The sequence below is a fragment of the Bufo bufo genome, chromosome 4, assembly GCF_905171765.1.
Source record: "Bufo bufo chromosome 4, aBufBuf1.1, whole genome shotgun sequence".
Lineage (NCBI taxonomy): Eukaryota > Metazoa > Chordata > Amphibia > Anura > Bufonidae > Bufo > Bufo bufo.
Genome location: NC_053392.1, coordinates 252,106,448 through 252,394,805, shown reverse-complemented (window position 1 = coordinate 252,394,805; position 288,358 = coordinate 252,106,448). Strand labels below are relative to the sequence as shown.

At 44.6% G+C, this 288,358-nt stretch overlaps 4 protein-coding genes and 3 long non-coding RNA genes across 7 annotated transcripts; 3 read left to right on the top strand and 4 right to left on the bottom strand.

Annotated features, from left to right (window-relative positions):
• The first annotated feature begins 9,589 nt into the window (after positions 1 to 9,589).
• CAMK2N2 (calcium/calmodulin dependent protein kinase II inhibitor 2) lies at positions 9,590 to 11,967 on the top strand. Its single transcript, XM_040426798.1, has 2 exons — positions 9,590 to 9,758; positions 11,897 to 11,967. The coding sequence occupies exons 1-2, from the start codon at positions 9,590 to 9,592 to the stop codon at positions 11,965 to 11,967; spliced, it is 240 nt and encodes a 79-aa protein (XP_040282732.1).
• A 7,211-nt stretch (positions 11,968 to 19,178) lies between these two features.
• Positions 19,179 to 37,383, bottom strand: LOC120996911. The gene is made up of 3 exons (XR_005777976.1): positions 37,273 to 37,383; positions 20,213 to 20,261; positions 19,179 to 19,976 (listed from the first exon to the last, which is right to left on the bottom strand). It is a non-coding gene; the product is annotated as an uncharacterized LOC120996911 (long non-coding RNA).
• A 15,629-nt stretch (positions 37,384 to 53,012) lies between these two features.
• On the top strand, positions 53,013 to 76,701 carry LOC120996908. The gene is made up of 3 exons (XR_005777974.1): positions 53,013 to 53,176; positions 69,877 to 69,883; positions 76,691 to 76,701. It is a non-coding gene; the product is annotated as an uncharacterized LOC120996908 (long non-coding RNA).
• LOC120996909 lies at positions 65,431 to 86,137 on the bottom strand. Its single transcript, XR_005777975.1, has 3 exons — positions 86,029 to 86,137; positions 69,249 to 69,253; positions 65,431 to 65,444 (listed from the first exon to the last, which is right to left on the bottom strand). It is a non-coding gene; the product is annotated as an uncharacterized LOC120996909 (long non-coding RNA).
• A 53,657-nt stretch (positions 86,138 to 139,794) lies between these two features.
• On the bottom strand, positions 139,795 to 162,274 carry EEF1AKMT4 (EEF1A lysine methyltransferase 4). Its single transcript, XM_040428513.1, has 3 exons — positions 161,993 to 162,274; positions 157,846 to 158,129; positions 139,795 to 140,642 (listed from the first exon to the last, which is right to left on the bottom strand). The coding sequence occupies exons 1-3, from the start codon at positions 162,147 to 162,149 to the stop codon at positions 140,355 to 140,357; spliced, it is 729 nt and encodes a 242-aa protein (XP_040284447.1). The 5' UTR covers positions 162,150 to 162,274; the 3' UTR covers positions 139,795 to 140,354.
• On the top strand, positions 162,252 to 183,090 carry ALG3 (ALG3 alpha-1,3- mannosyltransferase). The gene is made up of 9 exons (XM_040428512.1): positions 162,252 to 162,544; positions 162,620 to 162,719; positions 166,184 to 166,331; positions 167,150 to 167,310; positions 178,172 to 178,292; positions 180,813 to 181,018; positions 181,102 to 181,178; positions 182,509 to 182,653; positions 182,732 to 183,090. Exons 1-9 carry the CDS (start codon positions 162,352 to 162,354, stop codon positions 182,916 to 182,918), a joined length of 1,338 nt encoding a protein of 445 aa, XP_040284446.1. The 5' UTR covers positions 162,252 to 162,351; the 3' UTR covers positions 182,919 to 183,090.
• A 57-nt stretch (positions 183,091 to 183,147) lies between these two features.
• On the bottom strand, positions 183,148 to 287,134 carry VWA5B2 (von Willebrand factor A domain containing 5B2). Its single transcript, XM_040430024.1, is given in 24 exon segments — positions 183,148 to 183,840; positions 185,745 to 185,865; positions 185,954 to 186,011; positions 205,080 to 205,157; positions 211,918 to 212,016; positions 212,109 to 212,243; positions 212,333 to 212,668; positions 222,301 to 222,460; positions 223,865 to 223,881; positions 223,925 to 223,955; positions 223,958 to 224,187; positions 246,079 to 246,277; positions 246,360 to 246,545; positions 246,639 to 246,753; positions 246,914 to 247,116; positions 247,644 to 247,754; positions 248,207 to 248,380; positions 249,945 to 250,069; positions 270,328 to 270,459; positions 274,830 to 275,023; positions 276,325 to 276,544; positions 277,570 to 277,728; positions 279,604 to 279,749; positions 287,045 to 287,134. Coding segments are annotated over 23 exon segments (3,828 nt in total). The 5' UTR covers positions 279,743 to 279,749; positions 287,045 to 287,134; the 3' UTR covers positions 183,148 to 183,234.
• Positions 287,135 to 288,358: the final 1,224 nt, after the last annotated feature.

The following is a 288,358-nucleotide window of genomic DNA, read 5'->3' as shown; positions in this document are numbered from 1 at the left end:
CTTCCAATACATTGTCCTGTTGTTGTGGACCAGGACAGACTGTCCATATCTCCAGTGGTGCAGGTACAGAGACTACGGTCCCATCTGCACTGTTGTGGGGCTTACTGTCTCCCCTTGGTGTGCTAGGCAAACCGCTGGGGCTACTTGGGGAACAGCGGCCAGCGGTGTTCTGCACTGATGCCAGCACTTCTGCTGGGGTGAGGGGGGTGCAAGCCAGCCCTGTAACAAGGGGGTCGGTGGAGCAGAGGCTAGTGGCGCTCTGCCCGGATGCCAGCTCTTCTGCTGGAGGGACTGGAGTACAGTCCTGCTGGGTAGTAAGGGGACAAGTAGGGCAGAGGTCAGCGGCGCTCTGCCCAGCTGCCAGCTCTTCTGCTGGGAGGGGGCCAGAGGGGGCTAATGACTCCTCTACTGACCCCAGTACCTGGTTTGGAGTTGGCTATGGAGGGGAGGGGTTGCTTACCTCCTCCTCCTGGTACTGCTGTGTTGGGGATAGAGACCGACTGTCTCCCCTCCCTGTAAAGCACACTGCCGCTGTGGAGTGAGACCGGCTGTCTCCACTCCCTGTAGTTCACACTGCCGCTGGGGAGTGAAACCAGCTGTCTCCCCTCCCTGTAAAGCACTCTGCCGCTGGGAAGGAAGGACGACACACTTCTCTCCCTGTATTACCCCCACCTGGAGTTGGAGATCTGGGCCGGCTGCCCCGTATCCCTGTAGGGCCGGTAGAGAGATCTCAGTCCCATCTCCACCTGCCATCTGTGGGTCTTCCCAGAACCAGTCTGTGAGGTCCCTCAACATTTGCGAGTAAGGACCACCTGCGTCCACACCTGGCAACTCCGACTGCTGCTGAGGGTCTGGGCCAGCTGCCCAGCATCCTGGTGGAGATCCCTCGGTCCCGTCTCCACCTGCCTGTTGTGGTTCCTCACAGGACCAGTCTATGAGGACCCCTACTTCGGGTTCCAATCTCTGCCTCAAGGGGAGACGGCTTACCCCCTCGGATGCAGCCTCTGCTCGGCTGCTGTAACACTCCTTCCGCTGGGCAATTTCTCTCTCTTTCGCCAGTCGGAATTCTCGTTCCATCCTTGCGTGTCGCTTGGCTGTGACCTGGTTCCAGATGGCCTGGCATATATCCATGGACACATTATCTCCATACTGGGCCACTCGCTGCCTCACCTCGGCCAGCCAGTCATCTTCAGAGCCTTCCATACTTGTCTGCTCCAAGTCGCTGGTTACCTCTGCTCCCAGGGGCGCTGCACGAGTACTAGCGTTTGCCCTCAATCTGTAACTCCACACGTTACCGGTGTCTCTGAGCTGCTTCTCCTCGCACTAGGCCGCCATCCCACTGCTTGCCACCAATGTAACGGATCACCTGGCACCCCGACTGAGTACCTCCGTTGACGGATGCTCCTAGCGTTTTCCTGAGGGTTCCAAGCACTCTGGCAGACACCACAATCACCGAACCGAAGAAGCCTATAAATCCTCTTCAAGCATATGAATGCTGTAGACAGTTGAATAGGAAACCATAAGAATAGGTTTACACTCCTAGCAGTCAAACTGGGACAGCATGCAATAAATCCTCCCCCAAGAATGAGACGACACTTCACCTTGAGGGTTAAAACAGGAACTGACTTTATTTTAACACAAGCATTGATTTATACATATCTTCCAACAAGGTTACCACCCACAGGGCTCTGCAAAAACAGCCAATCATATGTATCTACAGTATTTAAACCTTCCCAGCAATTGTACACAAAATCCCCTTCCCTCTGTCTGTAACGCAATAAATAAAACACAATGAGCATTGTCTGAGACGCAATTAACTAACACAATGAGTATTGTCTGAGACGCAATCCACAAAATACAATTACCAAACGTAATGGACTAACTTGAACCCTGGTCTAATTCGTGTGGGTGAGAGTTCAAGTTAGTCCAAGTCCTTTGTGAACAAATGAGGCCTGGCTGATGAGAGGGCCCATAATCCTGGGGCAAGAGGCGGGCACGCAGCCCCCTCCAAAAGCTCATGGCAAACTCTGGCAAAAAGGTGAGTTTGCTACAACCACTACATTGTGTATGAGGTTATGGGAGCAGTTCTGCAATAACCAGGCATGACCACTACACTGTGTATGAGGTTAATGGGAGCAGTCCTGCAATAACCAGGCATGACCACTACACTGTGTATGAGGTTAATGGGAGCAGTCCTGCAATAACCAGGCATGACCACTACATTGTGTATGAGGTTATGGGAGCAGTCCTGCAATAACCAGGCATGACCACTACACTGTGTATGAGGTTAATGGGAGCAGTCCTGCAATAACCAGGCATGACCACTACATTCTGTATGAGGTTATGGGAGCAGTCCTGCAATAACCAGGCATGACCACTACATTGTGTATGAGGTTATGGGAGCAGTCCTGCAATAACCAGGCATGACCACTACATTGTGTATGAGGTTATGGAAGCAGTCCTGCAATAGCCAGGCATGACCACTACATTGTGTATGAGGTTATGGGAGTAGACCGGCAATAACCAGGCATGACCACTACATTCTGTATGAGGTTAATGGGAGAAGTCCTGCAATAACCAGGCATGACCACTACATTGTGTATGAGGTTATGGGAGCAGTCCTGCAGTAACCACGCATGACCACTACACTGTGTATGAGGTTAATGGGAGCAATGCTGCAGTGGACTAACTTGAACCCTGGTCTAATTCGTGTGGGTGAGAGTTCAAGTTAGTCCAAGTCCTTTGTGAACAAATGAGGCCTGGCTGATGAGAGGGCCCATAATCCTGGGGCAAGAGGCGGGCACGCAGCCCCCTCCAAAAGCTCATGGCAAACTCTGGCAAAAAGGTGAGTTTGCTACAACCACTACATTGTGTATGAGGTTATGGGAGCAGTTCTGCAATAACCAGGCATGACCACTACACTGTGTATGAGGTTAATGGGAGCAGTCCTGCAATAACCAGGCATGACCACTACATTGTGTATGAGGTTATGGGAGCAGTCCTGCAATAACCAGGCATGACCACTACATTGTGTATGAGGTTATTGAAGCAGTCCTGCAATAACCAGGCATGACCACTACATTGTGTATGAGGTTATGGGAGCAGTCCTGCAATAACCAGGCATGACCACTACATTGTGTATGAGGTTATGGAAGCAGTCCTGCAATAACCAGGCATGACCACTACATTCTGTATGAGGTTATGGGAGCAGTCCTGCAATAACCAGGCATGACCACTACATTGTGTATGAGGTTATGGGAGCAGTCCTGCAATAACCAGGCATGACCACTACATTCTGTATGAGGTTAATGGGAGCAGTCCTGCAATAACCAGGCATGACCACTACATTGTGTATGAGGTTAATGGGAGCAGTCCTGCAATAACCATGCATGACCACTATACTGTGTATGAGGTTATGGAAGCAGTCCTGCAATAACCAGGCATGACCACTACACTGTGTATGAGGTTATGGAAGCAGTCCTGCAATAACCAGGCATGACCACTACATTGTGTATGAGGTTATGGGAGCAGTCCTGCAATAACCAGGCATGACCACTACATTGTGTATGAGGTTATGGAAGCAGTCCTGCAATAACCAGGCATGACCACTACATTGTGTATGAGGTTATGGGAGCAGTCCTGCAATAACCAGGCATGACCACTACATTGTGTATGAGGTTATGGGAGCAGTCCTGCAATAACCAGGCATGACCACTACATTGTGTATGAGGTTATTGAAGCAGTCCTGCAATAACCAGGCATGACCACTACATTGTGTATGAGGTTATGGGAGCAGTCCTGCAATAACCAGGCATGACCACTACATTGTGTATGAGGTTATGGGAGCAGTCCTGCAATAACCAGGCATGACCACTACATTGTGTATGAGGTTATGGGAGCAGTCCTGCAATAACCAGGCATGACCACTACACTGTGTATGAGGTTAATGGGAGCAGTCCTGCAATAACCAGGCATGACCACTACATTGTGTATGAGGTTATGGGAGCAGTCCTGCAATAACCAGGCATGACCACTACATTGTGTATGAGGTTATGGGAGCAGTCCTGCAATAACCAGGCATGACCACTACATTGTGTATGAGGTTAATGGGAGCAGTCCTGCAATAACCAGGCATGACCACTACATTCTGTATGAGGTTATGGGAGCAGTCCTTCAATAACCAGGCATGACCACTACATTCTGTATGAGGTTATGGGAGCAGTCCTGCAATAACCAGGCATGACCACTACATTGTGTATGAGGTTATGGGAGCAGTCCTGCAATAACCAGGCATGACCACTACATTGTGTATGAGGTTATGGGAGCAGTCCTGCAATAACCAGGCATGACCACTACATTCTGTATGAGGTTAATGGGAGCAGTCCTGCAATAACCAGGCATGACCACTACATTGTGTATGAGGTTAATGGGAGCAGTCCTGCAATAACCATGCATGACCACTATACTGTGTATGAGGTTATGGAAGCAGTCCTGCAATAACCAGGCATGACCACTACACTGTGTATGAGGTTATGGAAGCAGTCCTGCAATAACCAGGCATGACCACTACATTGTGTATGAGGTTATGGGAGCAGTCCTGCAATAACCAGGCATGACCACTACATTGTGTATGAGGTTATGGAAGCAGTCCTGCAATAACCAGGCATGACCACTACATTGTGTATGAGGTTATGGAAGCAGTCCTGCAATAACCAGGCATGACCGCTACACTGTGTATGAGGCTAATGGGAGCAGTCCTGCAGTAACCAGGCATGACCACTACATTGTGTATGAGGTTATGGAAGCAGTCCTGCAATAACCAGGCATGACCACTACATTGTGTATGAGGTTATGGAAGCAGTCCTGCAATAACCAGGCATGACCACTACATTGTGTATGAGGTTATGGGAGCAGTCCTGCAATAACCAGGCATGACCACTACATTCTGTATGAGGTTAATGGGAGCAGTCCTGCAATAACCAGGCATGACCACTACATTGTGTATGAGGTTAATGGGAGCAGTCCTGCAATAACCAGGTATGACAACTGCACAGTGTAGAAGGGTAATGGGAGCAGTCCTGCAGTAACCACGCATGACCACTACACTGTGTATGAGGTTAATGGGAGCAGTCCTGCAATAACCACGCATGACCACTACACTGTGTATGAGGTTAATGGGAGCAGTCCTGCAATAACCACGCATGACCACTACATTGTGTATGAGGTTAATGGGAGCAGTCCTGCAATAACCACGCATGACCACTACACTGTGTATGAGGTTAATGGGAGCAGTCCTGCAATAACCAGGCATGACCACTACACTGTGTATGAGGTTAATGGGAGCAGTCCTGCAATAACCAGGCATGACCACTACACTGTGTATGAGGTTAATGGGAGCAGTCCTGCAATAACCAGGCATGACCACTACACTAGCCCATTGGGCGGCTGCTTCAGACCAGGGTCAGTAGGTACTAATTGCACTTGCACTTTAAACTGTGTTTTTTCCCCCCCTCTCCTTTTGCAGTCCCTGCTTGGTGTGGGCTGCACCCAGGCTTACACTCCCTTAAATGTTTGGAGTGTTTTTGTATGCATGCCCTGGGTGTTACTACTGCTATATGCGCCCCACTAAGTTGATACTGTTTTATTGTGTATGGGGGGATACTAGTCCCTTATTGGTTTGGAGCTTTCTCTGTTTTTATACAATTATTGTAACACCGTAGTGTTCCCATTATGTGCTGTATTCGTATATGTTTTAACTGATATACCATTTAATGTTTTTGGATATCCAATAAAGGAAATAATTAATCAGAATTGCTCTCTGTGTGGTTGCTCTTTGAGCTGTGTAGGTGATAATACAAATAACTCCATGCGAGATATTTATGATACAGTTGTTTTTGGTGTTTTATGACCACTACACTGTATATGAGGTTAATGGGAGCAGTGCTGCAGTAACCACGCATGACCACTACACTGTGTATGAGGTTATGGAAGCAGTCCTGCAATAACCAGGCATGACCACTACATTGTGTATGAGGTTATGGGAGCAGTCCTGCAGTAACCAGGCATGACCACTACATTGTGTATGAGGTTAATGGGAGCAGTCCTGCAATAACCAGGCATGACCACTACATTGTGTATGAGGTTAATGGGAGCAGTCCTGCAATAACCAGGCATGACCACTACATTGTGTATGAGGTTATGGAAGCAGTCCTGCAATAACCAGGCATGACCACTACACATATGATTGGCAGGGGTCTTGGATCCATAGGTAAAGGCATAACTCATAGCTACAAGTGTCTGAGTGGGCAGGATTTCTAAAAACACCACCACACCTGTCCACAGGTTGTGTGTGGCATTGCACTTTAATCCTATCCACTTTAATAGAGATGCACTGCAATACCAAACTTGACATGTACATAGGGGTGCCACTGATTATGATAAAAAGCCACCTTTTTCTAACCCTGTACACCATCTTTATATCCTGGAAAACCCCTTTAGGCTGGCAGATCTGTTCTATATTTCAGTGTCTGACCAAATTTTGTAATAGATATGCATACCTCCCAACCATCTGGTATATGTCGGGACAGTCCCAGAATTTGACAGCTGTCCCAAGGTTCTGTGAGGGCTGTGGCATGTTCCGATATCAACTGTATCTGCGTCCTGAGCAGAATGCAATGGTGAAGGAGGGAGCCGTCCACCATACAGGTTGGGCATCATTCTCCATCCTATGCGCTCTCCTGCTCAGCCCAGCAGGCACGAAGACATCACTGCATCTTGCCTGCTGCTGCGGAGAGCATGATGTGCTGTTTATTGGGGGGAAAGGGCTAGGTGACTATTACTTTTTATATTTTATTAACACAACAGGGGCAGCACTACTATAAGTGGTGCACTAAGGGGGCATAACTACTGTTGGGGGCTCTAAGGAGGTCTCCCTACTGTGAAGGGGCACTATGGGAGCATTCTACTGTGAAAGGAGTATAACTACTGTGTGGGGGCATAAAGGGACCTGGGTGGGATTGGGCGTGTATAGATTGGCACTGGGAAGTGTTGAAGGCATGGCTTAGCGAAGTGATGGCTAACCTCCGACACTCCCGCTGTGGTCAAACTATGACTCCCAGCATGCTCCATTTATTTCTGTGTTGTTCTGAGATCAGCCAAGCAAGTGTGCATCTTGGGAGTTGTAGTTTTACCACAGCTGGAGTGCCGCAGGTTAGCCATCAGTGGCTTAGCATAATAAATTGCTGTGCTTCCTTGGGCTTTTCAAAAGTTGTCAGTTATGGATATGAGGTTGTAGATCCACCAGGATCCCCTACATGGCTGTCCTAAGTCCAGTGTGGGCAATAAGTAAGCAGAGCATGCTGTCTTGGCCAAGTAACACTAGTCCTGCAGGGGCAGGCACAGCCAAAAATGACCCCTAGTTGTCTAATAGTCATTAATAAAATAGTAAGAAGCGGTTTTAAGGCAGTAGTAGGCCCCTCACCTACAGGGTCCTATGTGGTATCAGTGGCATAACTAGAAATGACTGGGCCCCACAGCAAATTTTTTAACAGGAATGCCCATCCCACCCTTTCCCGGAAATGTGTTTGCAACCCCCTCCTCAAGTGCAACCCCCACTCCTGTGGTTAGTCAAGATCACTCTCTCAGACGAGGTCCAGCAGCCACTCCATCTGTAGACCTTACAGGGAAATTTCCCGATGGGCCGATGCCCAGGGGGCTGTCCAAGCCCCCATCTCTACTGACTAGCTGGGTACATAATGAGCTCTCAGTGAGAATCAGGTACTCTGTACCCGGACAGTGACATGCCTTCCTGAATTTAACTGTGTCCCGCATCTCGCCTCCTAAGCCCCTTCTCCATATCTTAATCAGAGACAACTGGAAGAAGAAGAGATAAAATGGCATCTATAAGGGTACTTTCACACTGGCGTTTTTCTTTTCCGGCATAGAGTTCCGTCCTAGGAGCTCAATACCGGAAAAGAACTGATCAGTTTTATCCTAATGCATTCTGAATGGAGAGCAATCTGTTCAGGATGCATCAGGATGTCTTCAGTTCAGTCATTTTGCCTTTTCAGGACGGAGATAATACCGCAGCATGCTGCGGTATTATCTCCGGCCCAAAAAACTGAACACTTGCCTGAATGCCGTATCTGGCTTTTTTTCCCCCCATAGGAATGTATTAGTGCCGGTGTAACGTTATATTTCCCTACCTCGTGAGATTTCCCTACCCTCGTCACTTCCGGTCGCAACGGACATGACATGAGGAGGAGTGCTGCGCCGCGCAGGCGCACAACGACAGGGTAGGGAAATTTTACAGCAGAGTGCGCATGCGCCGGAAGCCTCGCCAGCGGTTAGAGTAGGGAAAAATTATGGGCCAGTGCGCAGGCGCGGTGATCGGATGGACACCGGCCGACACTGCGCATGCGCCGGGAGCCTCACCAGCGGTTAGGGAAAGGAAAAATTACGGGCCAGTGCTTTTTCCCTACCCTAACCGCTGGTGAGGCTCCCAGCGCATGCGCAGTGTTGGCCGGTGTCCAGCTGAGAAAATCCATCCGATCACCGCGCCTAGGCACTGGCCCGTAATTTTTCCCTACCCTAACCACTGGCGAGGCTCCCGGCTCATGCGCACTCTTCTGTGAAATTTCCCTACCCCGTCGTTGTGCGCCTGCGCGGCGCAGCACACCTCCTCACGTCATGTCCGTTGTGACCGGAAGTGACGAGGGTAGGGAAATCTCACGAGGTAGGGAAATATAACGTTACACCGGATCCAGCATTCAAAATACTGCAATGGCGGATCCGTCCTTCGCAGACCGGTAAAAATGTGAAAAAAATATATAACGGATCCATTTCTCCGTATGACAAACAGAGATACGGATCCGTTCTTGCAATGCATTTCTAAGACGGATCCGCAACAGAACTGCTTGCCGGATCACTCTGCCGCAAGTGTGAAAGTAGCCTAAATATATTGTGCGGCACTGTGGTATTTTGCGCTATGGTACTGCTGACCCCCCCTACTTTTGTTACCCCGCCCCCTGTCAATTTAGACCCTCCTACAGTATGGGGCCACTTTAGGTTCCCAATCCGCCCCTGGAAATACCCCACAAGGTATCAGCAGACCCCTCACTGTGCTTTTGTCTAGTAAGAGGGTTGTGAGCAGTCAGCAGCACCTGCCAGGCTAGATGTGGGCATCATTGGTTGGCACACCTACCCATAAGTGTCTCAGTGGCATTAGCAGCTAGACTGCGGGCATGTATGTCTCCGGCGGGGTGTCCCCGAGCCTCTCCCTCCGGAGTCTCCAGCCCTCCCCTCCTCCCCAGGGGTCGGCTTCTGCCAAGTTGATTCCTTGTTTTGCTGCAGTGTCATTGTTATTCCGCACTCGCCTCCTGATGTCACACACCCCCTCACATGACGTCACCGGGACACTGCTCCCCCTTATGATGTAGGAGCTCTCAGATTCTCCTCAGACGTGTAGCGAGGAGCCCGCCACATTCTCCAGCCCCAGCCCGTCCATTCCCCTCTGCAGTCTCCTCCGCTCCGGATCTCCTCCTCTCCTAAGGATTGTCTCTCCGCAATACCTGGCCCTGGTGCTGCCACCATGTCTGAGATTCTCCCCTACAGCGAGGACAAGATGGGGCATTACGGCTCTGACACCGAGGTGGGGCAGATCTCCTTCAGCTGCCGTCTCCAGGACACCAGCGCCTTCTTCGGGGGCAACCAGCAGAAGAGACCCCCCAAACTGGGGCAGATTGGAAGAGCCAAGAGAGGTAAGAAGGGTTCTATGGCCGGGGCGATGACACATCATGTAGCCATAGAGGGGGGATTACCGCACAGATAGTACTTCATCACACTATACCTCCATGCCATCGCCCTCCTCTCTGTCTGTGCCCCAGACCCCCTCTCTCCATGGGAGTCCTCCCTGGCATTAGATGTCTGTGTGTATCATGGGGTGTGTGGAGCCATCACCGAGCCTGTGCTGAGGAGGAGGAGGATGATGATACATGATCAGCCATCATCTTCATCTAATGTATACCCTATATAGAGGGCACACACTGAGAGGGCACAGGTAAAGGTATGTCCAGATGCAGGCTGGCACCCTGCCCGCTCAGACACTACTTGTAGCTATGAGTTATGCCATGTGTTTTCTGCTGGGAATGTGCATGCCCCCTTGGTGGGATAAAGGGCTTCCACTTGGGTACAGTATATTAACGCATGCCAGTGTGGATGAAATGTATGTGGTGGGGGCACGTTGGTATGGCTCAGTGCAGACATGGCGTCCTATTGCGAGCATGCAATGATCATACAATTGTCATATTGGGTTGATTTTGTGGGGGATTTGCATCAAGCCCAGCATTGAGCGGCTGTATGGGGGGAAGGGGGGGGGGGATGCAGACAGGTAGATGAACATGTTGAGCTTACTATGTACTATACGCCTGCTAATCCCAATAATGCCTTGTTTTGTTGTGCATTCTTCTCTCTTGGAGCTGACACTGTCCAAGGTACTGATCTCAGAGCGTGCCTATATATCTCTATATTCTCTGTGCATACGTGTGGTTTGTATATCTGTACACAGAGAAGCACACATACGCAGTGTACGTTGTCACGCTCCCAAAGCGGTCAGTTTCTGCTACCAGTAGTGTCTGTGAGGTGCTGTATGTTTTCCAATGAAGTGTAAAGAAGTTGTGCTCTCACCTTCTAGATGGGGGGCGACCAAACCAGACCATTAATTAACCCTGTGCGCTGCGTCTTGCAATGACAGGGGATCCCATTCTGCTAGGAGGGGCGGTATACGGATACGGAATGCCATTGTTCTAGACGGGTCTGGGACCATCTTAGATGGTGCAAAATAGCTGGAGCTTAGGAGTTGCTCTAGACATTTCACGTCTTTAAGGCAGGAGAACCATCAATGCTGTGAACATGAGCGAAATTCAGCATTTCGAGGGGGGCACTGGCAGGGGGGTGAATTCAAAGGAATTGACTACGACAGTAGAACCATGGAAGAAAATATACCAGGAATATTCCCCTCATGCATTCTGTGCAGAGCACATTGGTGCATTACGTACTTAGCCTACTAGATTGTGCACCATAAGCCAGACAGATCTTTATTTGTCCCTAAATATTGACCCCATAAGCATAGCAGCGACAGGGGCCCCTCTGGCCCTCATTCTGTGATCAAGAACCAGGGCAGCATGGTTCTTCCCCCTTTTAGAAGTAATTGGTTCCATTTCGGACATCAAGAGAGGAATAAAAACCTACATCAGAGACATAAATACAGACACAGAGCTGGAATCACAATTCAGCCTTGGCATGTTGGAGATGACCACTACCTACCCCCTTTCAGTGCTAGATAACCTCTTTATTTGAGTTGCTTATTATTTCTGTGAAAGTTCACTGGTCTCCATTGTATGACCAAGGACTGAAGTAACAACCAGTGCTCTGATCACGTGCAATTTGGGAGAGATTATCATGGCAGCTTTCAATCAGCAATGGTTGGGAATGTGTCCAGGAGCCATTGATCCTCTTCCATGGCGTTAGGGTGTGATTAGGTTTGGAAGCAGTTTTACTCTTGGATGCTGTGTAGGCCTTAGTATTGAAGAGGTGAGTGCACAATTTCCTGGCTGTACATACTGTATCTGCATCCTTTGTATTGAGCTATGCGGTTGTTTCTGTATACACGTGTATGCATCATTGTGTCCATACGTGTGTGCATTGCTAGACTCCAGCCAACTGCAGTGTAGGAGTGAATGCACATGTTGTTCTCCTCGCTTCTCCAGCCCTCACCTTCTCCTCCTCATCTGATTTCTCAGCATTTCATGTCTCTCCATGTCATCTCTCGTCCCACTATCACCTATCTTGGTGCACATTGCCTGTTGATACCCAACCCCATGTTTCTCCCTTTCTTCAGTTGTTATTGAAGATGACAGAATAGACGAGGTGCTGAAGGGGGTGTCGGACAAGTCTCCCTCCGGAGTATAAGGTGTGGAAGTGGCTGCTCTCCACCCTGATTTGTAAGCACTTTTGGCTGTGCATGTTTGTGGACATGGAGAAGAAGGAAAGGCTTTGAGGCTGCTGGCAAATCTCCACCCTCCACCTTGATCCAGACCCTCTGCAGGTCTCCTGATGGTGCCATCTGGCTCCCCACTCCACTCAGACCACGCCAATGACCTCCAAAGTGGAGATGTTCATTTCAGCACCTTCCTATACCCCTTTGTCACTGTCCCTCACCCTGGGCTCTGGGGGCAGCGATGAGTCTCTCAACCCATGTTAAAAAGCCAACCCCAGAATGGGTGTTGTTGTCCTTAGCATCTGCCTGTGTGCCAAGAAGGTGCTTGTAGACTGGAGCACCACGGAGTTTGTGCCAATCAACTCCAGACCTTGCCAGGTGCTGCCTCCTCCTCCTGACTCACAATGTACATCCCAGGGGCTGTAGGTTATTAGAAATGCACTTTATTCTGTCTCTAGTGAAGTAATAATCTTTAGCTGTGTGCGTATTTGTGGACCCGAAGGGAACCCATCTGCGCGGCCGTGTTTATATATCTATCTATATATATAAATAAATAAATACATTTAGTCATGTGTATATATAGGTATATATATATATATATATAGGATGATTTGTGATTATTAATACCATGCCCCCTCCAGTCAACCAGAATAACCAGCATCAGAACAATAAGAGACTGGACACGCACCCATCTTCCCCTTCATCTTGCCCTTCATGTTCAAGAAACCAGCAGGTCGGAAGCAGAGCAGCTGGAGGGCGCAGAGCAGGCACAGGCCGTCCTTTTGCTGTCCAAACCCAAGCAAGAATAAGACTTAATTTGCTCCATCTCTTGCATGAGCTTCCGAATCCATCCTGGATCCCACCCTTTCCCAGCACGCTCCTTTTTAACAGGAACCCTTTACATTTGTATTTTTATATACAACTCTTTGTTATTCTATGAATTCTGATACATGCTGGTGACTGTGCAGAGTCACATCAGAGATGCAGCCAACTTCTGGATGCAGAGTGATTGGCGGTCAAGCGAATGGCCGTTTAGAGCAGTAACCTGAGGAGGGGGGAGCCTTGATCGGGTCTTTATGTAACATACTGCTGCCACCACCATGAATGTGTAAGGACTGAGCCAACCTGCGGATGGTAGGTCTTGCCATTGTTTGATAGAATTTTTACATCAATATGCTGCTTGCTACTAGGACATGTTGTTCCATGTGGGAGATATGTCCCTTCTACATGTATTATATAGTCTATGTTTCAATAGGTATACAATGCTTTCTATGGCGCTAAACTTGATATCTAATATATATGTGCCAGCTTTACCTAAGTGCATATGTAGAAATATGCTGCACATTTCATGTATGGAGTAATGTTTACACTGGATAGTTCTCCTTCTTGTACATACCTGCATATTGCAAATGTAGCAAGTGTTCCTTTTACCTTCCACGTCATATCGTTTTTGAGCTAGAGATTTGAAATGTTTGCACGTATTTCTACATTGCAACCATGGAGGAACATATATATATATATATATATGTATGTATGTATATATATATATATATATATATATATAAAATTATTAGTTAAATATATATATTATATACACACGTTTTCCGTGGCACTTCTGATTTTGTGTTAGGCCACGCTGCTTCCGGGCAGCTTTGGTTCATAGAAGAGGTCAGCGGAGAAAGGTCTGCGGATAGTCGGACTACTTTCCAGTATAATTCTGTTGGCCCTAGTTTGATGCCTTCTAGACAGAGGGCACTTTTGGGTATAATAGGATAAAAACACCCAAATACCCATCTCTCTGTAACAGTACCAAATAGAATAGTAACATTTTAGACAGTGTCCAAACCTGTCAACGTTTCCATCCGTACCCTAAGTAATGGCAATTTATTGGTTTGGGTATGCCAAGAGAATTTTCTTTAGAAGAGACAACAGGACATCTCTTTAGATATCTCTCTTTCGGAAATACTATACTGCGTTATGAAAATGCAGTTTTGCCTACATATATTTGTACAAGTCCTGTGTAAGTCACCTTATAAGATATAACAGGGCTTAGACTTTGAAACGCACCTTAAAACCCAACCTACCACACTTAAAGGCTAAGGACCTTTGGAGGCAATTTATTTTATTACAGTCTACTCATTTTGGGCTAAAAACATTTTTTCTCTTGGTCTTTATTTAGAACTTATCAAGACGGGCGCTTTCTGCGCTGCAGGAGGATGCACAGGCCTCATCATAAATTAGGAGCATCCTCTGGCAGTTCGTGCGCCTATACAGAAATCTACAAAAGCTCAGAGCTGCCATAGATTTTTGGCTTCATTGGCATAAATGTAGATACATTTGTCCGGGTGGCTGGCCACTCCCCCTTCCAGGTGTGGCCACACCCCCTTTAGGGAAATGGCGGGGGCAACTCTAAAGCGGGATATGCAACAATTTTTTTTTAAAAGTCGTAAACACATTTTCTAAAACAACTTTCAGTGCATTTGCAGACTAACAGACTCTCTGCTCCACACTGAATCCATATGAGAACTGCTGTGTTGGCTTGATCCGTAACCCTTGTCTCTGGACTCCTGACAGCTTATAAACACTCATCATAGCTGAATTCTGATTAAACTGATAAGGCTTTAGCTATAATGAGTGCTTATGGGCTGTTAGAAAAGAACAGATAAGCGCTACAGATCCAGCCATCAGAGCAGCTCCTTGACGGATTCAGTGTGGAGCAGAGAGTCTGCTAGTCTGCAAATACACAGAAAGCTGTAGAAGAAGCACTGTTGAAAAATCTTTAAAGGGGTTATCCGAAACTAAAAAATGTCCCTCATATACCCGGGCCCCTCGTACTGAATCTACTTACCTGGCTCCCTGCCCCGACGCAGCGGCTTCTCCCCGTGCGTGGATGACAACAGCCAATGACAGGCAGTGACGGGGATGAGCGTCCCTAGTATCGCGGGTGACGCGAGGGAGGCTCGTCCCCATCCCTGCCTGCCATTGGCTGCTCCCCGACACTGGACATTTTCATCCGCACACGGGGAGAAGCAGCAGCGGCGATGCGGGGAACAAGGAGCGGCGCAGGGAGCTAGGTAACTATATTCAGTGTGAGGGGCCTGGGCATATGGGGGACATTTTTTAGTCTCGGATAACCCCTTTAAGTCCAACTGAAAAACAGAGTTTTAGCCCGAAATGTGCAGAATGCAATAATGTTTTTGAAAATACAGAGAGGGCTGTATGCAATGAAATTGCCGCTACAGCTTTAATTCTTGAGCGTGTCACACACACTCGGTTTTCTGGATCTGTATTTTCAAGTGGGAACCTGAGACCTGTCAGTCCTGTCAGTGTGCAGCACTTGATGGTATGGGTCGGCGTATGTCACATATCCTGGTGGTGGCGCTACCGTCTCTGTCTACAATCACTGCTGGTGGTGACCTATAAAAATAAAGGTTTTTGGCTAGATGAAATAATGTTGGAAATTTTATACTGCTATCTTTAACCAGGGGATGGTTCCAGGAATCCACCCAGTCTCTGAATGTGAAGTAACAGCTGTTAACCGCCTCTTTTATGGGACTTAATAGTTGTGTTTTTAATTTTCTACTTTTCTTTTTTTATTGTTTTTTTTCTCCCTTTTTTTCTTCATTTTTTAAAAGCTTCTAAATCCTGTGCATGGACTTAAGATTGGATTATTATACATCATTTTCTGATTCGAATAAGGCAATGCTGTGCCATTCTGAGAATGACTCATTGTACATTATTACCATTTCAACTGTATATGGTGAATAAATAAATGAACTGATCACCACTGAGATCCCGTGTGTTTGTTTTAATGGGAATCTACTCCTATGATGGCGAGGAAGAGGATGGTGAAGGCCAAATGCGTTTCATACGGTAAGCAGAAGGCCTAGGATTAATCGGGATCAGAAAAAAAAGTGTATTCACAAGAACGTATTTTTCTCCTGCGTCTGATCAACGTTTTGGCAGATCACACTGGCTGTGTGTTTTGCATTTTGCGGAATGGAACGTCCTGCCCTCTATATAACAGTCCTATCCTTGTCCATAAAACGGACAAGAATAGGACGTGTATTTTTTTGCGGATGCAATGGGACGGACATACGGATCATTTGCTGCTCCATTGAAGTGAATGGGTCTGCATCTGCAAAAATGTGGATCGGATGCGGACCAAAAATACGTTTGTGTGCATGAGCCCTTATTCCAGATGCAACCTATCTCCTGCTTCAACCATTGCTTGTTTTCTGTGTTTGGGTCTCGGTTAACCTTCTTTTTATGGACGGATGGAGAAACATTCTCCGGGTATGGTCAAAGCTGTTGTGGCCCCTTGGCACCACCCCAAAGCATTTTTCCAATTGGTTGAAGTTGTTAGCTTACAGAGTTATGTGGTATCAGCTACACGGCGATTGTGGGCGAGACATGTGTCGTGCACCCAAGTATAGCAGGGCGGAAATAGAAATTAATGGGGTCGCAGCGCAACTCACAAATCCAGCACTGTGGTCTCTGCCCTACTACACTGAGTTACTGGGGTGCACAATTGTCACACCCAAAATTGCCATATAGCTACTGAATGCTCTTATACTTCTCAAATCACAAGATTCTCCACTGCTGCCAATACAATGGCAGTCCAGCTTCAGGTTACTAGGAATACATTGCCTGACAACTGCTTATTTTCACATAGGGTTGTCAGTGTGTTCAGAGCAACTAGTCTAGTGCATAATACTTGGTCTGGAACTCAAGGTAGAGGGTTTTGGCATGAATGAAATCAGACTTTTATTTCACTTATTGCAAAAAAGTATTGCTATGTCTGTGTGAGTAAATTTAGGTGGAGCACCTCTTTAGACTAGAAAGTTCATCAGTTTATTCCACACAGAACATGGGTGTTCCTCTAGTTTTCCAGCTTGTGCAGCAATCCTTAGGCCTCTTGTACACGAATGTGTGCGGCCCGCAACGCACGAACACCCACCGTGGGGCAGCAGCAGTGGATCGCGGACCCATTCACTTTAATGGGTCCACGATCCGGCCGTTCCGCAAAAAGATAGGACATGTTCTATCTTTTTGCAGAACGGCAGTATGGGACGAAACCCCACGGAAGCACTCCATAGTGCTTCCATAGGGTTCTGTTTCGTGCTTCCGTTCCGCACCATTCCGGATTTGCGGACCCATTGAAGTGAATAGGTCCGCATCCGTGATGCGGAATGCACGCGGAACGGTGCCCGTGTATTGCGGATCCGCAAATGAGGTCCGCAATACGGCCACGGAGCCTTAGGCTACTTTCACACTCGCGTGATCCGTTTGTATTATCTTTAACATAGACAAACGGATCCGTCTTGAACACCATTGAAAGTCAATGGGGGACGGATCTGTTTTCTATTGTGCCATATTGTGTCAGTGAAAACAGATTCTTCCCTATTGACTTACATTGTGTGTTGGGACGGATCCGTTTGGCTCAGTTTCGGCAGACGGACACCAAAACGCTGCAAGCAGCGTCTTGGTGTCCGCCTCCAAAGCGGAATGGAGATGGAACGGAGGCAAACTGATGGATTCTGAGCGGATCCTTATCCATTCAGAATGCATTAAGGGCAAAACTGATCCGTTTTGGACCGCTTGTGAGAGCCCTGAACGGATCTCCCAAACAGAAAGCCAAAACGCCAGTGTGAAAGTAGGCTTAAACGGATAGTGATGCTTCAATAGTGACTAATGGTCTGTTCACACACATGGGTTTCTTTGTGGTAATAATAATCTTTCTTTATATGGCACCAACATATTCTGCAGCGTTTTACAATCAGAGCTTTCATGTACAAACAGAATCATACATTACAAAGCAACAAACATGTCAACAACTAAAACAAAAGGAATGAGGTCACCCTTATTGAGACAAAATGTAACTTATACTATTTATGCTCAAAGTAAATACGCTTGTATTTACTTTTAGCATAAATATTAAAAGTTATGTTTTATCTTAACAAGGGTGACCCTGTGCAGGGACTATTTTTGGGGTTATCACCGTCTCATTCAGTTTTTGTCAAAATCCCCATGGGTTTCCCCCCTCTAGGGAATCTCCTTTTGTTAGTTCTCCCATAAAGAGCTTATTACATCACCCCATAAATCTGGTTTGTGTGCTTTTTGACACATTTTAAAGTGGATTATTTTGGTCAAGGAACAAATGAATTACTGTACCTTTTTTTGTATGTGTTTTATTGGATTATCATGTCATGAAACCCCAAAACCTTTCAAATCAAATACATATACTTACTATGTGTTGGCCAAAATGAGTTTCTATAACTCACAGAAAATGACTTCTCTCTTACATTTTTTTACAGTAAATGGTTTAAAGGGGTAATCAGTTTAATGCAAATAAGTAGTATTTGAAGGGTGATATAATTTTTCAATATACTCTCTGTAACAATGCCTTAAAGAGGACCTTTCATCAGCATCAAGTATGTAAACTGAATATACATACATGGAGAGCGGCGCCCAGGGATCCCCCTGCACTTACTATTATCCCCGGGCGCCGCTCCGTTCTCCTGTTATAGGCTCCGGTAAAGTCATAGTTAGGCTCCACCCATTTGAGCCTGCCGCGGTCTCCTTCTCCTATGTTGTAGCGCTGGCCAATCGCAGCGCTCAGCTCTTAGCCATGCTATGAGCTGAGCGCTGCGATTGGCCAGCGCTACAGCATAGGAGAAGGAGACCGCGGCAGGCTCAAATGGGTGGAGCCTAACTATGACTTTACCGGAGCCTGTAACCAGAGAACGGAGCGGCGCCCGGGGATAATAGTAAGTGCAGGGGGATCCCTGGGCGCCGCTCTCCATGTATGTATATTCAGTTTACATACTTGATGCTGATGAAAGGCCCTCTTTAAGGGTTTTTAAGATCTCTGCTTGCTGTCATTCTTTCCAGTGGAGAAACATCTGTCCTTGCTGTATGATGATGGTTGGGAATGATTACGGTTAAAATACAGTTATCAGCTCCGTGTCTTGTAATGAGTCATGCTCCTGGGTGATCATCACATGACCATGGACAGAATCTTTTTTTCCTTTGGAGTTAGCAATAAAAAAAATCCGTATTGGGTGATAGCAATCGGAACTCTTAAAAACTGCGAGGAAGCGATACACGAATTATATTGGAAATTTGTATAACTTTTCAAAAGACAAAACCTGCTAAGTTATGATCATGTGCTGGAGAGATCCACACATTAATTGTCTTGTACTAATATAGTAACTATGGGGGAGATTTATCATATTGGTGTAAAGGAAAACTGGCTTAGGTGCCCGTAGCAACCAATCAGATTTCACCTTTCATTTTCCAATGGACCCGTGAAAAATGAAAGGTGGAATCTCATTGGTTGCTATGGGCAACTACACCAGTTTTCCTTTACACCAGTTTTGATAAATCTCCTCCTACATTTTTATTTTTTGTAATTTTTATCACTTTTCCTTGGGATAGGCAATCAACATCAGTTTGTGGTGGAGGGGTGTCCGACTCTTGGCATCTCCACTGATCAGCTGATTGAAGGGACCACAGCCCTTGTGTGTCAGATGCACCGGAACTGTCTACCTGCACACCTACCTAGTAATGGTGCAGGTTTCTAAAGCAGGAGACCAAGCTGTTCCACCCTGGAGATGGATTGCAAGTAGACCAAGGCAAACAATGAAGAGGTGTGGCCCCTTCAACCAGCTGATCAGTTGGAGTGCTGAGAATTGGACCCCACAATATGATATTGGCAGTATCCTGAGGCTAGGCCATCAGTATCCAGAACTTGAAACCTCTTTAATAAAAATAAATGACATAACACTGCCCCATTACTGCAATTATGAAAAGGTAATGGAAGCTGACTCACAAAAGACTGTTCTGACTCTTACCCTGGAATGAAATTAAACCCTCATCATCGCTGGACATTGGAGAAATCTATGACAACTGTGAGTTCCCTGAGTGCAGCATGGGAAGAACATGTTCAGAGGCAGTGAATGACAGGTAAGCAGCGTTCCTGTTTGGGACACCAAGTGAATGTCATACATTATATACTGTGATCTTCAATGGGTGTCTTGCCCCAGAACACTGATATCTGCTTCCCTCAAGAATAATGCACCAATACTGGAGTCCCCAGATGTAAAATAGCAACAAAGCATTTAGGGCTATTCCATTTGCATTTACAAATGCTGGATTACTCAGATGTCATCCATGTATGCATTTATATTCACAATTATATGCATTATTACATACCTCTGTCTTGGTGGGACCTCTAGCACTGTTCATCCTGGAGGATTTAAGACTAATAAGGAAAGATGGATGACAGAATTCTTATAGAAAATCTATCATAAAAAAATGAAAGGGCATAAAATATTACTAATATACAGTATGTATGTACTAAAATATTTTAACATTAAAGAGAGCTGTTATAGTGGTGGCCCATGGCTACCACTGCTCTAATAACCAATTCCAGATTTCTGTATCCTAGTGGTGCAGACCAACCTCCCGCTCTCTCCACCTCAGTTGGGCCTGGCTGCCAGGGTTGCTCTGTCCCTCAACGCAGACCAGAAAGGCCTCTCCTAATCTGCTCCTATGGCTGGCTACCTTGGGGTACTTAAGGCACCTTCCCCTATGGGAGAGTGCCTGAGCAATAGGTTCCTAGCCTGCTAGTATCCTGTAAATGTGTTGCATTTGTCTGGCTGTGTAGCGACTTTCTTCCCGTTTCCTGGATTTTGATCCCCTGCTGTCTGACCTGACCTCGGACCATTCACCATATATGTACTCTGCCTGTCCTGACCTCAGCTTGTCCCTGACTATGATTTTGCCTGATCCCTTGGTGCCCTGCGCTGGTGTGTCTTGACCACCATGGGTTAAATGTCAATTATAAAGAAACTACTCCAGGAGGTAGTGGCATTGTGGTTATCCTACAGCAAAATCCAGATCTCTGTACAGGGGTTAAAGGGTGAGTACCAGGGGACTGCCAGGATAAGGCCCTAAGGAGTAGCCCAAAGTCAAATCTGTTGGTTGACACTGCCATAACAGGAGCATCCAGAATTAGGGTGCATGTGATATTGCAGTTCAGACCATTCACTGCAATGGAGCTTCAATTTCAGACCCATCTGATGAGCAGGTGTGGCACTGTTTGTATAAGAAAGAAGGCATGTATTGTTAGTCCTATACAGCCTGTTCAAGATATACTTCCATCAGAAAGGAATCTTTTTTTAAACTCAATATTCATAAAAAAAAAAAACAATTTTAAAGGGCTTCTGTCACCCCACAAAACTCTTTTTTTTTTTTTTGGATAGTTACATTCCTTATAGCGCGATATAGGAGAATATAATCTCATCACTTACTTTGATGCGGCCGTTTCTTTAGAAAACAAAGTTTTATAATATGTAAATCCGGTCTCTACCAGCAAGTAGGGCGGCTACTTGCTGGTAGCCGCTGCAGAAAACCGCCCCCTCGCCGTGTTGATTGACAGGGCCAGCCGTGATCTCCTCCTCCGGCCGGCCCTGTCAGTATTTCAAAAATCACGCGCCTCTGTTCATTCGGCGCAGGCGCTCTGAGATGAGGAGGCTCGTCTCCTCAGAACTCCCTCAGTGCGCCTGCGCCGATGACGTCTTCTCTTTCGGTGATGTCATCGGCGCAGGCGCACTGAGGGAGTTCTGAGGAGACAAGCCTCCTCATCTCAGAGCGCCTGCGCCGAATGAACAGAGGCGCGCGATTTTTGAAATACTGACAGGGCCGGCCGGAGGAGGAGATCACGGCTGGCCCTGTCAATCAACACGGCGAGGGGGCGGTTTTCTGCAGCGGCTACCAGCAAGTAGCCGCCCTACTTGCTGGTAGAGACCGGATTTACATATTATAAAACTTTGTTTTCTAAAGAAACGGCCGCATGAAAGTAAGTGATAAGATTATATTCTCCTATATCGCGCTATAAGGAATGTAACTATCCAAAAAAAAAAAATATTTGTTTTGTGGGGTGACAGAAGCCCTTTAAGACATTTTTGGATGTTTTACATTTCGGCAGTTCTATATGATTGAAAATTAAATACAAAATGTCATCCTTTAATACCAGTTAGCACAGAGAGATAAAACGCCTATATAGACAGGTAATCTATTATTTAGTTTACTGCTGCTATAAGGGACAGATGTTATTTGTTAGCAAAATAGTAGATTTGTAGAAATAGAATAACAGTTTGACAGATGTATAGTTTTCTTGATAGGTCTAAATAAAGATGTCCACAGAAGAGCATTGCACTTATCAGTGTAATGTGTGATGTGCTCTATTTAAGTCACTCCTTCCCTCCCTGGCCACAGTGGATGTTCTGACTGAGAAAATCAAGTGAGGTTGTTTGCCGTACTAAAGCCTCATTCACACATTAGTGTTAAGGTCAGTGAACCAGGACTGGAGCCTCCACAGACATAAGGTGTAAGGGAAAGATCTGCTCCTGTTCTGTGTTTAGAGCTGCACCTGGTTTTGGCTCAACATCACTGGTGGAAATCACTGACCGAACACTGACGTGTGAATGAGGCATGAAAGTCCAAACAAAGAGGAAGGTATGCAGATAAAATTATACGGTTGTGTGAATGTAATTACTGTGTTGATCCATAATACCCTATATTAGAGGAAAAATTCCTTCCCTACTCCAAATATGAATCTTGAATAATAAATGGGGATAACTATTAGATCAGTGGGGGTCCTACCCCTTGGACTATAACCAATCCCAAGAATGGGGACCACGTACCTTTGGAAATAAATAGAGCAGCAGGTTGGCATGTGCACTGCCACTTCATTCATCTCTATAGGAGTTCTGGAAATAGTCAAACGCTGTACTCGGCTGTATCTGGATTTCCCATAGAGATGAATAGAGCAGCAGTTCACATACCGCTCCGTTTATTTTGGAGGGCCTCGAAGGGTAAGTGTTCCCCATTCTTGTGATAGGTGGGGGTCTCAGCGGTATGACTGCCACTGTTCTAATAGTTATCGCCCATCCTGTGCATAAGGGTTAACTTGTAATAACTTTATTCTGCAGGGCAGTGAATGAACGACTCGCAGCAAGCTTTCTGTCAATCTGTACACAATGGTGCTCTGATTTTAATTCAAGGAAGAGTATTTTTTACACGAGGTACCAAATAACATTGTAGAAAGTACTGTCATAGGAGGCAATATACTGCAGCACAGGGTATTATATTGTATATTCATTTTTTACACCACAAACTCCATTTTCAAAATTGGGTGAGTTATCACTGAGATTTCGCAAATGCACTTCAGTAGGGGCATTGCATAAAAAACTGGAGTATCCATTCCAGACAAAAGTGATAGGTTTAGAGACGTACCAAATTGAACAAACTGTGTGACATATGATAAATTTGGCGTGAAATACTGAAGCAGCACTGACTTAAAATATCAGTCATGATAAATTCCTCCATGTCTTAATCTGCAATTTAACCCACTTAAGACCAAGCGCCCTAATTGTATGGCGCTTGGTCCTGGAGCGCCGTACATGTACAATGCTGGAAAAACACTCCTACAATCTACAAGGAGCAGGTCGGGTCCCTGGCTGTAGGATCCTGAGGAGAAGACAGAAGCAGTTTATTACCACTTCTGTCTTCTCCTGTGCTCTGTACATAGAGCTCAATGAGTGATATGCAGCAAATACAGGAAGTGGCTGTGCCTCGGAGGCATACTGTAGGTGAGCTGCAGGTCTTAGCAGACCCTGATAAGCTTTGCTTGTGCAGAATGCCCCAACAGGGAACTATTTTCCCCTCTAACTAGGGCTCCATTGGATGTCCCAGTTATAGTGGAAATACAAAAATAAAGTGTCAGTATCTTCCAGAGGTCTTTTAATGTCTAATTCTTCAATGTGCCAAAAAGAAATTAAAAAAATAACTAAAACTATAATAAAAATTGTTATGGCTCAAGAAAGTCATGTCCACAGAGTACTACCTTTAATAATTTAAGAGGCTATCCCACGAAATTGAATACTCTTTTTAAAACCTTTTCAGTCACTTATCTGGAAGACTTTCTTTCCTTTCTGTGGGTGGGCAGCAGCTCATCAAGCAACTGCATTTCCCAGGATGCATTGCAGCTAGCTCTTGTAAAACACTTCCTCCCCTGCATAGAAAATAGTCCCTCCATATAAACCCCCATATGATATGTAATGCTACCAAAATTTCCTTCACCGTCTAGAGAAAGATATACCTATATATTCCTATGTATTTCAAAGTTAAACATGAATGAATGAAAGTTTGCGGACCGCTTTACTTTGAGCTCTGTACATTGGCACTGAGGATAGGTGAAGGGAGCATGGAAGGTACTGAGGCTGTTAGACCTCTGTGTGCAGGTGAAGGTGGACCAGAAGGATAAACAGTAGGGGGCGCTGCCTGAGACTAAAGAAAATGTATATAAACAAAAACTGGCAATGTGTTTATTTAATTTGTATTGCAATAATACTTAATTTGAAATGCTCTATTCATTGCATTGTTATACTTTTCGTTGGGTAACCCCATTAAAAACCCTGACTCTCTACAAGGATGGATTGACTCCAGCAGTATGGGAGCTTCTTCTACAGGGTGTAAGGACAGGTGCATCTTTAAATCTAACCATACTTTCTGCCATTACTAATTCCAGTATGGCCATGTAGCATAAACTACATTTCTAACAGTAAAATAAGGCTACTTTCACACTTGCGCTTTCCGTTTCCGCTATTGAGATCCGTCATTCATTGTCAATGGGGACAAAACTGAACGAAACGGAATGCATTCTGTTCCATTTGGTGGCATCCCCATCGCGGACAGAACAACGTTTTTCTGTCTGCGATGTGGTGCGGAGCAAGACGGATCCATCATGACTCACAATATAAGTCATTGGGGATGGATCCGTTTTCTCGGACACAATAGAAAACGGATCGGTCCCCCATTGACTTTCAATGGAGTTCATAACAGATCTGTCTTGGCTATTTTAAAGATAATACAACCGGATCCGTTCATAACGGATGCAGATGGTTGTATTATCAGTAACGGAAGCGTTTTTGCTGATCCATGACGGATCCAGCAAAAACGCTGGTGTGAAAGTAGCCTAACACGCTTGTATTTTGGAATTATCTCTCTTGCTTTTGCTGCAAGAAGTGACCTTGTGTTCTGTGTGCCAAAACAGATTCATGTATCACAAACATTATAAAAGGAGGATAGGGCTTCTTTGTCATATAATGGAACACAACTAAATTCTCCTGGTAATTTTTCATATGCTTAAAGGGGTATTCCCATCAGAGACAATGGGGGCATAGCCGAGCCAGTACTTGGCTATTTTTGGCTGTCCCATAGAAATGAATGGAAGGCGACTTTCCCTGCTCAGTTCTCGGTGTAGGTGCGGGTCCCTATTGTCTGTGATGGGAAAACCCCTTTAAGGACTTGGACTCTGGACTCTCCAACCTTCATTTGGTTTCTTTTTGAGCCATTCAGAGATGGATTTGCTTGTGTGCTTCAGATCATTGTCTTGCTACATAACCCAACTGTGAACTTATGGGCAGACATTCTCCTTCAGGATTTTCTGATATAGACAATTGGTATTGGTTGGTATGATGTACTTATGTTGGAATGTGGTGTTAGCTTTATGACATATGTTAACAGGACTTATGTCTTCCAAAAAGATCTACCTTTCAGTCAGGGGAATGTTAAATCACTCCACAGGATTTTATCCCATGGACCCATCTAGATTTGTTTTTGTAAATGCTAGGTGAGCCTTTGTGTATATTGATCTTAGCTGAGGCAAGATGGGCCTGCAATTCTTTAGATGTTCGTCTGGGTTCTTTTGTGACCTACTGGTTTAGTCATCAATGCGCTCTTGGTGAGATTTTGGTAGGTCGGCCACTCCTGGAAAGGGTCACCATTGTTCACAGTTTTCACCATTTGTGGATAATGGCTCTCTCTGTGGTTCACCAGAGTCCCAGAGCCTTAGCAATGGCTTTGTAGCCCTTTCCAGACCAGTACATTTCAATGATTTTGTTTGACATCTGTACTTGAATCTCTTTAGAACGTGGCTGCTTTTTGAGAACTTCTAGCCTGCTTCACATTGCCAGACAGGTTCTGTTTATGAAAAAAGGAGTTACAGCCAGCTCACCTTCCGATCCTATTGACGGTGCACGGGGCGGACTCAAGCCAGTCCAGCAATAGATAGATGAAGTAAAAGAATGCTCCAGCACCGAAGGGCGTTTTGTACAAAATCCCGTTCTTTATTGAATTCTTCACCGAAAATACAGGTACGGACAGCGACAGTGGCACAGGGACCCACTGTTTCCCACGACCTACGCGTTTCGAACAATATCGTTCTTACTTCTTAGACCATGAGTAAGAACGATATTGTTCGAAACGCGTAGGTCGTGGGAAACAGTGGGTCCCTGTGCCACTGTCGCTGTCCGTACCTGTATTTTCGGTGAAGAATTCAATAAAGAACGGGATTTTGTACAAAACGCCCTTCGGTGCTGGAGCATTCTTTTACTTCATCTATAGGTTCTGTTTATGTGATATTTCGTTTCAATGGGTTTGGCAGTAATAATGCCTGGGTATGACTAGTGAAATATAACCCAATCATTAATTTAATTTTGTTAACATTTTGATTTAATAGCTAAGTGGGCAATTACTTTTCACATAGGGACAGATAGGGTTGGAAAATGAATCATGAAACAAATTAAATCATTTTGTGTTTATTTGGGTTATCTTTGTCTAATATTAATAGTATTTTGATGATCTGAAACATCCAAGTCGGACAAATATGCAAAAAGAGAAGAAATTGGGAAGAGGCAAATACTTTTTTCACTACACTTGTCCATCCCTTTGTATGTCTTCTATAAATATATTTCTTCTCTCCCACGAGATGATCCACTGGTACTCTGGTGGGCCAGTCCAAAGCTGGATATGAGATGGATAGATATGAGAGGGGTTTTCCACAGTTTAAAAGCCAGCACATGACATCACAGCATTCCATGACAAAACAGCATTCCATGACATCACAATAGTGATCCTTGCATACCTCCCCACAGCAAGTTTTTTAATACTAAGCCATGCCTCTAAATCTGCCCAATGCCTATACACACCCAATCCTGTCCAGACCCCTTAGTGCACCCACATGGTAATTATTCTCCCTTTGTAGTAAAGCACAGTACTAATTATCATGTTGTGTCCCCACACAGTAGTGTCTCCATCACAGTAGTTATGCCCACATTGTGCTCTTTTCACACTAGTTATGCCCCCTTAGTGCTCCCACACAGTGGTAATGCTCACATTATGCTCTCACACAGTAGTTATGCCCCTTTCACAGTAGTTATACCCCCTTATTGCCTCCACATAGTAGTAATTCCCACATGATGCTCCCACACAATACTTATGCCCACATTGTGCCCCTTTCACAATAGTTATGCCTCCCTTACAGTAGTACCACTTTTACAGTAGTTATGCCCGCATTGTGCCCCTTTCACAGTAGCTATAGCCTTCTTACACTAGTGCCCCTTTCACAGTAGCTATGCCCTTCTTACACTAGTTCCGCTTTCACAGTAGTTTTGCCCACATTGTGCCCCCTTCACAGTAGTTATGCCCCCCTTACACTATTACACCTCTCACAGTAGTTATGCCGACATTGTGTCTCATTCACAGTAGTTATGCCCACATGGTGCCCCCACACAGTAGTTATGTCCACATTGTGCCCCCTTCACAGTAGTTATGCCCCCCTTTCAGTAGTGCCCCCTTCACAGCAGTTATCCTCTCGTTTCAATTGTTCTCCTTTCATAGTAGTTATGTCCCCCTTTCAGTTATGCCCCCCCCCCCTCCCCCACAGGCTGTTAAAAGGGTTTTCCGAGACTTTTAAACTGATGACCTATCCTCTAGATAGGTCATCACTATCTGATCAGTGGGGGTTGACACCCTGGACCCCTCCGATCAGCTGTTTGAAAAGGCACCAGTGCTCACAGTAGCAGGCCATCTCACAGCTTAGCCTAGGGCCTAGGCCATGTGACTTAACGTTCATCGGTCACATGGTCTAGGTGCAGTCAGCCCCTTTGAAGTGAATAGGGCTAAGCTGCGATACCAAGCACAGCACAGTACAATGTACGGTGCTGTACTTGGCATACCTTCCAACTTTTTGGATGGTAAAAGAGGGACACATGGTTCATTGTGTGAAAGATCAATTTTTCCTGCATATTTATACATTTTAATTAGTTTTCGTAGCACACAATAATGCACAAATTATCTGAATATTGAAATTTGAAAATAAAATATATATGAAATATAAAAAAATGGCCTTAGGTACGTTGCCTTTCTTTCGGTGCGTTGCGAATTCCAGTAGTGAAGTGGGCAATGTTCACATCTATAGACACGTTTTCTTAAAAGGACCGCGCTGCACCCGGACAGAGCTGAAAAATCCTCCTTTCCAGATCTCACAGGAATTTCTTGAATATGGGTAAGCGATCAGCTCACTTAAGTACACCTCTCCTCCAGGTAACCTTATGAGAAATCAAGGTGCCACCAATAGTGAAGTACATTCACACGAGGTTCCAACTGCAAGGTTTTTATTATACTTACAAGATGGATAAAATCACATGCAGTGTATACACATCAATTCACCCACCAAGAGGCAGTCTTTATATATCTGCCACTGATAGGCTACACCTTTTTAAAATCATCATAGCTCAAAGGGCTCAATACAAACATTAAAACATCCAAAAAATACATCAAATACATTCATTATACAAATATCACATATAGACCTCCTTTGGGTCACCAAATTATTAGTTATAGCGTGAATTATAAATTACCAACATATCTGAACTGCTTCAGACTGATCACATGACATTAAACATAATACCAGTCAAAAAAAAAAAAGAAGATATAAAATAGTATCAAAACACCATACATGATCGCATGTTTAACACAGAGACAATATAACAAAATAGCAAAGACAGGTGCACGCTGCGGTCTTACTAAACCCTCAAACTGGTTTTAAAATTGAGAGATTAGTCAACATGTCCTACGGTGTAGAACATGTCTAAGCCCGGGCACCACGCCAAGGTTTCTCAAGTAGCCCGGGACCTAACACTCTCCTAACTGGGCCGTATGGGCAATACCAGGAGCCAGTGGGCAAATTACAGGAGCATGAGGCCGACTCACAAACAACTCACCAGTTACCTCCAGCATGTGTCCATGCTTACAATGGGAGGAGGGAGGAGTCTGCGAGTCCCACTCAAGACCAGCTAATAAGGCCTAGGCCTCACAGGTGCACCTAAATGTGGCCTGTAGATGGAAAATAGGCACATTTAAATTGGAGTTTATACACCTCCAAAAATTTCTATATATACAAACTGAAAAGACTAGCGTGGTATTAGCAGGAGGTGCTCAAACCCACATGCAGTCGTGCATATATATAGGGGAGCAAATCCTGCACTTGTGGCCCGTTGCTAATGGCGATCCCCAGCAAAAATGCATACGGTGGAGGATGCCCGCAGCGAACCACAAGTACCACAATAGACATCACACACAAGGTAGCAATTGTGTGGATGTCATAATCAATATAACAAAATAGCAAAGACAGTTTAAAACCAGCATTCCTATGAATAGCAAAGAAATACATAGGCTCACACAAAATAGCTGGGTAACATGATGTTAACAAACTCAGCCATGGCACTCCCAGGGTTAATGGACAAAGTAACCACATACACATCTCTGTGCATGCGGCACTCCCAGAGTTAATAGACAGATTCCCACATACCCATGTCTGGATTAGTTATATCCTATTTGTATAGCATTCACCTAATCACTACTATCCACCTATTACGGAAGCATATTGCCTTACTCAATAAACCTTAGGGGCTAAACCCTCATTCACGGACAGCCGAAACGTCACCTTAGTCAATCATAAACCCTGATCAATCATACCTGATACCGCCCTCCTCCATGCATCACTAACCCAGAAGTCTCACATAGTAGAGTCCCACCAGTGAAGACGTCAGGAGACACGTGGTTCTTCCCAGCCTATAACAAAATGACACGTCATAGGGACGCCTCCCAGGTGTCGTAGGACCACCCTTCAGTAGTTGTTTCCCTCCACGCCAATGCGGTTTCACTAACTCCATCCCTACAAAAGACAGGCCACTTGGATCTTTCTAATGCTTGATTTTAAAATGCATCGAGACACTGTGGGTCTCAAGTCCCTTTCTGATATTCCGGACATGCTCCTGAACCCTAACTTTCAGCTTACGCATGGTGCGGCCCACATACTGGAGCCCACATGGGCACTCCAGCATGTAGACCACCCCTATGCTTTCACATGTAATACATCCTTTTATTTTATAATCCTGACCCTTCTGATTTGAATGTACATTTTGGGTGTCCCTCTTTCTTTTTTCTTTCTTCCTATTGCGGCACGGCAGACAGAACCTACACCATGTAAACTTACTCCCTTTCCTAATACCCTCCGAATATAGAGAGCTATGCACCAATTTAGTTCGTAGACTTGGTGCCTTTCTGAAAATCACATTGGGATGTTCCGGGATATCCTTCCCCAGCACTGGATCATTTTTCAGGGTTGACCAGTTCTTCCTTATTATATTCTTAATATTACCAGCTTGGACATTGTGTTCCTTATTCTCCCTGAGGCTCCCTCTCCTGTTTTTTCTCTCTCTACTTCTTCTCTACATTTCTCTAGATCTTCTCTGCAATAACCTTTCTCCAGAAACCATTCACTGATGACCTCACTTTGCGCTCTAAAGTCCTCCAACTTTGTGCAATTACGATGGATCCTTTTAAGTTGTCCCTTAGGTATGTTTTTCAACCAGGGGGCATGGTGACAACTGGAAGTGTCTATATACCCATTGACGTCAGTCTCCTTGAATAATGTTTTGGTCTTCAAGTGATTGTCCTCCACAAAGATTGTCAAATCAAGGAAATCAATGCTGCTGCTGACTGTACTTGTGAAGGAGAGGTTCCATTGATTACTGTTTAGACTGTCAATAAAGTCCAAAAGACCCTGTCTTCCTCCCCTCCATACAATCAGACAGTCATCAATGAACCTCCTCCAAACAACAAGTTCACCAAAAGCAGTCATTTTATTTAGAACGGGGTTGATGTTTTCTTTCTCCCAATAGCAGAGGAGCTGAGGCAGGACCCTTTGATGACAGAGATACAAGGGAGGTTCATCCTCGATTGTGTAGACTTCTGCCTCTGTCACAATTACTTTTGGCACAAGGAGAACTACTACCTCCAGCGCACAGGAACGGCGATGGGGGCGAAATTCGCCCCCAGTTTCGCTAATGTTTTTATGGGGGCGTGGGAGAAAGAAAACATCAACCCCGTCCTGAATAAAATGACTGCTTTTGGTGAACTTGTTGTTTGGAGGAGGTTCATTGATGACTGTCTGATTGTATAGAGGGGAGGAAGACAGGGTGTTTTGGACTTTATTGACAGTCTAAACAGTAATCAATGGAACCTCTCCTTCAGGAGGGAGAATAAGGAAAGATTTTCGCTTTTCTTTTCTCACCCAATACAATGTCCAAGCTGGTAATATTAAGAATATAATAAGTTAGAACTGGTCAACCCTGAAAAATGATCCAGTGCTGGGGAAGGATATCCTGGAACATCCCAATGTGATTTTCAGAAAGGCACCAAGTCTACGAACTAAATTGGTGCATAGCTCTCTATATTCGGAGGGTATTAGGAAAGGGAGTAAGTTTACATGGTGTGGGTTCTGTCTGCCGTGCCGCAATAGGAAGAAAGAAAAAAGAAAGAGGGACACCCAAAATGTACATTCAAATCAGAAGGGTCAGGATTATACAATAAAAGGATGTATTACATGTGAAAGCATAGGGGTGGTCTACATGCTGGAGTGCCCATGTGGGCTCCAGTATGTGGGCCGCACCATGCGTAAGCTGAAAGTTAGGGTTCAGGAGCATGTCCGGAATATCAGAAAGGGACTTGAGACCCACAGTGTCTCGATGCATTTTAAAATCAAGCATTAGAAAGATCTACATGATGGATTCCCTGCAGCCAAAAGGGATGAATGTAGAATTCGATCTTAAACCTTGCCTCACTTGAAAGAGTCTTCTGCAATCCCCACTCTGTCCATGTCTTGGTTCGTGGCAGTAGTGAGGGACTAACCGCTGCTGGCTGGAGACATTCGTGTGGATCGCTTTGCCCGTCATTCATTCCTGGATGGAGGGAAGTGTCCTCAGGAGAAGGACTCTGCTATTGGTGGAGAAGGATCGTGTGGGGAGTGGCCATCCATGAATGAATGGGGTAGCGTTTCCACGGTGTATAAACAACTACTGAAGGGTGGTCCTACGAGACCTGGGAGGTGTCCCTATGACGTGTCATTTTGTTATAGGCTGGGAAGAACCACGTGTCTCCTGACGTCTTCACTGGTGGGACTCTACTATGTGAGACTTCTGGGTTAGTGATGCATGGAGGAGGGCGGTATCAGGTATGATTGATCAGGGGTTATGATTGACTAAGGGGGTGGTGACGTTTCGGCTGTCCGTGAATGAGGGTTTAGCCCCTAAGGTTTATTGAGTAAGCCAATATGCTTCCGTAATAGGTGGATAGTAGTGATTAGGAGAATGCTATACAAATAGGATATAACTAATCCAGACATGGGTATGTGGGAATCTGTCTATTAACCCTGGGAGTGCCGCATGCACAGAGATGTGTATGTGGTTACTTTGTACATTAACCCTGGGAGTGCCATGGCTGAGTTTGTTAATATCATGTTACCCAGCTATTTTGTGTGAGCCTATGTATTTCTTTGCTATTCATAGGAATGCTGGTTTTAAACTGGTTTAGATTTATTTGTCTCTGTGTTAAACATGCGATCATGTATGGTGTTTTGATACAATTTTATATCTTTTTTTTTTTTTTTTTTTTTTTTTGACTGGTATTATGTTTAATGTCATGTGATCAGTCTGAAGCAGTTCAGATATGTTGGTGATTTATAATTCACGTTATAACCAATAATTTGGTGACCCAAAGGAGGTCTATATGTGATATTTGTATAATGAATGTATTTGATGTATTTTTTGGATGTTTTAGCTATGATGATTTTAAAAAGGTGTAGCCTATCAGTGGCAGATATATAAAGACCGCCTCTTGGTAGGCGTAGTAGATACTCCTGACGAAGCTTCACAAAGTGAAACCCAGGTCGGGTGAATTGATTTGTATACACCGCATGTGATTTTATCCATCTTGTAAGTATAGTAAAAACCTTGCAGTTGGAACCTCGTGTGAATGTACTTCACTATTGGTGGCACCTTGATTTCTCATAAGGTTACCTGGAGGAGAGGTGTACTTAAGTGAGCTGATCGCTTACCCATATTCAAGAAATTCCTGTGAGATCTGGAAAGGAGGATTTTTCAGCTCTGTCCGGGTGCAGCGCGGTCCTTTTAAGAAAACATTGAAATTTGAAAGTCCAAATTACATCAAATAATGAAATAATATACAAGGCAGGATCTAATATATAGATAGGAACCAGATAAACACTTTCCGGATCAATATTGTACATGTAATAATGCAATTCTATACCTCAGATCAAAAAGAGGGGCATTTAAGGAGCAAAGAGGGACAGAGGAATTTGGGTCAAAAAGAGAGACACTTGGAAGGTCTGACTTGGTGAGCCGAGAGAAGGCCATGGTGCTACTCAAACAGCCAGTGCTTTCTCAAACAGCTGATCGGCGGGGTCCCCGGGTGTCTGACCCCCACCATCAGAAACTGATGACTTTTTCAGAGGATAGGTCATCAGTTTAAAAGTCTTGGAAACACACTTTAATACATTTAAAACAGCAAATACTCACCTAGGTCATTCCCCCTATGATTAGAGCACATCCTGCATTTCCCAGCAGGAGTGATGCAGTCCCACATGTGTGGGCTGTGTAGGTGGTGTACACATGCCTATTCTTGGGCCTGCACATGATATCACAGCATTCTATGACATCACAATGATGGCCCTTGTATAAGAACACCAAACACTATTGGGGCTGTTCGTTCCTTTGCAGGAGGGCGAACTGTGTGGCCAGAAGCTATAGCAGGTATGTACAGAGGTTTACACTCAAGGGATTCATTATTGGGAATAGATAGCTGTGATAGATGGAATGATAGATTGATAGATATAAATAAATGGATAGATATTAGATAGATACATACATACACATTACATGGATAGAAATATAGATAGATGTAACAGTTAGTGGGTGTAGAACCACTATGTCAACCAACCGGTTTGAATTTGGGCTATACCTAGGGGAGTCCCCTGGTATTTGCCCTTTAACCATTATAAAGGGATCTGGACTTCACTGCAGGGGAACCATCAGGATCCTGGAGTAGTCTCAGTCAGGGTCAGAGACACCAGTGGGAAACACTGAGGGATCATGCAAAACTAGCAGTCAGTACTCTCACAGGCTATAACAATGAAAGATGGGTGTCAGCGTCCTTAATCCCCACCGAGGACTCAAATAACCATAAACAAAAATAAACCGCAGCTCTCCAGATACATGCAAAAAGTGATTTATTCACCCATATTTATAGCAGCAGCATTTCAGTCCTATCACAGGTCCTTTCTCAAGCCTTGAGATAGATAGACAGATAGATATAAGTTAGATACATAGATATGAGTTGCACTGTATGGCCACTATTACAGACATCCATCTAGTAGCTCACAGCTGATCTTGGGCTCTTTTCACATTGCGTAGACAGGTTTCAATGGGTGGGAATTTGTCAGTCTGGGAGGCAATAAAGGGGGTTTTCCACAGTTTAAAAGACAGATTGGCAGCTGCATATGCAAATGAGCACATGATATCACAGCATTCCATGACATTACAATGATGGCCCGTGTATAAGAACACCAGACACTATTGGGACTGCCAATTTCCATACAGAAGGGTAACCTGTGTGATCAGAGGCTACAGCAGGTATGTATGGAGGATCTCCAGCTTCCTCTATTTCACAGAACACACTGGGGGATTCATTATTATAGAGATATAGATATATAAGAGTTAGGTAGATATGAGACATAAATAGATAGATACGAGATAAATGAGTACATGACATCACAAGCATGGACCTTTGCATAAGGACATTTTGCATGGTCAGAGGCTACAGCAAGTATGTACAGAAGTTCTCCAGATCCCTCTGCTATGAGGAAACAATGGGGGATGCATAGGTAGATATGGGATAAATAGACAGATTAAAGATAAGAGGTGCTTTTTATTACAGATGTCAATCTAGTAACTAAAAACTGATCTTTGGCTCTTTTCACATTGTATCCACTGGATCCAATGGGTGGGAAGTTTTCAGTTTGGGAGGCAATTAAAAGGCATCAGATTGGCAGCTGCATATGCAGATGAATACATGACATCATGGCACTGTGGACATCACAATGATGGTCCTTGTATTTGAACACCAGACACTATTGAGGCTTTTCATTCCTTTGCAGGAGGGTGACCTGCTTGGTCAGAGGCTACAGTAGGTACTGTATGTACAGAGGTTCTCCAGCTTCCTATAAGCTCACAGGACTTAAAGGGAACCTGTCACCGGGATTTTGTGTATAGAGCTGAGGACATGGGTTGTTAGATGGCCACTAGCACATCCGCAATACCCAGTCCCCATAGCTCTGTGTGCTTTTATTGTGTAAAAAAAACGATTTGATACATATGCAAATTAACCTGAGATGAGTCCTGTCCCTCAGATGAGTCAGGGACAGGACTCATCTCAGGTTAAAAGCACACAGAGCTATGGGGATTGGGTATTGCGGATGTGCTAGCAGCCATCTAGCAACCCATGTCCTCAGCTCTATACACAAAATCCCGGTGACAGGTTCCCTTTAAAGGGAGTCTGTCACCAGCATTTCACTTTTTTAACCTTTACCACTGCTCTCTAGCATGCTTACAGTTAATCAAAACGTTACCTCTGGCATCTTTCCTGCTCTTATAAATCCATCAAAAACGATCTTTATAAGATATGCAAATGAGGGCTCGCAAGTGCCCAGGGGCGGCGTTACTCTCTTAGGTGCCCTGCTTGCTCAGCCTTTTCATTGCGTCCCCCCGCCCCTTCCTACCCTCCGCCCGCCCCAGTTGATTAACTGTAAGCATTATAGAGAGCAGTGGGAAGGGTTAAAAAAGTGAAATGCTGGTGACAGACTCCCTTTAAGGGGGATAGATAGATAGATAGATAGATAGATAGATAGATACAAAGATTGATATGAGATGATATATAGACAAAGGCAGATAGATATGAGATAGATTACATAGATATAACGATCAGTGGGTGTGTAAGCACTGTGTGAACCAACCTTTGCAGGATCTAGCAAGGTAGTAAACCTAATGTTCAGGCAGAGAGAGAGAGAGACAAACAGCGCAGAATATAAAGCAGAGCTGATAACACATTAGAAGTAGCTGCACACAGAGCCAAAGGAGGTTAACCTTTCCAATAGTGCAGAATGAGGTGAGGTTCAATGAAGAATATCCCTAATAGACACACAGGTGCCTGGATCCACTGTTAGAGTGCTGGAACTGCTGAAGAAACAGGGTGAGTGGAGTGGCTATCGTGTCCACCCTAAGTAGCAGAGCTGTTGCAGGCATGGATCACCGGTGTAACAATAGATAGATAAATATGGATCTGGACCTTCGGGGCTCATTATAGTATCAGAGCCTGGACCCACCAGAGGATCCTGTGGTACTCTGGTGGGCCAGTCTGATGCTTTTCTTGCGTGCATTCTGAATGAAAAGCATTTCACTGAAAAAGATATGAAATTTACAACATATCACCATATTTACCAGTTCCCAGCAGGATGCAGACAAGCCACAAAGCAGATGCTCAGGGGCAAAATACTGCTGAACATCCATTCACTCATCTATCATCCATGGGCAGGCTCGGACTGGCCCACAGGGGTACAGGGGAATCCCCCGGTGGGCCCCTGAGCAAGGTGGGCCCCTAGTCTCCCACCCCCTGCACAAGTGGCACATAACACATTAGATTTAGTACACTACATACATATATTCAATTTACAGCACATCAACCCACTTATGTTCATATAAAAAACTTGTTAGATTATTTATTATATTTGAATGTATCCGTACGGTGGGCCCCCAAAATAAATTTTACTGGTGGTCCCTAGGTACCCCAGTCCGACACTGTCCATGGGGGTTGATTAGTATTATAATTGCATATAGATATGGTTACTTGTAGTGCACTACGCTGGCTAACAACCTATTGGTCACTCCCATACTACTAGATCAGAGTCCAGTTGTCTAGCAGCTTCTAAGTTCATCCCATAAAATACTAACCTGCTGGGAGCCGGTGTTTTACCATACATTTGTAGTAAATATTGCCTTTTTCGGTGATATGATGCATTCTCAATGGTCTTCTCCTCCTGGTGTGATGTTTTCCCTTAAAGAGTAATTAAACTTTTTTTCAATTTTTGATATGACATATCAGAAGTGTTGATCAGTGGGGGTCACAGCTCTGAGACCCCCAACGATAGCTAGAACAAGGGGTCAGAAGTGCTCAGCCAAGAGCAGCTTATCCTCGCTGCTGAGTGCGAGATTGTAGACGAGCTCATAGAATTTATTGAAAGCGTCTACAGTCTCACGAGAAGCTGCGCTCGGGTGAGCGCTTATGACCCCTCGTTCGAGCGATCGGTGGGTGTCTTAGAGCTGTGACCCCTGCCGATCAACACTGTCCCTATGACATATCAAAAATTAAAGTGTAGTTACTTAAATTGACTTTAAGCAAATTGACATAATGTGTGCACACAGCCAAAACACAAGATCCTATTCCCTCCTCTCAGATATTGCTTTCTTAAACTCTTTTATTATTACGAATAAAAAATGACATACACTGTCATACAATGTGAGAAACGGTCGGTAGAGCAATTTGCATATCTCAACATACTCTAGTACACTGTTACACATATCTTGCAATTTCGGCAGACAGCAGCATGCATGAAGATAATAATACCTTTTAAGTGGAATGAACAGGAGGGATTATAGGCATTTTACAAAGCCTGGCTCATTCTTGATACGGAATACAGTGTGTGTGGAGATCTGTACCATACGCCCCAGACCCTGTCAAACTTCTGAGGTCTGTTGCGGTGTTTGTATACCAAAGAAATATAGGGTAAGATCTAATTTATTTGTGTTTTCCACATGCCTAAGGTTGGCACATTTGTGTTTTCCACATGCTTAAGGTTGGCACATTTGGGCTGTACCACGTCAAAGCTATACATTTGCGTGCCAGGAACAGCGATTCCCGCAGAAGAATAGACAAATAGTGATCCCATCGATCTTCTTCCATTATTCCCAAGAGACACAGATCTGGAGTGCATGTGACCTAAACAGGCAGCAGGTCTGAAAGAAAAGTAGTCACCCTAGTCCAGAAGGCAGCAATTGCACTACATTCCCACATCATATGCGAAAAATCTGCCTCCATTTTCCCACATCTTGGGCATGCCGTAGAGGACGACCTTCCCATTCTACATAATCTAATCGGTGTGAAATATGTTTGATGAATAATGTAGAGCTGAATTAATTTATTGTTGATTTCTGGTGATACCTGTAAATATGACTCTAATAAATCTGTTATTGATTCATCTGTGAGTGTGGGTATCTGTCTTTTCCATTTATCTATCACCTTCAGGGGAGCAGCAAGCGATTTTTGCTCGGAGCAGATTAGACCTCTGGGCCCTTGGGTTTTAACAACACCTATAAGTGGATATTGGGAAAATTTTGTGTTGGGGTCTGGATACGTAGCCTGTAGGGCAGATCTGAGTTGCAGGTATGAAAAAACATAGATCTGGGTATTTCAAACTTTTGCATCAGGTCTGAGAATGCTAGGAGTACTCCCTGATCATATACATCCCCCAAGCATCGCATCCCAGCCGCTTTCCATCTCTCTGCTCCTATAACCACCTGTATGTGTAATAGGGATTGGTGTTGTCACGAGGGTATCGAGAACCACGCCTGACTCCGTTATACCCGGGGTCAGGAAGTCGCAGCGGTTGGCTGCACGCTCTATTTAAGATAGGGCTGTTTTCCTTATGGTAGCTTTCTGGGTTTGCTTTGCAAACCCTTTTGGCTCACTCAGGGATCCGTAGCTCCTTCTCCTCAGCTGTTCCTTGTCCAGCACTCCCAAATCTCCTTATATTCCTCTCTCACACTTCTATGGTTGCCAGAGATAGAGCTTCCTGCCTGGACATCTATTCTGACCTTCTGGAGCTGTGTTGCTGCGTTCTCTGGTAGTTGGTCCAGAACGCTACCCTCCGGATCCCTGTTGGACCTTTGTGGTCTATTGTGATCGCCCACCTGGGTGTATGTGTTTGTCTGTTTTGTCTGTCCTCTCCCTGGTGTTTCCCTCTTAGTGATAGTGGGGCGGACTAGCGATCCCACCGGCCCGTTCACTATCTAGGGCTCATTTTAGGGAAAGCCAGGGTTTAGGCACGTGATCGCACGTCAGGGCAGTCAGGTGCCAGCCGCAAGGTGAGTTAGGGGTCACCACCTTTCCCTCTCCCTTGGGCAGGGCTTTCCCTTTTTTCCTCCCTGTGCGTTACGTCGGTCATTACAGGTGTGCCATAGTGGTGTTTCAGAGATGACATCAGTAAACCGAGTCGTTAGTTTGGTTTCCCTCCAGCCACGCTGGGCTAGTTTGTGTATAGGAAGTAGCGATTTTTGGGCCCTGGGGAAAGTCTCCAGGACCGACCACAGGGTATGGACTCCCAGGTAGTGTTTCAGGAAGTACTCCTAGATGGGTAGCTCCTCAGTGGTGTACCAAGTATGAAAGAGGCGTAATTGCCCTGCTAGGTAATATAGGCGGTAATCCGTAAGTGCCATGCCTTTCTCAGTCTTTGTTTGTCTTAATGTTTCTAGGCTCAATTTGAATCGGGAGTTAACCCAAATAAAGACTCTGGTCATGGAGTCCAGTTCTTTAAAGACTGACTTTGGAATGGGTACCTCCGAGTGTTGTAGAGCATATAAGGCCTTAGGGAGTGTGATATTTTTATTAGGTTAATGCGTCCTGCCACTGACAAGGGGAGTGACTTCCAGGTTTTGAATTTATCCCGTATATGTGTGATTAGGGGATGAATGTTAAAGGGTTTCTATCACTTCGTTTCACCTATTTAGCTTTCAGACACTAGCGATCAGCTAGTGTCTGCTTTATCTAACCATCCTAATATAAGAGCTTATTGTCCTGCCGTTTAGCTAAAAAAATAACTTATATAGATATGCAAATGAGCCTCTAGGTGCTATGGGGGCGTCATTAGCACCTAGAGGCTCCGTCTACCTTAACAAACTGCCGCCGCCCAGCGCGTCCCTCCAGCCCGCCCATCTCCTCCGGAATGCGATGCTCCTCGTATTCGGCGCATGCGCAGTGAATATCTGATCGCTTCCCTGCTCAGACATCTCCACTGCGCCTGCGCCGATGACGTCATAGTGCTCCGACGAACAGGCGCAGTGGAGATGTCTGAGCAGGGAAGCGATCAGACATTCACTGCGCATGCGCAGAACAGAGACGCGCACGGAGAGGATCGCTTCAGCTGGAGATGGGCGAGCTGGAGATGGGCGGGCTGGAGGGACGCGCTGGGCGGCGGCAGTTTGTTAAGGTAGACGGAGCCTCTAGGTGCTAATGACGCCCCCATAGCACCTAGAGGCTCATTTGCATATCTATATAAGTTATTTTTTTAGCTAAACGGCAGGACAATAAGCTCTTATATTAGGATGGTTAGATAAAGCAGACACTAGCGGATCGCTAGTGTCTGAAAGCTAAATAGGTGAAACGAAGTGATAGAAACCCTTTAAGAGACAATGCAAGAGAATGTTGTCTAGTTATGTTGACACCCAGATATCTGAACGTATCTACTACTTTCAATCCCGCCATGTGCTTTGGGCCTGACCACTGTGCCTTGCGTAGGGACATATAGACGGACTTCTCCCACTGACCACTGTGCTTTGCGTAGGGAAATATATACTGACTTCTCCCAGTTGATCTGTAAGCCGGAGTATTTTCCAAATTCGTCTATCAGAGTCACTGCATTGTGTAGAGAGGTGTTTGAAGATGACAGGTATAAGATAATGTCATCTGCGTATAACCCATTGAGCACCTCTCTTTTTTTCTAGTCTTATGCCACAAATATTATCACTCCTCCTCACTCTGATAGCTAGTGATTCAACTGCCAGGGCGAATAGTAACGGGGATAGGGGGCAGCCCTGTCGTGTTCCTCTATGTCAGTGGTTCTCAACCTTTCTAAAGCCGTGACCCCTTAATACAGTTCCTCATGTTGTGGTGACCCCCAACCATTACATTTTTTTCCTTGCTACGTCATAACTAATTTTGCTACTGTTATGAATTGTAATGTAAATATCTGATATGCAGGATGTATTTTTATTGCTACAAATTGAACATAAATAAAGCAGAGTAATTAATCACAAAGACATCCACAGATCCCCCCTAAACAGTGCCATCCACAGATCCTCCCTAAACAGTGCCATCCACAGATCCCCCCTCCCCTAAACAGTGCCATCCACAGATCCCCCTTAAACAGTGCCATCCACAGATCCCCCCTCCCCTAAACAGTGCCATCCACAGATCTCCCCCCTAAACAGTGCCATCCACAGATCCCCCCTAAACAGTGCCATCCACAGATCTCCCCCCTAAACAGTGCCATCCACAGATCCCCCCTAAACAGTGCCATCCACAGATCCCCCCTAAACAGTGCCATCCACAGATTCCCCTCCCCTAAACAGTGCCTTCCACAGATCTCCCCCCCTAAACAGTGCCATCCACAGATCTCCCCCCTAAACAGTGCCATCCACAGATCTCCCCCCTAAACAGTGCCATCCACAGATCTCCCCCCTAAACAGTGCCATCCACAGATCCCCCCTAAACAGTGCCATCTACAGATCCCCCCTAAACAGTGCCATCTACAGATCCCCCCTAAACAGTGCCATCCACAGATCCCCCTCCCCTAAACAGTGCCATGATGGCACTGTTTAGGGGAGGGGGGATCTGTGGATGGCACTGTTTAGGGGGGGGATCTGTGGATGGCACTGTAGGCGGATCTGTGGATGGCACTGCCATCCACAGATCCCCCTACAGTGCCATCCACAGATCTCCCTCCCCGACGCTCACAGCAGTATATTTATAAACTAATCAGTAACTACTTTAACTTTAATCATTGCTCATTGCTGAGATCTTTACTTGGATTATAATTTATTTGGATATGGGATATCTTACTTTGTCTTAGCTCCGGTGATAGCAGGCAGTGCGGGGGGCGGCGCTCGCTCACTGACGTCACGCGCCTGCGCCGCCTAGTGGGAGGAGCAGGCGCGTGACGTCAGTGAGTGAGCGCCGCCCCCCGCACTGCCTGCTATTACCGGAGCTAAGACAAAGTAAGATATCCCATATCCAAATAAATTATAATCCAAGTAAAGATCTCAGCAATGAGCAATGATTAAAGTTAAAGTAGTTACTGATTAGTTTATAAATATACTGCTGTGAGCGGCGTGGCCCTGTATATTCTAACCCCCAGGCAAGCGTCCCTGTCACCATGGGAACGCCTGGGGGTTAGAATATACCATCGGATTTGAGTTTTTACGTTCTCACTGAGCTCGTAAAACTCAGATCCGATGGTATATTCTAACCCCCAGGCAAGCGTCCCCGTTACCATGGGAACGCTTGGGGGTTAGAATATACCATCGGATCTTCTGAGTTACTCAGCCGCAAAACAAGCACCGGCTCTGCTTGGCCCAGGGCCAGCTCGGGGCCCCAAGCAATTGCTTGTTTTGCCTGTCTGTTAGCGACAGGCCTGGACCCACAATAGGAAGCCTCAGGCGACCCCCCGGAAAGGGCCGATCGACCCCCAAAGGGGTCGCGACCCCTAGGTGGAGAACCGCTGCTCTATGTAGAAAAAAAGCTGTCAGACAGTTCTCCATTCACTAATAACCTGCTCACTGGGCTTGAGTACAGAATAGAGATCCACCTGAGAAATTGAGGACCAAACCCAAAGTTCCGGTGGCACCCATGAAGGTATGCCCATTCAATAGAGTCAAACGGCTTGGCTGCATCCAGAGATGCCAAGGCCTCGTCTAGGTCCATAGAGTAGCCAATCTGGGTAACTGCTTGCACCCTTCTAATATTCTCAGTGGTTGACTTCCCCGGCATGAATCCCATCTGGTCCTGGTGAACTAATGACAGAATCGCCTGATTGAGTCGGGTGGCTAATATTCTTGTGAGAATTTTATAGTCCACATTTAATAGTGCAATGGGCCTATATGAGCTACATTCAAGTGGATCTTTTTTTTATATAATTGTTTATTTTATTAATTTTTAGCAATGAAAAGTAATACAGGTACAATGTCATACTGCATATCAATGAAAAGTAACACAGGTACAATGTCATATTGCATATCATCAATATCAGGAATGTATATTGGTATATAAAACATACATTTTGTATCAGAAGCCAATGGTCACAGTGAGAGTAGGTACCAGAAAGACACAAAACAATGACAACGACACGACACATGAGGGGAGAGAGAAAAAAAAGGGGGGAAAGAAAAACTAATGTTCAGAGGGCCCTTATTGTAAATGATCAAAAGTGTCATCCCATGTCTGCCAGACCTTTGTAAATCCATCAACTGAATTAGTAATGCATGCAGTTAGGTATTCCATTTTCCTAACCTCCATCACACTGTGGATGAGGTCCAGTCGGGTAGGCGCGTTTGTTCTCAACCAAAACCCCGCAATTAGGCGTCTAGCTCCCGTTAACACCTGAAGGACTAGAAGCAGGAATTGTTTCTTTAATGACATTTTTGCCATATTCAATAAGTAAAAAAGAGGTGTAAAAGGAAATTGAATTGCGAGGAGTTGAAAGAGGACCGACCCCACCATTCTCCAAAAAGGCTCAATCACAGGACATACCCAAAAAATATGAATATGAGTCCCCTCACCTGTCATACATCTCCAACATCTATCAGAGATATCTTGGCTAAAGTGCTGTAATAGCTGTGGTGTATGATACCAAAACATAAGCACTTTATATGTGTTTTCCCTATGTGTAATACATGAAGACGACTTCGCTGCCCGTTCCCATATCTGTTTCCACTCTGCATGCGCTATAGGGTAGCCAAGAATTGTTTCCCATTTAGTCATATAGGAGTGAATAACAGAGGAGGATGATAGGATAAGATAAATATCTGAGATGAGACCCCGCGTTGTAACTGTCAGCTTACACAGTTTCTCAAATGGTGTAGGGGTTGACACTTTCATTGAGTGAAAGAGGTCCGAAAAAAAATGGCATATCTGTATATATTGAAACCTAGAGGACTCCGGCAGTTGATGCAAGGATCGTATCTCATCAAATGATAAAAAGCCCAGAGACTTATAGTTTACAACATCTGCAAATCTGAACAGTTTCTTGGGAAACCATGTTTTAAGAAAGGCTGTGTGCGTTCCTAACTTAAATAATGGATTAGACAGAAAGGAGATCATTGAAGATTTTTCCGACGCAAGTGAAAACAGTCTGTTACATCTCGACCATATGTTACAGGTAAAGGACATGGGGCCTAATAGCTCTGGTCTAAACGAGGGCTGTGGGGAATACCAGATGAGTGAATTCGGATGCACAGGGGCTATCCACAACTTCTCTATTTCCATCCATCTAGAATACGCATATATGTTGGACCTGGCTGGCAATCTTCTAAGGTTGGAACTTCTGGAACTGCCAGCCCTCCCTGAGTTTTAGGTGACATTAAAATTGAGCAATCTATGCGATGCCTCTTCCCATTCCAGATGAACTTAAGCATACATGACTGAAAATTGCGCAGTTCCTTCTCTGGAACAGGAATTGGGAGAGTTTCAAACAAATACAGTAATTTAGGCAAAATATTCATCGTGACTGACGCTATACGGCCCAATAGGGAGATGGGAAGAGGCATCCATTTAATCAGCAAGGTTTTCAGTTCTCGGAACGTAGATGGAAAATTTTGAGCGTATAACGAGGAGTATGTAGGGGTTAAATTTACCCCCAAATACCTCAGCGACGTTTCCGTCCATTGAAAGTGAAAGCTAGATTTTAAGGTGGTCAAATTATCAGGAGGAAGGTTAAGGGGAAGAGCTTCCGTTTTTGTGGCATTAATTTTATAACCAGACAATCTACCATAAGTCTCTAGTAATTTAAAAAGGTTGGGGAGCGAGATATGCAAGTCAGTTAATGTTAGTAAAATATCGTCAGCAAATAGTGAGAGTTTGAATTCAACCGCATTCACTTTAATCCCATGGATATCAGGGTGAGAACGTATGGCCGCCGCCAAGGGTTCTATGCAAAGAACAAAAAGCAAAGGGGATAGCGGACATCCTTGACGCGTACCATTTTTTATAGGGAAAGGTAAGGAATGGGCATGCTTCATTTTCACCGTCGCTGTGGGTTGGGCATAAAGAACATGGAGGGCTGTAAGGAAAGGGCCTCTCAAACCAAAGGCCTCCATGGCAGAGAACATAAAAGGCCACCCTAAGCGATCAAACGCTTTCTCCGCGTCAAGACTTAGCAATAGAGCTGAGTCCCGGCGTCTATTCATGATGTCAATTAGATCAATGGTCCGCCTTGTATTGTCTCCGCCCTGTCGGTCTCGGACAAAGCCCACTTGATCTTTATGGATCAGTTGGGGTAACCAGTCTGAAAGTCGGTTAGCCAAAGTTTTCGTGAAAATTTTTAAATCCGAATTAAGAAGTGCAATGGGTCTGTAATTTTCACATTCTAGGGGGTCTTTACCTGGTTTAGGTATCAAAGTTATATAGGAGTGTGACATTGAAGTGGGTATTGGGGACCCTTGTAAAAAAGAGTTGAACAATAGTGTCATATGCGGTTTAAGAATGTTGGAAAATGTTGTATAATAAATGTATGGCAGACCATCAGGCCCAGGGGCTTTATTATTGGGCAATTGTTTCAGTACTTCCTGCAATTCCTCTACAGTAATAGGAGTGTTCAATGAGGCAAGAGCTTCTCCAGACAACTGAGGAAGATTGCATTTAGAAAGAAAGGAATCCAGGAGGAGCCGACTTCGCCCCGGGTCAATTGGAAGTTGTTGGGGGATAGAGTAAAGCGCCCTGTAATAGTCATAGAATAAGTTAGAGATGACCTCTGGGTCATATACTATTGCACCGTCACTTCGCCGAAACTGGGGCATGGTCAGACCATGATATAGGCCCTATGTCAGCGTCTGCAAGCATCCTTAAAATTGGGACATTACCAAAAAAATAATCTATACGGGAATGCGTATTATGTGGATGGGAGAAAAAAGAAAATATTTTTGCAGTGGGATAGTTAATTCTCCACAGGTCGTACAGTTCGAATTTTCGAATGAGGCGCCTAAAAAGACGCGAGTTTCGACATTGATCTCTAGTGGGCGGTCTATTCTGGAGGGTTAATCTATCTAAGCGTTCGGAAAAAGAGAGATTAAAGTCTCCCCCTATTAGTAACGCAGCTGGGAGTAACCTAGATAATTTCAAAAACACCTTGTTAAGGAAGGGGATTTGAGCAGTATTCGGGGCGTATAGATTGCACAGTACATGTGGACTGCCATTGAGTGTGGCCTTTAGTATAATATACCTGCCAGCAGGGTCAATAATGGCGTCTTCCACTTGTAAGGGGCAATCGGCTGATATGAGAATGGCAACACCTGCCGACTTCCTCCCAGATGTAGCAGAATATATACGAGGGAATAAATATTGCGCAAATTTGAAAGAGCCCTGGTGGTCAAAGTGGGTCTCCTGTAGAAAAACTATGTCAGCTCTTTGAGACTTGCACTCAGTAAGTGCCAAGCGTCTCTTCACATTAGAGTTAAGGCCTTTTACATTAAGCGAGACATACTTAATCATCTTTAAGACATGGGATAAATATACACTGCGTGCAGAATTATTATGCAAATTAGTATTTTGACCACATCATCCTCTTTATACATGTTGTCTTACTCCAAGCTGTATAGGCTCGAAAGCCTACAACCAATTAAGCATATTAGGTGATGTGCATTTCTGTAATGAGAAGGGGTGTGGTCTAATGACATCAACACCCTATATAAGGTGTGCATAATTATTAGGCAACTTCCTTTCCTTTGGCAAAATGGGTCAAAAGGAGGACTTGACAGGCTCAGAAAAGTCAAAAATAGTGAGATATCTTGCAGAGGGATGCAGCACACTTAAAATTGCAAAGCTTCTGAAGCGTGATCATCGAACAATCAAGCGTTTCATTCAAAATAGTCAACAGGGTCGCAAGAAGTGTGTGGAAAAACCAAGGCGCAAAATAACTGCCCATGAACTGAGAAAAGTCAAGCGTGCAGCTGCCAAGATGCCACTTGCCACCAGTTTGGCAATATTTCAGAGCTGCAACATCACTGGAGTGCCCAAAAGCACAAGGTGTGCAATACTCAGAGACATGGCCAAGGTAAGAAAGGCTGACACACAAGCTGAAACGTCAAGACTGGGCCAAGAAATATCTCAAGACTGATTTTTCTAAGGTTTTATGGACTGATGAAATGAGAGTGAGTCTTGATGGGCCAGATGGATGGGCCCGTGGCTGGATTGGTAAAGGGCAGAGAGCTCCAGTCCGACTCAGACGCCAGCAAGGTGGAGGTGGAGTACTGGTTTGGGCTGGTGTCATCAAAGATGAGCTTGTGGGGCCTTTTCGGGTTGAGGATGGAGTCAAGCTCAACTCCCAGTCCTACTGCCAGTTTCTGGAAGACACCTTCTTCAAGCAGTGGTACAGGAAGTCTGCATCCTTCAAGAAAAACATGATTTTCATGCAGGACAATGCTCCATCACACGCGTCCAAGTACTCCACAGCGTGGCTGGCAAAAAAGGGTATAAAAGAAGAAAATCTAATGACATGGCCTCCTTGTTCACCTGATCTGAACCCCATTGAGAACCTGTGGTCCATCATCAAATGTGAGATTTACAAGGAGGGAAAACAGTACACCTCTCTGAACAGTGTCTGGGAGGCTGTGGTTGCTGCTGCACGCAATGTTGATGGTGAACAGATCAAAACACTGACAGAATCCATGGATGGCAGGCTTTTGAGTGTCCTTGCAAAGAAAGGTGGCTATATTGGTCACTGATTTGTTTTTGTTTTGTTTTTGAATGTCAGAAATGTATATTTGTGAATGTTGAGATGTTATATTGGTTTCACTGGTAAAAATAAATAATTGAAATGGGTATTTATTAGTTTTTTGTTAAGTTGCCTAATAATTATGCACAGTAATAGTCACCTGCACACACAGATATCCCCCTAAAATAGCTAAAACTAAAAACAAACTAAAAACTACTTCCAAAAATATTCAGCTTTGATATTAATGAGTTTTTTGGGTTCATTGAGAACATGGTTGTTGTTCAATAATAAAATTAATCCTCAAAAATACAACTTGCTTAATAATTCTGCACTCCCTGTACTTGCTATGCGGCTGTCATAGATCCTTTTCAAGGAGGGTAATATGGATGATAACACTTTAATGCGTTCAGTCATTTGTGGGTCGAACTCTGGAGACCTGAATATAAAAAACACAGAAAAAAGACACAAGGAGGAGGGGGGGGGGGGGAGACACAAGACCATAAAAACATTAAAGATACACCATGTAGTATCGGAACATTGGGTGCTGTCACCCAGATACAGATCAGTAAGTAGCAACTAGTAATGATCATGTCAGCAAACTGCCATCCCTCCATCCCAGCCAACAGAAGCGGGAGGGAGAGGGCGAAACTACTGGTCTGCTTAGTGGAAGCATGACTGGACTGGCACAGGATAGGCCAGGTTTCAGAGCCTATAAGAACTTGAAGGAACCAAAGAATTGAACAAAAAAACAATTCTACTATCATAGGATCTTAAACAAAGAACCATAAGGCCGCCACCTCAAGGCAAATAAAAACATCAGGAGATATAAATTGAGCAAATGACGTCCATGCAGCAATCAGGGAGGATCATCTTGTGGCTCACGTGAAGGGGTCCCTCCAGCAGGGAATGATCTTCTTCTCTTTTGTCTGGCAGGTTGCCAGATCGGACCCAGGGCAGGCTGTGGATCCGGTAGTTCCCAGTTCGTGATGGATGGAATCTCAATGCCCAAAGCAGCACAAAAATCAGGGAGGTCTGCATGCTGGCGCAGGATGGAGGACCTGCCATTTTTTGTAACTATTAATGCAAATGGGAACCCCCATCTATAGGGCGTCTTCTTTTCCTTCAGCAGTTGCAGTAGGAGCTGTAAAATTCTTCTTTTCTGAAGTGTCCACCAAGAGAGATCTTGGTACAAATGAACAGAAGTGCCATGCAAGTCAATGGAGCGTAATTCCCTGGCTTTAGACATGATGCATTCCTTCATATGAAAATCATGTACGCAGCAGATGACATCTCTAGGCTGCGAGGAAGAGGACTTAGGCCGCAATGCTCTATGAGCTCGATCTAACTTGATAGGCTGGGGTGGTTGAATGCCTAATAAAGTGTTGAAAAGCTCAGATAACATTTCCTGCAGATTTTCCTCAGCAGTGGATTCAGGCAAACCCCGTATACGGATGTTATTTCTGCGTCCTCTGTTGTCCAAGTCTTCCAAGTGGCGCGCATTGTCCCTAATGACTTGGGACTGAGAAGCAATAACAGATTGTAGATGCGCAACACTTTTACGGGTGTCGTCGTGATCTATTTCAATAGTGTCCATGCGATTTGCTAAATGCTTCAGATCCTGCCTCAAAGATGAGATTTCAGATTTGCAGGTGTTTCTGACTTCTGTAACCAGCATTTTAAAATCTTCCTTGCTAGGCAGATGCTGCAAAGTTTGTTGAAGAATTGCAGATCCCTGGGTGGGTTGTAGAGAGTCTTCCTCTCCCTCATCAATGTATTCGTTCTCCTGCTCCCAGGCAGCAGCTTCTCCTCCCTCTGCCCTTCTATGATGCGTTTGGCTAGGAGGGTCGTCAGAGGATTCGGCCCAGTCTCGTCGCCTCTGGGACGGAGTGGCCATTTGCTTAGCCTGTTTAGCTGTCGATTTTGGCGGCATAATGGCGGCAGTATCTCCTGTTAAATGTAGCCCCACTCTCGCTTCTGCGGAACTTAACAGTGCCCCCTCTGTGCTACTGGGTAGGAAAGTCTTTGCTGACGGGGACAGGGAGGAGGTGGTAGGCTTTAAGGCTGTATTGCAGCTTGTACCTGACAGTGGATGTGCGCACATCTCCTCACTCCTACACGCGTCGGAGGCCTGAGGAGGAAGCAGGCCGCGGCCAGACGGGGCCGTGTGAAGTGGTTGGCTCAGGTAGGAGTCGAGCGTTGTATTCACCCAGACGGACGTTCGGGACGAGCTGGAGGGCTTGACCGGTAATTTTTCCCCCATGTGCTGCTCTGGCGTGGCAGGAGAATCTCCTTTAGCAGCTAATGGCGGCGGAGCTCTGTCTTCACGCGGCCATTCCTGAAGACGTCCAGGCCACGCCCCCTCAAGTGGATCTTAATCAGGTTAAAGTAGGAGGATTATAGTGGCTTCCATGAAGGAAGTGGTCAAGTGTCCTATCTCTAGAGTTCTAGGGGGCCAATTTATCTGAGTACCTGGCGTATACATCTTTAGGGAGCCCATCTGGGCCCAGGGACTTCCCATTATTAAGGTCAGAAAATGCCTGGAGTACCTCGTCCAGAGTGATGGGTTGTTCCAATTGGGCACATTTTGATGTGGTCAGGGTAGGGAAGGACACCCCTTCTAGATAGGTGGCTATATTTGCTTCAGTAACAGTTATGCTAGATTTTTATAAGTTTTCATAAAATTGCATGAAGGTATGTAAGATGTCTGCCTGTGCATGAAGCTCCTGACCCGTATTGCTAGAATTGTAGAGGAGAGTAGGGAATGTTTGAGTAATTGCGCTAGTAGTTTAGCAGATTGGTTGCCTAGCTCAAAAGCAGTTTACTTCAGAAAGAACAGTTTCCTGTCCGCCTTATCCTTTAGAGCTGTTAGGTATTGCCTCCCTACCTGGAGCCAGGCTGCCCTGTTAGTTTCAGTGGGATGTTGAGTATACTGTTGTTTCAAAGCAGTACACCGGGCTGCCAGCTCCGATTCAGAATGGCTGGTATCTTTTTTGATGTAGGAAATACTGGAATGCAAGCATCCCCTCAGGAAGGCTTTCAGTGTGTCCCATAAGAGTGTCAACTTGGTCTCCTCCTTGTGTGTTGACAGAAACCTGTGTAGCTGACTGGGGATCCCATCAGTGGAGCCCGAGATTTAGCCAGAACGGGTGTATGTTCATTTCGTAAAACAAAACATGCAAAGCAACAGGTCTCTGCAAACCAAATAAAGTACAAAAATGCATAATAATTGCTAGTGCTATACTTAGAAATTAGAGATGCTTGGCAAATACATTTTGTACAAAATTATTTGAGCCCGTCTGCCGCACGTAATTTTGTACATCCCTGAGGGGGCGTTGCGAGTCAGGGACCCTATTATTGGTGAGTGATCCGACACTCCTCTAGGTAAGTACCTTATGGAGCGAAGGTTTAGTAACACATTTTCACTTCCGAGCATGTAATCAATTTGTGTCAGTGAGTGATGCCCGCTGCTGTGGCAAGAATATTCCTGGGTCGTGGGGTGAGTAACCCTCCATAAATTAGACCAGTGGAATTCCATCATGAATCTACTTAAATGTGAGGGAGCCCCCGACACCGATGGACCCCGAACCCCCTTCCCCATCCACAAATAGATCCATGGACAGATCTAATAGCATGTTCATGTCTCCCATACAAATGTTTTGGCGTGGGGATATGTAGCTGAAAAAGCGGCAGCCAGGTGTAGTACGTGCATGGAACCAGGGGGAGGATTGAAGATTCCCAGAATAATATACTGTACATTATCAATCAGAGAGAGTGGACAAAGACATATCTGCCTTCTAAATCAACTGCTAGATCTTTGACCTGCCATAGTAGGTTTTTGTGTATTAGCACGGTTACTCCCTAGAGGAGGAGGAGTGGTAGGAGTGCACAGCCCATTGAACCCATGGCTTCTGTAACACTCGCAAGGTGTTGTTTGTAAGGTGTAGGCATAAAATATGCGGGCCAGAGTTTTTGATAAGGAAGAATACCATGGACCTTTTACGGGGCGTGCCCAAGCCCCTGACATTCCATGACATAATCTTTAATTCCGCCATAGTGTCTGGGGTACAAGTATGTCATGCAAGTGTGGGAATACTACAGTTGGCTTGCAAGTGTGCAACAGTGTAACTGGAAAGGTTATATTCATCATTTGGGAACTTCTAATAACCGGAACAGTTAGGCCTCTTTCACACGGGCTAGATTTCCGCGCGGGTGCAATGCGTTCACCTCACGCATTGCACCCGCACTGAATCCGGACACATTAATTTCTATGGGGCTGTGCACATGAGCGGTGATTTTCACGCATCACTTGTGCGTTGCGTGAAAATCGCAGCATGCTCTATATTGTGTGTTTTTCACGCAACGCAGGCCCCATAGAAGTGAATGGGGCTGCGTGAAAATCGCAAGCATCCGCAAGCAAGTGCGGATGCGGTGCGATTTTCACGCATGGTTGCTAGGAGATGATCGGGATGGGGACCCAATCATTATTATTTTCCCTTATAACATGGTTATAAGGGAAAATAATAGCATTCTTAATACAGAATGCTTAGTAAAATAGGGCTGGAGGGGTTAAAAAAAATAATAATTTAACTCACCTCATCCACTTGTTCGCGCAGTCCGGCTTCTCTTCTGTCTTCTTATTTGCTGCCCAGGAGGAAAAGGGCCTGTGGTGACGTCACTGCACTCATCACATGGTCCGTCACATGATCCATCACCATGGTGATGGATCATGTGACTGACCATGTGATGAGCGCAGTGACGTCACAGGTCCTTTTCCTTAAAGAAGAAGAAAGAAGAGAAGCTGCACTGCGCGAACAAGTGGATTAAGGTGAGTTACATTTTTTTTTAACCCCTCCATCACTATTTTACTAAGCATTCTGTATTAAGAATGCTATTATTTTCCCTTATAACAATGTTATAAGGGAAAATAATAAAATCTACATAACACCTACCCCAAACCAGAACTTATGTGAAGAAGTCCGGGTTCGGGTCTGGGTACCAAACATGCCGATTTTTCTCACGCGCGTGCAAAACACATTAAAACGTTTTGTACTCGCGGGGAAAAAACGTGCATCTGTTCCCGCATGTCACCCGCAGTGCCCGTGTGAACCCAGCCTTAAAGAAACTAAACATAAACTTATAACAGTATAATATGTGGTCGTAAACTGCTGTACGGGCACACGGCATTGCGCAGAAGGAAAAGAAGACCATACGGTTTTTGGAAGGCAGATTTTGCTGGACTATTTTTTTGACACCATGTCCCATTTCAAGCCTCCCTGATGTACCCCTAGAGTAGAAACTCCAAAAAAGTGACCCCATTTTGGAAACTACAGGATAAGGTGGCAGTTTTGTTGGTACTATTTTAGGGTACATATGACTTTTGGTTTCTCTATATTACACTTTTTGTGAGGCAAGGTAACAAGAAATAGCTATTTTGGCACCATTTTTTATTTTTTTTATTTACAACATTCATCTGACGAGTTAGATCATGTGGTATATTTATAGAGCAGGTTGTCATGGACACGACAATACCAAATATGACTACTTTTTTGGGTTGTTTGTTTCAGTTTTACATAACAGTAGTATAGTGGGACATGTCTCGTCAAACTCAAAGTGACAGGTGCCCCGCCCCTTTTTCACACCATAACCCCTCCCAGAAATGCCCTAACCCCACCCAGATCCACCCATTTCTCTCCCCTCCCAAGCCACGCCTAAATGCCTCCCACTTTGATATGATTTTCATATCATTTTATATGTCTTAATATAAATTTTATATCAAATGATAAGCTTTTCATAATACTTTATAAGTCCTTTTCAAATGATAAGCTTTTATTAGCAGTTTATATCCCATTTATAACATTTTGTTACGGTTTTATACCACTTTTATATCATTTTGTGATTTGATATCACTTTGATATGACTTTTATATATTGGCATGCCCGGGCATGTCCAAAAGACGTATACTACACGGCCGGGCGTCTTTTAATTATAATAGCAACGATAAAAAATCAACTATGCCAAAATTTTAAAAAATATATATACTGGGCACACTCACTTATGTAGACTCATATATTTTATTTGTAGTGTAAAGTACAATCAATTATTCTAAAACACATATACTACAATCAAGCAATATAAAAACACATTAGTACAATAAAACCCATAAATATAGAATAAAAAGTTGGACCAGTGGTAAATAGGGTGGGGATGGTGTATATCAGTCCATACAAAAGTTAGAAAAAATGAATAAATAGATAAAATGGAAGTATATCTCCACTGATAGCTTGAGCTAATGTGGTGGCTGGCTCCACAAGTGCTACCAGGGTCACAGTCCTGATTCGCTGGAAGAAAATGCAGCTATAGTCAAACAGAATTCACTTGAGTGGGTATGCTTGCGGCGTCCCGCTACTACTCACTGTTCAGTGCGATTCCTTCTAAAAAGTTTTATTATTTAATTATAATGCTATACCATGTAAATTAAAAGCGCGCTTATAACTGCAGCATTTCATATACAGCTTACAGTTTATGTATGTCTATGAAAAGTAAGTTCAATTTACCTCCATTGTGAGTTCATGAGTGTAATTTAACTCCCACCACACTGGACAACTGAGTCAACACACTGAATTTGAATAAAAAACCTGAAATGCCACATTCCTGCTATACTACTTGGTAGTTAATTTTAACTCAAGAAGTGCAGCTGTCATGAGTACATCCTGTCAACTATACAACCATTTCCTTAAAACACCCCAATACATTTTCCCACAGGACCCCAAGCGTACATTAGATTGAAACTTGAAGTGGGTTATGATCATAGCACAGGACGACAGCTGTTACCTGAAACTCATGGTCCATACATTATAACATCAAACTTTTCATTTCCTACAAGACCCCCCACATGAGTTTCAGGTCGCAGCTGTGACAACCTGAGATGTGTTAATTTTCTCAGGATCTGTCTATAGCAGAGTTAACACAAAACTATTGGTATCGCTGCAACAGCTGTGGCAAACACTACGCAGAATCTATCTATATTTTTATAGCATCTCTTTTCAGGAAACAAAATGATTGTGATTGGCTGTATCACCACCAACACCTATTGCATATGCTAATGGTAAGAAAAATGGCTTAATATAAATTTTATATCAAATGATAAGCTTTACATATCACTTTATAAGTCCTTATCAAATGATAAGCTTTTATTAACACTTTATATCCCATTTATAACATTTTGATACGGTTTTATACCACTTTTATATAATTTTGTGATTTGATATCACTTTGATATCATTTTGATATGACTTTTATATATTGGCATGCCCGGGGATGTCCAAAAGACGTATACTACACGGCCGGACGTCTTTTAATTATAATAGCAACGATAAAAAATCAAGGGTGACAAAATTTAAATTTAAAAAGTTTAAAAAATTTAAATTTAAAAAGTTTTATTAATTTTTCTTTATTTACAACACGTCAACTTACATTTTTAACAACCACTTAGGGACCGACAAGTTTGTGTGTAATTACAACAGCGTATACATAATTGTTTCATGCGCTTCACTACAAAGGAGCACACAACACGATCATTTTTTCTAAAATCACTCGTAAACATTTTCAATACATTTTCAAAAGGTATTCCTTTAGCTATACAATGTAAGATATAGATGCAGTAATGGCCGCAGACCGAACTAGCGACGTCCTGGATTTGTCTGTTTTAATACCTTATAGTCTTAGAATTTTTGTATAAAAATGTTATAAATTCAGCAGGAAATAGCTCACTCTACGGCGATAATCCATAACTATCAAAAAATATAGATACGTCGTCAGGCTGTAATATAATTAAAATCCAGTGTCGTCCCCGCTTATACGAATTGTCCGTATTTACAATGTAGGCCGCCGGGCGGTCGATGATTTTATTTTTAGATAATAAATCGCACGGAAATACACCTTTAAATATGCGACGGGCGTGAAAGTCGGTTTTATTAACACGGGTAATTTCATAATTATTCATTTTTATTGAAAATCATATAAAACTTCCCTTCTATTATTTATTTAAATAATGTTTTCATGAACTGAATACACAATCATGTTAATAGTATTTACAACCGGCTCAGCAAATCTAATTTCAGCTCTGAGATTTACGCTTTTTACTAGCGAGAAATGACCGATGGGTTCTTGATCCGGCGATAAATCAAAAGTGAACAATGTGTAGCCGTTCAAAAATTCGGACCGGTCCACGGATAAAGCGTTGTCAGCCTTATGCTTTCCCGAAATATGCATGAGCGACATATATTCTCGAACCGCTGATTCGTCTTGGAAATTAGGTTGAAACGGTTTTGCGGGTATTTGTTGCCCCGTCCAAATACAAGGCCGCATAATTCACATTATAGTGGTTGAAGCACAAAGGATTTCTTTGGTAATGACCTGAAAATGACTCGTCCACAAGCGTTAGTATTACTGTTCTCGGTATGTTCCCCAGAAAAAGATTCTCCTGGTTTGATTTTCGTACGTCTCTGAATAAGGGCTCTACGTCGCCATAAGAGCCGACAGCTTTCGGCGTGTAGTACTGTTTTCTCATATCTCGGCAATACCCGTCATTTTAGCAACGTTTTCAAGCAGCGTCTATCAAACAATGTGACCCAACAGTTTATGCAATTTTAACTAATCAAGATAGTGGATTTATTGTAAAAAGAAAAAAGCGGACTACATTTTATTTAAAAACAGTTTATGTAAAACTAATAAAAACATTACAAGACGTTGCATACAAACACATTTTATATACATTCAAAGTAAAAGCTCTATACAGTAAGCTCTTAGCTCTTCCTGAAAATTAAAGGTGTCATTTTTATGTTCTTCGTACCACACCATGAATTCTTTTTTCTCGCCGGGCATCATGTAATCGCAGCCGTAATACCGCGCATCCGGGACGACGCCTATGTAATTTTGATTTTCTTCCGTATTGAAAAAATGCGGGAAGTGACCCTTGGCGCCTGAAAAGCCCATAGCTTCGGGCATCTTACTGAGCTTCATCGGTATGAAATTCAACGAATCTATGAATCTAATTTTTAAATCAGTCAGGGTAACGCACATTAACCATCCGCCTTGGTTTATAATGTCAATTTAAAATTTTTCATTGAACAGCTCCTGTATAACAAAATAAGCGTCATAACCGGCATTCTGTGCTATGAACGTGTAGCCGGAAAACTTTCCGTCGATAAAAAAGCGTACAAAATCGCACGTACAGGATTTACCGCTAAATTTCCAGGAATTAGGGCCGTATAATGTAGTTTCGTAAATGTAATTGGGTATATGTATGCCTGTTTCTTGCATGCACTCAAAGTCGTAAAAGATGTACTTGTCAGTCGCTTGTTTGGGGTTGTAAGGCTGCATGTAACAGACGGCGCTAAATTCATCTCTAGAATATCTATTTGAAAAAACTGAGTAAAACGTCTCGTCACCGTCTAAGCGCCGTTGGATATAATCACCCGGCTCAGCGACCTGTAAAACTCTATCTAACAAAGATTGTATAGCTGCATGTATAGCATCAAGAGCGTCGACAAATGAACGAATGGCTTCGAGGTTAGCAAATCTAAAATATTCTGTGTACATGGTACTGTTAAAATTCACTAAGTCGCGCTGTTGATGGAATACACGTTCTAGATAAACAGTTCTAACGTTGACGTACGGATACAAACTCAACAACGTTAAAACTGTATTAAAGGTTAAGGGTATAACGCTCAACGTCGCTAAGGCTACTTTCACACTAGCGTTCAGAGCGGATCCGTCTGGGGTCTGCCCAGACGGATCCGCTCATATAATGCAGACTTTGGATCCGTTCAGAACGGATCCGTCTGCATTATATTGTAGAAAAAATTCTAAGTGTGAAAGTAGCTTCAGACGGATCCGTCCAGACTTTACATTGAAAGTCAATGGGGACGGATCCGTTTGAAGATTGAGCCATATAGTGTCAAATTCAAACGGATCCGTCCCCATTGACTTACATTGTAAGTCTGGACGGATCCATTTGCCTCCTCACGGCCAGGCGGACACCCGAACGATGCAAGCAGCGTTCAGGTGTCCGCTTGCTGAGCGGAGCGGAGGCTGAACGCTGCGAGACTGATGCATTCTGAGCGGATCCGCATCCACTCAGAATGCATTAAGGCAGTACGGATGCGTTCGGGGCCACTTGTGAGCCCCTTCAAACGGAGCTCACAAGCGGAGCCCCGAACGCTAGTGTGAAAGTAGCCTAACACCCGACTTGTTAATTTTGACAGTTTAACCCCTTCAGGACACAGCCTTATTTCACCTTAAGGACCAGGCCATTTTTTGATCGCTTGCTATTACACTTTTTTTATGTAAGGTGACAAAAAAAATATTTTTTTGTACTTTTTTGTTTTTTTTTTGTTTTACCGTGTTAATCTGGGGGGTTAAGGGTATATTTACAGAGGAGATTATTACCGACGCGGCGCTACCTAGTAAAAAAATTTTGGGGGTGTCTCAAGTCGGAGAACCATAGCTTTTTTGAATAGTCAGTGGCTAAGTTGGTGAAGGGGATTATAAATTTAGAACTCCATGGAAGTGTGGTACTCCCTGAAGCAACCAATAACTCAGAGGCCCGGATGTTCAGGGCACGTGTCACACTGAGTAGTGGTGTCCTTCCGTATCCCCTTCCTGCGACACACTCTGCATTTTTTGGGGTTTCGTCCCTTCTTTCCAGTATGGGGGACCACACCTGGAAAGTGTTGGCCAGGGACTATCCGGGTGCCTCCAATTCCCGAGGTACTCCCACCTGCTCTTTCCCGGTCAGAAAAGATCAGGGTCTTGAGGACTGCCTCATAGAACTGGAGGAATGTCCCTGTGTTGCCAGCGCTCTGGAACAGTACAAAAGAGTTGTACATGGCAACCTGCACTAAGTAGACCGCAACTTTTTTGTACCATGCCTTGGTTTTGCGCATGGCGTTATATGGCTTGAGGACTTGATCAGAGAGATCAACTCCTCCCATATACCGATTCTAGTCGACGATACAATCGGGTTTGAGGACCGTTGCCGCGGTACCTCGCACAGGGACAGGGGTGATGCCGTTACCGTAAATTGTGGACAGTACAAGGACATCCCTCTTGTCCTTATATCTGACCAGCAGCAGGTTTCCACTGGTAAGGGCACGTGTCTCACCCCTGGGGATAGGTACCTGGAGGGGGTAGGTAGGGAGGCCGCGATGATTTTTCCGCACGGTCCCACAAGCAAATGTGGATCTGGCGGCGAGGGACTGGAACAAGGGCATACTAGTATAAAAGTTATCCACATATAGGTGGCAACCCTTATCTAGCACTGGGTGCATAAGGTCCCACACAAGTTTCCCGCTAACACCCAGAGTGGGGGGACATTCTGGTGGTTGAATACGGGAATCTCGCCCCTCGTACACACGAAACTTGTAAGTGTACCCTGAGGTACTCTCACAAAGTTTGTACAGCTCCACGCCATACCTCGCCCGCTTTGAGGGAACATACTGGCGGAAAATGAGTCTCCCCTTGAACGCAATGAGAGACTCATCAACCGCGACCTCCCTTCCAGGTACATAGGCCTCCATGAATTTGGCCCCGAAGTGATCGATGACCGGCCTGATTTTGTACAGGCGGTCATAGGCAGGATCACCTTGGGGGGGACATGCTGCATTATCTGCATAATGCAGGCATTTCCGGATGGCCTCAAATCGGGAACATGTCATGGCCATACTGTAAAGTGGGGTCTGGTAGAGGACGTCCCCACTCCAGTACAGCCTGACACTGGGCTTTTTAATTAGGCCCATATGCAGCACGAGGCCCCAAAACGTCCTCCTCTCGGCTGCAGTGACCGGGGTCCAGCCACCGGGCCTAGCCTGCACTGACCGGGGTCCAGCCACCGGGCCTAGCAAAAAACGAGTCCAGGTGTTGAGCGACAAACTGTTGGGCGTACAGGTTCGTCTGCTCCACCATCAGATTTACCAGTTCCTCACTGAAAAAAAAGACTTAAAAAGTCGTATTCAGTGAAGCCCACTGTGTAAATCTGGATTCCTGATTCACCAACTAAATCACGAATCGCGGGCTCAAAGTTCTCTGGGGTACACCAGACAAGTCCACCTGCAGGGGGCTCAGGTGGACTGACCTGGTGAGCCGGAAAACTAGTATGAGCCCCAGAGCTGCTCGTACTAGGCTGGGCCACAGGGTCCCTAGCATGGGGGTCCCCTCGATCCGCCTGGCGGCGTCTCCGCCGCCTTGGGGGCTCGTCATCGCTTGATGATGAGAAGGATGCGGATGACAACAGGAACGTGGGGTCATCCTCATTGGGGCTCTCGGACTCGGAGGCAAGGAGGGCGTATGCCTCCTCGGCCGAGAACGTCCGGCGGGCCACACGGGAGTGTGTGTCGGCTTGTGTGTGTGCGTGCGTGGAAAACTTTATTAGGTGTGCGTGTGTGTGGGGCACGAGTGTTCACGCACTTACCTTATAGCTATAAAAAAAAATAAAAAAAAGATTCCTAACTAAAAAAAGTTAAAAAAAAGTGTAAAAAAGAAAAAGAAAAATACAAATGCGCTGTGGGGCGGGGTGGGCGATGCGCTAACAGTGGCCAGACGCAAAGAGTGACGGCCACAAATAGCGCATGCAAAGAAAAAAAAAACTTGCACTCCCAAAAAGTGTGGGGGGGGGGCAAGCTGCAGCACCCCTGGGGGGGTTTAGGGTCACACAGCTAACTGCTGTGGACCCCAGACACCCGATCAGGGGGCTCAAAGACCCCAATTTTTTTACCTAATCTAACCCTAAACTTGCCCTAACTACCCCTGCCTACAACTCCCACTACCTGCCTGCCCCTGCCTGTCCCTGCCTCCTAAGGTGCCTGATGGCACCAAAAACTCACAATATCGGAGGCAGCGCGATCTCCTGCTGCTCTTCCCGCTCCACGGACCAGAATGAGCGAGGAGAGCAGCGGCGGAGATTCGAACTTGTCGCGCTCCGCCCACATGCCGCATGGGGACCAATCGCAGGCGATCCTGAGAGGTGACATGATCGCCACCTCACAGGATCGCAGGACGGTGATTGGTGGTGTATAATCACACCACCGATCACCGTCCTTTCCGGGTTATCGGGTCATCAAAGACCCGAATAGCCCTTAAATGCAGAAAACCGCAGGTCTGCATTGACCTGCGGTTTTCTGCGATCGCCGACATGGGGGGGGGGTCACAAGACCCCCCTGCGCATTGGTACAGAGTGCCTGCCGAATGATTTCGGCAGGCATTTTGTTCCGATCACCGCAGGCGGCGCTGCGGTGATCGGAAATTCTCAGGACGTACCGGTACGCCCTGTGTCCTTAAGTACCAGGACATCAGGGCGTACCGGTACGCCCTGTGTCCTGAAGAGGTTAAAAGACCTTGTACTGGACTACTCACGCAACTCCGATCCCGAGACGCAGAAAACAATAGGTATCGAGCAAAACGGAATTTTCAGAAACAGAAAACGTTTGACCGTAGAGACAAGACCGTTACGTAAAACGCTAAAGTGCGTCTACACAAAGAGACGTCTGACTGGCGACTTTACAACGCTACCTTTCGGCTATTAAACATGGCGGCTCAATTTCAACACCCTTTTTCATGTATTTTAGATGGCCCCTCAAATAACGGAAAGAGTTTTTTTGTTAAACGTTTGTTAATACAAGCGGATACGTTAATGTCGCACAAACCTGATAACGTCATTTGGTTTTACGCTGGTTGGCAGAAATTGTATGATGAACTAATCCGTTTGTTTACAAATATCAGGTTTATCGAGGGAATACCGCAAAATTTTACAAATGCTGTTCTATTCCCGCCGGACAAGGTAAATGATTTAATGGAGGCAGCTTGTGAAAATCTTGAAATGCAAAACGCATTCACCAAATACGTACACCACAGAAACTTGAGCATTATGTATCTCGTTCCAAATTTTTTTTTGTCAGGGTAAGAAAAGCCAAACCATAAATTTAAACACTAAATACATGGTCCTTTTTAATAACCCTCGTGATAAATTACAGATTATTATTACGTTGGCGCGGCAAATGTACCCCGGTAAAACACGTTTCTTTTTAGAAGCTTTTGAAGATGCTACACTTTTGAATGTATATAAAATGTATTTGTATGTAACGCATTGTAATGTTTTTATTTGTTTTACATACATTTTTTTACTTTGAATGTATATAAAATGTGTTTGTATGCAATGTCTTGTAATGTTTTTATTAGTTTTACATAAACTGTTTTTAAATAAAATGTAGTCCGCTTTTTTCTTTTTACAATAAATCCACTATCTTGATTAGTTACAATTGCATAAACAGTTGGGTCGCATTGTTTGATAGACGCTGCTTAAAAACGTTGCTAAAATGACCGGTATTGCCGAGATTTTGAGAAAACAGTACTACACGCCAAAAGCTGTCGGCTCTTATGGCGGCGTAGATCCATTGTTCGCTTTTGATTTATCGCCGGATCAAGAACCCAGCGGTCATTTCTCGCTAGTAAAAAGCGTAAATCTCAGAGCTGAAATTAGATTTGCTGAGCCGGTTGTAAACACTATTAACATGATTGTGTATTCAGTTCATGAAAACAATATTAAAATAAAAAAATAGAAGGGAAGTTTTATATGATTTTCCATAAAAATTTATAATTATGAAATTACCCGTGTTATTAAAACCGACTTTCACACAACCGACGCATATTTAAAGGTGTATTTCCGTGCGATCTATTACCTAAAAATAAAATCATCGACCGCCCGGCGGCCTACATTGTAAATACGGACAATTTGTATAAGCGGGGACGACACTGGATTTTAATTACATTACAGCCTGACGACGTATCTATATTTTTTGATAGTTATGGATTATTGCCGTCGAGTCCGCTATTTCCTGCTGAATTTATAAAATTTTTATACAAAAATTCTAAGACTATAAGGTATCAAAACAGACAAATCCAGGACGTCGCTAGTTCGGTCTGCGGCCATTACTGCATCTATATCTTACATTGTATAGCTAAAGGAATACCTTTTGAAAGTGTATTAAAAATGTTTACGAGTGATTTTAGAAAAAATTATCGTGTTGTGCGCTCCTTTGTAGCGAAGCGCATGAAACAATTATGTATACGCTGTTGTAATTACACACAAACTTGTCGGTCCCTAAGTGGTTGTTAAAAATGTAAGTTGACGTGTCGTAAATAAAGATAAATTAATAAAACTTTTTAAAATGATAAAAATTTTGTCATCCTTGATTTTTTATCGTTGCTATTATAATTAAAAGATGCCCGGCCGTGTAGTATACGTCTTTTGGACATACCCGGGCATGCCAATATATAAAAGTCATATCAAAATGATATCAAAGTGATATCAAATCACAAAATTATATAAAAGTTGTATAAAACCGTATCAAAATGTTATAAATGGGATATAAAGTGTTAATAAAAGCTTATCATTTGATAATGACTTATAAAATGATATGTAAAGCTTATCATTTGATATAAAATTTATATTAAGCCATTTTTCTTACCATTAGCATATGCAATAGGTGTTGGTGGTGATACAGCCAATCACAATCATTATGTTTCCTGAAAATAGATGCTATAAAAATATGGATAGATTCTGCGTAGTGTTTGCCGCTGCTGTTGCAGCGATACCAATAGTTTTGTGTTAACTCTGCTATAGACAGATCCTGAGAAAATTAACACATCTCAGGTTGTCACAGCTGCGACCTGAAACTCATGTGGGGGGTCTTGTAGGAAATAAAAAGTTTGATGTTAGAATGTATGGACCATGAGTTTCAGGTAACAGCTGTCGTCCTGTGCTATAATCATAACCCACTTCAAGTTTCAATCTAATGTACGCTTAAGGTCAAGTGGGAAAATGTATTGGGGTGTTTTAAGGAAATGGTTGTATAGTTGACAGGATGTACTCATGACAGCTGCACTTCTTGAGTTAAAATGAACTACCAAGTAGTATAGCAGGAATTGTGGCATTTCAGGTTTTTAATTCAAATTCAGTGTGTTGACTCAGTTGTCCAGTGTGGTGGGAGTTAAATTACACTCATGCACTCACAATGGAGGTAAATTGAACTTACTTTTCATAGACATACATACACTGTAAGCTGTATATGAAAGGCTGCAGTTATAAGCGTGCTTTTAATTTACATGGTATAGCGCAGGCATGGCCAACCTGAGGCTCTCCAGCTGTTGTAAAACTACAACTCCCACCATGCCCTGCTGTAGGCTGATAGCTATAGGCAGTCTGGGCATGTTGGGAGTTGTAGTTTTGCAACAGCTGGAGATCCTCAGGTTGGCCATCCCTGGTATAGCATTATAATTAAATTAATAAAACTTTTTAAAATGATTTAAATTTTGGCATCGTTGATTTTTTTATCGTTGCTATTATAATTAAAAGACGCCCGGCCGTGAAGTATACGTCTTTTGGACATGCCCGGGCATGCCAATATATAAAAGTCATATCAAAATGATATCAAAGTGATATCAAATCACAAAATGATATAAAAGTGGTATAAAACCATAACAAAATGTTATAAATGGGATATAAAGTGTTAATAAAAGCTTATCATTTGATAAGGACTTATAAAGTGATATGAAAAGCTTATCATTTGATATAAAATTTATATTAAGACATATAAAATGATATGAAAATCATATCAAAGTGGGAGGCATTTAGGCGTGGTTTGGGACAACGAAGGGAGAGAAATGGGTGGATCTGGGTGGGCTTAGGGCATTTCTGGGAGGGGTTATGGTGTGAAAAAGGGGCGGGGCACCTGTCACTTTGAGTTTGAGGAGACGTGTCCCACTAAACTACTAATAACAAAGCATTTTTGAAAAAAATAAGATTTTTTAGTGTCTCCACATTCTGAAAGCCGTAGTTTTATTAATTTTTTGGGCAATTGTCTTAGGTAGGGGCTCATTTTTTGCGGGATGAGGTGACGGTTAGACTGGTACTATTTTAGTGGGCATCCACCTTTTTGATCGCTTGGTGTTGTACTTTTAGTGATGTAAGGTGACAAAAAATGATTTATTTAGCACAGTTTTTATTTTTTTATTTTTACGGTGTTCATCTGAGGGGTTAGGTCATATGTTTATAGAGCCGGTTGATACGGACGCGGCGATACCTAATATGTCTACTTTTCTATTTTTCCCTATTTTTAACAATTTTGTTATTTACTGAAAATAACTTTTTTTTATTGTTTTTTTACTTGAAACTTATTTTTTTTTGGGGGGACGACGACTTTATTTTTTCAACTTTTTTTCACTTTATTTTTTGTCCTACTTTGGGACTTCAACTTTTGGGGGTCTGATCCCCTCTACAATGCATTCCAATACTTCTGTCTTGGAATGCATTGGCTGTATGAGTAATACAGTGTGTATTACTCTGACAGCTTCCTGCCTGTGAGATCCAGGGGGCTGCATCTCACAGGCTCTCCACCGGAAGGCAGCCTGATGCCTAAGGAAGGCATCGGGCTGCCTTCCATGCCATCGGGTCCCCGTTACAGCAGCATGGGGACCCGATGGCAGCGCCGATCCCCGCCCAACATCGCACGTGCCGCGGTCAGTGCTGACTGCGGCACATGAAGGGTTAATGCGCTGGCATTGGTTATTTCACTGATGCTGGCGCATGCGGCAGGGGTCCGGCTATCAGTGACTGCAGGACCCCTGGCGCGGATCAGGCGGGCGCAGCTCCAGCATCCACCCGATCCCCATTTAGTACATGTACGTCACGGGTCTTTAAGTCCCGCAAAGAAATGACGTACATGTACATCATGGGTCCTTAAGGGGTTAAAGGGGTTAACCCATTGCTAATGTAAAATATGAAAATCAGGCACCATATAGTGCATGACGATCTCTAAGGGAAAGTTCACATCTCGGATTCTGTTGCACATTGAGCATCCGTTTGAGCCACTTCCGTTTGAGATCCGATTTTTTTTAGAAAAAAGAATAGGTGATACTGCTACTGCCCACTCTCAAGTAATACTACTAATGCGTTGTCCTCCCCGACTGATACTATTAGGAGTCTGAAGACCTGAGATGCTGTGAGGTCCTTTCACTCAAAAGTTGCTTGAATGGTAAAAAAATATATATATATTCTAACATACTAGTTCTTCAGGGTCAAAATGTTTTTTTTTTGGAGTGCCTCTTTTTTAATAGATTTAAGGCTACTTTCACACTTGCGTTCGAAGCGGATCCGTCTGGTGTCTGCATAGACGGATCTGCTCCTATAATGCAAACGATGGTATCCGTTCAGAACGGATCCGTCTGCATTATATTTCACAAAAAAAACTAAGTGTGAAAGTTAGTCAGACGGATCCGTCCAGACTTTGCATTGAAAGTCAATGGGGGACGGATCCGTTTGAAATTGCAGCATATTGTGTCATCTTCAAATGGATCCGTCCCCATTGACTTACATTGTAAGTCTGGACGGATCCGTTTGGCTCTGCACGGCCAGGCGGACACCCGAACGCTGAAAGCTGCGTTCGGGTGTCCGCCTGCTGAGCGGAACAGAGGCCAAGCGGAGCCAGACTGAGGCATTCTGAGCGGATCCGCATCCACTTAGAATGCATTGGGGCTGGACAGATGCGTTCGGGGCCGCTTGTGAGAGCCTTCAAACGGAGCTCACAAGCGGAACCCCGAACGCAAGTGTGAAAATAGCCTTAGAAATTCATTGGTCACAGCAGGTGGGTTCTACAGGAACAGGGGAAGTTATTTAGATGTAGTGTGCAGACTCCACAAAAAAGGATCACAGATCTCAACCCCCCGTAACTTGGAGAAGAGTAGGAAACCAAGTGTAAACCTAATTTTAAGATTTAAAAAAATGTCATTTTAATGGATTCTATAGAGGTTTATTATAGGGAGACAAGCCCTTTAACATATGGTCCACAGATCATTTACTAGTGTATTTGAATCATTACTTTAAATTATGTATGTAATGTTAAAATGTTAATGCATTAGTAATTATTAATAGTGTTACTAATTCTTTTCCCACAGTGTTCTGCAACCAGCTACTAAATTGAATAGCGTTCATGCTAGAAGTACTCCCACACAACACATGATGAGCTGTTATGTAATAATTCAGCTGTAAGATATAAATAGTACCAGGCACTATACATTAAATGTGCTTTATACCGCTGTCTGCTGGGCTCACGCTTTGAAGATGTGACCTCCTCAATAGAGCCAGTGTGGCAGGTGCAAACAAAAACAATGGGGAACAAGTTGTATTAGTTTATGTGTGAATAGCTGAAAACTTAATCGCAAAAATAAATTTTTATTGCTATGGCAAATAATTTCATTATGAAAACTGAAATGTAATGGACATTCTAAGTGTTGTGGAGTACTGAAATGTAGATGTCTGAAGACAACTTACCAGCATAAGTAGTATAATGATCCGGGGGATACTATATCTCCTTATGGAGAGCACCTAAACGTCATGAGGAGTCTTATAGGCCAGACAACGCTCCTCTGGAATCCTGGGACAAGGGTAGGCAAATGAGCTCTTAGCAAGCTCTGCTTCTAATGCTAATGGAAGGCAGCTATCCTAAAAGTCAATGTTCAACCTTTTAAAAAGCCTTGAGACATGACTTGGATAATAAATAAGCCAGCATCTCATCTGCAGACAGCTGTTTCAGGGTGATTGCCCCTTATCAGTGCAGAGCAGAGAGTACTGGCTTACCTGGGTGAGACACCTAAGTCAGGATTTGGGGGATACTGATTAGCATACAGTATACAGTTGCAAGAAAAAGTATGTGAACCCTTTGGAATTATATGGATTTCTGCACAAATTGGTCATAAAATGTGATCTGATTTTCATCTAAGTCGCAACAATAGACAATCACAGTCTGCTTAAACTAATAAACACACAAAGAATTAAATGTTACCATGTTTTTATTGAACACACCATGTAAACTTTCACAGTGCAGGTGGAAAAAGTATGTGAACCCCTAGACTAATGACATCTCCAAGAGCTAATTGGAGTGAGGTGTCAACCAACTGGAGTCTAATCAATGCGATGAGATTGGAGGTGTTGGTTACAGCTGCCCTGCCCTATAAAAAACACACACAAGTTCTGGGTTTGCTTTTCACAAGAAGCATTGTCTGATGTGAATGATGTGCCTCGCACAAAAGAGCTCTCAGAAGACCTACGATTAAGAATTGTTGACTTGCATAAAGCTGGAAAGGGTTATAAAAGTATCTCCAAAAGCCTTGCTGTTCATCAGTCCACGGTAAGACAAATTGTCTATAAATGGAGAAAGTTCAGCTCTGCTGCTACACTCCCTAGGAGTGGCCGTCCTGTAAATATGACTGCAAGAGCACAGCGCAGACTGCTCAATGAGGTGAAAAAGAATCCTAGAGTGTCAGCTAAAGACTTACAAAAGTCTCTGGCATATGCTAACATCCCTGTTAGCGAATCTACAATACGTAAAACACTAAACAAGAATGGATTTCATTGGAGGATACCACAGAGGAAGCCACTGCTGTCCAAAAAAACATTGCTGCACGTTTACAGTTTGCACAAGAGCACCTGGATGTTCCACAGCAGTACTGGCAAAATATACTGTGGAAAGATGAAACCAAAGTTGAGTTGTTTGGAAGAAACACACAACACTATGTGTGGAGAAAAAGAGGCACAGCACACCAACATCAAAACCTCATCCCGACTGTGAAGTATGGTGGTGGGGGCATCATGGTTTGGGGCTGCTTTGCTGCGTCAGGGCCTGGACGGATTGCTATCATCGAAGGAAAAATAAATTCCCAAGTTTATCAAGACATTTTGCAGGAGAACTTAAGGCCATCTGTCCATAGCTGAAACTCAACAGAAGATGGGTGTTGCAACAGGACAACGACCCAAAGCATAGAAGTAAATCAACAACAGAATGGCTTAAACAGAAGAAAAAACGCCTTCTGGAGTGGCCCAGTCAGAGTCCTGACCTCAACCCGATTGAGATGCTGTGGCATGACCTCAAGAAAGCGATTCACACCAGACATCCCAAGAATATTGCTGAACTGAAACAGTTCTGTAAAGAGGAATGGTCAAGAATTACTCCTGACCGTTGTGCACGTCTGATCTGCAACTACAGGAAACGTTTGGTTGAAGTTATTGCTGCCAAAGGAGGTTCAACCAGTTATTAAATCCAAGAGTTCACATACTTTTTCCACCTGCACTGTGAATGTTTACATAGTGTGTTCAATAAAAACATGGTAACATTTATTTATTTGTGTGTTATTAGTTTAAGCAGACTGTGATTGTCTATTGTTGTGACTTAGATGAAGATCAGATCACATTTTATGACCAATTTGTGCAGAAATCCATATAATTTCAAAGGGTTCACATACTTTTTCTTGCAACTGTATATCATATATGAGTTACTTTTGACACAAAAGGCCATTAGTGGGATATTCCCATCTCAAGAGTGCAAACCCCCTCCCGCCAGACCTCCATTGCCCTGGATGTGATGGTCAGGACTACGAAAATAGCCTGGCATGCCTTGTTAGGCTAGTTTCACACCAGCGTTAGTGTCAGAGCCAACTGACTATAATGGGACCTGACAGGGATTCGGATGGTTTCCAGCATTAGTTCTGGTATTTTGCCGGAAAAAAGCTGGTGCAAGCACCGTTTTTTGGTCATCTGGACCCCAGCAGTCATGTCGCAAACAAGCCAGATCTCATTATGGAATCAGGGTTTCACGCCGGAGAGGAAGCGTGAGAAAGGGAGACCACATCCAAGGGAGGTCAATGGCTGCAATGTGATCAAGCTGAAATGTGGGACAAATTATTGAAGCCGAAGCTTCCAAGTAAAGGAAGGGGCGTGTGGCAATTACCCACTCCCGACTCGGGGAGGTAGTGACGATAAATAACAATACAGGACTCTTAAGATGCCTTGTTATGGAATGATTAATAAAAAATTATAGGAAATGTCACTTTGGTATTTTGGATTTGGAAACGTTAGACAGGAGAGGCCCTGCTGCCGCTTTGTTGACTCTAGATAACTTCTGCCTGATCGCACGTCCCTGTGATGTCCACGATCCATTTTGATATCTTCTCTATTAACTTTCGATGTTCTTTTCTGTGCCTACAATGTTGATCACGGTTAACGGCGAATCAGGGTTCCACGCCGGAGAGGGAGCGTGAGAAAGAGATAACACATCCAAGGGAGGTCAATGGCTTCAATGTGATCGAGCGGAAATGTGGGATAAGTTGTTAAAGTTGAAGCATCGAATGAAAGGAGGGGGCGCATCAATTAAAAACGAATTTCAGAAATTTAATTCCCTGTCACCTATGTAGAGCAGGGGTTTATTCACGGCTAAAATTGTAAAATGTAACTTAATAATGTAACAGACGAATTACTGCTCCACCATGTTGCTGAAATGCTGCCTCCTGCTAAGACGTTCCATATCAGCTGGTGGTGCTGGTTGTTGTGCTGTGCTGACAAAGCTTTTCCACATTTCAGCCATGCTGGTGGTGTCCCAGCTGCGTTGGCGACCTCTTCCTCCTCCTCTGCCTTCGCCTTGTGCTTCCACTCTGCCCCTGCTGTCAGGTGGGAATGCCACCAGCAGCGTGTCTACCAGCGTGCGCTTCAGTGACGGAATTAAGAACAGTACATTGTCCTTGTAATGGGGATCCAGCAGCGTGGCCACCCAGTAATCAGCACAAGTTAGAATGTGGGCAACTCGGCGGTCGTTGCGGAGACACTGCAGCATGTAATTGCTCATGTGTGCCAGGCTGCCCAGAGGCAACAACCAGCTGTCCTCTGTGGGAGGTGTATCGTCTGTGTCCTCTGTATCCCCCCAGCCACGCACCAGTGATGGCCATGAGCTGGTTTGGGTGCCTGCTGTGAACACGGTTCCTCCTCCTCCATCTCCTCCTCCTCATCCTCCACCTCGTCCTCCTCCAGAACTGTGCCCTGGCTGGACAATTGTGTACCTGGCGTTTGTGGGTGCAGGAATCCACCCTCGGAGCCACTTGTGAATAACTGGCTGGAAACCCTATGAAATGATCCCTCTTCCTCCTCCTCCTGTGCCACATCCTCTTCCATCATCGCCAGAAGCGTTTTTTCAAGGAGGCATAGAAGTGGGATAGTAATGCTGAGAACGGCGTTATCGGCACTGGCCATGCTGGTGGAGTACTCAAAACAGCGCAACAAGGAACACAGGTCTCGCATGGAGGCCCAGTCATTGGTGGTGAAGTGGTGCTATTCCGCAGAGTGACTCACCCGTGCGTGCTGCAGCTGAAACTCCACTATCGCCTGCTGCTGCTCACACAGTCTGGCCAGCATGGGCAAGGTGGAGTTCCACCTTGTGGGCACGTCGCATATGAGGCGGTGAGCGGGAAGGCCGAAGTTACGCTGAAGCGCTGACAGGCGAGCAGCAGCAGGGTGAGAACGCCGAAAGTGCGCACAGACGGCCTTCACTTTCTGCAGCAGCTCTGACATATCAGGGTAATTTTTAAGGAACCTCTGCACCACCAAATTCAGCATATGCGCCAGGCAAGGGATGTGCATCAAACCGGCTAGTCCCAGAGCTGCTACGAGATTTCGCCCATTATCACACACCACCCAGCCGGGCTTGAGGCTCACTGGCACCAACCACTCATCGGTCTGTTGTTCCATGCCCGTCCACAGCTCCTGCGTGGTGTGGGGTTTGTCCCCCAAACAGATAAGATTTAAAACTGCCTGGTGTCGTTTACCCCTGGCTGTGCTGAAGTTGGTGGTGAAGGTGTTACGCTGACCGGATGAGGAGGTGGTAGAGGATGAGGAAGCGGAGTAGGAGGAGGAAGCAACAGGAGGCAAACTGAAGCGCCCTGCAATCCTCGGTGGTGGAAGGACATGCACCAAACTGCTATACGCCTCAGGCCCAGCCGCCACTGCATTTACCCAGTGTGCTGTTAGGGATATAACGTCCCTGATCGTGCTTACTGGTCCACGTATCCGTAGTTAGGTGGTCTTTGCCACAGATGGCGTTGCGCAGTGCACACCTGATTTTGTCCCCCACTTGGTTGTGCAGGGAAGGGATGGCTTGCCTGGAAAAGTAGTGCCGGCTGGGCACGACGTACTCCACCAGAGGGAATGACAGCATTTCAATGGCCAGTCATTTTAAAATGCTGCCATTCAGGGCCAGGGATCGCGGGTTGGTAGGGGGCTACTTTCTCTTCCGCTCCAGTGTTTGGTAAATGGAGAGCTGAATGCTTCTGTTGGACATTGTGGAGATGCTTGGTGACCCAGGTGGTGGTGTTGCTGGCAGATCCTCTGTTTGCGGGGTGGCAGGTGCCACTGTCACTCCAGAGGTGGATGAAGAGGCCGAGACTGCAGCAGAAGAGGAAGCAGGAGGAGCCAGAGACCTTTCTTTGTTTTTGAGGTGTCTACTCCACTGCAGCTCGTGCTTTGCACTTAGATGCCTGGTCATGCAGGTTGTGCTCAGGTTGAGAATGTTTATGCCTTGCTTCAGGCTCTGATTGCACAGCGAGCAAACCACTCGTGTCTTGTCGTCAGCACATTGTCTGAAGAACTGCCACGCCAGGGAACTCCTTGGAGCTGGCTTTGGTGTGCTCGGTCCCTTGGTGCGGTGGGCAGTAGCAGGCATACTGTCTAGGGGACGGCCGCTCCGCTTTTGCACCCTGCTCCCTCTTCTGCTGTGCTGGTGTCTCTGTGCGACCACCGCCTCTTCCTCCGAACTACACAGGTCACTCGCATGACCTTGATTCCATGTGGGGTCGAGGACCTCATCGTCCTCCACATCATCTTCCACCCAGTCTTCACTCGTGCCCTCCTTGTCGGTCTGCACATGGCAGAAAGCCACAGCAGTTTGCACCTGTGTTTCGTCATGATCCGAGACGTGCTGCGGTGGTCCTCCCATGTACTCATCTTGAAACATAAGTGGTTGGGCATCGGTGCACTCAATCTCTTCCACTTCTGGGGCAGGGCTATGTGGATGGCTCTTGGAAACCCTGCTAGCAGAGTCATCAAAAAGCAGAAGAGACTGCTGCATGACTTGGGGTTCAGACTGCTTGGCTGATTTGCAAGGGGGTGAGGTGAAAGACTGATGGACATCGGCTGCAGGTGCTAACTCTCATCTTTCAGCAGGAGACTGGGTGAGAGACAATATGAAGGAACTGGAGGCACTGTCAGCAACCCAATCTACTATCGCCTGTACTTGTTCTGGCCTCACCATTCGTAGAGCCGCATTAGGCCCGACCAAATAACGCTGAAGATTCTGTCGCCTACTCGCACCTGAGGAAGGTGTTTCACTTGTGCATGTAGCTGGCACAGATCGACCACGTCCTCTCCCTGCAACAGGAGCTCCACCAGCAACACCACGACCGGGGCCACATCCCTTATTTGACGCTCTCCTCATTCTCTGCAAATTTAGGATCTTGCCCAAAATGGGTGTTTTTTTAATAACAGAATATAACAGCAGTATCTAACGCGTGTATTTCACACTGACAGATGCAGCAAAGGCTGCAAATTTTGTATTTTGCCCAAAATAGGTGTTTTTTTAAACCAAGAATATTATTGCAATATTTCAAGCTTGTTTTTCACACTAACAAATGCTACAAAGGCCCCAGATGTAGGATATTTCCAAAAATGGGTGTTTTTTTAAACCCAGAAAATTATTGAAGTATTTCAAGCTTGTATTTCACGCTGATAAATGCTGCAAAGGCCCCAGATTAGGATATTGCCAAAAATTTGTATTTTTTTAAACCCAGAATATTATTGCAGTATTTCAAGCTTGTATCTCACACTGACAGATGCAGCAAAGGCCGCAAATTTAGTATTTGGCCCAAAATGGGTGTTTTTTTAAAATAACAGAATATAACAGCAGTATCTAACGCGTGTATTTCACACTGATAGATGCAGCAAATTTAGTATTTTGCCCAAAATGGGTGTTTTTTTAAACCAAGAATATTATTGCAATATTTCAAGCTTATTTTTCACACAAAAAAATGCTGCAATACCCCAGATGTAGGATATTGCCAAAAATGGGTGTTTTTTTAAACCCAGAAAATTATTGAAGTATTTCAAGCTTGTCTTTCACACTGACAAATGCTGCAAAGGCACCAGATGTAGGATATTGCCAAAAATGAGTGTTTTTTTAAACCCAAATTATTATTGCAGTATTTCAAGCTTGGATTTCACACTAACAAATGCAGCATAGGCCCCAGATGTAGGGTATTGCCAAAAATTGGTGTTTTTTTAAACCCAGAATATTATTGCAGTATTTCAAGCTTGGATTTCACACTGACAAATGCTGAAAAGGCCCCAGATGTAGGGTCTTGCAAAAAATGGGTGATTTTTTTAAACCCAGAATATAATTGCAGTATTTTAAGCTTGTATTTGACTGTCACAAAAGCACATATGCTGTGCTGGTGCACTGAACTTGCATAAAATGGCTGCCGCCGCCCACCTGACAGATGGATAAAAGTTATTTTTCTGCTTCACTGGGCTCAGGGCAGGGTAAAAAGATTGCGCACTGCACCCACAAAACAAAATCTATGTAGATTGCTGAGTTAACAAGCACTTCAGATTGATTCATTCCTATTCTCTCCCTCACAGCAGCAGCATCCTATCCCTCCACTAATCAGAGCAGAGTGACGTGCAGCACTACGTGACTCCAGCTTATATAGAGGCCATTAGTAGGCATGGCTGTGATGGCTTCTAAGTGCACAAGAGTAAAACGCTTGTTGATTGGTTGCTCTGCAGCCTTTCAAAAAGCGCCATTAAATCGGCAAACACCGAACTCGAACCCGAACTTTTACTGAAAAGTTCGGGTTCGGGTCCGGGGTCCAAAAATCCTAAAGTTCGGTACGAACCCGAACTTTACAGTTCGGGTTCGCTCAACCCTAGCCATAAATATCTGAGATGTGAATACCCCTATGAGTATTGTGCAATGTCAGTGGAATTATCCATAAGTTCTGTGTACGTGATGTGAACATGACCTGTTCACTTTACTGGTTAAAGGTCCACTGGAAATAAGTGGTCTGGATTTTCAAAACCTCACAACAATGCAGTAAGATGCACCAAAATTTGTAAGGGCACAGGCCTCTTAATATATTTGGTGCATCTTCTGGCAGTCTGTGCATCAGAAAAACAAATCTACACCAGCTCATATATTTCTGCTATAATTGACTTCTGCTTCTAGCGTAAATTATAGTAAGGGCCCATTCAGGGCCTTGCAGTGTTGGGGTTCTAGGTTCAAATCTGACCAAGGATAATATCTGCATGGAGTTTGTATGTTCTTCCTGTGTTTGGGTGGGTTTCCTCCGGGTACTCCAGTTTCCTCCCACACTCCAAAGACATACTGATAGGGACCTTAGATAGTGAGCCCCATTGGGGACAGCTTGATGCTAATGTGTGTAAAGCGCTGCGGAATATGTCAGTCCTATATAAGTGCATAAAATAAATACATTTCAATTTTTTAAACCACCTTGCAATATTGAATAACCCTAACAAATTCATAAGTGCCCTACCATAAATAAATATATAGTCCCAGATTTACTAAAGTGTCTGCACCTAGAATCTATCTAAAAATTGTCTATGGTTTCTGCACCTTTTTCCAACTCACTCAAATGTGGTGCTTAAAATGGGTCACAATACGAGTGTAAAATTCTGTCTCAAACTAAGGGCTCTTTCACACTTGCGTTATTGTCTTCCGGCATAGAGTTCCGTCGTCGGGGCTCTATGCCGGAAGAATCCTGATCAGGATTATCCTAATGCATTCTGAATGGAGAGAAATCCGTTCAGGATGCATCAGGATGCATCAGGATGTCTTCAGTTCCGGAACGGAACGTTTTTTGGCCGGAGAAAATACTGCAGCATGCTGCGCTTTTTGCTCCGGCCAAAAATCCGGAACACTTGCCGCAAGTCCGGATCCGGAATTAATGCCCATTGAAAGGCATTGATCCGGATCCGGCCTTAAGCTAAACGTCGTTTCGGCGCATTGCCGGAGCCGACATTTAGCTTTTTCAGAGTGGTTACCATGGCTGCCGGGACGCTAAAGTCCTGGCAGCAATGGTAAAGTGTAGCGGGGAGCGGGGGAGCAGCATACTTACCGTCCGTGCGGCTCCCCGGGCGCTCCAGAGTGACGTCAGGGCGCCCCAAGCGCATGGATCATGTGATCACATGGATCACGTCATCCATGCGCATGGGGCGCTCTGACGTCATTCTGGAGCGCCCCGGGAGCCGCACGGACTGTAAGTATACCGCTCCCCCGCTCCCCGCTCCTACTATGGCAACCAGGACTTTAATAGCGTCCTGGGTGCCATAGTAACACTGAAAGCATTTGGAAGACGGTTCCGTCTTCAAATGCTTTCAGTACACTTGCGTTTTTCCGGATCCGGAGTGTAATTCCGGCAAGTGGAGTACACGCCGGATCCGGACAACGCAAGTGTGAAAGAGGCCTGAGACAGGTAATAGTTGGTATATAGTTAGACAAAAGTATCTGTCCCTGTACCAGATTTATCATCTGGCCTGAACCTCTGTGATAAATGTGGCACATGTCTAGACAGCCTAATTTTACACTACCTACAGGCTTAGTAAATCTGCCCCATAGTGTTAGAGCAGTAAAACGGACCGCAAAACACTGAAAAAGCCATACGGTCATGTGCAGGAGGCCTTATGCAGCAGTGATGTCACATTGACAACATATGACAGCTGCAGCCAATCTGTGTTTTGGGTGCACCACTGTGGCCAGTGATTGGCTGCAGCTATCAAATGCTGTTGATGTGACGTCACCTTCACAGCCAGATAAACAGATCCCTGCCGGGAGAACTGGAGCATCAGTGTGGGATCTGTCATGTAAGAACTTACCGCTTCTTGATTGCAGGAGGATCCCCAGGGTTGTCTGATTTCCTCCTGAAATGGATAGCCTGTTTAAGCGACCCTCTGGTTATAGATTTAAAAAAAATTTACATTACACATTAGAATCTGGGAAGCAGCACATTTTAGGATTAATAGGTGAAATGGAAGGTACCCGATTGTACTCTCCAGCTAATGTGAAATCGAACAGAGGGTCCCCTTAAGAAGTCACTCTAGATTAGACGTCACACTACATTTTTTCCGGAAGAGTAAAAATGATCCTCTTAGCATTTTGGAGTAGTATTTTTAGCTGAGGAGGAGTATGAAAGTTGCAGTAATTAAAATAAATAACATGTAGGCATACATAATACTAAGATGTTGTTATTTATGTAGCGAAAAAACATTAATAGTCTAATTAACATCTCTCCTCTCCCTTCAGCACCCTCCAACGTACAGCCCCATATGGATGCATATGAAAGCACTGACTATAATCAATGCTTTTGTGACAGGCACTGACTATAATGGATGTATATGTGTCACGGACGTTCCCGCGACAGGTGGCAGGAGATCGGTTGGACTGGCAACACGTGGTTTGATCTGACATGTTTTCCGTTTGCATTAAATGATGTCTATGTTGTTTCTGGTGATTGCCACACCTTCTTTCCCCAGGTGTGGCTATCATGGTCATTTAACCGTCTCTATTTATTGCTGTTTCTCCCACTATGCTATGCGGTTTGTAGCTTCAGTTTGAGTTGTGGATAGCTGGCGTGTGGATCTCAGCTGAGTTCCTGTTGCTGCCATAGCCACTTGAAGTTAAGTGTTTTTTTCCCTCTTGTATTTTGTTTGAGTTATTTTGTGTGTTGCATTTCCCTGTCATTTGTATTAAGGCCTGAGCGAGACTCCTGTTCGTCCTTCCTTTTGGAGGAACAGATTGTCTCAGTCCTGACATTAGTACTACCAGGGTCCTATAGGGTGAGTTAGAACATTAGGTATTCCTGTGTATGAACTCACCTACCTCTGGGGTCTGTTCATACTGGTAGTTACCGTAGTCAGGACTTTGATTAGGGTTTTACTAGGAGGTGTCCATCTCCTTTCCCTAGTTTCCAGGCCTTATTCCCTCACCCCTTTCCCTCCTATGTTCGGTGTGGTGTTTCCCTCCCACACCCTAACATGATATTATAAACCGCTAAAACTGTAATTTTTGCTTGTTTCAGTACAGCCATGGATCTTATTGCTGCACTGGCCGGACAGCTGTAGTGGCTGTCTTTGGAGGTAGCTGACCTCCGCACGACCGTCTCGCAGATCCAGAGACCACAGGCTGCTGGTCCTCGTGGTGGTTACCAGACCTGTCTCGAACCTAAATTTTCCCTCCCGGACAGATTCTCTGGGGGAAGTGATAATTTCATTTTGTTTAGGGAGGCATGCAAATTGTATTTTAGGCTACGTTGCATACTCATCTGGGAGAGAGTTGGTGTGGTTATTTTGTTGCTTAAAGGGGACCTTCAGTCATGGGCTTTTTCTCTGCCGCAGTCTCTCCAGTCGGTGGATTAATTTTTCTAAGCTCTGGGTCTCATCTATGATAACCCGGATCGGACCTCCCTGGCCGAGACCAAGCTACGTGGCCTTCGTCAGGGAGAGCGTTCTGCTGAGATCTATTGCTCTGAGTTTAGGAGGTGGGCTACGGATACTGAGTAGAACAATCCGGCTCTCCATAGTCAGTTTTGTCAGGGATTATCAGAGAGTCATGTGACTCGCGTGCCGTGGGTCACGTGGCGGCGCGGCGTTTGTACTCCTTCCGGCTTCGTCCAGTCTCCACCCATGAGAGAGAAAAAAAAATCCAACATGCAGTATGATTACTTAATGGGTAATAGCCTAACATGTGTTTTTAATTGGTTCAAATTGTGTGGCAATAAAAGGAGGAGCTGATTTTCGGTCTGCAAGAAGCCTGAGTGGCGAAACGGCGTTGGGTGGAGGTGGCTGCAGAGTCGACGGGCTACACATGGTATCAGTATTTTATGATATTCCACTTTGTCCCTTTTTCTATTTTGTATGCAATGTGTTTTTTTTTTCTTCCCCAATGTTATTCTGGGTGTATAAGGGGCAGGTGTAAGTGGCATTGTTTTCATGTCAAGTTGTTCCATGTGTTGTGGCTGGCTGACTCTGTGGCTCCCGCATATTCCTCATTTGGGGGGTCTCACTTGCTGCTAATTATTTCTATGTGTTTTAATATGTCTTAATTGTGTATCTAATAAAGATTTTGGTATTTATTCTGAATGGAGGCTAATAGTCTTTTGTGTAGGGATTATCAGAGAGGCTGAAGGACGCTTTGGCCTTTCATGAGAATCCTGAGTCTCTGGAAGCTGCTATGTCTCTTGCAGTACGCATTGCTAGACGCCTGAGAGAGAGATCTAGGAGCTCCCACTCTCAGGACGTACTATCACCTAACGTATCGTCTTCCTTTGACACTTTGGGTGAAGATACTCTTGGGTTTATGTCTGGGGACGAACCCATGTAATTAGGGGGAGCTATTCCTTGATCTGCTTTTAAGCATATTAATCGTAGGAAGGAAGTGTGTTTTTTCTGCAGACAAAAGGGACATTTTATCAATGTATGTCCATGCATTCAGCGTCAAAAAGAAAAAAAAGGGGGGAAGTCTAATTCCCATCTGACTCTTGGAGGGGTGAGAGGGGAGTCAGAGAACATGTATTTGTCTTTACCCGATTTCTCCTGACTGCTGAGGTGGCGCTAGAGTCCAAGACTGTGGGGATTGAGGTGTTTATCGACAGTGGGGCAGGGGTGAACCTGATTGATGCTCAGTTCGTCTGTATGCACAGGTTGTCTCCAAGTGCATTAGAGAAAATCATTTCCATTTTTGCTATTGATTCTGCACCTCTAACTCAGAAGCGTTTATCTCAGATGGTGCATGACATCCGATTAAGAGTGGGTGACTTTCATCAGGAATTCATCTCGTGTTTTGTGTTTGAGGGTCTCCCTGCTCCTTTGGTTCTGGGTTTACTGTGGTTAAGCAGGCACAATCCAACCATCGATTGGCAAGCTAGACAGATTCTGGATTGGGGTGATTATTGCGTTGACAATTGCCTGAATACATCTTTTTCTGCTTTAACCACTAAAACATTACCCTCTTTTATATCTGTTTTTGCTGATCTATTTTCTGAAAGGGGATGCCAGGATTTACCTCCGCATCGGGAATATCATTGTCCTATCAACCTTAATCCCGGAGCTAAATTGCCCAAATCTAGGTTGTATAACCCTTCTGGACCCGTAAGTAAGAACGGCCATGAGAGAGTATATTACCGAGAGTTTGGCTAAAGGACACATAAGACCTTCCAAATCTCCAGTGACAGCAGGATTTTTCTTTGATAAAAAAAAAGGACGGAACTCTTAGGCCATGTCTGGATTTCCGTGAGCTCAATCAGATTACTGTCCATGATCCTTACCCCCTTCCTTTGATTCTTGATTTGTTTAACCAGATTGTTGATGCTAAGGTGTTCTCCAAGTTGGACTTAAGGGGGACATATAATCTGGTCAGGATCAAGAAAGGGAATGAATGGAAGACGGCTTTTAATACCCCAGAGGGTCACTTTGAGAACCTGGTCATGCCTTTTGGGTTGACCAATGCTCCTGCGGTTTTCCAGCATTTTGTGAATTACATTTTTCATCACCTGGTGGGGAGGTTTGTTGTCGTGTATTTGGATGACATACTAATTTATTCTCCAGACATGTAGAGTCATCAGGATCACGTTAGACAGGTGTTACAAATCCTAAGAGATAATAAATTGTATGCAAAATTAGAGAAGTGTGTTTTTGCTGTACATGAGGTGCAATTCTTGGGCTACCTGCTATCATCTTCAGGTTTTCGAATGGATCCAGAGAAAGTCAGTGCTGTATTGGACTGGGATCGACCCGAAAATCTGAAGGCTCTTATGCGGTTTTTGTGGTTCACCAACTATTACCAAAAATTTATTCAGAACTATTCGACAGTGGTGAAACCCTTAACAGACATGACTAAGAAAGGGACAGATGTTTCAGTGTGGTCTGATTAGGCGTTGCAAGCCTTTTCTGCGGTGAAGAAGTGCTTAGCTTCTGCTCCTTTATTGGTGCAGCCGGATGTATCACAACCTTTCATTGTGGAAGTTGATGCATCAGAGGTGGGGTAGGAGCAGTCTTATCGCAGGGCCCCTCACCTGGTAAATGGCGTCCATTTTCCTTTTTTTCCCCAAAAAAACCCCTCTCTGCCGCAGATTGAAATTACGATGTGGGTAACAGAGTTGCTGGCTATTAAGTTGGCTTTTAAGGAGTGGCGTCATTGGTTGGAAGTTGGCTAAACGACTGAACCCGAGGCAGGCCAGATGGTCTTTGTTTTTCACCAGATTCAATTTCATTGTCACTTATTGTCCTGGGGTTAAGAAGCCCAGGACGATAAGCAGATGCCTTGTGACGTAGTTTTCCTGAAGGTGGTGATTTTGAAAATCCGAGTCCGATACTGTCGGAGGGGGTGGTGATATCTGCTCTATACCCTGACATATAGGTGAAGGTGTTAGAGGCCCAGGGAGACGCACTGGAGTCTTGCACCTCTGGGAAATTGTTTGTTCCATCAGAATTGCTTCATAAGGTGTTTGAGGAACATCACTGTACAGTTCTTACGGGACACCCTGGGAGTAGATCCACTGCTGACCTAATTTCTCGTAGATTCTGGTGGCCGGGGTAGCGTAAGTGTGTTGAGGACTATGTGTCGGCCTTTAGTATCTGTGCACGCGCTAATATGACACATAATTGACCTTCTGGATCTCTACTTCCGTTGCCCATACAGTCCAGACCATGGCTCTGAAAATTCATAATGTGTTTCACAAATCTTTGTTGAAGAGATATGTTGAACCTTTGGAGTCGTCCCCCTTGCACCCGCTCCTGTCATGGTGGATGGTAGTTTGGAATTACAGATCGCCAAGATTATTGACTCTTGAGTTCTCCGTAGTTCTCTTCAGTATCTTGTTCACTGGAAGGGTTATGGACCAGAGGAGAGGATGTGGGTAGCGGCATCTGACGTGAATGCCAGTGGTTTGGTGAAAGCCTTTCACAGGTCTCATCCGGATAAGGTTGGTCCTAGGTGCCCGGAGGTCCCCGTAGAAGGGGGGTACAGTCACGTACATTCCCGCGACAGGTGGCAGGAGATCAGTGAGACTGGCAACACGTGGTTTGATCTGACATGTTGAGCTTGTCTGTGCAGGTTGAGACATGTCTGGATATGCAACAGCAGTTCAGTCTGAAAGCAGTGGAAGTGACAGGATGGCAAGTGTGTAGAGTACGGGTCTACAAAGAAAGTGAGGGATTCGGAGCTACGTTTCATCACTAAATTCCTTACAAAGGAAGAAAAGAAGCTTAAAGAAATCTATGAAAGAATGATTGCTGTATATGGTAATGATGCACCTTCCTACTACCAAGTAAGGTTTTGGGCCAAGCAGTTTAAATGGGGTATGGAATCAATTGAAGATGAACCTTATTCAGTGCGACCCGTCAAAGCATCTTTAGAGGAAATAAAGTTGAGGCCACGATTTTGGAAGATCGTCTGCTCAAAGTCTATGTTATAGCTCATGAATTAGGCATTTCAGTTGGTACAGTTTCCAGTATCATTTTTGATGTTTTGATGATGTTAAAGGTCAGTTCCCAGAGGGTGCCATGAATGCCTCCGCAAAAAACTTGTCGCCAGCAATTTAGCCAAGAGAATTTAGACATGGTTAGAGAAACTCCAGGAGACTTCTATTCTGTAATTATTAGGGGTGATTAAACATGGGTCCACCACCTGAGACCAAACAAGAGTCTATGCAATCGAAGCACAAGGGGTCACCAACTCCAAAGAAAATTTGTGTGCAACAGTCAGCTGGAAAGATCATGACAACAGTTTTTTGGGATACAGAAGACTTATTACTAGAATTCATGCTACACAAGACAACAATTACTGGAGACAGCCGTGGCAATTTGAACGCAGGTGGTGTTGCTGCTTCACAACAATGCGCCAGCTCACAAGTAATGCAAATCACAAGCTGCTATCAGGTAATGCGGCTTCATGGAGTTTAACCATCCACCCTACAGTCCAGACTTGGCTTCCAGTGATTACTTTCTATTTCGGAACCTGAAGAAATTCTGCATGGGCAACGATTTCCAGATGAAGAGGCACTAATAGGGTTCCTGCAGCAGCAAGAAGTTTCCTTCTATTCTGAGGGTATCCAATCACTGGAGACGAAGTGGATTAAGTGTGTTGAAGTCAAGGGGGTTACACTGAAAAGTAGTAAGTTCAATTTTCTCAGAAAATGTTGGTTTCATATTCAGGTAGATAACTTATTGAACACCCTGTGAGGAGAGACATTCAAATATGGTGTATTTGCATTAAGCTCACACTGTTACAGATGTTTTTATGACACGCCAGGCCGCCACTCCAAAAGGCAGAATAGGTAAACTTAGTGGTGCCGCTGCACAAGTCTTCTTACACATCAGTCTCAGAGCGGTGGGCCAAATGATCCGGCATCCCGCCTAAACTTACCAATCAGTGGCTTCCTTACAAATAGCAAAGCTCCTTACTGTAAGGAGATTTGGTAATGCATGTTTTGGGCACCAGCAGTATCGCTGTGCTGCCTCTGCTGTTAACAGCACGCATTGCGGACATGAGTAACAGGAAATGTCTAACGTGTATTAATACGCATTAAACTTTTTTTAGAGCATAAAATTACTTGTAAAAGAGTCTATGATGCTTGTACAGGGATTATTGTGACCTCTGCTCTAGACCTAAAATCTGCATCGTCTTAAGGGTCCATTCACACGTCCACAAGTGGTTTGCGGTCCGTAGATTTTGGACACCGGCCATGTATGTTCCGCATTTTGCAGCACTATAATAGAATTGTCTTTTCTTGTCCGTGGCTGCGGACAAGAATAGGACATGTTCTATTTTTTTTTGCGGGGCAGCGGAATGGAAGTGCAAATGCGGACAGCACACTGTGTGCTGTCCGCATCTTTTGCGACCCTATTGAAAATGAATGGGTCCGCACCACGGATGCAGACCCATTTTACATATGTGTGAATGGACCCTTACACTGAAGGTTGAGCTGAGCTATCATCCAGCAATTATGGTTTAGGCTACATGCACACGACAGCAAAATATTGCCGTTTTATTGACAGCCGTCACACAGTCGTTTTCAAACCCATTACAGTCTATGGGGCTATTCGCATGGCTGTTTTTTTTTTTTTTAACGGCAAGCGAATAGCGGCTGTCAAAAAAGCGCTAGGACATGTTCTATTTTTGGCAATTTTCACAGCCTAACGGACCCCATTGAAATCAATGGGGCTGTTTTTAGCAGCTGCTCAGCTAGGAGTGCACCCCTCTAACGGTCGTTAAAAATGGGTACACTAGTGCGATATGGACTTTTAGGGGCTAAAAAGAAATCACTCACTTCACCCACTTGCATGTACCGAGGCAGTCACTCCTCTGTTGATTGTACAGGACCTGCCAAAGGACCTGCGCCCAGCATGATGACGTCACCATGTGATCATCCTTTACAATCAAGAGAGCAGCAAATGCCTCTGCACTGCAAGTAGATGAGGTGAGTAATTTTTTTTTTTCTGAAAAGAAACATGACAGCCGAGGACCACTATGGGCGACATTATTACTGCTGGGGCCACTATGGGGTACATTATTACTGCTGTGGGCCACTTAGGGTTGATATTATTACTGCTGGGGGCCCCTATGGGAGACCTTATTACTACTGGGGGCTATTATGTATACTGAGAGCACTGCAAGGGTTGGGATTTTATTAAAATATGCCAATAAAATTAATCAGTTTTTCATTGCTGTTTTTAACAGACGCAAAACGGCCATTCAAAACGGAAAGAAATTGAATGCACACATGGTTGAAAAATGGCCATGAAAAACAGTGTGTGTCTTGTGCATGTAGCCTTAAGAAGGGATATATGAACTGTCTATTTAAATAACTTCTCAGCTCTTGCAGCTTCTACTTCATCATAAAGAATCAGTGCTAAATGTTAAAGATATTTTTGCACTGGAAATCTGTGCATTCACTAAGTAAAAAGTTGGTTTAAAGCTGCATTTGTAACATTTGTCTTTCTTTAACCAGAGAGAACATGACTAATGCAGTGATCTCTTCAACACCTACACATTTTAGAAAAAAAAGTGACAAAAATGACATTCAGGATGGTGTTTGACAGAAAAGAAGAAAAATAAGATTTAATTTTCTATTGCTTCTCAAGTGTTGCATTAAAGACTGACATTTAAATTGTGTTATGGGTGGAATGTATATAGATTTCCCTCAGTGGTGTAGCTATAGGAGGTGCAGAGCTTGTAAAGGTCTCCTGAGAAAAGATAAATAAAATATCTGGGGTAATGCACACCGTTATCTTAACTACATTAATACAAAAAGGCTCTTAAGTGTAATTTACACCCTTTTTCTCACCTCTCTGGAGCCCTGGTCTCTTTAGTTTCTTTCGGTGGGCATGTCATCATGTTAGCATTAAGCACCTGCATCTCCCAGGACCCATGGCACTGAGCTTTTGTTAACCTCTTTTGACTTTGCAAAAAAAAATTGTGCCTCACATACCTTCCCAGTGATTCCACTAACAAAGAGCACTTTAATATGAAATGCCCCTCCTGAATTCTTCCTCCACTCTCTGGAGAGTGATGGATTTTAATGAATTTAGAAGTCGAATGAAAGCTGTCTGAGCTGCTTCACCTTCTGTAATTACTGAGGGCACAACAAGGGTATACTATATATACTGAGGGCACAAAGAGGGCCATTATTATTACAATGGAGGGTTGTTATGTATAATGAGGTTTCTTCAGGGGTTGAGATAAAAAATAAAAAAAAGACTATGAAATTCATCCATTAAAAACTGATGCAAAACGGCCATTAGAAAATGATAAACAGAAAATAGATGTACACAATGATGCAAAATCAACATGAAAATCCTGACCATTTATCCATTTTTAATGGTTATTTTATGTCACTGTTGTGTGAATGTACCTTTACACTTGGTCTGAGATGATTATCCTTAACTCATCTCATTTATACTCCTAATGCATTCCTTGTAGCTTTGTGACAGAAACCACTTTGTCTCTTTGTACAGAACCTTGGAACCGAACCCGAGTTCGGTAAAAGTTTTTTTACAGTAGAGATTAATTTCTAAAGATATTACCCGAAGTCCCGCAAGACTTCACAAAGTAATAACTTTGGCTCATAGGAGCCAAAACATTCTAATACTGTACGGAGCGCTCGCTCCCTACAGTATTCTAACGAAGTTTTATGCGTATCAACTTCAGATGTTTCATCCAAAGTCGATTCGATCATCCCTAACAGGGACCTATGGAGCTATCAGTTTCACTAGAACAGTAAGCAATTTGTGGTCCCTAATGCAGGGGCAACATCCGTGTAGATTCTGCAGACGGATCTAGACCCATTCAACTTGAATGGGTCTGTGATCCGTCTGCACCCCAAAAAAATTGAAAATGTTCTATTTTTTTGTGGTGCGGAGGCACGGAGAGAAACCCTACGGAAGCACTCCGTAATGCTTCTGTAGGGTTCCGTGCCTCCGTTCCACACCAGACCTCCCGGATTGCGGACCCATTCAAGTGCATAGATCCGCATCCGTGATGCAGGGTGCACACGGCCAGTGCCCGCATATTGCATACCCGCTGTTTTTGTACGGGCAGGAAACTGCCATGTGCATGAGCCCTAAGGGTCCAGAAAGAAACTTGGAAAAAGAAAAGTCAAATAAGACCATGAGACCAGATCCTCGCCATTTACGCACTGACTTGTTTTTTAGGGCATCTGTAAAAGGATCCAATTTAAAGAGATTTGTTCTGGTGATGACGCATCTGGGATTAACTCTGCCCCTTTCCTGTTGTAGTCTATGTATTACCTTTGCTGGGGGCTGGGCGGCGCACGCACGCATCAGAGCAGCACCTGCGCATTGAACCTGAACACACGCTGAACTGCCATTAGAGACAGGGTATTTAAACCTGCGGCGGGAGTCTGTTTGTGCCGCAGGTTCGTATCCATTGGTCTTATACCATCTATGCCATTGTGCTTCTTTCTTCATTGGGTCCCCTGATGAACCGAATTATCTAATAGGGGAAACGCATTGGCACCTTCTTGAAAATTGGAGACCACATATTATTTGGGACATTTGATTAAAACTGGCATCATCCAGGGCCGGGAACTATTGGACAGGTAGGGATTGTTTATTTAAGGGGACAGCCACCGAGAAGTGGGGCCGCCCCTTTCAGGGCGATTACTCCACTTTTAGGCAGTCACAGCATAGTCATTGAGGGACATATTTCCTGATGCCTAAAAGCAGACTCCTGCATATTGATGACCAACTTCTGAGCACCTGGACGACTTTAAACTACAAGCCTCTGCAAAAAGCATTCAAGTCCCTGCCGAAAACATCCAAGAGATCTTTATCTGGTACCTGATGAATGCAACTTATTCACCATAAGAGGTTCATAAGATCGTGAGTAACCACACTAGTGGTGATACCTTATTGACTCTATATATGTGTCCCATATGTTGATCTCCATTTTATTTTAGCTTTATTTCTTTCAACTTTTTTTGTGGGAATATAGTTATACATAGTTTTAAGATTTCATGAATAAATGTTTTAAGGGTAATCAATTCCTCAATGAACGTATTCTACATACTTACCCATTACTATACAGTTTTTGTTACCAGTGATAGCCTTTTTGAGTATGGCCAGTTTCTTGACCGGACCGATTAATACTGATCAGTGGTTGGTTAAAGCATCTCAAGTTTTTTCTCACAGGGACCTGGATCAGGGAACAGAGAACATTCTAAATCTGAAAACCCAAGGGGTTAAGAATACCACTGATTCCTGCAGCCCACTCTCAAACACCAGAATTGATTGATAAGTGGGAACAGATACTAACGGAAAGCTCAATCAATTTAATGCAACTACTCCTGACTGAATAAAAACTAACGCTATCAAGAACGTCGATTGAATTGAATGAGCTCATTGAAAAAACCTTGAAATATAAAACTGACCCAGAGTTTGCAAAACGAGAAGCTAGTCTACAGACATCAGTGGTAAAATTCCAATCTTCCATAAAAGAAAGCAAACAAACAATTTAGTAGGGATTTATTGGAGTTTAAAGAAAAGAGGGCTTATTTACCTCTTATAGATAAAAGGAAAATTCCATCAGAAACAGAGGTCTCATCATCAGAAGTGAAGACTTCTGATACTGAACATCCAATTGTCAGTTGCCCTAACCCAAGAAGAGGAAGAAGAGGACGTGTGAGAGGTAGATCAGGAAGATGGGGACCGCTAAGCAGAGACACCACAAAAAGTCAGGGCTCTCTACAATCCTTCAAATATTCTGGATCATCAGAGGGTTTTTTGGAATTGGGGGGACAGACTCCATATCACCTCAGAGACCATTCCCCTATGGAGAAAGACAAATAGGAGGAGACCTATGTGGAATTAATGAGGGACAGATCATTAACCTATCAGGCAGGACACTAACTAAAGATTAAACAAGTGTCTTGTTCAAGAGCGTGTCATTTGTCCCTACCACTAAATATAATGCCTTTCATTGGGTTAAAGATATACATTTGTTTTGTCCAAATTGAAATGGCACAAATGTTTTGTGAATAATGACGTGAAATATAGTCTCCGTTTAGGCATCCCAGTGGAGGACTTACCCAATGTTAGACTTCTAATGGAATTATTAGATGAGGGAGAAAAGGATAGGGGCTTAGGTCCCTTTACGAATTTAAAACCTAAGAGGACTAAATCACCTCCCCTTCAATCTAACATTATAGATTTATTCTTGGGCATTGTCACTAAAGAATTTGAAAAATTGGAATCTAGCAATTCTGATTGGAAACCAAATCTCACTCCATCTGAAATAAGAGCAATGGTAACAGATAACATTATAATAAAACCATCTGATAAAAGAGGAAATTTGGTGATCCTGAATCATTCACAATATATCGATATGTGCCATTCAATTTTGTATGACAGATCCTCTTTTACTGAATTTAAGAGTAATCCTACCACCGACTTCCAACTTGAATTGAAGGAAATACTTATAGGAGCAGGGGAAACCCAATTGATCTCCAAAGATGAGATGAAATTTGTGTTTAATGAAAGTCCCAAGGTCCCCACCTTTTACACCCTGCCCAAAATTCATAAAGGAGTGAATCCTTTGAAAGGACGTCCCATAGTAGCGGGGATTGACTCCATCTAACATAAGGTGGGGATTTATATTGATATGGTACTTGGGAATTTTGTAACAGCTCTCTCCTCATACATCAGTGATACGATGGATCTCCTTAATAAGCTTGATGGCCTGGTGGTGGAAGAAGGTACCCTATTGGCTTCAATTGACGTAGAGGCCTTATATAGTAACATCCCTCATGATAAAGGACTCATGGCAGTACAATATTTTCTCAAAACACGAGGTGTTCATTGTATTTTACATAATTAGTTTGTGTCTCATTTATTGGAGTTTGTATTGAGACACAACTATTTTTTGTTTGGCTCCAAGTTCTTCCACCAGCTCAGGGGCACCGCAATGGGTAGTGCCTGTGCGCCTACCTATGCTAATTTGTTCCTGGGCTGGTGGGAGGACACTGAGGTATTCAGGGATCAGAATCAATGGACGTCATATATCATGTTCTGGGGTCGGTTCATTGATGACATATTCATATTGTGGAGCGGCCCCAGAGATGCTTTTGTGGAGTTAATAAATACCTTAAATGCCATCAAAATAGGGATGCACTTCACATACGAACTTGATGATAGCTATATAGCATTTTTTGATCTTTACATTACTTAGCAAAATGGCGTTATACACACACAGACCTTTAGGAAACTCACGGCAACTGATAATCTTTTGAAATAGGAAAGTCATCACCTTTTGAGTTTGCAGCAGGGTATACCTAAAGGTCAGTATTTGCGCATACGCAGAAATTGTTCCAATGGGGAGGACTTCCACCGCCCAGGCCAAAGATTTGCAATCTAGATTTATTAGAAGAAGATATCCACAATCCGTACTCAATAAGGCCTATAAACATCCTTGCAATAAGGAAAGGACAGAGCTACTTGTACCGAAATACAAAGACGAAGATATGATAAATGATGAAAAACGGATTATGCGCATTATAGGGACATATGATAATCAAAGTAAGAGAGTACAGGAGATTTAAAAAAAATACTGGGATCTCCTTAAATTTGACCCAGACATTTAGAACATAATACCAGATCACCCAGCTATCACCTACAGAAGAGGGAGATCGTTAAGAGACAGATTTGTCCACAGCCATTATGTTCCCCCTAAAAAACAGAGCATATGGTTAGACAAAAAAATCTATGGAATGTATAGGTGAGTGGTTGTATAGCATGTCCCTATATACACTGCGTGCAGAATTATTAGGCAAATGAGTATTTTGACCACATCATCCTCTTTATGCATGTTGTCTTACTCCAAGCTGTATAGGCTCGAAAGCCTACCACCAATTAAGCATATTAGGTGATGTGCATCTCTGTAATGAGAAGGGGTGTGGTCTAATAACATCAACACCCTATATTAGGTGTGCATAATTATTAGGCAACTTCCTTTCCTTTGGCAAAATGGGTCAAAAGAAGGACTTGACAGGCTCAGAAAAGTCAAAAATAGTGAGATATCTTGCAGAGGGATGCAGCACTCTTAAAATTGCAAAGCTTCTGAAGCGTGATCATCGAACAATCAAGCGTTTCATTCAAAATAGTCAACAGAGTCGCAAGAAGCGTGTGGAAAAACCAAGGCGCAAAATAACTGCCCATGAACTGAGAAAAGTCAAGCGTGCAGCTGCCAAGATGCCACTTGCCACCAGTTTGGCCATATTTCAGAGCTGCAACATCACTGGAGTGCCCAAAAGCACAAGGTGTGCAATACTCAGAGACATGGCCAAGGTAAGAAAGGCTGAAAGACGACCACCACTGAACAAGACACACAAGCTGAAACATCAAGACTGGGCCAAGAAATATCTCAAGACTGATTTTTCTAAGGTTTTATGGACTGATGAAATGAGAGTGAGTCTTGATGGGCCAGATGGATGGGCCCGTGGCTGGATTGGTAAAGGGCAGAGAGCTCCAGTCCGACTCAGACGCCAGCAAGGTGGAGGTGGAGTACTGGTTTGGGCTGGTATCATCAAAGATGAGCTTGTGGGGCCTTTTCGGGTTGAGGATGGAGTCAAGCTCAACTCCCAGTCCTACTGCCAGTTTCTGGAAGACACCTTCTTCAAGCAGAGGTACAGGAAGAAGTCTGCATCCTTCAAGAAAAACATGATTTTCATGCAGGACAATGCTCCATCACACGCGTCCAAGTACTCCACAGCGTGGCTGGCAAGAAAGGGTATAAAAGAAGAAAATCTAATGACATGGCCTCCTTGTTCACCTGATCTGAACCCCATTGAGAACCTGTGGTCCATCATCAAATGTGAGATTTACAAGGAGGGAAAACAGTACACCTCTCTGAACAGTGTCTGGGAGGCTGTGGTTGCTGCTGCACGCAATGTTGATGGTGAACAGATCAAAACACTGACAGAATCCATGGATGGCAGGCTTTTGAGTGTCCTTGCAAAGAAAGGTGGCTATATTGGTCACTGATTTGTTTTTGTTTTGTTTTTGAATGTCAGAAATGTATATTTGTGAATGTTGAGATGTTATATTGGTTTCACTGGTAAAAATAAATAATTGAAATGGGTATATATTTGTTTTTTGTTAAGTTGCCTAATAATTATGCACAGTAATAGTCACCTGCACACACAGATATCCCCCTAAAATAGCTAAAACTAAAAACAAACTAAAAACTACTTCCAAAAATATTCAGCTTTGATATTAATGAGTTTTTTGGGTTCATTGAGAACATGGTTGTTGTTCAATAATAAAATGAATCCTCAAAAATACAACTTGCCTAATAATTCTGCACTCCCTGTACACACTACTAAGAGTTTTTTAAGTGTTAGTACACAAAGGGAATACAATATCCTTGAGTTTGCTAATTGCAAAACCACGGGAGTTGTTTATCTATGTACTTGCACTTGTCCATTGCAATATGTAGGCAAAACCGTGAGAGAACTACGGAGAAGAATAGGGGATCACCTTGGTGACATCAGGCATAAAAGCGATACCCCTATTTTTAGACATGAACATGAGAAACACAGTGGAGATCCAAAATCGATCAAATTTTGCATCATTAAAAAATTTTGTCCATCACCAAGCCCCCGACAGAGAAAATAATTCTCCAAAAGGAGACTGAGTGGATGTTCAGATTGAAAACAGTTAACCCATTGGGACTTAATGAGACACTCTCATTTACTAGTGTTTAAAGATAAAGAAACAGTCGGCACTGCGTAGTGCGGTTTTTAACATCCAACAGGATTCACACTCCTATGGCTTCTCATGCGGTACTTACGGTGGTGCTCAGCTAAATAAAGTATTGAGTCCAATCATTTCAGAAGAGAGAGCAAGAGAAAAGCGGCACTCACCAAGTGCCGCTTTTCTTTTGCTCTCTCTTCTGAAATGATTCTCTCATTTATCAGTTTTCGGTAAAAATCCAGGTCCCTGTCAATTCAATACATTTATTAAGATTTGATTTCTAATAGGCTTTAAAATTGGACCACTATGACATAAATATTTCCGGTCAGAATCTGAGATGTATTTGATCAAAGAATGATCTAACATCATTTTGATCATCAATGGATTGGGATTTATCTATTAAACAACCCCTTGATAAATCTTTTTAGTGTTAAGGATGTCTTTTAATAACCCATCTTTATGTTTTTTTGTACCCACAGCCAATGTTTTATAGGACTAAACTTTTTTATGCCCATATCTACATTACCCTGTCTATAAATTATAGGTCATTGGCTTGTTTTTCCCCCCTATAAATTTATAGAATATAATCTAATGGGGATATATTTATTACATTCGTCATCCTAAATAACAGCAACAGCTCCCAGCACACATGGAGGTAATAGATATATTGGTGCGGACATGTATTTATGTTAGTGTTGCTCAATACCTGAAGCACGGAGATATGTGCATGCGCTGTTCTGGCTCTTACTTAGAGCAATATCATCACGGTTCACTCATGCCCACTCCAGCGTTCTAATACCGCTTGCCCTTAGACACCTATGCCCGCATAGCGAAAGGGCGCATGCGCGGCAGGCGTAGTGGAGCAGATGATGCATCTGGGCTTAACTCTGCCCCTTTCCTGTTGTAGTCTATGTACCTTTGCTGGGGGCGAGGCAGAACATGCATGCATCATAGCGGCGCCTGCGCATTGAACCTGAACTGCCATTAGAGACAGGGTATTTAAACCTGCGGCGGGAGTCTGTTAACACTGCAGGTTCGTATCCATTGGCCTTATACCATCTATGCCATCGTGCTTCTTTCTTCATTGGGTCCCCTGATGAACCGGATTATCTAATAGGGAAAACACGTTGAGACCTTGGAGACGACATATTATTTGGGACATTTGATTAAAACTGGCATCATTAAGGACTGGGAACTATTGGACAGGTAGGGATTGTTTATTTAATGTGACAGCCACCGAGAAGTGGGGCCGCCCCTTTCGGGGCGATTACTCCGCTTTTAGGCAGGGCCAGTATAATCATTGAGGGACAGACTACCTGATGCCTAAAAGCGGACTCCTGCATATTGATGACCCACTTCTGAGCACCTGGAGGACTTTAAACTACAAGCCTCTGCAAAAAGCATTCAAGTCCCTGCCTAAAACATCCAAGCGATCTTCATCTGGTACCTGATGAATGCAACTTCTTCACCATAAGAGGTTCATGAGATCGTGAGTAACCACACTAGTGGTGATACATTATTGACTCTATATATGTGTCCCATATGTTGATCTCCATTTTATTTTAGCTTCATTTCTTTCAAGTTATTTGTGGGAATATAGTTATACATAGTTTTAAGATAATATAACAAAAACAGATTGGCGTGGTATTAAAAAGCAGGAAGTGCTCAACCCCATATGCAGTGGTGAATCTATCCCGGGGGGGGGGGCAGATCCTGTACTTGTGGCCCACTGCTAATGGCAATCCCCAGCAAAAATGCAAACAATGGAGGATGCCTGCAGCGGACCACAAGTACCACAATGGACATCCTACACAGGATAGCAAATGTGTGGATGTGATAATCAGTAAAAATAATATAACAAAAACAAAGACAGGTGCACTCTGCGGTCTTACTAACCCTCGTACTGGTGTAAAATTGAGAATTAGCCAACATATCCTGCTTGGAGGACATGTCTGAGACCGAGCACCGCGCCAAGGTTTCTCTAGTAGCTCGGGACCTAACGCTAAACCTACCTGGGCCGTATGGGCAATACCAGGAGCCAGTGGGAGAATTATAGGAGTGCAAGGTCCGACTCAAAGCAATCTCCCAGTAACCTCCAGCATGTGACCATGCATACAATGGGAGGAGGGAGAGAGCTCTGAGCCCCACCCAAGACTGGCTGATATAGCCCGGGCCTCACATGTGCACCAGAATGCTGCCTGTGGATGGAAATAAAGGCACATTCAGACTAGGAATTTCTACACCTCCAAAAAATTCAAAATACAAACTACAAATTGGCGTAGTATTAAAAAGCAGGCAGTGCTCAACCCCATATGCAGTGGTGCATCTATACAGGGGGGGGGGGGGCAGATCCTGCACTTGTGGTCCGCTGCTAATGGCAATCCCCAGCAAAAATGCATACAATGGAGGATGCCTGCAGCGGACCACAAGTACCACAATGGACATCCTACACAGGATAGCAAGTGTGTGGATGTGATAAACAGTAAAAAAACAAAAAAAAAACAAAGACAGGTGCACTCTACGGTCTTACTAACCCTCATACTGGTGTAAAATTGAGAATTAGCCAACATATCCTGCTTGGAGGACATGTCTGAGACCGAGCACCGCGCCAAGGTTTCTCAAGTAACTCGAGCTACAGTATGAGGGTTAGTTATTAAGACCGCAGAGTGCACCTGTCTTTGTTTTTGTTATATTATTTTTACTGTGTTTTCACATCCACACATTTGCTATCCTGTGTAGGATGTCCATTGTGGTACTTGTGGTCCGCTGCAAGCATCCTCCATTGTATGCATTTTTGCTGGGGATCGCCATTAGCAGCGGACCACAAGTGAAATGCATCACTGCATATGGGGTTTAGCACTGCCTGCTTTTTAATACCACATCAATTTGTAGTTTGTATTTTGAATTTTTTGGAGGTGTAGAAACTCCTAGTCTGAATGTGCCTTTATTTCCATCCACAGGCAGAATTCTGGTGCACATGTGAGGCCCGGGCTATATCAGCCAGTCTTGGGTGGGGCTCAGAGCTCTCTCCCTCCTCCCACTGTATGCATGGTCCCATGCTGGAGGTTACTGGGAGATTGCTTTGAGTCGGACCTTGCGCTCCTGTAATTTGCCCACTGGCTCCTGGTATTGCCCATACGGCTAAGGTAGGTTTAGCGTTAGGTCCCGAGCTACTTGAGAAACCTTGGCGCGGTGCTCGGGCTCAGACATGTCCTCCAAGCAGGATATTTGGCTAATTCTCCATTTTACACTAGTACGAGGGTTAATAAGACCGCAGAGTGCACCTGTCTTTGTTCTATTTTTTTTTTTTTTAGCACTTCCTGCTTTTGAATACCAAGGCAATTTGTAGTTTATAGTTTTAAGATATTATTAATAAATGCTGAGTTTTAAGGGTAATCAATTCCTCAGTGAACTTATTCTACATACTTACCTATTAGTATACAATTTTTGTTACCAGTGATAGCCTGGTGACAGATCCCCTTTAAAAAAAAGATGCATTGTTTTTGTACATCTTTTTATTAAACATTTTCAAAGAGAAAACAAAACCAGTTTATAACAGGAGGATAACATAACAGACAATTATCTGGGCTCTAAGCATCAAAGATCCATTGAGTGAAACGGTTTGCTGCATCACAATTGCATACAGGTAATATGGAAAGGGGAAAGAAAAAAAATGTGGAATTCTTTTAATAAGATAAGATGTGCAATAAGAGTCATCCTGAGATACCTCCAGAATGCAAATCCTTTAACCAGGGAAAATATGACCTCACTGCAGTCTTAATGCCCCAAGAGTACCCTTCATGCCAGAGGTAAGATACCATATAGTGTATCGGAAAGGGTTAACAACATCTTCTATCTCTTGAGGGGAAAGGTGTGATGTAATATCGGTTTGCCATTTTTTTTAAGAACTTGGTAGCAGAACGTTCCTTATGTCCACCTGCCTCAATCCAATCATTGCCAAGCAGAGTTTAGAAATGTGAAACATTTTTGGAGACAACCACTCCTGTAGCAAGACCTGCTTAGCTACCAGTAAGACCGTGTGGAGAAAAGAAGGAAATTAGGGCTCAGCAAGCGGATAAAGTGAAACAGGCAGGGTTGTGGTTCCAACAGAAGAGATACTGTCCAGTTGGACTGCATATGTTATCAAGTCCTTCCAGAAAACTATGGGGAAGATTTATCAAAACTGGTGTAAAGGAAAGCTGGCTTAGTTGCCCATAGCAACCAATCAGATTTCACCTTTCATTTTCAAAAATGAGCTGGGAAAAATGAAAGGCAGAATCTGATTGGTTGCTATGGGCAACTAAGCCAGTTTCATTTTACACCCGTCTTGATAAATCTACCCCCATGACCTTACCAATGTTCATGCCATTAGCCAGTAGCTGGGGTCGAGCATTTAGGACAGTGAGTAATATGGTTCAGAAACCGAGGAGAGGCAGGGAGATTGAAACCATAAATGGCATTGTGTATCATTTTGAAAAACTCCTTGTTTTTTTCAGATTCCTATTTTTTCAGCTTGCCGTTCATTTCAATGGGAGAATCAGTGTAGATTCCACCCCAAGATAGAGTATGCTGCTTCTTGAAATTAATGGGAGGCTTTTTAAAGGCGTTTTTTGGCGCAGAAGACGCATGAAAAACAGCCTTTTTAATGGCTGCTATACAACAGTTTTCAGTACTATTGAAGTGAATGGTGAATAACAGGGGTCAAAAAGCAGGACATGTCTTATTTTTGGCTATTTTCATGAAACGATGGCCCCCATTCAGGCTGTTTTTAATGGTTATTTGGTCACCTTTTTTTGGGGGGGTTGTGTGAATGTACCCTAAAGGGAGTACAGCTAGCACTACAGTCTGATGCAGTCTCCTGAAATATGTAGCTTGTCTCTTTATTAATGGGTAGCAGTGGGTGTTGAGGAAGGGTGGCAGGTATACATAAATATATATGCATGCCTACTGGGGCATGCATATATATATTTGTGGTCATGGCTACGGCAGAGAGCTAGTGCCCCGAACGTGCCGAGACCTGAGAGAGGAAACCAACCTGCCTAACCTAATATGGCTGGAGAGGTGCCCTTAGCCATGCCGCGGGTAAGCCTAAAAGGGGGCATACCCTGAGGAGTATGAAAGAGAAAAGGGAAGGGTGGGTGGGGCACCAGAAACGCACGCACATGGGGAGAGGGCGTGCCTCCTTTTAAGAGCGCCTACGCCCCTCCCACAAATGCAGGCTGACATGTCAGCCTTAGGCTACTTGTGGTCATGGCTACGGCAGAGAGCTAGTGCCCCGAACGTGCCGAGACCTGAGAGAGGAAACCAACCTGCCTAACCTAATATGGCTGGAGAGGTGCCCTTAGCCATGCCGCGGGTAAGCCTAAAAGGGGGCAAAAATACATATGAGTAGGGAGAGAAAAACCTTTATGCAGCTGACCAAGTTACAATACCAAACTGTGGAATGCCTGGGATATCTCGGCCTGAGGGTAGGTATGTAAAGTGAGAAGCCTGAGGAGCGCCAGCGACCCATTGCAGATGATGTGGCCGGGGACGTTGTGCTTTGAAGCCACGGAAGCAGCTCCAATACGGAAAGAGTGTCCTGAAATGGTCTTGGGGTTGAAACCCAAGCCCGCCGCCAGGGTGCGAACGTGGAAGATGAAACTGCAAAGCCGTGAGGGCCGAGACCTGGAACGGGAGCAATGGGCGGTCAGGGGTGGAGTCCCCAGAGCTGGCCAGCCAGCTCCTGAGCACCTGGACCGGGCACCACGCGTAGGTGACTGGAAGAACTTCACCTCCACTGGTGGTCCCACCTGTGAGGTTGGAAGTGAGGAGCTGTGAGGAGAAATGGTCGTTGTGCCATACCAGCTGACCCCCGGTTAAACCCTTGGACCTGGCTGAACTGTGGGTGAATTCGCTGTGTCCTAAGAACCCGCGGAACTAAGGTACATGGCAGCCTTTATGACAGTGCTGGAAAGGAGCCCAAAAAGAAGACCATCTAGGGAGGTGGAAAGCTTCTAAATAATCCCCTGACACAGCCTGCCTGCTCGGGACGACCGCGTGACTGCCCTTCTGAACACCCCCTAACCGTTTGGGACAGAAAACCGACCTACTTTCGGGGTCTTCCAACATGGAGAAATGTTGGACTTCGGCCAAACATCGTTGATGGTGTAAAAGATTACCGTCTTGGGGCCTTGCGTCTTTGCGGGTGCCACCGGAACATAAATTGAGCAAACCGCTGGGGCAGCGCCTGGAGCTTGCTCGGCTGGCAGTCTGGGCTTTAAACTAGAAGAAAGTCATCCAAGTAATGGATGACCAGAGGACAGTTGCAGTGGTTGAACAGGATCCAATGTAATGCCTGCGCGAACTGGACGAACCGCCAGGGGCTGCTCTTGGACCCGAATGTCAGGCGATTGGCAAAGAAAAAACCGGACTTGCCACTTGATGCCATGGAACCTCCAAGCTGTGGATGGATGGCAGCAACTGAAAGCATCAGCGATGTCCTCCTGGCCAACCATGCCCCGCGACCCACCTGAAGAATGAGTTGGATGGCCTCGACTATGAAGGCGTAACTCATTGGAAACTCCTCGGAGGAGAATCCTCCAGAGGTCAAACGGCGCGAAGGCAAAGGGACCGATGAGGAACCCCTTGTCCAATTCTGACCTGATCAGAGTCCCCACCGGCTTGGGATCCTCGATAGCCGACAGAAGATTGGGCCCCTCCCAAGAGGCCTGTGGGAGACCTACCAGGCCTGTGTGGAAAGCCGTGGTGAACCCGCAGACCAGGAACTGTGCGAGCTGTGGGTCATAATGATTCTGGCGCAGGGATTCTAGCAGAACCACACCGACCCCGCCTGGACAGGATGGCCTGGATCTTGAGGACACATCATCTGGGGGTGAGCCCTGCAACATGCTGCGCCTGCATGAAGGGCCCTACATTGTTGTAATGAAAGCAGTTTGGATGCGGCAGGGAAAAGCGAGGGAGCAATCATGGGAGCGTACGGAACCCTACCTGGGGGAACGGGCCCTAGGGTGGAGGTTATTGGCAAGTCTAGAGTGGACCGGTCAGGTGGCAGCCCCCGGTAGGACTTGACGGCCAGGAGGCTGGACTGGACGTCCGAAACCAAGGAGGCGACGAAGTCCATCCCAGCATGCAGCTGCGCCAGGGCCACCTGAAGGGTGGACAAGGAGACTTGCTCCAAGCCCGGGGCTGCTGGTTCAGCCATCAGTAGCCTATACAGCTCTGCTTTACGGCGGAGGCAGGGTATTGGATCCCTCTCCGGTTAAGCTCCACGATCAACTTCGGAATTGACCAACTCCTTAGGGGCCGCTCGGATGCGGGTGTTTCCGGTACCGATAGGGCTTCTTCGATGTTGGAAATATGCGACATGCTGCAGCTGCGAAGTGACAAATAGAATTTGACCAGGAAGCCCCGTACCTTGCAAGCGACACCCGAGACGTGAATGGTGGTTAAAAGAGGACTAGCGAGTGTCTAGTGCTCTGAACGGCGGGACCATGGACTAAGCGTGAAATGACGTGAGAAGGCTAACCGTACTTGGCCCCAGACAGGAAATGAAAACTGAAGAGAAAACAAACATCAAACCTGAAATCGTACCGGAGAAAGGACTATCGAATCGACTCTACAACATGACAGGCGACAGAAACAGTAAATTAACAGTGTGAACCTGAAGTGACAGGTAACAGAAAATAAATAATACCACGTAAGACCTTGAGTGATACGAACACTGGAAGAGATAAAAGATCTATGTACGCCTGAGCGCGATAAACCATGGCATGAGAAGTGACGAACGTGTACCCTAAACGTGAGAGGCAACGGAAACCGGAAACGTACAACAATGCGCAGCCGGTGGCAGACACGGCGTGACACGAACGTAAGCCTGAAGCGCGACAGGCAGCACCTGAAAAGTAAAAAACACGTAAGCCAGAAGCGCAACAGGCAGCAGATGAGGAATTGAAACGTAAGCCTGAAGCGTAACAGGCAACCTATGATAAATTAAAAACGTAAGCCTGAAACGTAACAGGCAACAGATAATGAAAATAACACGTAAGCCTGAAGCGTAACAGGCAACCTAAGATAACCTAAAAACGTAAGCCTGAAACGTAACAGGCAACAGAAAATGAAAATAACACGTAAGCCTGAAGCGTAACAGGCAACCTAAGATAACCTAAAAACGTAAGCCTGAAACGTAACAGGCAACAGATGATGAAAAAGAACACGTAAGCCTGAAGCGCAACAGGCAACATATGAAATTAAAACGTAAGCCTGAAACGTAACAGGCAACCAATACAGAAAATAACACGTAAGCCTGAAGCGTAACAGGCAACCTGAGATAAATTAAAAACGTAAGCCTGAAACGTAACAGGCAACAGATAATGAAAATAACATGTAAGCCTGAAGCGTAACAGGCAACAGATAATACATTGGCAAAAGATGACAGATTGAACGTGCGTTTGAACGTGACAGGCAACAGATGATACACTTGAACAAACACGTGAGCTTGAACCGTGGCAGTCACCCGACATGGTGAGATGTGTACGTAAGCCTGGAGCGCAATAGGTGGCAATGGTAATAATGCGGGAGTCTGAAACGTGACAGGCCAATGGTTTGAAGAAGGAACGGACGCCTGGACAGAACAGGCCGTGGGAGGCAAGAGGCGAGAGCCTGGCCGTGACCGCCAATTGATACATAGGCCTGACAAGTGACAGCAACAGCCTGTCATGGACAGATATGATAGTGAAACAAAACATGGTGACATGAACAAGAAGTAACCTGAGCCGTGACTGGAGACAACCCGGTGACTACTAAGTGAACCTGACGCGGGTGACAAAAGGAATAGGAAGTTGCATTGCAGCGTGGACTGAAAGACCGCGAATGTGTGGTACAAAAAATGAAGCAGTTACCGGAAACGTCCGTGTATGTAGTGGGTGGAAAAGCGATGGTCGGTTCAAACGGGACAAAAATGAGCGCAACCTGGGTGACGAGCGCAGCCAGAGTGGCACAGCACCCGGGGTCTGCAACATAATTGGTAACGTGAGGGGGAGACTACGCCGACCGGAACGCACCAATGCATCGCAACCGTGACCTAGGGAACCGTCATTTTATTTTATTTTTTTTTAAGATTTCGATGCTGCTGCTTTGACTGTGTCGAGAGAATGAAACTTTGGGTGTGACTGGAGGGAGAAGGACTAAAAGCCCGCACCTATCTGTTTTGAACCCTCAGTGGGGATTCATGACCTCTATGAGGATGCATGAATCCTTGGTTGAAGATTAACGGCAGAGTGCCCAGGGTCTGCAACAATGATCAGTATCATGAGGGGGGGGGGGGGGGGTTCGTAGCAGTCCATAGACTGCGCCATTTACTGACCCATGACCCAGGGATCTTTATAGGTCCCTGTGAACTGACGGAATACTACTGGTGGGCTGCGGATGACCTGCGTTTGTAGGACCCGACGTGGAGGGTAGCGGGAATTGCTACCGTGTGGTGTGAAGGGTTAATTGTGGAGTGGCTTGTCTCCGGAGTGCAAATTGTTTAAAATGACTTTTTTTTTTTTTTGCCAGAGTGTACAGATGCAGACAGAGTAATGGGGGGGGGAGTTTCGCCGCGTCAGCTGAGTGCAGTTCAGGATGACAGAGGAGGGCACATGGGGACCATGTAGTTTTACTATATAACCATATCGTGCATGTTGAATTTGATATTAGAAAATGAATATGTGATTGTGCTGCTCGCGTGAGCCCGAGCATGTATGCATGAGAACAACTTATATAAATCTTTTTTATTTTTTTCCATCAAACTTTATTGAAAAATGACAACCGCCGGCCGCCGGCCGGCAGCTGCGACGGAGTTGAAGCGGCATCCCTGGTGCGGCCCTGGGTGTGGACGGACCCACCCCCGGGCGACAGGGCCTGGACCAGCAAGCGGCAGGCTGCTGCGACGCCCGGAGCCGAGAGAGGGGGCCTGACACGAGACGCAGGCTCCGTTGCCAAGGCAACGGAGGTGCTGCCCGGCGTCCCGCGTGACCTGCACAGGCCGGTGCCGGAAGCATGGATAGTGCCGGCCGCACCACCTGGAGTAGAAGGTGGGTAGCGATTGAACCAGGCGGAGGGGGAGACGCACGCCGGGAAGGGGGTTCGGGAGGACAGTAAATAACTTACCCTTGCAGCAGGAGCGAGCGGCGAGCATCGGGAACCCTCCCCGATTTACCTGGTGAGCAGCACGGCAGTACAGGGCCTACGCCCCTCCCACAAATGCAGGCTGACATGTCAGCCTTAAGCTACATGTATATATTAGCGGTGCATAACGTTCCCCTCAGAGGGCGATGTGCGCAGATGTGCCCAGCACCTGCGCCCATCCGCCTCTGATATTCCCCAGGGGCTCATTCATGCCCCTGTGAGAATTCGTATAATGTGCCCCCTTAATATATGCACCCCTTATCATATAGATTTATATGTTTGTGCCCCCTTAATATATGCCCCCTTATCAGATAGATAGATATATATATATATATATATATATATATATATATATATATATATATATATGCCCCCTATATGTATGTGAATCCATTCATATATGTTTATGGATGTGCCTCAAGCATCCATAAACATATATGGCAGTTGCTGGTGCCCCAAATCCCCGCTCAGATGCGTCTGCTGGGGGTGGCGGAGGAGACAGACAGTTGGACAATTATGTCCAGCGTCGGCCTCTATAAAGGACAGAGGATCAATAAGATCCTCTGCCCTTTGTCACCATCTCCGGCCGCGCCGGAGATGATGCTCCTAACAGAGACATGGGAACAAAGAGTTCCCATGCCCCTGTGAGTGGCTGACCTCCGGCGCTGTAACGACAGCGCCGGAGGTAGGCGTCCGTTTCACAGGCGGGAGGATCAAAGGATCCCCCCTCCTGGAAGCGCGCTCTAAGATCCTCGGGCCGGCGCGGTGACGTCATATCACCGCGCCGGCCAACGAGTTCAGGCCGGCGGTGCGCATGCGCACGGCGGCAATGGAGGGACTGCGAGTGGGCGCTGCCAAGCTTAAATAGGCTGGCGGCGCTCCGCTCAGCAGTCCAGCAGACCACCGGCCGGAAGAATCATCCCCTGGACCAACGAGCCCCCCTGGACAATGAGCATTATACCCTAAGTATCCTCTATATACCCCCCCTGCTACCCTAAGTATATATACCCCCCTGCTATATACCCCCCTGGTACCCTAAGTCTATCTATATACCCCCCCTGCTATATACCCCCCTGCTCTTGCTTGATCTATATACCCCCCTGCTCTTGGTCCCTGCTATATACCCCCCTGTTACTCCCCTGCCCTGGTAACCCTATACACCCCTGGTAACCCTATACACCCCTGGTAACCCTACACACCCCTGGTCACCCCTGGTAACCCTACACACCCCTGGTAACCCTACCCTACACACCCCTGGTAACCCTACCCTACATACCCCTGGTAACCCTCTGTATCCCTACCCATTTACCCCTATTACCCCTGATAATCCTACACCCCTGGTAACCCTTTAATGCTTTGTGGTCGGCTTACACCCTTGTAAGACCACCGTCAACCTTCGTCTACCCCATAGGGATAGTATATAGTATTAGGTGGGTGGGCTGTTAATATTGAATGTGTGTATCGTATAGATAGTTTGTGGGTGGAATTTTGGAACGTGTAGTGTAATTTAGTACTGTATATTTAGTGCTGTATTGTTAGTGCGCTGCGTGCATAGTGTATTGTTTAGTATTAATAAATACTGTGTTTGGTTTATAACTATCTGTGTGGAGTGTAGTTATTGGCGATAGTTAGTCTAGTAAGGCGCATGCAGCTAGTGTAAAGATCAGTGTAAAGCATAGCGAAAGTATTGTTGTTATATAAAGGCATAAATAGGCAGAGTTATCAATAGACGGCTCCTCCCATTTATGAATATTAATTAGCAATATTCGCATAATATTGGTGATTAATATTCCCCCTTTACAGTGGGTAACATATTTTATGCTGCCAAACGATGAAGAAGCCTCGTCTGGTACGGATTCCATGGCAAATTTATCAGAGTTCTGGCAGACTCAGCCTGTCCTTGCATTATAGAGGAAATGTCTGTCCAGATACCTCGTCCTTAGTAGTGATGAGCGGCAGGGGTCATATTCGAATTCGCGATATTTCGCGAATATTTTGTAGAATATTCGTTGAAAATTCGCAAATTCGCGATTTTTTTTTTTTACTCAAAAAATCAGAAAGGTAATGATTGTGTAATATGCAAATTTTCGGAATTCGAATTTTTTATTGCGAATTTTTCAACTTATAACTATTAGACAAAGAAGATTATATCACTATATTAGCTAAATTGCTCTATTTGATTTTTTTAGAATATTCTCTATATTGCTATAACTTTGTTTTTTCGAATATTCGTAATATTCTAAAACAAGAATATATAGCAATATAGCGAATATTAAAAAAAAACTAATATAGAGCAAAATTCGCAAACACTACTACTCCTAAAGTCAAGTATATTGCAGCCTTCTTATTGGCCCACAAGCTAGAAGCAGTGAGGGATCATGTGTACTGATAAAAAAATAAAAATCGAAAAAATTTCGGAAAAAAATCGAATATTCGAAATTTCGAATATATATAACTATATTCGAAATTTTCGCGAATTTTCAAAGTACCAATATTCGCAATTAAAAATTCGAAATTCAAATATTCTTGATCAACACTAGTCCTTAGCAATAATGGCCAATCACTAGTGGTTAATGCCAAGAAAGGAGCCTTCTTCAAGAGACAACATTATAAAGGGGTTTTCCCTGAAAAAGCACCAATGGGTCTACTGCACGTATCGGAGAACCTATAAAAGGACACTGAGAACTACTAAGCTATAAAAATATAGTTTTATTGAATATATCATTAAAAGCATACAAAGAGATGACAGACAAATGCAAAAAGTGCAGTACAATCCTGGGAGAGTTTATAGAGTGTAACAATATAATAAGGTGAGTGACCTAAATAAAAGCGCCTATAGGTAAAAAGACTGCCATATGAGATTTATATTGAAAGAGTATCCACTATTGATGAGAGTGCAAATAGTATCATCAGGTATAAAGTGCAAGTGCATGCTGTAATATAAGCATAAAAAGAGATGGCAACTCTCCAATGTGGATCTTTGAGTATATATACATATCTATTCAGCCAAATGTAGCAAAAATAGTAAAGTGCATGTGCAAGCTACAGAAGGTGACAAGAAAAACATGGTAAGTGTTTGTTCAAGAGGCAAAAAACCGCAAGGAAGTACATCAGCCAGGCGGATGAAAGAGTAAGGTCACATACCGTATGTTGAAGGTAACAAATCCACAGGAAGACTGCACACCCCGACGCGCGTTTCGATTTGAAACCTTCCTCTGGGGGTATAGTCTTCCCACTGGAGAGGTCATATTTAAATGCATGTATCGGAGAATGTTACTGTTGGTGTGAATCTGGCCTAATCATACTTGTATTATCGGCTGATGAGCTCTTTGTTTTTGATCACAAAAAACAGGATCAGTTGTAAACCTGTCATCAAATTCTAAATTGCACAGTTCTGCCCAGGGATGGACTGGCCATATACCCTACAGAGAAATTTCCTGGTGGGCCGATGCCCAGGTGGCCACCCAAGCCCTCCTCATGGCCACTAGCCACGTACATAAAAATCTGATGTTTTCAGCATTAATTAATATAGGAGGATCAGGCACTTATGCATCTGGCCAGTGGCCACAGGTGCCCTCCTGAATTCAACTGTGTTGCTGTGGCGAAACCAACCTCGCCACTGGATTTCGGAGGGGCCTGGCTACCAGCCTCTTGCCTCAGGATTATGGCCCATACTAACTTTAAAGGAGAAGACAGACCGGCCGCACAGCTTAAATCTGTCTTTGGAATTGTATTTTATGTTATGTGAGGGTACCCAGATAGCTAATTTTATTGTATTCGTGTAGTCTGAGTGCCATTCACCTAATAATATGCACTCAGACTTGAGCTATCTGGGGATATGTTAAATGTCTGTGTTTACTGTAAGGGTTGTGACATTGCATGTTTAAATGGTGATTTCTGTCCTGTTGTCACCACATGTATATTGGCGATTTCCCTTTGTCTTGAGAGATAATTGAATTACTCCTCGGGTGTCTCCAGGGCAGAGAGGAGGAAACCATGATGCATTGTGGGGATGTATTGTGTCTGTGTATCCTGAACTGCTGCATATCTGTCCTGTGTCACAGTCTTCCTTCTGGTCCCCTAGGGGCGTGTCCATCAGATAGGGACCTGCATAAATACGGGCAGGTAGCCCTCAATAAAGGGTGCCTGTTTTATCCTTCATCATGTTGAGGCTGGTGTTTGGGTAACTGATCAACACTGGGGGATTGCTATACACTGAAGATTTGCTATACTCCCCTGGCTTTACTACTAGCTCTTGTAAGAGCTGTTCCTGCTCTCTGGTTTTAGGAGAGGTTCACCCACTGGAGCCTGGAGCCTTGTCGTAGGTCCAGGGTGGGTAGGAGACGGTGAGACCTCAACCAAGCTTCGGCGGTTCATGGGGTCTGCAGTGCGTACGGTGTCAAGTGGAGTGCTTGGAGTCCTCGGAAAGCACTAGGAGCATCTATCAACGGAGGTACCCGGTTGGGGTGCCAGGAGATCCGTTACATTTGGTGGCAAGCAGTGGGATGGCGTCCTAGTGAGAGGAGAAGCAGCTCGGAGACACCGTTCGTGGATTTACTAAATTGAGGGCAACGCTAGTATCCGTACAGCGCCCCTGGCTACAGCAGGATGGAATCGGCTAGTCTTCGGACAGTGTTTTATGACGAGGAGGAGGAGGCAGCCGCAGACTGCAGGGATGCAGACAGAAAGGAAGTCTGGTATGATGCCTTGGAAAATGCCCAGCGGCGGCGAGGTGAGAGTCTCCCCAGTTATGAGGAGCGGCTACAGAAGCGTGTGGCGATGCGGATGGGTCTCTTGGGAAAGCAGCCCCTGGATGACTGGGTAACAGAGCTCCAGAACCTGGTATGTAAGGAGCTTTGGCTAGAGGACGCTTACCAGGCCCTAAGGTGGAATGTCATTCAACATTCCCCCTGGATGGCTGAGCACGACAGACCCGAGGGTGAGGATTATGATGGACCTGGGTTACTATGGGATGCCTTGGAGGAGTACATTGATCTTGGCAGCACGGAGGAGTCTAGGTTTTGGGACATCTACGACTACCGGATGGGCATGCATGTTTATGCTGATGGAAGGGAGGTGAGAAAAGGCATGACCCACCTGGTAACAAGGGAGTGGGAGCTGGAGCAGACCTACCAACACCTGCTCAGCTCCATTCATCCCCAACCTACTCGACAAGCAGAGCCAGATATGCTCTCCTACAACTGGGAAGACTTCCGGCGATACCCCCTGCTTCCCTACCAACTCCCAAAGTAGGGAACTTCATCGACTGGTTCTGGGAAGACCTCCCGATGGCAGGTGGAGATGGGACCGAGGTCTCTCCACCGGCCCTACAGAGATGCTGGGCAGTCGGCCCATATCCCAAACGGCAGCCGGAGTTTCAGGGAGTTGAGACAGTTGGTCTGACTCCCCAGCAGCAGTGTGTTGCAAAGAGAGAAGAGACAACCGATCTCTCTCCCCAACCACAGGGGGACAGCACCCCTAACTCCGATGGTGCAGATGGGACCGCGGTCTCTGCACCAGGCCTACCGGGATGCTGGACGGCCGGTTCAGATCCCCCACCAACCCTGCAGGAATGCCAGGAGGAAGAGGTAAGCGATTCCTCCTCTCCACAGCCGATCTGCAACAAGGTCCTGGGGATAGGATTCCTTGACCACATCCCAGCGGAAGAGCTGGCATCTGGGCAGAGCGCAGTCGGCCTCTGGCCTTCCCTATCCTCTTATCCAGAGCCTGACTCCCCACAGGCTACCCCAGCAGAAGAGATGGCATCTGGGCAGAGCGCAGTCAGCCTCTGCCCTCCCCTATCCTCTTCTCCAGAGCTGGACATCCCACAGGCTACTCCAGCGGAAGAGCTGGCATCTGGCCAGAGCGCAGTTGGCCTCTGCCCTCCTCTATCCTCTTCTCCAGAGGCTGACTTTCCACAGGCTACCCCAGCAGAAGCGCTGGCATCTGGGCATAGCGCAGTCGGCCTCTGCCCTCCCCCATCCTCTTCTCCAGAGCCAGACTTCCCACAGGCTACCCCAGCGGAAGAGCTGGCATCGGGGCAGAGCGCAGTCAGCCTCTGCCCACCAAGTACCTACAGCTCCAAGCTAGAGAGCAACAAGGAAGCAAGGAGTAGCAGATGCCCCCTCAACAGCTGGGGACATACAGAACAGAGCCAGGCCCCAAAATTCAACAGGTCCAGTATTGGGTTGTGGGTGGACTGCCAGACTAACTCAGATACCGACCGGCATGAGGTCAGGTATCTGGTTAGTCTTCCCTGGGAGGGGGACATGTGTGGCGAAACCAACCTCGCCACTGGGTTTCGGAGGGGCCTGGCTACCAGCCTCTTGCCTCAGGATTATGGCCCATACTAACTTTAAAGGAGAAGACAGACCGGCCGCACAGCTTAAATCTGTCTTTGGAATTGTATTTTATGTTATGTGAGGGTACCGAGATAGCTAATTTTATTGTATTCATGTAGTCTGAGTGCCATTCACCTAATAATATGCACTCAGACTTGAGCTATCTGGGGATATGTTAAATGTCTGTGTTTACTGTAAGGGTTGTGACATTGCATGTTTAAATGGTGATTTCTGTCCTGTTGTCCCCAAATGTGTATTGGCGATTTTCCTTTGTCTTGAGAGATAATTGAATTACTCCTCGGGTGTCTCCAGGGCAGAGAGGAGGAAACCATGATGCATTGTGGGGATGTATTGTGTCTGTGTATCCTGAATTGCTGCATATCTGTCCTGTGTCACAGTCTTCCTTCTGGTCCCCTAGGGGCGTGTCCACCAGATAAGGACCTGCATAAATACGGGCGGGTAGCCCTCAATAAAGAGTGCCTGTTTTATCCTTCATCATGTTGAGGCTGGTGTTTGGGTAACTGATCAACACTGGGGGATTGCTATACGCTGAAGATTTGCTATACTCCCCTGGCTTTACTACTAGCTCTTGTAAGAGCTGTTCCTGCTCTCTGGTTTTTGGAGAGGTTCACCCACTGGAGCCTGGAGCCTTGTCGTAGGTCCAGGGTGGGTAGGAGACGGGGAGACCTCAACCAAGCTTCGGCGGTTTGTGGGGTCTGCAGTGCGTACAGTGTCAAGTGGAGTGCTTGGAGTCCTCGGAAAGCACTAGGAGCATCTATCAACGGAGGTACCCGGTCGGGGTGCCAGGAGATCCGTTACAGTTGCCATCCTCAGGGCAATGATACAGGTGAAAACTGTGGCTGCAGTATTTTGTGCTGCACTGTGGTATTAAGTTCCTCTGGGGCGGCACTGCCTACTTTTGTTGTTCCTGCCTACATGTGTTGGCCCTTTCCTATTTGTATTGCCCCACCTTTTGTCAATTTGGACTCACCTACAAGATGGGGCCACTTTTAAAAAAATTTCCAGGGCCACTTTAAGTTCCCAGTCCACCCCTGGTTCTGCCATATATTTAATTATTTTACTCCCTTTTGTAGCGCTGACATACTCTGTAACGATTACAGTTTCAGTTTCCCTCACAGATATTGGGAACGGTGCACTACATTTGTGTACTTCAGCTTAGTATCTATGAACATATATGTAATTGTCCTATATGATAAGTCAGAAGTTGAAAGCATGCATGTTTTATCATAAATTCATACTGATCATATGAGCCTATTTAGAGGCGATAGTCTCCTCTTCGGTATGGAGTTACCATGGTTACTTTACTAAATGGGAGCTATACTGACAGCAAAAGTTTACAGTAACTGATCTTTCAGCTCTAAAACTCCCACATTGAATGGGGGGGGGGGGGGAAGGGAGATCCGATGGTGAAGATAGTGAGACTCTTTCACTTACACCAAGGTTCACATAGTTGTGTATAAAACATACAGGCTACTTCTTGTACACACTGATTGTTTTGGTTGCTAAAAGGGTAGTCAAATCAATAAAAGCACTTTGTGAACCTGGCTTTAAAGGCTATGGACACATTTTCATCTTTTTAAGTGTCCAGAATTGTAAAGATTCTGAACCATTTGTCTGCAGCTTCTGTGTATTTCAATACACTGCAAACTGCTGGATCCCATCCGCATAGCTGCCAACTGTCCTGAATCTGCGGGGACTGTCCCTGATTTTCAGAGACAGACCTGGCAAATTTGCACCATCCTGGACCAAAAATGGGTGAGGCTAATGCAAACCCTGTCCACAAGTGGGTGTTACCTGGGGCAGAGCTTATATGCCCAGATTTCACCAACTGAAATGGTATTATTTTTATTATTAAAGCACCATTCATTCCATGCGGCTGTACATATGGGTACAGGGGTATACATACATAATACTGACAATTGCACTAAGCATGAACAAGACGAGTTACAAACTGGTACAGAAGGAGAGAGGGTCCTGCCCATGAGGGCTTGCAATCTACATGATACAATCTACATCTGATATTGATACAGTCCTGATCAAAAGTTTAAGACCACTTAAAAAATGGCAAAAAATCATATTTTACATTGTTGGATCTTAACAAGGTTCCAAGTAGAGCTTCAACATGCAACAAGAAGAAATGAGAGTGAGACAAAAAAAATTTGGACAATTAAATTAATTGAAAATAACAATTAAACTGAAACAGGCTGTTTTTCAGCTGATTGAAATTTTAGGACCATATGCCTTTAACCCCTTAGGGACCCATGACGTATCGGTACGGCATGGTTGCCGAGTCCTTAAGGACCCATGACGTACCGCCGGGCGGCGGTGATCGGAACAAGGTGCCTGCTCAAATCATTCAGCAGGCGCCTCGGCTAAATGCGCGGGGGGGGTTCCGTGACCCCCCCGTGTTGGCGATCGCCGCAAACCGCAGGTCAATTCAGACTTGCGGTTTGCAGCTTTTCTAAGTTGCGGTGGCGGTGGTGCCATCGGGTCCCCATGGGGCTGTGGGGGGGACCCGATGGCATGGAAGGCAGCGCGATGTCTAAGGAAGGCATCGCGCTGCTTTCCAGTGACAAGCCTGTGAGATCCAGCCCCCTGGATCTCACAGGCCCCGGAAGCTGTATGAGTAATATACACAGTATTACTCATACAGTCAATGCATTCCAATACAGAAGTATTGGAATGCATTGTAAAGGAATATACCCCCCAAAGTTCAATTCCCAAAGTGGGACAAAAAATAAAGTGAAAGAAAAAGTTGAAAAAATAAAGTTTTCCCCCAGAAAATTAAAGTTTCAAGTAAAAATAAACAAAAACGTCATTTTCCCCAAATAAAGTAAAAAAAAATTGGTAAAAAATAGGGGAAAAAAAGTATACATATTAGGTATCGCCGCGTCCGTATAGACCGTCTCTATAAACATATCACATGACCTAACCCCTCAGATGAACACAGTAAAAAATAAAAACTGTGCTAAATAAACCATTTTTATGTCACCTTACATCACAAAAAGTACAACAGCAAGCGATCAAAAAGGCGTTTGCCCACCAAAATAGAACCAATCTAACCGTCACCTCCTCCCGCAAAAAATCAGCCTCTAACTGAGACAATCGCCCAAAAAATAAAAAAACTATGGCTCAGAATATGGAGACACTAAAACATCATGTTTTTAAAAAAAAAAAAAAGCTGTTATTGTGTAAAACTTACATAAATAAAAAAAAGTATACATATTTGGTATCGCCGCGTTCGTGTCGACCGGCTCTATAAAAATATCACATGACCTAACCCCTAAGATGAACACCGTAAAAAATAAAAAATAAAAACTGCTAAATAAACCATTTTTTGTCACCTTACATCACAAAAAGTGTAATAGCAAGCGATCAAAAATTCATATGCACCCCAAAATAGTGCCAGTCAAACAGTCATCTCATTCTGCAAAAAATGAGACCCTACCTAAGATAATCGGCCAAAAACTGAAAAAACTATGGCTCTCAGACACTAAAACATGATTTTTTTGCTTCAAAAAGGAAATCATTGTGTAAAACTTACATAAAAAAAAAAAAGTATACATATTAGTTATCGCCGCATCCGTGACAACCTGGTCTATAAAGATATCACATGATCTAACCTGTCAGATGAATGTTGTAAATAACAAAAAATTAAAACGGTGCCAAAACAGCTATTTCTTGTTACCTTGCCTCACAAAATGTGTAATATAGAGCAACCAAAAATCATATGTACCCTAAACTAGTACCAACAAAACTGCCACCCTATCCCGTAGTTTCTAAAATGGGGTCACTTTTTTGGAGTTTCTACTCTAGGGGTGCATCAGGGGGGCTTCAAATGGGACATGGTGTAAAAAAAAAAAAAAAACAGTCCAGCAAAATCTGCCTTCCAAAAACCGTATGGCATTCCTTTCCTTCTGCGCCCTGCCGTGTGCCCGTACAGCAGTTTACGACCACATATGGGGTGTTTCTGTAAACTACAGAATCAGGGCCATAAATATTGAGTTTTGTTTGGCTGTTAAGGCTACTTTCACACCTGCGTTAGGTGCGGATCTGTCTGGTATCTGCACAGACGGATCCGCACCTATAATGCAAACGCTTAGATCCGTTCAGAACGGATCCGTTTGCATTACCATGAAAAAAAAAAAAATATATATATTTTTTTTTGTTCATGATAATGCAAACGGATCCGTTTTGACTTTGCATTGAAAGTCAATGGGGGACGGATCCGTTTGAAAATTGAGCCTTACTGTGTCACCTTCAAACGGATCCGTCCCCATTGACTTACATTGTAAGTCTGGACGGATCCGTTTGCCTCCGCACGGCCAGGCGGACACCCGAACGCTGCAAGCTGCGTTCAGGGGTCCGCCTGCTGAGCGGAGCGGAGGACAAACGGTGCCATACTGATGCATTCTGAGCGGATCCGCATCCACTCAGAATGCATTAGGGCTGGACGGATCCGTTCGGGGCCGCTTGTGAGAGCCTTCAAACGGAACTCACAAGCGGAGCCCCGAACGCTAGTGTGAAAGTAGCCTAACCCTTGCTTTGTTACTGGGAAAAATTGATTAAAATAGAAAATCTGCCCAAAAATTGAAATTCTGAAATTTCATCTCCATTTGCCAATAAATCTTGTGGAACACCTAAAGGGTTAACGACGTTTGTAAAATCAGTTTTGAATACCTTGAGTGGTATAGTTTCTTAGATGGGGTCACTTTTATGGAGTTTCTACTCTAGGGGTGCATCAGGGGGGCTTCAAATGGGACATGGTGTAAAAAAAAAACAGTCCAGCAAAACCTGCCTTCCAAAAAACGTATGGGATTCCTTTCCTTCTGCGCCCTGCCATGTGCCCGTACAGCGGTTTACGACCACATATGGGGTGTTTCTGTAAACTACAGAATCAGGGCTATAAATATTGAGTTTGGTTTGGCTGTTAACCCTTGCTTTGTAACTGGAAAAAAATTATTAAAATGGAAAATCTGCCAAAAAAGTGAAATTTTGAAATTGTATCTCTATTTTCCATTAATTCTTGTGGAACACCTAAAGGGTTAACAAAGTTTGTAAAATCAGTTTTGAATACCTTGAGGGGTGTAGTTTATAGAATGGGGTCATTTTTGGGTGGTTTCTATTATGTAAACCTCGCAAAGTGACTTCAGACCTGAACTGGTCCCTAAAAATTGGGTTTTTGAAAATTTCAGAAAAATTTCAAGACTTCTAAGCCTTGTAACATCCCCAAAAAATAAAATATCATTCCCAAAAAGATCCAAACATGAAGTAGACATATGGGGAATGTAAAGTAATAACAATTTTTGGAGGTATTACTATGTATTATAGAAGTAGAGGAATTGAAACTTGGAAATTTGCCATTTTTTAAAAAATTTAGGGTAAATTTGGTATTTTTTTAAAAATAAAAATTAGTATTTTTTTTACTTCATTTTACCAGTGTCATGAAGTACAATATGTGATGAAAAAACTATCTCAGAATGGCCTGGACAAGTCAAAGCGTTTTAAAGTTATCAGCACTTAAAGTGACACTGGTCAGATTTGCAAAAAATGGCCAAGTCCTTAAGGTGAAATAGGGCTGAGTCCTTAAGGGCTTAAAAGGCCAAATCTGTGCAAAGATGTGGATTCATTGTCATTTTCTGTCATGTAGTCACACGTTGTGATGGCAAAGGCAAAAAACTCTCCCTTTTTGAACGTGGTCGGGTTGTTGAACTGCATAAGCAGGGTCTCTCACAGCGTGCCATCACTGCTGAAGTGGGACGCAGTAAGACAGTCATTTGGAATTTCTTAAATGATCCTAAGGGTTATGGAACAAAAAAGTCAAGTGGAAGACCCAACAAAAATTTAATTAGCACTGAGCCGGAGGATCCAATTGGCAGTCCGTCAAGACACTGGACGATCCTCGACCCAAATTAAGGCCCTTACTGGTGCTGACTGCAGCCCCATAACCATCAGACGGCATCTGAGACTGAAGGGCTTCAAAAACAAAAAACGTCTTCAAAGACCTCGTCTCCTTAAACGCCACAGAACTGCACATTTGGACTTTGTAAGAGAGCACCAAACATGGGACATTCAAAGGTGGAAGAAAGTTTTATTCTCTGATGAGAAAAAAGTTAACCTTGATGGTCCTGATGGTTTCCAACATTTCTGGCATGACAAGCAGATCACACCTGAGATGTTTTCTACGCGCCACAGTGGAGGGGGGGCCATAATGGTCTGGGGTGCTTTTTCCTTCAGCGGAACAATGGAGCTTCAGCAAGTGCAGGGGTGTCAAATGGCCGCTGGATATGTCCAGATGTTGCAGAGAGCATTCCTCATGACTGAGGGCCCTCGTCTGTGTGGTAACGACTGGGTTTTTCAACAGGACAACGCTACAGTACACAATGCCCGCAGGACAAGGGACTTCTTCCAGGAGAATAACATCACTCTTTTGGCCCATCCTGCGTGTTCCCCTGATCTAAATCCAATTGAGAACCTTTGGGGATGGATAGCAAGGGACGTTTACAAAAATGGACAACAGTTCCAGACAGTAGATGGCCTTCGTGCGGCCGTCTTCACCACTTGGAGAAATGTTCCCACTCACCTTTTTTTGGAGGTGTGGTCCTAAACTTTTGATCAGCTGAAAAACAGCCTGTTTCAGTTTATTCTGTAACGGTCGCGTACACACACACACAGGGGGGAGGGAAGTGACCACTGCGCTCCACCCTTACCCCTGGCCCTGCCTACTTGCCTCGCGAGTCCTAATGACAGGGGACAACTGGACGGCAATCCCTAACTTGGAGTAAGTGCAGGGATGACAGACAGACAAACAACAGGACGTGAACGGACCGAGTCAATACCAGGAAAGCTGTAAAGTACAAATGGAGCAAGCAGAGAATTGTCAGGAGAAGCCGGGGTCATAAATACCAGGAGAGCAGAGAAGTACAAGAGGAGTCCTAAGAGAGTAGTCAGGTGGGAGCCGAGGTCACAATACCAGGACGGATGCGCAGTACAGGAGGATCAGGCAAAAGGATGGTCAAGGAACAGGATCAGGTAAGTATTCAGCAGTCCAACAAATACCAGGAACCTAGAAATTAACAGGCAACCTGTAGCCAGCAGGCTGCCTGTATTTATAGTGGGGAGTGAGGGTCATGTGACGTGGCCAGCGTCACATGACCAACAGACCAACCAGTCGAGCACCGAGTGATCAGCTCGGCGCTCAAGGCAGACTTAGGAGCAAGGAGCCACCCAGCTAGTAAAGCCGCCCTGGGAATGAGGTCAAACACAGAACCTCATTCCAAAAGCTAAGCAACAGTTCTGCGGGCAATGGGGGACCGAGTGCACCTTCGGAACCCCGTGACATATTCGTTGTTTTCATTAAATTGAATGCTCAAAAAATGTTTTGTCTCACTCCCATTTCTTCTTGTTGCATGTTGAAGCTCTACTTGGAACCTTGTTAAGATCCAGCCATGCTAAATATGATTTTTTGCCATTTTTCAAGTGGTCTTAAACTTTTGATCAGGACTGTATATACCAGCATGGTCGTGTGCTTTTGGATGGTGTGAAGTCATTTGAAGTAACTTTAAAGTCCTTTTCACACGGGCGAGAATTCCGCACGAGTGCAATGCGTGAGGTGGACGTATTGCACCCGTGCTGAATCCGGACCCATTCACTTAAATGGGGCTGTGTATATGAGCGGTGATTTTCACGCATCACTTGCGCGTTGCGTGAAAATCAAAGCAAGCTCTATATTGTGCGTTTTTCACGCAACGCAGGCCCCATAGAAGTGAATAGATCTGCGTGAAAATCGCCAGCATCCACATGCAAGTGCGGATGCGGTGCAATTTCCACGCATGGTTGCTAGGAGACGATCGGGATGGGGACCCAATCTTTATTATTTTCCCTTATAACATGGTTATAAAGGGAAAATAATAGCATTCTTAATACAGAATGCTTACTAAAATGTCCATTGAGGGGTTAAAAATAATAAACAAATTTAACTCACCCCATCCACTTGATCGCGTAGCGGATCTCCTCTTCTTTCTTCAGGACCTGGCTAAAGGACCTTTGATGATGTCACTGCGCTCATAGCATGGTGAAGGACCATGTGACATCATCAAAGGTCCTTTAGCCAGGTCCTGAAGAAAGTAGAAAGAAGAGGAGATCGGCTATGCGATCAAGAGGATGGGGTGAGTTAAATATTTTTTATTATTTTTAACCCCTCAATGGACATTTTATAGAGAAAAAAAGTTTTCGAGACGGAATATTCTGCACAAATGTACAAAAAAAGGGGGGTTTGAGGAAAAGTGGAATGAATAAGGCGCCAAGGGATAGCCACAAATTGGTGTGAAAAGAGGACAGAAGTGAGAGGAATGTATATAGGGTGGAGAAAAATAGGCAGCTCCCCAAAGACCCCCTAGAAAAAAGGGGGAAATTCAGTACCAACTAGTGGACTGAGGTTAGAATAAAATTGCTGGTGAGCCGGGTATCTCAGGTGTCCTGATGAAACCCAGGGGGCGCCACATAAACTCCAGTACTATTAAAATTGTGCACTTATAGTGGAATACACTATTATTATCTTGGTAATAAGTTGCACTTACTTCACCGGGGAGGAGGGCATAGGATAAAGCTCAAGACACCTATACCTCAACCTCCCCCGCCGAGGTCGCTTCAAATGGTGTAGTAGTAACTTCCTGGTCCCCAAAAGGATGACACCGGGGCTCCAATGTATATAGGAAGTTTTTTATTGTTTCAGCTCGACGCATTTCAGGAATAAATCCCTTTTTCAAGAGACAATACATATAACAGAAAGACACAAACTTATATAGGGGAATACAAACACATGGTATAGGGTCATCCTCCTTAGGGGAGGGGAGAAAAGGCCAAAAAATTGGGTCATTTCCTGTCCATTGTTTCATCCACTAATTATAATGAAAAAACCAATCCGTTCAAGAGTTCTTATTCGCTCTTTATACAGAATGTCCAATTTATTCATAAATAGACAATATTTATGCGGCTGTCCCCAGAAACCAAAGAAAAGAAGGGGGACCAGAAGTGAACATGCCTTGCGTTCCACCATGGAACGCAGAGGTTTCCCTAGTCTGTGTAACATTACAGAGCGCAATGTTGCGCTTAAAATGGATGGAGATGTGCTTCTAAATGTTCATATGCCGATGCGCTTCAGTTTGTGAGCGCATCGGCTAAGGCTACTATTGGTACGGGACCAAGCCCTATCCTGGACTGCAGTGACACAGAGCATTAACATGATTGATAATGCTCTGCCCCTCTCTGTGATCTTTTTACAAAAAAAAATCACAGTGACAACTTTATCTCACTGTGATTTTGTAGCAAAAAGGTCTCAGAGAGGCAAAGAGCATTATTAATCATGTTAATGTTCCATGTCTCTGCTGTTCAGAACGGGGTTTGGCTCTCTTTCGCACAGCGGATTCCACGCACAGCATCTGCTCCTGTGAAATAGCCCTATGTATAAATATATCGGGGGTCAGTACAGAGATCTCTCCCATCATCTATTTATCCCCAGGACTGTGACGAGGGGACATCCTCTGCGTCTGGAGGAAAGAAGGTTTGTACACAAACATAGAAGAGGATTCTTTACGGTAAGAGCAGTGAGACTATGGAACTCTCTGCCTGAGGAGGTGGTGATGGTGAGTACAATAAAGGAATTCAAGAGGGGCCTGGATGTATTTCTGGCGTGTATTTCTACAGGTTATAGTTACTAGATTCCTGGAGAAGGGTCGTTTATCCAGGAAGTTATTCTGATTGGAGTCGGGAAGGAATTTTTCCCCTAAAATTAGGAAAACTGGCTTCTACCTCACAGGGTTTTTTGCCTTCTTCTGGATCAACTTGCAGAATAACAGGTTGAACTGGATGAACAGATGTCTTTGTTCAGCCTTACACACTATGTTACTAAGTTAGCTAAAGATAACTGCTTTCTTCCCAAAACAGCACCACACCTGTCCACAGCTTGTGTGTAGTATTACAGTTCAGCCTCATTCTCTTGAATAGATCTGTGCTACGATACCAGAGAAAACCTCTGGACAGGTGTGGTACTGTTTTTGGAAGAAAGCAGCCATGTTTTTCTAATCCTCAATAACTCCTTTAAAAACTTACAATGGCTGTCTAGCGGTCAGAGAAAAACACAGGGCTGGCATTACCATAGTCTTGTAGTAACATGTAAAATCCAGAAGTATTGGTGAATGAAAAGTTATTGAAATGCATTGTATTTGATAGATAAATTTACATTCGCCAATACTTCTGGATTTTGTCTGCTGTCACTAGAGGAAATGGGTAGCACGAACGCTACAATTATTTTCTGCCTATCTCATGATTGGGGGCCACCGAAGACTTAAAGAGGACCTTTCACCTTGAAAAACATTGTGAACTAAGTATGCTGCCATGGAGAGGGGCGCCCGGGGATCTCACTGCACTTACTATTATCCCTGGGCGCCGCTCCGTTCTCCCGTTATTTCCTCCGGTATCTCCGCTCACTAAGTTATAGTAGGCGGTGTCTGCCCTTGTCTGCTCTAGGCTGTAGCGCTGGCCAATCACAGCTCACAGCCTGGGAGAAAAAACCTCCCAGGCTGTGAGCTGTGCGCTGCGATTGGCCACCGCTGCAGCCTAGGAGAAGGAGACGCCCACAGGACAAGGGCATATACCGCCTACTATAACTTAGTGAGTAAAGATACCGGAGGGGATAACGAGAGAACGGAGCGGCGCCCAGGGATAATAGTAAGTGCAGTGAGATCCCCGGGCGCCGCTCTCCATGGCAGCATACTTAGTTCACAATGTTTTTCAAGGTGAAAGGTCCTCTTTAAAGGGGTTTTGTCACTAATTTAAATGTATCCCACTCAACAGGTATCACTGTTCTATCACTTTCCCCAAATACCACAATTTATCAAAACTGTCTTGCTCTAAAGTTATTAGCCTACCATTATGCCTTGAGTATCAGTTGCTGTTGGTTATGTCCTGTATTGGAGCCTTATAACGTAGGACGTGTCACTGGTAAGAACAGCAGGCATGGTTAGTGTCACATGTCCTGCTGATCAGGACACAGCTCACTACCCTAAGGCAGGATGGGACAACAGTCACATGACAAATCAGGAAGTAGGATTCAAGCATGGGGGGTTAAGAGAAAACTGCAAATGAGGTAAGTTAAAAAAAACAAAAACATCCAAGGAGGAATAGGAGCTAGAGTAATTGATTTAAAGTAGTTTATGGCACAGACCCTGGAACTAAGGGCCCTTTCACACTTGCGTTCTTGTCTTCCGGCATAGAGTTCCGTCGTCGGGGCTCTATGCCGGAAGAATCCTGATCAGTTTTATCCTAATGCATTCTGAATGGAGAGAAATCTGTACAGGATGCATCAGGATGTCTTCAGTTCCGGAACAGAACGTTTTTTGGCCGGAGAAAATACCGCAGCATGCTGCGCTTTTTGCTCCGGTCAAAAATCCTGAACACTTGCTGCAAGGCCGGATCCGGAATTAATGCCCATTCAAAGGCATTGATCCGGATCCGGCCTTAAGCTAAACGTCGTTTCGGCGCATTGCCGGATCCGACGTTTATCTTTTTTAGAGTGGTTACCATGGCTGCCGGGACGCTAAAGTCCTGGCAGCCATGGTAAAGTGTAGTGGGGAGCGGGGGAGCAGTGTACTTACCGTCCGTGCGGCTCCCCGGGCGCTCCAGAGTGACGTCAGAGCGCCCCATGCGCATGGGGCGCTCTGACGTCATTCTGGAGCGCCCGGGGAGCCGCACGGACTGTAAGTATACCGCTCCCCCGCTCCCCACTACTACTATGGCAGCCAGGACTTTAATAGCGTCCTGGGTGCCATAGTAACACTGAACGCATTTTGAAGACGTATCCGTCTTCAAATGCTTTCAGTTCACTTGCGTTTTAACGGATCCGGCGGGCACCTCCGGCAAATGGAGTGCACGCCGGATCCGGACAACGCAAGTGTGAAAGAGCCCTAAGGCAGCGGTACCCTCAGTGACTGTATTACATGCACTGAATAAAAAATTGCCACTCAGAAGAAATGTTTCACTTGTGTTTTATTTCACAGCAATCCAAAATAGATACATAGATAACATTCCAGTCCAAACACTTGGACCTTCTTCACATATAGATTTCTATAGGAGAAAGTAGAATACAGAATTCTGCAGTAGTGTACAGCAAGCAGCTGCTTCAAGACCCTATGACTCGACTATTTAGCAGCCTGTACTACAGCCCCATTGGGTGTCACTGTGAAGTACCGTATTTTTCGCCCTATAAGACGCACTTTACCCCCCCCCCCCCTTCAAAAGTGGGGGGAAAATAGAGGTGCGTCTTATGGGGCGAATGCTGCATTTTGCTGAATTTTCAATGATACGCCACGCCGCCGCGCGGCGGGTGTATCAGCTGAGAGGGAGGAGAGAGGCTGGGGGCCAGCATCTGGTTTCATAATGACAGCGGGGCCCGTGCAGTGACTGTATTCTACTACAAGGGCCCCGCTCACTGTATATAGTCGTATCTGTAATTGTAGGCATTGTTAATGTATAAAAATTCTGGGTAATCAGCGCCTGTATTATGGTACTTACAAGCGCTCGGTAGCAGAGAGGAGGCAGGCCGGGCGCTGGCAGCGTGAGTCACTACGTCACGCGCCTGTGCCGCCCACTTTATAAATAAAGCAGGAGGCGTGGGCGCATGACGTAGTGACTCACGCTGCCAGCGCCCGGCCTGCCTCCTCTCTGCTACCGAGCGCTTGTAAGTACCATAATACAGGCGCTGATTACCCAGAATTTTTATACATTGACAATGCCTACAATTACAGATACGATTATATACAGTGAGCGAAGCCCGTGTAGTAGAATACAGTCACTGCACGGGCCCCGCTGTCATTATAAAACCAGATGCGACCCCCACCCCCTGTATTGGGGGTCATTCACACTACAGGGACACTGTTATGGAGGGGATCTGTGGATGACATAGCATAAGATGCTATATATGTGTCACCCACAGATCCCCCATAACAGGTGTCCTCAACAGACCACCATTAGTTCAAAACCCACGAAAAGCACACCTTTTGCTTCAAAATATTTTTTTCTTATTTTCCTCCTCAAAAACCTAGGTGCGTCTTATAGGGCAAAAAATACGGTATGTTCTCCTTTAGAAGCATGCCTAGAGGTTCTGTAAACACATGTGCCAATGAACTCACGCTTGCCAGATTCAGATAGAAGTGGTCAGCCTCTACAGCCATGGTTATTGAGGTATTACATTCTATAATTCAGGTTATACTAGTGTAGGTGTGAAGTGTGCAAATTGTCCCATCCACCAGACATTCATACTAGGGAATCCCTGGCATCGAAAGAGGCTACATGCCATTTTGAAACATTTTTTTTATTGTTTTAACCGCCTAACGCAGGATCGCGTTCCGGAGGCGGCAGCCCTGCGCAGAGTCCCGCGTATATACGTCATCTCGCGAGACGCGAGATTTCCTGTTAACGCGCGCACACAGGTGCGTGCGTTCACAGGATCGGAAGGTAAGCGAGTGGATCTCCAGCCTGCCATCGGCGATCGTTCGCTGGCAGGCTGGAGATGCGATTTTTTTAACCCCTAACAGGTATATTAGACGCTGTTTTGATAACAGCGTCTAATATACCTGCTACCTGGTCCTCTGGTGGTCCCTTTTGTTTGGATTGACCACCAGAGGACACAGGTAGCTCAGTAAAGTAGCACCAAACACCACTACACTACACCCCCCTGTCACTTATTAACCCCTTATGAACCCTTGATCACCCCATATAGACTCCCTGATCACCCCCCTGTCATTGATCACCCCCCTGTAAGGCTCCATTCAGATGTCCGTATGTTTTTTACGGATCCACGGATACATGGATCGGATCCACAAAACACATACAGGCGTCTGAATGGAGCCTTACAGGGGGGTGATCACCCCATATAGACTCCCTGATCACCCCCCTGTCATTGATCACCCCCTTGTAAGGCTCCATTCAGACGTCTGTATGATTTTTACGGATCCACTGATACATGGATCGGATCCGCAAAACACATACGGACGTCTGAATGGAGCCTTACAGGGGGGTGATCAATGACAGGGGGGTGATCACCCCATATAGACTCCCTGATCACCCCCTGTCATTGATCACCCCCCTGTAAGGCTCCATTCAGACATTTTTTTGGCCCAAGTTAGCGGAATTTATTTTTTTTTTCTTACAAAGTCTCATATTCCACTAACTTGTGTCAAAAAATAAAATCTCACATGAACTCACGATACCCCTTGGTGCTCTTTGGAATGTGGGCCCCTTTGCCCACCTAGGCTGCAAAAAAGTCTCACACATCTGGTATCGCCGTACTCAGGAGAAGTTGGGCAATGTGTTTTGGGGTGTCATTTTACATATACCCATGCTGGGTGAGATAAATATCTTGGTCAAATGCCAACTTTGTATAAAAATGGGAAAAGTTGTCTTTTGCCGAGATATTTCTCTCACCCAGCATGAGTATATGTAAAAAGACACCCCAAAACATATTGCCCAACTTCTCCTGAATACGGCGATACCACGTGTGACACTTTTTTGCAGCCTAGGTGGGCAAAGGGGCCCACATTCCAAAGAGCACCTTTCGGATTTCACAGGTCATTTACCTACTTACCACACATTAGGGCCCCTAGAATGCCAGGGCAGTATAACTACCCCACAAGTGACCCCATTTTGGAAAGAAGACACCCCAAGGTATTCCGTGAGGGGCATGGCGAGTTCCTAGAATTTTTTTATTTTTTGTCACAAGTTAGCGGAAAATGATGATTTTTTTTTTTTTTTTTTACCTTACGAAGTCTCATATTCCACTAACTTGTGACAAAAAATAAAAACTTCCATGAACTCACTATGCCCATCACGAAATACCTTGGGGTGTCTTCTTTCCAAAATGGGGTCACTTGTGGGGTAGTTATACTGCCCTGGCATTCTAGGGGCCCTAATGTGTGATAAGTAGTTTGAAATCAAAATCTGCAAAAAATGGCCGGTGAAATCCGAAAGGTGCTCTTTGGAATGTGGGCCCCTTTGCCCACCTAGGCTGCAAAAAAGTCTCACACATGTGGTATCGCCGTACTCAAGAGAAGTTGGGGAATGTGTTTTGGGGTGTCATTTTACATATACCCATGCTGGGTGAGATAAATATCTTGGCAAAAGACAACTTTTCCCATTTTTTTATACAAAGTTGGCATTTGACCAAGATATTTATCTCACCCAGCATGGGTATATGTAAAATGACACCCCAAAATACATTGCCCAACTTCTCCTGAGTACGGCGATACCACATGTGTGACACTTTTTTGCAGCCTAGGTGGGCAAAGGGGCCCACATTCCAAAGAGCACCTTTCGGATTTCACCGGCCATTTTTTACAGATTTTGATTTCAAACTACTTACCACACATTAGGGCCCCTAGAATGCCAGGGCAGTATAACTACCCCACAAGTGACCCCATTTTGGAAAGAAGACACCCCAAGGTATTCGCTGATGGGCATAGTGAGTTCATAGAAGTTTTTATTTTTTGTCACAAGTTAGTGGAATATGAGACTTTGTAAGAAAAAAAAAAAAGAAAAAAATCTTAGGGCGTCTACTTTCCGAAATGGGGTCATTTGGGGTGTTTGTACTGTCTGGCCATTGTAGAACCTCAGGAAACATGACAGGTGCTCAGAAAGTCAGAGCTGCTTCAAAAAGCGGAAATTCACATTTTTGTACCATAGTTTGTAAACGCTATAACTTTTACCCAAACCATTTTTTTTTTACCCAAACATTTTTTTTTTATCAAAGACATGTAGAACAATAAATTTAGAGAAAAATTTATATATGGATCTCGTTTTTTTTGCAAAATTTTACAACTGAAAATGAAAAATGTCATTTTTTTGCAAAAAAAATCGTTAAATTTCGATTAATAACAAAAAAAGTAAAAATGTCAGCAGCAATGAAATACCACCAAATGAAAGCTCTATTAGTGAGAAGAAAAGGAGGTAAAATTCATTTGGGTGGTAAGTTGCATGACCGAGCAATAAACGGTGAAAGTAGGGTAGGTCAGAAGTGTAAAAAGTGGCCTGGTCATTAAGGGTGTTTAAGCTAGGGGGGCTGAGGTGGTTAAAATGCATCTAAAATGCAGCAAATTATCTTAATTATCGTTTTGTATGTGTAGCTCTAATGTGCACCAGGGTTGTTGCGGTGTCTTCATGAAAACTATCCACATAAAACCTACCAGGAATCTGACTTAAAAAAATTAAAAAGGGTATTTGAGATTTTCTTCATAGAGACTAGAGTTGAGCGAACACCTGGATGTTCGGGTTCGAGAAGTTCGGCCGAACTTCCCGGAAATGTTCGGGTTCGGGATCCGAACCCGATCCGAACTTCGTCCCGAACCCCATTAAAGTCAATGGGGACCCGACCTTTTGGGCACTAAAAAGGCTGTAAAACAGCCCAGGAAAGAGCTAGAGGGCTGCTAAAGGCAGCAACATGTATGTAAATCCCCTGCAAACAAATGTGGATAGGGAAATGAATTAAAATAAAAATAAAAAAAATAAAAATGAACCAATATCAATTGGACAGAGGTCCCATAGCAGAGAATCTGGCTTCACGTCAGCAGAGAATCAGTCTCTTCATGCCATAGCAAAGAATCTGGCTTCATGTCAGCAGAGAATCAGTCTCTTCATGCCATAGCAGAGAATCTGGCTTCATGTCAGCGCAGAATCAGTCTTCATGTCATAGCAGAGAATCAGGCTTCACAGCACCCACCACTGGAACAGGCCATTGTCACACATTTAGGCCCAGGCACCCAGGCAGAGGAGAGAGGTCCAGTAACAGAGAATCTGGCCTTATGTCAGCGCAGAATCTGTCTTCATGTCATAGCAGAGAATCAGGCTTCACGTCACCCACCACTGGAACAGGCCACTGCCACACATTTAGGCCCCGGCACCCAGACAGAGGAGAGAGGTCCTGTAACAGAGAATCTGGCTTCATGTCAGCGCAGAATCTGTCTTCATGTCATAGCAGAGAATCAGGCATCACGTCACCCACCACTGGAACAGGCCACTGTCACACATTTAGGCCCCGGCACCCAGACAGAGGAGAGCGGTCCCGTAACAGAGAATCTGGCCTTATGTCAGCGCAGAATCTGTCTTCATGTCATAGCAGAGAATCAGGCTTCACGTCACCCACCACTGGAACAGGCCACTGTCACACCTTTAGGCCCCGGCACCCAGACAGAGGAGAGCGGTCCCGTAACAGAGAATCTGGCCTTATGTCAGCGCAGAATCTGCCTTCATGTCATAGCAGAGAATCAGGCTTCACGTCACCCACCACTGGAACAGGCCACTGTCACACATTTAGGCCCCGGCACCCAGACAGAGGAGAGGTTCATTCAACTTTGGGTTGCCCCGCAATATAATGGAAAAATGAAATTAAAAATAGTATTGAATGAGGAAGTGCCCTGGAGTAGAATAATATATTGTTAAGGGGAGGTAGTTAATATCTAATCTGCACAAGGGATGGACAGGTCCTGTGGGATCCATGCCTGGTTCATTTTTATGAACGTCAGCTTGTCCACATTGGCTGTAGACAGGCGGCTGCGTTTGTCTGTAATGACGCCCCCTGCCGTGCTGAATACACGTTCAGACAAAACGCTGGCCGCCGGGCAGGCCAGCACCTCCAAGGCATAAAAGGCTAGCTCTGGCCACGTGGACAATTTGGAGACCCAGAAGTTGAATGGGGCCGAACCATCAGTCAGTACGTGGAGGGGTGTGCACAGGTACGGTTCCACCATGTTAGTGAAATGTTGCCTCCTGCTAACACGTTCCGTATCAGGTGGTGGTGCACTTAGCTGTGGCGTGTTGACAAAACTTTTCCACATCTCTGCCATGCTAACCCTGCCCTCAGAGGAGCTGGGCGTGACACAGCTGCGTTGGCGACCTCTTGCTCCTCCTCTGCCTTCGCCTTGGGCTTCCACTGGTTCCCCTGTGACATTTGGGAATGCTCTCAGTAGCGCGTCTACCAACGTGCGCTTGTACTCGCGCATCTTCCTATCACGCTCCAGTGTAGGAAGTAAGGTGGGCACATTGTCTTTGTACCGGGGATCCAGCAGGGTGGCAACCCAGTATTCCGCACACGTTAAAATGTGGGCAACTCTGCTGTCGTTGCGCAGGCACTGCAGCATGTAGTCGCTCATGTGTGCCAGGCTGCCCAGAGGTAAGGACAAGCTGTCCTCTGTGGGAGGCGTATCGTCATCCTCCTGTGTTTCCCCCCAGCCACGCACCAGTGATGGGCCCGAGCTGCTTTGGGTGCCACCCCGCTGTGAACATGCTTCATCCTCATCCTCCTCCTCATCCTCCAGTAGTGGGCCCTGTCTGGCCACATTTGTACCTGGCCTCTGGTGTTGCAAAAAACCTCCCTCTGAGTCACTTTGAAGAGACTGGCCTGAAAGTGCTAAAAATGACCCCTCTTCCTCCTCGGCCACCTCCTCTTCCATCATCGCCCTAAGTGTTTTCTCAAGGAGACATAGAAGTGGTATTGTAACGCTGATAACGGAGTCATCGCCACTGGCCATGTTGGTGGAGTACTCGAAACAGCGCAACAGGGCACACAGGTCTCGCATGGAGGCCCAGTCATTGGTGGTGAGGTGTGTCTGATCCGCAGTGCGACTGACCCGTGCGTGCTGCAGCTGAAACTCCACTATGGCCTGCTGCTGCTCGCACAGTCTGTCCAGCATATGCAAGGTGGAGTTCCACCTGGTGGGTACGTCGCATATGAGGCGGTGAGCGGGAAGGCCGAAGTTACGCTGTAGCGCAGACAGGCGAGCAGCGGCAGGGTGTGAACGCCGGAAGCGCGAACAGACGGCCCGCACTGCAGCAGCTCTGACATGTCGGGGTAGTTGCGAATGAACTTCTGCACCACCAAATTCAGCACATGCGCCAGGCAAGGGATGTGCGTCAAACCGGCTAGTCCCAGAGCTGCAACGAGATTTCGCCCATTATCGCACACCACCAGGCCGGGCTTGAGGCTCACCGGCAGCAACCACTCGTCGGTCTGTTGTTCTATACCCCGCCACAACTCCTGTGCGGTGTGGGGCCTGTCCCCCAAACATATGAGTTTCAGCATGGCCTGCTGACGTTTACCCCGTGCTGTGCTGAAGTTGGTGGTGAAGGTGTGTGGCTGACTGGATGAGCAGGTGGAAGAAGAGGAGGAGGAAGCTGAGTAGGAGGAGACAGGAGGCAAAGAATGTTGCCCTGCGATCCTTGGCGGCGGAAGGACGTGCGCCAAACAGCTCTCCGCCTGGGGCCCAGCCGCCACTACATTTACCCAGTGTGCAGTTAGGGAGATATAGCGTCCCTGGCCGTGCTTACTGGTCCACGTATCTGTGGTTAGGTGGACCTTGCCACAGATGGCGTTGCGCAGTGCACACATGATTTTATCGGATACTTGATTGTGCAGGGAAGGCACGGCTCTCTTGGAGAAGTAGTGCCGGCTGGGAACAACATACTGTGGGACAGCAAGTGACATGAGCTGTTTGAAGCTGTGTGTCCCCACCAGCCTAAATGACAGCATTTCATAGGCCAGTAGTTTAGAAATGCTGGCATTCAGGGCCAGGGATCGAGGGTGGCTAGGTGGGAATTTACGCTTTCTCTCAAATGTTTGTGAGATGGAGAGCTGAACGCTGCCGTGTGACATGGTTGAGATGCTTGGTGACGCAGGTGGTGGTGTTGGTGGTACATCCTATGTTTGCTTAGCGGCAGGTGCCAACGTTCCTCCAGAGGCGGAGGAAGAGGCCGAGGCGGCGGCAGCAGCAGAAGAGGCCGAGGCAGCAGCAGCAGAAGAGGTAGCAGGGGGAGCCTGAGTGACTTCTTTGTTTTTAAGGTGTTTACTCCACTGCAGTTCATGCTTTGCATGCAGGTGCCTGGTCATGCAGGTTGTGCTAAGGTTCAGAACGTTAATGCCTCGCTTCAGGCTCTGATGGCACAGCGTGCAAACCACTCGGGTCTTGTCGTCAGCACATTGTTTGAAGAAGTGCCATGCCAGGGAACTCCTTGAAGCTGCCTTTGGGGTGCTCGGTCCCAGATGGCGGCGGTCAGTAGCAGGCGGAGTCTCTTGGCGGCGGGTGTTCTGATTTTGCCCACTGCTCCCTCTTTTGCTACGCTGTTGGCTCGGTCTCACCACTGCCTCTTCCTCCGAACTGTGAAAGTCAGTGGCAAGACCTTCACTCCATGTGGGGTCTAGGACCTCATCGTCCCCTGCATCGTCTTCCACCCAGTCTTGATCCCTGACCTCCTGTTCAGTCTGCACACTGCAGAAAGACGCAGCAGTTGGCACCTGTGTTTCGTCATCATCAGAGACGTGCTGAGGTGGTATTCCCATGTCCTCATCATCAGGAAAAATAAGTGGTTGTGCGTTAGTGCATTCTATCTCTTCCACCCCTGGGGAAGGGCTAGGTGGATGCCCTTGGGAAACCCTGGCAGCAGAGTCTTCAAACAGCATAAGAGACTGCTGCATAACTTGAGGCTCAGACAGTTTCCCTGATATGCATGGGGGTGATGTGACAGACCGATGGCCTTGGTTTTCATGCGCCATCTGTGCGCTTTCTGCAGAAGACTGGGTGGGAGATAATGTGAACGTGCCGGATCCACTGTCGGCCACCCAATTGACTAATGCCTGCACCTGCTCAGGCCTTACCATCCTTAGAACGGCATTGGGCCCCACCAAATATCGCTGTAAATTCTGCTGGCTACTGGGACCTGAGGTAGTTGGTTCACTAGGACGTGTGGCTGTGGCAGAACGGCCACGTCCTCTCCCAGCACCAGAGGGTCCACTAACACCACCACGACCATGTCCACGTCCCTTATTAGATGTTTTCCTCATTGTTCCCATTCACCACAATTTTGAGAATGGCAAATTTGGGAATGGTTTTTCAACCCAGAAAAAAAAAGTGTGCTTTTACGGTCACTACAAATAACTTGACCAGCTAAAACAGTACAGATTTGGTTAAATAGAGATGTGAGGCCTGTTTTTTTTTTGCGCTGTGTGACAGGTATAGGTTTAATCACAGAATCAGATTTCTATCAGCACGCTAGCGTGTGTCTTAGGTTTTTCTGAATGACACTATCAGTACCTTCAATGTAAGATATTGTTTTTGGGATAGATTTCAAGTAGGCCTCAAATACCAGAAACTAGTTATTTTGAGAATGGCAAATTTGGGAATGGTTTTTCAACCCAGAAAAAAAAAGTGTGCTTTTACGGTCACTACAAATAACTTGACCAGCTAAAACAGTACAGATTTGGTTGAATAGAAATGTCAGGTCTATTTTTTAGGCGCTGGGTGACAGGCTCAACTTGCCCCTGATGTAATATATGGCCAAAAAATAACCACACTGTTGATGGTTAAATGCACTTGGGTGACACAGGCTCAGCCTGCACCAGATGTAGTATATGGCCAAAAAATAACCAGACTGTTGATGGTTAAATGCACTTCGGTGACACAGGCTCAGCCTGCAGCTGATGTAGTATATGGCCAAAAAATAACCAGACTGTTGATGGTTAAATGCACTTCGGTGACACAGGCTCAGCCTGCAGCTGATGTAGGATATAGCACAAAATAACCACACTATCGTTGGTTAAATACACTTGGTGATAGCTTGTGCTGGCACACCACAAGTCACAAAATGGCCGCCGATCACCCCAGAAAAAAAGTGATCTAAAAACGCTCTGGGCAGCCTCAAAAAAGTGAGCAAGTCAATAATAGCACTTCAATGATCCACAGCTGCAGATCGATCACAGAATGAAGTCTTTTGGAGGAGTTAATCTGCCTAATCTCGCCCTAACGTCGCAGCTGCAACCTCTCCCTATACTGATCATAGAGTGACGTGCGGCGCTACGTGACTCCAGCTTAAATAGAGGCTGGGTCACATGCTGCACTGGCCAATCACAGCCATGCCAATAGTAGGCATGGCTGTGATGGCCTCTTGGGGCAAGTAGTATGACGCTTGTTGATTGGCTGCTTTGCAGCCTTTCAAAAAGCGCCAAGAAAGCGCCGAACCCGGACTTTTACAAAAATGTTCGGGTTCGGGTCCGTGTCACGGACACCCCAAAATTCGGTACGAACCCGAACTATACAGTTCGGGTTCGCTCATCCCTAATAGAGACCTGTTACTGCTGATTTTAAAAATTATATATTTGCTACAATACAATAGAGACATTTTTACATTAAATTAATTTAAATTGTACCCAACCTAACTTGCGATTTATTTTTACACAATTTTACCTTTATTGGTTGCTTTATTCTTCTTTATACTTAAAGGGGTTGTCATTTATTTTATTTTTTTTAAATACTGATGACTAGGGTTCGGATTGATGTATTCTTTTAAAAACGTCGTCATTAAGAACATGGTCTCCATCCTACTGTAAAATGTACGGCCTCGCTTTGCGCCTCATTAACGAAGCAGAGTTCAGCTACGTATTTTGATACAGTAACTTATGCAAATAAAGGAAGGGACACGTGATAGAGGAGAGACGAAGTCTCGCACTATTTGCTGACACTTGGAAAGACCTCCACGGAGGCCATACATTTTACAGTAGGACAGAGCCTATATATTTATTTAACCCCTTAAGGACGCAGGGTGTATCGGTACGCCCTATTTCCCGAGTCCTTAAGGACTCAGGGCGTACCGGTACGTCCTACCTTGAAATCGGCATTCTGGCGCCCCAGGGGTTAATCGGAACGGGATTTCGGCTGAAATCATTCAGCCGGCATCCCGTAACAATGCAGGGGGGGGTCATTTGACCCCCCCGCATCGACGATCGCAGAAAACCGCAGGTCAATTGAGACCTGCGGTTTTCTGCGTTTCCGGTCCATTCGGGTGTCCTGTGACCCGATGAACCGGAAAAAGACTGCGATCGGTGGCGTAATTTTACACCACCTATCGCAGTCCGAGGATTTGGAGAGGCGGTGCTGGCCCTGGTGCTGAACGCCGCTGTCCAGGGTGCTGATTGGAGCAGGGGAGAGAGGCGCGAGATTCAAACTTCCTGCGCTCCTCTCTCCCCTCCTCTTCCTGTCCAGCACCCTGACCGTGCAGCACCGTCCAGAACGAGCTCCTGTGTCCCCACAATCGGCATCCATCACCCTCCTGCACCCATCGCCACCCAGGTAGGTTAGGGTCAGTGAGGGAGAGGCACCGTTAGGCAGGGAAAGAAGGGAAAAGTTAGTTAGGAAAAAAAAAAAAAAAAAAAAACTTATTTCCAAACTTTCTTTGATCCATCCATCAGACCCCAGATCCCCCCCTGCCACTTGCCCCCCCCCACCAGACCCCCACCCCCCTTCCCCACCACCAGCCCCCCCCCCCCCTCCCCTGACCAACAGCCCCCTTACCACCACTTTTTTTTTTTCTGCGTGCGCTGACTGGCCGGCACTTTTTAGCGTCCGTCCAGTGTTAGCGCATCGCCCGCCCCACCACCCCACCGACCGCTGATCAGCGTTGTACCGCTGATCAGCAAGTTTGAACTTTTTTTTTCCTAACACTTGCCCTTTCTTTTTTTGCCTTTTTTAGTACGCGAACACCCGTTGCCCCCACACACACGCACATATAATAAAGGTTTCCACACACGCACACATACACGCACACACACCCATGGCCCGCCGGATGTTCTCGGCCGAGGAGGCATACGCCCAGATTGCCTCCGACTCTGAGAGCCCCAGTGAGGATGAGGATGACCCCACGTTCCTTTTATCATCCGCATCCTCCTCATCATCATCTGATGACGATGAGCCACCAAGGCGGCGGAGACGCTGCCAGGCGGAGCCAGGGGCCCCACATGCTAGGGATCCTGTGGCCCACCCTAGTACGAGCCGCCCTGGGGTTCGTACTGGTTTCCCGGCCCACCAAATAAGTCCACCGGAGCCCCCTGCCGATGAACTTAGCTGGTGTCCCACAGTGGACTTTGAGCCTGAGATTCCGGATTTTGCTGGCAATCCTGGAATCCAGATTCCCACAGTGGGGTTTACTGAAATAGACTATTTTAGTTTTTTTTTCAGTAACCCACTGGTGAATCTGATGGTGGAGCAGACGAATCTGTACGCCCAACAGTTCGTCGCTCAAAACCCAGGCTCATTTTTGGCTAGACCCGGTGGCTGGACGCCGGTCAGTGCAGCCGAGATGAGGACATTTTGGGGCCTCGTGCTGCATATGGGTCTAGTCCAAAAACCCAGTGTCAGGCAATACTGGAGTGGGGACGTCCTATACCAGACCCCACTGTACAGTATGGTCATGACACGCTCCCGGTTTGAGGCCATCCGGAAATGTCTGCATTATTCCGATAATGCAGCATGTCCCCCCCGAAGTGATCCTGCCTATGACCGGCTGTACAAGATACGGCCGGTCATCGATCACTTTGGGGCCACATTTCAGCAGGCCTACGTACCTGGAAGGGAGGTCGCGGTTGATGAGTCTCTCGTTGCGTTCAAGGGGAGACTCAGTTTCCGCCAATATATTCCCACAAAGCGGGCGAGGTATGGCGTGAAGCTATACAAAATTTGTGAGAGTACCTCAGGGTACACTTACAAATTTCGTGTGTACGAGGGGCGAGATTCCCGGATTCAACCCCCAGAATGTCCCCCCACTCTGGGTGTTACCGGGAAACTCGTGTGGGACCTTATGTACCCACTGCTGGATAAGGGTTACCACTTGTACGTGGACAACTTTTATACCAGCATTCCCTTGTTCAGGTCCCTTGCCGCCAGATCCACGTTCGCTTGTGGGACCGTGCGGAAAAATCAACGCGGCCTCCCTGCCTACCCCCTCCAGGTACCTATCCCCAGGGGTGAGACCCGTGCACTTACCAGTGGAAACCTGTTGCTGGTCAGGTATAAGGACAAGAGGGATGTCCTTATGCTGTCCACAATCCACGGTAACGGCATCACCCCAGTCCCTGTGCGAGGTACCGCGGCAACGGTCCTCAAGCCCGATTGTATCGTCGCCTACAATCGGTATATGGGAGGAGTTGATCTCTCGGATCAAGTCCTCAAGCCATATAACGCCATGCGCAAAACCCGGGCATGGTACAAAAAAGTTGCGGTCTACTTGGTGCAGGTTGCCATGTACAACTCTTTTGTACTATCCCGAAGCGCTGGCAGCACAGGGACATTCCTCCAATTCTATGAGGCAGTCCTCAAGGACCTGATCTTTTCGGACCGGGAAAGAGCAGGCCGGAGTACCTCGGGAATTGGAGGCGCCCGGATCGTCCCTGGCCAACACTTTCCAGGTGTGGTCCCCCATACTGGAAAGAAGGGACGAACCCAAAAAAAGTGCAGAGTGTGTCGCAGGAGGGGGATACGGAAGGACACCACCACTCAGTGCGACACTTGCCCCGATCATCCGGGCCTCTGCGTTATCGATTGCTTCAGGGAGTATCACACTTCCATGGAGTACTAAATTTTTATAATCCCCAACAGTCCACTAGAGAACATAAAAAACTATGGCTCTCAGACTTTGGAGACACGGAAACATTTTTTTTTTCCCAAAAAAATATTAGTTTTAGTGCAGGCATCCTCAAACTGCGGCCCTCCAGATGTTGTAAAACTATAACTCCCAGCATGCCCAGACAACCTACAGCCATCAGCAGGGCATGGTGGGAATTGTAGTTTTACAACATCTGGAGGGCCGCAGTTTTTAGGATGCCTGCTTAGTGTCTCCAAAGTCTGAGAACCATACATATTGGGCATCGTCGCGTGCGTAAAAGTCGTCGCTATAAAAATAACTTTTGCCCAAACGCCTCGGATGAACGGTGTTAAAAATATAAAATAAAAACGGTGCCAAAACACCCATTTTTGGGCAAAATTTCCATTTGAATCCTTTTTGCCGGTAATAAAGCAAGGGTTAACCGCCAAACAAAACTCAATATTTATGGCCCTGATTCTGTAGTTTGCAGAAACACCCCATATGTGGTCGTAAATGGCTATATAGCCGCACGGCAGGGCATAGAACGAAGGGAACTCCATATGGTTTCTAGAAGGCAGATTTTGATGGACAGTTTTTTTTTTGACACCATGTCCCATTAGAAGCCCCCCCTGATGTAGCCTAGACTAGAAACTCCAAAAAAGTGACCCCATCTAAGAAACTACACCCCTCAAGGTATTCAAAAGTTACTTTACAAACTATGTTAACCCTTTAGGTGTTCCACAAAACTAAATAGCGAATGTAGAAACAATTTTAGATTTTTTTTTTTGTTACATTGCCTCAAAAAAGAGTAATATAGAGCAACCAAAAATCATATTTACCCCTAAAATAGTCCCAAAACAACAACCACCTTATCCCGTAGTTTCCTAGATGGGGTCACTTTTGTGGAGTTTCTACTCTAGGGGTGCATCAGGGGGCTTGAAAGGGTACATGGTGTAAATAAACCAGTCCAGCAAAATCTGCCTTCCAAAAACCATATGACGTTCCCCTTCTTCTATGTCCTGCCGTTTAGCCAAATAGTAGTTTACGACCACATATGGGGTGTTTCTGCAAACTACAGAATCGGGGCAACCCATTTTGAGTTTTGTTTGGCAGTTAACCCTTGTTTTACTCCTGGAAAAAATTGATTATTTTGGAAAATTTTCCAAAAAATAGAAATTTCAAAATTGTTTCTCCATCTGCCATCAACTCTTGTGGAACACCTAAAGGGTTAACAAAGTTTGTAAACCCAGTTTTGAATACCTTGAGGGGTGTACTTTCTTAGATGGAGTCACTTTTTTGAAATTTCTATTCTAGGGGTGCAACAGGGGGCTTCAAATGGGACATGGTATAAACAAAACCAGTCCTGCAAAATCTGCCTTCCAAACCCCATATGGTGTTCCCCTCCTTCTATGTGCTCCCGTTCGGCCAAACAGTAGTTTACGACCACATATGGGGTGTTTCTGCAAACTACAGAATCGGGGCAACCCATTTTGAGTTTTGTTTGGCAGTTAACCCTTGTTTTACTCCTGGAAAAAATGTATTATATTGGAAAATTTTCCAAAAAATAGAAATTTCAAAATTGTTTCTCCATCTGCCATCAACTCTTGTGGAACACCTAAAGGGTTAACAAAGTTTGTAAACCCAGTTTTGAATACCTTGAGGGGTGTACTTTCTTAGATGGAGTCACTTTTTTGAAATTTCTATTCTAGGGGTGCAACAGGGGGCTTCAAATGGGACATGGTATAAACAAAACCAGTCCTGCAAAATCTGCCTTCCAAAACCCATATGGTGTTCCCCTCCTTCTATGTGCTCCCGTTCGGCCAAACAGTAGTTTACGACCACATATGGGGTGTTTCTGCAAACTACAGAATCGGGGCAACCCATTTTGAGTTTTGTTAGGCAGTTAACCCTTGTTTTACTACTGGAAAAAATTGATTATATTGGAAAATTTTCCAAAAAATATAAATTTCAAAATTGATTCTCCAACTGCCATTAACTCTTGTGGAAGACCTAAAGGGTTAATAAAGTTTGAAAAAACAGTTTTGAATACCTTGAGGGGTGTAGTTTCTAGAATGGGGTCATTTTTGGGAGGTTTCTATTATCTAAGCCTCACAATATGACTTCAAACCTGAACTGGTCCATAAAAAGTGGGATTTTGAAGATTTCTGAAAATTTCAAAATTTGCTTCTAAACTTCTAAGCCTTGTAACATCCCCAAAAAATAAAATATCATTCCCAAAATGCTACAAACATGAAGTAGACATATGGGGAATGTAAAATCATCACAATTTTTGGGGGTATTACTATGTATTACAGAAGTAGAGAAACTGAAAGTTTGAAATTTGCTAATTTTTTCCAAATTTTTGGTAAATATGGTATTTTTTTATGCAAAAAAATTAACTTTTTTGACCCAATTTTAGCAGTGTCATGAAGTACAATATGTGACGAAAAAACAATCTCAGAACGGCCTGGGTAAGTCAAAGCGTTTTAAAGTTATCAGCACTTAAAGTGACAGTGGTCAGATTTGCAAAAAATGGCCAAGTCCTTAAGGTGAAATAGGGCCGAGTCCTTAAGGGGTTAAGGTAGTTTTTAAAAGAATCGCTCAACCCTACTGATGACCTATCCTCATAATAGGTCATCAATACCAGAAGGTCGTGATCTTCATGGTTTACCTGCTCGCTGTTGACATTGCAGCAGTGAGTACGTGTAATTACAAGCCATCCCATTCACTTCTATGGGACGGATCATGAGTCCCGTTTTTTTTCTTTTCATTTTCCAATAACCATCGATGGGATCTGCAACTTTTCAACACATTTTGGCTCTCCTGTGAGGGAAAGCATACTTACCTACTCCACTGTGCCCAGTTCCGGTTCCTTTGGTCCCCTGCTGCATTCACAACTCTACGATCCCCGCTTGTAAACTTCCAGCATGGACAAAAGTCATGTGCGCCACTTGAAAAATAGACCAAAGGAAGTGGAACTCAGCAGCAGGGTCGGGTAGAATGTGTATCCCTCCACAGGTCTGGAGGGGAGGGGGGAAAGCCAAAATGTGTTAAAAAGCTGGAGAACCCCTTTAATAAATTAGCTAGTTCTACATACAATTCCATAACATTTCATGCTGAGGAAAAGTGTATGATTTCAAAAAAGAGTTTAAGAGGTCAATAACGAAAATATTTTACTATTTTTTTTTTTTTATTGTTTAAACTAGGCTGATACAAAATATAAAAAAATGAGGAATTCTTGACGTATGATGTATTTTACCGACATGTCATTTTATGGAAAATGCAATTACTGAATTTACTAAAACTGACAATTCTATGGCATCTTTTGTTTTAGGGCTCCACCCTGCACTTTGCCATTCCTCTTAGGCCCCCTTCACATATGTTAGCTGTGTCCGGCCAGCTACACAACCGATATATGTGCACTGCACTTCAGTGTATAGCTCCTGCATTTATATACTGATAGCGGCAGACAGGAAAACGTGCATGCAGCATTTTTCTGTCCGCCACTATTTGACATCCGGCACAACACTGAATATGAAAGATCACATAGAAAACTATAGGATCAGTCCTACCTTCAGTTCCCCTCCAGCGATTTCTGCTTCACCCCGGAGGGTAACTAAACCAGACAGTCGGATATATGTGGAGCTGGCCTTATTCCTCACAGAAATGTCTGAATAAATTGACCATTCCCATTGTCTATCGCAGCAGTGCTTTATGATGCTGGTGAATATCCATGTTATTCTGACTCTGATTGTTGTGATAGCGATCTATCCCTTGTAAGACCCCTATGCCTGGCCTGTATAAGCAGATATAATCACTGCGGACAATCCCCATCAGATAGCTGAACTCACCAATACCATGTTTATCCACAAAGATGCTTTATTCTGTACATCAGACAACAGGATACAGCAGAAAGAATGGATCTTAGTATTATGCGGTCAAAAGATGATACTTTCTTTAGCGTACCATGCAGAATAAATGAGTCCCTGTTACATGAGGCTTGTTAGCTGCATCCATGACACAGGAAGTTCTGTACTGAATAAAAAGGGTGGAGCACTGCAACAAAGGAAAGGTGTCATAGATCTCAGAGGGAACATAGAAAAACAAGTGCATTATCACCCCTAGATGGCAGCATATAACTAACCATTGAAATATCCATAGGAAATTAAAGAATAAACTATAAATTCCCATGTACAATAATGTAAATATTAATTATGTAACAGCATACATGTAATTCTATAGTACAAACATTTTAGACAACTGTATGCTTCCAAATTTATGGCACAAGTTTGAAGTGTTTTTTTTTTTTTTTTACCTGTTCCATAGGACTGGGTCCTAGTGCACAAAGCGAGGTCCACAAAGCCTTCGTTTTTACGCATTTTGTGTGGAGGAACTCAATTGGCCTGAACAGAGCCCTGGCTTCAACTCCATAAGGCTGGTGTTAAGGTATTTTTCTGGTGTTTTAGGCCACGTCTACACGACGACATTTGTCGCACGACAATTTTTATAATGGCAGTCTATACATTCAAGATAAATTTTTCTCCGACTGTTGCGTCGCAGTCGCAGCATGTCGCATGTTGCAGTGCGACACCATAGACTGCCATTATAAAAATGTTGCGCGACAAATGTCGTCGTGTAGACGTAGCCTTAGGCTACTTTCACACTTGCGGCAGAGTGATCCGGCAAAACGTATGCCAACTGATGGCATTTGTAAGCCTGAACAGTCAGAAAAATGCATTGAAATGCGGGATCAGTCTTTCCGGTGTAATCTGGCAAAACGGATCCGGGATTTATTTTTTTCACCTTTTTTTCGGTCTGCGCATGCACAGACTGGAAGGACGGATCTGGCATTCCGGTATTTTGAATGCCGGATCCGGCACTAATACATTCCTATGGGGAAAAAATGCTGGATCCGGCATGTCTTCATTTTTGTTGCCGGAGATAAAACCGTAGCATGCAGCGATTTTATCTTTTGCCTGATCAGTCAAAATGAGTCAACTGAAGACATCCTGAACAGAATGCTCTCCATTCAGAATGCATGGGGATATAACTGATCAGTTCTTTTCCGGCATTGAGCCCTTTTGACAGAACTCCGTGCCGGAAAAGAAAACCGCTAGTGTGAAAGTGCCCTTAGATGGGGACTGTGGTTTTTAGTGGCTAACGTTTTTGCAGTTCCATATTTTGCATAGAAGTCTATAGGAAATATTAAATGCAGGAAAAAACAGGCTTTTTTTTGGTAGCAGCATTTTTGTTTCAAACTTGGTTTTATTTTTTCAGTCAGTTTTTAAAAGCGAAAGAAAAATGTTTTGTGGCTAAAAAAATAAAAACACTTTAAAAACACCTTTAAGATTAATTGGAATGCAGAAAGCAAGTCAGACCTTCTTGCTGAGCATCAGAGTCTAACCTCACAAACGCTCTTTTGACTGAACGTGCACAAATTCCCAAAGATACTACAAAATACTATGTAAAGCCTTACCAGAAGACAGCAGGTTGTTATTGCGAATATATAAAATATATATACAAGCTCATGCAGGTGTTAAGGTCAGATGTCCACCTACTTTTGGCCAGAGTACAGTGGAATACCATATCAGGTGTCGTTCTGATGCAGAACTAATGGGGTCATTTATCAAACTGGTGTAAAGTAGAACTGGCTTAGTAGCCCACAGCAACCAGTAAGATTCCACCTTTCATTTTTCACAGCTCCTTTGTAAAATAAAAGGAGGAATCTGATTGGTTGCTATGGGCAACTAAGCCAGTTCTACTTTACACCAGTTTGATAAATGACCCCCATAAGTGTATTAATAAATACTTGACAACTTACAACTTCCTCTGAATTTGGATTTGCATAACTAAATGCTAAGCAGAGGATTACGGCTAATAAATCCTACAGACAGCTGTTCGAAGAAGAAGCGACATTAACATGTGCTCTTCTGTACTAAACGTTCAAAAATCGCTAAATGTATAGTAGACATATTTCTTATAAAAAATTACGAAATGGTGGTTAACCGTTGAAGGGACCCGGCTCATTTTCTTCTATACAAACGATTGCCTCTTTACATCACACGTCCGGGTCCAACAATCAGCACGCTGCTTCTTTCATATATGGATGTTTTTAAGAAAATCTTCATCATCGCCTTCTAGAAGAGTTGGCGTTTGCTCCAGGTCCGCATGTGACTTATAAAGACTCTGTCCCCTCTGAAGGTCCAAAGATGTCAACTGCCCGCCTTTGTGCATAGTATAGAAAAAATAATGGAAGTCTCTACCATAAAAGTCACATGACACAGACCAGCCATACTGAGGCTGTGCGTAGTGACGGGTGCGGAAGTGTGGAGGGGAGAAGGTGACCGACATGAAGCATCCGCCGGGGGCGAGGACCCGACTAACCTGTACAACATAAACACAGGTGTAAGAGACATGGAAAGCAGCGCTATAAATGAAGCAGTCAACAACCAGCAATAAAAGCAAACACATTTTAGTCTGTGTTCATTACACAAGCGATGCAGAGGCGAGACGGAAAGGTGTATTATAAAATCTATAGGCAGGTACATGATGGAGGACCTGAGATAAGACGCAGAGCGGGCAAAGCATTGGGGATGCTGAAGCTCATAAACTTGTATTCTTACAGGGAGGCAGAGAGAAGCATGTGTCTGCCCAAATAAAAAGATGCCCAAAGGCAGCTTTGTTTCCATGACAACCTCACCAGACAAAACTCACCATTGCCTTTGTTTCCATGGAAACTAATAGGGCCACCGATTTGTTTAGTATGAAAAACTCCACCTCTCATCACATTACATAGGTCAGAGGTCACCCGTTACAAAGTGCTTATCTTAAAAGGATAACGCACAAAATGTAAAAAGGCCAATGCAGCAATGTTGCAAACGGGAAAATGGAGCATGAATGTTAAAAACATGCAATATAAGTACTACTAGCCCCTTCCCAACAATTTCAATGGTGCAAACTGCAAGTAAAATCCATCATTGTAAGATACATTTCCAGCACTCCCACAAAACGTTTCATTCTCTGGCCTGTTAGAAGGTCCGTGACGTAAAGTGTCAAGAATGTAATCTTTTTACCAGTGACTGTATTTGAGAGTTATAACCTCCCTTGTGATCCTTCGCTATGTCATGTGACCAACACTAAGGCCCTGATTTATCATTCACTCCAGAATTCTGGCAACAAAAAGGTGCAAAATAGGGCTTTTGAGACTTTTTTTTGCACTGGCTTGCGCAAAATCTAAGCGCTTACGCAAAAATGCAAGACTTTTTACATGCACTTGCGCAAAATTTTGCGCAAAAACTGTTAGGTTTAAGGACAAGCCAAATGTATCAAGTAACATGAGATAAATGTGGCATAAAGATCTCCAGCACAAAACAGACTTCAAATATTGTCCTCATGATACATTCCCCCCTAAGTCTCCAACTGACACAGCATGTTGTGTGGACAGGAAGTCAGGTTCTCCATTCATTTATACGAGAACCTAAATGTGAGCGTCATAATAGAGAATGGAGAAACTAACTTCCTGTTCACACAAGAAATGTGTCAGTTGGAGAGTCTGAGTGTCTGTGAGGACCAGAAGGATAACTCACATATACTGCCACCAGCAAGAAGATTACCTTCTCTACAATGGATATCAGATGCTCAATTCTAAAGGACTAGAGAATATTTTTTGGAAGTTTTTCATTATCTCTCAGTTTTGAGGCATTTGTTGAATAGCATACTTACAAACCGTTAAAAAGTCTAAATTGGAACGGTTCAACTCCCCCCCCAAGAAAGCCTCCAAACCACCCACTTTTGGACAGGGTTTGCGTAAGCCCTTCACAGATAGTGCTGTCTGAACAGTGATTAAGACTACACATTGCAGTGCAGAGGGATGATGTGTTTTTTTCCCCAGGTTTCAGGTTTTTACCATGTTTACCTAGATATCTGCACTGGAATTAAGCTTTATTTTTTTCACTTTTTAGTAATAAAATTGACAAATTTAATTTTTGATATTTATATATCAGGATATATATATATATATATATATTAGGATACCTAAGACAGACTAGAATGTATGTATTCATGAATACATATACACTGGTCAAGCAGAATTACAACATCCACTGTTACATAACTGGATGAATTCAGACAGGCGGTTATATAATATTCTTACATTATTTCAATCCCAAACAAATTCTTCTATAAAATTCCGATTTTCAAATAAAACTGACTTTTGCTCTACACAAACATAAAAGCATCACCTGTGGTGTGCCACTACACTTTGCGGTCCTTCACGCTGCATGCGGGAAAATGGAAACGTTAATATTTAAAATACCGTCAACAATACATCTCAAGCAGACCTTGGCAAGTAGACAGAGGAAAAATACATTCCAATATAAAGGGCAATGATACCAATCAGGTAAAGGGTAGAAGGCGGCAGAATGTGACTAGTAAGAGAGCTGTCAAACAAACAGCACCACCTAGTGCACAACATGCAGAATTACAGCAAGACTTGTATCAATACACACAGAAGACATTCTGGGGCAAATTTACTAATTGTGAAAATAATTTACTTGTCGTAAAATGTGATAACACTTAGTGCACTTATGGGCATAATCTTGCATCAAGTCATAGACCTACTTATGAAGCAAATGCACCAAAACAATAATGCACAGTGTCGGTTTTACAGCTCAACAAGAGGCCATTCTTTATCGGAAAGGAGATTTAAGATGCGACCTTGGTGCAAAATTAGCCAAAAGTGGCTAGCCATGCACTAAACGCATCACCCTTCAGGCGTGTACTGGAAATACTGGACATTAAGAACCGTCATTACCGTCTGGGAGTGCAGCGTCTGCTTTACCAGGCTAGAAAATTGATTGCTAAATACTGGCTCAGACCCCATCGAGGCCAGAATTCCTGAACAGAATGACTGATATCCTTCGCCTAGAAAAGGGAGTATATCTTAAGAGGCAGTGCCTGGAAAAGTTTAACAAAATTTGGGACAAATGGGTGGACTATAGGACTGGTGCAATGTAATTAGGCCTCTCACGGTGGAGCTGCTTCTATAAGAAGGCAGTATAGCGTTCTGTGTACATGTACTCGTGCCTGTGAATGTAAGTCCCGCTGGGTCCACAAAAAATGCGGACAGCACACTGTGTGCTGTCCGCATCAGTATGTCCGTTCCGTAGCCCCTCAAAAAAAATAGAACATGTCCTATTCTTGTCCGTTTTAGGCATCGGTACAATGGATCCACAAAAAAAAAAAAAAAAAAAAAAGATGGCATACGGATGTCATTCATTTATTTATTTTTTGCGCACCGCAAAACACATAGGGTCGTGTGCATGTAGCCTTAAAGTGTGAAGATAGAGTTTCTGATCATCTGGAATTCATTGCGTCTGAAAATTATCCTGACCTATGAATGAACTGAAGACTTGTCTGAAATGTTTGTGGGAGACCTTGTCCATGGTTATCTGATAGAATGAATAAAGAGACTTGTCTGAAATATTTGTCTATGGTATTGGCCCACTTATTTGTTGGAATCCTTATGACCTGTACATAGTCTGCCAAAGTCATCTTGGGATTCTGATTTATTGCGGGTCTGGGAATTAATAACAGATAAACAAGATCTACACAGTGACCCTTCTAGATTGCATATGCCGGCTACATGCCACTAGGGGGCGAGGCTCTTTGGTTAAACAGTATAAGGCCCCTTTCACACGAGCGAGTTTTCCGCGCGGATGCGTTGCGGGAGGTGAACGCACAGCATCCGCACGGAATCCTGACCCATTCATTTCTATGGGGCTGTTCACATGAGCGGTGATTTTCACGCATCACTTGTGCGTTGCGTGAAAATCGCAGCATGCTCCTCTTTGTGCGTTTTTCACGTAACGCAAGCCCCATAGAAATGAATGGGGGTTGCGTGAAAATCGCAAGCATCCGCAAGCAAGTGCGGATGCGGTGCGATTTTCACGCATGGTTGCTAGGAGACGATCGGGATGGAGACCCGATCATTATTATTTTCCCTTATAACATGGTTATAAGGGAAAATAATAGCATTCTGAATACAGAATGCATAGTAAAACAGTGCTGGAGGGGTTAAAAAAAAATAAAAAAAAATCATTTAACCACTTCCCATCTGGGCCCTTTGCCCCCTTCCTGACCAGGCCAAATTTTGCAAAACGGACATATCTCACTTTATGTGGTAATAACTTTGGAACGCCTTTATTTATCCAAGTCATTCAGAGATTGTTTTCTCGTGACACATTGTACTTCATGATAGTCATAAATTTGAGTCAAAATATTTCACCTTTATTTATGAAAAAATCCCAAATTTACCCAAAAATGTAAAAAAAATCGCAATTTTCTAAATTTCAATTTCTCTGCTTTTAAAACAGAAAGTGATACCTCATAAAATATTTATTATTTAACATTCCCCATATGTCTACTTTATGTTGGCATCATTTTGGAAATGTCATTTTATTTTTTTAGGACGTTAGAAGGCTTAGAAGTTTAGAAGCAATTCTTCAAATTTTTAAGAAAATTGCCAAAACCCACTTTATAAGGACCAGTTCAGGTCTGAAGTCACTTTGTGGGGCCTACATAGTGGATACCCCCATAAATGACCCCATTGTAGAAACTACACCCCTCAAGGTATTCAAACCCGATTTTACAAACTTTGTTAACCCTTTAGGCGTTCCACAAGAATTAAAGGAAAATGGAGATCAAATTTTTAAATTTCACTTTTTTGGCAGATTTTCCATTTTAATCAATTTTTTTCTCTAACACATCGATGGTTAACAGCCAAACAAAACTCAATATTTATTACCCAGATTCTGCGGTTTACAGAAACACCCCACATGTGGTCGTAAACTGCTGTATGGGCACACGGCAGGGCGCAGAAGGAAAGGAACTCCACATGGTTTTTAGATGCCATGTCCCATTTGAAGCCCCCCGATGCACCCTTACAGTAGAAACTCCCAAGAAGTGACCCCATTTTGGAAACTAGGGGATAAGGTGCCAGTTTTATTAGTACTATTTTTGGGTACATATGATTTTTTGATCATTCAATATAACACTTTATGGGGCAAGGTGACCAAAAAATTGCTTGTTTTAGCACAGTTTCTATTTATTTATTTTTACAGCGTTCACCTTAGGGGTTCAGTCAAGTGACATTTTTATAGAGCAGATTGTTACGGACGTAGCGATACCTAATATGTATACTTTTTCTCATTCATTAAAGTTTTACACAATAATAGCATTTTTGAAACCAAAAAATTATGTTTTAATGTGTCCATGTTCTGAGAGCTATAGTTTTTTTATTTTTTGAGAGATTTTCTTATGTAGGGGCTCATTTTTTGCGGGATGAGGTGACGGTTTTATTGGTACCATTTTGTGGGACATACGCGTTTTTGATCACTTGGTGTTGCACCTTTTGTGATGCAAGGTGACAAAAATTGCTTGTTTTGACACAGTTTTTTTTTTTTTTTTTTTTACGGTGTTCACCCGAGGGGTTAGGTCATGTGATATTTTTATAGAGCTGGTTTTTACGGACGCGGCAATACCTAATATGTATACTTTTTTTTATTTGTTTCACTTTAACACAATAATAGCATTTTTGAAACCAAAAAAATTATGTTTTAGTGTCTCCATGTTCTAAGAGCTATAGTTTTTTTATTTTTTGAGAGATTTTCTTATGTAGGGGCTCATTTTTTGCGGGATGAGGTGACGGTTTTATTGGTACCATTTTGTGGGACATACGCGTTTTTGATCACTTGGTGTTGCACCTTTTGTGATGCAAGGTGACAAAAATTGCTTGTTTTGACACAGTTTTTTTTATTTATTTTTTACGGTGTTCATCCGAGGGGTTAGGTCATGTGATATTTTTATAGAGCTGGTTTTTACGGACGCGGCAATACTAAATATGTCTATTTTACTTTATTTTTTCTATTTTAATTTTTTTTTTTTTTATTCCTAACTTGGGAACTTTTTTTTTTTTTACATGTGAAACTTTATTTTATTTTATTTTTTCAACCCTTTATTTTTTTTATTTTTTTTTACACTTTTTGTCCCCCATAAGGTCATACAAGACCTCTGGGGGACATTTACTTCACTTTTTCTTTTTTTTTTCACAGTTGATTTCTCCTGTAACTGGGGCTGACATAGTAGCCCCAGTTACAGGACAAATGCACCCCTATAGAGGCTGTACAGCAGCAATCCTGCGCTGTACAGCCTCACAGCAGGGCTGATCGAGGTCTCTGAGAGACCTCACACAGCCCCTGCACTCTCCGGTCCCGGCGGTCACATGACCGCCGGGCCGGAACAGGAAGCGCACAGCGCTTCCTGCTCTGCAGACACAGCGCTCGGTGAGCGCTGTGTCTGCAGCGATCGTGAAGGCAGGGACACCTGGGCACTGTCCCTGCCTTGTCTTAGGGTTGCCCTGCTGTCACTGACAGCGGGCAACCCGATCAGCAGCTGCACGATTAGCGTGCAGCTGCTATTTCTGACAGGACGTTTTAAAACGTGCTGTCAGAAATAGACGTCCACCCATAGGACGTTTATATCCTATGGGCGGACGTGAGGCGGTTAACTTACCTTAGTCCACTTGATCGCGATGCCGGCATCTCCTTCTGTCCCCTTTACTGAATAGGACCTGTGGTGAGCATTAATTATAGGTCAAGGACCTTTGATGACGTCACTCCGGTCATCACATGATACGTCACATGATCTTTTACCATGGTGAATCACCATGGTAAAAGATCATGTGACGTACCATGTGATGACCGGAGTGATTTCATCAAAGGTCCTTGACCTATAATTAATGCTTACCACAGGTCCTATTCAGTAAAGGGGACAGAAGGAGATGCCGGGCCGCGATCAATTGGACTAAGCTGAGTTAAATGATTTTTTTATTTTTTTTTAACCCCTCCAGCGCTGTTTTACTATGCATTCTGTATTCAGAATGCTATTATTTTCCCTTATAACCATGTTATAAGGGAAAATAATACAATCTACAGAACACCGATCCCAAGCCCGAACTTCTGTGAAGAAGTTCGGGTACCAAACATGTGCGATTTTTCTCACGTGAGTGCAAAACGCATTACAATGTTTTGCACTCGCGCGGAAAAATCGCGGGTATTCCCGCAACGCCCGTGTGAAAGAGGCCTAAAAGCTGGAACTTTTCAGCTAACGGCTGGAGCTCATCTGCAATAGGAAGCTTTGTGTAGAAATGGTTTCTTGATCGACAATAACTGCTTTTGCTGAAAAGGGCTTCCCAGCTGATGTGTCAATGTCCGATGACGTTACCTCAATCGGTGATGTAAGTTTCCTCTCCTTTGTATATATATTATACTCACAGGCTAAAAAAAATGTCCCCCATATGCCCGGGCCCCTCCCTCGCACTGAATATACTTACCTGGCTCCCCGCACCGCTGCTTCTCCCCGTGCATGGATAAAAACCATCCGGTGTTGGGCAGCCAATGGCAGACGGGGACGAGCCTCCCTAGAGTCACCCACGATGCTAGGGAGGCTCAACCCCGTCACTGCCTGCTCCCTCCCGACACCGGGTGTTTTCAGCCGCGCACGGGGAGAAGCAGCACCGGCGGTGCAGGGAGGCAGGTAAGTATATTCAGTGTGAGGGACCCGGGTATATGAGGGACATTTTTTAGTCTGAGATAACCCCCTTTAACTTGCAAAAGAAGGACAGACATTTGCCTGATTATTATTGCAATAATAAGAATATGTAGAAGTAGAATTTATTCTGAAACACCTGTGTGCAGTCTCTCCTTAAAGAGTATCTGAACCTGAATCTTGCTCTTATCCACAAAACGTCTATCTATTAGAAAGCGCTGTAAAAATAGTGTGTGAGGGAGGGGTATGGCAGTGCTCATATGTTACTATTGTAGAATGGTGTGGAGAAAGTAACAGCAGGATCCGCGGCACAACCACAATGCACGGACACTGCCCTAACCTGCTCTTTACACATTTGTTTGGGGTCCTAAGGTCAAAAGAGTGTACAAGACTAAGGGGATGTTCACATAGGCTCTTTTACAGGCAGAATTTGGCAGATGGAGCGCCAAAAAGCCACCAGGCGGCCACATGGTCACTGCCTCTCACTGTTTTCAGTGGCAGGCCATGCTGCCGTTCATGCAGCCACAGTTTATAGCCGCGACTGTGCCAAGAAAGGACCTGTCTTCCCTGGCTCCGTTGCGGCCATAAGACGCAGCTTCCCACTGAAAACAATGGAAGGCGGTTTCTGACAAGTTTCTGTTGCAGAATCTGCCACAAATTCTAAGGCTCCATTCACACGTCCGCAAATGGGTCCGCATCCGTTTCGCAATTTTGCGGAACGGGTGCGGACCCATTCATTTTCTATGGGGACGGAATGGATGCGGACAGCACACAGTGTGCTGTCCGCATTTGCGGAGCGCGGCCCCGATCTTTGGGTCCTCAGCTCCGCAAAAGATAGAACATGTCCTATTCTTGTCCGCAGCTTGCGGACAAGAATAGGCATTTCTATAGGGGTGCCGGGTGGGTGTGTTGCGGATCCGCAATTTGCGGGTCCGCAACACACAACAGACGAGTGAATGGAGCCTAAGACTAAGTGTGAATTGACCCTAAGGGCCGGATTCATCTGTCTTGCTCGCCATTAGCAACCAAACAGAGCAGCTCTTATTTTGTATTCTTGAAAATTAAAGCTGTGCCGTGATTAGTTGCTATGGGCACGGACACTTACTTTTAGACAGATTTGACCTTAAAGGGAACCTGTCACCGGGATTTTGTGTATAGAGCTGAGGACATGGGCCGCTAGCACATCCGCAATGCCCAGTCCCCATAGCTCTCTGTGCTTTTATTGTGTCAAAAAAACGATTTGATACATATGCAAATTAACCTGAGATGAGTCCTGTCCCTGACTCATCTCACGTACAGGACACATCTTAGGGTAATTTGCATATGCATCAAATAGTTTTTTTTACACAATAAAAGCACACAGAGCTATGGGGACTGGGTATTGCGGATGTGCTAGCGGCCATCTAGCGACCCATGTCCTCAGCTCTATACCCAAAATCCCGGTGACAGGTTCCCTTTAAAGAGGACCTTTATACAGCGACGCCCAGGGATCTCACTGCACTTACTATTATTCCTGGGCGCCGCTCCGTTCTCCCGTTATATCCTCCGGTATGTTCGGGGACTTGGTTATAGTAGGCGGAGTCTGCCCTTGTTCTGCTGGGCGTCTCCTTCTCCTAGGCTGTAGCGCTGGCCAATCGCAGCGCAGAGCTCACAGCCTGGGAGAAAAAAAAACTCCCAGGCTGTGAGCTCTGCGCTGCGATTGGCCAGCGCTACAGCCTAGGAGAAGGAGACGCCCAGCAGAACAAAGGCAGATTCCGCCTACTATAACCAAGTCCCCGAACATACCGGAGGACATAACGGGAGAACGGAGCGGCGCCCAGGGATAATAGTAAGTGCAGTGAGATCCCCGGGCGCCGCTGTACAGGTCCTTCTCAAAAAATTAGCATATTGTGATAAAGTTCATTATTTTCTGTAATGTACTGATAAACATTAGACTTTCATATATTTTAGATTCATTACACACAACTGAAGTAGTTCAAGCCTTTTCTTGTTTTAATATTGACGATTTTGGCATACAGCTAATGAAAACCCCAAATTCCTATCTCCAAAAAATAGCATATTTCATCCGACCAATAAAAGAAAAGTGTTTTTAATACAAAAAAAGTCAACCTTCAAATAATTAAGTTCAGTTATGCACTCAATACTTGGTCGGGAATCCTTTTGCAGAAATGACTGCTTCAATGCGGCGTGGCATGGAGGCAATCAGCCTGTGGCACTGCTGACGTGTTAGGGAGGGCCAGGATGCTTCGATAGCGGCCTTAAGCTCATCCAGAGTGTTGGGTCTTGCGTCTCTCAACTTTCTCTTCCCAATATCCCACAGATTCTCTATGGGGTTCAGGTCAGGATAGTTGGCAGGCCAATTGAGCACAATAATACCATGGTCAGTAAACCATTTACCAGTGGTTTTGGCACTGTGAGCAGGTGCCAGGTCGTGCTGAAAAATGAAATCTTCATCTCCATAAAGCTTTTCAGCAGATGGAAGCATGAAGTGCTCCAAAATCTCCTGATAGCTAGCTGCATTGACCCTGCCCTTGATACAACACAGTAGACCAACACCAGCAGCTGACATGGCACCCCAAACCATCACTGACTGTGGGTACTTGACACTGGACTTCAGGCATTTTGGCATTTCCCTTTCCCCAGTCTTCCTCCAGACTCAGTCCACTGCTTCCGCAGGTCCCCCAAGGTCTGGAATCGGTCCTTCTCCACAATCTTCCTCAGGGTCCGGTCACCTCTTCTCGTTGTGCAGTGTTTTCTGCCACACTTTTTCCTTCCCACAGACTTCCCACTGAGGTGCCTTGATACAGCACTCTGGGAACAGCCTATTCGTTCAGAAATTTCTTTCTGTGTCTTACCCTCTTGCTTGAGGGTGTCAATGATGGCCTTCTGGACAGCAGTCAGGTCGGCAGTCTTACCCATGATTGTGGTTTTGAGTAATGAACCAGGCTGGGAGTTTTTAAAAGCCTAAGGAATCTTTTGCAGGTGTTTAGAGTTAATTAGTTGATTCAGATGATTAGGTTAATAGCTCGTTTAGAGAACCATTTCATGATATGCTAATTTTTGGAGATAGGAATTTTGGGTTTTCATGAGCTGTATGCCAAAATCATCAATATTAAAACAAGAAAAGGCTTGAACTACTTCAGTTGTGTGTAATGAATCTAAAATATATGAAAGTCTAATGTTTATCAGTACATTACAGAAAATAATGAACTTTATCACAATATGCAAATTTTTTGAGAAGGACCTGTATATGTCAGGATACTTAGTTCACAATGTTTGGACCGATGAAAGGTCCTCTCTAAATGTATTTTTACATCAGCTCACAGCAGAGGTTATATTAATGGATTGAGATCTTATTTTATTTTTAAACTGCTGCTGAGCTTTCAAATAACTTTTGATATATCATTGCAGCATATCAAAGGTTCTGATCAGTGGGGGTCTGAGTGCCAAGACCCCCCCCAATGATCGCTAGAACAAGGACTTGCATGTCACACACTCTCCACTTGCTGCAGGAGACTGAATCGTGACAGGCCCATAGACTTTCTATTGTGGCAGTCCCGTGCAGCATGGGGAAATTGGACTATGCAAGTACCTCTCTCTCCTCATTCTATCGATCGACAGATCTCCACACTCAGTCTCCCATTAATCAAACCTTCGATATGTCTGTCACTATGGCATGTCAAAAGTTTTTTGAAAGCTCAGTGACCCTTTAAGCACGAATTCACATCTTCCACCTTAGGCTGGTTTCACACATGGCTTTTTTTTCCTTCAAGAAAAACTCCTAAGGCTACTTTCACACTGGCGTTTTGGTTTCCGTTTGTGATATCCGTTCAGGGCTCTCACAAGCGGTCCAAAACTGATCAGTTTTACCCTAATGCATTCTGAATGGAAAAGGATCCGCTCAGAATGCATCAGTTTGCCTCCGTTCTGTATCCATTCCGCTTTGGTGTCAGTCTGACGAAACTGAGCCAAACGGATCAGTCCTGAGACACAATGTAAGTCAATGGTGTTCATGACGGATCCGTCCTCCTTTGACTTTCAATGGTGTTCATGACGGATCCGTCTTGGCTATGTTACAGATAATACAAACAGATCCGTTCTGAACGGATCCAGACGGTTGTATTATCTGAACGGATGCGTCTGTGCAGATCCATGACGGACTCGCACCAAACGCGAGTGTCAAAGGAGCCTAAAAAAAAAAACCTCACCAGAATATAAAAACTTTCACTTCTCCTTCCTGCTGGATCCACTTCTGGCTTTAGCTTCAAAAACCACGATGGAGATTTAAAAAAAAGTGTGTGTATAACCACCCTATTAGTTTTCAAGGATTTGCTGCCGTTTTCATCCCACATCATACCTTGCCTGACACATCAATGTTTGACTTCAATAAGGAAAGAGACGATTACTCTTACCGGTAATTGGATTTTCCAATAGCCTCCACAACGGCACTCCAGGAGGGTGTCCCCGCCTCCCCAGGACAGGAAACAACGTAGAAGCTTAAGTTTAAAAGGCCCCCTCCCCTTACCTGCTTCAGTTAATGAGATAGGACTCTGTTAGTTAGTTGGTGCAAAACTGTATTGATACAATGACAACATAACAAGAGTAACATAAACATTCCACATAATTTATACCACTTGGGTAGGGAATCCAGTGCCGTTGTGGAGGCTATTGGAAAATCCAATTACCGGTAAGAGTAATCGTCCACAACGGCACTCCAGGAGGATTAATAGAGAAAAGAACTTTAGGGTGGGACTACTGCAGATAAAACTTTTCTGCCATATGATAACTCATGACTTCTGAGTATATCTAACTTATAATGTTTAAAGAAAGTATTTGGATTTTTCCATGTAGCTGCTGTACATATTTAGTCTACTGAGGCCGAGGCGTTTTCCGCCCATGAGGCCGACACAGCTCTGGTAGAGTGTGCTTTTATCCCCTCAGGAGGGGTCAAGTTCCTCTGTAGATAGCAAAATTCGATGGTGTTCCGGATCCATCTGGATATAGTGCTTTTGCTTGCTGCTGATCCTTTGCGCTGCCCCTGATATTGAAGGAGGAGATGGTCCGATTTTCTGAATGTTGCTGAGATTTCCAGGTACGTTAGTAGACATCTCCTGACATCCAGGTTATGGAATTTCCTTTCTAGGTCTGAGGTTGGATTCTCACAAAAGGATGGAAGTGACACCTCCTGTTGGCGGTGGAACCTCGAGGCCACTTTAGGTAGAAACATTGGGGTATGTTTAAGAATGATTCGGTCTTCTAGGATTGTAAGATAAGGTGCTTTACAGGAGAATGCCTGGATCTCACCTACTCTTGGCTGATGTTATGGCCAACAGAAAGGTAGTCTTTAAGGACAGAAGTTTAAGTGAGATCCCTTCCAACGGTTCAAAGGGGGCCTCCATTAGGACTTCTAGCACCAGGTTCAAATCCCATAGGGGAATGGTTGAATGAATGAATGGGCATTTTCTGAATGCTCCTTTTATGAACCTCTTTATTAATGGAAGGTCTGCCAATTTTACATCAAGGAAGCTACTTAATGCTGAGACTTGTACTTTTATAGTGTTGGGTCTGAGGCCCTTATCTAGGCCTGCTTGTAAAAAGTCCAGTATGAGTGGAATATTTGTCTCCTGATTGTAGTATATTCTATCTCCTGCAAACTTTAGGAAGGTTTCCCAAGTTCTCTTATAGATTTGAGAGGTAGAGGCCTTTTTACTGCATAGTAAGGTAGATATTACGGAATCTGATAGACCCCTTTGCTGTAAGTGGACCCGTTCACTTTCCAAGCTGTTAAGTGGAGGTTTGCTACCTCTGGATGAAGTACCGGCCCCTGCCGTAGTAGCCCTAGATATGATGGGAGAGACCAGTATTGACCTGCCGACAGATTGTAGAGGAGGGGAAACCAGGACCTTTTGGGCCAAAAGGGAGCGATAAATATTAGTTGTGCTTTCTCTTCTATTATTTTCATTAGCACTTTTGGAATTATGTTGTACGGGGGAAAAGCGTACAGGAGATCTTTTGGCCATGGACAAGACAGGGCGTCCACCATTAGTGGGTGGTCCCTGTTGGAGAGGGAACCGAATAACTCGAGTTGTCTGTTTCTGTGGTTTGCGAAGAGATCTACTTTTGGTTGTCCCCATTTGAGTGTTATTTGCCTGAACATGCTGGGATCTAGAGACCACTCTCCCCCTTTTAGAGCTTCTCTGCTGAGATAGTCTGCTATTTCGTTTTCCTCTCCTTTTAGATGGACTGATATAAGGGAATTTATATTCTTCTCTGCCCAGCTGAAAATTTCTCCTTTCAATTTCTGTAGCTTTTTGCTCCTGGTACCCCCTTGTCGGTTCAGGTAGGCTACGGTAGTAGCATTGTCGGACAGTATCTTTACATGACGGGTTTTTACGCCCGGAAGATGTGTTAGCGCTTCCCATACTGCCGATAGTTCTCTTACGTTTGAAGAGGCTGCTGACATCTCTGGACTCCAGGAGCCTTGGATTACATGATTCCCTGCATGGGCACCCCAGCCTCGGCTGCTGGCGTCGGTAGTTATAATAATTTGGTTTATCGGTCGCCAAAAGACTCCTTTTTGGAGGTTCCTTTTTATTTTCCACCATAGGAGAGATATTTTTACCTTTAGTGGAATTTCTACCTTCCTGTTTAGAGAGCCTTGTTCTCCGTCCCAGGTTTCTAGGAGGAACTTTTGCAAGATTCTCGTGTGATGTTGTGCCCATCGTACTGCGGGAATAGTGGATGTTAGATGACCTAACAGACTCATGATGTCTCTTATGGTTACTTTTTTTGCTTTGCAAATATTGGAGACTTTTTGACCTATATTTATCTATTTTTCTAGAGGTAGGAAGGACATGAGATTGTGAGAGTCTAACAGTATCCCTAGAAATTTTTTTAGTTGACTGGGAACTAAGTCGGATTTTTGAATATTTATTAGCCAGCCTAGCTCGGTCAGTTTCTCCTGCACCAGCCGTAAATGATCCCGGAGAACCTGAAGAGATGAGCCCGCTACCAGGAGGTCGTCTAGATATGGGACTACCAGGATACCTTGAAGGTGTAGGAACCCTGTCACTTCGGCCATGATTTTTGAGAAAATTCTTGGGGCGGATGATATCCCAAAGGGCAGGGCCTGAAACTGGAAGTGAAACTCCCGATCTCCTAGAACAGTGATGGTGAACCTTTTAGAGACCGAGTGCCAATCTTCAACCAAAAACCCACTTATTTATCGCAAAGTGCCAACACGGCAATTTACCCTGAATACTACAGTCCAATATAGTACATCTTCTATGTACTTTATCATTTGGCTATAATAACCTGCCTACATTTAGTGCGCTGCTTGTGCTGTACATAGTGCGCCCTGCGCTGATGAATGGCGGGTAAAATCTAAGGCATATTGGTATGCCTTAGACTTTTTCCAGGGTGCGGGTGCTCACAGACAGGGCTCTGAGTGCCGCCTCTGGCACCAGTGCCATAGGTTCGCCACCACTGTCCTAGAAGAAGGGCTATTCTGAGGTATTTTTGGTAGGCTCTGTGTATGGGCACATGGTAGTATGCGTCTGCAAGGTCTATAGTTACCATGTAACAATCTATGGGTAGGAGATTTACTGTGGATCTGATCGACTTCATTCTGAATTTTTTGTAGGTCATATGTTTGTTCAGTTTTTTTAAATTGATTATCAACCTGAAGGACTTGTTGGGCTTTTGGATAAGGAATATGGGGGAATAAAACCCCTGCCTCTCCTGACCTTCTGGGACTGGTACAATGACTTCTTTTTGTAAGAGAGATGATATCTCCGACTCTAAGGCTCGTTGGCTTTCTGTTTTTTTTACAGGCCTGTTGATAAAGAAATGCTCTGGGGGGGGGGGGGGGGGGGGGTATTGAATTCTAGCTTGTACCCCATGGATATGGTGTTTATAATCCAAGGGGCGGACGAGATCTTCTCCCAAGCTGAGGTGAACCTCCTTAACCTGCCCCCTACTTGATGCCTGGCGTCATTGACTGACCTTAGAGGTGGACTCGGGGTTAAAAAGAAAAACTCTACCTCTCCCCCTGGAGGATTGCCATCTATTAGTGTTTCCTCTTCTCTTTTGGTCTGTTTTATTGCCCCTTTGGCTACGAAAGGACCGACGTTGTTGGTAGAATTTTGATTCTGCTGGAAACCCTTTCTTTTTGTCAGACGCTTTCTCTAAAATGTCCTCCAAAACAGAACCAAAAAGCTTATCTCCCTCACACGGAATGGCGCATAGCCTACTTTTAGAGCTAGCGTCCCCCGTCCAAGATCTAAGCCACACAGCTCTTCTTGTGGAATTGGAGAGGGCCGCGGATCTAGCATAGTTTCACCAGATCCGCTGACGCGTCTGACAGAAAATTACACGCCTGTTTAAGGGTAGGAATTGAAGCTAGGATTTCTTCCCTAGAAGTTCCCACAGCCAGGTGTTCTTCCAATTGGTCTAGCCATATAGATAGGGATCTTGAAGTGCAGGTAGCTGCTATACTGGGCCTGAGCATGGCTGTGTTTGTCTCCCAGGTACGTTTTAAAAGTCCCTCACACTTTTTATCCATGGGGTCCTTAAGCAGGCCCATGTCCTCAAAGGGGAGACACGTCTTTTTGGAAATCCTGGCGACCGGCGCATCAATTCTAGGTGTTTTATCCCATTGGACTGAATCCTCTTCCAGGAATGGGTATTTCCTCTTAAAGGAGACCGGTATTAAATTCTTTTTCTCCGGATCCTTCCATTCCTTTTTAATTAATGTTTTGATATTATTATGGACGGGAAAAACTTTCCTCTTTTTTTCTCCCAGTCCCTGGAACATCTTGTCCTGCACGGACTGAGGCTCCTTGGTCTCTTCAATTTTCATTGTGGCCCTGATGGTCCTTAATAACCTCTCGGTCTCTTCTGGGCTACAGAGGGGTTTCCCTGATTCCTCCTCAGAGGATCCGGATTCCTCAAGAGACGCTACCTCACCCTCTTCGGAGTCAGGCTCAGGCTGATGCGACACCTGGGATTTTTGCGAGGTGGAGGGCTGAGGAGAGCACGGAGGGAGTCTAGCAAAAATTGCTGAATTCACCTCCTCTTTAATCATACTCCGGATGGATTCCAGAAGAGAGGGCGATTCATCCGACACTATCTTGTCCGTACATTTAGGACATAGTGATTTTTTTGTTTTGGAGGGTAGGGATTTTTTACACACAGCACATCTCTTTTTAGAGAAAGAGTCCCCAGATCTTCTGGTGCTGGTATCGTGGCCCTGAAAGGTAATTGAATCTATTTTAGGGCATGTCCGTAATAGCTACACTACCACCAGCACCACTAGTGAGGGAACGTGGGAAATCGTCTGTAATAATCCACCCCCCCATCCGGATTAAACATAAGGGAAGGAGGCTTACCGGGCTCTGGGCGGCAGGATCCACAGGTTTGCGAGTCTCAGGAGCTTCCACGGGAGTCGACATGACAGCAGGTGAAGCAGGACGCCGACTCCTCGCTTCCCCGCTCTATATCCGCCAGTCCTCTGACGTCACACGCCACCGGAAGTGACGCCGAGGACTGGCGAGCTCACTTCCGCCTGTGCGTGCGCATGCGCGCTTGATCCCTCGTCCCTTACCGAACAGAAGGAACGGAGGCCCGTGGCTGCCTTCATAGACGGACTTATGCCTAAGGTGCAGGGCAGTCCGATACCCCCACCTCTGCACGGCCCTCCCAGACAGGGGAATCCTCCAGGCCGTGCACTTTACCTCCCGCCGTAGCAGGAGCGGCTTCCACGCAATCCCGAGGACAGGAAACAACAAAACTGAAGCAGGTAAGGGGAGGGGGCCTTTTAAACTTAAGCTTCTACGTTGTTTCCTGTCCTGGGGAGGCGGGGACACCCTCCTGGAGTGCCGTTGTGGAGGCGCCGGGGAAAAATATAAATTAATAACATGATCCCAGTTCCCTAAAGCAGCCATGCTTTGCAGTGCCAATCTGACCTAAACCGATACCGTACCTCACTTAGCACCTTGTCCACAAGAGTAATGGTGTCCTTGGTAACTCTCCATGGATCTTTCTCATCCACCATCATAGCATCCAGCGTCCCCTTTTCAATAACCATGTCAAATGTTCCATCCGGAAACTGAAGATGGCGTGCGTCCATGACCATCCAGGTCATGTCTGCTACATTGGCATGTCTCTGTGCCATCTCCTTGATACATACTGGGGAGTAATCAATACTGACGAGAGGTCTCACGCCTTCCTTGTGCAGCGCAGCGCTCAGTGAGCTCGTACCACATCCTACAGGAAATAAAACATACGACTGTTAACATGGGGGGCACATTACTGTAGACTGTGTAGCCTGTTCATACTTCCTAGTAGCAAGACAAAAACTAATGTAGATGTCAATGGAAAACAGACCAAAGGCTTAAAGATGACCTGTCACCGCTCCTGACAGGTCTGTTTTATGTTGTGCCATTCCTTTATTATTCCTACTAGAAGTTATGAATGAATTGCTATTAGCCTTTAGTAAGGGTACAGAGGGGAGGTAACAAGTAGGGGGGGGGGGGGTGTACCTGCTCAGACCCACTCTATCCAATCAGTGCTGCCAGTATCTGCAGGTACACCCCCCCCCCCTCCCAAACTGGTTACCTCCCCTCTGTACCCTTACTGAAGGCTAATAGCAATTCATTCATAACTTCTAGTAGTAATAATAAAGGAACGGCACAACATAGAGCCATAAGAATAGATGCTCCAGAATTGTTATTACACGGGGAATGCATGAAGCCTTTAAAACAGACATGTCAGGTCCTCTTTAAGACATGCTGGGTAACTGGCTTTTGTCAAACCCAGCTGTTGAACATATCTACATCAAGTGACGGCACATAGCGTGACTATATATAATGCAGACTGCGGAGTCCCTATGTTTCAATAGTCCTGAGCCATAGGCACGCTATGTAATACCTCATACTGCATCATATTATGGAAAAAACACCTCTTCTGGAGGGGACCATATATTGTATTTGCTGTGGTGGTGTGAATGTCACTGACCTTTCTACATTCAGGGATGTGAATGAGGATATCTTCTGGCAGACACCCCGGCATATCCACTGCTTGACTGGCAGCTACAGATTAGTCACACACAGTGAGGACTGCGCACATGTGCTATTTTCAGAGTGCTGACATATAGGCACCGTCAGTATGGACGGGCTGCGGCAGCTGTCACAGAAGTCAGTGACGTACGTGTTAAGCATCTAGAAATAGCGCCATATGGGTGGATAATAAAACCTACAGATGAGACCTGGGGTCTAGGCAGCTCCTTAGTTTTGCTTTTTTACCATCAACAACTCTGCATATTTTGTGGTTTACAATGCTTGCGTTACTCCGCAAGTAACCAATCCGATTTTCACGCTTTTCTCCAGCAGCCCTATAACGAGAAGTTCTTTCATTATGTCCTATTAAGGCAAATGGATGTAAGAGAGGGGAGCCCCCCACTCCGTTTCCCCCCTCTACGAGGCAGTCCAGGTGCAAGGCGACTGGAGGATTAGAGGAGACCATAGATTTTATGGTTGTTTAATTCAATGGGCCAGTGCATGAGCGGATTTCATTCTAAGACAGCATTGCCCATATTATGCAACCTCGTTAAGGCTACTTTCACACTAGCGGCAGGCTGTTCCGGTGGGTGAACAGCCTGCCAGATACGTGCCGCCGGAGGACCGCTCCGGCCCCATTTACTATAATGGGGGCGGGCCGGAGTTCCGGCAGCAGCACAGCAAACATGCCGAGAGGCGACCGGAATAAAACTACGACATGTTGAAGTTTTATTCCAACCGCCTCTCAGCATGTTTGCCGTGCTGCCGCCGGAACTCTGGCCCGCCCTCATTATAGTCAATGAGGCCGGAGCCGACCTCTGGTGGCACGAGTGCACTAGCGGCAGCACGGATCCGGCAGGCTGTTCCGGTGGAAGGCTGCCGCTAGTGTGAAAGTAGCCTAAGAGGTGGACACAGAGCTCGTCTCTAAAAAACCCTTTACACAGGCAGAGAATCACTCCGATTATCGCTAACGAGCGTTCATAGTGTCGCTCGTTATGATGATTGGGCTGTGTAAATGTACCGCCGATTACCTGATGAACGAGTGAAACGCTCGTTCCTCTGGTAATCCAATAATTTGTGTGCACGCAAAAGTGGTTGTTTACGAGCAGCAGATCGTGCCCTGTAAACACGAGTCCTTATGAGGAAGAGCGATGGCATACTGTGGAGGAGATCTGTGCATGTAAACACAGCGGTCTCCTACACCAGCGATCAGCAGATTGTTGGGACGGAACGCTTCCTGCTGTAATATCGTCCCCTGTAAAGCCACCTTTAGGCTTCTATAGACCATATAGAAACCTCTCTTTGTGTCTTCTACAGAACCATAGGTTATTGCAGCACATGGCCTAGAATGGAGTCTCCACAATATGAGACTGAAGTAACTTCTATGGTTAGGCTCAGGCTGCATTCTACTCACCACTTCCATCAACTGTCAATCTAGCACAGACCCTCCAGCAGGCCCTTGGTGATCTTTAATTACAACCTGACCACGATGACATATCAGCTCATGACAGCTGCAGCATCGGTGGCCTCACCGGTCACATGCCGTACTTTCTGGTTTGCTGGTTGTATGACACGTGACCACAGACTGGCAGCCTTACTCATGTGCTGGACCAGCAACCTCTTCACCCAGAAGAACTGGCACTTCAGAAACAGGTTAATATATGTATATGGCCGTCAAGCCAGGAACATGGATTTAGGGTCGCTCATTCATAGCATTGATTGGGTGGATCCCAGTATTCTGATTTGCTTCTCTGTTCACACCACTAATTTTAAAGGGGTTGCAATGACCCATCGGTGATAGGCAGCTAACCCCTTTAAGGTGAGGGCTCCCTAGTTCTACTATGCAGTGCACTCAGTTGCTTGGCCCTCTTTACCTGGCAGAAGCCATGATCCAATGTTCTGGCTGCAACAGATACCACTGCAGCCAATCACTGGCATCAGCAGAATGTCAGAACAAATCTGAGGCTAGTGATTGGCTGCTGTGGTCACATGCAGTATAATGGACATCACTGGTGCAGCCAAAGCATTGTGTCACTGGTGCATCCTGGATCATAGGGGACTGGTATTCTCCAGGATTTAACAATTGATGGCCTAGGTCATCAATATCAGATCGCTGTGGTTCAGACACCCAGCACCCCCTCTGATCGGCTGTTCAGGAAGATCTACAGCTCTGTCTGCCGGACGGGGATGGTTACTGCACTGCAGCTTCCATTCACTTTAATAGGAGAAATGCTGTAGTAACCAGCCATGTCCATTACATAATGAAGGGAGAACAACTGATTGGTGGGAGTCCTGGGTGTCAGAGCCCCACTGATCGATCTGGATAGGTCATTAAATTGTTAAATACTGGAGAAACCCTTTCAAGTATTACTATTTTACAGGCTTCCCTTTAGTTTTCCCAAGAAAAACATTAAAGGGCATCTGTCAGCAGATTTGTACCTATAAAACCGTCTGACCTGTTGCATGTGCACTTGGCAGCTGAAGACATCTGTGTTGGTCCTATGTTCATATGTGCCTGCATTGCAGAGAAAAATGATATTTTATTATATGCAAATGAGTTTATAGGAGCAACGGGGGCGTTGCCGTTACACCTAGAGGCTCTGCTCTCTCTACAACTGCCACGTCCTCTGCACTCTGACAGGGCCAGGCGTCATCATGTTTTCACCGTCTGGTGCTGTCAGAGAGCAGAGGACATGGCAGTTACACATCATTTTTCATAGGTACCAATCTGCCGACAGATGCCTTTTAATTTGGAGAACAAGCATGGTACCCATCAATCAGCACACTATAGGCCAGTGGTGGCAAACCTTCAGCGCAGGGCGCACTATGTACAGCGCACTATATGTAGCCAGACTATTAGAGCTAAATGATCAAGTACATGGAAGATATACTATATTGGTATTTAGGTTACATTGCCATGTTGGCACTATGTGATAAATAAGTGGGTTTTGGGCACTCGGTTTGTAAAAGGTCCGCCATCACTGACATAGGGTATGGTCACATCCGGGTTCCTCCACCCGGCAGACAGATTCAGGTAATACAGCAGTGTGCACTAGTAGACAGTGTGGATACCGAGCACAAGTCCTCTGGTCCCGGGCCGCAGCTCTCTCCTCGCCAGGTGGGCGAAATCATGGTAATCCCCAAACCACTCGTGCCCGCCGGTCAGTAGGCGCTCCTCCTCCTGGTACCGGGAGTCCCAGTACTCCAGCTCCTTGTACCGGCCCGACATGTGTGCACGCTCCACGCCGAGTGATGGCGTCACCGGGGGCGGGGCCTGTTTGCGGCTTATCCGCGGCGCCGCCCCCTACTACATCCACGTGTCCTCCACACACGTCATGTGTGTGCAGCGCTGAGCCTTACCGCCCGTCCCTCCGGCTCTTCTGCCGCTTCCTGTTTCCGGCTGGCCCGGTGCAGCTGTCATACTCGAGCTGATGGCTCCGGCCGCTGCTGCCCGGAGGAGAGGGGCTCCGCCCGGGGGGCGCTCCACCCTCATGGAGAGTCTGCGCCGGGGATGGGAGAACAAGTTCCAGATTCTGATCGACCCCCGGTACACAGCGCTGCTGGGAGTGTGCCTGTGCCTGGCCGAGCTGGGGGTCACACACTGGGTCATCCAGAGGGTCCCATGTGAGTGTACAGGGTGACCGCTCGTGTAGGATACGGGTGTAATACGTACAGTCCTAATGTGCGATCTCTCCACAGACACAGAGATCGACTGGAAAGCCTACATGGATGAGGTGGAAGGGGTGCTGAATGGGACCTATGATTACATGAAGCTGCAGGGGGACACCGGGCCCCTGGTGTGAGTATACTGCAGGGGCCGACTGGCAACTTAAAGTGGCCCCATGCTGTAGGTGGATCCAAATTGACAGAAGGCAGGGCCAATGTAAGAAGGCGGGGCCAACAATACTGTAGTACCGCCCCTGCAGAACCAAATACCAGTGTTGTAGCTAGGATTTCCAGCATCAGGGCAGGGATTCGGCATGAAATCCTCTTGCCACTCAAATGTACATAAAGAACGCAGCACATTTTTTTACATTAAGGCTACTTTCACACTAGCGTTTTGTATTCCGTTCTGATGGTTGCACTCCCATCGTGGACAGAATAAAGGTGCAAGCAGCATTTTTCTGTCCGCAATGTGGTGCAGAGCAAGACCGATGTAAGTCAATGGGGACGGATCCATTTTCTCTGACACCATAGAAAACTGATCCATCCCCCATTGACTTTCAAAGAAGTTCAAGACGGATCCGTCATGGCTATATAAGATGCATGCGGTTGTATTATTGTAACGGAAGCGTTTTTTTGCAGAACCATGACATCCGCAAAAAAACGCTAGTGTGAAAGTAGCCTAAGCCACTCCTATAACTGCGCCCAATGCATAACTATACTCACCCAGTCCCACCTAATAAAATCTATCATAGGGTACACAGTGGTACCAATGCACCTTGTAATAAATGAAAGACCCAACTGGTCCCACCGCACCCAGAGTTTCGCTGTTGTGTCGGCATGATGTCCACTGGATCTGGAATAAGATCACTGTGGTGATAGAGCAAAAAGAATAGTCACATAAGGAAGGGATGGTAACTGCCCCTGTAAAATCCCAGATGGGGGGCGCTGTGCTGGTCCTGTACGACCAAGCCATGCCAATGTACAACAGGGTAATCGAGTGCATTTCCCCTTAGTGCTACCACACAGTACTAATACCCACATTGTGACCCGCTCACTGTAGTTGTGGCCCCTTCACAGTAGTTATGCCCACCTTTGTGCCCCTTCACAGTAGTTTTGTCCTCCTTGTGCCCCCTTTTGGCCTCTAGTTCCCTCTCCAGCGCCATAAAAAAAACAATACTCGCCTGTTTCCCTGATGATCGGCAGATCCTGCGTTCCCTTTTCTCCTGGCTGTGTAGGAGACTGATTTCCAGGCTTTCACGGCTCTTCCCACACAGCCAGAAGCGCGATGTGCGGCCTGCTGAGGAGCGCCGGAGCTCAGCTGAACGGTGAAACAAGGAGCGCACTGCTTCCTGCTTCACTATATAAAGGAACTGCCCTGTAGGGTCAATGGTATACTGGGTGTGACCTGTATAGCGATCAAGTGCTGAATGTTTTGGCTTCTCTTGCACTCTACAACTAGCTATCCAACTGAAATCTAGGGATATTATCATTTTGTGTATCTCATATACATGCACCCCAGGATCAGCCAAGGAGATAAGTAGCTGCCAGGCTCTTCTGGTGCCACTCGTCTCCAGGAGCAGTAACATTGAGCAGACATCATAGATGGAAAAATATTAACAGACCCCTTCCAAAAATAAACACCATCAGGGATGGACTGGGAGCTTAAAGTGGCCCTGGAAAAAACTAAACATGGCCCTATGTTGTAGGTGGGTCCCAGTTGATAGAAGGCAGAGCCAATAAAAGTAGTTGGGACCAACTCAAGTATGCGGGGCCTACAACACCATTTTGCAGCAGAAAATACCACCCCAGCAGAACCAAATACCAAAGTGCAGCACAAAATTCCTCCCCAGAAGATGCCCCATTGTGGTAGCCAGCAGCACGTTCTGTCTTCGTGTTCCCATTGCCTCAAGATGTTAATACAGTTGAATTTGGGAGTCAAGAGGGCAGCTGCCAGCCAGGTACATCATAAGTACTTGACACTCCCAGCTCTAGGAGCATCAGATCATTACTTACTATGCCGGTGGCCATGAGGAGGGCTCAAGTGGACCCTGGTCCTTGGCCCACCAGGAAGTTTCCATGTAGGATCAATGGCCAGTCTGCCCCGGAACACCACTAAAACTAAAGCTCATGATGAGCTGCCATAAGCCTGAAGATACAGAGCCAACCCTTGTGGACTGCTAAGTGTGGTATAGTCCAAGGCTGGAGGAGTCCCAGGATGTCTTTGTGGATTCTTTCTTATTATTGATAGTAAGTGATGGCATATTGGTGGGAACTGCACCACAGCCCCATTCCTCCCTCACTTTGTTCTAATGATCAGTGGAGGTGTCAAAAGTCACGGGGATTCCCAAGGTTGTGATAAGACATCATTTGCTAATGTGGAAAAATCCCTTTAAGTTAGGGCTCATGCCGTAGCTTTGGTTTGCATCCGATCTGCGTTTTATGCAGATTGGATGTGGACCCATTTGATCTCAATGGGGCTGCAAAAGATGCGGACAGCACGGTGTACTGTCTGCATCTGCACATCCGTTCCTGCAAATAAAAATAGAACATCCTAGGACATTTTTACAGAAATAAAAAAAAAAAAATGCTTGCATGCACTTGGGTGGTATCTATGTTTTGCGGACCACCAAAACACTTAAGGTCGTGTGCTTGAGCTCTAAAAAGGTTTCTGTTTTTGCCTTGTACAGCCTGGAAGTGGGTGACAACTTTGGTGTAATCTAGAGGCTGCTAAAACTTGCACTTCTGGATGTGGCAATAAAATCTTGTTGTGAGGGATGTCCTATTGATAATTTGAAACTAGTAAAACCATGGAACTCAAGGATTGGGATGCAAATAAATTTGTCTTTATTCAGAGAGCTCCAAATATGACCATTAGAGAGCCGACCGTCCCGGACCTTGGTCACAGATTAGAAGAAGCTGGAGCAGGTGTAGATTAGCAGATGTGTAGTTTCGGCTCTCTAATGGTCATTTTTAGAGCTCTCTGAATAAAGACTAATTTTTTCACAATCCTTGAGTGCCGTGGTTTCACAAATTTTACCTCTTAGAGATTGCCTCCTACGACTGAGCACCACCTCCACCAGGGTGCTGACCAGAAACTCTCCTACGTCTACTGATAATGTGGGCATCCAAGCAGGATTTTGATTGATGGTGCTGATCTATTGTGCCAGTGTTAATACCCTGTATATGTTAGGGGTGAGGTGTATTGAACATATGACCCAGCAACCTCTTCCTCCAGAAGACTAAGGGCTCAAGCACACGACCGTTGCCTGTTTTGGGTCCGCAAATTGCGGATACCGGCCGTGTGCATTCCAGGTTTTGCGGAACGTCTGGGCCATAATAAAACAGTCCTATCCTTGTCTGTAATGTGTACGTGAATAGGACATGTTCTATATTATGCCATATAGAACGGACATATGGACAACACACGATGTGTGAATGATTCGGCCTCCAACCCGCAAAAAATGCGGACCAAAAATATGTCAGTGCGCGTGAACCCTTAAAAGCAAAAAATAAAGCCAAGCATGCAAAAACAATAAATCTAACTTTAACATATATTGTATTTGTCTCTGAATTTTCGGTCCTTTTTTTAAAAAACAGGTATCCAGCTGGATTTGTCTACATTTTTAGTGCATTCTACTACTTAACGGAGCATGGGACCAACATCAGGCTGGCTCAGTATGTCTTTGCGGTACTATATCTGCTGACACTGTTTCTTGTATTCCGCATCTATATTCTCACTAAGAAGGTAAGTCACCAGCATATCTGTCTAAATCTCATGTCTAATCTAAGGTTACTTTCATACTAGCGTTGTTTGAATCCGGCGTTCAAATCCGTCACCGGAACTGCCCGCAGTCAGGATTTTAATCACAATGAAAAAATGCATTGGAAAAAACGGATCCGCTATTTATGGACTTTAACTTTTTTTTTCACATTTTTCGGGTTTAACATGCAAAAGCCGGATCCGGTTTGACGGAACACACAGCGGCATTAATGCAAGTCAATGGGGGGAAAAGGCCGGATCCGGCGTTCAGTCAAAGTGTTCCGGATTTTTTTCCGGAGGTAAAAATACAACATGCTACGGTTTTCTGAAAAGCCTGATGCATCCTGAACAGATTACTTTCCATTCAGAATGCATGGGGATAAAACTGATCAGTTCTTTTCTGGATTTGAGCCCCTAGGACGGAACTAAGCACCGGAAAAGAAAAACGCTAGTGTGAAAGTACTCTAATATCTCTCATCTCGTATCTCTCTCTGTCTATCTCATATCTCTCTATCTATCTTATATCTCTATCTAAGGCCGAATGCACACGGCCGTGTTCCACGGCCGAGAGCGGTCCGTGGTATGCTGGGCTGGATTCCTGTTCAGAGCAGGAGCGCACGGCGTCATTGGTTGCTATGACGTCGTGCGCTTTATGCCGCCGCTGCACTACAGTAATACACTCGTATAGCGGAACACGGCCGTGTGCATTCGGCCTAAATCTCATGAGTAATCTAGCTAATATCTTCTAATCTATCCAAACTAGAACACAACCTTACTATCGGTTTATCCTCCTCAATTCTTAGGTACCACCCTATGTGTTCTTCTTCATGTGCTGTGCATCATATCGGGTGCACTCCATCTTCCTGCTTCGCCTCTTCAATGATCCAGTGGCTATGGTCATCTTATTCTTTGCTATCAACCTAATATTAGAGGATCACTGGAGCTGGGGCTGCTTTTTCTACAGGTAAATTATGGGAAATATTTTATATTCCTACAACATACTTGTACAGTATTAAAATTGGCAGTGGTCGTGCCAAGAGTCTGTAAAATAATTAATTTTTCATGACTGTGGAATATTTCTGTATATCTAATTAGGGGAACACTAACCACAGAAAATGTAAACACACAAAAATTATCCCAGCTCTTCCTCTGTTTATTGCCTCCTTTCCCTTAATGGCTCATATTACAATTAAATCTGAGAAAGATATAAAGGAATCTTCACTCTTTCCCGGGAGCTCAGCCATGTCCCCCCTCCTCCTCACTGTTCTGTGACTAGCTGTAAGACAAGTGGTTGCAGCTGGAGCCTCCCTACTCTACCCTGTCTGCAGTAGGGCAAAAGGATCACTAAGCCCCACCCAACAGTCAGTCTCCAGCCAAAGATGGAGCAGATCAGTAGGAGAGTAAGGGCTCTTGTACACGACCGTATGCCCTCCGAGACATAAGGTCAGTGAGCGGGCCATATGTCCCGGAGCGGCATTGATCGTGCGCACAGCATCATAGATTACAATGATGCTGTGCACGTCGGGCCGCCTGCGGGGCTATTGTCCCGCACTCATATGATCTTATGAGTGCGGGACAATAGTCCCGCGATCGGCCTGACATGCACAGCATCATTGTAATCTATGATGCTGTGCGCAAGATCAATGCCGCTCCGGGACATATGGTCCGGTCACTGACCTTATGTCTCGGAGGGCATATGGTCGTGGGCAAGAGGCCTAACTTCTGTGTTCTCTGCAGAATGTCTTCAAGACAGGATCATGCAGACTTGACAAACAATGAGAACAACTATAAATTCTTGTCTACTTGTAGCATTCACTTGGATAAAGAACGGAGCTTAAGATCTGAATTTATTTTCTTTGAAGCACTTCTAGATCATCTTTAAATTTGTTATCATTCGTTCTATTGTAAACGTGAAAAATATGTGAAGCTACCAAGGAGATCCATGCTCATGTGAAAAATATACGAAATAAAAAGCCACAGAACCCTAAGGTGACCCTAGGCCGAGTTCACACCACCGTTTAGTTTTATGTGCTTCTGATGGTTTAAAAAAAACGGATCCGTTATTTTCAGCATCAGTTTGTGTCCCTTCGGATCAGTTATTTTTGATGTGAGGAAAAAGTAGTTTTTGCAGGACTTTTTCTCTTGTCAAAAATAACTGACGGAAGAGACACACACTGATCATAACTGGTGCTTATAATAATGGATCAGAAGAACAGAGCTTGGTGTTAATCATTTCTATTTTGAGGGAATACATGGTGAGGCAAAAGCCGCCATTTTGAAATCCGCTAGATAGAATTGAGCTCAGGTTTTTCCAATGAGAAGAAGGTCCTGAGTTATATTAATCTTGGCTACAATTTACTCAGAAATCCACTGGAAGTATCAGTTGTAACCAATCTTTACCTGTTTGAGTCCAACAAGATCAACGTTTCATTAAGTGCTTTACATGGTGTGTTCTACGTGTCCAGCAGTCTTCTGGATGCACGTGGTTAAATGTTTAATCCAGTCTTCGTGAACGTGCTGAAGAACTGCAGGTGGTACTTTTTCACAGCACTGTAGGATTCACCATTTCAGTAAGATAGGTCAAACCTGATACTTCGAGTGTGAGTAAATTCTAACAAAGACTGAACTATCACATGACCCCCTTCCCACTGGGAAAAACAGGGTTGAATTCAGTATGGAGGATTGTGAAATGGGCGAAAACGATTCCACCACCAAATAATGCTGCCTCTCTCCCAATTAATACTTTCACATGTTGGAAGTCCATTTTCTACAAGTTACACCAGTCAAAAGGGAGTGTCCAGACTTCTGCCTCACCCTGTATAATACAGCATGACTACACACCTCATCTCTGGAAGCTTCACTTCATGTCAGCTTGATTTGATTCACCCTCTAAGTGGTTTAGAGGGAGGAAGCCTCCCTCTGGCATTGGCACCCTGTTAGTGCATCCGCAAAAAATATGGATGACGTCCGTGTGCATTCCGTATTTTGCGGAACGGAACAGCTGGCCCCTAAGAGAACAGTTCTATCCTTGTCCGTAATGCGGACAATAATAGGACATGTTCTATCCTTTTGCAGATCGGACATATGGAAACAGAATGCACACGGAGTAACTTCCGTTTTTTTGGCGGACCCGTTGAAATAAATGGTTCCACATACGGTCTGCAAAAAAAAACAAAAAACTGAATGGGACACAGAAAGAAAATACGTTTGCATGAGCCCTTAATAAGATTGTGGGATGCCACCTATTGAAAGCCCCCAGGCCTGCCTACACTGTAAGCCTGATAGTGCCAGTATAGTGTATTATAGATACAAAAAAGGTCCAGTGGCACTCGCCATTAGTTGCGGTTCTTCTTTAATGTATACTCCAAAATGAGGAGACATGTAAAAGAACACAGACGGCAGCGGGTGGACAACGTACCTGCAGTGCAAGGGAATAGCGGCCGATATGGGGACAGAGCAGCAGTCCGGGGGCACACGTGAACTAGTGGCAGGACGAATACGACAGGCTGTTCATCCACCGGAACATCCTGCCGGACTCCCCTGCCGCTAGTGTGAAACTAGCCTTAACTGAGCATATCTAAAATAGACTAGTGATCCGTGTATATTTCCCAATCCAAAAAGGGCAGGCCGTTTTTTTATAAAGTATTTGGGGGAGAAGAATAATTTTAATCAAAGCAATTTTATCTCATTGACTAAGGCCCCTTTCACACGGGCGAGTATTCAGCGCGGATGCGATGCGTGAGGTGAACGCATTGCACCCGCACTGAATACCGACCCATTCATTTCTATGGGGCTGTTCACATGAGCGGTGATTTTCACGCATCACTTGTGCGTTGCGTGAAAATCGCAGCATGCTCTATATTCAGTGTTTTTCACGCAACGCAGGCCCCATAGAAGTGAATGGGGTTGCGTGAAAATCGCAAGCAAGTGCGGATGCGGTGTGATTTTCACGCACGGTTGCTAGGAGACTATCTGGATGGAGACCCGATCATTATTATTTTCCCTTATAACATGGTTATAAGGGAAAATAATAGCATTCTGAATACAGAATGCATAGTAAAATAGCGCTGGAGGGGTTAAAAAAAATTAAAATAAAATAATTTAACTCACCTTAGTCCACTTGATCGCGATGCCCGGCATCCCCTTCTGTCTCCTTTACTGAACAGGACCTGTGGTGAGCATTCATTACAGGTCAAGGATCTGTGGTGACGTCACTCCGGTCATCACATGATCTTTTACCATGGTGATGGATCATGTGATGACCGGAGTGACTTCACCACAGGTCCTTGACCTGTAATAAATGCTCACCACAGGTCCTGTTCAGTAAAGGAGACAGAAGGGAATGCCGGGCATCGCGATCAAGTGGACTAAGGTGAGTTAAATTATTTTATTTTTTTTAACCCCTCCAGCGCTATATTACTATGCATTCTGTATTCAGAATGTATTATTTCCCCTTATAACAATCTACAGAACACCTAACCCAAGCCGGTTTGGGTACCAAACATGTGTGATTTTTTTTCTCACGCGAGTGCAAAACGCATTACAATGTTTTGCACTGAAAAATCGTGGGTGTTCCCGTAACGAATCCGCACATTTTCCCGCAACACCCATCTGAAAGAGGCCTAAGGGTGAGTTTTTGCCAAACACAGACTTTATCTTTAATTTAAGCCATCAGTGGGAAAATATTTAATCTATAATAATCCTGAACCGAGGTGCTGATCCTAATGCCCAAATAATCCAAGGTATCTGTTGGAGTAAGAATCCTAACCTCTGCATCCTTGATATGGGGAGGGCGGTTTAGAGGGAGTAGAACGGATTTCGACCAATTCACCTCGTAACCCGATCAAAATGTATAATTTAAAAACTCAATGGCAGTATTGCTGTATTTCCCTATCCTCCCCCAGGAGGAGTTAAAGAGTAAATTTTTGAGTAAAATTTTAATAAAATGTTTCAACTGCCCTAATAATACTTTTTGTAATGCACAGTACCGGTACTTTATTAAGGCTTTTTGTATCTTTAATACACTTTTCCCTCCCTAAAGCGCACCATTCCCTTAGTTAGTAAACCTCTGGGGGGCACAGGAAGGAGCAGCAATATGCGCTCCTGCCCTTATACACTGCTGTTGTGGCCACATTCCTAAAGTGTCTACAGCCTGTACCCCGTACACCGCTGAGATGTCAGCGGTGTACAGAAATATCAATTTTAAGCGCACAGGGAATGTTGCGCCTTAGGGGGTGGAAACTGTAATAAAAATACTAAATGCTTTAATAAAGTATATTAAAAAACTATTATTAGGGCATTAGAAACATCCTATTAAATTTACTCAAAAGTTTAGTTACTCTTTAATAAAATGTAATCAGTAAGTTATGTGCACCCCAAAATGGTGCCAGAGGTGAATCTCTTGGAATGCAATGATGAAAAAATTGCTGGTCATTAAAGGTTATGTACACCTTCGGAAGCAAATTTTTTTTATGATTGCATTCTACTCCTTTTGGGCTAAAAATCATTTTTTTCAATTGGTTTTTATTAAAAATATTGAGCCAGTCACACTGTCAACTGTTTTTCTAGCTGTGTGCCTGCTACTTTCACTTTCGCTTTGTGCCGGTTATCTAATAAACCTTATCATAAACACTTATTTAAGCCACATTTGTATCAGTAAGATAACAACAGAGCTATAATGAGTGTTACTAATGTCAGAGAGCAGCGATAGGGAGCCTGTCAGGTAAGCTGGCTGATGGAAGAGTGGGAAAATTCAGATGCCTCTATTAGAGAATCTGAGCTCTGTACAGATAAAATGGTTCCATATTTGTAATAAAGATCAGTTTAAAAATAATTTTTAGCTCAAAATGAGTACAGTGCAATAATTTAAAAAAAAGTTACACCAAAAGGTGTACATAGCCTTTAGTGACTAGTCTGTTTCCCTTATGCCAATGACTGCACCCTTGAGAGACCGCCTCCATCCAGGACAGGAAACAGGAACTTTCATGGAGAGCTCTTAAGGAGGGGCCCTGCCCCTATACCACCAGTTCCTGTTTCCTGTCCTGTGGATAGGACGATATTTTGTGGAGAGCTAGATTTAGGCTGCAGGAGCCCCTGAAGACATTCTTGATAGGGGTTACCTGGTGCGGCGTAAGTCTCCACTAGGAGCCGCCTGCATAGTCTGGGGTCCTCCTTCTGGGTCCTGGATACATCATCTGGCCAGTGTTCCTGGGCAGCCCCAGCATTACCGCGAGGTGATGCTGACACGCCGGATCTTCCTGGCGGTGTTCAGGAAGTCTGTGGCCTTTCTCTGCCTGCCTCTGCAACTTGCGGGGGGAGAGTTTTGTTCCACGTGACCTGTGCGCGAACCGGAAGTTGCGCAGAGCAACTTCCGGTATTTGGAACGCACACGGTGAGAATTCCAGAAGTGGGAGAGGGACTTCTCCTACTGAGGCCACATCGGAGCACTGGCAGGGAACCGACCTAGGGTATTTAAAACCCTTCAGCGTGCGGTCAGAAGGAGCCCAGCCAGCCTACAAGCATCAGTGGATCTCTTATGGAAGACACTCTATTCCTGTCTGCTGTAATGGGGGATAAGAGTAGTCAGCGCGCCGACGTCCAGGAGGGTCATGATGCCAGACCGGTACTCCTGGTGGGGTAAGGGGGTCAATCCAAAACTTTTTATTTTCCTCTGTCAGATTTTAATGGGCTTGTTCTCTGATTTTAATAGGCCTCTGATAACAAAAAGGGGTTTCCTGTCTCCAGACCTCCCAAAAGACAACAGCTTTTTCATAGAAATTAAAAAAAAAAAAAGATTAGAGACAAAAGACAGAATTTTCAACAAGAAAACAGAAATAGAAAGGATAAAGGATTCCTCTTTAATTCTCAGTCCACTTCAGGGTCCAAGGGTGGTCAGCAATGACTGTTTCTGTCCCGTGGGGGGGGAAGACTCTCTTTTTTTTCTAGGGCTTGGGAAAAAAACCATCACAGTTTGTCTCTCCCCCACCGGAAAGATTAAAGATTACAAATCTTATGCAGAATTCTACAAGAAACCTAGCACTAAAACAAGAAGTTTTTTCCCTTCTAGAGAAAAAGATTCTAGTACCTGTTCCCGACTCAGAGAAAGGGAGGGCGTTTTATTTGTCCCTTTTTCTTGTACCCAAACCAGAAGGAGCATTCAGAATGATCATAAACCTGAGGGATTTAAATCTATTCCTAAGATACAAAAAATTCTAAATGGAATCTATACAGTCTGCAATAAAACATCTATTCAAAGACTGTGTCATAACCACCGTAGATATAAGAGATGCCCATTACCACATCCCAATTCATGCAGATTTCCAAAAATATCTCAGAGTGGCAGTTTCTATGGAAGGCCAAGTCGATCATCTACAATACAGAGCACTTCCGTTTGTAATATCTCAGGCCCCCAGACTCTTTACAAAGTTGTTACAAAGAGGTTATAGATGATCTTCTAAGTGGTGGCAAAAACAGAAAACCTTTTAACCTCTCATCTCCAAGAAGTATTGCAAATTATGACAAAACTAGGATGGCAGATAAACTGGGGAAAGTCAAAACTGACCCCTTCCCAAAGTTGTGTATTTTTAGGACAGATTCTGGACTCAGTAAACCTTCGTTGTATCCTTCCTCAGCACAAGATATACCAAATAAGAGAAGATGTGCGGGCCCTGGTAACCTCAAAAGATCGAACCATCAGACAGGGAATGGCAGTATTAGGCAGAATGACCTCCACGTTACCCGCAGTTAATTGGGCCCAGTTTCACTCCAGAACACTTCAATGGCAGATTCTAAAGATGTGGCAGGGATCACTATCCCCATTGGATGCTTCCTCTCACCCCTCGGGTGATACAATCCTTAATCTGGTGGCTGGATCCTTCAAATCTGTCTCAGGGCCTCCCTTCGGATCTACAGGAGCAGATAACCATCACCACAGATGCCAGTCCGACCAGGTGGGGCGCCTATTGTCAGTGGGGAGTTCGACAGGGGGTATGGAGCTCAATAGAGAGTCACGACTCCCAGAACATGAGAGAGCTCAGAGCAGTTTTATTTGCCTTAAGAGAATTCCTACCCATAATACAAGGAAAGGGAATAATATCTTCTCAGACAGCGCCACGGTGGTATCCTACCTAAACCGTCAAGGAGGGACCAAATCAAAAAATCTTATGTCCTTAGCCGCAGACATTTTTTCCCTAATTATTCCTTATGTTCCTTTTATCAAAGCAGTACACTTAAAAGGAACAGAAAACAAGGTGGCAGATTATCTAAGCAGAAACCTTCTTGATCAGGGAGAATTGTGTTTAAACCAATAAGTCTTCAACCAGATAATTCAGCTCTGGGGCCATCCTCAAGTAGACCTATTCGCAAATCAGAGAAAACAAAAAATGCAACCTATTCTTTTTCTTTTCCTTAAAATCAGAAGATTCTCTGACAGGGTCGACGCCTTCTCCCTTCCATGGCCGAATCAGCTTCTGTATGCCTTCCCTCCGCTAAGGCTTCTTCCGAGAGTCTTACAAAAGCTGAGGCAGGAACAGACGAGGATCTTATTGATCGCCCCCTTCTGGCCAAGGAGAACATGGTTCACCTGTTTGAGAAAGCTTTCTCTAACAGATCCTTGGATTCTTCCGGACAGGCAGGATCTGTTGTTTCAGAGTCCTGTTTTCGATCTGGAAGTGAGACACCTTAATCTAACAGCCTGGTATTTGAAAGGGAAATCCTAGAACGCAGGGGTCTATCTAAGGAAGTTGTATCTACCCTATTATCATGTAGGAAAAAAGTAACCTCTACCATTTTACCTGAGAATATGGAAGACTTTCTTAAACTTCTCTAAAAACCCGGTAGATCCCTTGAGTTCTCCTTCTATGTGTAAAATATTAGATTTTTTACAAAGGGGTCTCGATAAGAACCTAAGACCTAGCACTCTTAAGGTACAAGTTTCTGCCCTTAGTGCTTTTTTTTAATTTCCCTATTGCCAAATATCTATGGATTAGGAGATTCTTTAAAGCAATTAGGATCTTAATCTAGTTTTGTTCAGAATGATGGAGCCTCCTTTTGAACAGGATTTGTCTATTAAAAATTTGTCATTTTAAAACAGTGTTTCTAGCGGCAATTACCTCTGCCAGGCGCGTGGCGGAGATTTCTGCCTTTTCAGCCTCTCCTCCTTAGGGTACATTCACACTAGCGTTTTTGTTTTCCGGTATTGAGTTTCGTCACAGGGGCTCAATACCGAAAAAAAAGTGATTAGTTTTATCCCCATCCATTCTGAATAGAGAGTATTCCGATCAGGATGCATCAGTTCAGTCCCTCTTACGTTTTTTGGCTGTTCAGAAATGTCCATTCAGAGATAGAAATCCACCTCCCGGACGTTTATAGTCAACTGGCAGATGGGAGGTGGTTAAAGTGTTAAAGGGATTGTCTGGCAAGCCAAAAAATTTTTAGTTGACAAATTATAAAACTTACTAAATTACTTAATTTCGAATCCTGTGTTGGCCCAATTTCATCACCCCTCTCTTGGTCCTGGAACCTCCACTTCAGCATTGATTCAGATGCCAGTAACCTGGGGCTGTCTCAGTTCATTAGCTAAGCCAATCCCCATCTCTGCATCAGCCAAGATGAAGGAGCCTGACTTAGCTACTGAATTCAGTCAGCCAACTAACCCTTCATCACATCACCGAGAGAAAAGGGGTTAGACGCTCTCTGCCTATTGAAATTAAAGTGGAGTACACTCCGTCCCCAGGGGTTCTACATAGTTGCCAAGTAGTGACTGATCGTCGGAGCCACTATACTCGGATAGCGCTGTCCTGTTTCCCAGACGTATGATTGTTCTTAATGTGCCGACATTGCTGTCTCTCTGCTCAAGTTGGGAAGGGGTGGGTGGGAGGGTGTTACAGCGCTCTAATTATTCTAATGCTGTATTGGTCATATCATTTTTGATTTGCTATATTTGACTATGGTGTCTGCGTACACCGCTATCTTTGCATTATTTTGTACTTGTTTTCAACTGTACAAAAACTAAGAACTCCTTTTTGGTGTTCATGTGATGATCTTTATTTCAATAAAAAGTAAACTGATCTAAAAAAGAAATTAAAGTGGAGACTGCAACCAAGAGATGGGCTTAAATCAGGCCAGTCGAGCAGTATTCAACATTAAAGTACATCAATAAGTTTTATTATTTTACCTCTTTTATCTCGGCGGACAACCACTTTAACTAAAAGCAAGAATGGTATAGAGGACCCGTCACCTCTCCTGACATGTCTATTATAGTACATACTTTCCATTCCCCATTCATGAGGAATCTGGAATGTCAAGGGAGCTGACAGGTTTCCTTTAATAGAATTCAAAAATTGTGCTGAGAAATTCATGTGAAGTGATTTGGGTTTTTGCAGTTTTTGGTTTCTTGCTGTCAGAGAGCCTCAGTATAGAGGAAAGGTATTAAAGGGGTTGTCTCTGTTCAGCAAGTGGCATTTATCATGTAGAGAAAGTTAATACAATAATATTGCCTCCTTTGCTGGCTGGATTAATTTTTCTATCACGTTATACACTGCTCGTTTCCATGGTTATGACCACCCTGCAAACCAGCAGCAGTTGTCATGCTTGCACACTATAGGAAAAAACGCCAGCCTATGTGTCCTCTTGCAGTCTCGGCCACCAGAGAGGCTGATTTCTATATTGTGCAAGCACGACCTCCACTGATGGATTGCAGGGTGGTTGTAACCATGGATACAAGCAGTGTATAATGTGATGGAAAAATGAAGCCAGCCAGCAAAGGAAGCAATATGGATAATAACACAGGGCTCGACAAATGCCAGGTCAACATGGCGATCAGGAATTTTGTCCTGGTGCCTGGGTATTTGCCCCTGCTTGAAAATAGGCCCAGCACACCAGCAGCCGGGGGCGCAGTAGCACTACAATTTAGAGTAGACGCGGCGTCGTGCAGGAGTCTGCGTCTACTAGGCCCGCCCCTCACGCTTCCCGCCCCAGACTACAGTGAAGAGGACCGCTACTGGCTCAGGCTCCTCATCACTGCTACGCGTCTCCTTCTCAGAACTGTGGCGAGTGGCGGTACGATAGGGGGAGGCCCATCATTGGTGGGCAGTGCGCGCCAACCCCCCCCCCCCCCCAATCATTGGTGGCAGCGGCAGTTCCGATCGGAGTCCCAGTGTAATGCTGGGTCTCCGATCGGTAATACCATGGCAGCCAGGGTCTGCCATGGCCAGTTACTCTGCAGCAATATACTTGCATGCGCTGTGGCCGCCCGACACTCCTTCTTGTAACTCGTCACAGGTCTGTGCGGAGCATTGCTTTAAGCATAAGCAAGAAGGAGCGTCGGGCGGCCACAGCGCATATAAGTATAATGCTGCTGAGTAACTGACCATGGCAGCCAGGACTTCAGTAGCGTCCTGGCTGCCATGGTAACCGATCGTTTACCCACCATTACACTGCTGAGACTCCGATCAGAACTGCCGCTGCCTCCAGGGATGGGGGGGGGTGCACTGCCCACCAATGATTTTAATGCCGGGGAGAGGGGCGCGCACTGCCCACCAATGATTTTAATACCGGGGGGAGGGCACACTGCCCACCAATGGTTTTAATACTGGGGGGGGGAGCTCCTTTTTTAGCTGGCTCCTAGATTCCAAGGAAATTTGTCAAGCCCTGTAATAACAATACATTAGTAAGTGGCTTGTATTAATGTTCCATACAAGATTTCACTTGCTGATGTGAGACAACCCCTTTAACCTGTTGCAGTGTTAATGTATACAGTGTTGTTTTTTTTTTTTTGTGTTTTTTTTTTATATAATATATCCGGCTTGTCCACAATATTCCTGCAGCTTGGCTGTATCTGTGAAAATGAACATTCTGCTATTAGCTCCTGGACTTCTGTATCTCCTTCTGTGCCGGTTTGGACTGCTGCGCACCATGCCAAAACTCTGTATCTGTGCCCTGCTTCAGGTGAGTGCCCATTGACCTGGTGCCAGTTCTCATACTTTGTATATGTAGATTACAAATTGACTTTACAAAGGAAAACTCTCAGCTCTTTTCCAGAAGTTTGGTACTATAATTACTGGTGGTGATTTTGAGACTTTTATTGTAAGTTTTGACTGCGTTACAGGGCTCCTATGATGCCCTGCTCTATGGTATCAAGGTCCAGCAGAACTATAAATGTATTGAACAGATAGTGTGCAGATACAAAATATCTCCAGTGCAATTCACTATTTTATGTAGACTTTAACTGTATAATGCAATAAAGCTTTATTTAGTCTGCATTTAGGGCATCTGCTGGGCAAAGATGTCAGGATATGCCTCTAACCTGTGCCAGGTGCTTTCTATACAGCAAAACAAAAAGACTTACTGATATACAGTGCTGTAAAAGGTGTTGCCTCTTACCCAATGTCTTCTTTTTTTTGCCAATTTGTCACATATAAGGGGGGTTGTCTATCCAACGACCACTATGGTTCTAATGTGTGCCCCATAAAAAAGAAAACCACACTCCCTAGTCTGTGGTCTCACCATGCCCCGAGCCCGGCTGCTTCCAGTCCTTGCAGGACCAGGAAGGGGTTTGGTTCATGACCTCTGTGGCCAATCTGGGCTCCAGAGACTGTACTTCTGCTGCATGTGTACTAGTGGTTCTGAGGACAAAGTGCTCACATTGATACTGTAAGAAACAGCTTAGGCTACTTTCACACTGGCATTTTTGGGTCCGCTTGTGAGATCCGTTTCAGGGCTCTCACAATTGGCCCAAAACGTATCAGTTTAGCCCCAATGCATTCTGAATGGATAAGGATCCGCTCAGAATGCATCAGTTTGGCTCCGTTCAGCCTCAATTCCGCTCTGGAGGTGGACACCAAAACACTGCTTGCAGCGTTTTGATGTCCGCCTGACGATGCGGAGCCAAACGGATCCCTCCTGGCTTACAATGTAAGTCAATGGGGACGGATCCGTTTTCACTGACACAATATGGTGCAATTGAAAACAGATCCGCCTCCCATTGACTTTCAATGTAAGTCAAAACGAATCCGTTTGCATGATCATGAACAACAATTTTTTTATTTTTTTTCATGGTAATGCAAACTGATCCGTTCTGAACAGATACAATCGTTTGCATTATAGGTGCGGATACGTCTGTGCAGATACCAAACGGATTCGCACCTAACGTAGGTGTGAAAGTAGCCTTAAAGGGACACTGACAGGCCCAATAAGCATATTTAGGTATATATATGACAGAACAGGTCTTATAAAGTGTATAAGAATCATCTAAGTATCCCCCCTGTCCACCTTATAAATACAGTAAAATGAAGTTTTATAACCTGCTTGAATCGTTTTCAATCTGCCCAAGCGGCGGCGTTTCATCTCCACTTGCGCCCAGCCAGCCTCGCCCCAACTGCCGTTTGAAGTGCCGCCCAGCTCATCAATATTCACTTCGCTGGGCGGCTACTAGTGTCCCCGATGCAAAATCCGGCGCATGCCCAATACAATCCTATGGGCATCGGCCTCCGGCTCATCTTCAGCGCATGCGCCCGGCACCCTCACTGGCCGGGATCACATCGCGCCTGCGCACAGTCTGCATCTCAGAGGCCGATGCAGCCTCTGCTTTATGCGCATGCGCCGGGCACTGTTCAGAGCAGCGCTTCAGAATAGCCGCCCAGCGAAGTGAATATTGATGAGCTGGGCGGCGCTTCAAACGGCAGTTGGGGCGAGGCTGGCTGGGCGCAAGTAGAGATGAAACGCCGCCCCTTGGGCAGATTGAAGACGATTCAAGCAGATTATAAAACTTCAGTTTACTGTATTTATAAGGTGGACAGGGGGGATACTTAGATGATTCTAATACACTTTATAAGACCTGTACTGTCATATATATACCTAAATATGCTTATTGGGCCTGTCAGTGTCCCTATAGTAACTACACTTAAAAAAAAGTAGTGAAAATGGTGATTACTTTTGCAATATACGTTAACCTTTTCCTGACATGGCGATATTCCATTTTTGCATTTTCATTTTTCATTCCCGGAGCAATAATATATTAAATTTTTTTTGTTTTCTGTTCACACAAACATATGAGGACTTGTTTTTTTCCCAGACAAGTTGTTCTTTCTAATAGCACCATCTAATATTGCATAGGGTATAGTGGGAAGCTGGAAACAAATTCCAAATGGGGTAGAATTGTAAAAAAAAAAGTGTAATTCTGCCATAGTTTTATGGGTTTTGTTTTTACGGTGTTTACTATGCGGTAAAACTGACTTGTGCTCGTTATTCTCCGGGTCAGTATAATTACAGTGATAAGATATTTGCATAGTTCTTCTTGTTTTTTTCATCACCATATTCTGACCCCCATAACTTTTTTATAGTTATGTCTACAGAGTTGTGTGAGGGCTCATTTTTTGTGGGATGGTCTGTAGTTTTTACTGATAGTATATATAAACAGTATCATCATCATAGATTTGCATGTCTTTCTCCCACAATGTGATACCACAGATTGTCTTGGCCCTACCCTTTCTGCTGGAAAATCCTGCTGGATACCTCCTGCGATCCTTTGATTTTGGAAGACAGTTCCTATTCCAGTGGACAGTAAATTGGCGCTTCCTCCCAGAGTATGTGTTTCAGCACCGGGCTTTCCATTTAGCGTTACTTTCAGCTCACCTGACTGGACTGCTGCTGTTTTGCTTCTACCGATGGCACAGGTACCTACTATAAGAAATATGTAGGTGGCAATATGTTAAAGACAACCACTGAGTGTAATTCAGTTTGTTCCTATTTAATACAGGTCCAGGGAAAGAATTCTTACACTCTTGAAGGATCCGGCGCAGAGGAAACCCCAGACACCAAGACTTTCAGCAAATAGTATCCTTACGGAGAACAATCCAAATGTTTCCATGTTCATGTCCGCTTGGTTCAGACTGGCAAAGTAAAAAAGCACCAGTCTATGAAATGGAGTTTGCCAGTCAGCTTTTAATTACTTAGAGGGTTGTTAAAGTCTCCTTGGTTTAAAGAGGCTGCCTAGGCTTTTACTATTGATGACCCAATAGGTCATCATAATCAGATTGGTGGGGATCCGACACCCTGCACCTCCGCCGATCAGCTGTATGAGGAGACGGCGTGCGCAGATGCTGTCTCCCATCTCTCTTCATGTCCGCTGCTGCTGTCTGTGGTCTTTGCCATTGACCGCAGCAGTGGACAGGAAGAGAGAAGGGAGTTGGCACTGCGCGCGCTGTCTCCTCATGCAGCTGATCAGCGGGGGTGCCAGATGTCGGACCACCGCCCATCTGATATTGATGACCTATCCTGAGGATAGGTCATCAATAGTAACAACCCCTTTAAAATAAGTCAATACTCGCTTTATCCTACCCCATTTTGATGTTTCAAAACCCAGCTTCACCCCCTCCTCATCTTTGCTGCCTAGTCTCTAACCACCATTATAGCCAGTGACTGGCTGAGTGGTCATATCAAAAGGGAACAAAAAGCAAAGATCAGCCGGATGAATCATCAGAACAGGAACAGAGGAGGATTGGTGAAGTAGTAGCATTCCTAATTGCAGTTTTGAAGAAATGCATTTCCTGAGAATTTCTTACCTAGTTTAACTGGTGTACTTAAATCTTACTATTATGAAAGGAAAAAAAGCATCCATAAGTTTATTATTATAAGGTGTATCAGATACAGAAACATTAGAATATAATGATTTACATATAATCATATCTAAAAGTTATCACAATACTGAGGATTTTTTTAGTTACACTTCAGCACGCTGTAGAAAAAGATGCAGGAGAATCATATTTTAGCTATGCTTTAGGCCTCATGCACACGACCGTTGTTTTGGTCCACATCCGAGCCGCTGTTTTTGCGGGATGCGGACCCATTTACTTCAACGGATCCGCAAAAGATTCGGACAGCACTCAGTGTGCTGTCCGCATCCATTGCTCCGTTCCGTGGTCCGCAAAAAAAAATAAATATATAACCTGTCCTATTCTTGTCCGTTTTGCGGACAAGAAGAATAGGCAATTATATTAATGGCTGTCCATGCCGTTCCGCAAATAGCGGAATGCACACTGACGCCATCTGTGTTTTGTGGATGCGCAAAACACACAACTGTCGTGTGCATGAGGCCTTAGAGTAAGAATTCATGTTTCAGGTCATCTAAAATCAACAAAATCTGCACAGACCTTGACTCTATCAGAGATTATTTTTGTCTTATTTACTAGTAACTTCCTGGGTGTTGCATTCAGCCGCTCGCTACATTACCAGTTCTATGTCTGGTACTTTCACACGCTTCCCTATCTGTTGTGGTGCACGGAGAGCAGCGTCCTGCCAGGACTTGCCAAGTATGAAGTCATGACATTAGTGGTGTTGCTTCCTGTGCTTATTGTCTAATATTAAGTGTCCTGTTTTTCCCTTTTCAGAATTCTTGTCTTGGGTCTCATTGAGCTGTCGTGGAACACCTTTCCTTCCACTCCTATGAGCTCAGGTGCCCTCCACTTGTGTCATGTGGCCATTCTACTTCACCTATGGTTTGGTGTTCCACCAGATGAGAAGTCGCCCAAAGACAATGTAGCAACCTCCAGGACTCCTCTTAAGAAAAAGGACTGATCTCTGTTAGTACAGAAGAAACCTACAATCTTATTCACATCTGGAGAGTCTGTAGGTTGCAGTTTACTCTGACTGAGGTGTGTTAGGTTTTTCTCTGAAATTGAACAGGGAATGAGAGACGCGTTGTCTTTATATGCTATATTTTTTTTAAACCTAATAAATGTAAATACCTGGTTGATTTTAGCTCAAAAGTGTCCTTGTTGTAAGGAAAGAAGAAGAATGGTAACGGCTTTCTGGTATCATTCATCCTGTATGTCCTCAGTATAAGGCAGTAGCCAGCTTTGGTCATTGCCTTTAAGACACCAAGTTGATCACTTCACACATCACCTGGCTTATAACAGAGAATATTTAAGTTGAGGTTTTCATCCCAGTGACGGAGAAGTAAGAAAAGCTGTCGAGCAGCCCCTTTTAAAGCAAGCAACTGTAGACCACCAGGAAGGGTCTGTGCGCGTAGCCAACCCTCTGCCTTTGCTGCCAGAAGCTCCCATTCTATAAAGTAGCCAGCGCAACGATGCTCAAGCCATGCTAGCGCTACGGCAGTGGCCCAAGAACATCCTTCAAGATCTGTATCCAATTCATTGCCAGTCTCTGAAGGACATGGTGAAGTGTCACATGGATCTGTCTCTGATCCTCGCCCACTGTCTGCTTGATGGCAAAGAGCTTCAGGACAAGATGTGGCATAGACAGGCAGAGGAGAAGTATCCTTTATCATTGGAACCTGTGGTTGAGATCCTCCTTTGCAAGTTTGTGATTCTCCGATTAAGTCCCCATGCTCTATTGGGCAAGGCTCAGACACTGGACTGAGGCTTCCATGATGACAGGTGAATGGGGAAGCGCGGAGTAAACGCTGAAGTGAGATCTGAACAACACTGGAAAAGCAGCTGTTTAAGTTGAAAAAACCCTCAGGAGACTGCAATTTAATCTAAAGAAAAAATAAAATGTGTAAATAAGAGGTAGAACAAAAGAGGATATGTTCAAATTAAAGATTAATTTTACCTTCGAAATTGTTTGCACAACCGGTACTGGACCTTTAAATATTGGCCTACTATCTCTAATACTCTGAGCAGTGCATTCATATGTGAGAAACATTTTTTTCCCCCCATGTATGACACTGTTGGAAAAAATTAGCTGAGAATTTAGGCCTCATGCACATGAACGTATTTTCTTTCTGTGTCCGTTCTGTTATTTTTTGCGGACCATATGCAGAACCATTCATTTCAATGGGTCCCCAAAAAAACAGAAGTTAATCCATGTGCATTCCGTTCCGCAAAAAAAAAATAGAACATGTCCTATTATTGTCCGCATTACGGACAAGGATAGTACTGTTCTATTAGGGGCCAGCTGTTCCGTCCGCAAAATACTGAATGCCGTAGATTCAGTCCGTATCTGATCTGCATTTTTTGCAGATTGGATGCGGACCCATTCATTTCAAAGGGGGTTGCAAAATATGTGGCCAGAAAACTTGTATGCTGTCTGCACACACGGCCCTGCAAAAAATAGAATCTCTTAATCTTGTCTGCCTTGCAGACAAGGATAGGAAATTTCTACAGGCGTAAAAAAATATATATATATGGCGGCATGCACTTGGCTGGTATCTGTGTTTTGTGGAAAAAATTTTTTAGTGGTGTAAAAACAATGCTACTGAGGATTATGGCATATGAACCACTCACATGGTACTCCGGTCTTAGTATGTCCTCCAATATGCAGACAGGTTTGGTCTTTTTAATATAACATTTTACAGACTAACACCTTGTGTGACACTTGCTGCAGAGGAAGTAGCAAATCTTAGCAAGACCGTACCTCTGCATCATCTGCCAGCAGTATATCGCTCCATCTAAGGCTACTTTCACACCTGCGTTAGGTGCGGATCCGCACCTATAATGCAAACGCTTGTATCCATTCAGAACGGATCCGTTTGCATTACTATGATAATGCAAACTGATCCGTTTGGACTTACACTGAAAGTCAATGGGAGGCGGATCAGTTTTCAATTACACCATATTGCAGATCCGTTTTCAATTACACCATATCGTTTGGCTCAGTTTTGTCAGACAGACATCAAAACGCTGCAAGCAGCGTTTTGGTGTCCGCCTCCAGAGCGGAATGGAGACCGATCAGAGGCAAACTGATGCATTCTGAGCGGATCCTTATCCATTCAGAATGCATTGGGGCTAAACTGATCCGTTTGGGCCGCTTGTGAGAGCCCTGAACGGATCTCGCAGGCGGACCCAGAAACGCCAGTGTGAAAGTAGCCTAAACAACACTCTGCTGCCTGCAAACAATGATTCTGTGTGAGGATGAGCAATGGCATTAGTGATAGCTCTGCGGAGGAGATTGCTGTACAGGTGAAACTCGAAAAATTAGAATATCGTGCAAAAGTCCATTTATTTCAGTAATGCAGCTTAAAATTAGAACTTAGTGAAAAGGTTCAATATTCGAGGCTCAAAGTGTCACACTCTAGTCAGCTAATTAATCCATACCCCCTGAGATTGTGACTTTGGGGTTTCATAAGCTGTAATCATCCATATTACAACAAATAAAGGCTTGACATATCTCGCTTTGCATGTAATGAGTCTATCTCATATATTAGTTTCACCTTTTAAGTTGCATTACTGAAATAAATGAACTTTGCACAATATTCAAATTTTTTGAGTTTCACCTGTATGTAAATGCTGTGGTCACTACTGACAAGCAGGCGATTGTCAGGAAGGAACGCTACATCTGGCCATGTAAAGGGGCCTTCAGGCAGCCGGTCCCACCATAATCTGCAGGTTAATGACTCACATGTAATGTGTTTATGGATAGACTAACATTTAGAGCACCTACCAGGGGTAGATAGTCCTGAACCACAAGTTCAGATTTTGGCTCTTTATCTCCAGTTAAACAGGGTTTCAAGGGGGATAGTTTTCCAGACAAACTGCGGATTTTCCTTTTACCAGCATTAACCCTATAGCCAGATGGAACAAAGGTCACATTCAAACATAAAATCAGACCATAATTCAGAAATACCTGTAATGCTATCTATAACCTCTTACCTTGTGTTTAGGCAGCTATCCGACAATTTCTGTGACGTAAGTGGGCTAATAATTTGCCCTACAATAGAAAGCTTTGATTAGGAAGTTCTCCTTTAGTGTTGAAAATTAAAATAGAAGAAGTGTATCAACCTATGAACATCAGTTCACATTTGCACAGTAAGTTAACTTCGTAAATACATTACTAATCACATGTTAATTCTAAGACTCCCGTCAAATAGAATGTATTAACACGCGGCAGCTTGTTGCAGAAGTTTCTGTAACTGAAAAATCCCTCCATGTATGTGACTGGGGTTGTTTCTGCAAACCCTAGATCAGGGGTCAGCAACCTCCGGCACTCTAGCATGCATACTTCCTCTACTCTTCTCATTACTGTTATACAAATGAATGGAGCATGCTGGAGTGCCAAAGGTTGCTGACCCCTGCCCTAGAATATTCTGCAGCAAATCTGCCTTAGGCCTCTTTCACACAAGCATTACGGATCCTCTCAGGGTCTGGTCAGGAAAAAAAAAAGATGGTTTTGCACACAAGCTCAGTCCATTTTGTCTGCAAATGCGTTCCGTATAAAAAATAAATTCTGTGCGGGTGCAATCCGTTTTTGATTTATTTTGTTTTTTATACATGTGGAAAAAAAAATAAGAATAAGGCTACTTTCACCCTAGCAGCACGGACCTCTGGCAGCCTGTGCCGTCGGGTGAACAGCCTGTCGGATCCGTCCTGCTGCTAGTGACCGTGTGCCCCCGGACTGCCGCTCTGTCCCCATTGACTATAATGGGGGCAGGGCGGAGGCACGGCAGCGTACAGCAAGAGGCTGCCGGAATAAAACTACGACATGTCCGACATTTATTCTGGCAACCTTTCGCCGTGCCTCTGCTCCCACCCCCACCCCCATTATAGTCAATGGGGACCAAAATGACAAAAAGGGGGTTATATGATGTTACTTGAAAAATTATGTTCAAAGGCGATTGTGGATGGCACCGTTATGGGGGAGATCTGTGGATGACACATATAGCATAAGATGCTATATAGTGTCATCCACAGATCTACTCCATAACAGTGTGTCATCCACAAATCCCCCATAATAGTGTGCTTGATAAAGGCTATGCTATAGCCGAAACATAGCAACTTTTGTAACCACATATTTCATGTAAGCAGTTCCCAATAAAGGGACATTCACCGGACATGCTGCCTCCGTCATCGTTTATTGGACCATAATAGTGTGTCATCCACAGATCCCCCATAACAGTGCCATCCACAATTTGTTTTGAAAATCGATGAAATTATCGACAACTAATCGATTATTCAAATAATCGTTAGCTGCAGCCCTAGTTTATAGTAAAGAGGTTTTTCAGTACTTAAATATTGCCACCCTATCTTCATGATAGGTTAGGGTTAGTCAGTGTCAGATCGGTGAGGGTCTGGCACCCAGCACCAGAAGCACAGTACACTGAAAACTACTGGCCTTCCGTACCCTGTATAGTTGATAAGTTAGGGTGCTGGGTCCACACCAAACTGATATTAATGACCTATCCTGGGGAAAGCTCTTCAATATCTCCGCCCCAAAAAACCTAGCAGTGTTACAAACACAATTCTCAGTGCATCTTTCTAAGGCCTCTTGCACACAGCCGTTGCCCGTATTGTGGGCACCAGTGCGGCCAGGTCACGGACCCATTCAAGTTGAATGGGTTTGGATCCATCGCGGCAGCTGCATGGATGGTGCTCGTACGCTGAATGCACTGAACAGCCGTGTGCAAGAGGCCTAACTTATTCGGGACACAGTCTAAACAAAGTTAGAAATATTGAATGTAAATAATGCACCAGGACCAGATGGCTTACATCCATGTAATTTCCCCCCCCCCCCCACACACTATTTATTGGCTAGTTTTAGGCAACTGGTATGACTATTTAAAAAAATAAAAGATGCATAAATGGATGTGGGCAACTCAATTTACCATAGTTACAGCAAAATGCATTATGAACTGGCATACAAAAACCTGAGGTGGTGCAAGGAAGAGAAGATCTTCATAGATCTGGTGCAGTTTATGACAAATTAAACAACTTACTGTCCGCTTACGCTAGGGATGCTCAACCTGTAGCCCTCCAGCTGTTGGAAAACTACAACTCCCACGATGCCCTTCTGTAGGATGATAGTTGTAAGCTGTCCGGGCATGCTGGGAGTTGCAGTTTTGCAACAGCTGGACGGCCACAGGTTTGGCATCACTGGTTTACGCTATTAAAATTTGTTCACTGCATTCACATTTGGGGTCCGCATATTTGACAAAATTCATGACAGACCTTTAAAGGGGTTATCCAGATATAAATGCCACCCTTTCCCTTTTTTTTAATTTTTTTAAATCAGATCATTTTTATTAAAGGTTTTACATACAGCCAATTATTCAGATTAACCATACATTATATGACAATAGGATATCAATACATTTAAATCAATCATACTTTATCCAAATAAGCACGTCAATAACACTGCATCAAATAAACCTTTATTAAATCTCCCAGTCCCCTCCCCCTCTCCGTGTGGTCATCTCCCTTGATATGGACAAAAATGCTCCAATTCTCTTACATCTTAGCTTCCAAATCCCCTTAGGACCATTCCATTCCGAATATGCATCAATCTCTGAGACTTCCCTCCAGGTCCAGCCAGCCACACCTGCCATTGCTTCTTAAATTTCCATACAGTGCCTCTTTTAATATAGATGCCACTCTCCATGGATATCATATGATTGACTATATTTATCCACTGTAATTTAGTCAGCGATCGGCTGTATCCAGTGTTTTGCAATGTACAATAATTTAGCAATTGCTAATTTATAATCATTGGTGGTTGTTAGGTCCTCTACATACCCAAGATACCCCACCAATGGAGTCTTTGGTAAAATAACTCCATAGCTGTTTCCTATTTGTCTATACACTCCACACCAGAAACGCTCCAGTTCTGTGCAGGACCAAAACATATGAGCCAAGTCTGCATCCGGGGCAGCACACCTAGGACAGTTAGAGTCCGCACGTAGACCCATCTTAAACAGGAGTCGTGGCGTCTTGTATACCCTATGAATAAGGAATAGTTGCGATCGCCTATGTGCCACACTCATAGATATCGCGGGTACTGCCCCCAAAACATCCCTCCATTTTTCCTCCGACAATTCTCCTACATCCCTCTCCCATTTAGCCTTAAGACTGGTTAATGGATCACATACTACTTTATCTAGTAGACTGGCATAAGCCATGGAGATAATCGTGCGCGATAATCTGGCCTGCACCACTGAATTAATCACCGGCATAGAGTGCACAGCCAAAAGAGGAGTCTTCCGTTCCTAAATCTGCATGGCATGTCTCAATTGTAAGTATTGGTAAAATACACGGTTCAACAATTGAAATTCTGTCTGTAGTTGTTGAAAGGATTTAAGATTATTCTCTAAGTACAGATGTGCTATTCTCGTTACCGCAGCTTTTTCCCAACTGTCAAAACCTTCCAGCTGGAATAGTTCCCCCAACCTTTCATTCCTCCAAATAGGGGTATATTTTGTACATCCAGTAACTCCTATTAACTCCTTTGCTTTCTCCCAAATTTTATGTATCAGGATCATGGTAGGTAGGCCCGGTGATCTCAGTCGAAATTTATGTGCCTCTAGTGCCTCCATCAAAGACTTGTCAGACAATAGGGACTGTATAATTAACCTCCTAGAGTCCAATACAATACTGCCATCCTCTATCCCCCATCCTTGCATATGCTGCAATTGTGCAGATATATAGTACACCCATGGGTTGGGCAAGGCTATACCTCCCTCGGTCTTAGGTAGCTGTAGTTTGGTTAGTGCTATTCTGGCGGTCTTCTTTTTCCATATTAAATCTCTAAATATACCATCTATTCTGCGGAATAGGTACCCCGGAACCCATATTGGTGCATTATGTAAGACATATAATAATTGTGGCATTAAAATCATTTTGGCCAGATAAGCCCGTCCCATCATTGAAAGAGGCAGTTTGAGCCAAGACTGTATCTTTTGTTTCATTTTCCCCAGTATCGGAAGAATATTAGAAACGCAGTAATCTTGTGCATTACGGGTTACCCAAATGCCTAAATATTTAAAGGTATCTACACTCAGGATTGGGATCTTCTCCACCCACCTCTTATCTTCTTGCGGAGACATCAACATAATCGCCGATTTGGTCCAGTTAATAGATAACCCTTAGTAGCTGCCAAACAGATCTATAATCTCCATAACCCGACCCACAGAGGTTCTCACATCATCCAAAAATAATAGCATGTCGTCGGCATATAATGCCAGCTTTTCCTCAGACTCTGCGTATTTAAAGCCCTTAATCTGAGAGTCCTGCCTAATAACCGCAGCTAGTGGCTCTATAGCAAAAGCAAATAGGAGTGGCGATAGCGGACACCCCTGCCGCGTCCCTCTCTCCAGGTCAAAGCTATCCGATACTTCATTATTTACTCTAATTTTGGCTCTAGGCGCCACATATAATAACAGAACCCATGAAAGGAATACCGGCCCAAATCCCATACGCCGCAGAACAGCCCATAAGTATCCCCACTCAACACTATCGAACGCTTTTGCAGCATCCAATGTCATTACTGCCTTAGCCGCTGGGCCCCTTGGAATTGCCTGCATATTAAGGAACAGCCTTCTCAGATTAATAGCAGTAGATTTAGGCCTCTAATAACACTTGCGTTGTCCGGATCCGTCGTGTACTCTATTTGCCGGAGGTGCCCGCCGGATCCGTAACACCGCAAGTGAACTGAAAGCATTTGAAGACGGATCCGTCTTCAAAATGCGTTCAGTGTTACTATGGCACCCAGGACGCTATTAAAGTCCTGGTTGCCATAGAAGTAGTGGGGAGCGGGGGAGCAGTATACTTACAGTCCGTGCGGCTCCCGGGGCGCTCCAGAATGACGTCAGAGCGCCCCATGCGCATGAATGACGTGATCCATGCGATCACGTCATCCATTCGCGTGGGGCGCCCTAACGTCACTCTGAAGCGCCCCGGGAGCCGCACGGACGGTAAGTATACTGCTCCCCACTACACTTTACCATGGCAAACAGGACTTTAGCGTCCTGGCAGCCATGGTAACCATTCAGAAAAAGCTAAACGTCGGATCCGGTAATCCGCCGAAACGACGTTTAGCTTAAGGCCGGATCCGGATTAATGCCTTTCAATGGCCATTAATTCCGGATCCGGCCTTGCGGCAAGTGTTCAGGATTTTTGGCCGGAGCAAAAAGCGCAGCATGTTGCGGTATTTTCTCCGGCCAAAAAACGTTCCGGTCCGGAACTGAAGACATCCTGATGCATCCTGAACGGATTTCTCTCTATTCAGAATGCATGGGGATAATCCTGATCAGGATTTTTCCGGCATAGAGCCCCGACGACGGAACTCTATGCTGGAACAAAACAACGCAAGTGTGAAAGAGCCCTTAGACAGTATGAACCCTGATTGGTCTGGGTGTATAACAGATGTAATTACCCTCGCCAGCCCCAGATGTAATTACCCTCGCCAAAACTTTTGCCAGGATCTTTACATCTGCTGTTAGTAGAGAAATAGGTCTATACGATTCTGGGAGATCAGGATCCTTCCCTGGCTTGGGAATGACTACTATGATGGCATCATAAAGGGAATCTGGTAACTGACCTACTTCTAGTGCTTTTTCATAGGCATTTAGCATTGTTGGCAGTAATTCCTCTCCCAGGGACTTGAACATTTCCATCGGCAGTCCATCTGGACTAGGTGCCTTTTCATTTGCCATACTACTTAAGGCTATTTTCAGCTCCTCTAATGTGATGGGTAATTCTAGACTCTCTCTCTCTCCTCCTCCGATAGTTCTGGTAAGGTCACATGACTCAAATATTGTATCAGGCCTTCCTCATTATATCTACATTTTGAAGTGTAGAGCTCTTTGTAAAACTGCTGAAACACCTTTAGAATGTCCGTTGTCTTAGTAACCACCATCCCTGACCCGGTTCGCATCTTGTGCACATATGAAGACTCAGACTCCCTGCAACTTTCTAATGTACTTGCACTACTTTTTCTGTCTCCTTCCAGAAATAGGGAGAGTGGTCACGTGACTGTGCCAACTGTACTTCCTTTCACATCATGACCAGGCCTCCCCTGATCCCCTCTGTCAGAATCCCCACCTTAATGGTCATGATGTCAGACCTGTGTGATCTTGGAATGGGCTGGTGGACATTCTTAATCCACAAGTAGGGTAGGTGGAGTACGAAAGCTCTGTGGGAGGAAACATTAGGAAGAGACAGCAAGGGGATGTTGGAGGGTGTAGTTAATGGAGTTTTCAGCCTAGGGAAAGGTGTAGTAGGCGTTTACATTTCTGGCTGATGTTGCGGCATACAGCTCATCTACACCCACAACCCAGAAATTCAGGTTATAAACAATGGAGCGCTGCGCGTGCATGGAGAACAAAGTGAAGACTCAGGAAAAGTTAACAAATACACCATTACACTGTAGGAGACTAGACGAAGTTTACACAATTAAATGACATTTTTTACGATTTTGCACAACCTCTTTAAATGGAAAGTAGGAAACCCTTTCCTAACACATTCTGCTTTTCTGTGCTAGGATTTTCCCCGATTTTGGGAATAAAAAAAAAAAAAAAAAATGCACTGTCCTCACATGGACTGCAAATACAGCTGTATACATGCATTTAACTTGCGTTCAAATGTGTATATTTCTGATACATTGGGCATGTGATCCTAGCCTCATTTCAACCACAATGCTTGCACACTGCCGAAGATTTACACGCAACCAGCGAGCATTGTGGGTTTAAGCAGGGCTAGGATCACGTGCCCAATGTACAACAACATGTGATCCCGGAAGTGCCTGCTGGAGAACTGCACCAAGAGCGCAGTGCTCGCCCGGTAGGGATAAAAAAAAAAAAAATTAAGGTCATGCTATTCTTGCCAGTGTGGGTGAGATGAGTTGAAAAAAAATATATAAAAGGATAACCACTTTAATGAAGGGCTTGACAAGTTAACATCCCATATAGGCCTAACTTCTCACAGTTGCCTCTTGTATCTCTGAGTTAAACACATACAGTCAGGTCCATAAATATTGGGACAGCAACACAATTCTGACATTTTTGGCTCTATACACCATTACAATGGGTTTGAAATTAAACAAACAAGATGCGCTTTAACTGCAGACTGTCAGCTTTAATGTGAGGGTATTTACACCCAAATCAGGTGAACGGTGCAGGAATTACAACAGTTTGCATATGTGCCTCCCACTTGTTAACCCCTTCCCGACCTTTGACGTACTGTTACGTCATGGGAACCACTGATGCGACACAAGGCAGCCCGATTCCGTGCAGAGGCTGCCCAATACCTTGCACGGCATCGGGAACAGCCTTCTACGGGAGCCGAGGAGATCCAGCCTCGGCTGGGTCTCCTAGGCAACCTGTTAGTGTATGACATGCATTGCAGAGGGGATCAGACCCCCAAAAGTGAATGTCATAAATAAAGTAAAGTAAAAAAAAGTAAAAACAAAAAAGGGTTTTTAATAAAATTAATAAAGTAATAAAATTAATAAAGTAAAAGAGAAAAGAAACGCCCCTTTCCCTTATTTTATAATAAAAAACAGAAAAAACAAAACCCACACATATTTGGTATCGCCGCGTCCGTAATGACCGGCTCTATAAATATATCACATGATCCACCCTGTCCGATAAACACCATAAAAAAATAAAAATAAAAACTGTGTAAAAAAAAAGAGCCATTTTTGTCACCTTACATCACAAAAAGTGCAACACCAAGCAATCAAAAAGGCGTATGCCCCCCCAAGATGGTATCAATAAAACCATCACCTCATCCCGCAAAAAATGAGCCCCTAAGACAATCACACAAAAAATAAAAAAAAATATAGCTCTCAGAACATGTAGACACTAAAACATCATTTTTTTGTTTCAAAACTGCTATTATTGTGCTAAAGTGAAATACATCAAAAAATTATACATATTAGGTATCGCCACGTCCGTAACAAACAGCTCTATAAAAATAATACATGACCTAACCACTCAGATGAACACCGTAAAAAAAAAAACTATAAACAAAAAAGCGCCATTTTTGTCACAATACATCACAAAAATTGCAACAGCAAGTGATCAAAAAGGTGTATGCCCCCCAAAATAGTACCAGACAGTCACCTCATCCCGCAAAAAATGAGACCCTACCTAAGAAAATCGGTCAAAAAATAAAAAAGCTATGTCTCTCAGACTTGGCTATGGCTCTTTTTGCTTCAAAACTGCTATTATTGTGTAAAACTTAAATAAATAAGAAAAAGTAGACATATTAGGTATTGCCACGTGCGTAACAATCTGCTCTATAAAAAAAGTCACATGACCTAATCCCTCAAGTAAACGCTCTAAAAAAAACACAAAAAAACCGTGCCAAAACATCCATTTTTTTTGTTACCTTGCCTCACAAAAAACGTAATATAGAGCAATAAAAAAATCATATGTACCCCAAAATAGTACCAATAAAACTGGCACCTTATCCCGTAGTTTCCAAAATGTGGTCACTTTTTTGAGTTTCTACTGTAGGGGTGCATCAGGGGGGCTTCAAATGGGACATGGCATCTAAAAACCAGTTCAGCTAAATTTGCCTTCCAAAAACCATATGGCGTTCCTTTCCTTCTGCGCCCTGCCGTGTGCCCGTACAGCAGTTTACGATCAGATGTGGGGTGTTTCTGAAAACCGCAGAATCAGGGTAATAAATATTGAGTTTTATTTGGCTGTTAACCCTTGCTTTGCTACTGGGAAAAATGGATTAAAATGTAAAATCTGCCAAAAAAATTCTTGTGGAACACCTAAAGGGTTAACAAAGTTTGTAAAATCAGTTTTGTATACCTTGAGGGGTGTCGTTTCTAAAATGAGGTCATTTTGGGTGGTTTCTATTATGTAAGCCTCACAAAGTGACTTCAGACCTGAACTGGTCCTTAAAAAGTGGGTTTTGGAAATTTTCCGAAAAATTTAAAGATTTGCTTCCATACTTCTAAGCCTTCTAACGGCCCCAAAAAATAAAATGTAATTTTCAAAATGATCCAAACATGAAGTAGACATATGGGGAATGGAATGTAAATTAATTACTATTTTTGAAGGTATTACTATCTATTATAAAAGTAGAGAAATTGAAATTTGGAAATTTGCTAATTTTTTTAAAAAATTGGTAAATTTGGTATTTTTTTTATGAATAAAAAAGTTGTTTTTTTTTACCACTGTCATGAAGTACAATATGTGACGAGAAAACAATCTCAGAACGGCCTGTATAAGTAAAAGCGTTTTAAAGTTATCACCACATAAAGTGAGACGTGAGATTTTGTGAAAAATTTGCCTGGGCAGGAAGGTGAAAACAGGCCCGGGGTTGAAGGGTTTAAGGAACCAAAAGTAATAGGACAGAATAATAATCATAAATCAAACTTTCACTTTTTAATAATTGGTTGCAAATTCTTTGCAGTCAATAACAGCCTGAAGTCTAGAACGCATAGACATCACTAGACGCTGGGTTTCATCCCTGTTGATGTTCTGCCAGGCCTCTACTGCAACTGTCTTCAGTTCCTGCTTGTTCTTGGGGCATTTTCCCTTCAGTTTTGTCTTCAGCAAGTGAAATGCATGCTCAATCGGATTCAGGTCAGGTGATTGACTTGGCCATTGCATAACATTCCACTTCTTTCCCTTAAAAAACTCTTTGGTTGCTTTTGCAGTATGCTTTGGGTCATTGTCCATCTGCACTATGAAGTGCCGTCCAATGAGTTCTGAAGCATTTGGCTGAATATGAGCAGATAATATTGCCCGAAACACTTCAGAATTCATCCTACTGCTTTTGTCAGCAGTCACATAATCAATAAATACAAGAGAACCAGTTCCATTGGCAGCCATACATGCCCATGCCATGACACTACCACCACCATGCTTCACTGATGAGGTGGTATGCTTAGGATCATGAGCAGTTCCTTTCCTTCTCCATACTCTTCTCTTCCCATCACTCTGGTACAAGTTGATCTTGGTCTCCTCCTCTGTCCATAGGATGTTGTTCCAGAACTGTGAAGGCTTTTTTAGATGTCGTTTGGCAAACTCTAATCTGGCCTTCCTGTTTTTGTGGCTTACAAATGGTTTACATCTTGTGGTGAACCCTCTGTTCACTCTGGTGAAGTCTTCTCTTGATTGTTAACTTTGACACACATACACCTACCTCCTGGAGAGTGTTCTTGATCTGGCCAACTGTTGTGAAGGGTGTTTTCTTCACCAGGGAAAGAATTCTTCGGTCATCCACCACAGTTGTTTTCCGTGGTCTTCTGGGTCTTTTGGTGTGTCTGAGCTCACCGATGCGTTCCTCCTTTTTAAGAATGTTCCAAACCGTTTTTTTGGGCCACGTCTAATGTTTTTGCTATCTCTCTGATGGGTTTGCTTCGTTTTTTCAGCCTAATGATGGCTTGCTTCACTGATAGTGACAGCTCTTTGGATCTCATCTTGAGAGTTGACAGCAACAGATTCCAAATGCAAATAGCACACTAGAAATGAACTCTGGACCTTTTATCTGCTCATTGTAATTGGGATAATGAGGGAATAACACACACCTGGCCATGGAACAGCTGAGAAGCCAATTGTCCCATTACTTTTGGCCCCTTAACAAGTGGGAGGCACATATGCAAACTGTTGTAATTCCTACACCGTTTTTGTGTGTTATCCTGGTTCTTTACAGTCTTTATATTGCAACGTTACCTGTCCTGTGGATGCTGCATGGATCTGGAGTCGTCTACCGCGATGTATGTTCGTATTCACCGCTGTGCTCACCAGCTCCTAACGTGGCATCCCACGTGAGCGGGAGCTTCAGCGGTGTCTTGTCCTCCGGATGGATGCAGAGGTGCCGGGTTTTTCGTTGTATGATGCTCCCAGTTGAACCGGATCAGATTGCTCAGTCCTTTTTCAGGGTTAATATAATTGCCTGAGAGATATTAAACATGTATACATGTTTAATATATCTCATTCTATTTGTATATCCTATTCTACCAAACATAGTACCCTTTTTTTATTCAAATAGCGATCGGCTGAAACCCCATTTGAACCTCATAAATCGAACTAATAACTATACCTATATAAGGGGATTTCATTATCCCAGTTTATCAAAGACTAATATGTATAAAACTTCATAAATAGATGTTATTACATTGCGATCGCTACATACCTTTTGTCTTGAGAGCAACAGTGCCATCTACTGGATATATGTACAAAGACTATTACCGTAATCTACAAAATCAGTGGAAGGAAAACTTTTATGAAGTGGATTCTTTTTTTAAATGACTTGTTCTATAAAATAACTATCATCATGTACTTTTTCACTTTTTTCTTTTCTTTTTTAAAAATGTTTCCTATTTTTTTTAATTTTAATTTATTTTTTTATCTTAAGTTAACCATTATGAAAATAGATTTTAAAATACATTTTTTATAATAACAGCAAGTGAGCCTTTGATAATATGCGCATAACATCTTTTTAGTATCTCAACAAATAAATTTATACTGTATTAAGTTATATTTGTATTGTCACATACAGGGAGTGCAGAATTATTAGGCAAGTTGTATTTTTGAGGATAAATTTTATTATTGAACAACCATGTTCTCAATGAACCCAAAAAACTCATTAATATCAAAGCTGAATATTTTTGGAAGTAGTTTTTAGTTTGTTTTTAGTTTTAGCTATTTTAGGGGGATATCTGTGTGTGCCGGTGACTATTACTGTGCATAATTATTAGGCAACTTAAAAAACAAATATATACCCATTTCAATTATTAATTTAACCAGTGAAACCAATATAACATCTCAACATTCACAAATATACATTTCTGACATTCAAAAACAAATCAGTGACCAATATAGCCACCTTTCTTTGCAAGGACACTCAAAAGCCTGCCATCCATGGATTCTGTCAGTGTTTTGATCTGTTCACCATTAACATTGCGTGCAGCAGCAACCACAGCCTCCCAGACACTGTTCAGAGAGGTGTACTGTTTTCCCTCCTTGTAAATCTCACATTTGATGATGGACCACAGGTTCTCAATGGGGTTCAGATCAGGTGAACAAGGAGGCCATGTCATTAGATTTTCTTCTTTTATACCCTTTCTTGCCAGCCACGCTGTGGAGTACTTGGACGCGTGTGATGGAGCATTGTCCTGCATGAAAATCATGTTTTTCTTGAAGGATGCAGACTTCTTCCTGTACCACTGCTTGAAGAAGGTGTCTTCCAGAAACTGGCAGTAGGACTGGGAGTTGAGCTTGACTCCATCCTCAACCCGAAAAGGCCCCACAAGCTCATCTTTGATGATACCAGCCCAAACCAGTACTCCACCTCCACCTTGCTGGCGTCTGAGTCGGACTGGAGCTCTCTGCCCTTTACCAATCCAGCCACGGGCCCATCCATCTGGCCCATCAAGACTCACTCTCATTTCATCAGTCCATAAAACCTTAGAAAAATCAGTCTTGAGATATTTCTTGGCCCAGTCTTGGCGTTTCAGCTTGTGTGTCTTGTTCAGTGGTGGTCGTCTTTCAGCCTTTCTTACCTTGGCTATGTCTCTGAGTATTGCACACCTTGTGCTTTTGGGCACTCCAGTGATGTTGCAGCTCTGAAATATGGGCAAACTGGTGGCAAGTGGCATCTTGGCAGCTGCACGCTTGACTTTTCTCAGTTCATGGGCAGTTATTTTGCGCCTTGGTTTTTCCACACGCTTCTTGCGACCCTGTTGACTATTTTGAATGAAACGCTTGATTGTTCGATGATCACGCTTCAGAAGCTTTGCAATTTTAAGAGTGCTGCATCCCTCTGCAAGATATCTCACTATTTTTGACTTTTCTGAGCCTGTCAAGTCCTTCTTTTGACCCATTTTGCCAAAGGAAAGGAAGTTGCCTAATAATTATGCACACCTAATATAGGGTGTTGATGTCATTAGACCACACCCCTTCTCATTACAGAGATGCACATCACCTAATATGCTTAATTGGTAGTAGGCTTTCGAGCCTATACAGCTTGGAGTAAGACAACATGCATAAAGAGGATGATGTGATCAAAATACTCATTTGCCTAATAATTCTGCACTCCCTGTATATTTGAACATATGAGGGTCCTTCATACCGAAAAGTATCTAAAGAAAGAAATATATGTTCGCAGCCAGGGATATTAGAGTGCCCCCCACATCCATAATTTATTAGTATTAAATACAATTGTATCCACCTCTCGGCTGTGAGATGTTTTAGGGTATGTTCACACAATTTTTGGCAGGGATTTCAGAGCGGATTTCGTGTAAATACTGCGCAGCATCTGCGCTGAAACCACCTCCTATTGTTCAATGGGAGGCTGCACCACAGTTCACGTGGCTGAGGATTTTTCATGCGCCGTTTTCCACAGAGTATGAACACCTCAGAATGCCACGGCAGGAGCCTGTTCGCGGTTTAGCTCCATTCAAGGCCACATCTTGGCGTGATTACCACAGGAAACCGTGGCTAGAGTCTGCTTGCAATTTAGCAAAATTCAATGGAGCTAAACAGAGAGCAGGACCTCAGTATTTCAAATAAAAACCATGGAAGAAACCATGGGAGGTTATGCTGTGGGATATGTGGCAGACTTTGACATTGGAGCGTAGCTATAGGGGAAGCGGCTGCTTTGGGGCCTGAACTCAGAAGGGACCCACCCAGGAGGACGACTAACAATTTTTTATGTCCGGGCCCCTGCAACGGTATTATACAATGACATTATATACAGTGACACTGTAGAGAATGGACGGAGCGGCTGGCGGGCCTCGTCTGAGAGAACAATCTTGACTAATCCCAGGAGTTGGGGCTGCAAAGAATTTGCTGGAGTGGGGGCGTTCAAAAACTTGCCCTTAGGTCTCATTCACATTACCGTTTTTCACTGGCGTGTTTATGTTCAGCAGGAAAATTGGATAGTATAAAATTTTTATATATTAACATTAACCTCTTAAGGACACAGGGCGTACAGGTACGCCCTGATGGTACCTGTACGCCCTGTGTATTTCTGATCACCGTTGCGCGGAACAAGGTGCCTGCGCAAATCATTGAGCAGGCATCTTTGGTCAATGCCGAGGGGGGTCCTGTGACCCCCCCGTATCGGCGATCGTGGCGGGTTTGTGTTTGAGGGAGCGCATCGAGTCCCTGCACTGCTGTGGCGGGGACTCGATGTCTCATAAGGCAGCCCGATGCCTTGCACGGCATCGGGAACTGCCTTCTACGGGAGCCGCCTTCTACGGGAGCCGAGGAGAACCAGCCTCAGGCTGGGTCTCCTAGGCAACCTGTTTGTGCACTACTCACTGTAGTACACGAACAGGCAATGCATTACAATACAGATGTATTGTAATGCATTGCAGAGGGGATCAGATACCCAAAAGTGAACATCAGAAAAAAATAAAATAAAAAAGTAAAAAAAAATGTTTTTAATAAAATTAATAAAGTAAAAAAAGAAACAAAAAATGCCCCTTTCCCCTTATCTTATAATGAAAAACAGAAAAAAAACAAAAAAAAAACACACACAGTGCTCCAGACAAAAAAAAATGACCAGGAGCCATTGGCTCCTAAACTAAAAAATTTAGGAGCCAAAATAAATTTTTTAGTCGCCAAATTTAAAATGCATATCATTTAAAAAAAAATAACTTTGAGAGGATGAGACGCAGGTCACAGTAATGAGCCAGCACTACATATAGGAGAAAACAGCACCACATACCTCTCACATGCAGGGACATCTTCTGGGGGACAAGGTGACTAAAAATGGCGAATTGCATGGTTTAGAGTTTTTTTTTATCTGTTACGGTCTTCACCAAGCGGAAATATTTTTTTTATATTTTAATAGCTCACACTTTTTGGGACGTGGCGATATGTAATATGTTTATTCTTTATTGTTTGTAAATTTTATATGTAAAACTGGGAAGGGGGCCTTTAAACTTTTAGTATTTTGGTGTTTTTTTTTTAACTTTTTTTATTTAATAACCATTTCTTCCCTTAGGTACTAGAACCTGGATCTTTTCATCCCTTGTGCTATTCACCCTGATAGAGATCTATCAGGGTGAATAGGAGCTCACACATCTCCCTGCTGCCCTGGGCTCTGTGCACACAGCAGCAGGGAGCTGAACATGGCAGCCAGGGCTTCAGTAGCGTCCTGGCTGCCATGGTAACGATCTGAGCCCCAGCAGTGTAATCTACCACTGCCACCAATGAAGGGGATGGGACCCTGTGGCCACCATATAACAATGGGGGGGGGGGGGTCGGACAGACTTGTGGCCAGTGATAATGGGGGGGGATGGGACTTGTGGCCAGTGATAATAGGGCGGGGGGGACTTGTGGCCAGTGATAATAGGGCGGGGGGGACTTGTGGCCAGTGATAATGGGGGGGGGGGGACTTGTGGCCAGTGATAACAGGGGGGGGGGAGAGGCTTTGGGGGGGGCGCACTGCACCACCAATGAATGTAATTAAAGAGGACCTTTCGTGGGTCCAAAGAATATGAACTTAGTAGCAGGCTGCATAGAGCGGCGCCCAGGGATCTAAGTGCACTTACAGTTATTCCTGGGCGCCGCTCCGTTCACCCGCTGTGGCCCCTGGTTATTTCTCAACATTCAGAGCAAGTAGGAGGAGACGCCAGTGTCTCTCCTTCTCCCTGACAGCAGCGCTGTCCAATCACAGCGCAGAACTCAGAGCCAGGGAGTTTTTTTTTGATTGGACAGCGCTGCTGTCAGGGAGAAGGAGAGACACTGGCGTCTCCTCCTACTTGCTCTGAATGTTGAGAAATAACCGGGGGCCACAGCGGGTGAACGGAGCGGCACCAAGGAATAACTGTAAGTGCACTTAGATCCCTGGGCGCCGCTCTATGCAGCCTGCTACTAAGTTCATATTCTTTGGACCCATGAAAGGTCCTTTAACTCCTTTATACAATTGTCTGCAGCGGTATTACAGACCCGGCACCCGGCCTCAATAACAGGGCATGCGATCTGGGGCACCTGAGGGGTTAATGGCCACGGATCGCATGCCCTGTTATTGAGGCCGGGTCTGTGATACCGCTGCAGACACTTATGTTTTACATTCATTGGTGGCGCAGTGGCGACAGCTCCTCCCCTCCTCCTCCCTGCTATCTCCCCATTGGTGGTAGTGGCGGCCGCGTCACAGTGGAGAGGGAGGGACTCCTTCCTTCTCCACTGTGCCGTGTGCTACTGAAGAGAATTTAGGCTGCGCAGGATCGCGGCGGTACAGTCGCAAATGGCGACAAGACTAAAAAGTCTTGTCGCCATCTGCAAATTTTAAGGCGCATTGGCGACCGTTTTGGTCGCCATCTGGAGCCCTGACACATATTAGGTATCGCCGCGTCCGTAATGACCAGCTCTATAAATATATCACATGATCTACCCTGTCCGATAAATACCATAAAATCTTAAAAAAAAAGCCATTTTTGTCACCTTACATCACAAAAAGTACAACACCAAGTGATCAAAAAGGCGTATGCCCCCCAAAATAGTACCAATCTAACCATCACCTCATCCCGCAAAAAATGAGCCCCCACCTAAGCCAATTGCCCAAAAAATAAAAAAACTATGGCTCAGAATATGGAGATATGCTGGTATTGCGTAAAACTTAAAGGGTTTCTACCACTTCGTTTTCAAATAATTAGCTTTCAGACACTAGCGATCCGCTAGTGTCTGCTCTACCGAACCATCCTAATATAATTACTTTTGGGGCAGCCGTTTCGCTAAAAAAAGAACTTATAGTGATATGCTAATGAGCCTCTAGGTGCTATGGGGGCGTCATTAGCACCTAGAGGCTCGGTCTACCTTCACAAACTGCCGCCGCCCAGCGCGTCCCTCCAGCCCGCCCATCTCCTCCGGAATGCGATCCTCCCTGTGAGCGTATGTATTCGGCGCGTGCGCAGTGAATGTCTGACCGCTTTCTGCACAGACATCTCCACTGCGCCTGTTCCTTGGAGCACTATGACGTCATCGGCGCAGGCGCAGTGGAGATGTCTGAGCAGGGAAGCGGTCAGACATTCACTGCGCATGCGCCGAATACAGACGCGCACGGGGAGGATTGCATTCCGGAGGAGATGGGCGGGCTGGAGGGACGCGCTGGGCGGCGGCAGTTTGTGAAGGTAGACCGAGCCTCTAGGTGCTAATGACGCCCCCATAGCACCTAGAGGCTCATTAGCATATCAATATAAGTTCTTTTTTTAGAGAAACGGCTGCCCCAAAAGCAATTATATTAGGATGGTTCGGTAGAGCAGACACTAGCGGATCGCTAGTGTCTGAAAGCTAATTATGTGAAACGAAGTGGTAGAAACCCTTTAAGTAAATAAAAAAAATGTATACATATTAGGTATCGCCGCATCCGTAAGAACCTGCTCTATAAACATATCACATGACCTAACCCCTCAGGTGTCAGCTTACATCACAAAAAGTGTAATAGCAAGCGATCAAAAAGTCATACGCACCCCAAAATAGTGCCAATCAAACCGTCATCTCATCCCGAAAAAAAATGAGCCCCTACACAAGACAGTCGCCCAAAAAATAAATAAAACTATGGCTTTCAGAATGTGGAGACACTAAAGAATAATAATTTATTTTTTTTAAATGCTTTTTTTAAATACCACATGATCTAACCTGTCAGATGAATGTTGTAAATAATAAAAAATAAAAACGGTGCCAAAACAGCTATTTCTTGTTACCTTGCCTCACAAAAAGTGTAATATAGAGCAACCAAAAATCATATTTCCCCCAAAATAACAAAGTGACTTCAGACCTGAACTGGTCTTGAAAAAGTGGGTTTTAGAAATTTTCTGAAAAATTTAAAAATTTGCTTCTAAACTTCTAAGCCTTGTAACGTCCCCAAAAAATAAAATGGCATTCCCAAAATGATCCAAACATGAAGTAGACATATGGGAAATGTAAAATAATAACTATTTTTGGAGGTATTACTATCTATTATAAAAGTAGAGAAATACTGATACACAGGGAAGAGATGTGTGCCTCTGATCACAACAAGATTCCGGCGTTTCTTAAGAGTTGGGAGCCATGGTCCTGGTTTAGATCATCTACTTCATTTTCGGTTTGGATGGCATCTGGGGTACTCCCTGATTCTCCTCCTTAATAGTACCTAGCTATTCTCTAGTTATGCCCTATGATTTCTCCCCTCCCCTCCCCTCCTCTTGTGTGTCATCCTGTCTTCCCCCCTTTTATGTCAAGTTTGTCTAGAATTATTGGCCTATACATCATTTGTTTGAGGCCTTATTAAGCCCTTCAGGGCCTTTGTTTCCGCTGACTTTTTGTCAGCTGACTGTTATTCAGATACAGATACATGCTTATACCTTGTCCTTTATGCTGTACTGCTGTTTATGATTGCATGTCGCAATGTATCCTTGTATGCGGTATGTATACTGCAATTTGTGATGTTCTCTTATGATTGTAATAGATAATAATAATAAAATCTTATTGAACCATAAAAGTAGAGAAATAGAAATTTGCTAATTTGCAAATTTTTCCAAATTTGGGGTAAATTTGGTATGGCCTGGGCACATGCGCACTTCGCTCAATGAAGCCGCTGCCAGGAGTCCACGGCGCATCAGGCTGAGCATAGTGCGCAGGCGCCGGATCTAGCAGAGGGCCGGCCAGATCTGGGGGAGGCGGTGCTGAGGTGAGGAAGGCGGCGATTAAGACTGGGAAGGAGGCGCTGGGCACCAGACGGCCGGGCACCCTGTATTAACTGACGTCCCCTTGGGCCCCTTATGTAGGCGATTGACCGGTTATAAAAACCTGTTTTATGTGCTAATAGAGCCACAGGCAGATTTAATAAGTACAGTTTCGGATTCATGTTATTTGTACAGACCTGGCCATATGTTTAGGTTTTAGGGCAAAAATGTCATGACAGAATCCCTTTAAAGTTATTCACACATAACGTGACACTCGTCAGATTTGCAAAAAATGGCCTGGTCCTTAAGGTGAAATATGGCCCTTAAGGGGTTAATGTAAGAAAACATACTGAGAAAGTAATTGAGGTGGCACAAGATACAGTGAAAATATATGTTATCTCATAATGCTGCCTTTCTCCATAAACCCACCTTCTTGGCATGCAGTTTTCTCAAAGCCATTTTCAGAGTATATTCTTGGTGGGGAAGATGGTAGAACTGGGGATCTGGCTGTTACAACAAAAAATGTATAGGGTTTACCAGCTGCATTTTCAGGCGAATGTTCACTGCATTTTATATTTTTTTCATAAATCAATAGTACAAGTGAAGATAAAATAACCTTACAATATATCTGATTACAGAAAATTCCCTCTTTCTCCACTTCCCTGCCTCAGAGGGACACGGCCTAGGCACTCAGTGCTGCCCGGCTCCTCAGTTTTCCAGTGTTGGCCACGCCCGTCAGTACACTGAAGTTCTCATTTGCATAAGGGCTCATGCAATATACAGACACCAGCCGTGTGCACTCCGTATTAGTGATGCGGAGTTTCAGCTCCTTTACATGTGGCACCCTGTTTTTAAAGGGACCAAAATTAATTGGACAATTGACTCAAAGGCTGTTTCATGGGCAGGTGTGGGCAATTCCTTCATTATTTTATTCTCAATTAAGCACATAAAAGGCCTGGAGTTGATTTGAGGTGTGCTTGCATTTTGAAGATTTTGCTGAGAAGTAAACATGCAGTCAAAGGAGCTCTCCATGCAGGTGAAACAAGCCATACTTCATCTGCGAAAACAGAAAAAAACCATCCGAGAAATTGCTACACTATTAAGAGTGGCAAAATCTACAGTTTGGTGCAGAAAGGCCCACAAATAAACAGCAACTGAAAACCGCTGCAGTAAAGGCCTGGCAGAGCATTAAAAAGGAGGAGGAAACACAGCGTCTGGTGATGTCCGTGAGTTCAAGACTTCAGGCAGTCATTGCCAACAAAGGGTTTTCAACTAAGTATTAGAAATTAACATTTTATTTACAATTACTTTTAATACCATGAAATGAAGGGATTGAGTTTAAAACAAGCTTTAGTTCCTCACATTTTTATGCACTCATTTTGTTCAACCCACTGAATTAAAGCTGAAAGTCTGAACTTCAACTGCATCTGAATTGTTTTGTTCAAAATCCATTGTGGTAATGTACAGAACAAAAATTCCATGTTTAAATTTTTATCTCTGTCCAAATATATATGGACCTAACAATCTTCCAAATCGCTGACCCATTCAAGTGAATGGGTGTCACGGTCTTTGTTGTGCACCGTGACACATTAGCTGTGACACATTCTGGGAGTTCAATACTGATGGCCTATCAGGATAGGTCATTAATATCTGGAGGCTCGACTCTTGGCACCGGGGCTGTTGGAAGAGATCAGTGTGCTCCTCACAACATATCAAGCACATCACTGTACATTGTATAGCAACTATTCACTTGAATAGTACTGAGCTGCAAATAGGACCAGTGGCGGATTATAATTGGGGCGTTTGGGTCTGTAGCCCCGGGCCCAGCATCACTGGGGGGCCCAACGCCGACCCAAATGCCCACAAACTACGGCGGGACACGGGAGCGCATAGTTCCCTGCCTCCCGATCACCGCTATAGGCTTCAGGCCTAGTAGGCGCAGGCCGGTGTGATGACGTGTGTGCGCAGTGCGCCATCTACAAGTGAGCGCCGACTGGGACACAGGTAAGTATTAGCTTTTATTTCATTTTTATTGTGTGTCCTGGGGGGCACAGGAGAATATTACCGAAGGGACAGTTCGGCAAACTACTATGTAGGGGCAAATTACTAGTGTGGGGGACAATTAATACTGTGGGGGCAGTGTGGAGAAATTAATGCTGCGGGGGCAAATTACTTAATGAAGGGCAGTGTGGGGGCAAATTACTTAATAGATGGCAGTGTCAGGGCAAATTACTTAATGGATGGCAGTGTCGGGGCAAATTACTTAATGGATGGCAGTGTCGGGGCAAATGCAGGTGAAACTTTCACACAGCCGTTTCTAGGTCCGCCTGTGAGACCCGTTTCAAGGCTCTCACAAGCGGCCCAAAACGGATCAGTTCAGCCCCAATGCATTCTGAATGGATAAGGATCCGCTCAGAATGCATCAGTTTGGCTCAGTTCCGTCTCGATTCCACTCTGGAGACGGACATCAAAACGCTGCTTGCAGCATTTTGGTGTCCGCCTGGCGATGCGGAGCCAAACGGATCCGTCCTGACTTACAATGTAAGTCAATGGGGACGGATCCGTTTACATTGACACAATATGGTGCAATTGTAAACGGATCCGTCCCCCATTGACTTTCAATTTAAAGGGATTCTGTCACCAGGTTTCACCCCTGTCAGCTAAACATATGCTGATGTTCAGGGCCTCATCAGGATTCCTAATGTGGGCTTCTAAATGTGATCCGTAGCCTTATTTTGCTAAAAAACAGGTTTTACTAACCTGTCACTCAAAGAAATAAGGTGCCCAAGGGGATGTCAAGGGATGCAAGGTGCCGGCCGCACCCACCGCCGTTCGTGCCCAGCGCTGCCTTTCCTGACTTCTGCACCGCCTCCTAATCCTCTGTGCCGCCTCTCGCTCTCCCTCCATCCCCCCTCCTCCTCCGTCCTGGGCACTGGGCACGAACGGCGGTGGGTGCGGCCGGCACCTTGCATCCCTTGACATCCCCTTGGGCACCTTATGTCTTTGAGTGACAGGTTAGTAAAACCTGTTTTTTAGCAAAATAAGGCTATGGATCACATTTAGAAGCCCACATTAGGAATCCTGATGAGGCCCTGAACATCAGCATATGTTTAGCTGACAGGGGTTAAACCTGGTGACAGAATCCCTTTAAGTCAGGACGGATCCGTTTGACTTACACTTAGACTGAGGCCGTTGTTCCGTTTTCCGTGATTTTCTGCGGACCCATTGACTTTCAATGGGTCCGTTGGAAACTCGGAAAATGCACCGTTGTTCATCCGCGGCCGTGATCCGTGTTTCCTGTCCGTCAAAAAAATAGGACCTGTCCTATTTTTTTGTCAGGCAACGGTTCACGGACCTATTCAAGTCAATGGGTCCGTGAAAAAACACGGATGCACACAAGATTGGCATCCGCGTCCGTGATCCGTGGCCGTAGACTACTTTCACACAGACGGATCCGCAGATCCGTCTGCATAAAAGCTTTTTCAGAGCTGAGTTTTCACTTAGTGAAAACTCAGATCCGACAGTATATTCTAACACAGAGGCGTTCCCACAGTGATGGGGACGCTTCAAGTTAGAATATACTACGAACTGTGTACATGACTGCCCCCTGCTGCCTGGCAGCACCCGATCTCTAACAGGGGGCTGTGATCCGCACAATTAACCCCTCAGGTGCCGTACCTGAGGGGTTAATTGTGGGTATCATAGCCCCCTGTAAGAGATCAGGTGCTGCCAGGCAGGAGGGGGCACACCCCCCTCCCTCCCCAGTTTTAAATTCATTGGTGGCCAGTCCGGCCTCCACTCCCTCCCCTGTATTACTGTACATTCATTGGTGGCCAGTGGGCCCCCCTCCCTCCCCTGTATTACTGTACATTCATTGGTGGCCAGTGGGCCCCCCCTCCCCCTCCTAATTAAAATCCCCCCCCCCCTATCATTGGTGGCAGCGGAGAGTTCCGATCGGAGTCCCAGTTTAATCGCTGGGGCTCCGATCGGTAGCCATGGCAACCAGGACGCTACTGCTGTCCTGGTTGCCATGGTTACTTAGCAATTTTTAGAAGTATTATACTTACCTGCGATGTCTGTGACCGGCCGGGCGCTCCTCCTACTGGTAAGTGAAAGGTCTGTGCTATGAGCAATGCGCCGCACAGACCTTTCACTTACCAGTAGGAGGAGCGCCCGGTCGGTCACAGACATCGCAGGTAAGTATAATGCTTCTAAAATTGCTAACTAACCATGGCAACCAGGACTGCAGTAGCGTCCTGGTTGCCATGGTTACCGATCGGAGTCCCAGCGATTAAACTGGGACTCCGATAGGAACGCTCCGCTGCCACCAATGATTGGGGGCGGGGGCACTGGCCACCAATGAGTTAAATACAGGGGAGGGAGGGAGGGAGGGGGGGCACACTGGCCACCAATGAATTTAAAACTGGGGAGGGAGGGGGGTGTGCCCCCTCCTGCCTGGCAGCACCTGATCTCTTACAGGGGGCTATGATACGCACAATTAACCCCTCAGGTACGGCACCTGAGGGGTTAATTATGCGGATCACAGCCCCCTGTAAGAGATCAGGTGCTGCCAGGCAGCAGGGGGCAGTCATGTACACAGTTCGTAGTATATTCTAACTTGAAGCGTCCCCATCACTATGAATGTTAGAATATACTGTCCGATATGAGTTTTCACGATCTAACTCAAATCCGATGGTATATTCTAACATAGAGGCGTTCCCATGGTGATGGGGACACTTTAAGTTAAAATATACCATCGGATTGGAGAAAACTCCGATCTGATGGTATAATAGGGACTCCTGACTTTACATTGAAAGTCAATGGGGACGGATCCGTTTGCAATTGCACCATATTGTGTCAACGTCAAACGGATCCGTCCCCATCACGGCCAGGCGGACACCAAAACGACTTTTTTTTATGTCCGTGGATCCTCCAAAAATCAAGGAAGACCCATGGACGAAAAAACGGTCACGGATCATGGAACAACGGAAATCCGTTTTGCGGACCGCAAAAAAAAACGTCCGTGTGCATGAGGCCTTAAGCAGATCAATATTGATTGCTTTTCCTTAGGATAGGTCATCAATATCTGATCAATGGAGGTCCAAATCCCGACACCTGTGGCGATCAGCCATTAGAAGAGGCAGTGGCTCTCAAGTGAGCACATTCATCAGTCCTATATCAGGGGATAGGCCCGGGGCTGTCTACCCAACTCGGGCCGCATCTCATAACTCTCTGAGTACAGGTATCATGCCTGGCCGTGCGGAGCCAAACTGATCCGTCCTGACTTACAATGCAAGTCAATGGGGACGGATCCGTTTGACGTTGACACAATATGGTGCAATTGCAAACGGATCCGTCCCCATTGACTTTCAGTGTAAAGTCAGGAGTCCCTATTATACCATCGGATCTGAGTTTTCTCCAATACGATGGTATATTTTAACTTGAAGCCTCCCCATCACCATGGGAACGCCTCTATGTTAGAATATACCATCGGATTTGAGTTAGATTGTGAAAACTCATATCCGACAGTATATTCTAACACAGAGGCGTTCCCATAGTGATGGGGACGCTTCAAGTTAGAATATACTACGAACTGTGTACATGACTGCCCCCTGCTGCCTGGCAGCACCTGATCTCTTACAGGGGGCTGTGATCCGCACAATTAACCCCTCAGGTGCCGTACCTGAGGGGTTAATTGTGCGTATCATAGCCCCCTGTAAGAGATCAGGTGCTGCCAGGCAGGAGGGGGCACACCCCCCTCCCTCCCCAGTTTTAAATTCATTGGTGGCCAGTCCGGCCTCCCCTCCCTCCCCTGTATTACTGTACATTAATTGGTGGCCAGTGTGCCCCCCCTCCCTCCCTCCCCTGTATTTAACTCATTGGTGGCCAGTGTGGCCCCCCTCCCTCCCCTGTATTACTGTACATTCATTGGTGGCCAGTGGGCCCCCCCTCCCTCCCCCTCCTAATTAAAATCCCATTGGTGGCAGCGGATAGTTCCGATCGGAGTCCCAGTTTAATCGCTGGGACTCCGATCGGTAACCATGGCAACCAGGACGCTACTGCAGTCCTGGTTGCCATGGTTAGTTAGCAATTTTAGAAGCATTATACTTACCTGCGATGTCTGTGACCGGCCGAGCCCTCCTCCTACTGGTAAGTGAAAGGTCTGTGCGGCGCATTGCTGCACAGACCTGTCACTTACCAGTAGGAGGAGCACCCGGCCGGTCACAGACATCGCAGGTAAGTACAATGCTTCTAAAAATTGCTAACTAACTATGGCAACCAGGACTGCAGTAGCGTCCTGGTTGCCATGGTTACCGATCGGAGCCCCAGCGATTAAACTGGGACTCCAATCGGAACTCTCCGCTGCCACCAATGATGGGGGGGTATTTTAATTAGGAGGGGGAGGGAGGGGGGCCCACTGGCCACCAATGAATGTACAGTAATACAGGGGAGGGAGGGGGGCCCACTGGCCACCAATGAATGTACAGTAATACAGGGGAGGGAGGGGGGGCCGCACTGGCCTCCAATGAGTTAAATACAGGGGAGGGAGGGGGGGCACACTGGCCACCAATGAATTTAAAACTGGGGAGGGAGGGGGGTGTGCCCCCTCCTGCCTGGCAGCACCTGATCTCTTACAGGGGGCTATGATACCCACAATTAACCCCTCAGGTCCGGCACCTGAGAGGTTAATTGTGTGGATCACAGCCCCCAGTAAGAGATCGGGTGCTGCCAGGCATGTACACGGTTCATAGTATATTCTAACTTGAAGCGTCCCCATCACTATGGGAACGCCTCTGTGTTAGAATATACTGTCGGATCTGAGTTTTCACTAAGTGAAAACTCAGCTCTGAAAAAGCTTTTATGCAGACGGATCTGCGGATCCGTCTGTGTGAAAGTAGCCTACGGCCACGGATCACGGACACGGATGCCAATCTTGTGTGCATCAGTGTTTTTTCACGGACCCATTGACTTGACAGGGTCCGTGAACCGTTGTCCGTCAAAAAAATAGGACAGGTCATATTTTTTTGACGGACAGGAAACACGGATCACGGCCGCGGATGAACAACGGTGGATTTTCCGAGTTTTCAACGGACCCATTGAAAGTCAATGGGTCCGCAGAAAATCACGGAAAACGGAACAACGGCCACGGATGCACACAACGGTCGTGTGCATGAGGCCTAAAAAAAAACACTTTAATAAGACAAATTGCCATTTCTGTGTTAAATGACACAATACATGGTCAGTACATGGTGCTGTTTCTAAGTACCTGCATTTTCAAATGTGTCCTCCATGAATTCTGAATATCTGTTATCTGCCATACTCCAGCTCCCAGAGTTTGAGCTACCACACCTTCTACTGCGCCCACCTGGAAGTAGATAACAAAGGCCACCTCTAACTTTTTTTGCTATTACTTGACATGATTTTTAGAAATAATTGCATGTGTCACCCACTCTATACCTCTACGAACAATCATGTGGCCAGGAAGTGCATCCTGGGTATCTGGATCTACGGGCATATGGCAAGTAAACAATGACACTTGTGAACAAGACTTGCTGGTCTGCATAGCCTTCAGACGGAATCGTCGAGAAGAACCTACAGTGGAAGTGTGCTTAGTGAGAAGATACCCACATAAAATGAAATCACTAGATACATGTGCAAGATTTTTTGAAGGCAGGTATTACCATGTTCAATGTCACACTCTCTCCAGGTCATATCCTCATTGTCTCGAATCACAGAACGTGCAGCCAACTGGTGCAAGTCATAACACTTTTCATACTCAGTACCGTTTCCAAAATCCTCTCCAGCACAAGTCAGAAGTGGCTCCAGGCATATTGATGTTTCCCAAGAGTGGTTGCTGCTTCCAATGTAGCCATGGATTACAGCCCGGCACTGCCAACCAGATTCACTGCTGACCCCAGACCCCATATTTGCTGCAGCAGGAGATGCAGAGAAAAGATACTGTTCATCCACCAGCATGTCCCAGTCCAGTTGTGCAGTAGACGGGAGCTGACCTGTCACTGGATAACAGAGAATAAAAGCAGTGGAAATATAATAAGAGCCAAAAACAGTCATTATCAGAGAAGACAGATAGTCTCTATCCTAGAGGCTGTCACAACAGAAGTGATGTCCGACCATGACTTTGTAGCCAAGACTTCCATCAAGAAGTAAAAGTAAGGGTCCATTCACACGTCCGCAAATCGCGGCCCCCATTGAAAATGAATGGGACCGCACCCATTCCGCAAAATGGCGAAACGGATGCGGACCCATTTTGCGGACGTGCGAATGGACCTTAAGGCCTTATGCACACAACCGTATGTATTTTGTGTTCTGCAAAAATGGATCCACAAAAAATACAGATGACATCCGTGTGCATTTCATATTTTGCGGAACGGAACAGCTGGCCCCTAATAGAACAGTCCTATCCTTGTCCGTAATGGGGACAATAATAGAACATGTTCTATTTTTTTGCAGAACGGAAATACGGACATACCGAAACGGAATGCATACGGAGTACCTTCCGTTTTTTTGCAGACCCATGCGGTCCGCAAAAAAAAACAAAAAACTGGAAACGTACGCGGAATGAAAATACATTCGTTGTTTACTTCCGCGTCCGTTCCGTCGATTTTAGCGTTTCAGGTGCGGACCCATTCATTTCTATGGAGCCGTTGAAAATGCGGATAGTGCACCGTTTTCCATCCGCGTCCGTGATCCATGGTTCCAGTCCGTCAAAAAATTATAACCTGTCCTATTATTTCCGCGGAAAATGGTTCGCGGACCCATTCAAGTCACTTGGACCGCTAAAAAATGCGGAGGCACACAAGATTGTCATCCACGTCCGCATCCGTTTTATTCCTATCATTTGCATGGCAAACAGGTCTTAGACTTTTTTTTTTACATTCCTTTATGTCTGGTGGTCCTCCAAAAATAAAGGAAGACACACAGAAACAAAACGAATCACGGAACAACGGAACCCCATTTTGCGGAACGGAACACAACAACAGTTGTGTGCATGAGGCCAAAGGGTGATGTCACATGCAGCTTTTTGTGGCAGTTTTTGATATAGTTGATGTTGGATAGGAATACAAAATATAAAAGAAGGACCTCTACTTCTCCTTCTTGATGGATCCACTCCAGGCTTTGGATAAAAAAATTGGCAAAAACAAAATTGTGTAGGACACCACCCCAACTGATTTTTCTATGCCTTAGTAAATTGCCAGACCCTTTCCTGATAGGAGACTAGTGTATATATGCATATACACATACATACAGCACACACTTACTTTTTGTAGCTCTTCTGATGAGTGATCTAGTGCTTAATATTGCTTAGGGTACTTTCACACTAGCGTTGCCGGAACTGCCCGACAAATGCATTGCAATACCGGATCCGTCTTTCCGGTGCCATGCGGAAAACCGAATCCGGTATTTATCTTTTTCACAGATTTAAAGGTCTGCGCAGGAAACCGGATCCGTTTTTCCGGAACACTTGGTACTGGATCCGGCATTAATTCCCATTGAAATGTATTAATGCCAGATCCGGTACCAAGTGCAGCTGTATTTTCTGCGGCCAAATACCATAAAAGGGACTGAACTGAAGACATCCTGATGCATACTGAACGGATTGCTTTCTATTCAAAATGCATTGGGACAAAACTGAAGCGTTTTTTTCCGGTCTTGAGCCCCTATGACGGAACTCAATACCAGAAAACTTTAACGCTAGTGTGAAAGTAGCCTTAGATTCTTTGGCAGACATGTAAAAAGTACTTTCTGATTATGCACAAATGGGGTCTGGGAATGGGGGAGATATCTGTAGTGTCTTCGGTCCTAAGCACATCCTATATATGATATTTGCTATAGGTAGGCCTGGAGTGAAAAAGGCGGATCCCATGGGACACACTTATACTGCAATTTGAGACACAATATGAAAAGGATAATATCAAGGAAGATTTAATTCTCTGTTACTTAAAGAAATATTCTTGTTTTAATTTGTTTGTTTGTTTATATAGTTGGAAATCACAGAATTGTCTAATATATAGTGTTGAGCAAACTTGTGTTTTAAGTTCGACGTCCAAAGTTTGGGTTATCGAAGAATCCCGTTATGGATTCAGCAACCACGGAACATAACGGAATTCGGAATCCATAACGGGATTCTTCGATAACCCAAACTTTGGACGCCGAACTTAAAACACAAGTTTGCTCAACACTACTAATATACATGTATTTAAAATTCTTATACATACCTTTCTTATATCTGACAGTTGACCCATATATGCAGTACAATGGTATAGCCCTTCTATCATGCCAGTGTAACGCATCCATGACCTAAGGGTGTATTTACACGACCATAAGTGTTCGCGGTCCGCAAATTGCGGATCCACAGTACAGGGATACCGGCCATGTGAGTTCCTCATTTTGCGGACTGCAGATGGCCGGCGCTATATAGAAAATGCCTATTCTTGTCCATGATTGTGGACAAAAATAGGACACGGTCTATATTTTCTGTGGGGCCACGGAACGGAACAACGGATGTGGACAGCACACGGTGTGCTGTCCGCATCTTTTGCTGGCCCATTAAAATGAATGGGTCCGCACCCGTTCCACAAAATTGCAGAACAGATGCAGACTTAGGCCGCTTTCACACGGGCGAGTATTCCGCGCGGATGCGATGCTTGAGGTGAACGCATTGCACCCGCACTGAATACCGACCCATTCATTTCTATGGGGCTGTTCACATGAGCGGTGATTTTCACGCATCACTTATGCGTTGCGTGAAAATCGCAGCATGCTCTATATTCTGCGTTTTTCACGCAACGCAGGCCCCATAAAAGTGAATGGGGTTGCGTGAAAATCGCAAGCATCCGCAAGCAAGTGCGGATGCGGTGCGATTTTCACGCACGGTTGCTAGGAGACGATCGGGATGGAGACCCGATCGTTATTATTTTCCCTTATACCATGGTTATAAGGGAAAATAATAGCATTCTGAATACAGAATGCAAAGTAAAATAGGGCTGGAGGGGTTAAAAATAAATTAAAAATAATTAAACTCACCTTAGTCCACTTGATCGTGTAGCGCGGCATCTCCTTCTGTCTCCTTTGTTGAATAGGACCTGTGGTGAGCATTAAGTACAGTTACAGGACCTTTGATGACGTCACTCCGGTCATCACATGGTACGTAGTGATGTTGCGAACATAAAATTTTCAGTTCGCGAACAGCGAACGAGAACTTCCGCAAATGTTCGCGAACTGGCGAACCGGGCGAACCGCCATAGACTTCAATAGACAGGCGAATTTTAAAACCCACAGGGACTCTTTCTGGCCACAATAGTGATGAGAAAGTTGTTTCAAGGGGTCTAACACCTGGACTGTGGCATGCCGGAGGGGGATCTATGGCAAAACTCCCATGGAAAATTACGTAGTGGACGCAGAGTCGGGTTTTAATCCATAAAGGGCATAAATCAACTAACATTCCTAAATTGTTTGGAATAACGTGCTTTAAAACATCCAGTGTGTGTATACGATCAGGTATGATGTTGTATCGATCAGGTAGTGTAAGGGTTACGCCCGCATCACAGACATTGACAGACCAAACTCCCCTTTTAATGCACCGCAAACAGTTCATTTGCACAACCGCAAACTCCCCATTTGCACAAGGTTGGATACCAAGCTAGCCACGTCCCGGTGATGTCATTGAAGGTTTCTTCCTCCACCCAGCCACGTACAACACCAAGGGTCCCCGAAAGGTCAATTGAATTGATTTTTCGAACGGGGAGATGGTTAAAAAAACGCTGGCTCCCTCCCCTTTGTTTTTATCCACGGTGACTGCGTCTGCGCCGTGCAATTTACTGTCACACCCGATATGAGTGGTATTTTCTGTAGTACTATTCTCATCAGTTTAATCCCTCTAACGTCCCCAATCTGGGTGCCATTTATTGAATAGATTTTTCGAACGGGGAGATGGTATCAGTGGTTGGCACTGGCAGTGGGCACACTACAGTCAGTATAAGCGGGCCTGACACACACTGGCAGCAGGCAAGCAACTGAAATTACACTAAAGTGTAAAAATTAAATGCCTTATTTATCGGCAAGCTACTGTGCCACCCGGTATGAGTGGTTGGCACTGGCAGTGGGCACACTACAGTCAGTGGAAGAGGGCCTGACACACACTGGCAGCAGGCAAGCAACTGAATTTAGACTACTGTCTAAAAATTAAATGCCTTATTTATCGGCAAGCTACTGTGCCACCCGGTATCAGTGGTTGGCACTGGCAGTGGGCACACTACAGTCAGTGGAAGCGGGCCTGACACACACTGGCAGCAGGCAAGCAACTGAATTTAGACTACTGTCTAAAAATTAAATGCCTTATTTATCGGCAAGCTACTGTGCCACCCGGTATCAGTGGTTGGCACTGGCAGTGGGCACACTACAGTCAGTTGAAGTCGGCCTGACACACACTAGCAGCAGGCAAGCAGCTGAAATTACACTAAAGTGTAAAAATTAAATGCCTTTTTTATGCAAAGTCCTGTGCCAGCCGGTATGAGTGGTGGGCACTGGCAGTGGGCACACTACAGTCAGTGGAAGTCAGCCTGACACACACTGGCAGGCAACTAACCTTAGATTAAAGTGTAAAAATTAAGTGCCTATTTTTTAAGCAAAGTCCTGTGCCACTCGGTATGACAGGGGTGGGCACTGGCAGTGGGCACACTACAGTCAGTTGAAGTCGGCCTGACACACACTAGCAGCAGGCAAGCAGCTGAAATTACATTAAAGTGTAAAAATTAAATGCCTTTTTTAAGCAAAGTCCTGTGCCAGCCGGTATGAGTGGTGGGCACTGGCAGTGGGCACACTACAGTCAGTGGAAGTCAGCCTGACACACACTGGCAGGCAACTAACCTTAGATTAAAGTGTAAAAATTAAGTGCCTATTTTTTAAGCAAAGTCCTGTGCCACTCGGTTATGACAGGGGTGGGCACTGGCAGTGGGCACACTACAGTCAGTTGAAGTCGGCCTGACACACACTAGCAGCAGGCAAGCAGCTGAAATTACATTAAAGTGTAAAAATTAAATGCCTTTTTTAAGCAAAGTCCTGTGCCAGCCGGTATGAGTGGTGGGCACTGGCAGTGGGCACACTACAGTCAGTGGAAGTCAGCCTGACACACACTGGCAGGCAACTAACCTTAGATTAAAGTGTAAAAATTAAGTGCCTATTTTTTAAGCAAAGTCCTGTGCCACTCGGGATGACAGGGGTGGGCACTGGCAGTGGGCACACTACAGTCAGTTGAAGTCGGCCTGACACACACTGGCAGGCAACTAACCTTAGATTAAAGTGTAAAAATGAAGTGCCTTTTTTTTAAGCAAAGTCCTGTGCCACACGGGATGACAGGGGTGGGCACTGGCAGTGGGCACACTACAGTCAGTTGAAGTCGGCCTGACACACACTAGCAGCAGGCAAGCAGCTGAAATTACATTAAAGTGTAAAAATTAAATGCCTTTTTTATGCAAAGTCCTGTGCCAGCCGGTATGAGTGGTGGGCACTGGCAGTGGGCACACTACAGTCAGTGGAAGTCAGCCTGACACACACTGGCAGGCAACTAACCTTAGATTAAAGTGTAAAAATTAAGTGCCTTTTTTTTAAGCAAAGTCCTGTGCCACACGGAATGACAGGGGTGAGCACTGGCAGTGGGCACACTACAGTCTGTGGGCCTGCAGCTCCTCACACACAGGCAGGCCAGGCAACTGCAATATGTATATAAAGGAAAAAAAAAAAAGCAGACTAATGTTGCAGCCCTAAAAAGGGCTTTTTGGGGTGCTGTCAGGACGCTGTCCTTACAGCAGAGATCAGATGAGTCTTTCAGGACTGGAGTGGACACTGAATTCACTAGCCTAGCTATCGATTTCCCAATTAAATCAGCAGCAGTTACAGTCTCCCTCCTCTCACTAAGACTGCAGCTTCAGAATGAATCTAAAATGGATGCTGTGCAGGAGGTGGGAGGGTCTGGGAGGGAGGGTATGCTGCTGAGTGGCTGGAATGTGTCTGCTGACTGTGAGGTACAGGGTCAAAGTTTGCTCAATGATGATGTATAGGGGGGCGGACCGAACATCGCATGTGTTCGCCCGGCAGAGGCGAACGCGAACAAGCTATGTTCGCCGGAACTGTTCGCCGTCGGATAGTTCGGGCCATCTCTAATGGTACGTCACATAATCTTTTACCATGGTGATGGATCATGTGCTGACCGGAGTGACGTCATCAAAGGTCCTGTAACTGTACTTAATGCTCACCACAGGTCCTATTCAACAAAGGAGACAGAAGGAGATGCCGGCTACGCGATCAAGTGGACTAAGGTGAGTTAAAAAAAAATTTAACCTCCCAGCCCTATTTTACTTTGCATTCTGTATTCAGAATGCTATTATTTTCCCTTATAACCATGTTATAAGGGAAAATAATACAATCTACAGAACACCTAACCCAAGCCCGAACTTCTGTGAAGAAGTTCAGGTTTGGGTACCAAACATGCGCGATTTTTCTCACGCGCGTGCAAAATGCATTACAATGTTTTGCACTCGCGCGGAAAAATCGCAGGTGTGAGTACACCCTGTCCCTAACTGAAACATGGCATCAGTCATGTGACACTCTTTACATCATATAATCCTTGGCATTTAGTAAGTAACATTGTTACATGAAATGTGCCGGGCCAGTACACATGACACATCCATGTGATACTAAATATGACTAGTGGTGGAATAATGGCTTTTATTGTGGTTATTACAGTAACTACATCACTGTGTGGTCACATGGCTTCCTGCCTTGTGGTGATGTTGTAAAATGGCTGCCTGTCTATAGGTGATGTTGTTATGTGTTAATAAAGTTTAGTGTAAAAAAAAAAAGGCGCACATAGAGATCTGCTTATACGCAGACAGACATGAGATGCTGCTGCAGGTAGTAATACTCTATATACTGTATATGTTCTGCTTCTCAGTACACTACTATTCACCTGTTCGATATCTGGTCAGTTAACTAAAAAAATAAAGTCACACGATACTTGTGAAGGTCACATGACTGACACCACCTTAAGCTCCTGATGCATTTTACAGGACTAAAACGGGCTGTACCATTTTTTTCCTTTAGAGTGGATACCATGTGGATACAATGGTCTGCAAGCAAAATTTTAAATACATGTATATTAGAAAATTGTTCAGCATCCTATTCTCTGAATAAATAAATGTAATCATTAAAAGCGGAATACCTTTTTAAGTGTTCCTTTAATCTGATCCCAAAATATATGGCATGTAAAATACATACAATGGCCCAGATTTACTAATGTGTCTGCACCTAGAATCTGTCTGAAAAGTGTTGCATTTTTTTTTATCACCTTTTTTTTTTTTAAAGGAGATATAAATACTTTTCAACTTCCAACAAAACGGATGATAAACAGAACCCGAAAGCATAGAAGTACAAATAAATCAATTACCAATATACAAGGATGGTGGGGCGGATGGGGGGGGGGCATGCTTGGTTATCAGCATGGATAATTAAGAGACTACATTGTTGCAAAGAGAGAGCCTATCCTGACACGGACGCACCCCATCTGTTTGGCACAGGAACAGTGATTTACATCAGTCCTTGCCAGTACTGGGTGAAGGAAGATAGTGAGTATTCCCAGAAAGTAGTGCAATTTCAGGCAACTAGGGTTCTACAACTTTTTCTGACTTGCTTGAAAAGGGGTGGGTGTAGCCTAAAGGCGAACGTGTCATCAACTTTCTGCTCTCCTCACTGAGGGCAGCATAAATTAGTGACAGAAATGCTGATTTCAGTGGTGTCATTATGGAGCTAAAAGTGGTTGCCGAGAACCAATCATTGCAGACCGGGCCTTGAAAAGAGTCAGATCTACCTGAGAAGAGTCCTGGTTATTCCTAATCTCCTGCTCTCCTCGCCCATCTGATGATTGGCAGTTCTCTCCTAGAGAGAAAGGGAGGAAAAACCTAGGTAGAAGAAGTCAGTCAGCAGGTGGGCAGGAGAGACAGGAATCCATGACTAACCAGGACTCTTCTCAGGTGGCCGGGACTCTTTTCCAGGCCCAGTCTGCAATGCTTGTGATGTTGGTTCTCGGCAACCACTTACTTTTACCTTTTATAAATGACAGATCGCTGAAATCAACTCACCTGTCTCTACTTTATACTGCCGTTAGTATGGGCGGCATAAAGTTGATGACAGGTTCCCTTTAAGATTTGCTGTTTTGTGACAAAATTGCACCACAATTCTGGTGTAAAATTCTGTCTCACAGACAACCAAAAGGTGGTATAGAGCTAGATAGAAGTATCTAGCACTGCACCACATTTATCATCCAGACTGAGCCTCCATCATAAATGTGGTGCAGGTCTAGACGGCCTAAGTTTTGCGCTATCTAAAGATTTATTGGGCCTTAGTGACCAAGCAATTTTTTTCAGTCGCATTCAAATAGCTATAACTGTATATGATGGCTTGTTTTTTGCATTACAAATTATAGTTTTTAACGGCATCATTATGGGTTACACATAATTTACTGATTAACTTTTATTAACAATGCTGCTATTAAAGTTTTTACATTATAAATTTTTTTTTAAATAAAAAAGTATATTTTTTACTTGGATTTTTCTTATTTAAAAACAAGTTTTTTGTTTTTTTTTAACTAATGCCCACAAGGGGACTTAAATAAGCAAACTTTTTGAACTCTTCTATAATACATTGCAATTGCTTATGCAATGTAATGTATTATTCTGTCAATCCTATACTGACATCCACTAGCAGGCTGCGCCAGAGAGGAATGGCCTGCTAGGATACATGGCAGGCATGGCTGGGGCCTTCATCAGGTTCCAAGCCTGCTGTACACAGACATCAGTACCCAACAATCTCACTCATGGAAGTGCCAATGGGAGACAAATGGTGTCTGCTTCCTTTCTAACCAATTAGATGCTGAGGTTGCTATAAACTACAGCATCTATGGGGTTAAGCAGAAGCCCGGATCTCATGTGGAGCAGAGCCCCTGCTCTCCGCTGCACAGGAGACCCTATGCCAGCACTTCGACTGGGCACAGTAAACAGGCTGCGGCCCAGCATAAGGCCACTTAGAGACAATCATAAAAAGGCATATTGGTGGTCACTAAGTTGTTAAATATGGCCCAATCTCTTAGACTCGACAGATATTTTTCTATTAATAAGCAGAAATAATTAGCAGCAATTTTTAGCTGTTTACTTTTTATTGCGAATGTTGCTTGCTTGCTTTCAGAGCATTTAAACTGCTAACAAATGGCAGATTTCTGATTAGACAGGGGGTGTGGCGTTGACTAATGATAATCTTTCAATCAAGCAGATTTGTCCAATCCACAGAAAACAAACGGATTATCACTCGTCATTCAATGACACACCGTTATATGTGACAATAATGGGCAGAAATTCTATTTTTTATTTCTAATTTTTAAAATGTGAAATTATATTGGGAACTATGTTTATGCCGATTTTATTTTCAATATAAGAAATAAGCCAGAGCAAGGCTTTAATGTCGTTGGCACTGTATCCTGCATATACAGGGTTCTACTACACTTCAGATATCCCCACCCATTCTTCATCCAGAGGTTTGCTTACAGGAATCACATAATCCCTCTTGTGCGCCTTCCATTAACATATTTCCAGTTCCTGGCCCTGTGATACTTTGTCCAAGACAGTGCGTAATCGAAGCATATCCAGCTCTCCATGAGGGGAGGAGAAACTGCGGCCAGACATGGTGGCTTGAATCAGGGCTTTTCTTTGGATCAGCTCCTCTGTGCTCTGTGTTACTTTAGCCTGTGGGCAAGGGACATAGTTATACAATTCCTGCTGTTGGCGTAACACTTTTGAATGTGCTTATATTTGCCAAACATAAGCTCGTAAAGAGATGTCAAATTAAAGGCAACACTCCAGCCCACAGTGAAAAAATTTGACAATACGAAGCCAGTATGTAAAAACATACTGGTGCCCTCCTTTTGATAGCGGATTCCACCATTTGTCTGTTTAGAAGATCTGTTTGAAGACAGAGGAAGTCTGAGACACACCCGCTTTGTAGGTTGCTTGATACTAGGGACTAAAGGACCTTTGATGCCCTGACCATGAGATCAGTCTCGGGCTCCTGTAGCTCTTTCTTGAGTATATAGCAATGTCCTCGTGAACAGGTTATACTGATACGTGCGCTTGATGAGGCTTAGAAATACACATCTGTGCTGCACGGCACAAACAACTCTGCACAGGATAGATTCCACACACCTTGCACTGTATGAATAAATCATATACTGCAGAGCTGTATATATGTATAAAATGGTGTGTCTCTTATGCCAACAGTGCACACCTAGGTGTGTCATGCATACGGTGCAGAGCGGTGTGTGTCATGCATACAATATACTGCTGTGTGTCAGCACAGTTGCCAACAGTACCAATCTCTAGGGACTGTCCCAAGCAAAAGTGGGGCTTATGTAAGTCCCGCCCATATGTGGGCACTCCCAGGAGGGTTTGGGGAGTTCCTAGGATGGGGCTTACATGGCGCAAATTTACCAACTACAAGTGTGTGCGTGTGTATAAAGCATACAGTGCACAGCTGTGTAGAGCAGACCACGCAGATGTATATTTCTAAAGCTCAGGATCGCACACAGTAGCGTAACTAGAACTGATTTTTGAACAGTGTCCCACCCATGCACACATCCCCAGTAACTCCCTCCTCCCATGCAACCCTCACTCCTGTGGCTAGTCAGGATAGCTCTCTCAGACCAGGCTAGACAGTCGCTCCATCCGTTTCCTACATGTACATCTGTATGTCATCTCACTGTATTAGTGTCACTGTATAATACTGTTGAGGGGGCCCTGACAAATAAAATCTTTCATTCCTCCCCCGAGACGTGCCTCTTCTCAGTTCAAGCCCCGTAGCAGCCACTTGCCCTGCTTCCACTATAGCTACGCCCCTAATTGCACATATTACTATAACAAGCCCATTATGGGCTAGAATTAGAGGACTCTACTCTGGCTGCACAGTCTGGACCCCTAACATCTCAGACTTTCAAAACATACTGCTCATAATATAGTTGGTGGTCATTTTGCAGACATGCAAACTAAGCTCTAGAATAAACAGCAGCTTTCAAAAGGAGGGCACCAGGTATGTTTTAGCTTTTACTGGAGGGTCGCTTTAAGACAGCATGTCCAAAATGCAATTACTAGTCTTACCTTACAAGAGGGAGTGGAATTTTGGAGGAGTGCCCACATTTCCTTCACTCTGCGAGATACTCTTTTTGCCTTGTTGAGAGACTTTCTTTAGAGCATGGCATTATACAGGTCTCCGGAAACAGTTTCCCTGGAACCTACTGACTCACTGCTGGTAGACCCATGGCTAGTTGCACGAGTGTGGTCACCGCATGTGGAAGGTTGTGTTGGTGCTTGAGTTGGCTCGGTGCTAACAGAAACAATGAGTGGAGCATATACTGTTTCCTGTACATAAGAGGAACGTACAATACGCTTCCTTATGTCACTTACTTGAGCTCCATCTCCGCCTGAAGAAAATACAGACATTAGTCACAGACACTAGCTTCATACTATACTCTACTTATGTGTGAAACATAAAATATCCACATCAGAAAGGTTGGATAAGGGTATCTTTACATCTGAATTATTGAACTCCAGTAGTCTGTTCTCTAGAGTTACTGTTTCTGGCATAGCAGGACACTGCCTCACATCCCCATTGAATATAACACCGCGCAACAACCCAGATAGCAAGGATAACTTGCCACAAACTTGTGGCAGGGTTAAATTGTAAGTCTTGTTAACTTGCTGCACACATTATCTGGCAAGTTGTACACTTGCAGAGAACTTGCAGCACAAGTTCTAGTTGACACTTTTTCAACTTGCAGCAAATTTGCTTGGCAAGTCTCTAGCAAGAGCATAATAACTTAACGAGAACTTGCAGCAAGTTTGCAAAAGCAAGTTAATCTGGAGATTTGCAAAGCAGACTTGCTACAAGTTTGCAACATACTTGTGAAGCTTGGCAAGTCTGCAATAGCTTAGCAAGTCATTTTCAAAATTGCAGCACAATTATTTGCTATCTGGGAATGATTTTGCTACTGAGAGAAAAACATGTGATTTATACTAAAATAAGCATGCCGATTCCAAATATGAACTCGGAATTTACCTGACACGTCTAGATTTAAGTTATGCATGCAAAGCCTATTCAGTTATAATATTAATGCATTATATTGGAAATATCCAATGGACATGTCCAGACCTGTTCGGACGCACTCAGGCTGATTCAGCAGTAAGTATATAAGGAAAGCTGGACAGATTTTGATAAAGTGATCTGTTATAGTGCTATCAGTTTTGAAAGTTAAGATGGATAAACCCAAATGTGTTAACGATCCAGGCATTTCTGCTCCATATGTGGCAAATACACTACTTATGATCAGCGCAAGAATTGACAAAGCGAGTGCATGCGTCTTGCTTACAAGTATTACTTGACTGTAAAACTGGAGATTAAGATAAAAGCTGGGCACCTCATGTTTGTTGCACTGTGTGTTACTCTGGGCTCAAGCAGTGGTTGAAGGTAAAAGGAAAGGAAGGCTATTGCAGTGCCTATGGTTTGGCTGGTGAGCAGAAAAATCACCATTCAGACTGTTACTTTTGCATGACTAAAATCGCCGGATATTCAAAGAGAAGCAAGTCACAAATTGTGTATCTGACTGTGCGTATGCTCTTAAACCAGTACCGCATGATGTAGAGAATCCAGTGCCTGCCCCTCCAACAGCAGGAACGGCAATTGAAACAGAGGAGTTCTGATCCTGCAGAAGATGTTGATTAGAAGAAAATACGTATACAAAAGGAGAGGAAAACACTGCCGGCACTACTGAACGCGGTTACGGTGCAGGTAACTTGCTCTCAGCAACCATGCAACAAAATCGAGTGGTGCTCAGCCAAAATGAAAAACCAAATGTCATCAAGGGTAGAAGAAAAAGAGAAGTGGCACTCACCGAATCTTCAACAAGTCGTAGCTTTATTCGGGTTAAAACATAGCGGGTGCGGGTCACAATAACAGAAGAAAAAAAGGCAACAGCCGTTTCGCGCAACAATCGCGCTTTGTCAAGCCTCCTATGACGTGAAATGGGGAGCGCCATATATACCTGTCTCCTCCCTGCCGTCACTGTTAAAAGGTGCATCAAATCAAATCTTCGGATCAACTTTGTGTATAAAATAAAACATTAAAATAATACAAAGACAGCAAGGTCATTCTTATCGCATTTGTTTTTTTTTTCACGAAAGTTTTTTCTATTAAAATTTTTTCGAAAAAAATAGTGCTACAATTATACATACAGGGTGTAAAAGCGCCTCAACAGCAGTCATTAAGTAGTCAGATTACTCTTTGATATAAGTCATATAATAATACAACTGACTATTACACCATATGTGAGCATTTCAACCCAGACAGGGGTTCATTTGAAAGAATGAAATGTCAAAGAAAATGAAAATGAACAAAGAACAGAATAAACAAACTGAACACAAGGCTATCAGGTGTTTTCCTAACCGGAATCGCGGCTTGAAACTGACAGTTTCTTCAGGGGAGGGCAAACGATCATTGATTACTCAGGGTCTGTCTTTGGAAGAAAGTCAACACACATACCACTGACTGGACAGCCACACTGACCATGTAGCTTGGAATTTTTTTAGGGATAGAGTGCCAGTATGAAACATTTTTTCATGCATACAAGTGGAATTTACCAGGGAGATCACCTCCTGTAGGGGAGGAGTGTTAGGGTCCTTCCACTGCCTGGTTACCGTTAATTTGGTTGCCATAAGTATATGAGCCAACACAGTTCTACATTTGCTGTCCCATCGCATTAGTTTTAATAATCCATTGGGCTTCTCGTTGTAATAAAATACGCTTTCTATCACCACCCCTAACTGGTAGGTTAACTCTCTCAATGCCTGTATATTTTAACACTTCTTTGTTACCTCGGTGCTCATCTTTAATGTGTTCTATGAGGCGCGTAGCCCCAATGCCTGTGACAAGCGATCTTTTATGTTCTCTAAATCGCACGTACAAGGGTCTGTGAGTCTTACCGATATAAAATCTTTAAGTCGATTTACAATTAATAAATTGCCTAATAGTATGCGTTATATGTCCGATCTGAACCTGTGTCCCTGTGCATATGAAGTTGCACATTGCGCAGTGTCCACATTTGAAGTTTCCTACGGGGCTCCATCTGTCCAACCAGGTATGACTTGTGTCGGGAAGATTAGTACTAGTGACAATATCTCCTATAGTTTTCGCCTGTTTAAAGCTCACAATCGGTTTATTTTTCACTTTATCAATTAGTTGCTTATCTCTCTGGAGCATATGCCAATTACTTAAAATTGCATTTTTGATGATCTGAGCCATGGGAGAATATTCGATTGTGAACACTGCCCTAGTGACATCTTGCGATATTTCTCCATGATGCGTTTTTTTGTTTTTCTTCTTTTTCCATAGATCCTTGTTTAGCCTGCGTGCATGTGCTCTATTATAAGCTTTGTCAACTATGGAGGACGGATATCCACGCTGTATGAATCTACTTTTGAGATGTCTACTCGGATTCTCAAACTCTGTATCATTTTTAATAATCCTTGCAAGCCTAACAAATTGACCATACGGGACAGATGCAGCTACGTGTGGTGGGTGAAAACTATCATAATGCAAAAGAGAATTCGTTGAGCTAGGTTTTCTATAGTATGGTTGTGTCGATTTCATCATCGAGGATCCTAACTTGTACATCAAGGAATTCAATAGCCCGTTCTTCTATCTTGCTAGTGAAGCTCATGTTCATATTGTTATCATTCAGATACTTAACAAACAGACTAAATTGATCTCGATCTCCTGCCCATATAATAAATACATCATCAATGGACCTAAAAAAACTTTTGATGTACTATACAAAAGGGTTGTTGATTGTGAATACATATTTTTCTTCAAATTGAGCCAAAAACAGATTGGCAAAAGTGCAGGAGACTGGTGTTCCCATAGCAGTTCCAGATGTCTGGCTATACCACTGTTTATTAAACCTAAATGTATTATTCTTCAAAACAAAAGACAGTGCTTCAGTGACAAACTCGGTGTAGGATCGATCTCTTCCTGTTTTAATCAATAAATCGGCAACAATTCCTACTCCTAGATCTTGAGGAATCTTTGTGTATAGGCTCTCAACGTCGATTGTTGCAAGCAAATAACCCTTTTGCCATGTAATTTCTCTGAGTGCTTCCAAAAAAACCATTGGTATCCTCTAAAAAGAATGGAACGCCTAACAATAGAGGGCGCAGTAGCCAATCTAGATACCGAGATAGTGGTTCGGTAAGAGACCCGATACCTGCAACTATCGGTCGCCCAGGCGGATCTACCAATGATTTATGGATTTTAGGCCTGTAATACCAAACTGGTTTTACTGGATACAAAAGGAAACAATTTTTCTGCTGTTTTATCCGATAAAACTTGGCATGCAACATACTTCCACAACAATGAACGTAGAGACTGCTGAAGTTGAAATGTTGGGGAGAGTAAATTGTTCTATCACTGAGCTGTCGTGCGGCTTCCCTTATGTACTGATCTTTATTTAGAACTACTATTTTTCCACCCTTGTCAGCTGGTTTCACTATATCATCGGAAATCTTCGATAAACGTTGAAGGGCCGATTTTTCACTTTTGGTCAAATTAGGTGACACTTTAGGATATTGTAAAGCTTTAATATCTTTAATGACCTGTCTTTGAAAAAGATCTAAGCTACTTCCAGCTGACAAGGGTGGGGTAGATGTAGATTTAATGCCTCGAGTGAAGCTGTCTTGTTTGGAAGTGTTGTCTGGTAATGTATTCGTATCACAGCCCTGTAACTCGAGTAGCGCCATGACTATCTCTTTATCAAGGGGTTCGATATCTTTATTAAAGTGAAAGCCCAAAGGGCCTATTCTATTAGGATTAGACTCACAGACCCTTGTACGTGTGATTTAGAGAACATAAAAGATCGATTGTCACAGGCATTGGGGCTACGCGCCTCATAGAACACATTAAAGATGAGCACCAAGGTAACAAAGAAGTGTTAAAATGTACAGGCATTGAGAGAGTTAACCTACCAGTTAGGGGTGGTGATAGAAAGCGTATTTTATTACAACGAGAAGCCCAATGGATTATTAAAACTAATGCGATGGGAGGTTTCGGCTTCAACGATAAGAATGACCTTGCTGTCTTTGTATGATTTTAATGTTTTAATTGATACACGAAGGTGATCCGAAGATTCGATTGATGCACCTGTTTAGCAGTGACGTGCAGGGAGGAGACAGGTATATGGCGCTCTCCTTTCACGTCACAGGAGGCTTGACAAAGCGCGATTGTTGCGCGAAACGGCTGTTGCCTTTTTTCTTCTGTGAATTGTGACCCGCACACGCTACGTTTTAACACAAATAAAGATACGACTTGTTGAAGAGTGCCGCCTTCTCTTTTTTCTTCTACCCTTGATGACATTTGGTTTTTCATTTTGGCTGAGCACCACTCGATTTTTTGCATGGTTGCTGAGAGCAACTTACTTGCACCGTACCACGTTCAGTAGTGCCGGCTGTGTTTTCTCCTTTGTATTACACATTTGTGGACTATGTCTTTTAGCAGTCAGAGCACACTGGTAGCGGAGAGTGTTGATGCGAACATGGACTCGAATATTGATTCAGCTATTGATTCATGCAATGTAGCGGTTGAACAAGGTCGGCGGGATGCGGGCACATTTTTTGCAGAATGTAACAACAAAGACAGCTTGCAAGTCATGAGTACTAAGGCATTGGAATCCAAAATAAGTACGCTTGCAGAAAGAGAAGTGTGGTTGTTGTGGACGATCAATTCTCTCAAATCATATGCAGAACATAATAGAGTACCTCGAGGTCTTAGAGTTTATAAAGAGATCTCTCAGTTTCACGATGATTCCGCTTTTCTCGAACAGTGGAGAGAAGTACAACTTGAATGTTTCCAAAATTTACGAACTTAGTGCTGATGCGCAATATGAAAGAATACGATGCAGTACTCATAGAAATTGATAAAGCCAAGTATGAGCTCAAAACAAGGAAAACGGATAACCAATTTCAGATTTTTCTGAATAAATTGGAGAAACGATTGATTCCAGTTCAAGCCGAAATGAAAGAAACAGAGATAAATTCCTGCGAGACAAAAATGACTACGAGAACGGCAAAGTTTTTGATTGGAAAATACAAAAGCGATCGCAAAGAAAGAAGCGAATATATAGGAAGAAAAATCAAGAAGGCTGGACAACAGACTCTGATTCGAGTTCTCCTGAGGACGCTATTAATAAATCGCATAGCTGCGATAATTTTACACCAGTAGAACGCAATTCAGACATGAACATGGCCCCTTTAGGAGGCGGATCAGAAGAGGCCGGACAATCAAGAATGCCCTTAAGAAGCAGCTACAAGAAGAAACAAGTGGGATGGCGACGTTGAAGCCAGATGGAGGGTCTTGTTTGGACCTACCTTTGGGCTTCAACGTCGTGAATCTCAGTGATCGACAATTAGACAGCGATTGTCTGTCATTTCTGTCGAAAGGACTTAATTATAGTTTAGTCAATGTTTTTGATGCATCGCAGTTTGAGGTGGATTTGTTTAAAGGGGTTAGGAAGCTGAATCTCTATAAGCACTTTAAGAACACACCAGTTACTGCCCAGAAATCGATAGCGACAGAGAATCCTAATAGAATAGGCCCTTTGGGCTTTCACTTTAATAAAGATATCGAACCCCTTGATAAAGAGATAGTCATGACGCTACTCGAGTTACAGGGCTGTGATACGAATACATTACCAGACAACACTTCCAAACAAGACAGCTTCACTCGAGGCATTAAATCTACCTATACTCCACCCTTGTCAGCTGGAAGTAGCTTAGATCTTTTTTAAAGACAGGTCATTAAAGATATTAAAGCTTTACAATATCCTAAAGTGTCACCTAATTTGACCAAAGGTGAAAAATCGGCCCTTCAACGTTTATCGAAGATGTCCGATGCTATAGTGAAACCAGCTGACAAGGGTGGAAAAATAGTAGTTCTAAATAAAGATCCGTACATGAGGGAAGCCGCACGACAGCTCAGTGATAGAACAATTTACTCTCCCCTTAAAAATCGACCCAACGGGGTGTGGCTTGCCAGACATGTGAGCAGACGTGATCTCTGGAGCTCCTGCACTGCCTTGGTCAATTATCCGGTAAAACCAGCCTAAGCTTTCGAATATTTCAGACTGACCAGCACCAGACGGTCCAGGGACCTCTCCGTCACCCGCAGGCACCTGCAATCTGCTGCCATGTCCAAAAGGAGGGACGGGAAAGGAGCCAGCAAGTCTTTGCAAGATGGCGCCGGGGCCGCCACGCCGAAGCGCCGCGACCGAGTGAGTGAACTGCAGCAGGATGCAGCCGAAAGGCTAAGTCAATTTGCACACACTCCGGAGCTCCTCAGAGAGAGATGTGCCTCCGGCAACAACAGTGAGTCCTCCCTGACTGGAGTGGGAAGGGATTCAGACAGGGAAGGGCCCAGAGAGGTGATGGGCCTGAAGCAACACCCTAATAGATTTGAACAATATGGGGCCGGGGACCCAGATGTCCCAGACTCAGACATGGAAGAGTCGACTATAAAAGACGTTCTCCAAGCCATTAAGTGGGGCAAGTCACTTAATGTCCTGACTATGCAGATGGGAGCCATTAAGGAGGATATTTCTATTGTCAGGCATGATCTGAGAAAACTTGCAGACCGTACTACGTCTCTAGAGGATCGTATGGGGGACATAGAGGATGCGGTACACCCTCTCAAGAGAGACTCTGCAGATCACTCCCGCAGGCTTGACGCAATCTCTGCTAAACAGGACGATCTCGAAAACCAATTGAGACAAAATAATGTGAGGCTAGTTGGAGTGCCTGAGAAAGTGGAAGGCTCTAACCCCACTGAGTTTTTTGAAAACTGGCTCAAAGAACAGTTTGGAGGGGGCATCTTGACGACTTTATTTGCCATTGAGCGCGCGCACAGAGTTCCCACCCGGCCTCTACCACCAGGGGCGCCACCAAGACCGGTCCTCATGAAAGTGCTCCACTATAGGGATCGGGATTCTATTTTGCGCAAGGCAAGAGATCTGCCTGATCTTTCTATTGACGGCCACAGGGTGTCATTTTTCCCTGACTTCTCCATGGAAGTCCAGAAGAGGCGAGCTAGATTCCTGGATGTAAAATGACATCTGAGGGAACTTGGAGCATCGTACTCTATGCTATATCCGGCCAGGCTCAGAATAGCGGCTCTTGGATCCACAAGCTTCTTTGAGGACCCGAAGGAGGCATCCAAATGGCTGGACCGACATGAGAGACAACTTCGTGCGGAAAGGAACCAAGGCGACTAAGAGGTCTACTTTGCAAGATGACATTATATATTCTGGGTGGTGAACACCAGCTATGTAGCAGTGCACAGGTGGCTACAACCGTATATAGTTAACCTCCTGCCCGCTCTGTGTTGCTGGCGGGAGCTAAGATACCTGTGTACTGCATTGGGTTGGCACATGTGGTTATTACTGTCTATATTACTCATAACAGAGGTTAGTGCAGGATGTTGTCCATATTCTATATTTTTACTGTTTAACAGTTTGTATTTGAATTTGGCGAAATACGGAAGCATTCAATTCCGCTCGGCCAGATATTATGGGTTTAGGGAGTTCGCTCTGCTGATAGATATTTTAACTGCCCACAGACCTTAATATCAAGGTGTATTGGTGGGATCTGTCAGGAAGAGTGACTTCAGGTGCTACTTAGGTAATGGGGAGGGTGTTCTCTAGGTTAGGGAAGGAAGGGGGGGAGGAAGTTGGGGAAATATGGTCCCAGGTTCGCAGATTTGCCCCAAGGGGTAATAGTGCTTGTACACTGTAAGTTACAGTATCCGTTTAAGATGAGGTTCCCTATATTTAAGTATGGCTAACCCTGTGAATTTTCTGAGCTGGAACGTTAGAGGGGTTAAAGATGCCATCAAAAGGAAGGCCATAATGGAGAGTGTTAAAGTGTATCACCCTACGGTTTGTTGCCTACAGGAGACACACCTCCTTGCTGAACAATCCCATTTGCTTACCCCTAGGTGGGCAAGTCTTTGTTATCATGCTACTTACTCCTCATATGCAAGGGGAGTAAGTATATTGATTCACAGACAGCTGGATTTTAGCTGCATAGATAAGAGGATTGATACGAATGGATGCTACGTCTTCCTTTATGGCAAACTTTTTAATGTTCTATGTATTATATGTGGGATATACATACCACCGCCATATTCCCCGCTTGTAATTAAGAAGTTGATGGCTTTTCTGTCAGACTATCCAGATACCCCAGCAATGATACTGGAGGACTTCAATAACGTAATATGTCCTGAATGGGATAGAATGTCCACTTCCATGACACAATCGGAGAGGCTGCTTACACCGTTTGGGAGACTTCTAGAGGAAGCGTCATTAATGGATTTTTGGAGGCTGCGTAATCCACTAGTACGTCAGTATTCTTGCTGTTCTAGCACGTATAAAACATTGTCTAGAATAGATTTAGCTCTTGGGAATGAAGCGATGGGCTGCCGTATTTGTGATATCAGGTATCTAACCAGGCAACTTTCAGACCACTCTCCTATATTAGTGTCTGCCAATTTCCTACCCTCTGTGACCGGCTGCAGGTCATTATGGAAATTCAATCCATTTTGGCTGTCGGTTTTACCCACAGTCTCAAACATTGGGGATATGCTAAAAGAGTTCTCTGCCTTTAATCTTCCAGGCGCTTCTTCACTGATAGTTTGGGATACCATGAAAGCATTTTTGCGGGGAGTACTTATTGCTGAGGTTAATAGAAAGCGAAATGAATCCCGAGCGACGGTAAGAACATTAGAACGCCAAACGGTTGAGGCAGAAACTCAATATATGTCATGCAGCCCACTGAAGTGCATAGAGCTCAATGGCAGGAAGCACAACGTAAACTGAATGATAAACTTCTTCTTAGAGCAAAAAGCAAACGCTTTTTCCAAAAACAATCATATTATGAGGAGGGGGAGAGGACAGGTAGACTGTTGGCGTTGCTCTCCAAAGCACAAAAGCCCTCTGCGTATGTTGCTGTTCTTTGTGGCGTTGAGGGGGTTGTATGTACGGCTCAGGACAACGTTTTAGATATTATGCATGTATTTTACTCATCCCTTTACAAGTCCAAAATCACTGCAGGGGATCCAGAGATTACAAATTTTCTAGATGGGCTCCAGCTTCCTAAACTGAGTAATGATCAAGTGACGATTTTAGATAGTGCCATAACAACCACAGAATTGGAAACGGCCCTGAGTGATATGTCTAATGCTAAGGCCCCTGGGAGTGACGGACTGCCTGACGAAGTTTACAAAACATTTGCCCCTATCTTGCTTCCTCAGTTGTTGGAGGTGCTTAAGGAGGCACAACTTCGGCGCAGATTGCCACTCAGTATGAATGAGACGATCATAGTAGTCATTCCCAAACAGGGCAAAGACCCCCTGATGGCAGAATCATATCGACCCATCTCTCTGCTTCAAGTTCATGTGAAGCTTCTAGCGATAGTGTTAGCTAATAGACTCAATGCAGTGATAACGACGCTTGTACATTCAGATCAGGCAGGGTTCATGCCAAATATGTAGACTGCGGTCAATATCAGGAGTCTTTTCCTAAACATACAGGCAGGTCGGTTCCAGGGATTGAATGCTGCGGTCGCGTCTCTTGACGCGGCCAAAGCGTTCGATAGCGTGGAATGGAGATACTTGTTGGCTGTGCTCAAGAAAATGGGCTTTGGGACAACCTTTATCCAGTGGATCCAACTCTTATATAACTCCCCAACAGCTAAGATTAGGGTAAATGGAGCCCTCTCCCGATCTTTCCATTTGCATAGAGGGACTAGGCAGGGGTGCCCCTTGTCACCCTTACTCTTTGCAATAGCAATTGAGCCCCTGGCAGCGGCGCTAAGGGAAGCGCGGGAAGTCCAGGGCTTTAGATATATCGGGCTTATCGAAAAAGTTGCTCTTTACGCCGATGACATGCTTCTATTCCTAGATGAATGGAGCTCCTCTCTTCCGGCAGCCATGAGCATTATTAAAGGGTTTAGTTGCCTGTCAGGGCTGAACATTAATTGGTCCAAGTCTGTGCTGATGCTGCTCTCTGCTGACAACGGAAACAGTTACCGCTCAACAGAAGGCTTGCAACTTGTCACGTCTTTTAAATATTTGGGTGTCCAGGTCACCATTGATGTCAGAGACTATGAAAGACTGAATTTAACTCCGCTGCTACAGAGATTTCGACAGAAGGTATAGATTTGGACCAAACTGCCACTCTCAGTAATAGGAAGGGTTAACTTTCTAAAAATGATCCTAATGCCACAACTCCTATACTTGCTGCATAATGCACCTATATGGGTTCCTGCCCGATTCTGTGTCACGGTTAATGCCATATTTAGGGACTTAATCTGGAAGAGAGGGGTTCCACATATAAAGTTGGCTACGCTTTGCCGACCAAAAACAGATGGGGGACTTGGGGCTCCAGACCCATGGATTTATTATTTGGCTGCCCAACTTCAACATCTGTGGGGTTTGGGGGATGGACGAGGACATTAATAAGGCGGGGCGAATCGCGCGAGTTCTAGTAGGGGGTAAAAACCTAATAACAGCATTAGAGGATGGATCGCTGGATAAAGCAGGGAATGATATTCCGATACTTCGAGTAATTCATAAAGTTTGGTGGAAAGCGAGGAAAGTAGCAAGGTTACACTAAGTTTACCGTAATTTGGCCCAATCTCATGTATGCAGAACTGCATAAAGTATCTAATGTTCAGACTTGGCGACGATACAGACTTACACACATGCATCAGCTCTATGATGGGGATACTCTGAAAGAATATGCCCAACTACAACGTGAGTTTCAGCCTCCACACTCCCAATTTTACCTAAATTTGCAGCTTTGGCATGCTATCAATTCCCAAGGAAAAGTGGAGGGGATTAAACCGGCCTCCAAACATATGATTATAGATCTGGCGAGCTCTAAGTGATCCACTAGTGGGGTCATATCACTACACTACAATAGTCTTATGGAAACGCAATTTAAAAAGCAGCCTCTCCGATTGTATGATAAATGGCGGAAAGATATAACCAACTTGACGGAAGACCAGTGGCACACAGTGCTAGAAGGGTTTACTGATATAGCGGTGGGTGAAGCACACAGAATGTCACAGTTGCTATTATTACATAGAGTTTATCGGACACCTGCCCTCCTAAGGAAGATGGGATACAGATTAGACGACTTGTATCCCAGATGTGGTGCACCCAATGCTACGCTGATACACCTTATGTGGAACTGCCCTAATCTGAGGAGGTATTGGGGGGGAGTGATAGGTATATTACAAAAGGTGTTTGAGGAGACTGTTTGTTCTCTTTATTTCGACCCAACATTTAAACTTCAGCAGTCTCTACGTTCATTGTTGTGGAAGTATGTTGCATGCCAAGTTTTTTCGGATAAAACAGCAGAAAAATTGTTTCCTTTGTATCCAGTAAAACCAGTTTGGTATTACAGGCCTAAAATCCATAAATCATTGGTAGATCCGCCTGGGCGACCGATAGTGGTTCGGTAAGAGACTCGATACCTGCAACTATCTCAGTATCTAGATTGGCTACTGCGCCCTCTATTGTTAGGCGTTCCATCCATTTTAGAGGATACCAATGATTTTTTGGAAGCACTCAGAGAAATTACATGGCAAAAGGGTTATTTGCTTGCAACAATCGACGTTGAGAGCCTATACACAAAGATTCCTCAAGATCTAGGAGTAGGAATTGTTGGCGATTTATTGATTAAAACAGGAAGAGATCGATCCTACACAGAGTTTGTCACTGAAGCACTGTCTTTTGTTTTGAAGAATAATACGTTTAGGTTTAATAAACAGTGGTATAGCCAGACATCTGGAACTGCTATGGGGACACCAGTCTCCTGCACTTTTGCCAATCTGTTTTTGGCTCAATTTGAAGAAAAATATGTATTCACAATCAACAACCCTTTTGTATAGTACATCAAAAGTTTTTTAAGGTACATCGATGATGTATTTATTATATGGGCAGGAGAGCGAGATCAATTTAGCCTGTTTGTTAAGTATCTGAATGATAACAATATGAACATGAGCTTCACTAGCAAGATAGAAGAACAGGCTATTGAATTCCTAGATGTACAAGTTAGGATCCTCGATGATGAAATCGACACAACCATACTATAGATAACCTAGCTCAACGAATTCTCTTTTGCATTATGATAGTTTTCACCCGCCACACGTAGCTGCAGCTGTCCCGTATGGTCAATTTGTTAGGCTTGCAAGGATTATTAAAAATGATATAGAGTTTGAGAATCAGAGTAGAGATCTCAAAAGTAGATTCATACAGCGTGGATATCCGTCCTCCATAGTTGACAAAGCTTATAATAGAGCACATGCACGAAGGCTAAACAAGGATCTATGGAAAAAAGAAGAAAGACAAAAAAAACGCATCATGGAGAAATATCGCAAGATGTCACTAGGGCAGTGTTCACATTCGAATATTCTCCCATGGCTCAGATCAGCAAAAATGCAATTTTAAGCAATTGGCATATGCTCCAAAGAGATAAGCAACTAATCGATAAAGTGAAAAATAAACCGATTGTGAGCTTTAAACGGGCAAAAAATATAGGAGATATTGTCACTAGTACCAATCTTCCCGACACAAGTAATACCTGGTTGGACAGATGGAGCCCCATGGGAAACTTCAAATGTGGACACTGTGCAATTTCATACGCACAGGGACACAGGTTCAGATCGGACATATAATGCATACTATTAGGCAATTTATTAATTGCAAATCGACTTATGTAGTGTATGCGATTTTTTGTACATGCAAAAGATTTTATATCGGTAAGGCCTCATGCACTGGACCGTTCCGTTTTTTGCGGTCCGCAATCCGCGGATCCGCAAAAAACGGAAGCCGCCCGTGTTGCCTTCTGCAATTTGCAGGACAGAAAGGGCGCGGGCAATATAAATGCCTATTCTTGACCGCAAAGCGCGGACAAGAATAGGACATGTTATATTTTTTTAGCGAGGCCGCGGAACGGAGCCACGGATGCGGACAGCACACGGAGTGCTGTCCGCATCTTTTGCGGCCCCATCGAAGTGAATGGGTCCGCATCCGAGCTGCCAAAACGGCGGCTCGGATGCGGACCCAAACAACGGTCATGTGCATGAGGCCTATGACTCACAGACCCTTGTACGTGTGATTTAGAGAACATAAAAGATCGATTGTCACAGGCATTGGGGCTACGCGCCTCATAGAACACATTAAAGATGAGCACCAAGGTAACAAAAGTGTTAAAATGTACAGGCATTGAGAGAGTTAACCTACCAGTTAGGGGTGGTGATAGAAAGCGTATTTTCTTACAACGAGAAGCCCAATGGATTATTAAAACTAATGCGATGGGAGGCTTAGGCTTCAACGATAAGAATGACCTTGCTGTCTTTGTATGATTTTAATGTATTAATTGATACACGAAGGTGATACGAAGATTTGATTGATGCACCTGTTTAGCAGTGACGTGCAGGGAGGAGACAGGTATATATGGTGCTCCCCTTTCACGTCACAGGAGGCTTGACAAAGCGCGATTGTTGCGCGAAACGGCTGTTGCCTTTTTTCTTCTGTGAATTGTGACCCGCACCCGCTATGTTTTAACCCAAATAAAGCTACGACTTGTTGAAGATTCGGTGAGTGCAGCATTCTCTTTTTTCTTCTACCCTTGATGACATTTGATTTTTCATTTTGGCTGAGCACCACTCGATTTTTTGCATGGTTGCTGAGAGCAACTTACTTGCACCGTACCACGTTCAGTAGTGCCGGCTGTTTTTTCTCCTTTGTATTACGCATTTGTGGACTATGTCTTTTTAGCAGTCAGAGCACACTGGTAGCGGAGAGTGTTGATGCGAACATGGACTCGAATATTGATTCAGCTATTGATTCATGCAATGTAGCGGTTGAACAAGGTCGGCGGGATGCGGGCACATTTTTTGCAGAATGTAATAAAGACAGCTTGCAAGTCATGAGTACTAAGGCATTGGAATCCAAAATAAGTACGCTTGCAGAAAGAGAAGTGTGGTTGTTCTGGACGATCAATTCTCTCAAATCATATGCAGAACATAACAGAGTACCTTTTTCATTTTGGCTGAGCACCACTCGATTTTTTGCATGGTTGCTGAGAGCAAGTTACCTGCACCGTACCGCGTTCAGTAGTGCCGGCTGTGTTTTCTCCTTTGTATTACGTAGAAGATGTTGATTGTCACAATGTACAGTCAAGTCCATAAATATTGGGACATCGACACAATTCTAACATTTGTGGCTCTATACACCACCACAATGGATTTGAAATGAAACAAACAAGATGTGCTTTAACTGCAGACTGTCAGCTTTAATTTGAGGGTATATACATCCAAATCAGGTGAACGGTGTAGGAATTACAACAGTTTACATAGGTGCCTCCCACTTGTTAAGGGACCAAAAGTAATGGGACAGAATAATAATCATAAATCAAACTTTCACTTTTTAATACTTGGTTGCAAATTCTTTGCAGTCAATTACAGTCTGAAGTCTGGAACGCATAGACATCACCAGACGCCGGGTTTCATCCCTGGTGATGCTCTGCCAGGCCTCTACTGCAACTGTCTTCAGTTCCTGCTTGTTCTTGGGGCATTTTCCCTTCAGTTTTGTCTTCAGCAAGTGAAATGCATGCTCAATCGGATTCAGGTCAGGTGATTGACTTGACCATTGCATAACATTCCACTTCTTTCCCTTAAAAAACTCTTTGGTTGCTTTTGCAGCATGCTTTGGGTCATTGTCCATCTGCACCGTGATGCGCCGTCCAATGAGTTCTGAAGCATTTGGCTGAATATGAGCAGATAATATTGCCCGAAACACTTCAGAATTCATCCTGCTGCTTTTGTCAGCAGTCACATCATCAATAAATACAAGAGAACCAGTTCCATTGGCAGCCATACATGCCCAGGCCATGACACTTAGGATCTTGAGCACTTCCTTTCCTTCTGCATACTCTTCTCTTCCCATCACTGTGGTACAAGTTGATCTTAGTCTCATCTGTCCATAGGATGTTGTTCCAGAACTGTGAAGGCTTTTTTAGATGTCGTTTGGCAAACTCTAATTTGGCCTTCCTGTTTTTGAGGCTCACCAATGGTTTACATCTTGTGGTGAACCCTCTGTATTCACTCTGATGAAGTCTTCTCTTGATTGTTGACTTTGACACACATACACCTACCTCCTGGAGAGTGTTCTTGATCTGGCCAACTGTTGTGAAGGGTGTTTTCTTCACCAGGGAAAGAATTCTTCGGTCATCCACCACAGTTGTTTTCCGTGGTTTTCCAGGTCTTTTGGTGTTGCTGAGCTCACCGGTGCGTTCCTTCTTTTTAAGAATGTTCCAAACAGTTGTTTTGGCCACGCCTAATGTTTTTGCTATCTTTCTGATGGGTTTGTTGTGTTTTAGTGTGATGTCATAGTGACAGCTCTTTGGATCTCATCTTGAGAGTTGACAGCAACAGATTCCAAATTCAAATAGCACACTTGAAATGAACTTTGGACCTTTTATCTGCTCATTGTAATTGGGATAATGAGGGAATAACACACACCTGGCCATGGAACTTTTGGTCCCTTAACAAGTGGGAGGCAAACTGTTGTAATTCCTACACCATTCACCTGATTTAGATGTAAATACCCTCAAATTAAAGCTGACAGTCTGCAGTTAAAGCACATATTGTTAGTTTCATTTCAAATCCATTCTGGTGGTGTATAGCTAAAAATGTTAGAATTGTGCCGATGTTCCAATATTTATGGACCTGACTGTATTTCCTGATACAGAACAACTGGAGGGTCAGCCGCACTTGCTGAGCCAATCAGATTTAGATGATCTGGTAAAAGATCTGTCATTATCTAAAGAAAAGTCAGAACTGCTAGCTTCTAGACTTCAGGAATAGAATTTGCTACAACGAGGCACCATAACTTCACACTTTCATCATCGACACACCAAGTTAGCTCCATACTATGCAATGGAAAGCGATGTCTGTTTCTGTACTGATGTAAATGGTCTCATGATTGAGTTAGATGGTATACATGTTCCCGATGAATGGAGGCTATTTATAGACTCTAGCAAAACAAGTTTGAAAGCTGTCTTGTTGCACAATGATAACGAAAAACCATCTGTTCCATTGGCTCATGCGGTTGGAATGAAAGAGACCCATGCTTCTATGGAGTTCATTTTGAAAATGATCAAATACTCAGAACATAAATGGAAAATTTGTGCTGACCTGAAAGTGGTAGCACTGCTGCTTGGCCTACAGTTAGGGTACACAAAAGCATATGTGTTTTTTGTGCCTATGGAACAGTCATGATCACAACAATCATTACAAAATGAGACAGTGGCCTCTCAGAGTGGAGCACACAGTTGGTCAGTACAATGTACAACACAAATCAATGGTCAATCCACTTCAAGTTTATCTACCACCACTTCACATTAAACTTGGTTTAATGAAAAATTTTGTAATTGCACTTAATCGTGATGGAAATGGTTTCCAGTATTTGAAGGAGAAGTTTAGCGCACTGAAAACTGATGCTAAAATAAAAGCCGGAAATTTTATTGGCCCTAAACTAATGCATGATGACACATTCAGAACAAAACTCAACCCTCTGGAACTTGCAGCTTGGGATGCATTTGTGCTAGTAGTGCAGAACTTCCTTGGGAACAGATGAGCTGCAAACTATGCTGAATTAGTAGACAACATGCTTACAGCATATGAACAACTTGGCTGCCGAATGTCATAGAAAGTGCATTTCTTACATTCCCATCTTGACTTTTTCCCAAATTTGGGACACGTAAGTAACGAACATGGAGAGTGGTTCCATAAAGATATTTCTACAATGGAGAACAGGTATCAAAGCCGCTGGAATCCCAACATGATGGGGGACTACTGCTGGTTTTTGAAATGGGAAAATATGACCGTTCACAAACACAAAATCAGATGCCTGAAGCACTTTTAACAGTACTGGGCCTTGCTCAAGTAAGACTTTTAAACTGAAAAACGAGACTTTTAGAAATGTTGTTATTCCATTACATTTTCATACACTGTTTACTACGCAAACTTTGGTGTAGATCAGGTAATTGTTGGAATAAAACTCGTTCTGTTCAAAATTATTCAATTTTTTCCAAGCGCTTAATTCATTTAGGCATACTTATGTATAGCAAAATTTCGTGACGTGTTACAACAATTCTGACTTTGGATTTGTAATCCGCACACTCGATTTAGTATAGGACAAATGCCCAGTAGCAGACAAATAGGTTTTTTTTGTTGCGTGGTAGGAGTCAACAGGTTTCTGGCATAAAGGCCAGCTTTAAGATGGACAAATACTGCAGGCATTTATGCGAGAAACATGCTGGATCCCTTTATAGTCAGTCTGTAGGGATTCAGCAGATGCCTCTGCCGGAACATACTACTGTAGCGCACCAGCGCAGATTTAAACCTACCCTAATTATTAGATACAACATCTGTCACCATATTCAAAGCATGGGAGCCAAATTTTATGATGTACAGGTAAAACTCGAAAAATTTTAATATTGTGCAAAGTTCATTTATTTCAGTAATGCAACTTAAAGGGCTTCTGTCACCCCACTAAAGTCATATTTTTTTTTGCAATATATGAAAATATAATGGTCTTACTTACTTTGATTCAGCAGTTTCTTCTAAAAACGAAGTTTTATAATATGTAAATTAGGTCTCTACCAGCAAGTAGGGCATCTACTTGCTGGTAGCAGCTGCAGAAAACCGCCCCCTCGTCGTGTTGATTGACAGGGCCAGCCGGGATCTCCTTCTCCGGCCAGCCCTGTCGGCATTTCAAAAATCGCGCGCCTGTGTTCATTCGGCGCAGGCGCTCTGAGATGAGGAGGCTCGCCTCCTCAGAACTCCCTCAGTGCGCCTGCGCCGATGACGTCTTCTATTTCGGTGATGTCATTGGCGCAGGCGCACTGAGGGAGTTCTGAGGAGGCGAGCCTCCTCATCTCAGAGCGCCTGCGCCGAATGAACACAGGCGCGCGATTTTTGAAATGCCGACAGGGCTGGCCGGAGAAGGAGATCCCGGCTGGCCCTGTCAATCAACACGACGAGGGGGCGGTTTTCTGCAGCTGCTACCAGCAAGTAGACGCCCTACTTGCTGGTAGAGACCTAATTTACATATTATAAAACTTCGTTTTTAGAAGAAACTGCTGAATCAAAGTAAGTAAGACCATTATATTTTCATATAGCGCAGTATAAGTAATTTAACTAGCCCAAAAAAAAAATATGACTTTAGTGGGGTGACAGAAGCCCTTTAAAAGGTGAAACTAATATACGAGAGACTCATTACATGCAAAGCGAGATATTTCAAGCCTTTATTTGTTATAATTTGGATGATTATGGCTTACAATATAACAAAATGGCAAAGACAGGTGCACGCTGCAGTCTTACTAAACCCTCAAACTGGTTTTAAAATTGAGAGATTAGTCAACATGTCCTATGGTGTAGAACATGTCTAAGCCCGGGCACCACGCCAAGGTTTCTCAAGTAGCCCGGGACCTAGCCAGTCTTGAGTGGGACTCGCAGACTCCTCTCTCCTCCTATTGCAAGCATGGATACATGCTGGAGGTAACTGGTGAGTTGTTTGTGAGTCGGCCTCATGCTCCTGTAATTTGCCCACTGGCTTCTGGTATTGCCCATACGGCCCAGTTAGGAGAGTGTTAGGTCCCGGGCTACTTGAGAAACCTTGGCGTGGTGCCCGGGCTTAGACATGTTCTACACCGTAGGACATGTTGACTAATCTCTCAATTTTAAAACCAGTTTGAGGGTTTAGTAAGACCGCAGCGTGCACCTGTCTTTGCTATTTTGTTATATTGATTATGACATCCACACAATTGCTACCTTGTGTGGGATGTCTATTGTGGTACTTGTGGTTCGCTGCGGGCATCCTCCACCGTATGCATTTTTGCTGGGGATCGCCATTAGCAACGGGCCACAAGTGCAGGATTTGCTCCCCTATAATATGCACGACTGCATGTGGGTTTGAGCACCTCCTGCTAATACCACGCTAGTCTTTTCAGTTTGTATATATAATGATTATGGCTTACAGCATATGAAACCCCAAAGTCACAATTTTGAGGTACCCTTTGCTCAGGGGATATGGATTAATTAGCTGACTAGAGTGTGACACTTTGAGCCTCGAGTATTGAACCTTTTCACAAAATTCTAATTTTCAGCTGCATTAATGCAATTCCTTTTAGTTTGCATTACTGAAAAAAATTTACTTTATACGATATTCTAATTTTTCGAGTTTCACCTGTACTATTTCCAAAGGCCAACAAATACATGATGGAAAGTGCCGTATACTTTTAGGCTACTTTCACACTAGCGTTTTAGTTTTCCGGTATTGAGATCCGTCATAGGGACTCAATACCGGGAAAAAACGCTTCAGTTTTGTCCCAATTCATTGTCAATGGGGGCAAAACTGAACTGAACAGAATGCTCTAAAATGCATTCCGTTCCATTTAGTTGCAGTCTGCTTTCCGTTCCGGGATGCGGAGCAAGATCCGGCATGACCCCCAATGCAAGTCAATGGGGACGGATCCGTTTTCTATGACACAATCTGCCACAATAGAAAATGGATCCATCCTCCATTGACTTTCAATGGAGTTCATGACTGATCCGTCTTGACAATGTTACAGATAATACAACCAGATCCATTCATAACGGATGCAGATTATCAGTATTGAAGCGTTTTTGCTGAACCCTGCGGGATCCAGTAAAAACGCTAGCGTGAAAGTAGCCTATATCAGCACGAAATAATAAGACTTTGTTTGACAAAACATATTTTCTTCAGTTCTCCGCCTCTTAGAAAAGCTGAACCTATGTTTTTACAGTATGCTTTTTGCAGCAACCACTCATTTTACGTGACATCAAAATTAATGAGAAAGTTAAACAAAACATGGCCGTGCTGAGTCCACCAGATCACAAAAATAAACAAATAAGTGCCAGAACTCGATTGATTAATATGAACAACTATTTATCTACTGTTAGCTAGTTTTGTAAAATTTTTTCTTTTATCTTTAAATTTATATTTATGTTACACTGCTTGAAAGGGTCCCACCTATGTCTATTGGATTAAATATGTTCACTATGGAGTACATCTTAGTGTATAATATGACTCCCCCTGTCATATGGAGAAACATTTTGACCCCAGAATCGGCAGAATGTTTGTCAATTAACAATGGCAAGTAAAAGTGCTTGTCTGCCTAAACTAATTTATATAAATCACACCACAAGAAAAAAAAAATGTACCGTATATAGTATATAAATTTTCACTTAAAGCAACCCTCTGATTGAAGAAAATAAATTCATATTAGCTACCTGGTGACCTCCTTTTTCATATTTTCAGCTGCATATATGCCGATTCCTGAGTTCTTCTTCTGTCATCCAAGATGGCTGCACCTCTTCCCAAACTATCTGATGCACGCTGTGCATTTGGTAGTCCAAGACACTTCCCAAGCTAATCCGAAGCCAACAGAAAATGTCGTGGATAACAAAATGCTCAGTGTCCAACCATTTTGGATGGCAGAAGAGGAGCCTTGGAAGTAGTGGATCTGCAACTGAAAAAATTAAAAGTGTTCTGTTTGTTCCTCAGTTAAAGAAGATCTTTCACCGATTCTTACCCTATGAACTAACTATACAGACATGGAGAGCGGCGCCCGGGGATCTCACTGCACTTACTATTATCCCCGGGCGCCGCTCTGTTCTCCTGCTATGCCCTCCGGTATCTCCGCTCACTAAGTTATAGTAGGCGGAGATACCAGTCCCTAAGTTATGGTAGGCGGAGTCTGCCCTAGCGCTGGCCAATCGCAGCGCAGAGCTCACAGCCTGGGAGGTTATTTTCTCCCAGGCTGTGAGCTCTGCAATGCGATTGGCCAGCGCTAGGGCAGACTCCGCCTACCATAACTTGGGAACGGAGATACCGGAGGACATAGCAGGAGAACGGAGCGGCGCCCGGGGATAATAGTAAGTGCAGAGAGATCCCCGGGCGCCGCTCCACATGTATGTATACTTAGTTCATAGGGTAAGAATCGGTGAAAGGTCCTCTTTAATGTGAATTTTTTTCTTGAACTGGAGGGTTGCTTAAAGGAGAAGGAATCCAACACAACTGGGAGGGTTACTATTAAACAAAAACAAAATACAGAATGTAATATGCACATTATCACTAAAAACCTAAAGGTCCACCCTACGAGGGTAAGGTGACTTCATACCAATGCTTTCTGTTCTTTCTGGATCTTCACTCCATGCAGAGAACTCCATCGAGATTTCATGTGAAATTTCCTGTAAAGCACGTTCCACTTCTTCCATGCCAGATGGATTCAGGTAACTTGTGTCTGTAGTACCTGTAGTTTGAGATTCTTCCTGAGACTGAAAAACAGAACTAAGGGACCCTCCTCTGGCCACGCGTGTCTGAAACACAGTAGAGACCCAAGAAAGTAAAACCATAGCTATTTGAGACCAGAACACACATTTCGTCTACTCTTATACTCACTGGTCCCTTCTTGCTTCTGAAGCTGGCAGTGTTATATAATGTGCAGTAGCTAATAAGTGAGTCACCAGGATAGAGTGGAGCAATGTCATTGGGGGTGAGCAGAGCCTCCATGGTTTCTGGCATGTACCAGTCAATAGTGATGTCACTCAAAGCTGGCTCCAGAGCCTTCTTTAAGGATTTAACCAGCTGTTTGTAGCAATGAAGACTGTAGTCAATGACAAAATACACGGAATGTTCTTTTACATTAGATTTTTAAAGGAAACTGCACTAGGCGCTCACCTTGGGCTGCAACCTTTGTCCCTCAGAAAGCAGCTCTACAGTTCCCCTGGTTAACTTGGCTGCTTTCTCAAGTATATTGGGATTCACATTTGAACCAAGACCAAAACCGAACACCCTGCAAGGAAATATAAATTACTGAATGTTTTACAGTAGTACAATATGGGATGTACTGTAAATGGAATTCAAGTGATGCAGAAAACTTGCTGATACATTCCAGTATATACACTTTACAGTTTCGTCATTCTCCTTAGTTAGCTATTGGTTTTTGTTCTCACCGCGTAGTTCTTGCATGACGTCTTAAAAGCTCGAGAATTCTGCTGGAATGAGTAAATCCGGTGTCTGTTATGATGAACACTTGCCGTGGGTACCCACGATGCACTGGATGTGCTAATATTCGACCCAACACAGAGGGAAAATTGCTGGACATCCCACACATCTTGTTGCTTTGGAAAAATTCACATGCCATCTCCAACGAATCCTGTCAAGCAAGATACAACCAGACACCCCTAAATGCCTAAACTATATTTATTTTTTAAGGAACATAAGGGAGTGGGGTCTAACTAATAGGATTCAGACAGTAAGTGAGCCAACAACTGAAATAACCACTAGTTTTTTTATACACCTGTATATATTAATTCTCATAAGTCAACTTACAATATGCATAATAACTATTGTGATTACGGTAACGAGCCGAGCACGTTTTTGTGAATTTAATACAGATGGTGACCCCTGCAAACTTTCTTCCCCAGTCTTCTCCGCTATAGAACCATACATGACTAATAGCACACGTGATTTATGATAGAACAAAATTAAAATGACTGCATTAACTGGTTTTAAGAAAATGAAACATAAAAAGTAAAGCAGAGCATAAACGCAAAATAAGGAAAGGCAAAGCAGAAAAGTAGCAGAGTGTGATTGACACTGCAAATTCTCACCAAACTCTCAGCATCCTTTGCAGTCAGCAGTACTGAGTACACAGATTCCCTTGCAGCCCCCCTCACTCACGTTACTGCACTGCCTGCTGGTTGGAAACAGGGCCCTGCTGTCACACGTGCCACCAGCCACATTCAGCAGTGTGCGTGCAGGTAAACTTCTCACGGCCAGTAGAAGGGCATCCTACAAAAAAAACAAGGATTGGGTAGAAATATGATTGAAGACACACGTGTGTAGGAGATCAGTATCAGGAAAGGAGCAATAATAAGTGGTACAGGATACATGTATTTCTAGCATTGTGTACGTTACATATAATATATGCAGGAAAACTACATTAGCGTCTATCCAAAGTGATTAAAGTGATCACTTATCATCATGGCCTGTGATAGTCTCTTCCATTTACAATAATAAATGCTAATGTTGTCATTTTTAGGATTCATTTAAGGGTACTAAATGCACTAAATAATTCAATCTAAAAATCACACCATAACATGCAATCGCATTAACAATTCACTAATTTCCAAAAAGCTGATATTTTTCACCACAAACAATGACAGTGACATTGCTTAGGTTATGTTAGGTATGTGGTATAACTGTTTCAGGGTGCATGTGGGGTACGGAGTGTCTGCTCTTACCCGTATATTATGGCATGGTTCTTCCATCAGATGGACTAGGAAAATAACTTCACGGGTAACCGTTGGAAGATTGGAGCTGAGAGAACTGAGAGCAGTAATGTCCGGACAAAAGTTCAACATCAGGACTGGATTCAGATGAAGATCTTTGTGAAACCTCCTCCGTACAAAGTTGACCTAGTGTCAGAAAGTCAGTTTCTGTTTCTTTCATTTAGGTCAGGTATTCACATACAGAGTGCCATATCCAGCCACACAAACAATACACTTCTTATAGTCCTGTCAGGTCTCATAATATGTGATATCTAACTGACTGTCTTATTTTTCAGAACGTATTCATATGACCGTATTTTTGTTCTATGTGCTATCCATTTTTTCTTTACAAAAAATAAAATAAAATAAAAAAGGACTGTACATGGACCTATTCAAGTCAATAGGGCAATTGACACATCCGCTTATTTAATGTATCCATTTGTCCAATCTGAAAAACACACTGGGGCACATTTAATGATTTTGTGACAAAATAGTGGAGTAAAAACTTTTCACTTCTCTCACCACTTTTTAAAAGCATCAAGAAAATGTACTGGGGCCTAATGAGAGAGGCATGGCCTGTTACATTTTCTATAATTTACTCCAGAAATTGGATGACATTACAGTTAAACGCTACACCAGCTGCTATAGGTTTGAAATGCTATCAGATGTGCCACACATATTAAGAGTACTGTACCTCTTAATAAATTTGGTACATTTTGCACTGACGGACTTTAGATGATGTATTTAACTACAGTCTTAGAATATCTGCTCCACTGCATGTCCTTTTCTGGTCCATTTTTGCAGATCAGAATTGCCAAAATGGAATGTATATGGAAGCAGAAGTGGGCCTCTGAGCATAGTAGGCGCCCAGTCCTCCACCCCTTGCATAAGTGTCACATGGCACAACAGACTGACTGCACTACATACAGAGAGGCAGCCTACAACATCTCAGTCAGCCTAGGCATCCATATAAAAAACCTGGGAAGATTATTTGAGAAACTAACCAATTTATTATTATAGACACATCAGGTGGCTGAGATGACTTGTAGGTACAGAGGTAGGTCACAAAGCACCCTCTTTCCCTAGAGCCTTCTTAAAATACTCCAGGGACCCCTATAATCAGTCATTATGAGTGTCTTGCTTCTGTCTGCCGCTGGGCGAGTAGGTAGCATTTGCATGTAGTTATACAGTGGGCCCTTAGAATTAATTTTACTGGGGGCCTTAGGCGTTCCAGTCTAAGGCTAATTTCCCACTCGCGCTTTGGCTTTCCGTTTGTGAGATCCGTTCAGGGCTCTCACAAGCGGTCCAAAACGGATCAGTTTTGCATTCTAATGCATTCTGAATGGAAAAGGATCCGCTCAGAATGCATCAGTTTGCATCAGTTCCGTCTCCATCCCGCTTTGGAGACGGACACCAAAACGCTGCTTGCAAACTGAGTCAATGGGGACGGATCCGTTTTCACTGAAACAATATAGCACAATAGAAAACGGATCCGTCCTCCATTGACTTTCAATGGTTTTCAAGACGTCTTGGCTATGTTAAAGATAATACAAATGGATCCGTTCTGAACGGATGCAGACGGCTGTATTATCTGAACGGATCCGTCCATGACGGATCCGCACAAAACGAGAGTGTGAAAGTAACCTAACACTGCATGAAAGCTGCTTTTCACCAATCTGTTCTTTTAGTATTATTAGTTCTCTACACTTACCTGTCTTTCGGGATCACTAGATTTCTTCATCCCCTTAATAAAATCTTTCCTTTCTTTTATATGCGTCTCATACTGTTGGAAAGTCTTGTTTCCCTTCTCAAGACACAGATGAGGCAGATGTGGTTCTAAAATTCAGAGACAGTTTTTACTCCCTTAAAGAAATATAACAGATCTTTTTTTTTCTTTTTCTGCTGGTTTGTTAATTTGACCTCTATATTTTCCTCTAAAACTCCACCTTCTGTTAAAAGTCACCAACTGATGTAAAGCGATTTTTGCTAAAAAGGAAAATCTCCTTAATCGTCAACCACACGCATCAGTGAACTGAGAAGTACATGCATACAAAGTGGATCAGCCCAATGCTAACACAACATGAAACTTGATAGTCACTCCATAAAAGTCACCCAGCAAGGTATTTTTACATTTATGCACGTTTATAAAGGTAAAGGTAATGTGCCTAGCTTAGTGGATCATGCTGACATCAGAAGGAGCGGCAGATAAATGTGACTCATAGATGAATCCAATCATGGTTAAATACAGGCAAGTTGAAGACAAGTACTTACTGCTTTAACACATAGCTAGAAAAACTTAATATTACCTATATAAAGAACAGAAGGAAATGACTACTCAAAGTAAGAAATTAGAAAGAAAGGAGGATGAAAAGACAAAACATAATAAAAGAAATTGATCTGCAGCGTTTTGTGACTTGATGTCCAGGATCTGTCTTCCCTTATGTTCTGTTGTTCTGTAAGCTTTTACCTTAAAATAGTGTAAAATAAAGACATATAATACATGTATACACTCTCTCACACACAAACACTAGTCCCTCAAGTTACAAAAGTGATTGGAGCAGAGCGAGAAGAGGAGTGGATGGTGTGGGGCTAATCACAAGCAGCCGTAGTGGCGTAGCGTGGGTTGCCAGTGGCCGCACAAGCCAAGTATTGCGCCCCTGTAACCTGTGACGCATGATCTTCAGGTCAACTGGAGGAATTCACCGCAGAACGCTCATTAAGCTCTATGCACTTAGAAAAGAGAATGCAGAAACGGTAATAAACCATTGATGTCTTCTCCTCAGGGTCCCTGACAGCCAGAGACCCAATCTGCTAGATCACCTGGCAGCAGTATTGCCAGTGGTGCACTGCCAATTACTATATTGTTCCCTTTATAAGATGCATTTCTTTTCCCCCACAAGTGACGGGAAAACGTCAGTGCAACTTATAAAGCAAAGGAGGCAGTAAGTGAAGCTCTGCTAGTGCTTGTTGTACTCACCCCTCCCTGGTCTTTTCCAGGCCCGCGCTGCACTGTACTGTACTGAATGCATACATTAGTGCGCGCACTATGACCTGACGTTGTACCCAGTCAGTTCACAGTGCAGCTTGGGCCTGGAGAAGACCAGGGAGCGTGACTGTAGGAGAGAACCACTGGACCTGCAGAGTAGCAGTGGAGCAGGAGAGGTAAGTTAATTTATTTATTTTGGGTCTGATCTGAGGTCTGACACAGAAGTCTGACATGGAGGTCTAAAGGGGGGTCTGATCTGAGGTCTAATATGGGGGATCTAACATGGAGGTCTAAAGGGGATCTGATATGAGGTCTAATATGGTGTTCTAACATGGAGGTTGCCAGTGTCTAATCTGGAGTCTAATCTGAGGTTTGATATGGGGGTCTGATCTGAGATCTGATACGGGGGTCTAACCAGGATGTGGTGTTCAAAAGGTAGGAGGGTGACAGAAAAGTAGGAAACTAAGATGTCTGTTTGCCAAACTCTGCAGAGACAAGAGATGGCTGAAATAAATTATAATGGCGGTCTGGTCTGAATGGAGAAGGTAAGGAAAGAGAACATCTACATCATCAGTAATTGCGGTAATTCTAATCCCAGGCTATTACTCGCAATCTAACAGACTGTAGGGAGTGGCTAGATGGTTTTTAAGGAGGCAGTTTACCTACTGGGTGCTTGTGAGTGGACTAGCTGCAAAAGTTGCACCTATGGTATTTCCGCTCTCTGTCATTAAGGGTGGGTTCCACATCACATTTTATGATTCTGTTTGACGTATGCTTTAGAAAAAAATTATACAAAAACACAGCACACCACGCTCTTGTATCCTGCTCTTGTATCTGGTAATAAAAAACATACTTTTTTTTGTTTACAATGGTAAAAAAACATTTTTTAAAAATAATAATGGAACTCTATGGTGAACGGATGACACTGTATGGCATCCGTCTGAGGCATCCGTTTAACGTATACATTAAACAGATGGGAAAACGTGATGTGAACCCAGCCTAAATCAGTGTGATCTCCTGGAGTCCATTTTAATTAAAAAGATAAACAGATCTTAATGGACTTAATGGAATCATAGATGCCAGTGAGAACAGAGCCTTACATACTTGTTTTCTACCGGCTTGCCATCATTCTCCAATCATACTTATGTGGTTCCCATCACAAGTGAGTTGTGAAGACGTTGATACAGCCTTCTTCAGCCTTTGTGTTTTTCATTGTATACCTTTATCCCAGAACTGTGGCTCTTTATATAATCAAATTGCTCAGCAACAGAACATTTTATGAGTCAGTCAGCAAGAATACATTAACCTCTTCATGACCAGGAGAGTTTTGGGTCTTCATGACCAGAGCAAAATCTCACCAGTTGAAATGCTTTATTCTAAAGATGATTATTTTTTTTGTTTCTTATTGATATCTTTAGATAACATTACAGTTTGTACACTTTATTCTTGGAAAAATGGGAAAAAAATGCAGTTTACATTATGTTATATTTTAAAGGAGTTGTCCAGGCTGATGTATCCCTAGAATAGGTCATCAATATCAGAATGGTGGGGGTCGACACCTGGCACACCCCCTGATCAGCTTCTCAACTAAGAAGCCAAGCAGCAGCAACTCAGCAGGGAAACTACAAAGTGAATGGAGCCAGGGCAGGTGCAAGGATTTTTGCCAATACAAGAGAAGCTACATTTTGGCGCCCCCCCCCCCCTTCCAGAACTCCCCCTAACACCAGCATCCCACCCGGACTCCACTCCACTCGCCTGAATGCCTGCCTCGCAAAACCCTGCAGTGCACCTACCGCACCCACCTCCTGTGCATACGGCAGATGTTTCTTTACCTTATTTTTCTTGACAAAATTTTCTTATTGACAATAGGGGGTAATGATCATGGATGGAGCCAGGGCCATCCGGGCGGGGTGGGAATGATGTGCCATGGAAGGGGGGGGGGGGGGGAGAAATGTGACACACAATAGGCTATTGTGTCACATTTCCCCCCCCCCCCCTTCCCGATGGCTCTGGCCCCATCATTACCCCCTATTGTGTCACATTTTACCCCCCCCCCATGGCATATCATTCCCCCCCCGGCCGACCCTTCCTGGCGGCCTGGCCCCATTCCCATGTCACATACAGTGACATACTCCGAGTACAGACATTTACATTGTCCACCCGGCCCTCCCTCCAGGCTCCATCATGTCACGGTCACGCAAACTAGCGCCAGAGCAGAGGCGCTCAGGATTAGCACGGCATCAAAAGATTTGTTTTGTAATAAAAAAATTTAAACACGTCATTGATGCCGTGCTAATCCTGAGCGCCTCTGCTCTGGCGCTAGTCAGTGTGTGCGCTAGCTAGCCTAGCGCTTTGCGCTCATGGGCGCTCATCTCATCATTTTGAATTAATTTTAAATCAAATGATTATATTATTAATTATTATAAAATAACATTCAAAATTCAATTGGGACCTACCCTAACAAGTCCTGACCTGTCGTCTGCCGTCTCCTGCTGCTGGCTGCCAGAGTGCCAATGTGCGTCTGACTCTGATCTGAATATGACTGAATCATCTGATCTAATCTTGGCGGGCGCGGCTGCCTGTGTCTGTCTGACTCAGACACAGTCAGCTCGAGCCTCGCCTATGGTACCTGCGGCGGCGCTGCCCGCCGCCGCTCTCACACACCAGTCCAGTCACGCCCCCTGTGCAGGTGACTTGCTTGAGGCAGCCTGAGCGGCGCGCTGAGCCTAATGAATCTGCCTATCTCATCTTTGAAACTTTGGTGTTGCCCTGACTACGACGGCCGGCACAGCCGCACACGCAGGCTGGGGGCGGGCGGGTGGTATATCTGTTGCCCTGACTACGACCGGCACACGCAGGGCGGGTTCAAGTAAAAAAAAAAAAAAAAAAGCATTCATTCATTCTTCCGCCCTGTGCAGGGCGCGCCCTAAGGCAGCCGCTTGGTCTGCCTTATTGTAGTGCCGGCCCTGAATGGAGCCATTTCTGAAGCTGACCACTTTAGGCAAAGCCCCTGTATATGGATGATAATTCTTCAAGTACAGAAATACATTACCTATGGGTTTCCTACTGTCCCCATATACAGAACACGGATAACGATGATCTAATGACAACAGCCTATAGATCACTGTAACCAGTCATCTGTATAGACATAGATCACACCTGCTCTGCATGCCTCAATGCCCCCACTGCATAGGGAATCCTTGTGACGTCATCACTGATGTCAAGAGGTTCCCAGCAACTGCCTGAATGTGGAATCAGCACTTCTTATATTGAGCATTGTGTTCCCAATACAGTACCATGTTTAGTAGTATATCAGACATCATGTAGTACATGACAAATCTCTTTCTAACAATGCTAGAACCAGCCCTGTACCTCACATGGGTCCAGTGATCCTCTCATGCATTTGCTCCAATTGCTCTGCTAGATTTATTCCAAGCTGTCAGGACATGCCCACTGAGCTTTCTCAGGGAACATGTCCTGTCTGCGGCAGCTGGTTGCAGATGAAGGATGGAACTGAGCATAAGCAACCACCACAGTAAAGAGGACAGGAAAATTAGAAAAAACAAAAAACTAAACTAAAAGCAGGTATTCAAATCCAGGTGCTGGTTTAAAAAAATTGAGAATATTTTTTGTGGGACAACCCATTTAACAGGCTGTAGGCACAGGGACCATCAGCCCATTAATTCATGCAAAGTTGTCAGGAAGGGGTTAAAGGGGATGTTAAACAGGTACCTATTGATCACCTATCCTCAAGATAGGTCATCAAAATCTGACTGGCGGGGTTCTGACTCCCAGCACCCTTGCGGATCAGCTGTTTGAAAAGGTGGTGACACGCATACGAGAGCTGCTTCCTGTTCAAGATTACACTGCGTGTTATCTCACTTGCAGAGGCGGTGCAGTGTAATTACAACTATTCGTCCCATTCACTAGAAGCAAGACGACATGTAGTGTAATCTTGAAAAGGAAGCGCCATCTTCTCTTCAAACAACTGATCGCCAGCGGTGCCAGGTGTCGGACCCCTGCCAATCAGATACTGATGATCTATCCTGAGTATAGGTCATCAATAGGCACCCGCTGCACAACCTCTTTAACCCCTTTAAGACCAAGACCATTTTACTCTTTGCATTTTAGTTTTTAACTCCCCACATTTCAAGAGCCATAACTTTTTTAATTTTCAGTTCACATAGCTATATGACTACTACTTTTTGTGGGATTTTTTTGTTGTTGCATTTTTGACATTACAGTGTTCACTGTGTGCTAAAAATTACAAGACGTCCTTATTCTGTGTCTCAGTATGATTATGGTGATACCAAACTTGAATAGTTTTTATTTTGTTTTACTACTTTAAAAAAAATAAAAACGGTATAAAAAAAATCTAAAATTTCTTTGAACCACTATTTTCCGACAGCTAAAACTTTTTAAATTTCCATTCATGGAGCTGTATGAGGGCTTGTTTTTTGCAGAATGAACTGTAGTTTTTATTATTGTTATTACATTTTTTGGGGGGGACAAGGTGATAAAAAAAATGGCGAATCGTGTGCTTTTCATTTTTTTTTCCTGTTACGGCGTACAACACACAAAAAATATTTTTATAGTTCAGATATTTTCGGACGTGACGATACCTAAAATGTTTATTTTTTGTTTGTTTATGTAGGGTTGTATTTATTGGGAATAGGGGTGATGTAAAGTTTGACTATTTTTATGGTTGTATTTTTTAAATTTTTTTACTTTTTACATAAAAACACTAGAACCTGGGGTCTTTTGATCCCTTATCCCATTCACCCTAATAGAGATCTATTAGGGCAGGGATGGCCAACCTGCGGCTCTCCAGGTGTTGTAAAACTACAACTCCCACCATGCTCGGCTGTAGGCTGATAGCTGTAGGCAGTCTGGGCATGCTGGGAGTTGAAGTTTTTCAACGGCTAGAGAGCCTCAGATTGACCATGCCTGTATTAGGTTGTATGGCATTCTGCCGCCCTATCTGCTGAGCTATGCCTTGTCCATAGCTCAGCAGGCAGATTACTATGACAGCCCTGGGAAGCCTCAGCAGGCCCCAGGCTGTCATAGTAACCAAACGGAGCCCTGCGATTTTACTGCAGGGGCTCTGATTAAAAGGCAGAGGGAGCCACATCCTCTGTCTTACCTCACCTGCATCTGAGGGGTGTGACACAGTGAGGGGTTGTTTCTGGCAAGGCAGGTATTTTCCTTCCAGCATATGCGGCTGGGCTGAATTCCAGCCAGGTAAGGTCAAATACCGGACAGAAGTTTAAGTGCCGGTTCGGGTTTTGGCAGCACCTGGCTGTCCTTAAAGGGCTTCTGTCAGCCCACTAAACCGTTTTTTGTTTTTTTTTGTTTACTAATAATCCCTATACTGCGAGCTCTGCATACATAAGTTAAATAATCATTTTGGTTCAGTAGAATTTGATAAAAAGCTATTTTTAAAATATGCAAATAACCTTGCTACCAGCAAGTAGGGCAGCTACTTGCTGGTAGCAGCCGCATCCTCCGATCCTAATGACGCCCCCTCCGCATTGTGATTGACAGGGCCAGGGAACGGAATCGTTCTCTGCTGGCCCTGCCTGTTAGCATTTAAAATCTGGCGCCTGCGCCGCGGCCGTACCTATCTTCAATCTGCGCAGGCGCACTGAGAGGCAGCCGCTCGCTCCTCAATGCGCCTGCGCCAGGTGTAGATGTGACGAGCGGCCGCCTCTCTGTGCGCCTGCGCAGATTGAAGATAGGTATGGCCGCGGCGCAGGCGCCAGATTTTAAATGCTAACAGGCAGGGCCAGCAGAGAACGATTCCGTTCACTGGCCCTGTCAATCACAATGCGGAGGGGGCGTCATTAGGATCGGAGAATGCGGCTGCTACCAGCAAGTAGCCGCCCTACTTGCTGGTAGCAAGGTAATTTGCATATTTTAAAAATAGCTTTTTATCAAATTCTACTGAACCAAAATGATTATTTAACTTATGTATGCAGAGCTCGCAGTATAGGGATTATTAGTAAAAAAAAAAAAAAAACGGTTTAGTGGGCTGACAGAAGCCCTTTAAATAGGCAGCTGGGCTCAGCAAAGATGTGTCTGTTTTTGGGATTTGAGGCTTTGTGCCATGCTGGAGGGTTGAGAGCCGCACACTGGGGAAACAGGCCCCCTAAAGCCTGCTGTGGACTACTGGAGGCAGAACTTCCAGCAAGGTGACTTGTGTTATATGAACTTTCCATTGTGTGTGAATTAACACCAAGACTGCAATGTTACGTGCTGTTTTGTGCAATTGCCTCAAGTGTAAATAAACCCTGACGTTTTGAGTTAAAGGGAACCTGTCACCGGGATTTGATGTATAGAGCTGAGGACATGGGTTGCTAGATGGCCGCTAGCACATCCGCAATACCCAGTCCCCATAGCTCGGTGTGCTTTTATTGTGTAAAAAAAAACGATTTGATCCATATGCAAATTAGGCCTCTTGCACACGAACATGTGCCCCCTGTGGTTGTGCTGCGGCCCGCAAAATGCGGGCCGCAATGCACTAACGCCGTCCGTGAGGCAGCCGCAGTGGATCGCAGACCTATTCAGTTTAATCGGTCTGCGAGCCGGCTGTTCAGCAAAAAGATAGGACATGTTCTATCTTTTTACAGAACGGAAGTACGGGACGAAACCCCACGGAAGCACTCCGTAGTGCTCCCGTAGGGTTCAGTTCCGCATCGCCGGATTTGCGGACCCATTGAAGTGAATGGGTCCGCATCCGTGATGCGGAATGCCCACGGAACGGCGCCCATGTATTGCGAATCCGCAAATGAGGTCCGCAGTACGACCACGGAGCGCACACGTTCGTGTGAAAGAGGCCTTAACCTGAGATGTGTCCTGTACATGAGATGCGGGGCGGTGCTGGGCTCCTTCACGCTGGACTAATCTCACGTACAGGACACATCTCAGGTTAATTTGCATATGGATCAAATCGGGTTTTTTTACACAATAAAAGCACACAGAGCTATGGGGACTGGGTATTGCGGATGTGCTAGCGGCCATCTAGCAACCCATGTCCTCAGCTCTATACACAAAATCCCGGTGACAGGTTCCCTTTAAGAACTTTTATTTTGCCTCTGTACTGCGCCCACTTACCTTATCTACCAGAGCGAAACCCCACAGGGGTTAAATTACGGGGTTCGGTGTGATCGCCGTTCCCCCTCATTGCAGTCAGATGCCTGCTGTATGATACAGCCGGCGCCCACCGCATATGGAGCTGGCTCAAAGCAGCAAGCTCGTTCCTCACACATTATTTCGTACACAACAAAGGATGAAGGGGTTTAAAGGGGGCATCCAGGAAATGATAATGATTACCTATCCTCAGGATAGGTCATCAATATCTGATCGGCAGGGGTCCGACACCTGGCACTGCTGCCGATCAGCTGAGCAGTACATAGTATAGCGGAACGGAAGTACTGGATGAAACCCCATGGAAGCACTCCATAGTGCTCCCGTAGGGTTCCATTCCGTGCTTCCGTTCCGCACCATTCCTCATCTCCGGATTTGCGGACCCATTGAAGTGAATGGGTCCGCATCCGTGATGCGGAATGCCACGGAATGGTGCCAGTTTATTCCGGATCCGCAAATGCGGTCCGCAATACAGCCACGGAGCGCACACGTTGGTGTGAAAGAGGCCTTAACCTGAGAGGTGTCCTGTACGCGAGAGGAGTCCAGCACCGCCCCACATCCTCAGAATCTCCTCCCTGCTCCTAGACGTCAGAAGGCCAGAGCGCCGTAATCGTCAGTGTTCCTTCCCTGTGATGGCATGAGCCTCAGGGAAGGAACTGCGCATCGCGAGATTACGGCGCTCTGGCTTTCTGACGTCGGGGACCAAGGAGGAGATTCTGAGGATGCGGGGCGGTGCTGGGCTCCTTCACGCTGGACTAATCTCACGTGCAGGACTCATCTCAGGTTAATTTGCATATGGATCAAATCGGGTTTTTTTACACAATAAAAGCACACAGAGCTATGGGGACTGGGTATTGCAGATGTGCTAGCGGCCATCTAGCAACCCATGTCCTCAGCTCTATACACCAAATCCTGGTGACAGGTTCCCTTTAAGAACTTGTATTTTGCCTCTGTACTGCGCCCGCTTACCTTATCTACCAGAGCGAAACCCCACAGGGGTTAAATTACAGGGTTCAATGTGATCGGCGTTCCCCCTCATTGCGGTCAGATGCCTGCTGTATGATACAGCCGGCACCCACCGCATATGGAGCTGGCTCAAAGCAGCAGCTCGTTCCATACATTTCCTCACACATTATCACGTACACGACAAAGCATGAAGGGGTTTAAAGGGGGCATCCAGGAAATAATAATGATTACCTATCCTCAGGATAGGTCTTCAATATCTGATCGGCAGGGGTCCGACACCTGGCACTGCTGCCGATCAGCTGACCAGCACATAGTATAGCAGCTGCCGTTGGTATTCCAGCTCAGCCCCACTCACTTCAAGGAGGCTGAGCTGCAACTAGGCCATATCATATGGCGGATTATAATAGGGGCGTTTGTTGGCCCAACGCCGACCCAAACGCCCACATACTGTGGCGGGACACGGGAGCGCATAGTTCCCTGCCCCACCGCCGATCACCACCATAGGCTCCAGGCCTAGTAGGCCTGAGGCCTATGTGGTAGTAAAATCCCGGCTGTGCCAGGATGCAGCACAGTGATGTGTGCGTGCCTGCCATCACGCTCCTGCCGGGCCCCCGTACCAGCAGGGGGTGAGCGCCTGGATATAGGCGAGTATTAGCTTTTAGGTTTTTTTTTGTTTGTTTTTTATGTGCCAACTTTGGGGGACATTACTGGGGGGGGCACAGAAGGACATATTAGTGAAGGGACAGTAGGGATAAATTACTACATCGGGGTAAACTACTACATGGGCGCAAATTACTATGTGAGGGCAGTGTGAGGGGAAATTACTATGTGGAAGCAAATTATCATGGGGGGGATTACTCTGTGGGGGCAAATTATTATGGTAGGGATTACTATGTGGGGTCAGTGTGGTGGAAATTACTATGTGGGGCAGTGTGGGGGAAATTACTATGTGGAAGAAATTACTGTGTGGAGGCAAATTACTATATGGGGGCAGTGTGGGGGGGCGTTGCTATTGGGGAGGCACTATACGGGCATTTCTATTACAGGGACATATTAGGGGATATTATTTTTTGGGACACTATACAGGGATTATTACCTGGAGCACAATATAGGGTGTTATTATTACTGGAGCCACTCTAGGGGACATTATAACTGCTGTGGACACTATAGGGACATTTGGGGTAATTTATCAAACTGGTATAAAGTAGAACTGGCTTAGTTGCCCATATCAACCAATCAGATTCCACCTTTCATTTTTTACAGATCCTTTGGAAATCCAGTTCTACTTTACACCAGGTTTGATAAATAACCTCAATTATGCCTACTGGGGTCACTATTTTTTTTCCAGCAGTATAGTACCTGGGACATTGAAGAGCACAACAGGCACAGTCAGGGGCGGACTGAGAACCCTCAGGGCCCCCGGGCAAAATAAATCAAGGGCCCCCTTACAGGCCCCACCCATGTTCTGCTGCAAGCCCCACCCTTGTCCCGCCTCCATGCCCCGCCTCCAGCCACACCCTACACAATCTTTAATAAGATTTCAAAGTTAAAGCGACACAAAAGGCACCCAGACCACTTCAGCTCATTGATGTGGTCTGGGTACAGTGTCCCTTTTGCAAATCGAGCTGCAATGTTCTAGAGAAACTGCATTGTTTACGTTCCAGCAATAAGTCCGCCTCTAGTCGCTGGCAGCCACCTGAGGGCATCCTGGAGTAAAACAGACCTTTGGTCCGGTATCTGACGCTGGACGTCCTCACATCCTGCATGATGACCTCCAGGGTCAGATTTTTCCCCATAGGAAAGCATTGATTCAATGCTCTCATATGGGGTGATCTAATCTCAGCGTCCATTAGTGAGCCTCTGTTAGAAGCAGTGTGGGCATAACTACTGTGAAGGGGGCACATATCTGGGCATAACTACTGTGAAGGGGGCACATATCTGGGTATAACTACTGTGAAAGGGGGGAAGGCCCTTCACAGTAGTTATTAACCCCTTTCAGCAGTCCCTCCTTCAGTGAATGGGGGACTGCTGAAAGGGGTTAATAACTACTGTGAAGGGCCTAGCCGTCTGAGCAACCCCACAGATCATCCCCCCACCCACCTTGTACTTGTTCCACTGATCCGCTACTTGCGGGCTACATGGGCATGAGTTTAGTCACTTCGGTGCGCAATCCCATCCTGCGGCGCGTGATCCCACGAGACCCATGACCTACAGCGGCGGGTCTTGCGGGATCACGCGCTGCAGGACGGGATTCTGCACCGAAGTGACTGAACTCATGCCCGCGCAGCCCACAAGTAGCGGAACAATTATAAGAGGGGTGGGGAATAGCCAAATTAAAAAATATTTTGAACCAAAAGGTGTTATGGGGGCTCTGTGGATGGCACTGTTATGGGGGCTCTGTGGATGGCACTGTTATGGGGGCTCTGTGGATGGCACTGTTGTGGGGGCTCTGTGGATGGCACTGTTGTGGGGGCTCTGTGGATGGCACTGTTGTGGGGGCTCTGTGGATGGCACTGTTGTGGGGGCTCTGTGGATGGCACTGTTGTGGGGGCTCTGTGGATGGCACTGTTGTGGGGGCTCTGTGGATGGCACTGTTGTGGGGGCGCTGTGGATGGCACTGTTATGGGGGCGCTGTGGATGGCACTGTTATGGGGGCTCTGTGGATGGCACTGTTATGGGGGCTCTGTGGATGGCACTGTTATGGGGGCTCTGTGGATGGCACTGTTATGGGGGCTCTGTGGATGGCACTGTTATGGGGGCTCTGTGGATGGCACTGTTATGGGGGCGCTGTGGATGGCACTGTTGTGGGGGCGCTGTGGATGGCACTGTTGTGGGGGCGCTGTGGGTGACACATATATAGCACCTTATGCTATATATGTGTCATCCACAGATCCCCCCATAACAGTGTCCCTGTGAGTGAATGATCCCCAATACAGGGTCTGGGGGCCGGCGTCTGGTGCTGTAATGGCAGCGGGGCCCGGTGCAGTCACTGTATTCTATTACACCGGGCCCCGCTCACTGTAATACTAATATTCATATGTGAACAACTTGAAATCCTCTGCGATCCTCTCCCTCTGAGCTCTCTGTACTCACAAACTCAGTAGCAGGCCGGGCGGCAGCGCAACTCACTGACGTCACGCGCCTGCTCCGCCTGCTTCATTCATAAAGTGGGAGGAGCAGGCGCGTGACGTCAGTGAGTTGCGCTGCCGCCCGGCCTGCTACTGAGTTTGTGAGTACAGAGAGGGAGAGGATCGCAGAGGATTTCAAGTTGTTCACATATGAAAATTAGTATTACAGTGAGCGGGGCCCGGTGTAATAGAATACAGTGACTGCACCAGGCCTCGCTGCCATTACCAGGCCAGCATAACATTCGGAATCGGGGTGCTGGGCACAGTGCTCCAGACTAAAAAAAATACCTAGTAGCCATTGGCTCCTGAACTGAAAAATTTAGGAGCCAAATTAAATTTTTAGTCGCCAAATCAAAACTGAATCAAAATTTTGTTATCGTGACAACGCTACGCCGATCAGATTGGCGTAGGGTTGTTTCGATACCAAAGTTTTGATTTGCTTTCGTCACCATAAAAAAGTATTGCGATACTCAATACCGTGCAAAAAAACACCAAAAAAAGCAGCGTGCATTTTGCATTTTATGAAACGTTCGGCCCATAATAGAACAGTCCTATCCTATTTTTTGGGGTGACAAGGTGACTAAAAATGGCGAATGCTCACCGCATAGGAGATATTTTTTAATAATTTAATAGTTTGGACTTTTCGGACACAGCGCTATGTAATATGTTTATATATTTTATATGTAAAATTGGGAAAGGGGGGATTTAAACTTAAAGAGGACCTTTCACCTGTATAAACTATGTGAACTGAGTATGCTGCCATATAGAGCGGCGCCCGGGGATCTCACTGCACCTACTATTATCCCCGGGCGACGCTCCGTTCTCCCGTTATAGGCTCCGGTACCTTTGCTTTTTAAGTTATAGTAGGCGGGTCTTCCCTTGTCCTGTGGGCGTCTCCTTCTCCTAGGCTGCAGCGCTGGCCAATCGCAGCGCACAGCTCACAGCCTGGGAGAAAAAAACCTCTCAGGCTGTGAGCTGTGCGCTGAGATTGGCCAGCGCTGCAGCCTAGGAGAAGGAGACGCCCACAGGACAAGGGAAGACCCGCCTACTATAACTTAAAAAGCAAAGGTACCGGAGCCTATAACGGGAGAACGGAGCGGCGCCCGGGGATAATAGTAAGTGCAGTGAGATCCCCGGGCGCCGCTCTATATGGCAGCATACTCAGTTCACATAGTTTATACAGGTGAAAGGTCCTCTTTAATATTTTAGGGTACTTTCACACTAGCGTTTTTCATTTCCGGCATAGAGTTCCGTCACAGGGGCTCTATACCGGAAAAGATGTCTTCAGGTCAGTCTTTTTGACTGATCAGGCAAAAGATAAAACCGCAGCATTCTACGGTTTTATCTCTGGCGAAAAAAACTGAAGATTTGCCTGAATGCCGGATTCAGCATTTTTCCCCATAGGAATGTATTAGTGCCGTATCCGGCATTCAAAATACCGGAATGCCGGATCCATCCTTCCGGTTGAACCGTGCGATTTTCACGCATGGTTGCTAGGATGAATGTCTATTCACTGTATTACTTTCCCTTATAACAACATGGTTATAAGGGAAAATAATAGCATTCTTTAATGCAGAATGCGTAGTAGAAGGTCAATATAAATAAACTTTGGTGGCGCAGTGCGGGTCCCCCCCCCCCCCAACATAATAAACATTGGTGGCGCAGTGCGCATCCCCCCCCTAGTATAATAAACATATAAACATTGGTGGCGCAGTGCGTCGCCCCCCCCCCCCCAGTATAATAAACATTGGTGGCGCAGTGGGCAGTGCCAATGAGGGTTAAAATAAATAAATAAAAATTAACTCACCTCCTCCAATTGATCGCGTAGCAGCCTGTCAAAGGACCTGTGGTGACATCACTGTGCTCATCACATGATACATCACATGATCCATCACATGGTAATGGACCATGTGATGGACGCTCAGTGACGTCACCACAGGTCCTGAGAAAGAACAGGAGACCGGCAGCTGCGCGATCAATTGGAGGAGGTGAGTAATTTTTTATTTATTTATTTTAACCCTCATTGGCACTTCCCACTGAGCCACCAATGTTTATTATACTGGGGGGGGGGGGGGGGGCGCACTGCGCCACCAATGAAGATAACTGAGCTGTTAATACAAATACAGGAGGCGGGTGCTGGAATCAAATAGCCGGCACCCGACCTCTATGACAGGGAGCTGCGATCAGCGGCAGTTAACCCCTCCGGTGCCGCTCCCTGTCATAGAGGTCGGGTGCCGCTATTTGATTCCGGCACGCCTCCTGTATTTGTATTAACAGCTCAGGTATCTTCATTGGTGGCGCAGTGGCCACAGCCCCTCCCCCTGTCCCTCTTCTTATTGGCCGCGGCAGCAGCACAGGGGGAGACTCTTCCACTGCGCTGCTGATAAGAACATGATAGTTCAGCTTCTGTCTGTGCCCGCCGCTGTATTCAGATCTGCGGCGCAGCTCTAGTCGCAAATGGAGCACTGGGGGATAACATTAACAACACATAATGTTATTCTGCGGCGGGCCCCCATCCCGCCCGGGCCCTCGGACCATGCCCGAAGTGCCCGACCGGTCAGTCCGCGCCTGGGCACAGTATTGGGAGTTGAAGCAGGATGACAATGTTGGGACACCAGGATTGGAAGGGTGATGGAAAAATTTTAAAATCTAACGTGTCTGTGTAACAAACTCTGTAGAGACGAGAGGAGGCTGAAAGAATTTGTCATGGCGGTTTGGGTCAAATGGAGGAGAAGAGGAAAGAGAAGGTCTATATGACAGGGAATGTCACTGGATTTAAGTGGTAATTGGTGCTGTATTCTCCTCCAAGTCTTTTTTATTATAAGGGTCCATTCCACACGTCCGTATAAGTGCTTTGCGGATCCGCAAAACACAGACACCTGCAATGTTCGATCCGCACATCACGACACTATAATAGAAAATGCCTCTTCTGGTCCGCAATTGCGGACAAGAATAGGACATGTTCTATTTTTTGCAGGAAACGGAATTGCGGATCCCGAAAAAACTGATACCGAAAAAACGGATGTGGATCCGGAAATGCGGATTCGCATCCGTTCCAACCCCATTAAAAGTGAATGGGTCCGCAAATTGCAGAACGAATGCGGACCCAAATTACGGACATGTCAATGGACCCTTATTATATACATTTTAAATTTGGCGACTAAAAATAGAATTTGTCTTTTTCAGTTTAGAGGCCAATTTGGGGAATTTTTGGAGCACTGTGTGCTGCTGTGTTCTAGATGAATGTGATGTCATATGCGAAGCACCACAGCCTCTTCATACAAAAATAAAATAAAAATTAAACTAAAATGGAGGGAGGGACCCAGGTTGGGTAGACAGCCACTGGCCTATCATGCACTTAATCTGCCCCTGTCCATATGACTGAAGTACAGTGACGTCACATGGCCTAAGAAGAGGCCTCTTTGCTCAAGGAGTGCCCGACCTCTAACAGCTGATTGGCGGGGTCCCTGTTTTCACACCCCGCTGATCTGATATTGATGACCTAGCCTGACGATAGGTCATTAATATAATTTACCCGATAACCCTTTTAAGCTAGGTTTAGACTCATTGTCTGTTGCTGTTAGAGGTCTGATCTTTATGCATGGACTCTCATAAGGTACACAGATGGTCACATCTATTTATGCACATCATTCGTACCAAACAAAGCACAGTGTACTTTTCATCTATGGTACATACAGGCAAGTCTGGACAAACACCGTTTTTTGTTTTAACCCCTTTAGGACACAGCCTTATTTCACCTTAAGGACCAGGCCATTTTTTGCAAATCTGACCACTGTCACTTTAAGTGGTGATAACTTTAAAACACTTTGACTTATCCAGGCCATTCTGAGATTGTTTTTTCATCACATATTGTACTTCATGACACTGGTAAAATGAAGTAAAATAAAATCATTTTTATTTATAAAAAAAATACCAAATTTACCGAAAATTTGTAAAAAGAATTGCAAATTTCCAAGTTTCAATTTATCTACTTCTATAATACATAGTAATACCTACAAAAATAGTTATTACTTTACATTCCCCATATGTCTACTTCATGTTTGGATCAATTTGGGAATTATATTTTATTTTTGGGGGATGTTACAAGGCTTAGAAGTTTAGAAGCACTTTTAAAACCCACTTTTTAGGGACCAGTTCAGGTCTGAAGTCACTTTGTGAGGCTTGCATAATAGAAACCACCCAAAAATGACCCCATTCTAGAAACTACACCCCTCAAGGTATTCAAAACTGATTTTACAAACTTTGTTAACCCTTTAGGTGTTGCACAAGAGTTATTGGCAAATGGAGATGAAATGTAAATTTTTTGGCAAATTTTCCATTTTAATCCAATTTTTCCAGTAACAAAGCAAGGGTTAACAGCCAAAAAAATGCTATATTTATTGCCCCGATTCTGTAGTTTGCAGAAACACCTCATATGTGATCGTAAACTGCTGTACGGGCACACGGCAGGGCACAGAAGGAAAAGAACTCCATATGGTTTTTGGAGGCCAAATTTAGCTGAACTGGTTTTTTGACACCATGTCCCATTTGAAGCCCCCCTGATACACCCCTAGAGTAGAAACTCCATAAAAGTGACCCCATCTAAGAAACTACACCCCTCAAGTTATTTAAAACTGATTTTACAAACTGTGTTAACCCTTTAGGTGTCCCACAATAATTAATAGAAAATAGAGATACAATTTCCAAATTTCACCTTTTTGGCAGATTTTCCATTTTAATAATTTTTTTCCAGTTACAAAGCAAGGGTTAACAGCCAAACAAAACTCAATATTTATGGCTCTGATTCTGTAGTTTACAGAAACGCCCCATATGTGGTCGTAAACCGCTGTACGGGCACACGGCAGGGCGCAAAAAGAAAGGAATGACGGTTTTGGAAGGCAGATTTTGCTGGACCGGTTTTTTGACACCATGTCACATTTGAAGCCCCCCTGATGCACCCCTAGAGTAGAAACTCCAAAAAAAGTGACCCCATTTTAAAAACTATGGGATAGGGTGGCAGTATTGTTGGTACTAGTTTAGGGTACATATGATTTTTAGTTGCTCTATTACACTTTTTGTGAGGCAAGGTAACAAGAAATAGCTGTTTTGGCACCATTTTTATTTTTTGTTATTTACAACATTCATCTGACAGGTTAGATCATGTAATATTTTTATAGAGCAGGTTGTCATAGACACGGCGATACCTAAAATGTATACTATTTTTTTTATTTATGTAAGTTTTACACAATGATTTCATTTTTTAAACAAAAAAAAAATCATGTTTTAGTGTCTCCATAGTCTGAGAGCCATAGTTTTTTCAGTTTTTGGGCAAATATCTTGGGTAGGGTATGATTTTTGCGGGATGAGATGACGGTTTCATTGGCACTATTTTGGGGTGCGTATGACTTTTTGATCGCTTGCTATTACACTTTTTGTGATGTAAGATGACAAAAAATTGCTTTTTTTACACTTTTTTTATTTTATTTTTAACGGTATTCACCTGAGGGGTTAGATCATGTAATATTTTTATAGAGCAGGTTGTCCTGGACGCGGCGATACCTAATATGTATACTTTTCTATTTATTTATGTAAGTTTTACACAATTATTTCATTTTTGAAACAAAAAAAAATCATGTTTTAGTGTCTCCATATTCTGAGAGCCATAGTTTTTTCAGTTTTTGGGCGATTATCTTAGGTAGGGTCTCATTTTTTGTGGGATGAGGTGACGGTTTGATTGGTACGATTTTGGTGTAAATACGACTTTTTTTTATCACTTTTATTACCTTTTTTGGGAAGTAAGGTGGGCAAAATGTCAATTTCATCAGTTTTTTTTTTTTTTTTTTATGGCGTTCAGCGTGCGTGTAAAGTAACATGACCGTTTTATAGATCAGGTCGTTACGGACGCAATAATATCAAACATGTGTTTTTTGATTTTTACATTTTTTTCACCCAGACCCACTTGGTTCTTGAAGATCCAGTGGGTCTGATGTCTGTATAATACAGTACACTATATAGTGTACTGTATTTTCACTTTAAAAAGTCTGATTAGACTTCTGCCTTTAGCAGAAGTCTAATCAGCACCATGGACAGCCTCTGATCAGTACCGTGGACAGCCGGAGGCCTGTAAAGGAGTCCTGTTGCCATGGTAACCATCACTCGCTGCCACAGCAGAGCAGTGGGTGATGGGGAGGGAGGGGGGCCCCCTCCCTCTCCCATCGGGGGCTGAAAAGGCACAGCAGCCCCCGATGGGAGAGGGAGGCAGCTCCCTCTTAACCTCTTCCATACAGCGGTCCCTACAGACCACGGCATGGAAGGGGTTAAACGCCTGACATCTGTGCCAGCACAGATGTCAGGCGTTTCAAGCAGAGTGTCAGCAATGTGTTGACACTCTGCAAACAGCTCGGCTATCCTGAGAGAGGGGGTGGGCGGATGATAGCATGCCTGCCCGCCCCCCCCAAGCACGCCCGACCCGCCGCACTTTTCCCCCCCGCTGCGCCCGCCGGCAGATAACAAAGAGGGCAGCAGGGGGGGGGGGGGTTAACCATTAAAATAAAGATTATTTGAAGTTTCTGATCCCCGCGATCAGAAACTTCCGAAACCGCTTCAAATCGCAGGTCTAAATTGACCTGCGGTTTGCTGCGATCGCCGACATGGGGGGGGGGTCACAGGACCCCCCCAGCGTATTTAGCCAAGGTGCCTGCTCAATGATTTGAGCAGGCACCGGGTGCCGATCACCGCCCGCTGGGCGGCGGTGATCGGAACTATACATGACGTACCGGAACGTCATGTGTCCTTAAAGGGTTTCTATCACTTCGTTTGACATATTTAGCTGTCAGACACTAGCGATCCGCTAGTGTCTGCTCTAACAAACCATCCTAATATAATAGGTTTTGGGGCAGCCGTTTCGCTAAAAAAAGAACTTATATCTATATGCTAATGAGCCTCTAGGTGCTATGGGGGCGTCATTAGCACCTAGAGGCTCCGTCTACCTTCATAAACTGCCGCCGCCCAGCGCGTCCCTCCAGCCCGCCCATCTCCTGCTGAATGCGATCCTCCCCGTGCGCGTCTCTGTTCGGCGCATGCGCAGTGAATGTCTGACCGCTTCCCTGCACAGACATCTCCACTGCGCCTGTTCCTCGGAGCACTATGATGTCATCGGCGCAGGCGCAGTGGAGATGTCTGAGCAGGGAAGCGGTCAGACATTCACTGCGCATGCGCCGAACAGAGACGCGCACGGGGAGGATCGCATTCAGCAGGAGATGGGCGGGCTGGAGGGACGCGCTGGGCGGCGGCAGTTTATGAAGGTAGACGGAGCCTCTAGGTGCTAATGACGCCCCCATAGCACCTAGAGGCTCATTAGCATATAGATATAAGTTATTTTTTTAGCGAAACGGCTGCCCCAAAACCTATTATATTAGGATGGTTTGTTAGAGCAGACACTAGCGGATCGCTAGTGTCTGACAGCTAAATATGTCAAAAGAAGTGGTAGAAACCCTTTAAGTACCAGGACAACATGCCGTACCGGTACATCATGTGTCCTGAAGAGGTTAAAGTCAGCTAAGGTCTTTATCTGAATTCCCAGCTCAGCATATTTACTGGCGAATTGATCTCAGCAGAGGGAGAAAGGAAAACAGTCCCAAATCTTTCCCTTGGCTATCTTGGGCAGTCTGGTGGAGTTTTTGATGAATTGTTTTTAACTAGGATCCGACATAGAACAAATCCTGGTTTTGACTAATAAAAAATAAACCAGAAAAAGCATTATAACTGCACTGTGTGATCAAGAATCCACATTGTCTCTTGCAAAATGTTTCATCCATCTATCTAATCATCTCTTTTATTAAGGTTATAATGTTTTTCCCACTATTTACCACTGGGGTGCAGAATAATTTCTAGAGCACGGTCACAATTATACTCTTCAGCCAGGCTAATCCAAACGGAGGAGGCGGAGACCGCAAAAGGACTTGCATCAGCCCGAAGAGCATGGGATGGACTCTCTATACCTGCAGAAAAGGGGACAGGAGACATACATTTCTCAAATCAGCATGAATATATGTGCAACATGGCTCTGCTCACATCTGTGTGGTAGCTTCTTTATACTGTATGAGAGGAGCTGCAATGCTGCACTAGATCTGTTGGACAATGGATCTCTAACCTCGTTGTGTTCCATCAGTTTGACAGCCAGAGTAATGTAGTGTACGGGAACTGTAATACCCTTCACTACCAAAGTGTCACTTGGTGTGCTGTCGTCCCTCCTAATTATGGGGAAGTTGTTATATGTCAGTTTTATAAAATGTCATGTAATGTATGTATTTTTCTGTTACTGAAACTTGCATGTACAGGCCTGCTAGGGGTGTCATTCCAGCTTCTAGTCAATAGAGGGAGCTAGGGAGCCCTAGTTTATATAAGACCCAGTCAGGGAAGTGCAAGGCAGACGGAGTCTAGTGTCTGTAATCTACAGTTGGAGATTAGACAATGTCTGAGACAAGTCCAGGCCTGAAGCCTGCTGTCCAGGAGAAGATTCCCTCCTGAATTCCCATATGCAGAAACAGGAATATGTTAGCTCAAGAGCCTGAGGAAGTGTCCAGAAGCTGAGAGAGACAGAGGCAAAGATCAGGAAAGCCAGAGGTACTCAGAAAGACAGAGGAGGTACTTATAAAAGCCATAGCCAAGGATATAAAGCCAGAATTAGGTTAATGGGCCTTGGTGAAGAATTGCTGTATTCCAGGATCAGACAGAATTAGAGTGCAAGCTCCTGTGCTGCAAGTCCTGTGTTCAACACTCTGTAATTACCCTGCTTTAACTGAATTGCCTGCATCGACCGAATTGCAAAATCGACTGTATGCTTAGGAACTGCATTTCCAATAAACTCTAAAAAGCGCTGTGCAGTGTTGCCCTACACAGAGGAAGAAAATCGCCGCATTGGAGTGTGGTTTTGTGGACTTTTTGCAATCCTGCTTGCTGTCAGTGAATAGACAGCGTTTATACCCAAAGATGGCTGCCGGGCTTGCTGAATTTACTGCTGCGTCACCTTCATCCCGAAAAGGCGGGAAAAACTGGGCCTTTCTGAGGAAAAAGCGGGAAGAAGGTCAAGGGCAGGCGCCACGGCTTATCTGGACATTTGCATGTCTGCCAGCATGGACACCGCCTTCCACATACTGGAATACCTGGGGGGCGGCTCCCCAGTGCAGTGGGAGGAGCTGGCTACTCTAATTGACGCGACCCTATCGCTCTCCTCAGTAGGATCGAGCATGTTGGATAGTGAGCAGAGTGTTGCTGCAGCGTCCGCACCTGAAATTGCAAAGATGTCTGATGTTGGTGTAGAGCCAGAGGAGGCTCCACCAGCCTACGCTCCGGGACCGGAGCAACCCGCCTGCCGCCCAAGGGAGAAAGAACCCGAGCCCTACTATGGCTCGTGGAGGGACTTTTTCCAACCATATTTCAAATGGTCCTCCCTGATGGCGGAGATCCGAGAGGCCGCTATAAAGCGGAATACAAAGACCAAAATCATCTATGAGGAACTAACCAAGACCATACATGAGAAGCATACGCACACCCAACCCCGCCTGGAAAGGAGAAAGGTGCTGTCATTTGACAAACCCCGTGGCTACGGGTTTATTCAGGACTATCTAACTGGCAGAGACCTCTATGTTAATCGAAGGTCTGTCAAAAGAGACTACCTCCCTTCGTACCAGCACAGCCTCCGCGAGGGAGAGGAAGTGGAGTACACCCCTGCCGAGAGCCTACGAGGCCCTTATGCAACTGCCGTGACCCGTCCCAAGCGAGCTCCTGAGGACTGGGAGGCAGAAGAAGGAGAAGACTATTCTGGCTGCGAGCGGGAACCTGAACGCTCTCCAGAGCCGGCCCATCACGCCTTTCAGGAGCGGAGCTCCTTCATTGGGCCTAATGTCTTCTGGCAGCCAACCGTGTTGGAAAAATGGGTGAGCCCCTATCCTTCCCCCGAGCTGCCTCGTCGGGAGAAGACAATATCGGAGCTGGAGCAGTTAAAAGGACTTAGTGCTACCTTTCAGAACATACGGATGGGACGGAGACCGGACGCATCGCCAGAACCTGCAGAGGCCGAGTCCGTGTCATCGGTGACTGTACCTGCGCCGGCGGCGCCAGCAGAGGACAGCGACTCCGACACAGAGAGTATCGTGAGCAGATCGTCCGGCTGGAGGAGAAGTTGCGGGAGTTGCGCAAGACATACACCGCCAGGATCGAGACACCGCCAGGGAAGGATGAGGTAAGGGTGCCTGTCACCACCCGTAAACCGCCTTCTGTTACCACCGCTCCGTCAGTGCCCCAGACCGGACCCGCGATTGCCGTAAACTGCTGCACCCAGAGCACCGGACCGCTTGCTGCGGCGGTGCCAAGCACGTTACACCCTGCAGTGATCAGGTCAGGACCGGTAAGGTCCACCAGAGGGTTCACCCGTAGGCCTATGGGGCCAATACCTATTAGGGGCCCCTTTACTCTGCAGCTGCCCCCTGACACTGTTATGTGGGCCCATCCTCCTGTAGAGGACTACTACAGACGATACTTGCCAGAGGAGCCGGGTGGTTATGAGATGCCATTGTAAATCAGCCTGCTAGGCCTTTGATTTATTTCACTGCAGAAGTTTGATGTTAACCCTTCCAGGACAGGAGTCCTACGTTTCTGGTCCTTTGTTGCGGCTGCCAGTTTGTCCACGGCTCAGTGGTAGGTGTTGACCACTGAAATCACAAAGTCAGCAAGGCCACGTTTGTTTCCAGGATCTCCTGCCTGCTTTTGTACCCCACACCAAGTTGTGCCTGTTCCTTTAGTTGCACCTTTTACCCTTCACCCCCTTTTCAGGTTGATCAGGGGTATTACAGCACTTGTCTTTGCTGTCCTTTTATTGTGCAACTTTATACTAAGGAACCGTGCCCGGAGACAGACTCAAAAGTACCTGAGCCTCTGAGATTCTTATTCTTTTAAAAGTAATGTGCCCAGAGATGGACTCCACCGCATGAGAGCCTCTGTGATTTAATAAGAAATAACCTGGGTACGGACTCATGTTTGTTCTTTGAGCCTCCAAGAACTTTTATACTGTTTTATCCATTTTGCTGTTCTATCATGGACTTATTCATTGTCATGGACTATCCTGGTTATAATGTTACGCTGTGCCAGGTCAGCGCCCCCGTTCCATTCACTATCCTGAGAGAAGAGAACGACGCCCCTTGTCACTACCCTTCACTTTTGCCAATTGGACCTGATGTAAATGTAAATGCAGATGAATTACATGTATGTATGCCTGCATGTCTCTATTTTCTATTTCAGGTAGAGATTCCAGTTGGGCGACCCATGATGGAGTACGAGGTCGTACTCAGCTTAAAGCAGTGGGGTATGTAGTGTACGGGAACTGTAATACCCGTCACTACCAAAGTGTCACTTGGTGTGCTGTCGTCCCTCCTAATTATGGGGAAGTTGTTATATGTCAGTTTTATAAAATGTCATGTAATGTATGTATTTTTCTGTTACTGAAACTTGCATGTACAGGCCTGCTAGGGGTGTCATTCCAGCTTCTAGTCAATAGAGGGAGCTAGGGAGCCCTAGTTTATATAAGACCCAGTCAGGGAAGTGCAAGGCAGACGGAGTCTAGTGTCTGTAATCTACAGTTGGAGATTAGACAATGTCTGAGACAAGTCCAGGCCTGAAGCCTGCTGTCCAGGAGAAGATTCCCTCCTGAATTCCCATATGCAGAAACAGGAATATGTTAGATCAAGAACCTGAGGAAGTTTCCAGCAGCTGAGAGAGACAGAGGCAAAGAAAGATCAGGAAAGCCAGAGGTACTCAGAAAGACAGAGGAGGTACTTATAAAAGCCATAGCCAAGGATATAAAGCCAGAATTAGGTTAATGGGCCTTGGTGAAGAATTGCTGTATTCCAGGATCAGACAGAATTAGAGTGCAAGCTCCTGTGCTGCAAGTCCTGTGTTCAACACTCTGTAATTACCCTGCTTTAACTGAATTGCCTGCATCGACCGAATTGCAAAATCGACTGTATGCTTAGGAACTGCATTTCCAATATTGTCTCTGCTTGCAAAACTACTAAAGTTGGAGTTCTGTTTTAAGACCACGTTTCCTCGATTTATTCCTGTATCCGCAAACGGCGTGCCACCGTTTACTTGGCACTGGCGTCACGAACTATCTTTACCTATACCTGCCCTTGCAGAGAGTCAGCTGTACCAGGTTAGTGTCTATTGCACTACATCACCCAGAAACACCTACTACACACAACTTGAGTACGCTGCAGTAACATGGCATGCTGTGATAGTCTTGGCATCAGGCAGAGGCAGTGTGAACGTCGCCAAAACCTGCATTTAGATTTATATGTATTCATATTTGACTTGCCTGCCAAAAGACATGGTCCCTGGACCTGTAGGCGAAAGCTGAAATGGTAACGCTGTGGATTGGTGGCCATGCCAGTTAGGGCAGCAGAAAGGGAATTAGGATGCATGGAAGTCAGGGTCTGGGGTGGAGAATCTGCTAGTAACATCCAAGGACTAACCCCTGTGCCGCTCACACCACCAAAACAACTGGCAGAACTGTAAGACATTAAAATAAACAAGCATTATCATCCAAGATGCACATGAATGTGTGCCCTGAGCTGAATAGCCACTAATAACATCACAACACAGCATGCAAAATAATTTAATCTGAATGAACTACATTATTTGTGAACGTATTGCAAGGCTTTCCACATCTAGCCAAGAAGAAAAAGGGTGCATTGCTATATATAGTAAAACCGTATAGAAAGTGCGGCATTTGCCACACGCCTGCAGTGGCTCTGGCATGTCTGTGTCTTTTAGCTTATGCTGTGAAGCTGATATATGTTGCAATAAAGCTGGGTATGTATTTTGCAGCCAAAATGCTATTCCAAATGCAGTACTTGGCAAGCATTTGAGTTACATTAGCTGAATGGTGTCAGACTAAAGTCTTTCCATTTAGCAAACGGAATAATAGCACCTGCCCAGTCAAGAACTTATAGGAACAATCTGCCTTCTCAATCTCAAATAAAGGTTTTCTACTTAAGACTAAAATGTGAAAGAGAGTAGAGATCTGCAAATAGGCTCATGTAGATCTACTAAACAGTATATTGGGGTATTCTCGGGGCATGCTGGTTTCTACAGTAAGCCTAGCTGTAACCTTGCATTAATTATTCTAAATGAACAATTTATAGAGCCACAATGGAGTTTACAGGCTGCAGGGAGCACAGTAGAAGAAGAAGCAATGCATCTGCTTTAGGCAGAGGACCACCTTACGTTCTACATTCCTGGTTAGTGACCCTGTTTGACTGGCATGACAAAGGACCTGCTTCACAAGCCAGAATAACCTAGCGTCATCTACTATTTAGGAAATGATGCTTTGTCAAATTCAAACTTTATTGAGACCCTTCAAATCTTTTTAGATTGTGTTATTTTTGTAATGGTCAAATATATATTGTAAATGCTATTTGAATGTAATACTCAGGTCACTAAGCTTAAAGGAGTTTTTTTTTACCTTTTAGATATTGATGGCTTATCCACCAGACAAGTCATCAATTTCAGGTTGGTGGGGGTCCAACACCCAGCACCCCCAATGATCGGCTGTTTGCAGCAGCTGTGAGAGGGAAACTAAAAAATGGATGGAGCCATAAGCTAAAAGCTCTATCCACTTTGCAGTGGCCATGCCAGTGTAATGCAGATTAGCTCCCATTCTCCTGAAAACCCCTTTAAAATCAACAGATAGAAAATAAAGTTGGTATAGCATGCCATACAGAATCCATATAAATCTTGATTCCCAACACTGAATTCACAGATACACCAATGCCCCAGTACACAGGACGCACAATCACCATGAGCACAACCTGTCGTCACACAGACCATCCCCACGATCGCTGGGATCTCCAGGAGTTGGCGCCATGGGGGTAAGTGTTGAGTTGAGGGTCACACGTACAGCTCCTCCTGAAAGTGTCTGCAATTCTTTGCTACTTTGCAGAGTCACACTGACTACTGCGGAGGGAAGTACAGATCCCACAGTGAGCACAAACACACTGTGTGCTGTATCTGGGTCTAAAACAAGGTGTCCTAAAAACATGGAAAACAAGGAAAGATTGGCTTCAAGACGATAAAAAAGTAAACATGTATTTGGGATGCAAAACATTTTTTCACTAATGAAATAAACCAAATGTTTGATTAAATTCATTCTCTTTCTTCACAGAAGTCTAAAAGTCAGGTTAAAATTGAGTCATAAAAAAAGTTTCAATTTTTAAACAGCCATTAATTTAAGGGTTATATACAGTACATATTTCCAACAAATTATATTGCTCCAATAAGTATAAAATGAAAAATTTAACAACCATACTTCCTGGTAACATATGTGGAAGGTTAGCCAGAAGTAGGAGACAGAAGGCAGTGTGACTACAAGATTAGGCTACTTTCACAGTCGCGTTTTGGGCGGATCCATCATGGATCTGTAAAAACGGATCCGTTACAATAATAACAACCGCATGCATCCATCATGAACGGATCGGTTTGTATTATCTTTACCTTAGCCAAGACGGATCCGTCATGAACTCCACTGAAAGTCAATGGGAGATGGATCCGTTTTTCTATTGTGTCAGAGAAAACGGATCCGTCCCCGTTGACTTACATTGTGTGTCAGGACGAATCAGTTTGGCTCAGTTTCGTCAAGCGGACAGCAAAATGCTGCAAGCAGCGTTTTGGTGTCCGCCTCCAGAGCGGAATGGAGACTGATCGGAGGCAAACTGATGCATTCTGAGCGGATCCTTTTCCATTCAGAATGCATTAGGGCAAAACTGATCCGTTTTGGACCGGTTGTGAGAGCCCTGAACGGATCTCCCAAACAGAAAGCCAAAACGTCAGTGTGAAAGTAGCCTTAGACCACACAGGGTTTGTTTGTAGTCTGTAACTATGGAAACACACGTCTCCAAAAGGAGCTGTAGACATAAAACAGCAGTACATATTTAAATAAGACTATCTGCCAAGTTGCTACATTATTTTAGACACATTGTAGTCAATGAAATACATCATCACGACATTTCATCAGTGGGGTCTGCGAGCTCGGTGCTCCAAATGAACTCTGTACTCACCACTGGAGCAATAACAAGGTAGTGATTCCCAGTGACAACTAGAACAGCATTCCTCCATTCGTATTTGATTTTGGACTTGAGCTTGAACTTTCCTGTTTCCAGTCACTGCCTCAAAACTTGTGACAACCTCCCCCTCCTCCAGGAGGTATATAAACATGGCTAGAGGACACAAAATAATTAGCAGGACAAGACTTTTCCAGCATTTATGCTACCCTCAATGCTAATATAGATGATTCACCAACTACCACGGGTTAATTCGTCAGGGTTAGGCTACATGCACACGACCGTTCAGTTTTTTGCGGTCTGCAAAAAACGGAAGCCGCCCGTGTGCCTTCCGCAATTTGCAGAACGGAAGGCCCATCGTAGAAATGCCTATTCTTGTCCGCAAAACGGACAAGAATAGGACATGCTATATTTTTTTAGCGGGGCCACGGAACGGAGCAAAGGATGCGGACAGCACACGGAGTGCTGTCCGCATCTTTTGCGGCCCCATTGAAGTGAATGGGTCCGCACCCAAGCCGCAAAAATTGGGGCTCGGCTGCGGACCAGAACTACGGTCGTGTGCATGAGACCTTATGCTTACGTCACACTATAGACCCTGTGTGAGAGCTTTAAAACTTAGGAGGGAAAAACAGGACTGGAATCTTATGTGAAAGCAGGGAAATCTTTTATGCTCTCCCATCCAATTTTCACTGCTAAAGATACATCTCTCCTGCAAAACCATGATATGGCTGTATAGATAAAGCCTAATGCTGGTCTTAGACATGAGATTTTAGTTAGCTAGAATTATCCACTGATGTTGATGAAACCCTTAATTTTTGCTGTGTAGTCTTCTATCTGGTTGACATTTCTGTATCAAATTGTTTGTTTCCCAATGATACATGGTGCCAGAGATATATAGCTTAAAGGCTAAGGACATCTTTGAGGCAAAAATGTTTTTATTGCATTTTGCTCATTTTGGCCTAATAATATTTTTTCAATTGGTCTTTATTAAAAATGATTAGCTATTTTTGAGATACAGGGGTTAAAAATCAGTTTGTATGCAGAGAATCATTTCTCAGTCCCGTCAGCTAAGAGCTCATGTGAAGCCTTATCTCTGATCTCCTGACCTCAAACACTTATCTTACCAGACTGATAAAAATATGGGTTAAATGATTGCTTATGAAATCAGAAGATGAGACACAAGGCTTCACATGAGCTGTCAGCTGATGGGACTGAAAAGTGATACTCTGGAAACAGATCTCAAAAACAGATGAACATTTTTTTAAATAAAGACAAACTGAAAAAATTATTTTTAGCTCAAAATGAGTAAAATGCAAAAAATAATTGCCCTGAAGGTGTCCATAGCCTTTAATAAACCAGTATTAGGTGCTATTTTCCTTCATATATTTTAATGGACCATGCTCCTAAAGGAATGAATATTTCCTTTTACCACAGAACCTTGTTTGCTTAGTGCATTCAATATGAACATACAGTACTTAAAATGGAGCAGGCCAAAACACTTGCAGATTTCTGGGCACATTGGCTTCTAAGATTTGTACAGTCTTGTAATAGATGAAAATCTAACCAGACAATAAATGGGTAATAGTTTGAATGAAAAGAAAAGATGTATGACTTTAAACAATGAGCACACCTGAAAATATTCCAAAAAATAAAAAAAAAATTGCTCTTGCCTTCCCCCCCCCCCTCTGGGCAGTTTGGGTTTTGTATTACTTTAGTTTCTTATATCATTTATGTATTTTTGTTGCATTTGTATCCATGAATTATTATGGGGGATAGGTCTGGGGATCACTTATCACGGTTCTCTACCAGTGTGCTCTGTGATTTCTGTGGTTTTAAGTGCTTTTATGGGATAGTTTTTCAGGTGTACTCATTCTTTATAGCTATACATCTTTGCTTTTCATTATTACTGTGTGTTTAGTATGGCTGTGTGTGGTGGGTGATTTTTTTGGTAGTGCATATACCCCTCCCTTCATATCAATGGGTAATAGTTTGAGACAACTTTTACATTATAGCCCACAGATATATTCCCACCTTGTACTGTGTCATTACAGGGGTTCAAGTAGGTCAACTGCGCACTGAGTCCCAGACTAAACCCATTGGCGCAGGCATTTACACATGAAGTCTCAAGTGGGAGCTGCACCCAGGAAGAGGTATCATACAGACCAGGCATCCTGTTACTGTTGAGAAAAATAGTTACATTGTAACATAAATATACATAATCATACATAATGTATCCATCTCCTTCAATGACTGTACTTGTAAGGCCTCGTTCACATCACAGTTAGGGCTTTCCGCTATATTCATATTCCGTTACAAATAACGGAAAGGTATAAATTAACGGACACCTAACGGACAGCATAGTGTCCGTTATTTTAACGGATTACACCAACTGATCCGTTAAAATAACGGACACAACACAAGACATCAAGATGCGTTAGAATACAGGAGAACAGTTACAAAGTGGTAGCCAGATGGTATAAGACCCCAGATAAAACTGGCCTGTACTCTATGTCTGCCTCTGATACATGCTGGAGGTGTTCAAAAGCTAGAGGCTCCTTCCTACATATATGGTGGGATTGCCCTCCCTTATTCGATTGGTGGAAGCAGATTTTCGGCCTATGTAACCAAATATGCGGGGCCTCGTTGCAACCTCAACCCGAGATTGCTCTCTTGAACCTTTACCCTACATCTTGTAAGATCCCAAATCTTGGCCTATTCAGACAGTTGGTTAACGCGGCCAGATTTCTAATTCCCCATCACTGGCTTTCTTCAGATATTCCCTCTATTGAGCATTGGTTCGCTAAAGTTGATCAGATTTACAGACTGGAGGAAATTTCCTTTTGGGAAATGAGACTAATCCACAAGTTCAATATCATCTGGCTCGCTTGGAAGAACCACAGGGGCTTTGCGAAGTGATGTATTGTTTATGGATAACACCCTCCACTTTAACTATACTTACAGCCTCCCCTCAAACAAACATACTTGTCATATCTTGGCACTCTAACGCATGGGCAGAAAGCTGACTCTCTCCGGAAATAATCCAGAACTTTCTTCAATAGAACATAATGACTTATATGTATCTTGTGACCTACCATGATTCATACTCTTTGTTAACTTGCTTGTTAATATACTATTTTAATGGAAGTTTGTTCGTACCCTCCACTAATTTCATTTCATTCTGTACACCGGCTTTTACATAATAAAGCCTTTGAAAAAAAATAAAAAAATAACGGACACAATGCGTCCGTTTGGCTCCGTTTTTGATTAATTTTAAACGGATCCGTTTTTTTTATTTTTTTTGGGTTCCTCCCTTTTTTGCAGTGTATATATCTTGATATTTCCAGTTTCAGTTGCAGGATTTTCTCTTCAAGGCTGAAAATGCTGCCGGCTGATGTCATGTTTTAATTGGATTATTTTATCCTACGGATGAGATGTAAGCAGAAGGAAAGACAAGCCCGCCGACGAAGATATTGGGTTCATCCAATTACCTCAGCACGATGCACAAGAGGAGTATTCACCACTTTATCTCAAGATCTTTTTGATAGGAGTGTAACTGACACTTTTAACCTTCCATTGAAGTGAATAGAAATTTAGACGGATCCGTTCTTTTCAGTTTTATTCTTCCTCTGAACGGAAGAATCGAACAGAAAACAAAACCAAACGGTGATGTGAACGAGCCCTTAAGCAGATGATATAACAAATAATGTACGTTTGAATACACTTGTAAAAGTCCTATTCTTTCCAAGGAGTTTCTTCCCTGACCTTTATAGAGACTATAAAATACTAACAAGTATTTCCTTTGTATTACTTCCCCAATTAGGCTCGTTTCACACTCGCGTTTGGTGTGGATCCGTCATGGATCTGCACAGACGGATCCGTTCAGATAATACAACCGTCTGGATCCGTTGGAATTATCTGTAACATAGCCAAGACGGATCCGTCTTGAACATCATTGAAAGTCAATGGAGGACGGATCCGTTTTCTATTGTGCCAGATTGTGTCATAGAAAACGGATCCGTCCCTATTGACTTACATTGTGTGCAAGGACGGATCCGTTTGGCTCAGTTTCATCAGACGGACACCAAAATGCTGCAAGCAGCGTTTTGGTGTCCGCCTCCAAAGTGGAATCGAGACAGAACGGAGGCAAACTGATGCATTCTGAGCGGATCCATTTTCCATTCAGAATGCAAATTAATCTGTTTTGGACCCCTTGCGAGAGCCCTGAACGGATCTCACAAACGGAAAGCCAAAACGCCAGTGTGAAAGTAGCCTTGCCTATTATATTTTGTTTCTGGTTGTACAGTTTTGGTTACAGAAGGTGCACCTCTACACCCCGCATGACTAGGGCCATATGCTTTTCAGGTTTATAGCTTCCGCACGGCCCATGTTTCCTAGCTGCACAGTGATGAGCATTACCGTTTCCATGTGATCTGTTGGCTATGTTTACTAGTGGATTAATCATTTATCTGGACGCCTTTTATATCCAAACATAGATGACATAGAACAGACCACCTTCCCCGTGCTCCAGGACTCTCATCATGATTATAAAGAAAACACAGTCTACATGAAATCCAGGAGGAGGATATTATTATGTGTCCGAAGACTAGACGGCAGTGAAATTCATACTCCAGGTAGAAGTGGAATGTTCATAGTAAATACACTATGCTTCTAAGGCCATGGATGTCTCCATCATTGTTGGAATAGTCCCCATGTCTCCAACCATGGTGCTCCCCCCTCTACAAAGGAAACTAGCTAATACCGTCAATGGCTTCACTTCCTTTCCAGATATGAAGATACCGATCATCCGACTTTAGGGATGTGGTTTATTATGCTGGTAAAATAAAGGTTCCAATATATACATTTTGTATGGTGGTATTGTTCAAGTGAAGATTGTAACCATGATTTTGATAATAAATATACCCCCCCCCTCCCCAAACCGCTAGACTCACAGAAAAACCACGACTCACATAGCAGAACTATATTACTAGCCTACTGTTTGCAAATTGTGGGTCCAAGTGCATTTGACGTCTTGGAAGACACACATTCAGTGTTTGGCTAGATAGGGAATGACCCAAGTTGAAAGAAGTCATAGTAAACTGTAAACCAAGGATGTATCCAGATCTAAGAGTCCCACAGAAAAACCTAGTATCGGCACTCCTTACCCCACCGACACAGAACGCAATGTGCAACTCCCCACATTTCTGACAAATTTAAAGTGTACCTAAGGCTTTATATATTCTTTATTAAAAACTTGTTTTTTCTAAAATGTTTTCTTTTATTTATGTATTTTTCATGCTTTCCCAGCGCAATAGACCCTTGAAGTTCAGGTGCCTTTAGGATCCGTACTCCCATACAGTGCTGTGTATGGGAGTACGGACTTCCTTCGGCCGCACTGAGCGCTGTATAGGCCGGCGCATCGCTGCTCTTGACTGTCCTACCAGTGCTGGTCTTCTAAAGCCTGGCATAGATTGGCTATGTCAGACTTTAGCAGAGCGGGCACAGTCAGAAGAGCAATGTCTTATGTGAGCTCCTGCCCTGTGCCCGCTTGCTCCGCTGTATTAATTTTTTTTTTTTTTAACAGAAGAAACTTTTCATTAAAAAAAATTGTAATAAAAAGAAGTCAAACCTCATCCATATTTATCCAACTGTGACATGAAAGGTTTTGATCGATGGGAGTCCGGGTGCTGAGATCCCAAGGATTGTTAAAATGAGGAGTGAAATACACAGAGCGCTGTCTCTCCTCACTGCTGGAGACAGACTGGCTCATGAATTCTGCAAGCACCATCCAGATGAATGGGACTGTCGCAGAAATCTCCGCAACAAGTCTGCAGTGCGCGGATCTATCCTCACATTTCAGAGACCTGCAGAACCCCATTTCCTGCTACTGTATGTGAAATGCCATACTGCAACTGCTATTACCCCCTGGGAGGCAGATAAGTGCAGATTGAAACCCCGGGTAAGGCTACATTCTCATCTCCATTTTGGAGAACCGGTTCAAATGCCGACTTCGCCAGGACAAAAAATAATGTTGCATGCAACAGTTATTGTCCGCCTGAAACCCGCCATTTATGGCGGAAAGCAGTTGGATCACTGCTAGACCACATTGCAGTAAATGTGGATCCAGTGGTAAAGTAGAGGATCCGGCAGGTTGCTCTGTGCCGGAACAGCCTGACGAATCTCCTAACGGAGATGTGAACGAGGCCTGATGTAAGTCAGGTGATGGAGGCAGAGGGTCACACACAAATATATATATATACATATTTGTGTGCAATAAAGCTTAGTCAGTAAAATGTAATGGAAAATTAAACAGATTGCACAAGAATGGAGTTTTATCACCATCCAAGGGATAGCTGATAAATGTCTGATCACTGGGGTCCCCAACCATTACCAGAAATGGGGCTGCATTCCCATCTTTGTTTGGCACTGCATGACTGCAGTCAGGTGTGGTTTCAGTGAAGTGGAAGCTGAGCAGGTCCAGCTCTCGGGACCCCTGTTCTAGTCATTGGTTGGAACAGAGACCCCAGCGAACAAACATGTATTCCTAGCTGATAATGGCCAATGTGGCACAACCCTTTTAACAATTCTGTAATGTGAAAAATGTAAAGGACTGGATGCCACGTTGTATATAGTACAGCCCCAAGAACATGGAAGCAGTGGTTGTTTACTAGAGACCTGACTGATGTGCACAGAGCAATTATTCTCAATGACAGATTTTAAAGGGAACCTGTCATCAACTTTATGCCGCCCATACTAACGGCAGAATAAAGTAGAGACAGGAGAGTTGATTTCAGCGGTCTGTCATTTATAAGGTAAAAGTAAGTGGTTGCTGAGAACCAACATCATAATCATTGCAGTCTGGGCCTGGAAAAGAGTCCCGGCCACCTGAGAAGAGTCCTGGTTAGTCATGGATTCCTGCTCTCCCTGCCCACCTACTGATGATTGACAGCCTTCTACCTAGTTTTCTCCCTTTCTGTCTAGGAGTGAACTGCCAATCATCAGATGGGCGAGGAGAGCAGGAGATTAGGAATAACCAGGACTCTTCTCAGGTAGATTTGACTCTTTTCCAGGCCTCTGCTGCAATGATGAAGATGCTGGTTCTCAGCAACCACTTACTTTTAGCTCATGACTGACACACCGCTGAAATCAGCATTTCTGTCACTAATTTATACTGCCCTCAGTGAGGTCAGCATAAGATTGATGACAGGTTCCCTTTAAAATAACCATTATATGCAAAGTAGTCATCAAATTGGCCTTTAGGAGCAATGAGGACGCTGCCATTACTCCTAGAGGCTCTGCTGTGCCCTCTGCACTTTGATTGACAGGCCCAGGCAGTAAAAACATCATCACACCTGGCCCTGTCAAAGTGTAGAGAGTGGAGCAGTTACAGAGAAAGCAGAGCCTCTAGGAGTAATGGCAACACCCCCGTTGCTCCTAGATGCTCATTTGCATATATTAAAACATCATGTTTCTCAGCAATGAACATGGGACCAACACAGATGCCTTCAGCTGCCAAGTGCACATGTAACAGGTCGGCCAGTGCCATAGGTACAAATCTGCTGACAGATGCCCTTTAAATCATTGCATATAAAATAATGGCATAAATAAGATATATATTCTCTCAGCGTATACTTGTAATAGAGACTGTCCAGATAACAAAAACGACATTTCAGTCAGCAGAACTGCTCTCAAGCTCTCCTCCAGCCATTTGTGGCAGTGGCTTCTGCTCAACCTCCTTCACCGACTTGCAGAAGGTCATGTTGACCTAAATGCCACCCTGGACAGTCCCTAGTGTAATGATTAGGGATGAGCATAAAACTTTGTTTCAATACTGTACAGAGCGAGCTCTCTGTACAGTATTAGAATGCATTGGCTCCGATGAGCCAAAGGTATTACTTCCAAGGGAGCACTTGGAACCGAACCCGAGTTCGGGAAATGTTTTTTTTTACAGTAGAAGTCAATATATGAAGTCTCGCGAGACTTCGCAAAGTAGTAACTTTGGCTCATCGGAGCCAATACATTCTAATACTGTACGGAGAGCTCGCTCTGTGCAGTATTGAAAGTTTCATGTGAATCAACGTCAGATGTTTCATCCGAAGTCGATTCGCTCATCCCTAGTAATGATAAGAAGTGTGCCTTGGATACGTGTACACTTTCAGGCAGCACCTTCACAGTTAAAAGGTTTGTGATTCCACCAACACCCAAAATAAGAGCTTTAATAGAAATTAATGGAAAATCACCTGAGGGCGACATCAATTCTTCAGGTGCACTGACTAGTGTTGAGCGAACTTGTGTTTTAAGTTCGGCGTCTAAAGTTCGGGTTATCGAAGAATCCCGTTATGGATTCTAAATTCCGTTATGGTCCGTGGTAGCGGAATCCATAACGCGATTCTTCGATAACCCGAACTTTAGATGCCGAACTTAAAACACAGGTTCGCTCAACACTATTCAGGAATAGTGTTGCGCGAACTTCTGCGTACAAGGTTCAGGTTATCTAAGAATTCCGTTATGGATTCCGCTACTACAGACCATAAGTTATAGTCCGTGGTAGCGTAATCCATAACGGAATTCTTAGATATCCTGAACCTTGTACGCCAAACTTGAAAACAGAAGTTCGCTCATCTTTCACATGGTCGGTATTTGTAAGCCCAAACCATTCATGGTTTCTACAGAGAGAAAGTAGAATGGAAAGGTTTGTGCCTCTTGTGTTGTGGACCCACTCCTGGCTTCGGCTTACAAACTCTGACCACGACCATAACTAGAGAACAGGAAGATGTTTCTCCAAGATTAAAACCGAGGGACCTAGAAAGCCAGGTTTGTTTGGGTGGGAAACTGACGGCAAGCTTTACCACAAAGCAGATGTGTAACATTAAATATGCATGAGATGTATTGTGCCTGTACTGACAGGGGGGCATGTCGGAGGCAGCATCTGCTGGTGAAACAGAGAAAGGTGATCAGCACACATCAACAGGAGAAATCCAAACCTCTGCTGGAAAAGCAACCACATACTCAACCTATTCCAGACATCCCATAAAACTCAGTGGCAGAAGTAGACCTGCACCTGAGGAGAACCCATCACTAGAACATCAGCTAGGGCACCTACAGAATACCAATCACTGCCACCACTCAGATCCAGCTGTTATACCAGAAACCTAAAGCTCCTTCACCATATGGCAGCATTACATCAAAGTAGGGCACAGTGGGGGGTACAACTGACAAAATGGAGCAAGTCCATAGTACTGGCACCATGTTTATGAACAAGTCTGCCATTTCCTGGGACACCTACTAGACAAGTCATTTAGTAGGAAATAGGCCCCCTGCCCAGGTGGTCAGCAGCACCTGCAGAACATCACACCTTCATGCTTCCCCCCCCAGGCTGGTTTGACAGCACTTCTGATCACAGTGCAGCATAACCATAAGTAAGCTCCTCAGCTGGAGGGGGTAGTAGTACCCTGACCCCTGTCCTGCCCATCACCTCAGTGAGCCGCCTGGGACGGTGCCAGCACTGCAGAGAGGATGGGTGCGGTCTGTCCCAGCTGGATCCTCATCAGACAGGTCGGTGTCCGCGGCGCTGCACTCTCAGCATGTGCCGTGCTCTCCGGGCGCTGCTGCGGCCGGCACCTCCTCCTCCTCCTCCTCTTCCCTCTCTCCTCCCTCTCTGGCTCTGGACTGCGTCTACAGAGGAGTCAGGGCTTGCTGCACAAACTCAGCCCTCTCCTACCTGCGAGTCCACTTACCTCAGCACGACCAGCACCTACCGTCAGGTCAGGTAGAAGCAAGACTTGCCCTGAGGAGACTTGCGAAAGTGAAAGATTTTATTTTGGGGATTTTATATATTTTTTTTATTGTAAACTTTAGTGCAAGAGTATTTTCAGATCTGTATTTTAATTTATAGAGAATAAATGTCAGGGGGAAAAAATGAGCCTTCTGACTCCCCAAAAATGGCAGAAACCAAATGGCAAAATCGGCTGGCCCGCAGTGAACTCTGCAGATTGTGACAGGAAAATTAGGATTTTCTCATTCCCCACCACAAGTTGGAAAGTGACAGTGGTGCAGATTTTGGAGCAGTCATGTTTTCAGGTGAAAACATACCAAATATCTTACTGGAACCCCTTTTAATATTCCCAGACAGGTAAAAAAAACAAAGATTCACCGGTGTGACGGCTACATCGACATGTTACCGTCAGTTCTTCTTCCAGTCCCCACTGGACCAGAAGTGTAACATGCCGTCTACAATCAATTACCGAAGTATTCGACTTTGTGAATCACTTACTTTGGCTCATTGGAGCCCATACATCCTAATACTGTGCAATATTATTCTGAAGTGGTCTGCATTTTTCAGCCAAGTATAGGACATAGTTCTATCTTTTTGCGGAACGGACATGTGAACACCGAAAGCACATCCATATGTCCGTTCTGCAAAAAGATAGAATATGTCTGCAAAATGTGTACTACAGACTCATTGAAGTCCATGGGTCTGCAAATATAGTCATGTGATCAAGACAATCGTGTAGCGTTGTTCAGTTTTTATCGCGCGGGTGCAATGTGTTTTGCACGCGCGTGATAAAAACCTGAATGTGGTACCCAGACACAAACTTCTTCACTGAAGTTCAGGTTTGGGTTAAGTGTTGTGTAGATGTAATTATTTTCCCTTATAACATGGTTATAAGGGAAAATAATATCATTCTTTAATACAGAATGCTTAGTAGAAGGTCAATTGAGGGTTAAAAAATTAACTTGCCTCCTCCAATTAATCGCGTAGCTGCCGGTCTCCTGTTCTTTCTTCAGG

What these genes read in the sequence shown, in the direction of transcription:
- EEF1AKMT4 (XM_040428513.1), bottom strand. Translation starts at nt 162,149, where the DNA reads ATGTCGGGCCGGTACAAGGAGCTGGAGTACTGGGACTCCCGGTACCAG. An exon ending in GACCAGAGGACTTGTGCTCG is followed by an intron (nt 158,130 to 161,992) that starts GTATCCACACTG and finishes TATTTCCTGTAG; the next exon opens with GATGTGGTACGAGCTCACTG. An exon ending in TGGACAAGGTGCTAAGTGAG is followed by an intron (nt 140,643 to 157,845) that starts GTACGGTATCGG and finishes TATGTTGTACAG; the next exon opens with GTTAGTCGGGTCCTCGCCCC.
- CAMK2N2 (XM_040426798.1), top strand. Translation starts at nt 9,590, where the DNA reads ATGTCTGAGATTCTCCCCTACAGCGAGGACAAGATGGGGCATTACGGC. An exon ending in GATTGGAAGAGCCAAGAGAG is followed by an intron (nt 9,759 to 11,896) that starts GTAAGAAGGGTT and finishes CCCTTTCTTCAG; the next exon opens with TTGTTATTGAAGATGACAGA.
- ALG3 (XM_040428512.1), top strand. Translation starts at nt 162,352, where the DNA reads ATGGCTCCGGCCGCTGCTGCCCGGAGGAGAGGGGCTCCGCCCGGGGGG. An exon ending in TGGGGCTGCTTTTTCTACAG is followed by an intron (nt 167,311 to 178,171) that starts GTAAATTATGGG and finishes ATATTCCTGCAG; the next exon opens with CTTGGCTGTATCTGTGAAAA. An exon ending in TGCTTCTACCGATGGCACAG is followed by an intron (nt 181,019 to 181,101) that starts GTACCTACTATA and finishes TATTTAATACAG; the next exon opens with GTCCAGGGAAAGAATTCTTA.